This window comes from Drosophila nasuta, chromosome 3, assembly GCF_023558535.2.
Source record: "Drosophila nasuta strain 15112-1781.00 chromosome 3, ASM2355853v1, whole genome shotgun sequence".
Classification (NCBI taxonomy): Eukaryota; Metazoa; Arthropoda; class Insecta; order Diptera; family Drosophilidae; genus Drosophila; species Drosophila nasuta.
In genome coordinates, this window is record NC_083457.1 from 22,538,211 (window position 1) to 22,758,828 (window position 220,618).

At 38.5% G+C, this 220,618-nt stretch overlaps 30 protein-coding genes across 37 annotated transcripts; 18 read left to right on the forward strand and 12 right to left on the reverse strand.

Moving 5' to 3' along the window:
* Positions 1-425: 425 nt before the first annotated feature.
* On the reverse strand, positions 426-23,764 carry LOC132788795 (serine-rich adhesin for platelets). Of its 3 annotated transcripts, XM_060796379.1 has the most exons (14): positions 23,289-23,764; positions 10,699-11,087; positions 10,317-10,511; positions 10,117-10,248; positions 9,908-10,050; positions 8,448-8,534; positions 8,311-8,365; positions 6,895-7,788; positions 5,628-5,804; positions 5,062-5,139; positions 4,659-4,981; positions 3,446-4,599; positions 2,196-2,396; positions 426-2,133 (listed from the first exon to the last, which is right to left on the reverse strand). In XM_060796379.1, the coding sequence occupies exons 2-14, from the start codon at positions 10,825-10,827 to the stop codon at positions 1,850-1,852; spliced, it is 3,852 nt and encodes a 1,283-aa protein (XP_060652362.1). In that variant the 5' UTR covers positions 10,828-11,087; positions 23,289-23,764; the 3' UTR covers positions 426-1,849. The 3 variants fall into 3 exon arrangements, with proteins under 3 accessions (XP_060652362.1, XP_060652363.1, XP_060652364.1); XM_060796380.1 differs by lacking the exon at positions 5,628-5,804 and having other exon boundaries at positions 23,289-23,763; XM_060796381.1 differs by lacking the exons at positions 5,628-5,804; positions 6,895-7,788 and having other exon boundaries at positions 23,289-23,760.
* A 73-nt stretch (positions 23,765-23,837) lies between these two features.
* LOC132788796 (large ribosomal subunit protein bL34m) lies at positions 23,838-24,297 on the forward strand. The gene is made up of 2 exons (XM_060796382.1): positions 23,838-23,946; positions 24,009-24,297. The coding sequence occupies exons 1-2, from the start codon at positions 23,924-23,926 to the stop codon at positions 24,229-24,231; spliced, it is 246 nt and encodes an 81-aa protein (XP_060652365.1). The 5' UTR covers positions 23,838-23,923; the 3' UTR covers positions 24,232-24,297.
* A 130-nt stretch (positions 24,298-24,427) lies between these two features.
* LOC132791153 (polynucleotide 5'-hydroxyl-kinase NOL9) lies at positions 24,428-26,822 on the reverse strand. Its single transcript, XM_060799972.1, has 2 exons — positions 24,981-26,822; positions 24,428-24,919 (listed from the first exon to the last, which is right to left on the reverse strand). The coding sequence occupies exons 1-2, from the start codon at positions 26,674-26,676 to the stop codon at positions 24,654-24,656; spliced, it is 1,962 nt and encodes a 653-aa protein (XP_060655955.1). The 5' UTR covers positions 26,677-26,822; the 3' UTR covers positions 24,428-24,653.
* A 1,362-nt stretch (positions 26,823-28,184) lies between these two features.
* LOC132792931 (ras-like GTP-binding protein Rho1) lies at positions 28,185-31,181 on the forward strand. 2 transcript variants are annotated; one of them, XM_060802471.1, is made up of 5 exons: positions 28,185-28,334; positions 29,253-29,416; positions 30,555-30,704; positions 30,766-30,846; positions 30,912-31,181. In XM_060802471.1, the coding sequence occupies exons 2-5, from the start codon at positions 29,261-29,263 to the stop codon at positions 31,101-31,103; spliced, it is 579 nt and encodes a 192-aa protein (XP_060658454.1). In that variant the 5' UTR covers positions 28,185-28,334; positions 29,253-29,260; the 3' UTR covers positions 31,104-31,181. The 2 variants fall into 2 exon arrangements, with proteins under 2 accessions (XP_060658454.1, XP_060658453.1); XM_060802470.1 differs by having other exon boundaries at positions 28,186-28,398.
* Positions 31,182-34,024: 2,843 nt separating this feature from the next.
* Positions 34,025-36,334, reverse strand: LOC132792930 (GTP-binding protein Rit2). The gene is made up of 4 exons (XM_060802469.1): positions 36,184-36,334; positions 35,750-36,125; positions 35,423-35,479; positions 34,025-35,313 (listed from the first exon to the last, which is right to left on the reverse strand). The coding sequence occupies exons 2-4, from the start codon at positions 35,976-35,978 to the stop codon at positions 34,796-34,798; spliced, it is 804 nt and encodes a 267-aa protein (XP_060658452.1). The 5' UTR covers positions 35,979-36,125; positions 36,184-36,334; the 3' UTR covers positions 34,025-34,795.
* Positions 36,335-37,111: 777 nt separating this feature from the next.
* On the forward strand, positions 37,112-46,008 carry LOC132792932 (aspartyl/asparaginyl beta-hydroxylase). Its single transcript, XM_060802472.1, is given in 15 exon segments — positions 37,112-37,322; positions 38,457-38,510; positions 38,985-39,173; positions 39,232-39,527; positions 39,580-39,711; positions 39,713-40,003; positions 40,344-40,503; positions 40,722-40,799; positions 41,309-41,419; positions 41,578-42,087; positions 42,403-42,500; positions 43,091-43,331; positions 44,025-44,130; positions 44,193-44,918; positions 45,586-46,008. Coding segments are annotated over 15 exon segments (3,195 nt in total). The 5' UTR covers positions 37,112-37,270; the 3' UTR covers positions 45,737-46,008.
* Positions 46,009-46,419: 411 nt separating this feature from the next.
* On the forward strand, positions 46,420-56,208 carry LOC132794075 (uncharacterized). Its single transcript, XM_060804311.1, has 11 exons — positions 46,420-46,603; positions 46,656-46,956; positions 47,017-47,202; positions 47,624-48,470; positions 48,529-48,691; positions 52,579-52,845; positions 53,759-53,902; positions 53,959-54,112; positions 54,180-54,919; positions 55,633-55,931; positions 55,992-56,208. The coding sequence occupies exons 1-11, from the start codon at positions 46,421-46,423 to the stop codon at positions 56,188-56,190; spliced, it is 3,483 nt and encodes a 1,160-aa protein (XP_060660294.1). The 5' UTR covers position 46,420; the 3' UTR covers positions 56,191-56,208.
* Positions 56,209-58,065: 1,857 nt separating this feature from the next.
* LOC132792135 (uncharacterized) lies at positions 58,066-59,219 on the forward strand. Its single transcript, XM_060801383.1, has 3 exons — positions 58,066-58,608; positions 58,664-58,831; positions 58,887-59,219. The coding sequence occupies exons 1-3, from the start codon at positions 58,365-58,367 to the stop codon at positions 59,144-59,146; spliced, it is 672 nt and encodes a 223-aa protein (XP_060657366.1). The 5' UTR covers positions 58,066-58,364; the 3' UTR covers positions 59,147-59,219.
* A 478-nt stretch (positions 59,220-59,697) lies between these two features.
* On the forward strand, positions 59,698-63,166 carry LOC132791891 (nose resistant to fluoxetine protein 6). The gene is made up of 10 exons (XM_060801009.1): positions 59,698-59,771; positions 59,832-60,133; positions 60,370-60,535; positions 60,590-61,284; positions 61,820-61,899; positions 61,962-62,075; positions 62,139-62,485; positions 62,541-62,683; positions 62,740-62,854; positions 62,916-63,166. The coding sequence occupies exons 2-10, from the start codon at positions 59,849-59,851 to the stop codon at positions 63,020-63,022; spliced, it is 2,052 nt and encodes a 683-aa protein (XP_060656992.1). The 5' UTR covers positions 59,698-59,771; positions 59,832-59,848; the 3' UTR covers positions 63,023-63,166.
* A 357-nt stretch (positions 63,167-63,523) lies between these two features.
* LOC132789616 (coronin-1C-A) lies at positions 63,524-75,215 on the forward strand. Of its 2 annotated transcripts, none has more exons than XM_060797721.1 (7): positions 63,524-63,718; positions 69,281-69,754; positions 71,957-72,223; positions 72,290-72,703; positions 72,763-73,056; positions 73,909-74,106; positions 74,169-75,215. In XM_060797721.1, the coding sequence occupies exons 2-7, from the start codon at positions 69,557-69,559 to the stop codon at positions 74,436-74,438; spliced, it is 1,641 nt and encodes a 546-aa protein (XP_060653704.1). In that variant the 5' UTR covers positions 63,524-63,718; positions 69,281-69,556; the 3' UTR covers positions 74,439-75,215. The 2 variants fall into 2 exon arrangements, with proteins under 2 accessions (XP_060653704.1, XP_060653705.1); XM_060797722.1 differs by having other exon boundaries at positions 63,525-63,718; positions 73,930-74,106.
* Positions 75,216-76,020: 805 nt separating this feature from the next.
* LOC132790331 (mitochondrial folate transporter/carrier) lies at positions 76,021-81,689 on the forward strand. Its single transcript, XM_060798822.1, has 5 exons — positions 76,021-77,024; positions 79,179-79,332; positions 79,402-79,756; positions 79,963-80,108; positions 81,180-81,689. The coding sequence occupies exons 1-5, from the start codon at positions 76,871-76,873 to the stop codon at positions 81,361-81,363; spliced, it is 993 nt and encodes a 330-aa protein (XP_060654805.1). The 5' UTR covers positions 76,021-76,870; the 3' UTR covers positions 81,364-81,689.
* Positions 81,690-81,943: 254 nt separating this feature from the next.
* LOC132789660 (ras-related protein Rab-32) lies at positions 81,944-93,240 on the forward strand. 2 transcript variants are annotated; one of them, XM_060797836.1, is made up of 4 exons: positions 81,944-83,379; positions 91,122-91,517; positions 92,207-92,350; positions 92,415-93,240. In XM_060797836.1, exons 1-4 carry the CDS (start codon positions 82,867-82,869, stop codon positions 92,523-92,525), a joined length of 1,164 nt encoding a protein of 387 aa, XP_060653819.1. In that variant the 5' UTR covers positions 81,944-82,866; the 3' UTR covers positions 92,526-93,240. The 2 variants fall into 2 exon arrangements, with proteins under 2 accessions (XP_060653819.1, XP_060653818.1); XM_060797835.1 differs by lacking the exon at positions 81,944-83,379 and adding an exon at positions 89,068-90,904.
* Positions 93,241-93,638: 398 nt separating this feature from the next.
* On the forward strand, positions 93,639-103,050 carry LOC132791841 (dnaJ homolog subfamily C member 13). 2 transcript variants are annotated; one of them, XM_060800935.1, is made up of 19 exons: positions 93,639-93,768; positions 94,174-94,443; positions 94,514-94,654; positions 94,723-94,867; positions 95,043-95,241; positions 95,309-95,813; positions 95,872-96,050; positions 96,109-96,316; positions 96,378-96,788; positions 96,845-97,395; positions 97,452-97,620; positions 97,720-98,487; positions 98,541-99,231; positions 99,289-100,483; positions 100,553-101,078; positions 101,139-102,008; positions 102,073-102,195; positions 102,267-102,525; positions 102,580-103,050. In XM_060800935.1, exons 2-19 carry the CDS (start codon positions 94,252-94,254, stop codon positions 102,693-102,695), a joined length of 7,248 nt encoding a protein of 2,415 aa, XP_060656918.1. In that variant the 5' UTR covers positions 93,639-93,768; positions 94,174-94,251; the 3' UTR covers positions 102,696-103,050. The 2 variants fall into 2 exon arrangements, with proteins under 2 accessions (XP_060656918.1, XP_060656917.1); XM_060800934.1 differs by having other exon boundaries at positions 93,640-93,768; positions 95,040-95,241.
* Positions 103,051-103,168: 118 nt separating this feature from the next.
* On the forward strand, positions 103,169-104,078 carry LOC132791848 (uncharacterized). The gene is made up of 2 exons (XM_060800944.1): positions 103,169-103,290; positions 103,345-104,078. Exons 1-2 carry the CDS (start codon positions 103,205-103,207, stop codon positions 103,802-103,804), a joined length of 546 nt encoding a protein of 181 aa, XP_060656927.1. The 5' UTR covers positions 103,169-103,204; the 3' UTR covers positions 103,805-104,078.
* Positions 103,583-105,244, reverse strand: LOC132791846 (uncharacterized). 2 transcript variants are annotated; one of them, XM_060800942.1, is made up of 4 exons: positions 105,153-105,244; positions 104,667-104,780; positions 104,093-104,613; positions 103,583-104,036 (listed from the first exon to the last, which is right to left on the reverse strand). In XM_060800942.1, the coding sequence occupies exons 1-4, from the start codon at positions 105,227-105,229 to the stop codon at positions 103,801-103,803; spliced, it is 948 nt and encodes a 315-aa protein (XP_060656925.1). In that variant the 5' UTR covers positions 105,230-105,244; the 3' UTR covers positions 103,583-103,800. The 2 variants fall into 2 exon arrangements, with proteins under 2 accessions (XP_060656925.1, XP_060656924.1); XM_060800941.1 differs by lacking the exon at positions 105,153-105,244 and having other exon boundaries at positions 104,667-105,088.
* Positions 105,245-105,393: 149 nt separating this feature from the next.
* On the forward strand, positions 105,394-108,355 carry LOC132791844 (probable peptidoglycan muropeptide transporter SLC46). Its single transcript, XM_060800939.1, has 8 exons — positions 105,394-105,673; positions 105,740-106,000; positions 106,107-106,296; positions 106,355-106,662; positions 106,717-106,862; positions 107,235-107,424; positions 107,495-107,651; positions 107,715-108,355. Exons 1-8 carry the CDS (start codon positions 105,571-105,573, stop codon positions 107,770-107,772), a joined length of 1,413 nt encoding a protein of 470 aa, XP_060656922.1. The 5' UTR covers positions 105,394-105,570; the 3' UTR covers positions 107,773-108,355.
* Positions 108,356-108,714: 359 nt separating this feature from the next.
* On the forward strand, positions 108,715-112,617 carry LOC132791842 (probable peptidoglycan muropeptide transporter SLC46). Its single transcript, XM_060800936.1, has 10 exons — positions 108,715-109,749; positions 109,816-109,925; positions 109,985-110,135; positions 110,705-110,888; positions 110,942-111,588; positions 111,659-111,795; positions 111,849-112,038; positions 112,097-112,144; positions 112,215-112,323; positions 112,402-112,617. The coding sequence occupies exons 1-10, from the start codon at positions 109,623-109,625 to the stop codon at positions 112,457-112,459; spliced, it is 1,761 nt and encodes a 586-aa protein (XP_060656919.1). The 5' UTR covers positions 108,715-109,622; the 3' UTR covers positions 112,460-112,617.
* Positions 112,618-112,623: 6 nt separating this feature from the next.
* On the reverse strand, positions 112,624-116,189 carry LOC132791843 (probable peptidoglycan muropeptide transporter SLC46). The gene is made up of 7 exons (XM_060800937.1): positions 115,584-116,189; positions 115,408-115,520; positions 114,418-114,568; positions 114,164-114,347; positions 113,441-114,090; positions 113,224-113,380; positions 112,624-113,163 (listed from the first exon to the last, which is right to left on the reverse strand). Exons 1-7 carry the CDS (start codon positions 115,810-115,812, stop codon positions 113,100-113,102), a joined length of 1,548 nt encoding a protein of 515 aa, XP_060656920.1. The 5' UTR covers positions 115,813-116,189; the 3' UTR covers positions 112,624-113,099.
* A 400-nt stretch (positions 116,190-116,589) lies between these two features.
* LOC132791845 (pre-mRNA-splicing factor 38) lies at positions 116,590-117,785 on the reverse strand. Its single transcript, XM_060800940.1, has one exon. The coding sequence runs from the start codon at positions 117,730-117,732 to the stop codon at positions 116,686-116,688; it is 1,047 nt and encodes a 348-aa protein (XP_060656923.1). The 5' UTR covers positions 117,733-117,785; the 3' UTR covers positions 116,590-116,685.
* Positions 117,786-118,114: 329 nt separating this feature from the next.
* On the forward strand, positions 118,115-120,243 carry LOC132791847 (charged multivesicular body protein 4b). Its single transcript, XM_060800943.1, has 4 exons — positions 118,115-118,433; positions 118,955-119,132; positions 119,188-119,474; positions 119,802-120,243. The coding sequence occupies exons 1-4, from the start codon at positions 118,256-118,258 to the stop codon at positions 119,840-119,842; spliced, it is 684 nt and encodes a 227-aa protein (XP_060656926.1). The 5' UTR covers positions 118,115-118,255; the 3' UTR covers positions 119,843-120,243.
* A 92-nt stretch (positions 120,244-120,335) lies between these two features.
* On the forward strand, positions 120,336-121,220 carry LOC132791849 (uncharacterized). Its single transcript, XM_060800945.1, has 2 exons — positions 120,336-120,754; positions 120,828-121,220. The coding sequence occupies exons 1-2, from the start codon at positions 120,719-120,721 to the stop codon at positions 121,218-121,220; spliced, it is 429 nt and encodes a 142-aa protein (XP_060656928.1). The 5' UTR covers positions 120,336-120,718.
* On the reverse strand, positions 121,205-121,622 carry LOC132791851 (U6 snRNA-associated Sm-like protein LSm6). Its single transcript, XM_060800946.1, has 2 exons — positions 121,486-121,622; positions 121,205-121,429 (listed from the first exon to the last, which is right to left on the reverse strand). The coding sequence occupies exons 1-2, from the start codon at positions 121,574-121,576 to the stop codon at positions 121,281-121,283; spliced, it is 240 nt and encodes a 79-aa protein (XP_060656929.1). The 5' UTR covers positions 121,577-121,622; the 3' UTR covers positions 121,205-121,280.
* Positions 121,623-121,998: 376 nt separating this feature from the next.
* LOC132791505 (uncharacterized) lies at positions 121,999-123,356 on the reverse strand. The gene is made up of 3 exons (XM_060800454.1): positions 123,219-123,356; positions 122,361-122,446; positions 121,999-122,275 (listed from the first exon to the last, which is right to left on the reverse strand). Exons 1-3 carry the CDS (start codon positions 123,246-123,248, stop codon positions 122,158-122,160), a joined length of 234 nt encoding a protein of 77 aa, XP_060656437.1. The 5' UTR covers positions 123,249-123,356; the 3' UTR covers positions 121,999-122,157.
* Positions 123,357-125,037: 1,681 nt separating this feature from the next.
* On the forward strand, positions 125,038-126,256 carry LOC132792839 (uncharacterized). Its single transcript, XM_060802342.1, has 3 exons — positions 125,038-125,142; positions 125,623-125,787; positions 125,849-126,256. Exons 1-3 carry the CDS (start codon positions 125,110-125,112, stop codon positions 126,002-126,004), a joined length of 354 nt encoding a protein of 117 aa, XP_060658325.1. The 5' UTR covers positions 125,038-125,109; the 3' UTR covers positions 126,005-126,256.
* Positions 126,257-139,738: 13,482 nt separating this feature from the next.
* Positions 139,739-147,026, forward strand: LOC132790014 (homeobox protein orthopedia). Its single transcript, XM_060798422.1, has 5 exons — positions 139,739-140,257; positions 142,980-143,283; positions 143,432-143,561; positions 146,037-146,124; positions 146,250-147,026. Exons 1-5 carry the CDS (start codon positions 140,113-140,115, stop codon positions 146,810-146,812), a joined length of 1,230 nt encoding a protein of 409 aa, XP_060654405.1. The 5' UTR covers positions 139,739-140,112; the 3' UTR covers positions 146,813-147,026.
* A 6,834-nt stretch (positions 147,027-153,860) lies between these two features.
* LOC132790918 (uncharacterized) lies at positions 153,861-154,363 on the reverse strand. Its single transcript, XM_060799676.1, has 2 exons — positions 154,198-154,363; positions 153,861-154,141 (listed from the first exon to the last, which is right to left on the reverse strand). The coding sequence occupies exons 1-2, from the start codon at positions 154,265-154,267 to the stop codon at positions 154,017-154,019; spliced, it is 195 nt and encodes a 64-aa protein (XP_060655659.1). The 5' UTR covers positions 154,268-154,363; the 3' UTR covers positions 153,861-154,016.
* Positions 154,364-160,165: 5,802 nt separating this feature from the next.
* On the reverse strand, positions 160,166-162,469 carry LOC132788680 (actin-57B). Its single transcript, XM_060796198.1, has 2 exons — positions 162,316-162,469; positions 160,166-161,497 (listed from the first exon to the last, which is right to left on the reverse strand). Exons 1-2 carry the CDS (start codon positions 162,353-162,355, stop codon positions 160,407-160,409), a joined length of 1,131 nt encoding a protein of 376 aa, XP_060652181.1. The 5' UTR covers positions 162,356-162,469; the 3' UTR covers positions 160,166-160,406.
* A 9,957-nt stretch (positions 162,470-172,426) lies between these two features.
* Positions 172,427-202,965, reverse strand: LOC132791925 (retinal homeobox protein Rx). Its single transcript, XM_060801055.1, has 6 exons — positions 202,437-202,965; positions 201,587-201,736; positions 192,737-193,957; positions 192,512-192,678; positions 173,685-173,850; positions 172,427-173,625 (listed from the first exon to the last, which is right to left on the reverse strand). The coding sequence occupies exons 1-6, from the start codon at positions 202,759-202,761 to the stop codon at positions 172,838-172,840; spliced, it is 2,817 nt and encodes a 938-aa protein (XP_060657038.1). The 5' UTR covers positions 202,762-202,965; the 3' UTR covers positions 172,427-172,837.
* An 8,353-nt stretch (positions 202,966-211,318) lies between these two features.
* On the reverse strand, positions 211,319-212,519 carry LOC132790708 (carbonic anhydrase 1). The gene has a single exon (XM_060799343.1). The coding sequence runs from the start codon at positions 212,415-212,417 to the stop codon at positions 211,455-211,457; it is 963 nt and encodes a 320-aa protein (XP_060655326.1). The 5' UTR covers positions 212,418-212,519; the 3' UTR covers positions 211,319-211,454.
* A 2,302-nt stretch (positions 212,520-214,821) lies between these two features.
* On the forward strand, positions 214,822-215,757 carry LOC132794076 (cytospin-A). Its single transcript, XM_060804312.1, has one exon. The coding sequence runs from the start codon at positions 214,822-214,824 to the stop codon at positions 215,755-215,757; it is 936 nt and encodes a 311-aa protein (XP_060660295.1).
* Positions 215,758-220,618: the final 4,861 nt, after the last annotated feature.

Here is a 220,618-nt window from a genome sequence, read left to right on the forward strand (position 1 = left end):
TATTGTTGTTGCTGTTGTTGTTGTTGTTGCTGTGTTGTTTTGTTTGTTACAAAATACAGTGTGTATAATAAGTATTTACGCTTAATGAGCTTTTACAATTTACTCACAAAATTAGTAGACATACGTGAACATATGCTAGATGCTTAATTTAATAGGCATTACGCCGCATTGCGGTCGCACATTCTCTTAACATTTCATTTCATTCCCTTCTTTTCATATCCATCGTTCTGTTTTTCATTAGGTATAAATTTATAATTCAGAGAAAATATTGCTCTAACTTACATAGATTACGGTTCGCGTCGTCCGTCTATATAAAATCAATTGGACATACTCTCTACACGGTACAAAAAATTATCATGCAGTATTAGTTCGAGTAATTCAAATGGTTCGTTTTTCCTTTTTTTTCTTTTCTTTTTGTTTTTAAGTTTAAGTTTAAGTATATAAATACGTGTTTATATTCTAATCATATATAGTTTGGGGCGCTTGTAAAATCAATTTTAAAAACTAAGGGCTACTTTAAGTAATGATTTGATATACTTAGTGTGTGTTTCTTTGTGTTTGTGTGTGTATGTGTGTGTGTGTGAGGATAGTTTGATTTGAGGATATGATCTTGGTGGTATGGAGGAAGCACTTAGTGGGGCAACTGTAGGAATTTCTGAATACTATTATTTTGATTTGTATTTGTTGTCGCGTTCGAACTGTGAGCGCAGTTCAAATTGGCAGCTGTATTGAGTATAGCAAATATTATTTGTTATATAAAAAAAAAACAGACTAAAAACAATAGGCATTACACGCAAAAAACACTTTTCTCTGCTTAGAACCTAAATGCAAAACTCAAAACCCAAAGCGTAATGCCCCCTGCCCAAGGGAAGTGTGTGCTAAGAATACGAAACTAACAGCATAGCCAATAAATAAATGAATCGAATGATATGATGACTATATAATACTAGACTATCTACTGCATATACTTTCTATTATGCCCCAACAACTTCTAGCCCTTCTAACGATTGGCTCAGAATGTGGTACAAAATGAATTTCCTTTTTTGTTATCTGTGGCAGCGGCCAGTTTAACAATTGATTAAAAATTTGATGGCGGACGGTGACAGGCCCAATGATTTAAACAATTACAACTTGACTTAAGAACAAGCTGAATGTCTGCTAAGCTGCTACAAATTGTTGAACTTATGCTAAATACAATTTCCGATTTTTTGTCACCTTGGCAAAGGGCATTTTAAAACAGCGGCTGGCCGCGTTTTTTCATATTTTTTGCACATACATTTTAAATGCTACTCTATAAATTGTTGTGTGTGTGTGTGTGTGTTTTTCAAGCACTTGCGCTTGCTAAATGGTTTGTGTGTATGTGTTTGTTTGTGTCGTATAAGTTAAGGTACATACTAGATAAATAATATGCAGCATAGTGTGTTTAAATGTTTAGTTGTAGTTGTTGATGTTGTTTAGCTTAAGTGTTTTGCCAAGTCGCATATTGAAATCGCTTAATTGATTGTTTTACAGTTGCGTCCATGTCGATAATACCATTTGATTAATATTCTCCATTCATGCTGTGGGCGGGTCTCTCGATTTACAACACAATTCGAAATTCAAATTCAGTTTGAAATCCAACTCCGAGTAGAGTTTCCATTTTTGTTTGTTTGTTTTGGTTTTTGTTGGTGCACAAAAGTTTCGTTTAGATTAAGTTTAAGAAGAAATCTTTCGCATTCGCTTTAAAGTTTGGTTGATTAGTTGTTTGTTTCGTAATGATTATTGTTTGTGTTTGTTTGCTGCCTGTCATTGTTGTTGTTGTTTGTTATTCTGCTTTCTTTGTTTCGTTCACTTATTGTTGTTGACACATTTATGGCGAGACATATGGCGGTGGCTTGCGATACGAGGGCGTGGCTGGTGATTTCCCTCGCACCTCGCGTCCACCCAACACAACAGCTGGCGGTGGCACATATTCATCCACATCGTTGTCGCCATTCATGTTGGATGTGTTGTAGCTGGGCGGCAACAGCGGCGGCTTCTCGTCCTTCAGTATAACCGGACTCTTGTTGCCAATTTCGGGCTTCTCCTCGAACTCATCCTGAAAGATAACAGGTATGCCCTTGGTGCGGAACGACTTGCGTTCTTCCTCATCGCCTGTGTGAGTGAATGTTAATTTCGTATTCAAATAGTTTGTTATTTATAGTTCCAACACTTACCCAACTCCATTTTGCCGCTCTTGTGGCGACGACGATGCAAGCAACAGGCTATAATCGAGGCCAAAATAATCATGACCACTATGATGACGGCAGGCAGTATAAACGTGGCCAGATACTCTTCTGGTGAGGTTGGTTTCAAGCTGGGCTCCTTGTGATTTGGCGGCAGATTATCCAAAGAATTAATATCACTCGAGTCGGTGTCTGCAATGGAAAGAGATAACATTACTTTATATTATTGTTACATTTAGTTTTTAAGCATTTTTTATCATTATTTACATATCAGCGAACCGACCTCCAAAACATATTTAAGGACTCACATGTGTGATTCTTTTTTAAATAGTAAACGTAATTTAATCTAAATTTAAAATTTATCCAAATGGTATATATTTCATGTGAAATCAAAAAGTTTTAAAATATAATATTTATAACACACAAGGGCATGAGGTCCAAGTGAAAAAAAACTATATTATACTATATTTTTGTTTTTCTTACATTTTTGATTTTGAAAAGCACTAATTAGAGCAAAGGTTAAGTCTGGGCAATTGTGCGATTCCAAAATAATCATACAAAATAGGAACTTTCGTTCCCGACAAAATCAGAAGAGAAGAGAAGAAGCTTTTACGTCGAAGTGTTTAGGCACTGCTTTGAGCGGAACCCGCATATTGTTAAATTGTTATGCTTGCATGTAAATTATTTGTGAAATTTATATGATTAAAAAATATTAACTAGATTTTGTTTTTAATTTGAACTACTGTTGCAAGGCGACGCACAAAATGTGGCAATTCTTTTCATCAAATGTATGTTAAATATGTGAATTTATAATTATTTCACAAAGATTTTAGAAAAGAAAATATAGACGAAAATAGTCCATACTAAAAAAACCATAGACTGACAGAAAGGAAAAATGTAACTAAAGACATTGCCTTGCATCGTTTTCATCGAGCATATTCAAATAAATTAAAAAACTGAAGGTTACTATAGCACTAACACTTGAGTTCTAACTTACAAACATAAGAATAAAAATACATACATTAAAAATATACAAATTTCTTTTTGGTATCAATTGTCATCTTCGTTGAAGTACCCATTTGTTTACCATAAATTCGAATCTGCTTAAATCCCTTCTGAAGGGCGATGTTAAAAAACTTATTACAACATCAAAATTAAACATTAAAAACATGTTATTTCTTAGAGATTCCTTATACCATCATTAGTACAATTCACATCATCAGCTTGTGTTTGCAACTCACATTGACAGACACTCGAAGTCATGGCCGACATTTGAGTTAGATTGAGTTCAGCTCCAAGAGCATGCCTAACCGCGGGCTTAAGCTTGAGATCGCTATCAAAGTAAACGCTGCGCACATCCTCCATCTCCTTGTGGGGACAACGATTGTTCATCTTGTAGAGCGAAGCGTTGTAAAAGTAGACAATGACGCCATCCTGATCATGGTTTTGATTGATGGTGCGCACAAGAACTTGATTGGTATTCGAATCACCATTTAGCTGAGCAATGCGCTCAACAAACTTGCGCTGCAGCTCCGCATTGAAGTTCTCATGCTTAATGGCCAGATACGCCTTAAAGTTCATGGCCAATTCCTTTCGCTGGGCGTTGCTAACAACCACAACAAGAGCATCGTTAGCACTCAGACCGCCGCTATCCTCGGCAATCAGCAGATACTCCTCGGTGCCCGTGTCACCGCCCTTGGGAATGCCGTAGAACTCCTGATTCTTGGAATCGAACTGCATCCAATTGCGTGGACTGATCTCCTTGTGATCCTTGGTCTTCAGCGACAACGTCAGCTCATTGTCGTTGGGATCGTAGAACGTATCGCTGGGCACCTTGTAGACGAGAAGCTGACCCACCGTTGCACTCACGCGATCCACCTGATTGCGCGGCATTGGCGGCAAGTTCTTGGCCATTTGAGTGGTCGGCTTGACCTTGTTTAACTCTGTCTTTTGGCAGGTGCCAATCAGCTGGCCCGTTATGGACTGTATGCTCAGCAGCGGCAGAACAAGATCACTCAAACGTTCGGCATTCAAGCGACGCACCACATCCTTAAGCTCCACTTCGGGACACTCACTGGTGGGCAGCGTCTCGTTGAAGTACACAAAGCTAGCGCTTTGCGGCTCCTGCGAAGTCTGACGTATCTCACGCACGACAAGCGCCGAGCTGCTGCCATCGCCCAGCGTATGCGCCACAGCTCGGATTAGCTTCAGTTGCCAGTCAATATTGTGACCAAGCTTCTCATTAATGCGTACAGCAATGGTGATCTCATGATTGATGGTGCGTACAGCACGATGTTGCTGCACAGCAATCTCCACAGTCTCCGTAACGCTAGCGTTGCCCGAATCGGTCGCCGAGAGGCGATACGTCCAACGGGAGACGGCATCATCGAGTGGCCTGTCGAAAGCATAAAGTTAGCGAAAGCTCTTAAAGATTATGGCGCTATTTAAACTTACAGTCCGTAGAGTTCTCGCTTGTCGGCATTGAATTGCAGCCAGGATGAGGCTTTCAGCTCGTGGCCATCCTTGTCGGTGAGTTCAAGTCGCAGATTGCTTTGGTCCTCGGCATCGTGGAACGTTTCCATGGGCACCACAAAGCTGAATGCTTTGCCTGAGGTGACCGCCAGCTTCTGCAGCCGCATCTTGATGATGGGCGTGGTGTTCTCCTGTCGTGGCTCCACATAATCCGTTGAACTGTCGGTTGTGGTGGTGCTGCTGCTGGTGTCCAACTGTGGTTGCCGGGTCGTTGCGGGAATGGGCGAAGCTAAGGGAGCATCCAACTGCAAAAAAAAGGGCAACAAAACAAATATGGTCATAAAATCATTTTAATTAGCTTGTTAAGCATGATTGCCACACCCACCTCGTTGCTGGTCAGGATGGGGACACTGCTGCCATTGCCTGCCGCAGCAGCTTCCAGAGCATCAACCGCTTCGCCGGCCTGAGAAATACGGAGAACTCATTAAATGACATATGAGCTGGCTAATTGACGCAGCAGAGCGCGCGCGTTCTCATTTTAGTTATTTTAGTGTCATGCTTGAATAGTGTTGAGCTAAAAGGCAGGCAGCGTTTATTGAGAGGGTGCCAGATACATAGATACAAAGATACAGATACATAGATGCATACACATGTATAGATAGTACTTAGTCACTAAGAGATATATTCGCATGCAATGTGTGTTGAAAAGGACATGCGGGGGAAGCTGATTGGCAACCCAAATGTGGGCGGAGAGGGCAACGAGGATTAAGTGCATTCGCTGTAAAGAAAAACTCTGTGGAAATCCCTTAATTGGCTTTAGGGGGAGGTCAGGATAAGATGCAGATACTTGCGTATCAGTTTAAAGTGCAGCTTATTAAATTATAGATATATAAATCTACATTGATGCATTACTTTGGGTACTTTTTTTTCTTTATTTTATTTTTAGTTCACCTTAGGGCTAATTGAGAGCGTGCTGTGCGTTGTTGTGGACATTGACTCAGCTTCAGCCTCGATCTCGATTTCGCTATCGATCTCGGCCAGCGTGGAACGCATTGTGGCTAGCGTGTCAGCATCAGCCACATCCGTGACCGGCCAGGTGCTCCTTGGCTCAAGCTCATTTTCATTCGGCTGCAGTTTTATACAATTTCGATTCATCAATTTTGCAGTGTAATCAAAAAGCGAAGCAAAAAGGGTCGAGAGTAAAAAACGGGACGTGATCAAGGAGGGAAAGGTCTTCTACCTTTTAAGAAGTTACGAGAAACTAGAGAACTATACAATTTCAATGATATGACAGCTAAATAATAAGTTTTTAAGAACTTTTAGGTATCTTTGAGTAGATAACACTCTAAAAATGAGATTAGCTTCAAAGGGATAGCACATCAATGTGTAATCAGAGTTTTATTCATGAGTGCTATCGGGAAACTTCAACTATATCGAGGCATATTTAAAGTTGTTTTGAATATTTTAAGTTCATTTTTTTTACATTTTTAGTTATTAATACCAATAAAATCTTCCACCTATACTCAAAAACTTCTAATTTTATAGTGCAAAGTAAGGTATTAGTAATGTGTGAAGTTATGTCTGCAGTTAAAACCCTTTAACCATAAGAACTATGTATATACAAAATATTTGAGTTCCTAATAAATAATACAAAATAATATTCGACTACGCTATAGTAAACTAGTAAACATATAGAACTATACAGTAACTTAGGCATAAGTTTGATCTTAGAAATAAATAATATTCTAAATACTAGTACACTATATATAGAATATATCTTAACGATCCGCAAATCGGCAGTTATAGCAACTGGAATTCGGCAATTCGCCATGTTAACATCTTGTTTGGTTATTGTTTGAGGTTAGGTCCTTTGTCAACGTATCTAACGATTAAACAACAATGTTTACAACACAAACACGAGTATTATAACGGTATATATAGAAGGGTGTTTGCTGACTGAAAGTGGGAAGAGGAGAAGGCAATGGGGGAGACGAGGACGAAACGTAACGCAGTACAATATATATATACACAGACACACACACACCCACACATTTGTATATAGAGAGGACTAAACAACAGTTACAATTGTCGCAAAACGAGACGCACACATACATATAAAGAGAGCGAGTTTGTGAGAGTGAGTGAGAGAGAGAGATACGCAGACACACACAGACGCACACATAGAGACACACACACAGACACACAAAAGCGACATTACCTTTGGCGTTTGTGACTGTGTTGTTGTTGTTGTAGATGTTGTTGTTGTTGTTGGAGATGTAGTTGTTGTTGCTGTTGTTGTTGGCATAGTTGCAACTGTCGGTAATGTTTCGAATGTTGTTGTTGTTGCCGATGAGGATGACGATGGCGATGACGATGAAGTTGTTGTTGTTGAAAATGATGAGAGTATGGGCAATGGAGTTGTTGTTAGAGTATTAACCGTATCGGTGTCTATGGCAGCCACTGTACTTGAGCTGCTGCTGCTGCTCATGACTGTGGTTGCTGCTGTAGATGAGCCAACAGCAGCAGCGGGCGGAGTCGACATTTCGACAGTCTCGCTGCTGGCAAATGAAGTGGATGCGGATGCGGATGAGGATGCGGATGAGGTGGCTGGATTGGATGCAGATGTCTCTGGTGTATCAAGTATATTATTGTTGTTGTTGTTGTTGTGGCTTGTGGTCGTTTGTGAGGTGCTCGTTGCCGCGTGCTCAGCTACATCAAGAGCAGTGACGAGCGCAGTGTCAACCTGGATGTCGTTGTCGTTGTTGCTGTTGCCAGGTGCGGATGCCGCCGTTGTGGTTAGCTGCTTATCCACATCGCTCAGCTCAGTGTCGAGCTGCTTCTCGTTGCTGGCCACAATCACCGGCGCTGCCGGCACGCCCAGTTGCTGCAGATCCACATCCTCGACATCGTCGACATCCTCGTCGACGCTCAGCACAGGCAACTCCTTGATGTTCTTAGTGTTCTCAATCGTTTTGCTTATAACCGATTCCAGTTGCGAGACGCTCTCCTCGATTTCGGCATCCAAGCTGCCCACAGGCGTCGAGGAAACGGACGAAGAGGAAGGCAAAGAAGCAGAAGAACTGATGCCCGCAGTTTGTTCCGTTTGTTCCGACTTTACATTTTAATTGTGGTAGTATTTGTTGTTTATGTATAATTTACATTCATTTTTGTTCGTAAAAATGTTAGTAACAGTAAGTAAATGAGCACAGCGAGAGTTTGAGAGAGAGAGAAAGATAAAGAGAGAGAATGTAAATGGCAAAAAGAGAAGAAAAAGAGACGAGAACACCATATGATGAATTACATATACACATGTTAAAGAACCGTTTCATCAAAAAGTCATTTAAACCAACACTATGTATTTGATGTAAGTGGATCGTGTGTGTGGATTATGATTGTGATTGTGATCTTTCTTGTGTGGTTTGTAAGTTTGTGATCTTGTGTGTGGATTTTGTGGATTATCAACAAAGTGCATAAGCATAAACAATATATCATCGATGGATTCCACACATCATAATGTCTCTCTTAATTCTTATATAGTATTATTCACTTGTATTTAACCAAAACAGTTAACACCTCATTTAAATCGACAAAAGTATAAACCAATAACAATATGAATATTTGGAGAAACACTCACCACGCCATGATGATGACGATGCGCATGTGTTGTTGGCACCACTGTGACTGGTTCCCTGTTTAACAGAATAGATAAATATCGAGGGAGTATTAATCATTTGCCAGCCAGCTGCTTTGACTTTGCTTTGCTTCACTTACGGTGCCTGCTCTTCATCATCGTCTCCGTAGTCGTAGTCATCCTCCTCGGCTCCGCTGCCCTCCGATTGCCGACGCTTTCTTTGTGATCTGCAATGAAATAAAAATGAAGTGACGTCATCGTCAGTTAAACAGAATTCCAAAAAGTACTTGTTACTCGTTTGATAAAGCTATCAAATATGGAAATTTTATTTGAATGCTGTTACTCAAACAATTTCTTCGAATTCTGCACAAAATAAAGTTATATTTAGCAATTCATAAGCATCGAAAAACATTGTAGCACAGTGTTTGTTAATATTGACACACATTCATATTAATCAGTCAATTACCCTTGTGCACTGCACACAAGTGTATTGAAATGTGATTCATTCGATTGATTTAGTTCACTATTGAAACATTTCAATGAAACGCATTTGAAATGGAAAGTTATCATTTGTATACATTTGATTTGATTTATTGGCTTTTTGTTCGATTTGCTTTTTGTCCATTCTAGAACCTTCAATTAAATCGATGTGTATCATTACACTTGAATGGTTTGCAAAATTGCAAATATTTTGTGAATATTCAATTAAATTCCAATATTCAAATTATTGTATTCAATTAACATAACATAAATTTACTTAACATGCACATTGATTCGCTCTTGCGCACACAATTGTTTTTTTTTATTACGTTGTTTAATTGAAGTACATAAATTAAAGGCATTTCATTTCAAGTTTACTGATTGCTAGAAGAATAGAGAAATGCTTTCCCTTCAACTCTTTCAATGCATTTATATTATATTTTTTGTTGTGCTTATTTCTGTTCTTAGAATTCCTTTATTTATATTGTTTTTGTAGTTCGGTCTCCCAAAATATAATAATAAATCAATACATTTCTCTTTGCAATTCTAAATATGACAAATAATGTTATTTATAATATTTCATTCTTTAATATTACTATTTTTAATATTAACTAAAACGGTGCTGCCTTATTTTTCTTTAAGAAAGTTGTGTAGTTCCTTAATAATAAAATATTGCTTCCATTTAAATTTATCCATTTTACATAAAAGTAAACAATAGTAAATAAAATATTCCCTTCATGCAACTCCTTAAATGTTACTTTATCAACAACAAATTAAAGTACTCCAGCCTTTAAACTCTTTCAATTTTACCTAATTGTCGCACTAATGAAAGTGTTCCATAAAACCTGAAACATTCCTTTTCTTCAACTCCTTTAGTATTACTTTATTAAAGAGTGGGCAATGAAATATAATATATACCTTCCTTCAACTTTCCTAATAATACTTTTTGAATAGTCTTTAAGTTACTCACTTCTATTTATTCATAATTTTAAGTGCTATATGTATCCCAAAATAATAAATAAAATTTACCTTCCATTCAACCCTGTCAAAATTGCTTCCTTAAGGGTAAATTAAATTATTCCACCCTTCAACTTCTTCAGCATTTGCTACCCCAACTCACCTGGACTTCAATTCCTTGCGCCAAATGAACCACAGACCAAAGTTCTCCTCTGTCAAGGCGCCAATGGTGCCATCCTTGATCTGGTGAGCTATCTGCTTGGCAATCGGTTCTCCCATACTAAAGTAGTTGCCACCACAGCCGATCTGCAAGCAAGTAAACGAAATCTTGAGTAAACCACAATTCAAATAAAAAGCATTCAATTAATATACCATAAAACTAGCGCGTCCCAAGCGATGATTCAGCGCCTCGAGCTGCTTCTGTCCCTTGCCTCCCTTTCGCATCGCCAGCTTGTGCATGTTGGTCAGCTCCCGCTTGGCCACCGAATCCAGTGTAATAAACTCCTGAGAGATGGAAAATGTCAGCTCAAGTTTGGTGGGAATGGAATGCAGTCGGAGAGACTCTGACTTACCCGGGGTATGGCAAAGAACTTGGACAGCTTGGACTGCACTTGGGCGCGCTTGGCTGTGCTGAGATCGCTCCAATCATGCTTGCGCAGCAGCAGGGAGAGCACAATCTCGGACTGCGAGTGCTGGCAACGCATCAGCTCCGTCACATACGGATCCTGCTTGTAGGCGGGCGCATCTTTGGGCTCAATAACCGGCACCTACAAAGACCGCATCATGAGCGAAAGAAAGATAAGTTCAACAGTTTCAAGTGAAATGTGTCAGGCCGCCATCAATCAAAATTAAACAGCGAAAATGACAAGCGGCTGTGGCATGCCACTGTTTTGTTGCAGCTGCAACGGCAGCTTGCAACTACAACTTGCAACTACCCTCTCTCCCTCTCCTTACCTGCGAGTCATTCACATTGAAATCCCGCTCCGCATTTGCCGCCGCCGACAACAAGAGCAAAGCGAGCAATAAAATTGGCAACGTCGCGCATCGATGGCACATCGCTGATAAGTCTGGCGACTTCATCATGCTCCCGCTTCTGCTGCCGCTAGCCTACTAACTGTAATACTATATCTCGGTCTCCAACGATAGAATACGATTTGAGTTTCGTTTTCAGTTTCGTTTTTCGAATTCGCTTGCACTTATTATATATGGCGAGAAGTGAGAGGGGTGAGCGGACTTTACACAAAACAAAAAAAAGTGAGAGCTCTTTCAACTTTTGTTTGTGCAGTCGTCGTTGCTGTTTGTTATCTTCTATATGGAAGGTTGTCGGGTGTCATTTACGTCATCTGCAAAAGAAAATGTGAATTATTTATGTGTCTTCAAATTAACAAAAAAAAAATAGAAAACATGTGTCTCATTTATACATACATATAATCATAAAGGTCTCGCCTCGCTGATTAAGTGCACCTCAGACTTATGCTCATGTTAATTAAGTGCTTAATTATCATTAACCCAAAGTTGCCTTGTGTGGCTGCCCCAAATGGGTCAAAGACCCCCAACATCATGCACCCTGCACCCAAAAGTCAACACAATTTGTGTGAGTCCCATTCACCAAAAGCGCATAACTAACTGCTCTACGTATACGTAATTATCATAAACAACTGTTTTCTATTTTTCTTGTGTTTTTATGTTGTCTTTTCCCCCACCACTGCCCAACTAGAAATTAGCGCCTGTTATTAATGTGACGCTGATGATGATCATCATCATCGTAAATGGAAATGGAAAGTTGTGAAATATTTGAAAATTGTTTGAATATTCGAGCGATATTGATAATACTGTGCAGTTATGAATAACACGTTTCATTATGTAGAAAAATAAACAAACCTATTGAGTAAATATGTATGTACTTATTTAAACAAATATGTTTTTTAATCGGTTAAATTCCCATATAAGATGTGAGTCAATCAAAAAGTCACATTCGAGTATCTAATATCCGTTTTTAATATTATTAAACCGGTAAGTGCATAATATTATATACAAAAATACTAAAATATAGCAAAACATATATTTGATATATATTGATATACTACTATAATCAGAATCCGTATTTTTATTTATTCAAATTTCGTAAGAATAAAGCAATAAAATAATTAGTTTAATTTTTATATACCAATAAAATATACTAAAAAAAAACTAATTCGTAAACAATTATATTCAAAATTCTAAATAAAACCCATTTAAAAGTGAGCAATAAAAAAAGCTAAAAAAGTAATTCTTATCTATTCCAAATTCTAAATAAACCCCTTTTAGAATACAGCAATAAAATAAACTCTACAACTGATCAATCGATGAAAAACTTCGGCTACTGTTCGCAGCTTTTGATGACTCATAACAATTCCAAGAATTTCCTATAAAACACACCAGAAATGTTTTTTTTTTTATATCTTTCTCTGCAAGCAGCCAAGATTAATGGTTGAAGAAGAACAGTTGAAACTAATTAAAGAGAACTTGCAAGAATGTCCAATGAATGATGGGATTGAGCTACATTTTTATCGCTGGCGCGTAGTAAATAGCAATTGATAAGATTATAACGCCATTCCATTGATAAATCATGCGCGATTTGGTTTAATCTGCGGCAAAGCGTCGCCATGCATGCCATTTAAAACGGAGCTTATCAATGACCGGCGACTATTTATAGAAAAATGCCCAACGGCATTCCCCAAAAGTTCAAACATTTGAGAGAAACAATCATTCAGCACTCATGAATACACTCACTCACTGAATGAGGTCACAAGCTTGCCAACATGTGTCGTGAGTTTGCAGTGAGGCAGCAGAACATTTTTTGTGAAATGGGTTTGGCCTGAAATTGTGACTTGGACTTCGAATGCGTGGAAAACTAATAAAAATGAAAAACGAAATTGGAAAACGACTTAATTGAGGCATTAAATATGCCAACAGCGCTGGGACTGAGCAGGGAGAAGGGGAAGTTCGAAGTCAATTAATGATAAATGCAACATGCAACAAAAGAGAGAAGAGCACAAAAAAAATGAGTTGAAATTAACGCACAGCTGGCTGCCGGAGGAGTTAGCATAAATACGAAGCTGCCAAGAAATGTTAGAGAATATTCTCTAGTACTCTCTCTGTCTTTATCTCTCTCTAGTATGCACTCCCTTTTATCAGTTTTTATTCCGCAGTCTCTCTCTTTCTGTCTTTCTCTACTGCAATTTGTTTATTTTCAAAGTGAGCAACAATATTAATTGAACAGCACTTTCCGCCCGCTGCTTGGCATAGCAAATGAGCAGAGAAGTGGGTGGGGGACTGAAGGGAGTTAGCAGAGAGGAAAAGTCAGGGGAGCAGCAGGTAGAGACTGGAGACTGGAAGAAGAAGCAGCAGCGAAGCACAGAGTCAATATGCCACAAATAGATGAACTTAAAATGCAGCCAAGCATGCCGGGGCCATCAGTCAAGTTGGCAGCAGTTTTGGCATGAATGAGAATGAGCCACACACACACACACATACACACACACCAACGCACCAGCACACCGGCAAGTTCTTGTGGGTGTTGTTGTAGCTGAGTATCTCTGTCTTTGGCTCTGTGTGTATGTAAATGAATTAGCACTGCGGCAAATGCAAAACAGGCAGGGACAAACACACAGAGACTGAGACAGATACAAACTGAAAACAATACCGAAAAACAAGCAAACAAAAGAGCAAAGGAGTATGCTCGACTGCGAGCTACCCTGCGTAAAGCAAGACTGCAAAATATGAAAGAAACTATATTTCAAATTAGTTGCACTTTAAATTTGAAATTCCGAATTTGTAAAGATAGTTTAAATGCTAAAATACTACAACAAATATTGTTCATTTCTTTTTTAGAGCTATTATAGCGTGAAAGAATAAATCAAATCAAATCAAATCCGATCTACAAATTATAACATATTTTAAGTAAAGAAAGACTAATTTAGTAAGCACTCTTTTTTTATAATTGAAAACACTTGTTTACATATAACATTCTGTTTTCTTATTATTTTAATAAGGTATTAAAATTACAGAAAAACAAAAACAAAAATTCGATGCACTTCAAAAAAACAATCAAAGATTAGTTTCGCTTTAACAGCAAAGAGCAGAGTTCAGTAACAGAGTTTGAATAAATATTGAAATATCATAGACAAAAGGCGAATTCTTTTATGATCTATAACGCTAAAAATAAATATTGAGTGCACAAAAACACATAAAAATCGTAATAAAATATTCCTCATAAGTGCTGCCAACAATTATTACATCCAATTTAATAGCCTTATGAGGGTCGTTAAAAATCATTTTGACTGTTTGAATTTTGCATATTCAAACACTCTAAAAATAGTAGTAATCATGATACCCTATGTTTGGAAAACTCTGTATAATGATTTTAAGTATTAGCTTAAGTGTTAGTTATATTTATGTTGGATTATATTTCGTCCATAAATATATCAATGATTTCTCTCTGTGTATTAACAAATATGCTCATTTTGATTTGAACATTGGGTATAACGAGTCGAGAACAAGTTTTTCCATTGTGTCGAATATGTGACTGTGCATCACTATTTGTGTGTGTATGCAGCATGCAACACTGAAATGAAACTGCAGCCAGAGTTCAATGGAGTCGAGAGAGTTAAGTTCATAAATTGAACAAACAAAAGCAAACTAATAAAGGTACGAGAGAGTTGGGCATATTTAAGGCCAGAACAAAAGGCGCCAATCCATAAACTTAATGATTACGATGATGATGATGATGATAGTAATGAGTGGTATAATAATGATGATGTTGTCGTCGTTGTTGTTGTTGTTGTTCACCCACGCTGCTTTTGAAGCCACAGGCGCTATTCAAGTGCCGCACACACAAAGACATATCGCTATCTATAATGTGATTAGCCATGCATTTATACTTGAGTGGCACTCTTTGAGACTGAGGCTGAGGCTGAGAGGATGTTGCATGTGGATTGGCTGCTCGTGGCATGCTGATTGCCTTCTCTGCCTTCTGCCTCGCTGCGGGCATTTCATTATCTTACTTCGCAGCCACTGGGCCAAAGTGCAGCCAATTAACGTTACATTTAAAGTGGGCGACTAAGGTGTTTTTCTTTAACTACCCTGCTCACATATGAATAATCTAGAGTATTCTAAAGACTCTGCTAGCTACGTGACACAAAACTGATGTTGAACTGCAACTGCAACAGCAACAGCAACAGCAGCCGCAACTTCAATGAGGCAACAAAGAAACTCTTTCTTCCATGAGCCAAACGCAACGCAGTCAGCGCATAAACAAATTTATTTTCATTATAACCCAGTTGAACGCACAATGCACCCTGCGTATACAACACACACACTTACACACTCACACACACATACACATTGTGCTTTTTCCAAACTGAGAGTACGCCTACTTTTTGGCCACACACAACACAACAACGCTTTGGAGTTTCCAGTTTCATAAATCTTCCTATATGCAAAGTATTGTATCTTTCTGCTCCGTACATCGTTGCGTACATCAATCAATGAAATAAGCTGAGTAACAGCAGCTGCTTGTGATGTTTACTCAATGAAACAACTTTCATATTTGTTATTCAATTGTAATCAAAACTTTAGGAAACTTTAGACCACAAAAGATTGTCACACGTTTTTATCACTATAATAAATTCATAAAATGCTTCTCAAGATTATGCAATAAAATATATGTATGAATTAAGAAATGTAATAACAAAATTTGATACAGATATAAAAACAGGCTACTATGACTCAATTTTAAAATTAATTTTATTAGCTGATATTTGTTGCCGGAATCTTTTAGAAGTATTTCCAACAGTTGCGCTAATAATCTGTATGATCTAGTTATGATTATGATTTCAGAGAAAACAGACAGCTATCACATCTCTATATTGATGAAGAATTGATTTACCTTTGGCGGAACACACAAATCAACTGACTAAACAGTTTCTGTGATTTTAGCAGCATGTTTTTAATAAAAAAATGTTTATCTATCGGCTGGAAAATACAATAGCAAGCAAAACAAAAGGCAAGATTTTATTGATGCACGTCACGGAAAGTATTTTTATGTGTGTTATGTATTAATGTTTACACATACGAAAACCAAATTAAAAGTTTTGATTGATTTGTCTTGTTTGCGTGTCTCTGCAAAAAAACAAAAGGTACATTAAACAGATATATAAAAAAAAACAATCTGCTTTTCTATCACATAACTTTTCTCACATCTTTTAACAAATTTCAGTCCATTTCTTAACACAATCATTTCTTTTTACACATATCGATTTCTATGCTTCTTAGAACTTGTCTTTTTGTACAGATACAGGGTATTTCTAAAGTCGAATCTGTTGCTGTTGTTTCAGTTTTTTAACTTGTTATAAGCGTTGCATGATGTTCATGTTGTTTCTTTTCCACGAAATAATAAAAACAATTTCTTTCAATCTTGCTGTACAGCTTTCACTCCCTTGGTTACCCAATCCCCCAGTTCTTGCTACTGCTCTCTGTCTCTTTCGCTCTGCTCTCTTGCTATCTTGCTCTGTCACTCTGTTGGCTGCTTTAATTAATTCGATGGCCCGCAATGGGCGCGTCTCCAATGAACTTTTAATGAATTGTTTTGTTGCTTGCAGTTTGTTTACGCTGTTGCCCGATTGAGAGTACACAAAAAATTGTTATAAATTTATTTATTTTTTTGATTTATATATGCAGCAATCAATTGTTGTCGTTTTCCCAGTTGACCTACAATCTTGTCATCGCTTCCTGTATACTCTCCCTTTCCCTCACTCTCTTTTCCCCTCTCTTTCTCTTTCTAGCTGCGTAATATGTGTATTACATCGCCAATGAACTGGAAATGCTGGAATTACTGAGAGGTCGCATTAGACGTCCAGTCCATGCTCCATGTTCATAAGTACAGCAGCAGCATAATGAAAGCAGGCCACAATTACCCAAAAATAGCCCCAAGTTTCATTTGCGTTGAGTTTAGCCAAGTTGTTATTTCATTTTTTAAAGGCGTGTCACATTTTCATTTTCCACCAACGATTTTTTAATGGTGTGTAAAAAAAAGGCAACAACAAGCATAATAAATGCCGCCTCATACAAATTTTCGAAATTTCTGGTTGAAATTTAAGGAGCAGTCGCTAAGCTGACACCGTTTTTTGAAGAATCGAGCACTGAGAATGCAGAATGGAGAATTCAAAATAGAGAATGCGACATTAGCAGTGATTCAGTTGCGAGGTATGACAATAAATCTCTCAAGCACAACAAAATACAACTGTGTTCATTTGATATATTAGTTCGATGCTTATCGAAAGGGGTCGCAACGAGAAGCTAATCGCTTGATTGATATAATGAGCCATCTAATGAGATTTCTTACTAACAAACTGTGACAAAATTAAGAAAACGAATGTAGAGTAAACTGTTTGCTGGTTGAAGATTTAATAAGTTTGCCAAATAAAGTGGCAAAAGCGCTTTTAAAAGCTCAATATAGGAAGTTATATTTTGTTAATGCACTTTGATAACTCCACGAAAAATCCCAATATTCAACTAATTAGAACTAATTCCATTTAATATATTTCAAAGTAAATGTTTGTTTCTTTTTATGTTCATATTTCTTTGCTTTTTTTTGATATTTTCTATTTTTGGGAACACCTCTTAAATAAAAATTTATTTCTTTTTATATTTTCATTTTGTTTGTTTTTATATTTTTTGATGGCATCTGCAGCTTTGAATAAATATTTATTTCTTGTTTTGTTTTTTTTTTTATATTGCGTTATTACAATTTTATGCTTTGTTCAAAATACTAAAAGGAAAATTTGCTTCTATTAATATTTGTATTTTATGTTGTTTACTTTATATATTTTGGACGCGCTTTCATTATTTAATAACAATGTATTGCTTTTTATATATATATTATTGTATTTTTATGTTTCTTGGAAGCAGCTCTATTTCGGAAAAAAGGTGTTTCTTTTTTATTTGTACCTTATCAGTAATAATATGTACTACTGGAGAAAACTTTTTAATGCTTGCTGAAGAAAGTGACAACTTTATTTCGAAGTGCTCAATTTGATAAAACATTTGATTATGGTAGTTCCAAAGAGCGAAACAATTGAGGCATTGGAGTTGATGCAACTTAAGATCATTATAAATAATTTATTTCATTTTTATTAATATTTCTTTACATCTCAATATTTTTTGATAGCATCTCTATAATACAATTAAAATTTGTCTCTTTTTATTTGCGTTTTGTTGTCTTTTTATATTTTTTGGTAGCACCTTGAGGCATCCAAAAATAAAACTGAATATAACTTTTTAATGTTTGCTAATGAAAGTGACAACTTTATTTTGAAAAGCTCAAATTGATAATGCATTTCTTTATGATAGCCCCAAAATGCAGTTTAATAATAAACGCATTAAAGCCGATTCAATCAAATATATTTTGAAATACAAATTTTTATCTTTTCTAATATTTTTTGATAGCATCTCCATTACTAAATAAAATTTTGTTTCTTTTGTATTTATATTTTTTGGTAGCACTTTCAGAGCTTCAATAATAATACCAAAGACAAATATTTAGAGCAGGTTAAGATCTCTCTTTTAACGGCACCACATCGAGGGACAGTAGCCCACTTATTTTGGGTCACCGAAATGTGGGCGAGAGCATGTGATGAGCTTTAGCAACGGTTTAAACTATTATCTAACAGTTGATATGCTGACTAATGTGTTTGACCAACGAGAAAGGGAGTGAAAGAGAAAGAGCTAGAGTGCGATATGATAACAGTTATAGCTTATAAGATATGCATAAAAAGATAAGAACAACAAAAGTCCAACCAAAAACCTACAAAAAAAAAGTGGGTAACTGATGATGTGTATAACTCAATTTCCGGCGATTGCTCAAGAAAATGTTGAGCAATGAGCCGGAATGCCGAGTGTCCAAATGTTGAATGCAGCCGAGTTGCAGTTGCCGCTGGCGTTGCCGTTGCAGTTGCAGCTGAATGCATATTTGGCAAGCTCATCAGCAACATTTGCATTTGCATCGCAGCATTGTTCATTGTATTGGCCAAAAAAGGTGTTAACCCGTGAAGCAGCCAAACGGCACGTAACTAGCTGCGAGTCACGCACCACGCGCCGAGGTCAAATATGGCATCATGCAACAGCACAACTTGCAACGAGCCCAGCTGACGATGGTGATGATGATGATGATGCAGCTACAGCCACTGCGACCCACATAAAATGAGGCGATTTTTGATAGAGTTTAATTGACAGTAATTGGACTATGACAACGTTATTGCTTTCGATACATTTTTTGGCTGCAGCTACGCCCAATTTGATTTCAAATTAAGACAAATATTCTAGAATTTAATGGAACTTAATTAACTCTATATATCAGATTTGATCGCCAAAGCAACACTACTAAAAGTAACTTTGTTAATTGTAGATTTCAGATTTCCGCACTATGTCTAAAAGTTTATAAATAAATATAACTATATTCTTGTTTATAAAGTGTTTAGTTTTCAGAGTTGATTGCAAAGGCGAAAAATTTAGATATAATTAAACAATATTTCTAGAAATAAATGGAACTTTATTTATTTAACGTTTAAGGCTTGAGCGTCAAGATAAGAACTTAAGAACTTTTTTAATTGTAGATTGCAGAATAATTCTGGTTTTATTATTTCGTAATTCCAGATTTGATTCTTAAGACCAAAATTCTAAATGAAACTTACATTGAGATTGCGATTTTATATTGATCAAAAGTAAAATGCAAGAAATAACACGAACTTTTTTGACTATTGTTTCTATATTTGATGACTAAGATAGTATTTCTGACAATAAATGCATCTAAATCAATTTCGATTTGATCGTCCAGGCAAACATTTTATAGATAATAATGAAAACTTCATTAATTATAGATGGCAGATTTGATTGGTTTGACAAAAATTCTATAAATAATGAGAACTTTATTAATGCCTGCTTCTAGATATGATCGCTAGTTCTCTTTCTACTTGCAGTGCGTATGATTAATGTGCTTGCAACGCGGCAACATGTCGCCAAACAGCGTGCAACGTGCAACATTAAAGCCAGAGGAATCACAGGGGCCAATGCTCCCTACGATTACGCGACAATACGCAACGATATTTTTGCCAAGTCACAACAAAAATATTTTTTGCGTGGGGCCAACTTCGTACTGTCTCTCTCTCTCTCTCTCTCTGTCTGTCTTTTTATCTCTTTCTCTCTGCCTTCGCAGGGTCGCCATGTTGGCCAACTGGAGTGTGGCAGGGTGCAGCAGTTGCCAGTTTGTCGGTCGTCAAGTTGTAAGTTGCCAGTTGCAACACGTTGACAATCGACAGTCGCACATGCAGCAGATCGCTTGCATGCATAATGCATGACAATTCTTGCTATTATTTCTCTCTGTTGTCGCCACAAATTTTCATAAAAATTGTGTTTATTTTATCCAAAAATGAAAACGAAGCTAAAATAAACAAACCACTCGCAAACGACCAGCAAAAAAAAAGCATTTGGAGGCGTTGATGAAGTCGACAGCCGTTGTCGTTGTCGATGTTGTTGCTTTTGTTGTCGATCTGCGTTGTTGTCCAGACTTTGGGCATTGCGTACAACAAACAGCTGCTGCCATGATATACAACAAGAAGATATACGAATAGATTCGAGTATTTTTGTACTTCAAAAACGAGAAAAACAACCACGAAAGAATATACGAAAATGTATAGAATTGATGCCAGGGGCAACAACGCAGCTGAAATACGCTAACAAAAGTTCAGCAGAGCAAGTTGTGCTCTCCGTAGACCGGAAGTGGAAAGAGAAAGAGCAAAGTGTGAGTGCATTTATTTAGCCAGATTATGCTCTTGAGAGAGCCAGTTTGTCGTTAACAATAATATACAAATTGTGCGTGTCTGTGACTTGTCAAAAGCTGAATAGGCTGCACAGCGAGAGGAAGAGTGAAAAAGGACACGTTTCCCCTATTTAGTCAGATTGTAGTCTCAGGAGAGCAATGCGCTTTTCACAATTATACTTTGTGCGAATTTTCTAAATGTTTCGTAAAGAGGGGGAAAATGAGAAAAGTTAAGGAAAACAGGAAAAGAACTGTCAATTTAATTTCAGGCATATTTCAGACTTAGTTGAATATTTATTTGGTAATTCTGTGTGGGCGTTTCTTAAAATTGAATTTTTAAATAAGGCCTTACAACACAATGAGAGTCAGTGAAAGAAAAGTAAAATAGAAAGAAAAAAACTGATAGATGAGACGATTAGAGTAAAGATATCGTTTCTTTAGCACTTTCTTTTCACGTTTCTGTTTCGCATGTCTTTCTTAAACGCTAAGAAGCTTTGAAAGAAGAAAGACAGCTAAAGTGAGAAGGCGTCAAAGCGAATACAACTTAAAGCTTATAATTTAAAATGTCCAATAAGATAAAATATATAGTAAATGACTGATTATTTAATTTGGTATTTGTTCTTTATATAAGTTTGCTGTCCCTTAAATACAAAAATATGTAAGAAAAAAGGAAATAATAAAATTTAAAATTTGTATTGTTTTAACTAATTTTGTTATCTAAAGTTGTCTTTGAAAAAGTTAATTCCCAAATTTAATTTAAAAAACTAGAATAATACGAATAAGAATAATAGACAATAAGAAAGGGACAAATAGCGATAAATTTGTTCTCAGACAATAATTTTGCATTGCGCAAACCGCAAGACTTTCCACATAGACCCAGCTAACGGAAGAGTATTGAAACCACAGGCAGTTGTTGCAGTTGCTCGCTCTGTTGTTCTTGCCTTCCGATGTTGGCCAAAATGCCAGCGAGGAAGAAGTCAGTCAACAGAAACGGTGAATTTTTGTATTTGCATTGGTGGCAAATAAAATGAAAGAAAGAAAAAGACTTTTGACCAAAAAATGAAAAGAAAGAGTAGAAAGAGATGAACGAGGTAGTTCTTGCAATTATACGCGTAATTATAATTATATAAAACGCAGCTGGAGATGTGAAAAGGGGGGACGACTGGAAATGGAAATTGAAATGAAAGTATGCGTGTGTGTGTGGAAAGAGGAAAAACCAGGGCAGCGAGTCAACCAGGCGACCAGCAGTATAAGGCGAGGCAAAGCCAAGTGACGCCCTCGCCATTAGCGAGCGGCAAATTGACGCAGTCTGATTAAAAACGCATCAAATAAAAGTAAACGACGAGTGAAGAAAGACTGTGTTAGAAGGGGGGTGGGAGGCAGATGAGAAGAGCAGGCAACCGAAATGCGAATAGGAAAACACAACCTATGCTAAATGCTCGTAAAAGTAATTTTTCTAGCCTCACACTCACACACACACACACACACACACACACACCGACACACGCACACACTCAACGTATATAAGGGTGCTTAGCGGAAGGAAGGCAAATAAGGGACACGGTAAACGCAGACAGAGCGGGAAAGAGAAAGACAGAGAGAGGGAACATTGCGGATGACAAGGGACATCCCCCATTTTGGGCACGCAGCAGCCGCAGCAGCGACGCAAGCAGCATCCGTTGTCGGTGAGTGCCAAAAAGAAAACAACAACAGCAATTCGTATAGAATTGCTAATGCTGTTGTGCGTGTGTATTGGTGCAAACAAACGCACACACACACATACACTCATACTTACGCATAGGGCTTAAATCAGTGCGAGTGCGTCGCAGTCGCCGTCGAAGCCGACGCCGACAGAGCAGAGAGTTTGCTGAGTGCCGTCATCAAAACACACACATCATAGCAAGACAGTCGGACAGACGACCGAAGCGTTAGTGAGTAAGTGAAAGAGATGAAGATGGAAAGGGAGAACAAAAAAAGGGCTGCTCAATGCTGTGACAGCTGCCCAGCCTCCAGCCCCCCCTTTCCCCCTGCCACAGCAGGCCCGGCTGATTGCAAAAATCTGTTAAATGAAAACTGGTCGAGTTTTTTGTTCATGCTTTTTTTTGGCATTAAGTTGCGTTGCTGCTGATGGACGAGAGAACGCACACACATACGCATGCACACGCTTTGCAGCATTAACACCAGCAAGAACAGCAACAACAACAACTACAACGAGCTTGCTGTTGGGGCGTTTTTATTGTTGTTGTTGCTGGTTGGTTTGGTTGGAGTCGTCGCTCGTCGCTTCCGTGTTTCGAAATTCAATTTATGTATACTTTATGATGTTGCCCCGCATTCGCCAGCGTCTGTCTGCCAGACGCGTTCCGCATACGCCGCATATGCGACGTCGACAGCGATGTCGACGTCGCCGGCTCCCCCAAAGCTGATGCTGCTGCCTTTGGCGCTGCCTGCTCCAGAGTGAAGTCAGTGAGGCGTGGAAAATTGCAAGTTCAGGAAAATCGATTTTCTTGTTGTATTTTTGTATTTTGACTAGCTAGGCTAAAATGATGTTTCTCCCATTTTACTTATTGGGCTAATTACCGTACACTGCAAGCACACAAACACACACTCGGACTCACAAACAATCATCACACATACATTCACGCTGGCATAGTTGAAGTAAAAATAAAATGCAAGGCGCACACACACTTACCTCTTTGCTGCTCGGGATTCTATTTAAGTTTTGCGCAGAGGCATGTATAAAATGCACTTCAATTTTGCGTTCTGCTGATGATGAAGTGGATTCTGCTGCCAAAATTCTGTTTCCAACACCGCGACGACACACATACACGGAAACAGCGAAATTTACTCGTACACGGCAGCTGCACTTACGTTCACACACACACGGACACCTATAAGTGTATATGTATGTATGTAGGTTTTTCACTTGCACCTTTGCACTCGAGCACCTTTTATATTTTTGTTTGGTTTTCTATAACTCCATCCAAGTACGCTCTACTTGCAACTGCAACGCGTTAAATTAATTAATATACCTTAAAGTCTTGACATGGCTTTCGAGTTGGCTTTTCACTTTTTTTGTGGTATAACAACATTCAAAACATACGGCCCCAACGCGTTTTATTGTTGGAGCTAACGACGGCGATGTGACCGCCAGCAACAAACACAGAAACCAGTGTGACCGCAACGTCAAATTTTATAATATTCTATTTTACATCGCTTGCTCAACAAAGATATCGATACAACTCAAGCGATAGTAGCAATTGCTCAACACTGGCAACATTTTGAGCAGTGGTCACATTGCGCTCTTATTTACAATTACTTAACATCATGTTGCAAGGTTTGCTGCAAAGGTAAAAATTGCCATTAATTGTTTGTTTTGTGTGTGAAATACTAATGTTAAACATTCTTGCAGAACGTGTGTGTCTGTGTTAAACACAGCACAAACAATGTTTGTGCGCCAGAAGCACGCCTTTGATCGTGCAATTCTTAAGCCGAAAGTGAGGTGCCATTTCCCCAAACCCCGCGAAGTGAAACGAATTAATGTCCACGGTTGGGAAACAAGGATTTCCACGCCGGAGGGACGTCGAGTGCTGATGCGACGCATTCTGAAGGGCAGACACGATCTCTCCCATTAGATTAGGCTAACAACATAACATTTTAATATAATATTATTGTTATTAAAAAGAAACTTCATGTGTTAACCAACTGGTCTTTTGTATGAAGAATATACATACATTAAATTTTTTCTATAATATATTTTGAATATACTTGTAATACGTTTTGGGGCTGGTATTTTTATAGATCTCATTACAACTTTATTAATAATAACAATTTTATATTTTAGAAGTTGTCTGAGTTAACAAAAACTTAAACTAAACAGTTCTTCATGAACAATGTTTGTTTGGTTTGTAGAATATTTCTATGACATAGTTTCACCATAATTCTAATAAGTTTCGGGTTTTTAAGAAAACATTTTGTTGACTGGATCTGCTGGATCTTCCTACTACATTCTACCCCCTATAATATAGTTTCACTATATTATCTACGTTTTGATGTCTTAAACATTTTTGTTGGCTGGATTGCCCAAAAAACCAGGAGCACGATGATATATCTGTTGCACGCTCTTCGACGACTTGGAGTCATCAATGACAAACACATAAGGCACATTGTTGGTAACGGAAGCACCTTGATCCTTGATGAAACCCTGAGGCAAGCACATGTCACCGCCAATAACCAAACACTTGACGTCCGCACAACGCTCGAGTGGCATCGCTGGCAGCAGGTAAAGTGTCTTCGTGTCATAGTCAACAGCGCGCACAACACCTGAGAATAAGCAATAAAGATATTGATTGGAGAGGACAGGAAGATTGGTCTGTAGACTCACCAATGCCAAGGCACTCGATTGTGTGGGTGTCATTCTCGGGCGCTTTGCACAGATAAACCATGTTGACTTCTGCACCAGCAATGAGTTCTTCCCGTGTATGCTCATCGGATGTGAGCTGCAGAAATTGCAGCTCATCCAACGATATTTTCAGCGGCTGGCACTCGGTCAAATGCTTGGCATTCCCACGGAGCGTAGCGCTGAGCCGCGCCAGAATATTGGAATAGCGCATATCTTTGGCACTCATGCGCCAGGCCTTGTTTTGGCCTTTCTCATGCTGCTGCTTTGGCACAACACTTTCCAGTTTGTGCATTGTATACTTGGGCAGCGGGAGACTCAGCTTGAATGCATCGTCCACATAGATGGTTGGCACAACTTGCCAAAGAGTTGCGCTGTCTAGCGACACATCAAAGTTGTTAATGGGCCGACGACTGGAGATTTGCACCAGTGATGTGGGTTTCACAGCGTCCACAAGCAGCGCCATCAGTTCGACACCAAAGCCCTTATTGTAGCCCATGGTGTTGATCAACCAAAGCATGTCCTTGTAACGTTCCTGCTGTTGACAATACGAGAGCAAAGACTTGACAGCATGTGCATATTGCTCGGCACACATGACCACATTCACATGGCCCACCACGAACGCCTTGTCCGGCTGCCGATTGAGAAAGAATCCAGGTCCCAGCAGCGGGGCATCGACAACGCTGCAAGAAACAGTTTGTGGCACAAACATTTCGGGTTGTCCAATATCCAAATCCAGCAGTAAGATGCTGCCAAACTGCGGCAGATGTCGATTTAACAGATAGCGTAACAGCGTGGATTTCCCCACGCCCTTGCCTCCAGTTATCATGACGCGACTATGTGGCACAAACTTCAGTTTCGTCCACACTCTCGGCACCAGCAAGCCCTTCTCCTGATCATCGGCACGCTGCAAAAGGCAATTTAGCAGATATTCGCTAGCGTAATGTGGTCGATTGGTGGCATTGATGAGCGGAAACACATTCTCCGCCATGTGTGTGGCAAAGTTGTTGAGCATCTTTTGTGCTCCGCTATTCCTTTGCAGTAGCACAATTGCATCGCGTCGCCTGTCAAAATTGCTGAGAATATTTTCAAGCTGAGCCCGCGAAAAGCTCTCTTCCAGCGCGTTGTTGTAGTTAAAGGGATCTTTGGGCACCTTTTTGTTGGGCAACGGCGAAATGACAATCCAATTGAAGCCCTTGGGTGAGTAAATTGTCAACGGTTCCAGTTGGGGTGCTTCGTAGCCGTTAATTGATATCCGACCACTAAGCAGTGTAACTATCACGGTGCCATACCATTCCATGTCCTGCTTGAGCACTGCGAGCACCTTGTTCGTTTTCAAACTGTTCTCGACAATGCTCAACTCGGGCAACGGTTCCGCTTCTGCCTTTGGCTGGGCATAAAAGTGTGCTGCAGGATTGGGGGAGAGACCAGACTGGGTATCACCCGATTCTTCGCCATTAAGTGCTGTGTCCTCTTGTTCAAAAGTATCGTCAAGTGCTTCGGCATCTACGGAACTATCCTCATCACTTCCCAATTCTGAATTTGACGGACCATCTGCACGCAAATTCTCCTTATTTTCGACCTGATCAGATTCGAGCTCTTCGGCACTGTCTACGAGACTCTCTTGATCATCCTCGTCACCATCGTCAGTTTCCTGTTCCTCGTCTTCGTTTTCACCCATGGAATATTCCCCCCGTTAGTCGATCAGATTCGTCCTTCTCGGCACTGTCTACGGGACTCTCTTGATCATCCTCGTCACCATCGTCAGTTTCCTCTTCCTCGTCTTCGCTTTCATCCATGGAATCGTTGGCTTCCTCTTCGGACTCTTGGTATTCTGGCACGGCTCTAACCTCCACAACAGTGGCATTAGCTAGTTTCTCAAATCCCCCATTCGTGAAATCATCATCAGTATCATTATTATCATCATCCTCCTCTTCAGAATCCTTATCCTCGGGATCTTTCTTCTCAATATCCTTAATAACTTCGGGAGCTCTAAAGAAATTCTTGTTCATCTTCCATGTGTCTTCTTCGTCTGATGCATCGTAGAAGTTTGCTATAAAAGAAATTAAATTGCAAAGGTAACTTAACTAATATACAAGAAATGTTTTAAAACTTACCAAGATAACGTTGCAGAACTTCTTGGGGACATTCTTCAATTTGTTTATTTGATTGTTGAAGTTTGATTCTTTTGCCATTGCAATTCTCTTGGCATGACTTTCTTTGACGCTTTTCAACCTTTTTTGACTGATCCTTTGCTTGATTTGTTGTTTGGCATACTTGTTAAAACTTCCTTACGAAAACTTTCTTAATAATGAATAACGAGTTTTTAATTTTTTTATTTTCCTTATAATTCAACGCCTTCTGATTTGTGTAACTTTTCACTTAAGGACTGTAGTTAGAGCATTTTGCAATACTAGCATTTATTTATATAGGATTCATATATTTATTTTAAAAACAAACACATCCCTGACCCAATATAACACATATTGGCCATGCGATCAGAAACCGGCATATGGCTGCAACACTACAAAAAATATACTAAAATATACCACTTTAATAAATACCAGCTGGCTGTACTTTGTAACGTATAGTTTTGTATTTTGTTAAAATTCCCCCTGTATTATGTTCATTAAAACTTCTTTTATCTTTAATATGATATTCTGCTAAGACAATATGGTCATGCTTTAATATGACTTAAGTAATTGATACAAGTAAAAAGACATATTAAGGAAATAATTATCGATAGACGATATTTAAGGTACAAGTCACAGTTTTGGGAAATCACAGTTCTATGCTAACGAAAAACCTTTGTGCTTGAACTAAGATTATTTTAATTACATTATAGACCATAAATATTTCTTAAACTTTTATTTTGATTTCAAATCCCTTGGTAGGGACTACCCATCTCTATAGATTGCTTAAACTGCATATATGTATCTATACTTTTGCATTAAGAATAGCTTAATTTAGTGAAACTATATTGCAAACTTGCAATTAGAACTTTTAATATTAGATAATATATGTTAAACGAAAAAATATTGACATATTATAATGATATATTTTTGGAAAATCATGTATTTTTGGAAAACTTGTCCCATCACCATTTTAGTGTAGCCAAATTCTTGGTAACTGCGGAAGTGGTATTTCGAAAAAATGTAGTATATTTAGATATTCGACTTGCGGTCACGCTGCGCACGAAGGCGTTGGTTGTTCATCTACCAAGAAAATTCATCGTCATTTTGCATGAGAAAAAAAAAACGTCGAATTTTTAATTGTAATACATTTTATACGAAACGAATAACGGTAGCCGCATAAGAATCAACATATTTGTGCCATTTTGTAAGCATATTAAGTGTCGAATTCGTACTGAGTGTTCCCAAAATACAAAAAAATATAATTAATTGTAAGTGAGAAAAAGTTGAAAGAGCAGTGAAAAAATTCCACACACACACATACAGCTACGCGCACACAGCTATGCAATCGAACTCACAGACAACATACATGCATATAAATGTATGTATGTATGTGTATACATAAATGCGAGTGGATGATGATGTTTTTGGAATAAACGCACGAAGAGTTGGTGGCGGGCGAGGAAACAGACCTATGACGCGACCATTGGACTATCTCGAAACGTACACATTCGTACATATAATTAAAGAAAAGTAAATACTCTTAAAATGTGTCTGTACATTTGGGAGTAATGGGAAATCTACCAATACGAATACCAGCGCATGAAATCACGGGCTTTCGAATACATACATACAAATGTACAGACATACATACGAATGGATGTATATGTATGTAGACATGCAAATGTATCATGTGTTGAAAAATTTAAGACAGTTAGCAAATTATTGCAGTTAAACTTACGTACACACAGATACAAATACTATATACAGAAACTGGCCAAAAAAGAACCCCTCCCCCCACCAACGACGGGCGATTGTCAAAAACGCCTCATGCGGCAGTTGGGTGATGCTTCTTCTTTTCTATAGATCGTCAGCAGCAGCACCACCAACAACAACAAACGAGAGAGCCATTCAAAGTGTATGACTCAAGTGTGTGTATGTGAGAGAATGAGAGATTGTGTGGTGACTGTGTGTGTGTGTGTGTGTGTATGGCTTTTTTCACATTGATATTTTTCAACCAGCTCGCGCAGTTTTCGCAAATAAATTAAACAGAACGCAACGCAACGAACGCATCGTCGACGTCGCCGTTGCATCTCTGCTCTGCTCTTCTTCTGCCCACTTCCAGAACCTCCAATGACGACGATTCGCAAGAAATTGGTAATTGTCGGCGATGGTGCCTGCGGTAAAACTTGCCTTCTGATCGTCTTTAGCAAAGACCAATTCCCTGAGGTCTATGTGCCGACCGTCTTCGAGAATTATGTTGCCGATATCGAAGTCGATGGCAAGCAGGTAAGTCAATAACACGAATAATCGATCATCTGATCACATTGATTTGTGCATTGTATATTTTCATTTTTCATATTCACAACTAGCATCCCACTCTCTCCTCCACATCACACCCCGTTTCTCATTCTCTCCCTCGCTCTCCAGTGCAAGTTGTGAGTCAATATCAATTGTCGGAAGGCAATACTTGAGTCCCCACCCTCTCTTCCACACCCGTCCATTCTCATTCCTTGCACACATAACGAAACACCGACACACTTACACACAATCATAAGTAGCCCTGGTACGCACGAATATACACAGACAGGGCCTAGTACTACTACTAATACATGTACTTGTACTTGTATAGCAAGCTCTCTTCCTTCCGTTTCTTGCTGTGCTCGTCTTATACAAGCCCGTTGCGCACATACACTTTTGCGTGCTCTCTCGCTCTTACCCGCTCGCGCTGTCTCTCCTACCTCCCCGTATCCCCTTCCAATCGTGTACCTGTGCTCTCACACGTTTGGAGCTCTCGCTCTCAATTGTAATAAAAATACAACAACAACAACAAAAATGTATGCCATTTTTGATTTGCATTAAGTCATGTTTTGTGTATTTTTGTTTTTGTGGTTATTTTGCAAAATGTTTCGTTTCTAATAATTTTCAATAAGTTTTTCGGCATAAACAATTTGCGCAGCACACAATTATAAATATGCCCGCGGTTGTGTTTGGATAGCGCTTACATATGATGCACATACATATAAACATACATACATACGTAATGTAAATATAAAACTTTTCGTAGATGTGTGTATCTGTGTGTGTGTGTGTTTGTGTTTGTATCGTTCACGTCATTGCTACGTATTGTGGTGTCTGATTAATACATTCGGCATTTCCGCCAAGTTCCTTTGCTATCTTTGCAACTCGAAGTTGACTCTCGTCTCGTCTGCTCTGACTTCGTCTTTGTGATGAACAACGCTTTTGTGTGCTACACATAATTGCAAACTTAACGGGCGTTATCACTCCATTCACATACACATACACACACACACAGATACACCCAGACAGTTACATCTTTATATGCAACAATCAATCTGTTTGTAATGGCGTGATTGGTGTGATTCTGTTATTGAATCTTTCAATATATATAATTGTCATTTTACAGGTGGAGTTGGCCTTATGGGATACAGCTGGTCAAGAGGATTACGACAGACTGCGACCACTGAGTTATCCCGACACTGATGTTATACTTATGTGTTTCTCAGTGGATTCACCCGATTCACTAGAAAATATTCCCGAAAAATGGACGCCAGAGGTAAGCATGAAAAACATAAATTCCATTCAACATCTTAACCGACATTTCAATTTGCACACAGGTCAAACATTTTTGTCCCAATGTTCCAATCATTTTGGTAGGCAATAAAAAAGATTTGCGAAATGATCCCAACACAATTCGGGTAAGCAATAATGTAATATAATTCTGGAGAGCGTTTATTAATTTTTTTGTTTTGTACATCTCTAGGATCTGGCAAAGATGAAGCAGGAGCCGGTGAAGCCGCAGGAGGGACGCGCCATGGCTGAGAAGATTAATGCCTTTGCCTATTTGGAATGCTCGGCCAAGTCGAAGGAGGGTGTGCGAGAGGTATTTGAGACAGCAACTAGGGCTGCACTGCAAGTTAAAAAACGGAAGAAGACCAGATGCCTTTTGCTCTAAAAGAGCAAATATCAAAAAAAAAAAAAAATCTATTTACATAACAACAACAACAAACAAACAACAACCACAACAAAACAACACACACACACAACTTTTACAAGAATAACAAGAAGAATGGAAGTAAGCACTGCAATACCAGAGATGATAACATGTGGAATCCGGCAACTTAAAGCAACTTTCAAACAAAACATCATCATCAAGAACAACAACAACCAACAACTATTGATGAACACAAGAGTAAGAACAGCAACAACAACATCATGAAGCAGAAGAAGGAAAACCGGGCAAATTGTCAAATGCGGATTTGATTTTATATACAGTCTAGAGTAGTTATTAACCGAAGTAAAACAACAATAATAAATATTGCATTATTATTATTATTATTATTTGTAAAACGTAACGGCGTCAAATCAGTCAACACAACAACATCAACAAGAACAAAAACAACTACAAATATACATACTTACTCGTATATATACAATCTATACGTATATATACACACTTATATATGTATGCATACTATGTCCTATATCATCGTATCCGTTGATTATTTGAGATTAAAAGCCAACTAAAATATCTACTACGTTTCTCAGTGTGCATCTGTGTGCATGCGTGCTTGTGTGTGTGTGTGTGCATGCGTATGTGTGTGTGTTGATGAGTGATGATGGATGCAGTTATTCATTTTTTTCGAAAGTCTTAAGGCAAACAATTTATGATAAACGGACTAAAACAAATACTGAAGAAAACAAACAAAAAAATAAGAGTTCATAAACATACCAATTACAATTTTTTGACTCATATATATACATACATACATATATATATAAAAATTCAAACAGAGACCGCCAATAAACCTAAACAAAATGCAGCAAAAGAATAAGAATGATGAATATTATAAATATGTACTTTGCAAAACAATACAACAAAATATAGACACAAATGATGAAAATGTTTATAACGTAAGCCACAAGAAAGATGCATTCAATTTTCATGTGCAAACAAACAAAAAAAAGCAAGTTCGAGTTTTTAATATTTGTATTTTGCATTAAATTAAACAAAACAAAACCAACACACAAGATAAATGAGCGTATTTTATGATTTTATAAAATACTAAAATATATATATGGATTATATACCTATATATAAATAATATATATATATACAGTACATATTATGTGTATGTCTCTTTTTGTATTTTGTACCGTCAAATCGTGTAATTCTCACACAAAAACTCAAAAAAAAGAAAGAAAATGCGCCGTTTTCTACAAATGGTATATATACATATGCATACACATACATACATATATTAATATATATACATACATACGTGTATAAGCGATATGCATATGTATGTATATATATATAAACTATTTTCTACAGTTACTATTACTACACAACTTATAAAAAACAACAAACGACAAATGAAAACGCGTCGAAAGTAATTGTAAATTTGTGCATTCAAAGTTTTGCTTCCTATACAATAAAACAACAACAAACACATTTACCAGATTACCAAAATTAGAATTATATATGCGTATATGTATGTATATGTATACATATACATATATAAACCAAAAAAAACAAAAATTCATTTCTTTTCAAAATTACAAAAAAATGGAATATTTTACTAAATAAATAAAAAATAAAAAAAAACTATAAAAATCGAAAATCTGTGTGTCCTTATTGCTTCTTTAAAGATTTTGTTATTTTACTAATACGAATTTACAAAGACGACTGGAAGAATTATTTTTCTGAAATAAAAAGTCCTTTTGCTTAACGGGGTTTCAAAAATTTTTATTGAGGGTCTTTTTTTTGTGTTTATTTTATTTGTTTTACATTTAAAATGTACGAATCAAATAGATCAATTGATCACTCGCAGCGATCTAAATTGAATTCCCAAAAAAAGAAAACAATGCAAGTTGGGTTCGCTCTGCTCCAAGCTTGTTTCTTCTACTAGTTGCTAGTATCGTGTTATTGTTTAATGGGAAATACATATCTCGTATGTGATAATATTTAACATAGATAAATTTTTTTTGTGTGTGTTTTTCTTTTTGGAAAGCTTGCTTTCATTTACCCGCATTTAATTAACTGACAAAAAAATAATTAAACATTAAATTACAAATACTTTCGATTTGTAATTTTACATAGCTCGATTTTGTTTGATTTTTCATTTTGTGTTGATTTGTTTAAAATAATTTCAGTTTTGGTGATAAGTTCTTGTAACAATTTCGAATTGTTTTTTATAACAAATAGTATTTGACTGTGCAGTTAACATTGATGAGAGGAACTCACGGTGATGATTAGAGAACGTCATGGAAGTTAAAAAGTAATTAACAAAACAGAGAACAGTTTTTTAAACTAATCGTAATAATGATATAATAAATAAACTTAAGCGTTAACACTTGAAACATTTTTGTGTTTCTTTTCGTTTTCCATAAAACTTAAACAACAAATGCAAAACGTATGTGAATAGTTTTTGTGTGTGTTTTTTTTTTTCAATCACATTTGAAAATTTCAATTCAGTGGATTTTTGGATTCTTCTATTTGCGCTTTTTGTGCATTTATAATCGATCCCTTGGATCGATCGTTTCGTTTTAATATACATATGTTTTTCATTTAGTATACATACGTTTTAAATTCAACATTTATTCGATTAATTAATGTGTGCGCCCTTTCGTAATATATTGAATAATCGTAATCATAATAATAATAATACATGCACATAATACATAATTCTCATCATTTCACACTTCTTATTTACTTGGCTTGTGTTTCGATTTGTTTCGTTTCGTTTCTTTTCAGTTTTGTTTATTGGACAGTTTTTTGCGACTTAAAGCTCGTTCTATCTCTGTTTTTAACTTGACCATTTCGTTATAATAATATAGCCTGATCTATGACTTGTTGGCTTTGCTAGGATTCAGTTTTGTTTTTTTTTTGTATCGCTTCGTATTGTTTCCGATTCAACATTATTGTTTTTTAGACCCTTCGTCACATTTGGGAAAGTGAAAAGGGTCTATTAGCGTATATATATATATAGATATATATTTATGTCGTTTCAACATTCCTTTAATTTAAATGCATATATCATTTTCTTTTTTTTTTTTTTGTTTTGCTTGCCAATTTGTCTGTTAGGAATCAACATTCTTATGATTAACGCTCTACATATGTTATGTGCATTTCTAATATGTATCATTTGGATTGGTGCTTAAATATATTGATATATATATATATGAATATTTCTATATATATATTATCTCATCTCTTGTCATTGTCTCATTATCATCTGTCTTATCCTTCCACTCAACAATACAAATACAAGTGGCATAGTTAACAAACAAAATGTAAAAACAAAATATATATAAACAAAAAACAAAACTATCGAACGTTTTGACAAATGTCGATTAGTTAGTTGGCCATTTAATTTCGGCCATAACAATTACATACATAAATTCTTTTTGCGTTTTTTTTTCTTTTCGTTTGTCGAAAAATAATGATTAGACTTGGTAGTACATTTATATGATGATTGTTTTTGCTATATAAACGAGTATATAGCTAAATAAATATATAGTTTAACGCATTGATTATTATTGCACTTGTTTTTCTTTGTGTTGCACTTGCGAACCGAAGAGTTTTCGAATATTTTTGTTTTTTTCTGTGAGAGCTTTGTTCGTCTCGTTTGCATTGGCTGTCTTTTAGTTCAAGTTACGTCTACGCCTAAAGACCAAAGCGAATATGGAGCGAATGCGCCACCATCGACTGCGATGACGTGTGTGAATCTTTTCTGAATTGTTATCCGTGCCCAGCGCTTTCTGCATCTCCTTTCGCCGTATCTCGCGCACTAGCGTATAGAACGCTTCATCGATGTAGTGACGCAGTGCCGCTGAGGTTTCGAAGAACGGACAACCAAATTGATTGGCTAAATTTTTGCCCTCTTCGGTTGTGACACGACGCTGAGATTCCAGATCCACTTTGTTGGCAATCAGGACGAGCGGTATATCCTCGGAGAGGCGAACACGTGTGATCAGTTTGCGATATTCGGATGCCTCTTGAAAGCTATGACGATCCGTTACCGAATAGCAAATGATGAAACCTTCGCCACAGCGCATGTATTGGTCCCGCATGGCCGTGAACTCAACCTGGCCAGCAGTGTCGAGTATGTCCAGCAGTGCGGCCTCATTGTCAATTACCGCCTGTTGCTGATACGAGTCCTCTGTGCGTGCGAACGAACGGGCATGATGTACAACACAGACAGAAAAGGAGGCAACGTAACGAAAAGTTCAGGGATGTAATCGAAGGTTATCGACAAATTTGAAACTCACCGATTGTGGGGTCATGGTAGTCCAAGAAACTGTGACTGACGAACTGCAGGGTAACAGCTGTTGTATGTGTGCGTGTGTGCGTGCGTGCGCGTGTGTGTGTTTTGGTTTGTGTACACGCAAAGTTAGCCGAGCGAACGCACGAAGCATATACCGGAGACGACAGACGACGACGACAACATGAGGGGGTGGCATGGGTTAGTGGGCCGTAAAACAAAGCGTAAAAGAAATTGAGATAATTTATTGATTTTTCGCAGTCCCCAATCAAAATGCGCAGTGATAAAAAGAAACAGAAACTTTCGTTAATCTGATTTTTGTTGCATTACTTACCCGATTTGCCGACACCGCCATCCCCAAGTATGACAATCTTATACACTCTGAGGCCACCACGCATATTCTGTGGCGCCGTTGGTGGTTTATTTAATAATCCCGTATTATTGCCATTTTCTTTGCGCTCATTCGGCATCTGCATCGAGTCCGTATCGGCGGCACTTGTGCAACTTTTCAATTTGGTTGATTTACGCAGAGCGGCGCAGCCAATCGACATGTCACCGGCCATTGCTGCTGACTAAGGATGCGCCCTAAAAGGCGTGGCTAATTGATCTGCCGCTCTGCCGTCGCCGCTGTCTCTGTTTCTGCCCACCGCCGCCGACGATTTGTCTGGGTCGTCTTCGCGACCAAAACACTGTGTGGCCCAGGCCCAAAACTGTTGAAATTGTTAAACTGATGCTGTTGGTCACATTTTGCAATTTGTTGCCACTTACCACAATGTTGCACTTGGCCCGGATCCTTCAACGGGGTTTGTGTTGACTTTAATTCCAATCGTATCTATACATAATTTGTGCTGGGTTGTTTTTCCCTCGTTCCGTTCTTGTTGCTGTTGTTGTTGTAATTTTTATGGTAGTAAACTCAAATCAGTGTGGCCGGCGTCGTTCACTTGCGAAGCACAAAATACCAAAATGTAACTAAGGTCAGTGCTGACATGAATCGGTTCCTGTTAAATTTAACAACGGCAGTTTAAATTTAAAATGAAATATTTTTTAATAATAATAATTTATAATTTATTGTATTTAACAATTCGAATGTAAATATGCCTTTTGTCTATAACTGAATACAACAAAAATAAGCATGAAGGCATACCTTAAGTTCAACAAGACCCTTATTTTATCTTAACAGAGCTATGTTAAACATTGTTTGTGTTTTCACTGATTCGCCTCCAACGCATCCGCCATCTTAAGGAAATCCAAAAATGAATGTCTAATAAATGGTCGCTTTAGATTGTCATAAAATCATTCCAATACATCCGTGTAAATAATGAATTTTTAAAAGCAACAATTGAGGCTGCTGCCGTGTGTTTGTACCAAAAGTATATTTCCCGCTATTTAAAGTTAAGCGAAACATTAAAGCTCTTCCATTAACAGATGTGGGCGGCAAGTGTTGGCAGCTCTGTAGTTTTCCCGTCAAATCAAGTTTTTGAGGAGCAATTGGGGATTTTGTTTTAAATGGCTCAAATAAATCTTTAAAATACGGAAGTTCTAACTTTATTTGTAGCAATTTTAAATAAAATTGTTGTTTTCCTTATTATTAAACAATAGTATATGAAAATGACCATTTTTTTAGCTTTTGTTCATCTTAAAGCTGGCAGCACTAACAGCATCGTCGCCTGTTGTTCGCTCGGTTCTGTTCGGATTCAGTTTTAGTTGCGAACGGTGATCGCGGTTGAACTGTTCGCGGTCGGTTTCAAGCATTTCGAAAAGTCGAAACAAAAAAAATTGGAAAAGAAACATACAGTGGTTTTTTAAATTCATACTTGTACAGCAAAGACATTGGCATTAAGATAAAAGTAGCATAATGTCGGGCGATGTGCAGCCGCGAAAGCGCAAGGATAAGCGCAAAAAACGTGGTAAGTGAAACAACTTATTGGATCTGCAGGATCTTCAAACACTACAAAAAGAGAATACAAAAACACACACTCGTAGCTAGAAAAAAAAAAACGTTTCTGTTTCTTTTATTAGCATAAATAATATTGTCGAGCGCCTTTAAAAATAACTTTGCCCTATTATATAAAATTATACATTGCTCTTTGCTGTTTTGTCGCTATGCGTGTGCCGCCGCTGAGAAAAAGTATACCTAAATACACTATATACTACAGACATACATACATACCTACACATATTTTTCATTTTATGATTTCTATACGTTGTCATGCTACTGGGACACGCGCTACAATAAAATCTATTGAAATATTTTCAATGGGCTAAAGAAGTTTTTGCGGTGCTCGCTCATATGTTTCAATATTATCTTATAGTATCTCCGAAATATCAGCTCGTGTTTATTTAAAGACCTGTGCGATAAAGATGAAACGTTTATTTATCTGCTTTATCTGCCGTTGCAACGTAAACAAATACCGGTAGATTTGTAGCTCCTTTCTTTCTCTTTCTCTCTCTGTCTGAGAGAGATCATCACGCTCTTTGCAATTGTTGCCTTCTTGATGACAGCAGTCTATGCTACATAGTTTAGCTTCATGAAAAATTTGCAAAGCAAATCGAGTTGCAAGTTGACAAGTTGAATTTATGAATTTATTATCATTGCATTCAATGATCAAAATAATGTACACAAAGTCAAGACACTTCCGTGACCAGACATTTATTACACCCACCAGAGTTTGGACACCGCACACACACACATACACACATACTTATGCACACACAGATACTCACACGCACAATAGTAGTGCATACATACATGCATACATACAAAAATACTATGCACAGATTTTTCGTTTCTTTTATTTTTATTTATTCTTTCGGGTTTCTTTTCTGTCTTTTTTTTGTTTTTGGCCATCTGCCCAAGCGCATGACTCTGCGCGTTCTTTGTTTTGCATCAACACCAACAACTTATGCATACACACACACACACACACACATATGTACACACACACAAGCACACACCTACATCTGTTATCTCTCTCTTGTACATTCACTCTTCAATATCAGCTGCTGTGTTTGATAACGAGTGTAACTAACTTTCTGTGTAGATGATCGCAAATCCGAGGGGGACATAAGCGTCTTGCGGCAGTCAAGTTTCCAAGGTAGCAACTTATAGTATTTGTTGTCATCCCCCCTCACTTTACCTCCCGATAAAAATATGCATTTGATGCAATTATTCAATTTAGTAAATTACTAAATGCAGTTTGCTTGTATTAACCGCTTGCTATCTGAGTTTGTTTTTAATTTATCGTTAACTAAGCTGTTGTCACAAATACCTTTGCAGAGAGTAACACAATTTTGTAAGGCAGTGTGTACCATAACTTCTTAAAAATAAAAGTAAATCCGTCTGCCCGTCTGGACGTGACTTTCTTCGTTAATAACTTTGCCAGTTATAAAGCTAATTTCATGAAAGTAATGTAATTTATTATTAAGAGTACTTTTTATCTGGTAATTAGCCTGATCGGACTGCTATAACACTGTTAATTTGTTACTCTGCGAGGGTATTTAAACTGCGGCTTATCTAGTTACAAATTTCTCTGTTCGTGTATTAATAAGCATTTTTACAACGCTCACAGAAGACGACGATACAGCTTCTCATGGAGTTCACATCACAAAGATGGGAAACGATGATGTACACCTGCACGTGCAACATTCACACGGCACTGGAGGTCATTGGTGTGCCAAGATCATTTTCTTCTCGTTGATGGCTGTGCTACTGGGACTCGTGGGCTTGATTATATTGGAGAATCGGGGTTTAGAGGATGGTAAGTAAAGTGAATTTAAATCAGATAACCTATAATGCTCATAAATGTTCGATTACAGTGGACACGCCGTTGTCGGAATCTCGCTACTCTAACTACTTCGATGGCTGGGTGGAGGAGCATCGTCAGGATGAACATGATGCACATGGTTCACCTGAAGCGGCCTTAGATGATCATGATGATGAACATGACGATGATCATGACGATGAACACGACGAGGAATATGAAGCGCATTCTGTTGAAGAGGAGGCTGAAGAAGAACACGAAGCCGATGATGAAGAAGAGGAGGAAGAAGAGGAGGATAACAATGCTGCTGAAAACGTAACTGCTGAGGAGGAAGAGCAGGAAGAAGAAGAGGTGAGAATTGAAACCCATTAAACAACAATCGTATTTAAAGCTTATGTTTTAGGATGAAGAAGAGCCTGAGGAATCCTTGGAACCAGCGCCATCTGCAGCCGATGATGAGGAGCAGGATGAAGATGAGGATGAAGATGAAGATAATGCCGATGACGAGATTGAGGAGTCAATTGAGCCTCCCCGTCTCGCAATCTAAAGCTCAAAGCGCTTGGGAAACAGCTGAGGAAGATGATGAAGTAGATGGCGAAGACGAAGAGGATGCCGATGAAGAGGACGAGGAGGAAGAAGAGCCAGCTATTTCGCAATCTCAGCCACAAACCACAGCTGAAGTGGACGATGATGATGACAATGATAATGACGATGATGATTTTGAGGAGGAAGCCGATGAAGAGGACAACGAGGAGCCGGAAGAATCTCTTGAACCTGCAGCTCAAAGCGCTGTCGATGAGGCCGACGATGATGATGACTTTGAGCAGGTTAGTTCACAGAACAAAAGTTAAAATGCTTTACTAAAGAGTGCTCGACTACGATACTCTGGCAGCGGACATACAATTGAAAGTAGTAAGCTTATTCCAAATGTCCGTACAGTATATATGTATAGATTGATTACCAAACTAGATATTATTACATTTTTCTCAAGGCTTTGCATTTTTTTATCAGCGCAATGATTAGCTCCAAGAGTCTGTTAGATTTTCACATTTATACATGAGGACACACGAGTACAGACAAATAAAGAAGAATATATACACTTTATAGAGTCGTAGATGCTTTCTTCTGCCTATCAGATTTTCAACTAATAAAAGTTTTATTTCTTAGGATGACAACGATGAGGATGATTTCGAATCTCTTGATCAGGATGTGGATGACGAGGCTGAGCAACGTCAAACAGCTGTCAATGCCAAAGCTAAGCAAGACAATGAGCCAGAGCAAGAACCAGAAGAAGAGGCAGCTACCACATCATCTTGGCTGGGTTCCCGTAAGTATCCTTAAGATTTAATCAGATGCCACAGAACGGTTAAAAGAATCAGGTTAATTCAAGCTCCAAAAAAATATTTATATATACATATTACAATTTTAAAAGTTAGAAAAAAAGAATTGTACAAGAAAGTGCAAAAAAGTGAAAGAAATATTTAAAAATTATAGTAAAGTTTATGTTACGTTTCGTTGACTAAAATGAAAACTCAAATTTTCCAGTTGCCGTTAAATTTGGCGTTGGCATTGCACTTGCCCTTGTCTCACGCCTTGTATTGATAAGGAATAATCCGAATACAAGTGAGTTTTCAATGCTGCTCAGCCAAATTCTAACCAAAATCAATAATGCTCTCTGCTTACCCAAGAACTTGTAATGTTCTAAATAACACGCCTCAATAAAAAAAAGCATCTAAAAAATATCTAAAAACAAAAACGTACTCGATGTAAAGTGAATTTCCGTTAAGTGTTGTCAATCAACTAACTTTCAAAATTAACCCAATCCTCACATTATCGATAAACGCTTATCGATTTTTGTGCTTTTCTATTCGATTCGGAGATTTGAACCAAAATTTTGCACTTTCTTTTTAATTTGAATTGATGTCACAGTTTAAGTCTAATATATAATATAATTGTTGTTTTACTTCTCACTTTATTATTATTATGATTATTATTATTACTATTATTGTAGTCACAGCTTTGTTAAAACGTTTGCGCCAATATCTATGTATGTCAATTTGTCGTATGGCTTCTTGTTCTTGTTGCCTGCCAAGTGTATTTGCTTACTAATCTCTGTCACCAACCAAACATAGACGAGGTACAGCCGCCCACACCGGAGGCCAACATGAGACGACGACTGACCATAGCGACCGCTGAGGAAAATATACCCGATGATGTCGAGGAGCTGCCCCCGCTAGATGACGGTTGACAAACTATTCTATTCTATAACTATGCTGAACTTCGGATTAGTTCGAAGTTAATTCCAAATAATTTCAAGTTCAACTTGCAAATATTTGGAATGTCTTCTAATTTCAGTTTAATGCTTTATTAATTGTGAATAACTTATTTCCCAAAAAAAAAGAGGAATATTCCGAGGAGGAGATAGAAATCGAGGAGGAAATCGAGGTGGAGATCAGCGATGTGGATGAGAGCGATGATAATTTGGCAATCAATGCAGGCTATGTGCCAGAGACATTCGAGCAATTGAGTGCCATGTACAGATCAAAAGCAGAACCAAAGGTTGAAGCCAAAATTGCTCCCCAACCTGTCACAAGGATTGCACCTAAACCTGAACCTAAGCCTGAACCTGAGCCGGAACCGGAACCGGAACTAGTACCAGCACACGAAGACGAACCTGAGACGGATCCTGATATACATGGACCTACGGATATTTATGTGGAGTACGAGGATGGCGATATTGAGGATTACGAGCACGATGATAGCGATGAGGAGGAAATCACCGATGAGGAAGAGGACGAAATATCGGATGTGGATGATGCTGAGCTGATGAGTCGACTGGAGGCGAAATATGGCCGTTTACCGGCCAAGGAATACGAAAGCGATCCAGACTCGGATGATCCGTCCTGGACACGTAATTACTAAATGTACAATTTACACAACCACAACGACATCTCGAACTGAAACAAAAACCCTATCATCAATCATAACTCTCTTTCGTATTATAATTCTATTCTAAATGTATATCCGATATCATGGCATACGTTACACCTACTCTAAGAAATTACGTTAATCTGCATAGTAAGTCATAGTTGTAGTTAAAGTAAACAATATGCTAATCTTTACTTATAAGCTGGAGCCTTTTAACCGTTCAAACTGGGTGTCTTTAAACTGTAAACTTCTATAAGTGACACCTTATAAACACTTATAATACTTTTCCCCTTATTAGAAATAAAACCCAAGCAACCAAAGGCCGAAGAAAATGCCGGTGGTGATGATCTGTTCGAGCAAGAACTGCGCAAGGCAAATGCCGAAATGATCAATGAGGTGAGTTCTGGTTTGTCTTTGATTCAAACACATTTATCTTCTATAATATGTAATTTCTTTCCTAAACTTTAAGCTCAACAATCACTAGAAAAAAAAAACATAAAAAGTCAACTTTTTTCATAGCTTTAATTAATGTTTGCTTAATAAGTTCATGTGCTTAGTTCTTAAGTAATTATTAACAAATACCCTTCAGAGTTTTAATAACTTAATTAGCTGAAAAATTAGTTAATTTACTTACGTACTTATGAATTGGCAGATTTTGAAGTTATTCCTTTTTAAAAACATTCTTGCTAGTTGGTTTTGAGGTTTCTCATGTGCTGTTGCAAGTAGCAAACTAGACACACCCACTTGTTGCTTGCAACATCTGAAACCGAATCGATTAGTAACTTTGTTTTTATTTTATTTTCAATTTTTGAGAAATTCCTAGGATTCCTAATGTGTTTACTTTAAAAGCTACCCAAATTGGGTTTACTATTGAGTATCATTTAATTTATTGCTCTAATAAAACTTGCTTGCGTCTTTTGCTAATCCTCGTTCTCTGTTTGCATGCTGCTCTAACTCGAATCATCACGCTCCCGATCTAACCATAGAATCCTGCCAAAGTTTTGGGCGCATTTAATAAGCTCACACACACATACGCACACGAGCCGTTGGCTCATTTGAATCGGGCGCAGGCGCTGGAGCAGCTGGCAGAGAAGCAGCATAGCAATCTATTGCTTCACGAGGCCATCGAATCCTACAAACGCTATCTGGCCTTCGACGGTCTGATTGCCAATGAGCGAGAGTTTCGATCAGCCGGTGAACGTTGCATAGAGCACTTGAGATTTCTGGGTGAGTTGTGGGCCATTTTAATATACATACATGACTAGCTTTGATATTAAAGTTGTCTATTGACCAGATAATTGAGGTTTTAATGACGTATTTAGTAATCAAATGAGTATTTTGTAATTTCATTATAAAAATAATCCAATTTGTTTTCGCTCATATGATATTTTTATAACAGAATGTCAACTATTACAAATTTATGAGAAGAAAAATGGAAAATGTTTTTGAACTTTCTTCATTTCTTAGAGTTTGGAAATATAAATAAATATAAATAAAGACAAAATGGCTGATCAATTATTTATTTATTTATTTATTATTAATTGTAACTTAAAAGGCAATGATACATGATTTTTATTAGATGTTTAGTTTTTATTTTACTTTTATGATGTTATTTTTTTTAATGAACTCTTTACGAGATTATTATTATTGTTATTTATATTTAATTTAACTAAGAAAAATAGTAATTATTTTTTTAGTTTTTATTATGAAAAAATATGAGTTTGTGGTATGCTAGGTTTTTTATTATAAATTTGTATTTTCATGAAATTTTTTAATGTAAATTGAAATGAAGTAATTATATACATTTTTTTCTTTACTTAAATTGAGTTTCTTATAAGAAAATATTTTGATTTTAGTAAATTCATAATTTTTATTTGTCTTCCCAAATATATTTTAATTAGTTTCCATTCTTTTCACCAGGTTATCTGCAGCAGACGGTGGCCATCCATGAACTGCTCATCGAGCGCTATCCGGCGGAATCTGTGCTGCGAAATGAGCTCTCGCTCAGTTATTTGATGGCCAATAAGTGGGTGTGTTGAGTGGCAGATTTGCTGAGTTGAAAGTTATCTAACTCAGTTCTCTTTGCAGTTACGTTAAACTGCAGCAGGTGGCAGCTGAAACTTTGCAACGTTGGCCTAAAGATGCAGTTGCTCAGCTGCACTTTGGCTTAGCCATCAAGCAGCTCAGTGGCGACTATGCGCGAGCTTTGCCTTATTTGCAGTATGCCATCGATTCACAGGAAGCTGGCACACAGGAGCCTTACTTCTATGTGGTCCTGGGCGAGACACTGCAGCGTCTGGGACGAAATAAGGAAGCTTTGAAGCTGCATCAACGTGGTGCGGACAAACAATTCTTTGCCAGCGTCTATCAGCGTTCGCTGTACAACGAGCCAGGTCTGAGAGCTCAACCCTTTTGGCAGCCCGCTGAGACGGGTTATGCCTCGCAATTGGAGCAACTGCAGCAGAGCTGGCGTGTCATCCGGAAGGAGGCATTATCCTTGCTTAATGCACGCAGAAACTTTCAACCAGAGGCGGAACAATTGCGTCACACAGGCAACTGGCAGCAGTTTGAATTGTTTGCCCAGGGCAAGAGACAACACAGCAACTGTCAGCGCGCTCCTTTGACCTGTGCGCTGCTCGACAAGCTGCCTGCATCCAGTGGCTGTCTGCGTGGCCAGGTCAAGTTCAGCGCCATGCAGGCTCAGACTCACGTCTGGCCACATTGCGGACCCACCAACTGCAGACTGCGCGCCCATCTCACGCTCGTGGCGCCGGAGCCACAGCTGACCAGCTTGCGCGTGGCCGAACAGCAGCGGTGAGTAAGAAAGGCAGAGACAACTGCTTAGATAAAAATTGTATAATTCATTTTTAGCTATACAAATTTTTTTCTTGAGGATTAAGCTCAAGATGGTTTGGTTTTGAATGCTTTTAAAGATTATTTTGCAAGCTTATTGTAAAATATAAATAGAATATTTAGTATATAGTTTAAAATACATAGTATAAAGTAGTTATAGTATATAGTATATAGTATATATAATTATCTATGGGATAGCATCGTTTCTATACCGTAGGAAGTAGAAGAAGAGTCTTTTATAGTTATCAAACATTTGCTTTTCCATGTAAATCTCATATTTTCAACAATTTAGTAAATTTCACTTCGATTGAGTTTTTTAGTAGTACATAAATAAGTAATTTTTCGCGGATAATTAAAATTGTGTTTATTAAAAATAATTTATATAATATGAGAAAAAACATACAACGAACATACAACATACAACATATTTTGTTGTTAATCACAATGGTCGCAATTCTAAAGAATTATTTGTTAACACCAAATTCAAAAGCAACCAACCAATATGTGTTTCTTTATAGTATTCAAATATACTACATACTATATATTTGTATACTATTAAACTTTGATTTATATTCTCTTCCCTCTCATACATCAAGTAAAGAAAGAATATTCTTTTCTCCATCAACAGCACTTGGCGTGAGGGCGAACTCTTCATATTCGACGACAGCTTCGAGCACGAGGTCTGGCACAATGGAACACAGCTGCGTCTGGTGCTCATCCTGGACCTTTGGCATCCCGATCTGAGTGAAGTGCAACGTCGCAGCCTGTCCCCAATTTAAATCTAGATTTCATAGTTTCCAGTCCAGCCAATTCATAATGTTCTTTTTTGTCATTTTGTTAATTGATTCACATAGAAACAAAGTCACAATAATTTATTTGTAACTCTCTTAACAGTTAAGTTGCGATATGAATGCGTGTTTAGTTTGTAATGGAAATGTTAATCTTAAGTCTATGATTATGAATAATGACTATTGTTGCTGGGTTGGCAGCCCCCTCTTGCTGCTGTATTCAAACTATTTTGTAAATACAGTCATTTTTTCAATTTGGAGAATTTAACGAAGAGTCTTTAATACACTTTTTATTTATTTTTAAAAATAATGAGAATTGATTTAGTAATGATAAATGGAATAAATTCAATTTTCTAAATATATTGACTATTTGAATTTCTGATTTATTTAATTTATGGAAATAATTATAAAAACTTTTTATAAAGAAAACTAGGACGTTATTAAGAGGTATTTAACAAGCGAATCATTCTGGGCTAAAACATTTGTCAACAATTTAAAACAAAGCTTATTGCTCAATTAATTGAAGCTTTAGTTTTCTTAAAGTAAGCAAAACGGTTAATCGGACTAAACTACTATTAAAATATTAAATATAGTATTTTAAATGTTTGTCATGCAAAGCAACTTCAGTATAAATAGCGAAGCTGCAATTGTTGAGAATCAATTGAAGTATTAATCATGTGGACATTTGTCTGTAGTGTTCTCTACTTTGCGTTTGTTGTACACGCGGAGTTGAATGTGTGCCTCGAGGATTTGGGATGCTTGAAGGGCACCACGATGCCAGGATATAAAGGAGCTGCCTTTGAGGCCTTCTTGGGCATTCCCTTTGCACAGCCTCCCATCGGCGAATTGCGCTTTAAGGTGCAGTCAATGAATTTTCTTCACTGCTTAACTGATTGCTGATTCCTTGTAGAATCCTGTGGCTGCCACTGCCTGGCAAGGAACTCTGGATGCCAGCAAAGCTCACAACAGTTGCCTGCAAAAATGTTACTTCATCTTGGGAAGACCCATCTTCGGTGAAGAGGATTGTCTCTACTTGAACGTCTATAGACCTGTTGTTCCTGCCGATCATCGTCCACTGCCTGTCATGTTTTACATACACTCGGGTGGCTTCTACTGTGGCTCTTCAAATCCGCTTTCTGTTGGCCCCGAGTATCTCATGGATACGCAACAAGTTATTCTGGTGACCATCAACTATCGTCTGGGTGCATTCGGTATGGAGGGAAGAAGCAGTCTATATTCTTTTTAGCGTTATAATGAGGTTGGTTTTGTAGGCTTTCTAGGCACAGGCGATAGTCACATGTCTGGCAACTTTGGCCTCAAGGATCAGCGCTTGGCTTTACAGTGGGTGCAACAGAATATTGCCTCCTTTGGCGGCGATCCGCAGCTGGTGACCATCTTTGGCCATAGCGCCGGCGGCATATCAGCCCACTATCACATGCTTAGCCCTAATTCAAAAGGTAAGTGATCAATATATTGTTCACTTTTGATTGTGATTTATTGTCTTCTTACATTCAATATGTTATTTAAGTTTTCTTCATTACATATACATTCTAAAACGTGTACTGATTTCTATTTTGCTCTTTTTTTTATCTTTTTTGCCCTTTCTATATATTTATATATATTTCTTTAAGTGGGAAACATTTGTAATTCAAAAGTCTTACTCTAACAACACAGTCTTAAACGCTAACGCAACAAAATCTCTTTGAACATTCTTTCTTGTTATGCACTCCACTTTATTGTTCTCGTATACAAACATAGCATATTTTTCTTCTAATTTATTTCGGGAATTTCTTAATATTATTAATTTGAACTCATAGTTATACTTTCTCTCTTCCTAACTTCTCTTTTCCCTCCTTCCTCCCCTCACTTCCTTAACAGGTCTCTTTCATCGGGCCATGTCCTTGAGCGGCACCGCATTAACGAACATCATGCATGTGAAGGATCCGCTGAATTGTGTGCGTAAGCTAGCGGAGAGTGCAGGAGTTGCACTGGCTGGCAGTCTGGACTCCAAAGAACTGGTTGAATCACTGCGTGCCGTTGATGCCATGGACTTGCTGCTAGCTGGCGATGCCATGAAGGTTTGGGACAATGTGCCGCTCATTGACTATGGAATTGTTATCGAACAGGATGCAACACCCGAATCCTTCTTCAACGAAGCTTTGTCAGTGTCTCACCTCGCTGGTCGCATACACGAAGTTCCCTGGCTACTGGGCAGCTCGTCTCGTGCCGGTGAAGGTTCCATGTTTCTGTTGAACATGCTCACCACTCCAGAACTGTTGAAAGTGTTCAATTCGAGGTTCCTCGAGTTGATGAGCGTAGCTCTTTATTTACCAGATGAAACAACTGAGGAAACTTTGTTAGCTCTACTCAAGCTATACGATGTGGAGAAGTTGGAACTCAATGAACAAACGATGATTCCACTCTCGAATTTGTATGGTGACTTTACCTTTCTGTATCCACTCTATGCGAGTGCTGAAAGCTATGTAAAATACGCCAAGGAACCGCTTTCCATCTATCGCTTCGAGTTTCATAGCTTAAGTAATATTTCCTTCTCTCGCGCATACAGCAGGGATATTATTCCCCGCGAGCTTGGACCAGTGCACATGGATGATGCTCTGCATACGATACGCATGCCAGGTTTATTGCCCAACTATCCCGAAGATTCCGCTGACGAATTGGCCATCAGTCGACTGACAATGCTGCTGGTTGAGTTCGCTAAAACTGGGTACGTTAAATGAGTTAAACTAAACAATCGACCTTACAATATATTTAAAATATTCTAGGGTATTTTACAATGCCACCGATTTGCCGCCCTGCAAAGCTGAGGACTTTACAGCAGATAAAATTTGCAACTATTTGCGTTTTGGCGACCAGAATGGAGTTTATCGAGAATCAATCGAGAGTTCAATGGATCTTCGTGGACTTTCGCTCTGGAAGCAACTTTATTTATAGGCGAGCAACTCTTAAAAGTCTAGCAAAAATAGTGCGAATTTCATTTGGCTGAACATTTAGAGTTCGCAGTAGGCGTATACTCTGCAACAATGATCATGCTAGAGGAATAAAGGAATACGTTATTACGTATACGTAATAAATCATATTATTTTCAAAATGTATGTATTCATTTATAATAGTTGGTATTTACTTTAGATTTTTTCTATCAAGATTTATGTTGTTGTTTTTGTCTAAATACAGTTTATAAGAAAATTACGTATACGCCTATAACAAGTATACGACTATTTTTAAAGTGATTTCGTTAGATTCAATTAAATACTTATTTTTCTTATCGAACAAACTTCTTTTCCAATATTTATAAGCAAATTTCAATAAATGCGCATATATAAATAATAATTATTACATAAGAATGTTTGTAGGCATTCCGATTAAATAATAAATTCAACTATAGCTGTTTGCCAATTAAGTTATCTACCGGAAGGTGTTAGCTCATAAATATTCCGTTAATTGGTATTCGATTATCCAATAAAGATTACCCAGTTAGAAGTGAAATAATAGATGTACATATATATAAATAAACTAATTGCACTATTAAGTCATTGCAATGAATAAAAGATGAAATGAAAACTGGTAAATATAGAATTGATAAAGAGGGAAATTATGTAAATTCCTTACAATGTATTATTAAACTATAACTAGATATAAAATAAATATATATACAAAAGAAATACATTTAAAGTGAAAAAAAAAATTACCAAAACACTTTTTTATTTTGAATAATTTCTTGATTAGCTCTTTAATTACAGCTAACAATAAATTTGGAAATATTTTTATACCCGCTACCCATAGGGTAGAAGGGTATTATAACTTTGTGCCGACAGGAAATGTATGTAACAGGTAGAAGGAGGCATCTCCGACCCTATAAAGTATATATATTCTTGATCAGCATCAACAGCCGAGACGATCTAGCCATGTCCGTCTGTCCGTCTGTGTGTCTGTCCGTCTGTGTGTCTGTCCGTCCGTCCGTATGAACACCTAGATCTCAGAGACTATAAGAGATAGAGCTATAATTTTTTTTCGACAGCATTTGTTATGTTTGCACGCAGATCAAGTTTGTTTCAAATTTTTGCCACGCCCACTTCCGCCCCCGCAAATCAAAAAAATCGAATAACAAGCGTAATTTTAAAGCTAAGGTTGTGAATTTTAGTATATATAATAATAACTATAGTAGTTATGATTCCTGAAAATTTGATTGCGATCAGATAAAAATTGTCGAAGTTATTAAAGAAATACTTTTGTATGGGCAAAAAACCCCTTCTTACTAGGGGTCTGAGTTGCTTTGGCTGACAATCTGGTATATTGAGCCGTCCATGGTATATTTTGAATGCGGTACTATATCGATATACCACATATACCATTTGGTATATTTTTAGTGTATTTGCAGTATATTTGGTATATTTTGAGAATAATACCGCAAAATATATTGGCTTTAATCAAATTGGGTAGCGGGTATCTCACAGTCGAGTACACTCGACTGTAGCTTTCTTACTTGTTTATTTTAAAATACTTAAAAAATTAAAAAATATGTACGAAAAACAAAAAAAACACAAAAGATTCCAAAAATGGAAATGGAAAAGTGCTAATCCAGAGCTATAAGAATAACCTTTACTTTTTTAATTATTTCAGTTTATGATTTTTTCACTGACAATTGTGCCTCAAACGATATTTTTCGAAAGAAAATGATCCATACATAAGTTAAAGGTATATGTATATAATTAAAAGTATAGTATTATCGTCGCTAACTACTTTCGAATCAAGTGAAATGTACAACAAAGAATGAAAGCATTTTTTATCTGTTGCACAGTTACTAAAATAAATACGCAGCCATACATAGTAAGGCATTACTTGACCAGTTTTTAATAACCAGATAATACACGTGCCTTCCTCCCATTCTTCCCCCATTCGCCCTCGCTCAGATTCTTCACTGGTGAATAAATTGATATGTGAAGCTGCCGCAGTGATTGTTCCGTTGCTGCGTTGACCTATTTTGCACTCGAATTTGCTCGCACTTCCAGACGAAGGTCAACTTGCATTTCCATATGGAAAGTAAGCTGTAATAATGTAATGCAATGTAAGTTGTAATATATATATGTATATGTAAGCACACTGCTGATCATTCAAGTGGAGCAACTGCAGAGAGAAGTACAAATTTATTATTAGGTTATTACACTTTTGATTTGATCAAAATACAAACATCAATATACAAATATATATGTTATCTTTTTATTCAACTCAACAATAAAGTAATTATTAGAAATTTTATGACAAGAAAAAAGCAAGCTTTAGGAGTGTTTTTTATGATATATAAAGTATATCTATAAATTTAACAATCATTTGAAAAACATTGACTAGTGTTTATCCAAATAGAAACAATTGAAATCTCCTTAGTTTTAATATATTCTTAAAAATCACAGAGAATATTTTTAGTATTTTAACATTCATTAAATCAATAAATTATGTATAGATATTATAATGCAAAATTTAAAAATATTATGGGACCTTTGTTACTATCTTTATGAAGATGTTTTCTTAAAAAATATATATTTTTTCTGAACAGTATTTGTTATATATTATAAAACAAAGATTTAAAAAATTTAGATAATCTAAAGCGAAATAAAAAATAACATCATACTTTTAGTATATTGGAAAAACTTGCTTAATTGCTGATGATGATTTTTACTTGAGATATTTATACTATGTTTTTTAATACATAATAATTTAAAGTACTTCACCAAAATTTGCTACGAAATGTTATAGAAAATATTAAATATAAATTATATTCTCATAATAGCATATGAAGTTATTTTTTGAAAAAGCCTTTCGTATATATTTTAATGCTCGTTGTTGTAGAAATACTTTCAGTATGAAAGTAAACTTTATTGAAGTTTCTATAATGATATGTATAGTAAGTGAAAAGGCCCGCCCGTAATTCCGCCTCTTAGTCTCCCCCCAACCAAGCAGTTCTTATCTGAGAAGCGAAAGCAGATCACAAAAGAAAGAAACACAAGCAAACAAGCACAAACACGGCCTGGGAAACGAGCAGGAAACAGCGGCAGAAATGGGAACGAGAATATATAAATTTAACATTATATAAGTGTAGATATATATGGAGTTTTCTGTTGTCAGTTGTGTGTGTGTTATGAGTGTTTGGTGGGGAACAGGATAAAAGCAAAGGCATGCGACAGATAGTTCTGTAGTCGGTCGAACGAAATCGAAACGATCGCATCGCGTATACGCCGTGTGGGCCGTGTGTGTTTGAATAAATTGGAAAACGAGTGCAAACCTTTGAGCACAATTAACTGTAGATCAACACATTTCCAAGCGTTGCTCCAAAGCGTGACAACAACAACAACAAGAATAACAACCAGAGCAACAGCAAAGTTTTTCTTCTTATTTATTTATAAGTATTTGTGTTGTGTTTGTTTTTTCATTGAATAAAAGCGAACGCTTTGGTTACAAACCCGTCAGATACATTTCGTGCGCTGTCGTGTCAGGGGCTCACCCTCCAGTTAGACAAGTAAATTAAACGTGGTTCAGCAATTAAACGAATCAAAGTGAGTAATCAAAACAAATTCAAGTCAATCGATATCCTTTTGATCGAACTATCAATGAGAGGGGGAAGCGGAGTTCAGCTTCAACTCCAATTTGATCATCGCGGCTTTTGTCGTGGGAATTTATTTGGTGTGGTTTCAAATTTCAAAATCAACAAAACGCCGTTGACATCATCGGTAAAAGAAGCTTTTTTGGGTGAATGAATATAAATAAATGAGTTATGCATAATTAATGGCGGCTATTATTGACTTTGATTTCTTTTTCGGTAGACAAAGCCATCAGTCATGATTCATACGGGGAATGCTTTACTTTTGCCGCTGTCGCTGTCAATGCTAATGTCGTTGATGATGCTGCCAATGCTGCTGACGCTAGTCTCTGCCTCGAACCTGGCCTCCAACGAGAAGTCGTTGGTTGTCTGCGGCAGCAATTTGGGTTGCTTAATGGGCGTCCATATGCCTGGTTATCAGAGCAAACGCTTCGAGGCCTTCCTCGGCATTCCTTACGCTCTGCCGCCCATTGGAGAGCTGAGATTCAGTGTAAGTATTGAGATTATACAGTTTTTTCGATCTGTCTGCCCGTCCGTCCACTAATTTAAGCCATTAGATCTCGGAGACTATAAGAGCTAGAGCAACTAAATTTCATGAGTCATTTTACTACTTCAAGAACCAATTAAAACTGCTAGGAGTTATTTGGAGAATTAATAAAAGAAATATAAATTTTAGTAACATAAAAGAAAATCAAGCTTTGCAAAAATAAAATTGAGGAACCAATTATAGAAATTGCAATTCAATTATCAAGATAATTAGAATAACCTCAAGTTATTCCAGTTAATCCATCGACGAAATAATATCAGTCTATGCATAAAGTTCGACCAGCGTCAAAAGTCAAGATTTTATGGTTTTGACAGCCTGTCTGTCCGTCTGACCGCTCGCTTAAACTTATAGATCTCGCAGACTATAACAGCTAGAGCTGTCAAATATTTAAGCAATACTTGTGAGTCTTCTTATTCTTAGGGCATTAAAGTTCTATATAAATTCTTTAACGAGCAGTTCCTAGAAATTAATATGTAGTTTGTATAAAAAAGTTAAATTCTTAGAAAGGTAATGGAGAAACCAAACCACGACTTTTGAGATAAATAGATGAAATCAACGTTTGGCAAATTATGTTAAAGAATTAGAGTTCAAAAATCATCTCACTAACAACGTTGGAAATCAATATGACTATTGCAATTTAAGTGACCATTTGAGACACAGAGACGGCTAATTTCGATAGGAACTATTAAAATAATAAACTAAAGAAATTGTATTTAAAGTTGTGTAAGCGTCGATGTTCCAGTTAAACCATCCACTTACTTGTATCTATTTAATTGGCATATCTAGTTTAATTAGTTGTCATATTAAAATTCCAAATATTCCTCAGCTCAACCGTATTTTTCTTCTACTTATTTAGAATCCCAAAGTGATGCCCAAGCTGCAGGGCATTTACAATGCTACTTCGGCTAAAGCGGACTGCATACAAAAGAACTATCTGATGCCTACGCCGCTCATCTATGGAGAAGAGGATTGTCTGTATCTCAATGTCTACAGACCAGAGGTTGGTTTTCTATCTTTATCAATTCTTCAAACTCCTTAACTGTTGTCTGTTTATAGAATCGTCTGCAACAAAATTTGCCTGTGATGGTTTACATACATGGCGGCGGTTTCTTTAGCGGCTCTGCAGGTCCTGCCATCACAGGACCCGAGTACTTTATGGACACTGAAGAGGTCATCTTGGTTACAATGGCTTATCGATTGGGAGCCTTAGGTAAGTCGGAGAAAAGTTGACTAATTAACAGCTGAAATGAGTAGTTTTCATCTTCCTTTCTCTTCAGGCTTTTTGTCCACGGAAGATGCAATTATACCAGGCAACTTTGGGCTCAAGGATCAGCAGCTGGCCCTGCGCTGGGTGCAGCGCAACATCAAAGCCTTTGGCGGCGATCCAAGACGCGTGACCATCTTCGGGCAAAGCGCCGGCGGACTCTCCACTCACATGCACATGTTGAGTCCCAAGTCGAAAGGTTTGTTCCAACACGTCATCAGCATGAGCGGGACAGCAAATGTTCCCTTTGCCATAGTTGATAGCGCTCTGGAACAGGCGCGTCTTACAGCTGAGCTGTGTCAGGTAAAAGATGCCCAACAGCTGAGCACGGCCAAATTGGCCAGAGCATTGCGTGCCGTCGATGTCAACACGCTGCTGAATGCGGGCGATGGATTAAAGTTCTGGGATGTGGATCACATGACCAACTATCGACCCGTAGTTGAACCCGGTCATCCGGACGCTTTTCTCAGCAGGCATCCCAAGGATTTGCTGGCCGAAGGCAGCTATGAGGCTGTGCCTTGGCTGCTGGGCACAGTGCCTCAAGAAGGTGCAGTGCGTGTGGTCAACATTATGGAGAATGTGACTTTGAGGGAGGATTTCAACTCTCGTTTCGATGAGTTGCTACAGGAACTGATGGAATTTCCACCCGATTTTAGCCAAGAGCAGCTTGAGAAGTCGATGCAGCTAATTCTGGAGGAATACTTTGAGAACAAACACGAGGTCAATGAGAGCACAGTGCAGGGATTCTTAGATGTGAGTACTAGATAAGTGGGGAACATAATGTGGGATTGTTCATTTCTGTCTGACTGTCTGCCTGCTTTTATGAAAAACTATATCTCAAAGATCGATAGAGCTATAATTGATATTGTTGTTATGAATAGTTTCGTAATACTATGGCAGCTAAAACTTAATTTGAAATACGAAAATTGGCAAATCGTATTCAAAATTGCCTTTCAAATTAAAAACACATTTTACCTTTCAATTGACACATATATAATCTGGTCACAGATGATAAAATATACATTTATATAAATATATATGATCTTATCATATATAAAAAATTCTCTTGAACGAGAATAATTTCTATTTTTCGATTTTAAATATAAAAATACTTGAATTTTTTATTTTGATCTAAAAATTCAATGGGATTAATTTTTATTACTTAATAATCATTTAAACAAACATATTTTAGAATATTTCCAACAATTTTAAATTTTAGTTTTACTCAAAAATAAATAAGAGCTGTATTTTTGGTATACAAAGTTTTATTTGAGTTGCAGCCAATTTCGTATTGCAATTTTATTTCTCTTTTTTTATTTTCAGAATTTTGTTTAATAAATTTTATTTATATGAATCAAAATTGTATTTCCACAACTTAATTTTTATAATTTTACTTTAAATAATTTAATTTAATCCATTAATTTAATACATTACAATACTTTATTTTATTATTATATTATCTGCAGCTCATCTCAGATCGCGGCTTCAAGCAACCGCTGTACAATGCGATCTCAGATTATGTGCGAAGCGTCAACGTTAGCGATCATCCACTGTACATGTACAGCTTCAACTATCTGGGTCCCTATAGCTATGCTTCGATCTACACAAGTGCGAATGTGACCAAGAAATACGGCGTTGTGCATTGCGATGATCTGATTTATCTGTTTCGCAGTCCGATGCTCTTCCCCGACTTTGAACGCAACTCAACAGAAGCGAAAGTTGTGGCCTCATTTGTAGACTACTTTGTGCACTTTGCCAAGACGGGGTGAGTTTCGAAATACCTATTAATAAATTATATATTTTATATATTCTTATTATCTTTTAGTAAACCACGGAATGCAGAGACATTGGCGCCGTGCTCGGAGACAGTGCTGAAGTCACGACCCAATGGCATTTGTGATTATCAGAGTTTTGAGAATTCTGATGAAGGTTTTGAGGTGAATGTTTCCCAAGAGTTTCGCACCAGAAATGCCAAATTGTGGAGTCATATATTAGGCGAAACAAAGGATCCAAAAAATGCTTAATAAACGTACAAATTCACACGTGTTGCTTTAAGATTATTTATTATTCAATCGCTTTATTTCAGTCTAGACTCACTTGCGCCACAATCTTCGACTCATTTCCATAACAATTTCAATTAGCCGCGCGTGTGGCGCTTTTAACTGTGCCAGTTAAATTATAACAGTTTGGCGAGCTTACAAATCGCAACACGTGAACACCTTGGGAACTGCAATAAAACATATGTTGTCTACAATTGCTGCTTCGTCTACTATATATATAGTATATAGAACTGACGACAGATATTTGAATCGTTGTTTGAATCAGAGTTTTTTTCCCTTTCAATCGTCATATATTAATGGTCTTGTGCTTGATTAACATTCATTAGCATTTGCTGCTACACATGCTCATACAGATATCTCTATTTATATATATAGTATATATATAGACCTGATACTTGATATTGCTGATATACCTAATACCTGATCTCAGAACAGCTGACGCTTTCTTTCTTGGCGCCTGCACGCGCTTCACTTTTTTTCTTCATATTCTTCAATGATTTTATTCAAAAGGAGGCGTGTCAAAGGGGGGCGCGCAGGTTTATTAGCTGCTAAACGGCCCGATTAGCATATAAACAACTATAATCGCGTATACGTCATGTGGACCAGATACCAGCCACTGCCCATTGATAGTGCGGATTGCGGACAGTTGAGGAAGAGGAATAAAAGATCGAAACAGAAGTTGTGAAGCCGAAGTTCAAATGTTTTTCGATTTTGAGTAAATATTACCAATAATTAGAAAATAAATGTTTATAATGATAAAAAAAAGGTATTGGTTATAATAAAAAATAAAAAAAAACATAAAATCGTAATTGATAACTAATATAAATTTAACATATATAGTACTCTGGGTTATATTTAAATAATCATATTCCTCATAAACTTAAGATAAACTTTGGAATACTGAAAACAAAAATTAAAAAATATTCAGTCATAAAAAATTGTTAACAGATAGTTTATTTAATTTGATTAATTTTGTAAGTAAGATCAAATTACTTGTGAAAAATCACTACCAAATTTAATATTAAAAATGATAAAAAAAATCTATTCTATTAGGTTTAAACAAAAATGAAAAAATTAAATAACCAGTTCACAGATGTGAAATTTTAGGCGATTTTATTTTATTTTGCTAACGGCGAAAATGGATCACAAGATTATTGTGAATATAATTTTTAAATAAACAAAATAAATGTTGTTGTTGCTATAAAATTAAAAATATATGTATATAAGAAGCAAATTAAATAAATAAATATTTAACCGAATGTTCTTTCGATTTGATTATATTTTTGTCTTAATTAGTTAAATTCTTGAGCAAATTGCATTTTACATTTGGAATGATAAAGTTTAATTTCCAAGAAATTAAATAAAAGACCTTCGAAAACTAGACATCATCAATTTGAGTAGAGTTTCTTTGGTTTGTTTTTATTAATTTAACACAAGATTATTGCGTATACAACACATACTAAAAACACATTTAGTGATATAATAAAATTCAAAATATATTTATAAAAACAAAGATAAATAAATATTCAACCGAGTGACGTTCAACTAAGCAAACTTAATAAACATAAATTATATTTCGTAGCAGCGCTCGACTTTAACTTTATTTGTATTTATTTTTCTAATATAAACACAATCCGTAAGCAAACTGAATTGCTTGTCATAATAGAGTATTGAGAATGTGGTTGCTATGTAGTTAGCTTATAATAGTAATTGTTGTTCACATTTACTTAACCACATTACGACTTTATTAGCCACAAGTTATGCATATTTATTAAGGTTTGCTGAGTGGCGCCAACAACTGATTAGTTATTCAAATGATTCGCGTCGAGTTGAGTTGAGTCGAGTCGATCGCATTGCAATCGAATTGTGATGCGATGATATGAAGCAGAGCGCGAGTACGTGTCATTTTTCATTTGTGCTTATTTAATTGATATTTGGTTTAAAGTTCAGCGACCTTTCCCGAATGCCCGACATTTGTTTATTTGCCTGACAAATGAGGTTAGCGCATGCAAAGCCCGTGTCGTTGATTTGTGTCAACAATTAAAATCGATAATGGCGAGTCCTGCTTTTATCCTTCGGGAATATTATCCTGCGCACAGTTGCAGTTGCAGTTGAGAGCGTGAAGCATTAGGTTGACCATGGAATTGGCACGGAAAATAATACTCTGGATTATTCCTTTATTCGTGCTCGCATTTCTGCTCACCATGAGTGAAGCGTATCTAAGTAGATTGCGTGTTGAGGAGACGCCATTTCAAAGGATTCCACCGAGGGCAGCCAGTCTCTTGGTCAGAAAGCAAGGCAACCCAAAGCGATCCAGTGGCATTCATTTGATATCGAGCCTGGAGCATCAACGCACATTTTTACACATTTTCCATGTGCCTTGTGAGTGTAAAGCATATTCATAGTATCCTTATTTTTAATCTCTCTATCATTACAGATATCATTTGCTTTTATGCCGCCAAGGGCAAATGGCCTTATGTGCCGGGATTTATGAAAACGCGTGTGAACAGCGCAGCCAGAAATTTCTTTCATCAAAATGACAGTTTCATTAAGCAATTTTGCACCAAGTGGATTCAAGTCAAGGAATGCTTTAGACCACTCTTCGGTAAGTTTAACATTCACTCACATTCACTTTGCATTCATTTAAATACGTCTCCTAGATAAATCAAATGACACCACGGTTGAGGTGGAAACTTTGGATGCTCAGAAGCAAATTCAGCGCTGCGACTGTGACAAGTTGGTCTCCACGGAAGCCCCAGTGCCCGTTGTCTACTTTGACAAGAACTACATTGGCAATGTTAGCTCGGACACCATTTTGAGCACCATCGAGTTTCTCGAGAGTTTTCTGCCGCCGCCCACCAAAAAGCACAAACGCAAGAATCGAGTTCGTGGAAGATTGGATGAAATAGATATTGATTAGAATGTAAAGCATGTCGAACATTTTACATTTTTTTTATCAACATACATAAAAGAACTAAATACATAACTATACTCTTGGCACACAAATAAACTTGAGTTATTTTTAAATTAAACAAATATGGCGCCTTAACGATAATGGTCAGCACTGTTATCCAGCGAATCGATTACAGCAACGTATACGTATTTAAATACCAAAACGGTTAACATGCTAATGCTAATAACAGCAGTGCTCTGTAATGCTGATGTTAATGCTCAGTTTGCAGCTGTAAAGTTTAAATGGCAAATACGTTGTTGAAATTTAAAGATGCTTTTTTCATTGTTTAAATTTAAAACTTGTTTGCTGCCGTATTTTCAGAGTAAGTATATTTTGTATTGTATATATACGTTATAAACACTGATTGATTTGTCATGACCTTATCGAAATGCATTTACTAAATCATTGAAGCGCTGCATGCATGCACGCAATTTTACAATTTAATAATGTGTAAAACTGATCGCAATCTAAAGCTTAGCATCAGTTTATCTTAAAACGCAAGTCAAGATGCAGTTGAAAGTGCTTTTCGGTTTTGTCGCGCTGCTGCAACTTCAATATGGAAGTACCAACGTTACGTATACGCAATTTAACTGTAGGTAGAAACGAAAAAACTCTTTTCTACTTGATTTATTGCTATTTTCGGCATTTGTAGTAACGCTGTACAAGCAAATGCCGGCCATGTACCAATTAGATGACTATGATCTGTGTCTGCAGCAGTCACCAAGCCAAATCCTTGCGCACAGCACTTATTGCCTGGTCTACACTGAGATTGTGCCGAATGCTAGCTCCACGCTGTGGCAACAAATCGAGCAAGTTTCACAGGATAACAAACATCACTTTCGACACGATCATCTCTTTGTTGGCGTCTGCTTGGAGCACTGCAAACGTGCACTGCACACTCTCAGCAGATTTCAGAAACAACAACTCTACGAGGGCAAAGTTGTGGACACTGAGGTGAGCTCAAGGTTAAAAAATATTAACTGTAAAGAATATCATATTGTATAAAAGGTTGCTGCTTTTATTATAATCACTGAGATCTCTTTAGGACAAGCTAACATATCATACTCTGAAAATCATAATTACACCTTGCTTAAGGACTGCAGCTATAATGCATTCATTATTCACTTAGCTTCGTACTTTCTCACAAAACTTTTAAGAAAGTTTCCTTTATTATTAACTCTGTATTTCAGCTAAGCTCCTATTATGCCAAGGTGCACAAGCGAGCAACCGATGAGCGAATACGCTATGAACACATTATCAACAGCTGTCTGAATCGTGAATTTGAACGCAGATTTGAGTTGCGAGTGCGCAGCAGCATCGAGTACTGCGAAAGAGCAAAGGAGAAATTGGAGCATGGTAAATATTTCCTTTCAATATTGCCTAAAGTTGTGAAATTTATCTTCTTCCCAGATGCATTGGATGTCACCGTTTACTGCTTGCTGGCTTCACTGCTGCTGGTCACAATTTTCTCCAGCTTTTACGACTATCGCTTGAAGCTGCAACAAGTTGAACCTGAACTAGCTCGTGGCAATCTCTTCTATCAGCAACCTCTTCATTCATCCTTGCAAGGTTTTCTCACCATCTTTTCGCTGTGCCGCAACTATTATCGCCTTGTGCTGCCTTCGCGTAGTCAATTCTCAAAGGATCTGCGTTTTTTCGATGCCTTTCGTGTGATTGGCGTCTTTGTGGTGATTCTGGGTCACACACTAATGGTCTTTATGACTGTGCAAATACAGAATCCCGAGTTCTACGAGCAGTTTCTGTACAAATTCGAGGCTTCGATCTTTCAGAATGGCAGCGCGTTTATACAAATCTTTTTTGTGATGAGCTCCTTTCTGCTCTACGTGAACTTTTCGGAACGTCAATGGATTAACAATGAATCCGGAGTGCTCACTTGCATTGGCGTTTATTTTCGTGTTTTCTTCACTAGATATTTTCGCATGTTGCCCTCTCTGGTAATGTTGATTTTATGTAATGCCACGATTCTTAGTCGACTGGGAGATGGACCCTTCTGGAGGCACTTGACCGAAGCAGAGCGAGTTTTCTGCAGGAGCAACTGGTGGAAGAATGTCTTCTTTGTCAACAACTATTTGCTGGAGGAGAGCGTGAGTATTTAAAATGGAGAGGGTTAAAAACTTATTAGGTCACTGTTCGATTTTTCTTGCAGTCAAATATTCATAATTTAAAAATTAAAATGTTTTAAGTTCTGATAAAGATAAATACATAATATAGTAGTTGAAAATGTTGGTTTCAGGATAAGTTATTAGTTTATGGTCCACGCCTTTAATATTTGTATAAAGAAGTATCTCTTTATACCTACTTATATTTCTATTTCAGTTCTAATAAGAAATTTAATAAATTATGAGTCCAACTCCAAAGCAAATTAATCAATTATAATTTTTTTCTGGACGAATTTTTAATAGATGTCCTAAAATATGTTAATAAATATTGAAAATATCTATTATAGAATCAATGTCTTGGGAGATTATGAAAATAAATAGTCAGACAGACGAATAAGTTGAATTTTAAACATACATTTAATTTAAGAATAATACCCCATAATGACTTTGTTTATTATTTACATTTTAGACCCTTTATTCCTATTAGATATGTATATCGGCAGTGTTTTTCTATTCGCAGTGTGCTCAACAAACTTGGTATATGGGCGCTGACATGCAGCTCTTTGAGCTCTTCCTAATACTCATCATAATAATGAAGAAGTAAGCTTAAAATGAATATATTAATCGCAATTGATCTATCAATTAAAAAATACTTTAAATAGGCATCCCGGACTTACCAGAAGCATTTATGTTGTGCTCTTCTTTATGACATTTTGCGTGCCCGCTTTCTTAACATATTATTTGAAACTCGAAGCGGTTTATCACATCATGCCAGAGTAAGATATGTAAATATGTTATAATATTTATATCACACTCTACTTTAAAACACATTTCTACAGAACTTATCGCTATTTATATTTTCGTAACTCGGAGACTTTTTATGAGATCTATCCGCCGTTCTATACAAATCTTGGAGGCTATTTCATGGGCTTCCTTTGTGGTCAATTCTATCTCAAATTCCGTACCACATGCAGAGGTGGAAGCTGGAAGGGAAAGTGGAGTTGGCAGCTGAGCATGTGGCTGTTGATTCCAGGTGCGTTGCTGGTACTGCTCTCGGGATTCATCTTTATCAAGCATGACTTTGAGAAACCTTCAATTTGGCTGGCATTGTATGCGGGAATCTACAAGAATCTCTGGATTATGATATGTGGCGGTTTTGTCTGTTGCATGTGCTTCAAAGTGGGATGTAAGTGAAGATCAGATATACCATAGATATTTTAATTAATGTCTTCCTCTTGCAGGGATTGCCTATGAACTTTGCTGTCTGCCCATTTTTAGGCCCCTGGGTCGTATTTCCTTTCAGGCTTTTATATGGCATGTGTTCATATTGCGTCTGGTAGCTGGCTATTTTCGAGATCCGGTTTATGTAAATAGTTTCTTTTTGGTAAGAAGCTCGTTGGCCATAAATACATTTCAATGAATAGCATACTTTATTCATAGTTTGGAAATGTTTTGTTGGTCTTTGTTCTCACTCAAATTGTGGCATTCTTCATGGCGCTTTTATTGGAATATCCATTGGTTGAGCTCCTAAAACTGATCACCCATCATAAACCAGGTGCGATAATATTTTGTATAATAATGTGTACAATGTAATTTATCATATTTATTGATTGCAGTTCCCAAAAAGGAGGAATATAAGATTTCAACCGTGGTTCAATTTGAACTTACAACCGACTTAACCGATACCAGGGCTGATGAAAAACGTCAAAATTGCGTTGCTTGAAGTGTAATAGCCTTTTCCACTGCCACTCAGTTCTTTTAAGTTTTGAACCGACTTTTTTTCTTATGGGTTGTTCAAGGGGCGAACGTAACATTCGACCTAAACGGAAAAAACTAGAAAAGAACCAAGTTTTTTGGTGCTGTGGAAATAGGCTATATTAGATTTCAAAGAATATTACTGGAATGTTTAAACATTTCCAAAATACAAATTTTGTATAGCAAACAATCGAAAGCCGTGTAATTGATTTTTCCCATAAAAATGTAGAATGTGAAGTTATAAAACTTGATAGTATTTGTTTATTTACAATAGCAATATGTTGTGTAAAATTAAAAAAAATCTAATTGTTTTGCAAATCCCAGATGTGTAGAACGCATTTTTTTGTGGAACGCATATTTCTGCTCTGCAAAGAGACCAACATTTGAAAAATACCAACTTAATCCTGCTATGAAATTAAAAGTATTTTAATGGCAAGTTGACAGCCACTGCACAGTGTTAAATCACTTAACGGAGCTCGGTCACACCGATAAGTTTGTTCAGTTTTGTTTTCTCTCGTCTTGCTCGTCGGCGTTTTGCTACGTTTCGTCTTTTCCGTAACCGCAAATTCTTGAAACAGTTCACAACAACAAAGTGCGAAATTCGAAATTTCTTGTTCTCAATAGAATTTAAGAGCACAAACCCAAGCATAATTGCTATATCAAAGTGAGTGTCTTCAAGTGTGTGGGTATATTTTCTTAAGTTCATCACAATGCGGCAACTTTTGGCATTTCGATAATATAAATGTCAATGAATCACTGTGGCATTTTTAACAATAATTAGACATCAAGTGGTAGCAATTTGCACTTGCATTGTTATTACAAATGCAAACAATTTTGTAAAACGACAATATTTAAATAATATAATGAACGCGCGTATTACAAAATCATTCAAATCACGGCAGCAAATAAAATAAGTGCGACAATTGTGTTTGTGTGCGTTGTGTGTGTGTACGCGCTCGCTTGTGTGTATGTGTGTGCGTTCAGTGCGGTGAGAGCAATGCATGTGAAGAGTGCAGCTATAAAATGTTGCTACATGCGCTCCCGCTCCCACACAGTGTTATATGAGTCGCAACACTCCAAAAAAAGGGAATAAAAATGAGAAGCGTCTTTTGGTGGACAGGCAGCAACAACAAAAGAGACCGAACGCCGAAAAATGTTGCAAAATGAAAGAAAAGCAAACAAAAACGAAAAGAAACGAAAGCAAGCCAGCAAGATTTCTGCGTTTCTTCTCACACACTCGCTAACATACATGCATACATTTAAATTAATTGTTTTTTATTATTATTTCTCTTTTTTTCTTTAGCTGTAATTTTTTTCGGGTGTCTTTTGTTGTTGTTGTTGAGAGCAGACAATTTCCCGGCTAGCCAATGCCTGACCGTGCGCTCTTGTTTATAAAGTTCTGTGAGAGCGATAGTCCAAGAGAGAGAGCGGCCAATTGTTGCTCTAGAAGCAACAAGTCCCAAATAAAAATCCGTTTGTGGATGGGTGGTGAAGTGAGAGGGGTTTATAAATGCGTGTTCTCAGTTTGGTCAACAACAATATTTTTGTTGTGTGGAGTTGTGGGCGCAAACGCCAGCGATAAGCCGTAATTGAGAAATATTGTAGCACAATTGGCAAGAAACGTGGCTTCAAGTTGGGCCCAAAGAGTAGAATTACACACTTCCCCAGTTCCAGGCAGCAGCAGCAACAACAATCTGCCAGTCAATATCTCTCTTTTTCTTGCATGCGTGTGTGGGTATGAGTTTTGCATCTGTGAGTGTATGCGATGACTGTGCGTGAGTCTGAGTATGTGTGTGTGTGTGAAACAAGTGTGAAAAACAAACGACCTCCAGCAGCGCGGTCCGTCTGTCTCTCTGTCTGCCTCTGTGGCGCTCTCTTAGAAAGTGTAGGAGCGCGTGCGAGGCGATCACGCCCCCCACGCATATTTTGTGTTGTTGTCATTGCTGCTTGTCGTTGTTGTTGCCAGGCGTTGTCCAAAAATGGGTTAAGCAACACTGGCAAAAAAAGAAACAAACGCAGCAGCAACGCCAATTAGTGACAAAATATAAATGAGAAACGCATGCAGTATGTGTTTGAGCATGTGTGTGTGTGAGAGTACGCAAATATGTATGCAAATTAAGTGACAGTGTCCAAAAAGGCAGCAATAACAACAACAGCTACGACGACAACGGCTGCCGCCAGTCTGACTAAGCGCAAATGCGGCAGAAATAGCAACAAGTAGACGCGTCGTGCAATTAAGACGGCAGCAAAACAACAACATCGCATATCATACAACAACATACAGAGAGATGCATAGTTAAATTTAGCAGCAGAGTTCCACTTTCACTCGGCGGCGGCGACAACGACACCCACCAAGCCACCGCGCAGCTTCTGCCCCTCTCGATCGCCCGCCCCCTACCCACTTAGCTCCCCTAGTTGCATGCTAAGTTTGATGCGTGTCGTGTTTTTTTTTCTTGCGTTTTTTGCGTTGGCACAAACACGCACGAAGCACAACACAACTAACAAGGCGTTAATAGAAATTAATATGCACATACACATACACTCATACACATACATTAGTGCCAAAAGCGATAGATCGATTACTTTTCCTTTTTGCGGCAAAACTTCCTTTGGAGTATTCCAGTTTGACAATTGGAAATCAAGATGGTCGCACTGCTTAACGCATCCAATTGAGTTGTCACTCACTCACTCACTTTCTTCCAATTAGGATTTGTTGACACTAGATTTTAGGTTAAGGGTCGATTTGGTATTTTATTTATTATTAATAATTTTTAATATTAAAAATTACTATAATAAACCCATATAAATAATTATTAATTGACAATTAGAAAGAAATCACATTAAATTCTGTAATTCGTTTCACTACTTAACATCGCAATGAACTTTCCGCTCAATTTACAATTGGAATCGGTTTTTGACACTCAAGAGTGCGACACGCGCTCATCGCTAGTTGCACGCAATATTGCTGTTGACGCTCCCGCCTTGTGTCAGCCGCGAGACACTTGCGCGCTTTTTGTCAAGATTTAAGTTAATCACACATACAGGCGCAGCATAGTTTGATGAACTTAAGTACAAGGCAATGTTTATAGTTGTTATTGTTGCTGCTGTTTCTGTTGCTGTTAGTGGTTGTTGCTGCTGCTGCAGTCAGCTTGTCATTGGTAATTATAGTAATGCTTAATGACATCATCATCATCGAGCGACGCATGCTGCAAACGCAGCGCCGCAGTGTTGCAGTTGCAGCTGTATGCAGGCGAAAGTTTCCATCGATGCTCGACTGCTGATAAGTGCGCACTTGCAGCTGATGCTTATCAGACAGACGTCTGGTAACACTGCTGATTCACTCCCACACGCACACACACACACAAACACTTGCACAAATACGAGTGGATATCGTGGTCAGTGGATTGTTATTGTTATTGTTATTGCGATGTTTTGTTAGTGATGACACATTCACGCCGCTCCGTTGTAAACTAATTAGATGTTGGACAGTTGGATTATAACGGTCACATTAGCATTCTGCTGCATCCAATTGGAGCAACGCTTCGTTTGTCATTTTTTTCATTTTTATGTTCGCTCTTTTCTTACACTCGAATGCCGAGCGCTTACAGCAAAATAGCAACAACGCTTAATTGACTTGGGACTGCGTCGCTGCTCCTGTCTGCAATGACCCCCCGTTGATCAGAGCTAGAGAAAGAGAGACAGGGACGGAGACAGACAGCGGGGCGCGTTGGCTTTTAGTTTTTTTTTTAGTCACGCCGCAAACACAACGAACATTTGTTAGCAATTAGAATTGTGAATTGCCGGTGAACGTTTCGACAAAGCGTTAAGATTTGCAATCAAGCATTAAGTCAATTTGTGGCCAGTCGACATCGTCGTCGTCGTCGTTGGCGCGTTGCAATCATCGCTGCATTTGCAATGAGCAATGAACGGCCATTGGAAGCTGCCATAATGCAATATACAGTGCGTGCCATAAATTAACGCGCACTTGTGACGCATATTTCTTGGAATACGTTACAAACTTATTCTTGCACTTGGCTAACCTTTGAAAAATCGAATATATCTTATCGCTAGTATGACAAATGTTTATTTTATAAATAGACATCTATTACAATATTGATAACGTGTTACTATAACAGGTTAATACCGTATGTACACACGGCGATCAGTTACTTTTCATGCGCATTGTGACAACTCAATCAGACTCAAACCGCCACCCGCAGCCGCACCCTTATCCGCCCCGTCCACGTCCCCAATACTCCCCTCGACCTCCCGCATACACGATACTTGTAGTGTATATAACAAGTATTTTTACATGCTGAGCATTAATTTGTATCAACTTCCGTTATAAGTATGTGTACGGCATTATCGCTAGTTTGTCAGCAATATGGTTAAAGGAGGGGGCGAAATGGGAAGGCAGTTAAAATTTTCGGCTGTGCTTCGTTAAGTTTGTGCAAATGCCAAATGCCAAATGCCATATATACCAAGACACCACGAAAATACTAAATAACGAGAAGAATGCACAATAAACACATCAAACGCGAATTACAGCCCCGCTATATAGGTGTGTCTGTGTGAGTTTATATGAAAATTGAATTTTAAGCAAGATGATTGAATTTTCTATTAATAAGTTTGACCTTCAACAGCTGTGAAATATGTATACAAAAATTTTCTAGCTGCGAAGGTGTTCTTGAGGCATAAACAACACATCACTCACACTTACAAAGACACACATTGAGATACGTATATATACATATATACGTATATATCTGTGTATATAGATCGATCTGTATCTGTTACTTATTGAGGAGAGTGTGTTATATGAAGTCTTATTTTATAGCCGTGTTTTATGTTTGTTTTAGGCATTTTGCTAGCTGATATACTTTATTATCAGCAGGGGCCCCAATGATAGTCACCAAATTGAGGCACTTGGACTTGATACACACATACACACACGCATTCACTCTTGCACAGTCACTCCATGGTTCACCTTGTGGCTAAAAAGAAAATAAATATACATATAAAAAGTGCTATTTTGATTTTCTTCTTTTTCTTTTTTACCAGGTCAATGACAAATCCATTATGCCCCATAGCATTATTGCTACATTTATAACATTTTCAGCAAAAAAAAAGAAAAAGCACTGAAAAGCATATTAATAATTTTACGGCCCTCTTTTTTTTGGTTTGGTTTTGTTTCTTTTTCCACTGATTAAAAACGAAAGCTCTGCGCCGTTTTGTCGTTGTGTCAAGCCTTTTGGCAATATCGTAAAGTGTGTGTGTTTGGTGCCCAACCCAAAAACTTGGAAAGAGTTTTGCGAATTTTGTGTGTTGTGTTTAGAGTTTTTTTTTTTGTGAGTTTATTTGGCCATAATTCACGTGTTGTCAGCCAATTCGTTATTTCAACGTTATGACATCATATAAACAGAGTCTCTTAGCATTAGCTTTGCTACCTGGCTACAATCTATCTAAACTACCTACTCTGCTCTACCTCTCATTGTTGTTCTCTCACTGATATACAGATAATTTTTGTGTTGTGATTATTTGACACGTTTCGCTGTGCGATTTCATTTAGAAAGTGTTCTAGGGACAAACGGCTGCAACACATTTTATGCAACCAAAACTAAACAATGCCCAAAGCCTTAACTATATTTTTACTTTTTTCTCTTTTTGTTTGCATAAATTTCATAGTTTAACGTTAACGGAGCTGTTCATTGATCGGCGTTCGTACGACGTAATATGCAAATTTCAATATTAAACAAACGGCGAGGTTGCGAAACGACTTCGATTCAACCGGCTAATGATGTTTATTATAATGTTTGATTTTCAAGGGGTAGCGATTGATTCCGTATCGAGGCATTTATTTATTGGTATACCTAAGAAAATACAAATAACTCATTGATTACATATGGCTATGTAAATTTCAACATTTTATTATATACAAATTGTGTACATAACTTGTCGCTGAGCTTAGTCAGCTTGGTCATTGAGTTTACAGTAAATTTACGGATTGTATCAGTTTTTATATTATTATAAATATTTAATATTATGAACAACATTGTTAAGCCCAAACTTACGTGTTCTCAAGTCTTTATCGAATAGAGAATTTAATGTCAATTCATTTTTAATACCTCCAAACTTTTAAGATTTTTTTTTTGAAATGGGCGATTGATAACATCTTTTAATATTCGCAGCTAATATTTGATTATATTTCTTTATTTTCTTCTTGCAGGAAAACAAAACGTTGTAAAAGCCAACTAGAAACCTCAAACGCTGAAACTAACAACGAATTTACCAACTATATACTGGACACAAATTATAGCAGCAAGAACTTGAACAACGTAGTAGAATAATAATAATACTAAAAGCAAAAGCAGCAGTAGCAGACCTACATACTTATAACGGGGCTGATAACTTAACGCAGCAAGAAGAAGAGGAAGAAGTGGAAGCAGAGTCAGCAGTGACAACAACTTGGAAACAAAAAAGAAAAAAGAAAAGAAAATAAAAGATGTCATTTCGCGTGGTTCGCGCATCAAAATTTCGTCACGTCTATGGACAGTCGCTGAAACGGGAGCAATGCTACGATAATATACGCGTCTCCAAGTCCAGCTGGGACTCCACATTCTGTGCGGTGAATCCAAAGTTTATGGCCATCATTGTGGAGTCGGCGGGCGGCGGCGCCTTCATTGTCTTGCCACACAACAAAGTGAGTACACTCATCATCCTCATCATCATCCCCAAACCAAAAACGCAACTCGACGAGGAAATCCCTATTTTGGTTGCATTCAAAATAGCAAACAAATGGGGTATATATATAGACTTGTCTGTATGCACAGAGCATAGCCAGTGGCCAAGTATGTAGTTGTATTGTCTATTATTTATATATATTTATAAAAAAAAAACTGAAAGACAATGCAGAGAGAGAGAGCCAACTACTATTTATAGGGTATATTTTACTTTTGCCCTGTTGCCACGTTCTTCAATATAGGAAATGACGTCGACTGATTTGCTGGCTTATGCCTTACGAGTATAAATAAAGTTCAATCCTATAGTTATGAATCCTCTCCCGATCTCTCTTTCAATCATGTGCTTCTCCTAGATCTCTCGCTCTCATTAGTCGCATCTCTTGAACGCACTTTTCAATTTTGGCCAGCGGCCAACATGACACACCAAATTGTCTAAATTTAACAGCAAACGTCGAAAAAAGAAAAACGAAGCAACAAAATACAAATAAATTTAAAAATAAAGATGCAAAGTAAGGGGATAAATAAATTATATTTTCTAAATAATTATTGCATTATTAGCAATGAGAGTAGAAGTGATCGACAATCAGTTGCTGTGCAATTAAAGATACAAATAATATAAAGAATTTCCCAGTATACCCCTTTGAGCTACCCCTTATTTACAGGGTATACGTTTAGCAAAATTTCCACTTGCGCATTGGAAATATATTTCGGAAATTTTGGCATTTTGGCATGCTGGCAAAAGCCAAATCGAACATCCGTTCAGCTGTCAACGGGCCGCAGCAACAGCAAACTGCGTGGGCGACGTCGACGGCACGGCTGTGATCTCTCCGAATTTGGTCAAAACGTATTTCTGCCGCCACACCACAGCACACAACACCGCACGCCGGAGTGTGTAAAAGTAAAGTGTGCGTTTTTGGGCCTGTTCTAATTGGGCCAAATTTGTATGCAAAATGCGCGCCATCTACGAAAGTTGAGACAGCAGCTGCCGTTTTTCTATGTGGAGCGGCTTTCACACGCTCTAATTTAAATATTTTATGGGGATTAGCTGGAATTTCAAGTGTCAATTAAATGGACAAGCTACACACACACATCTTTAAGTACACACGCAATGTGTCTGCGGCGTTAATTGATGGAACAGCAAAGAGCTGCTCAGAAGAAACTTTAGCCATAAACATTTATTTCCATCTTACTGATTGATTCATCGTGTAGTACATGATTGGGTCAGAGTTATTTATGAGATTTTATCGTTCACCTGTCGATTATCAGTCATATAATATATGTATGGAGATATTTTCGTAACCAGCAGACCCCTTCTAGTAATTAGAACACTTATCTTAATTTTTGGGCGAACAAAAAATATTTTTTATTGTGCATAATTGTAAAACTTGCTGACCATTCAAAATAAATAATCACTTTATCTTCTCACCCTGTTTATCTGGCCACACTTATTAAAAGCCCTTTGTTAAGTTGGCTGCAGCAAAATGCTTCTATTAGCATTCTAATAACTAGAACACTTATCTTTATTTGATCTTCAACAAAATATATTTATAATCGAGGTATAATTGTAAACGTTGCTGTCCATTCAATATAATCAGTTAACACTCTCACTCCATTTATTCATCGATCTGGTAACACTTATTAGTACTCTTCACCTTGTTAAGTTGGCTGCAGTTAAGAGATTATTCAAATAAATAATTAGGTCAGTCCAGCTCAATTTACAACTGAAACTTGAGTTCTTATTGGTTTCCGAGTGACCCTCGTTTTGCTATTTATGACTGTGGTGTATGTTTACTATAATTACTCATGTACAGAAATAAGTAAATCATAATGCGGCATTCCAGAAGCTCACTCGGTTAATAAATATCTGGGATACTTGAAAACAGAGTTTCTAATATTAGCTTCTCAAATGTGTTGTGCTGGTTATGGAATTTAGCAAAGTGTGTTTCACACGTGTTTCCCCATTAATTGCAAACTTCACGCACCTGCCCCACAGGGATTGCTGCAGATCTTGGCAGCCACCATGAAGTTTGCATTATGAATGCTTTCTGCTGCTAATTTCTAAAAATAATGCCAACTCAAAATGGTGTCAATGGGTCGCGTCTGATGTGTTGTCTATTGCCTGGAAACATATTTTAATTGGAATTTCTTGTTTTATCTCTCAGGTTGGACGCATTGCAGCGGATCATCCACTGGTGGGTGGACACAAAGGTCCAGTTTTGGACATAGCGTGGTGTCCACACAATGACAATGTGATTGCTTCCGGCTCGGAGGATTGTGTGGTCAAGGTGTGGCAAATACCCGACGGAGGATTGTCGCGTACCCTCACTGAACCCGTTGTGGATCTAGTGTTCCATCAGCGTCGCGTTGGTCTGGTCTTGTGGCATCCATCGGCGCTCAATGTGCTGCTCACCGCCGGCTCTGACAATCAGGTGAGCTACAAAATCAGACTATAGTTATAATTTTCAAGTCTTAATAAACTTATTTTTCTAATCAAGGTTGTCATCTGGAATGTGGGCACTGGCGAAATTCTTGTGCACATCGATTCGCATCCCGATATTGTGTACAGCGCGTGCTTCAACTGGGACGGCTCTAAGCTGGTTACCACTTGCAAAGACAAGAAAATCCGCATCTACGATCCACGCTCCGCCGAGCTGGAAAGTGAGGCCATGTGCCATGAGGGATCGAAGGCCACCCGCGCCATCTTCCTGCGTCACGGCTTGATCTTCACCACCGGCTTCAATCGCAGCTCGGAGCGTCAGTATTCATTGCGTGCTCCCGATGCGCTGAGCGAGCCCATTGTCATGGTCGAGCTGGACACATCGAACGGTGTAATGTTCCCATTGTACGATGCGGACACGAATATTATTTATTTGTGCGGCAAGGGCGATTCTGTGATTCGTTATTTCGAGGTAGGGTTTCGTCATTTGCTTGCCTCTTGATTAAATAATTAAACTACTTTCTTTTCCAGGTGACGCCGGAGCCTCCATTTGTGCACTACATCAACACATTTCAGACTCCAGATCCACAGCGCGGTATTGGTTTGATGCCCAAGCGTGGCTGTGACGTGACCACCTGTGAAATTGCCAAATTCTATCGCCTGAACAACAATGGTCTCTGCCAGGTCATCTCGATGACAGTGCCGCGCAAATCCGATCTCTTCCAGGAGGATCTCTATCCCGACACACTCGCTGAGGATGCGGCCATCACAGCCGAGGAATGGATCGCCGGCAAAGATGCTGATCCGCTGACATTCTCGCTCAAAGTAAGTGGCACCAGTTGCGATTCTTGTGCATCCCCCACATGCATTTGGAATACAGCGCTCTTGGCGCTGCGGCGTCGTCGTTGCCTTCATGCTTCGGTGCCACAGATGATCCACAAAGCGAGCGTACAAGGATGCTGAATAATGAAATTGAAAGCTCTGCTCATTGTAGGCGTTGAACCTGCGATCACAACAATAGTATTCCAATGGCTTTTGTGTAGTTTCTTGCTATGATGTGCCTGGTGCTTGATGCCTGGATGCTTGTGCTGCTTTATCCTGCTGTGTATAATCGCATACCAAAACAAATTGTGCTGCTTGAGCTTCTTTTGCTACTGCTTGCCCCTAAGCGTTATCTACGTTTGTGCCTCGTCAGCCTTTCTTCCACAGCCAACACACAAAACACACGCACACTCAGCAAACACACACTCGACGCTTATTCTACAGCTATAGAGTAATTAAAACCATGTCCGTCCTTCTGCTGTTTATCCGTATAAATACCAAGATATCAGAGATTATTCAAGTTGATAGCCATACTATTAGAATTTGGCTTTAAAAAGAATCTTTTTTAAAGCTAGAGCTGTTCAATTGTGAAATACATTCTAATAACCATAGTTTAAAGTATTCCTTAAAATACAATTACATTCCACTTATTCCCAGTTATTCATTTACCAATTTAGAAACCGATTTGATAGACTGTAATCTTGATACTTGTCCATGCAAAACACTTTTAACTTACGTCCCAAACTCACGGCTTACACACGCCATTAACACGCACGCTGCGTGGCGCTTGTTGTTGTGTTTCTTGTTCTTTGTTGTAAACCCAAAACGAACAGTTATTCTAATAAACCTAATCAGGATCGCGTTTCCATTGTGCAGGGTGGCTATGTCTCGTCGTCGGGCAACAACACGCTCTCCGTCAGCAAGAAGGCCAACATACTGAATAAGGCTTCAGCATCCAGAGGAGGCGGCGGTGGCAATGCCCTCAGCGGTGGCAATCATTCATCCGCGAACAACAACGAAGCCAACGATGGACCTCCTCCAGCGGTATTCTCGGTAAGCAATTATAATCTTACTAAACTGAATACATTCTAATCAATCAATTGTGTTGCTCACAGGAGAAGGATCACCGCAATATTCTGGACGAGATTCGCAAGCTGAAGGCGATCATTGTGAAGCAGGAGAATCGCATACGTGCCTTGGAAGCCAAGGTGAATGCAGCTGGTGATGAGACGGATGCCCGCAACAGCAATAAGAATGGCAGCGGTTCAACTGCAGCAGCGACATCGGCGGCGGCAGAAAGCAGCCATGCCAGTGAAAGTGCCAACGATCATGCCACGTCCGCTGCGTCAGCATCAGCGGCGGATAATGCACATGACGAGGATTAGCTTCAGCTGCAATCATAAAAAGAGCTACTGGGAAGAACAAGAAATTAAAAGGATGCTGTAGAGGAAGCGAAAGAAAGAGAGAGACAAAGAGAGAACTGCTTGAAGAAGCTCGTCGTTATCGTTTGAATTTCTCTAAATGAAAAATTACGTTTATATTTTGTACACGCTAAATGAGAGTCGTCGTCGTCTATGATTATGATTTCGATTATTTATTTTATATAATTTAATATTAGGTCTTTTTACGAGCGAAATGAATTGAGCGTAGTAGAGATATAAAAAGAATTAAACAAAAGAAAACAAAACACACACAGCAATCAAAGCAGAATGCATATAAAACATAACAAATATACACAATATCCTGCCAAAAATATATAGTGAACCTAACGAACTACCTACAAATTGCGCCCAAAATCAAAGCTGTGTTTCTTGTGAAGCGAACTTTAAATTGTTGTACATTTAACAAATTGCAAGCATAGACTAAAACTAAACGTAACTGCATCCGTTTCAAAAACATAACACCAATATATCCTACCAATTTTATACCTACCAAACTCTATATTCTATACATTTACATTATTATACATATATACTATATATTTACCCCGTCGATGCAATATACAAAATATTCATGACAATAGCTTTTATAATAATTAGATATCTAAAAGAAAATTGTTCGACTATTTACCCTTTATCGCCGCCGCCGCTTTCATAATACATTTTTCTCGTTCTAACTAATAATAAGTTGTATTTTGTAATAATAAATGAAAGAAAAACCAACGATTTCAATATAGTGTCGATTTTGAATTTATTTTAAATCGGCATCTACAATTCGCCTATCGATTGTATAACAATCAAACAAACAAAAATAATAAAAAATATTGTAAAAGTGCTGACTATAAATACTTAAACATTTTTGTATAAATTTACAATTTGATACGAAATAAACTATACATAGATGAAAATATATTGAATGGTAATCATTTATTATTATGGGATGGACTTAAAAGTCTGTAACGGACAATTTAATGTTGCCAGATCGATAAATTTAATTTGTTGGATCATTTAATTAATATGGGATCCATTGCAACCGTATTAATGAAAGACCAAATTCTCGGTGGAAATTAAAATTTATATATTTAGGCAGCATTTATTGGTTTAGTATCAAATGGGCAAACTTAAATATATTGAAAAACTGTTTCAAAAGACGTTTAATCACAAAGAGCCGTTATGTTTTTATTTACAATTCATTTGTCATATTAATAGAAGCTTTATGGTATGCTTTAATAAATTTTACATAAATTGATGTAATTTAAATGAATGACAAAATTAAACTGTATAAGCTTTCTCACAAAAGCCTATATTTCCTATAAAAATAATGGCATTTAAGAAACTTCGATTTGGATTTGTGCCACCGCTAGCACAGTGTAACCAGCTATTAATTCGTAAAATGTAGCTACCGGTCACACTGATCTAAACGAAACATGGAAATCGACAACAGAAATGATTAAAATCGATTAAAAATCGAATAGGTTTCAACGACACAGCAAGCAACTACAAAAAGCCCAATCGGGCAGACAAACGACTCATTCGTGTTTTCATCGTTGTTCGGTTAACTTCGGCTAAATAGGCAGTGAGAGCGTGCCTGAAAATAAATTGTACACGCGCATTCAAATAAAATAAGCCAGCATTATTTAATCGGCTTCACGTGTATTTTGCAATAGTGAATTGATACAATCAAGCGGAAGGAACTAGTCAAAGTCTAAATTGTGGGAATCGACACGAAAATGCACTGCGCGTAGATTACATAAGCAAATGGCAAAAGTCGAAAGTCATTTTCAGCTAATCATATAACAAAGCAAAGCACTCAGACTCAGACGTCTCACTACAGATTGAGATATATTTCATCAGCTAATACACACAGATGTGAATGTATTGAGCAAAGTAAACAAGAGCAGAGTAAGAAAACTTGCAAAACTGAACTGAAGTTATTGAATTGGCCAAAGAGAAAATATGTGCTCGGCAACAAAACAAAGGCAGAAATGTTCAAGTAGCAGCAGCAAAAGCAGCAAAAACCACAAAAGCAACAGCGTCAAGAACGACAACGACAACAAATCGGCGCCTAGCAACAAGCCAAATTCATCAATTGAAATTGCGGCCATGTGTAACGAGTTGCTGTGACTTTTTCGATTGAACTTCTTGCAAGCTGCTAAATGCCAAAGATTGTAAATAATACGTATACTTAGTACAATTGTAAATTGCACAAATATTGTAGAAAGTTAGAAAGAGAGAGTGATAGAGCACAAAGGAAATCGAAAGTGATTACGCTGAATTGAAGTTGAAATTACAAATATTCAAATTCAAAGTCAAAAAAAAGCTCGGAACAAAATAAATTTTTTTATATAAAATAAAATACCAAAAATAAAGGCAGCAAAATGAATGCAAGCACAACCGCGAGCAGTCCCAACAAATTCAAATTTAACGTATTCTCGCACGTGAAGTACGAGCATTTGGTTGCCGGAGTGTCTGGCGGAGTTGCATCGACGCTCATACTGCATCCATTAGATCTTATCAAAATTCGCTTTGCTGGTGAGTAACAAACACTATCCACAGTCCAACTCCCTAGCATACACTTGGCATATTTCATATTGTCTGCTGTCTCCTTTACTCACGCGTTGTTTGGATTGTGTTCATGTGTGTGTGTGTGGATTGTGTCTGGCACGTGAGCAGCTTTTATGGCATCGTCGTCGTTGTCGCTGCATTTCTTATCAGAACATGCAGCTGCAAAATTTTCCATGGCTGCGAGAAAATTACTTAAGCAAACAAATTGCCAGAGCAATAGTGCATTTTTAATGTTTTCTGGATTTTCTTTGAGACTGTGTGACAATTATTTATTAATTTGTTGACAGAATTTTGCAAATCGTGACCGATTGTGTTCCATTTTTGGCCTTATCAATTCACACACAGAGAAACGGGGAGTGTGATAAGTGCTATCAACATCCGTGGCACCACGCCCCTTAAAAAATACTATACCATGGTATATGGCCATATTGTTGTTTATTTGCAAAATTTTTTATGGGCTTACTGTACAAAGATCGATATTAACTGTTTAGCACTGTATAAACTGATGACTCAGCGTATTCACTGCTCTTATTGTTATTGTTCTCTCTATCTCGCGTTTTCATAGTTGTCCTCGCTAAAAAGCGTATACAATGTTTCCGTATTTTTGCAGTCTTAATTCAATTAAATGTAAACAACAACAATGGGAACGGGTTTATAAACTCAATATTTTGAATTGCATTAAATGGTTTCTGCTTAGTTAAAATTTCACATACATATAAAATAAACTTGTTTAAACGCCAAAAAGCGTGAATACCGAGTGCAAATGCAAAATATTTACATATTTGGTTGATTATCATTGAAATCGGACAAGCGTCTTAACAACAATAACAGAATTGAAATCAAGTTGTTTATGCGAAAAAAGAGAAAACAAATACAAATAAAAATCGTACCATAGAATTCACTCGATCTGTATGGGGGCAACAGTAAAAGCGTATGCTGACGCCATCTATTGCTTAGAATTCGCAACAAAAATACACACACACATACCAAAACAGCCACGCGCAAGCCGAATTGTGACGCATCTGGGGTTGTGTTAGGCAAGAAGGGGGAAAAACAATAAAAAGCAAACGTCAGCGATGGACACAAAAACTTGTTTATCTTTTTGCACTCGACTCGAGCAAATCACGTGACGAACGTGTTGTTGACTGTACATATCGTGTCAGCATTTTAACGGCAACGGTTGTCGCAACTGTCAGTTTACTCGCACACACACATACGCATTGGGTGAACCGGTTGCTATTTGCAGTTTCGATCGATTGTGTTGTTGCCATGCGTGTACACACACATGCACGCGTAATCGAAGGGCGCCGTCATCAGCTGTTATCGAAATATATCGAAAGTAACCGTTTCTTGCCATTACCGGTTGTAGCAGTGATGGCATCTTTAGATGTAGGCTATCTCAAGGTTAAAGTATAGTAGTGTAGCGCAATAATTCTAGCGAAAGCTGCCTGAGCTGCGTGAGCTAAATATAGACGCATGCAAGCAAGCAAAGCAAACAAGACGAGCCCCTCTAATTCAGGTTGTTTTGACGAAGGCGCTGTTGTCAGGCAGCATCGCCAGCGTCAGCAAATGTTATTAGGGAGATTTGTTGTTATTGCGGTTTATAAATAACAAATAAAGAATGTACTAAGTAATGGCATGCTAATGCCCATCTAACAAGAGCAATAGCAACAGCAACAGCTTATTTTCACTGGCTCTTATCACATCCGCCGCGTGTAATTAGCGCTATCTCTCTTCTAGCCAAAACAACAATAACATCAGAAGCAGCAGCGAAAACAACTTGTTGCTGCACTTGTTGTTGTTAATGTTGATATTCCGGCCATTAGCCAGACAGGGCCTGAAGTCAACAACTGCCTGAACTGGATAGCGTACAGTTGCCACGCATTGCCAAAAAAAAAAAAGCACGAAAACAGCTGTTTAAAGATTCATGATTCACAAAGCAGAAGCATCCAGTCAAGTGGCAACTGGTTTTCACCACTATCGATTGACGCGACATTTGACTCGCTGTCTCTCTTTGTCTCTTTCTGTCTGTCCCCAATCTCAAGGTCTATGTCTAGACACCTAAATCAACAAATACTAGCATTTATCATTTACGAACTTTGTTTATATTTTCCATTACAGTGAACGATGGACGCACTGCGACAGTGCCACAGTATCGTGGCTTGGGCAGCGCGTTTACCACCATTTTCCGGCAGGAAGGTTTCCGCGGTCTCTACAAGGGCGTCACACCAAATGTCTGGGGTTCAGGTTCCTCTTGGGGCCTCTACTTCTTGTTGTAAGTTATCAACTTCGGTCTGCTAATCTTGTGTGCTTGTCTAACATTGAGTTTCCTTTTGTGCTACAGCTACAACAGCATCAAGACATTCATTCAGGGCGGCAACTCGACCATGCCCCTGGGCCCCGCCATGCATATGCTAGCCGCCGCCGAGTCTGGCGCTCTAACATTGCTGCTGACTAATCCCATTTGGGTGGTGAAGACGCGTCTCTGTCTGCAGTGCGATTCGTCGAACACCGCCGGATATCGGGGCATGATGCATGCGCTGGCCGAGATCTACCGGGTGGAGGGTATGCGTGGCTTGTACAGAGGCTTTGTGCCCGGCATGCTGGGTGTCTCGCATGGCGCCATACAGTTTATGACCTATGAGGAGATGAAGAATGCCTATAACGAATATCGCAAGCTGCCCATTGACACTAAATTGGTGAGTGTAATTCAATAGAAAACACACATCACATGACCAAAGTGCGCGTGTCGCCAAATGGATAGCATATATCGATATAGATGTACACGTCTATATAGATAGCATATATCCATTGGTGATGGGGGCAGCATTTTGGCAAGTGGCCCACATTTGATTCGACTTTGACTGACTTTTTTCTTATACACACACGCTGCGTGCGTCCACAGGCCACAAGCGAATACTTGGCATTCGCCGCCATATCGAAGCTGATTGCCGCCGCGATGACATATCCATATCAGGTGGTGCGGGCACGTCTGCAGGATCATCATCATCGCTACAGCGGCACCTGGGACTGCATCAGACAGACTTGGAGGTACGAACGCATGGGCGGTTTCTATAAGGGACTCGTGCCGTATCTGGTCCATGTAACCCCCAACATTTGCATGGTTATGCTCATTTGGGAAAAGCTGACCAGCTAGAGTATTATAATCCATCGTACAACTAGTAAAGCACTTAGCATTTAGTTATCCTCATTAGCCACACAATCTACAACAACAACATCTGAATTTAAGCACTTTTTGAATATACGAATACGAATCTAATTCTATCAATAATTTTTGCCACAAAATATTGTGCGTAGCAACAAATGACAAAAACAAACGTTATCATATTTTGTATTATCTTCTATGATTTATGATTTATAATTTTGTTTTAGTTGATAGACATCACTAAGTGTGTGTTAAGATAATTCCAACGTTAGTATAACTACTAAAAATGATTCGAAAAATGTTGTCCTTACAAAAAAACAAAGTGAAATCAAATTTCATAACAACTTTTAGTTTAGTTTAGCTAAATTATTTATATTTTAATTTGTAAGTAAACAAATGTAAATATGTTCATCTTAATGTTAAGCCTCATTTTCGTTTTTGGCAAAAAGATTCTTCATAATTTTGCAAATGAATTTTTTTTGGATATAAGAATATCAAATTGACATTTATGAGCACATAAGCAACTTACTTATAAAAATGTGAAACGAAAAGCATTGTGAACAAAACCAGAAAATAGAAAAATTAGATAAAAGTATACAAAACAAAAAAAAAAAGATATCAAAATGAAAAAAGAAAGAACGAAAGAAAACAATCCTAAGTACACAAATATTAAAATGCCAAGAAACCAAACTAAAGAGTTTCCCCAAAGTCTTCAATATGAGTCTTTTCATTTCGCCATTTCGGGCTTGGGGCATGAACAACTCGCCTGTGGCAATAGTAAGTAATAAAATCTAGAAAAAACATTAAGACTTAACTAACTACACTAAACACTTAAGTGCACGTAAATTGTGCAGAATCTCTTTGCTAAACTTGAAATGCAGGCATTGTAAGTAGCTTAGATCCTTAAACACTCATTCTTACTCATCCCATCAACCATATTTTGCTTTTCATTGCAGATATGAGGGCGCTCGTGGCTTCTACAAGGGACTCCAGGCGAGCGTGATCCGAGTGGTGCCCGCCTGTATGATCACATTACTGGTCTATGAGAATGTTTCCCACTTCATGTTGGCACAAAAGAAGCAGCGCGAAGGACTTAAGCAAATCCCGCAGCCAGTTGTTAAGGATGAAAGCACAAAATAAGGGAGAAGCACAGTTACTACTACAAAATAAATAAGCCCGCATCGAAAATGTTGAGACGAATGTTGAGCATTCGATCCATTTTTCCACTAGTCACTTAAATATTTGTTAATACACTGAAAACTAACCCTAAATAATGCAGAAGTGAATTGCATTCTACTTTGAGGCAGTTATAAATTAAAATATTGGAACAGATATTCCTAGGCATTGCATTAAATTAGATATAATTTGTTGTAAATGAAATTCTTAGTTTTATAGATGATTAATAATATTTCTTAAGTAATTGTAAAAAGGCGGTTGTTGAAAATATAAAATATTTTGATAACAGATTTAAATGATTTTTTTTAATTGCATATTTTCTGGAGTATTTAATTACAATTACAATTATTGCTTTTTAATTAATGAATGTGTAATTGCAATTACCAATCGGAAAAGCTTCACATTTGAAAGCGAAAGAGAAACGTTCGTGCTCTTCGAGTGCAAAGTAGCGCGCGTCTGCCCAAACGGTTTAAGGGTTAGGCAGCATAACCGTTTCGCTGACTGCAAAGCTCTCAGTTTTAAGCTTTCGTTCAGTTCACAATTGAATGCAACGGCGTGTGGACGTGTTGCGCTTGTGTATTTTGTGTTTGTTATTGCTCCCGCTCATGTAAAATAAAGCGAGCGTTGTTTTTGCGTGATTCTCTCTTTGTACGTGTGTGAATTTAATTTTCGTGATACGATATTAACGTCAAGGAGCAACAACAACGATAACAACAATTAATACAATAAAACCTTATGTAATATACGTGTGTTTGTATGTGTGTTGAAGTGAATGCTAAACAGTTTGTCGCTTAATTTGTTGCTCCACTTCTATAAAACCAGTTTACTGTTGACATTTGGTCAAAAGTGCAGCAATTGGCCAAAAATCGTGAGTTCAATAAACCTCGAAATCGCATTAAAAGAAACGATAACCTTTTCCCTCAAATTCCCAATTGCAATAAAAATTGAATGCAATTTGTGATAAGTACGCGACAACGCTGCAAAGGTTCAAGTGCAAGCGCTTTAATTACCGTTTAAATAAAGCGCGATATAGAGGAGGGAGAGTGAGAGAGAGAGCGAAAGAGACGGGCGATAGAACATTTTTCGATTGTGTTTCGACAAGCAGCGACCAACCACATGTTGCTGTCCCTGAAAGTGCGCGAGGAGAGTGTAATGTGAATAAAAGAAACAACATTGCTCTGGCATTAGTTAAACAAAACACTTGCCAATCAGCCATACACACACACATACGCACACATGCGTGTGAGCATATGTAGATAAAGCGCGTGCGAATGACCTTGACTGGAAGCAGAAGACAAGAGAAGCGAAGTGTGTGATAAAAACGTATCAACAATAGCCCGACTATTTGTCAAAGTCTAAAGAGCAATAACACACGCATCAACTGTTCTCACCCTATCCCCACCCCCAAGGCACAACTGTTCCCACACCCAAGAGGACCAGCCAGCTTTCCAGGCGCTCGCTCGCTGCATGGCAACCAGCGTTATACGCTGCAGCGTTGTCTCATCCTCAGCTGGACGCCGCAACCTTTGCGATTCTTTGGCAGAGCACGGCCAACTAGCGTCTGTGGAGAAGTCCAAGTCGGTCACTCACCTTGGTGCGGTAAATAGTGACAGTAGCATTGAGAACAGCTGTGCTTGCCTGTGTTGTCAGTGCAAAGTCAACGATACCGTTAACTGTAAAGCTAACGACACGTGGCCAGTGGAACACAAGCATCAACCGTTGAACGCCGGTTCCTTGGGCACCCTCAGCGCCAAAGAGTCGCCGCTCCTAGCACGACGTCAACAGCAACAGCAGGAGAAAGTAGAACAGCTGATAGTCGAATCCTCACCGCACTACTCGCTGCGTAGTGCAACTCCTTCATACGCAGAGCGGAAGCCACAAATCGATCTCAGCGCCGTCGAGGCGCTCCAGCAAACAGCGGATATGCCTGCGATACGCACCATGGATATCAATCGCAACAATGGCTATCTCTATAATGGGGTGAGTATGCCTGCAGGTCACTGCGGCTAAGTAAACACAGACACACGCCACACACGGGGGGAGAGGGTGATATAAATGTACAAACATCTGTGCTTAAGGCAAGCGAGGGCTGATCCGTAGGTTGATGCAACTTCATTTTAGTTCAAAGCAGTAATTTTTATATAAATATGGGAAACTGCTTTCACCAAAGGAAAGTTTAATTAAAATTAAAAAAAGATGCAATAAACATATTCAATAGAGGCAAAAATTCACAAAATTTCATGATAAATCACTCAATAAACTGGATTTTTTTAAGTCTTAAAAAAAGTTTTATGAAAATTTAAAAATCAAGTCTTTTGTTCTCCCAAGTTTTTAAATTTTATGAGAACTTAAATTCTATCAATAAGGACATACATTTTTTGATAACAATTTAAACTTAATCGAAGATGACATATTGCCATTTTCTAATTTCAATAAAAGAAATAAATTTAAACGAATTTAATAAAAACAGTATAAATAATTCCGCTAAATTAAGCGCTCCATATATTCCATAATTTTATTGTATTTAAACATATGAAACAGCCCTCGCTGAATGTTAATGTTGTGTAAACAGCAAAAAACATCAAAACAATATACGCGTATAAACCAAGTTTAGCAATAAAACGCGAATTGCTGCGTCAAACAATTCCATTTCCTCCTCGTCTTTTACTTAACCATACTTTGCCTGTGGTCGTTGTTGCCCCAATAACTAAAGGGCTAAACCTGCCCTCATCAGATACAATTATTGTCATTGTTACAAGTTTGTTGTTATTATTGTTTTGTTACTAAGTCTTCGAAACACGGTTGGGTAACAGTTTTTTACTTTTAAGTCACGGTCAAAACCTGAAAAAGCTTGTTGAAGCTCAACAAATGAGCTGAACCTCATATAAGGGAAATGTGGAAATGGAACAGCTGCAAAAAATGCAATGTAAAATAATTGAAATTATGGTGAAGTAGCATTTAGTTGCATTTAATAGCTGGCGACAAAAAAAAACCCGATAGGAAAAACCAATAAGTATTGGAATGTTTAAGTACTATGCAACTATTTAAAGGGTATAACGAAGATGGAAATTAGATAATAAATTTCTTAAGAAATTCGAGAACATAAGTTAAATTTGACTGTAATATAAACAAATTTAACGATTCAACACATGTAATTTACAGCGTATTAAGCAGTCGTTTATACCCCACATGTGCACTCTTGCTTTCTAGTTTATATTGAGTTTATTCAATCTTATGGTAGCTTATGTCATACTTAAAAGAATATTTATGGAATTTGCAGCAGTATCAGAGTCATTTAAGAGGAAATGAAATCCAATTTCCCATTCGAGACCCAGACCTTATAAACACAACGATATAAACTATAGGCCATAAAGGCAGACATGGGGACAGACAGACGGACAGACAGACCTTCAACGAGACCACGTGCTATGGCGAATGGAATTTCACTCTCGATATGCTTTCGGATATAACATATAGTAAGCAGGGGGCAAGAGTTTGCTCGCTGGCTGTTTGTCAAGTTGTCGTCTCATTGTGGTTGACTGGGTGTGCGACGTCTGTGTGTGTGAGAGTGTGCGTGGGTGGGTGTGTTCCGATACTTAAACGATTGCTAGTTAGATATGCTTTGTTATTATGGGAACGAACATGGTCCGAGTCGCCGCCTCAATGGCCACTTTGCTACCGTTTTCACAACGTTTCACGTCACGTTTTGGGGTCAATTATGTGGTGGAAAAGCGAAAGTCTCTCTGTGTGTGTGGGACACTGAAGAACCCCACAGCGAAGCCATAGCTTAATTAAAGCGAGCAATTAAAATTGCCAACTATGTGAATCATAGACCAGGTATAGATGCACACTGCACAAATTCCGACTGGCTAAGGACAATCTAATCACTGCGAAGCTATGACTCGACATTGCCAAGTTAGAGATAAGATAACTTTATATTATATATGACATATACAAGCGATAGTTGAGTGTTCACAATTCATTGAGTAATCGTGAGCGTATGAATACATTTTATTTACAAGTATTTTCAATCTTCCCATTTGGACATTTCTCTTTCTCTCTTACTTAATCTCTCGGTTCGCATCGTCGCCCTCATGCCAATGCACTTTGTGCTGTTGTTGTTGTTGTTGCGTTTTATATTTAGTTGGCGATTACATTGTGACTTGTGAGCTGCAGTTGATAAACCGAAACTAGCTAACAATCAAATGAAATGCACTTCCATTTCTATAATCATCACGCAAAGCTGCCACCAGCTGCTTACAAATATCATTATTACGATCTTAACTTAATAAATCCTCGTTTTCGCCCCCTCTTCACCACCCCTTGGCAAGGTCACGTTTTCGAAGTATCTCGGCTACGTTTCACTCTGAATAGTTTATGCATAATAAATGTATTAACAATGCGCATTTGATAGCTGCTTGGATAAGATACCGAGTATCTGGCTGATGCTATCTGCGTATCAACTTAAAGGTCGCAGACAATCTGCGAGTTTTGAGTTACAGATCTATATGTTTTGTCAACCAGAACTTGTGATTTATTCATACCATATATGTAGATAAAGATTTTACACAATTTTCACAGATTGAAAGATTGAATATTCTTGTTAATTAGAATTGTTGTCGTGAATTCGAAATTGAGTTTACATAAATATAAATATATTCACGCGTTTACTTAATAATTAATTTAAAATTCTGGCCAAAATCAAAATATTTTGTGCTTAATGTTATTTTTAAATCTTAAATTTCTATTAAAAAGTTAGCGAAATTGTATTTAGTTGCGCTTTCATATGAATTTATGCGAAATTGTCTGTTGTCACGCTTCTTCAGTATGAATATTAATAAAATTTGAATTTCAAATTAATTTATGCAAAGCTTTAAGGGCTTTAAATATTCAGTTTCTTATTAATTTATTTAATATTTTAATATTTGCATTTAATTCGTTATAGATTCTATTATTCAACAAATTAAATTTCATATCTGTAAATATTTCTCTCGTAATCTGCATGAAGCGAAAAGTTCACTTGAAACGTGCAAAAAAGTATTGCATACTTTTGCGGGCTGTCTCAGTTTGCTGCCAAAGTGTTGCATACTTTCATGGGCGCCATTTTAGAAAATAGATTTTTCGGGCCTCAACTCGCACGTTTTGCTTTGCAATTTGTGTGGGGCGTATTACAAATTGTTTGTGCAAATTCATTGTTGCAAGACCACGCCCCTTTGATTGTTACCTTCTGACGCCCAGAGGCGCCAAAAGGCACGTGGCTGGCGTGCAACGAACGTGCATGCAAAACAAAGCAATCAAAGTGCAGTTTGGCAAGAGAGAGCAATGTGGAACAGTTGTGGGGAAAACCGAAAAACAGAAATACGTTTAAACCAAGAGATTGCAAAGTTTGTTTATTGTTACGTCTAGTGCACTAAGAACTCTGTAAACTTATTTCTAATGCCACATTCGTTCTTTTGCCTCCCTAATGCGATACACATCAACGCCCCATGTGGATCCGTGTGGCTTTTGTTTAGGATTGAGGTCGGTTGGTAATTGCAACGCTTAAGAGTGGAATTCCTTGCATGCCCCTTGCTGCTAAGTATCCTTTGCCCGGGCTTCCTGCTGACTGCTTTACTCCCTCCCATTCTCCATGTTTATCTCGCTCCGCTTTTGTTGATTGCGTGCAAACATTTGCGGCACAAAAGACTTTCTGGTTTCGTCGAAAGTGAATTTCTAATGTTTTCGCTTTTATGGCATTCTGGTCAGACGCGGTGTCCTCAAAAACGTCTTTAAAGCGCTTTTCAATCCGTTGTGAATGTGCTTTGTGGGGATTAGTTTAAGTGTTTAAAGGCTTTTCACGTTGTTGATAGGAAATATTCAGAGTTGTTATGAAAGGTTAGTAAATGATTGGAAGCAAGCAACAGCAAACGGATGGAGAATATTAAAATAATGAAATTAGTACAATAATGAATACCTTTAAATAATTACACGCAATGAAATTTAATTTTTTATTTTGACTATTTCGATTTGTGAAGATTTATATTTATCTAATGAAAACATTGAAAAACTTAAAAGTTTAACTAAATATTTGCCACTAAAATGTAGAAAACTTTGTGTGAAACTTAATTCCAATGATTATATTAATTATAGGTAAAATGAGGTGACAAGTTGTATGATGTAAAAAACTAGATAATGCATTCTTCAATGTGGTTTACTATTAATTGTGAACTAAAATCACAGTGATAAACAATCTGATCAGTTGAGAACTGAGAACCGCAGCGACTGTCATAGATCTGTTTGAGTTGTTGTATTCTATTTAAAAGTAGAATTGTGTTGTGGTTCGATTACTCTTAAAATTGATCTTATCAGTCGTGGGTTACGTGAGACATGAGAGACATTGACATGACATCAGAGCTCAGATGGGACTTCCGCATGCCCCAAGCGAATCCCCGTAACCCATTTACATACCAAGTAGTGTGTTGTTTTGTGTTGTGTGTGTGTGTGTGTAATTTTATATACTCGTAGGCGATATGTCTTTATTGTGGCTTACCACGTTTTGTAATAAACGTAATTCTATCTTGACTTTGTGTGACTTTTGGTTTGGCACTAGGTAAAGACAAACGAGACAATAGTTAACGACACAGAGAGAAAGCAAATGGTCTTAAATAAGAAAAAGTCCATTTTTTTATAGTAATACAAGTCATAATTTAAGAACAAAAATTTAAGTACAAGAATTTAAGTACAACAAATAAGGGTGGGAAATGGAATACATTTAAATCTAGACCTGAAAATTATAGATTTTATTTCACATACTTGAACTGTTTTTAATTTATGGTCAGAGCATAGTGGAAATAAATAGAAATATTATTGCATTCGATTTATTTGAATCTCAATTAATCGCTGCAACTAAAAGTAGTTCTTTGATCAATTGCCAGTTTTTGTATGTCTTTCAAATGACACTGACTATTTCTCTCAGTGTATTCAACCACTTAAACAGTCCGTCGGTTGGTCTGTCAGTCAGTCAGCGAGTTAAGCACCCACAACACCCATATGTAAATGATGATTCTTTGACTCTAGCTGGCGCAAATCCTCGTCACTCGAAGGAAGCCAGCGAAGTGCGTGTCATGCATTTTTGCTGCCTCAATGGGTTTGGAAGCCAATGTGAGTGGCATTAAAACTGGAGCCAATTGCAGGCACAGGTCAAGCATAGCCAATAGCAACATCAACATCAACACTACGATGATGATGTCCAGCCCCAGATGTCGCGCCTCATTGGGCTGCAATTGATGACGATGTCAACGCTGATCAATTGCAGTTGCAATTGCGACGCCCTTGAGCCTAATGACAATTGTCTGGCAAGTAATCTTTTTTCGTTTGTATTTGGTATCAAGCAAAAGCTTTATACTCATGTCCAAGATCAGTTAAAACGATTGATAAGCGTTGCTTTGGCCACATTCCACTTTGGATCTCAGAGCAGTTGTCTCACGACGCTCAATGCAACAATATTTCGCAAGTGCAGCGCGGACAGTGTTGGTAAGCGACCCAAACTGCGTTTTGCAAAAATTGTGTGTGTATTGTAATTGAAAACCATTTTGGGGCTCAACCGCAGTGGGGGTGCGGGGGAGGCGTGTGGCCTGAGGCGTGGCGCAAAAATTGATATAAACCCAAGCGTGAAGATTTGAGCATTTCAGTGCGCGTTTGTTCAGCGCGCGTTTCGGTCACCTCGAGACTCAAAAGACGGGGCCAGGATTAGACCTGGATACGATTTAGTTATAGTCCCTCATCCCTTCCCTGCCGCCCGCGAAATATGCCAAACGCGGAACCAAAAAAAGGCAAAAGCAAAGCGAGTAAAGCGAAAGAGGCAACATCAGAAGCGGAAGCAACAGCAGCAGTTAAAGGCAAAGCAGGAGCTGATGCAGCAGCCAAGGCAGTGAGATCGGAAGCTGGAGCAGAGGAAGCAACTGCCACAGAAGCTGGTGCATCGACAGCGGATGAACTGGAGGCAACGCAGTCAAAGGTCAAGACACGTTCCCGCTTCTCGGCCGCCTTTCGCAGTCTGTCCAAGTCAAAGACGCCCAAGAAGGAGCAGGAGCAACAACCGGTTGCTAGCGGAGCAGAGGACGTGACCAGCATTGGGGACATAAGCACCGACGGCGGCATCAAGGCGGGTCAGAAAAAGAAGAGTTTGACACGGCGTTTGCTGCTCGGCAGTCTGAAGAAAAGCAAAGTGCGTCCACACAGCATAGCGACCAGCGATGACATTAGTGTGAGAAGCAGCAGCAGAGAGAGATTAGGAGGAGGTGTGAGTGGAAGTTTAAGTGGAGCAGGAGGGGGAGGCAACACATTGCCATCGCCCAGCAGCAGCACGCTGCAGATAACCATAAGTGGCAAGAAAGTGGAGACGGTCAAAGGCAAACCGAAGAGCAAAAGCAAAAGCCAGAGCCAAAGCAGAGGCGCAGTCAGCGAGACGACAACGGATTACCTGACACCAACGACAGCAGCAGCAACAGCGACAACAATTGCTGTTGCAACTGGAGGCGACAAAGCAACAAGCACAACAACGACAACGACTGCGACTGCGACACAATCCACAACTGGCAACAGTCGCACCACAAAGCTAATTGTGGCCAAGGTGTCCAAAGAGCCAGTTGCCAAGAAGAAGCTCAAAGCAGCGCAGACCGCAGCACAACAGCAACAGCAACAACTACAACAACAACACACACTGCCTCTCTTGGAGGAGAAAATCGTTATCACCGAGAGCAAGCGAGATACGCCGCCGCGTGAGCGAGCACCGGCGAAGCCAAGTCGTGCCAACATTCAGTCGTCAGCGAGCAGCGGAGCAGTGCGCAAGCAGAGTCGCCACGAATTGATGCAACAGCAGCAGCAGCAGCAGCAACGCGGACATCGACTCTTTAGACCCCTAACTTCTTTCGACGGCCCAACAACGGCCAGCCCAGCGCAGCCAGTGACGTCGCCAGCGACGCCTCCAAGCCCAGAGCCACTGCCACCCACATATCCACCTCCGCCACCGCCACAGCCACCCAGCTCCACAATCGTTGTGGTCAGTCTCAGCGACGTCGAGGAGTCCAGCCGCAGCACAGACAACGTTTCCCTAGCCGAGAGTGCGGGTCAACACATCGCGCGCTCGCCTTCGCCTCACAGTCCACACAGCACAGCACCTCAGGTGCGCTTTGCCGTTGGCAGCGCTGTGCGCGGTCCCGCAGCGGACGCCTACGAAGCGGCGCTCGCAGCTGCCGCCTCACAGCAGCCCAGCTCGAACGAGGAGACGAGCGATTCCAGTTTGCGTCGCCTGAGCTTTGCCCAGCAGCAGTTTGCATTGAGTGATCACGACAGCATCGAGGGAAGGCGTGAAACGTTGCGATATCAATCGGTTGCGAGTGATTACAACGAGGACGATTCACGCTCAGACGACGAGGAGGCGGCAGCGGAGGAGCAGGAGGAGAAGAAGGTGGGCAAACCTATGCCGGCCTTTGGTGATTTGACCATGGCACAGGAAATGGAACCGGTAAAGTGTCGCCACTAAATCGCAGTTTGCAGCTGCAGCTGAAGCCGCAAAAGTGTTGCGTTTGCCCTCGTCTATTGTAGCATTTAAGTCCCCCTTTCCCTTCCCCTTCCCCTCTCTAGATGTGGGTGATGTGGGTGGGTGTGTGTGTGTGTCATTCAACTGTTGACAACTGTTTAACTCAATCGCAATCTTTGTTCACCTTTTTGGTTTTTTACAGACCATCATGGCGCCCAGCAGCGAGAAGCGCGAACATCTCTACAAGATTCTAGTCATCGGTGAGCTGGGCACGGGCAAAACATCGTTCATCAAGCGCTATGTGCATCAGTTCTTTAGCCAGAACTATCGTGCCACCATTGGCGTTGATTTTGCCCTCAAGGTGCTGCACTGGGATGCCAATACGATAGTGCGACTGCAGCTCTGGGATATCGCTGGCCAAGAGCGCTTCGGCAACATGACCCGTGTCTACTACAAGGAGGCGGTCGGTGCCTTCATTGTCTTCGATGTGACGCGCAGCGGCACTTTTGATTGTGTCAGCAAGTGGAAGGAGGATCTGGACTCCAAGGTGCAGCTGCCCGACGGCAGTCCCATACCCTGCATATTGCTGGCCAATAAAGTGAGTACTCCCAACAGTTTACTAACAAGATTGCAGACTTCATTGTCAGTTGTGATATTACTACTATAATAATAATAAATGGATAAATTAAGAAAATTTCTCTAGAAATGATTGTTAGACTCTTCTCGTCTAACAACATTTAAGTATACTAAATTAGGATTTCTGATGTCTTGAGTATCTAATAGAATAGTTAGTATTATGTAACAAACTTTTTAATTTTGTGTATCCACTCTTAAATATACAATCTTCGCTTGGGAAACAATATTGCTGAGAATTTAAGACAATTGTTCATAGATCATTCTCAGCTATTCAAAGTGAGATTTAAAATATGCAGGATAGAATGGAATATATAATAATAGAAAAAAAATATGAATAAAATTGTTTTACAAAATGTTTTCCAATTGCATATTTTATGTTATTCAACGATTGTTTTGTTACCGAAATACAAACATAATTTAAGTTTACTCAAAATCAAAATTACAAAATTCTATTAGTTATAAATATCAAATTTAATTCTTTCTAGTCCTCGACAAAATAATATTTTAGATAAAAAGTTAGTAATAATAGTATAACAATTTGATATATAAACCCAAACAATTTATAATTGCAAATGGTGCACAATTTTATAAGGGCGCCTATTTATAGCAACTGAATAATTAATAATTTATACAACTAAATCTATTCAACAGTGCGATCAGGAGAAACAGGGCATTGTGACGCAGCCGGAGCGAATGGATGAATATGTGCGGGAGAATGGCTTTGCCGGCTGGTTTGAGACCTCCGCCAAAGAGAACATCAACATCGACGAAGCCGCACGTGCCTTGGTGAATAAAGTAAGTAGATAATCCCCATATCTAAGTAAAGTACATTCAACTAATCCTCTGCTATTCCCTTTAGATACTCATCAATGACAAACTGATAGCTGCCGATGCAAATGATGAGGAGAAATTCAATCTGAGCACTGCCGGCGAAGCGGGCGCAGAGGCGAAGAACAAATGCTCCTGCTGACCTGACCCGGCTGCAGACAGCATTACAATTTAGATGGGCTTTAAACACACCAAAGTCTGAGCGTGTCCACGAGCAACTTTTTTGATAAAGATAACAATAACAACAAAAATTAAAAAAAATTATGCTTAGGATTTTATGTAAAGTGTATCTAAGACTTAGTGTCTCTTCATTATCATGATCATTATCAGCATCAACATCATTATCGCTATCCATTCATCTCGTTCTCAGTGTGAGATATGTGAAATAGTTTACCTGGCCTGATCTTAACACCTTGCTTGGCCTGTCTATATAATTTACGAGCGAGCTCATCTCAGAACTGGAGCGCAGTGCGTGAATTTATATCATAGCCCATTTCTTATCTATGCATACAATACAATACGATTATATAATACTTATAAATACCATATATCCTACACTAGAGCTCAGAATCAGATAGGGCAGCAGCATCATTATACTCTCTCACATTTGTGTAAAATACGAATCGTTGAATTGTTTTTTGTTTGTTTTGCTTTTGTTATAAAGATTTTTATCTTGCATTTTATACCTATACATACATACGTAAACATATTATAATACATAGTACACACCTACACACATTCACACACACACACGAAAACTCTGCCATCTTTATTTGCATTTAGATAAAAACACAGATTACAGCAGAAAAAACAATTGTGTCTGCACGCAATCAAATAAACTTTTTAATTGTAGTTAAGCCAAAGCTGAGAGTGTTTTATTGTGGCTCGCAATTCATCAAATGCGTTATAATCTCTGATAAAAGACACGTGCAAAAATTCGATCATACTGTTGGTGTCCTTTGCATCCCATTGTAAGTTTGAACAGCGCGCCGTTGTGTGCTTTCGATATCTTAACGTTAAGCACAATATCGATAGACAACCGACTTGCAATAATATCGACATATGGAATCAAGTGTATGTTTTGTTAATATTAATAGGTAAGTAATCTAATGAACGCTAAAGCATATTTAGCAAAGTGTGTCGTTTATTTAACTATACATAATTTATAGCAACTGTGAGCAAGCAATGCAGCCCTGGCAAGTATTGCGAATTTAGACGTTGGTATATTTTGTATGTTTCGCATTTGGTCACATTGCTTGCTGCTATTGTAAAAAAATGCAAATGCAAAAATTGCGAATATCTAAAACGTTAAATAGTTAATAGAACCAATCAAAAATAATTGTAAAAGTTTATTGCAAGCAGGTGTGATGTTTTAAGTGTTTAAGGTAAGCAACGGGGAAATAAAGCAGTGCAAACTGCAATAGGACTAGTAATACACTTAAGCTAATTAGATACGCCGCTGTTTCTGATTGGATCCATCGTCGTTGTCGCTTTCGTCGTTGTTGTTTGCTGTCGTCGTCGACGTCGTCGTCACGTTTACTCCCCTTTTCGGTCTTTGTGTTGTTGTGTATGGGGGCCGCGGCCGCGGCCGCGTCGTCGTTGTTGGCATTTCAGCTGATAAAAACCCCCAGTTCAGTTGATTAATCAGCATAAGAAAAAATTATGCTTTTTGGACGACTAGTCGTGGCTCCATGAATCAGCTGGCTAGCTTTCCAGCGTAGCCGCCTATTAAAAAAGAAAACAAAGCTACCAAGTAAAAATAATTGAATGCTTTTTGCCTGTCGTTGCAGTTTTTTTTTTGTTGTTTCAATTAGCGGAGTCAATAGTCGGTTGGGTGATAAAGCACAGTGCACATTCTTGCTCCAGAGATGTTGCCGCCGAAGGAGAACGTCGATCTGGAGTGCTTCATTGTGACGAAGCACTCATGGAAAGGCAAATACAAAAGGATACTTTCCATTGGCACTACCGGCATTTCCACCTACAATCCGGACAGATTTGATCTAACAAATCGCTGGTCCTATTCGGATATTGTAGCTGCCGCACCCACAAAGACCACAAATGTATGTTAAATGTTAATACGATTATATTAAATTAAATTAATTCAATTAACTTCACGAATATGTATCACAGATTCCCAATGAATTTGTGCTCACCATTAAGAAAGACAAGAAATTGGATACGATCAAACTTTCTTCGGAATATCGCAACGATATACTCAGCTCGATTTTGAAATATTACAGGGAATTTGCTGACAAGCCTAAAAATGCTCTGGTAAGCAATTCAATGTGGTTTCTCTTTGTCCCAGTCAATCTTCAATTGATTATTTTCTCCAACCGCAGCGATTTAATGCGTATAAATATCATTGGTCGGGCATAAGTTTACCCACTGTGCTGGAGGTAACCCCCTGCTCCCTCGACCAATTGGATCCCACAACGAACGATGTGCTCGCCAGCTATATGTACAAGGATATTGAAGGAATAATAGGTAGCTATAGCACTCAGGGCTATGCGAATGCTGCAGTGCATCCAACATTTGCCTAGAATTGTGAACGCGCCTCTCGTCTGTGTGTTGTTTCCTATGTTTAATTCATGTTCGCCTCTTTTTTTTTGTTTTACACTCATCTTGTGGTATTTTCGTTTTACGCGCACGTTTTAAGCAGGCATCTCGGACTACGATAATGGCATTGTGATGGCCTATGGCGGCTTCAGCCGCCTCCACATGTTCAAGGCGCTCAATCACCATGAGATCGTGCAGAACATTGCTCAACGCTCCTCGCAATTTCTTGGCATCGAGACCAAAATACTCAAAAGTCAAATAACGCTTGAACAATTCGAGCGACAGCGTTTTGGAAAGTACAGGCAAGTGATTATGAATGATTCCCAATTCAACATTTAATTATCAATCGTTTCTTTGTTTACAATGCAGTGGGGATCAGTTCCAAACATCGATGACCGAGTTCACAGTGCAAAAGATAACGCCACGGCATCCGGATCCCGTAAAGCGCATACTCTGCCTCACTGAGGTGACGCTGTTGGAGCGCGATCCACAAACGTATAGCGTCTGCACGCTGCGTCCGCTCTGCGATGTGTTTGCTCTTGTGCGCGATAAAGACAATCTACAGCGCTTTTGCATTGAGTATAAGAATGGCATTGTGCGCAGCTATAGCACCAATGATCGTGACTCTTTGCTGGCCACTGTGCTGGATGCTGTGCGCTCTAGTGGCAATCAGGATGTGCACATACGCATTGGCAATACCCCGCGTGGCAAACGCTATGTGCCGCTTAACAGTTCGGTGGATGAGGAGACTGAGGCTAGTCTGTTGCGTCTGGTTATCAACAATTTCCAGAACCAAACCAAACGTCATGAGATACTTGAGCGTTTCAATGCCAATGTGCCACACAGCGGACTCAACTACAGTGTGACGCAAGATGTGAGTGAAGTAATAGTTTCTTATTGTGTATTCTGTAACTTATGTTTGTCGGTTACAGAGTTTGTTTGCCGAGAACAAGGAGAAGCTCATATTAAGTGCGTTACAAGCGCTGGCACAAAAGGAACTCGACAGTCCAACGGCACAGCTGACGAACACAGAACTGGAGGCCATCTTTCATGCGCTGACCCGATTGCTGGCTAGCAAAGTGGGTTACGCCGCCTTTACCAATCTGCCGGGGTAGGCAATACAGTTGCATTCAATCTTAAAACCTTATAAAAACTTATATGCTTTGTAGTTTTCGTGAAATCATTGGCTCCAAGATTGTGGCTGCGTTGCGTCGCAAGGATCTGGCTGTTACGTACTCGGCTATTGATATGATCAACTCGTTGATGCATTCAGTGAACACCGATCATGACCTCAAGCAGGAGCAACTGAACAAATCTTCCATATTATCATCGAAAACATTTCTAGAAACGCTGCTCAACATGTGGACAACGCACGTGGTAGGATAACTTTAATTAAAACCTTTACTTCAAACTATTTCTAATTGGAATCTATTCACAGAGCCATGGCAGTGGAGCCTTGGTGCTGTCAGCGATGCTGGACTTTATGACCTTTGCGTTGTGTGTGCCTTACAGCGAGACCACCGATGGCAAACAGTTTGACACACTGCTCGAGCTGGTGGCCGATCGTGGACGCTATCTATACAAACTGTTTCAGCATCCATCGCTGGCAATTGTCAAAGGCGCCGGTTTGGTGTTGAGGGCCATCATCGAAGAAGGTGAACTGCATGTGGCCCAGCAAATGCAAGCATTGGCGCTGGATGAGGCGGCACTGTGTCGCCATTTGCTGGTGGCACTCTATACGCCCTCCAATGATCCCACATTGATAACGCATCGTCAACTATCGCGTCATTTGATTGGTCTTTGGCTAACAGACAGTGATGAGGCCATGGAGCTGTTTAAACGCATTTTCGTAGGTTCCACGACGATGAAGTAGTGAATTTTAATAATGTGTTATCCATAATTTAGCCCGCTGGTCTGTTGACCTTCCTGGAAACGGAGGAGACGGTGCCCGAAACGGATGTGGAGGAGGACAAATTGAATTTTCGCGATAATCTCAAATTTGCAATTCAACATTCCAAAAAAACTCGCAAGAATGTGATAGAGAAGCATTTGCAAGGCATTAAGCATTGGGGCATGAACCTCATCGAGCAGCAGGATACTGCTGCCCAGGCGCTAAAGAATCGTCCTGTTGTATTGCGTAATCGTCGGCAAAAGAAGAAAACTTCGGATGCCATTGTCAATTTGCCGTATTTCTTTTACAATTTTGCCAAAGACCACAGTTTGCCTAATCTCATCTGGAATCATAAGACCCGAGAGGAGTTGCGCATGTGCCTGGAGAATGAGTTGCGTCAGTTCCTCAACGATCGCGACTTGGCTGGTCAAATGATCGTGGCCTGGAATTATCAGGAATTCGAAGTGGGTTATCAGTGTCTGGCCGATGAAATCAAAATTGGCGACTATTATATACGTTTGATTCTGGAAAAGGATGACTGGCCGCAGAATCTGGTCAAGGATCCGTAAGTCGATTAAGTTGTGACTTGATTAAGGTGTTAATGTTGTTCATCCTTGACAGAATTGAGCTGTTCAATGCTTTGTATAGACGTGTGTTGTGTCGTCAACGCGTCAACGATGATCAGATGACCGTGTTCTCCTTACAAGCGCTGGCTAAGGTCTACAGACGCTATCACAAGGAGATTGGCAAGTTCAGCGACATGTCCTACATCCTTCAGTTAAGTGATCGCGTAAGTCTCATCAAATTATATCTTAAACTTGTCTTAATTTCAATATCTTCATGAAAGAATACCTTAAACTTGTCTTAATTTCAATATCTTTCTCTGCAGTGCCTTTCTCCGTCCATGCGTGATGCCTTAATCAATCTGATATCTTGTCTGGTGTTGGAGAAATCCAACTGTCGTGCGCTCATCGATCACGTGCAGTGTCTCGTTGATCTGATCACTCTAGCACATCTGCACAAGGGCCGCGCTCAATTGAACACGAAAACAAACGTGATTGAAGCTGGTCCCAATATGTCGGCGTATGAGGAGAAGGATTGGTACTACAACATCGAGAAGGATGGCCAGAAAGCAGAGCGTCAGGGACCCATTACCTACTCCGAGCTGAAGGAATTGTGGCAAAAGGGACAGATCACGCCCAAGACACGCTGTTGGGCTATTGGTATGGATGGCTGGCGCTCGCTGCAGCAAATACCACAGCTCAAGTGGTGTCTCATTGCCAAAGGAACGCCACTCTACGATGAAACGGAGTTGGCTTCGAAAATACTCGACATATTGATCAAGTGCACCAGTTTCTTTCCAAGTCGCACACAGAATGGCGATGCTGTGCTCATCCCCGGTCCCAAGTTGTCACGCAAGTTGTCCGAGTTCATTTGTCTGCCACATGTGGTGCAAGTTTGTCTAACACACGATCCCGGATTACTGGAGCGAGTGGCGACATTGTTGTGCCAGATAATGGAGGACAATCCAGAGATGCCCAAAGTCTATATGACGGGTGTTTTCTACTTCATGCTCATGTACACGGGTAGCAACATTTTGCCCATCACACGTTTCCTTAAAATGACACACATGAAGCAAGGCTTCCGCAGCGAAGAGGTAAGTCTATTGTTGCACCTATCGAATTTTATTTAACTCCCTGCTCTATGTAGACCTCGCAATCGGGCATTATGCACCGCAGCATTCTAGGACAACTGTTGCCGGAGGCCATGGTGTGTTTCCTGGAGAATTACAGCGCCGACAAGTTTGCCGAAATCTTTTTGGGCGAATTTGATACGCCCGAAGTGATTTGGAGCTCGGAAATGCGTCGACTGCTTATTGAAAAGATCGCCGCACACATTGCTGATTTTACGCCACGATTGCGTGGACACACAATGGCACGATATCCATATCTCGCTATACCTGTCATTAGCTATCCTCAGCTGGAGAATGAGCTGTTCTGTCACATTTATTACTTGCGACATTTGTGCGATACACAAAAGTTTCCCAACTGGCCAATTTCGGATCCGGTGCAACTGTTGAAGCACACATTAGATGCGTGGCGTAAGGAAGTGGAAAAGAAGCCACCACAGATGACCATACAACAGGCTTATCAAGATCTGGGTATTGATCTCACCAAGACACCCAAACCAGAGGAGTCAGTCATACGCAAGAGCTACTATAAGCTGGCGCAAATGTATCATCCGGATAAGAATCCCAATGGTCGTGAGATCTTTGAGAAAGTCAATCAGGCTTACGAGTTTTTGTGCTCGCGCAACGTATGGAGTTCTGGTGGACCGGATCCCAACAATATTGTGTTGATCCTACGCACACAAAGCATTCTTTTCGAGCGCTATCCCGATGGTAAGTTGATTGCGTTGTTTCTTTTTTGTGGATTCTATTAATTGCTTTCCTTTACAGTGCTGCGTCCTTATAAGTACGCTGGCTATCCGCAGCTTATCAAGACCATACGCTTGGAGACACGCGACGACGAGCTCTTCTCCAAAGAGGCACAACTGCTGACCGCTGCCTCCGAGCTGTGTTATCACACCGTGCACTGCTCCGCACTGAATGCGGAGGAGCTACGTCGCGAGGAAGGCATCGAGGCGCTGCTGGAGGCTTACACACGCTGTGTTTCCATACTAGGCGTCGATTCCAAGTCAGACTCGCTGCACTATCAAGTCATTTCGAATGTGACACGTTGCTTTGAGGTCGCCTGCAACTTTGAGAAGTGCAAGCAGAAGATCATTCAGCTGCCGCAGTTGCTCTCGGATGTCTGTCGCGTTGTCTACTTCAAGCACACGTTGTCAGTCAGCCTTGTGACCAGTTTGGCTGCCAATAACTATGATCTGCAGTGCAATCTGTCTCGCAATGGTGTGCTCTGGTCGCTGCTGCTGTTCATCTTCGAGTATGACTACACGCTGGACGAGAGCGGCGTTGAAGTGAGCGACAAGTCCAATCAACAGCAGTTGGCCAATAATCTGGCCAAAATGGCTGTGTTGGGTTGCATTGGCCTCGCAGGCTACAGCATGGAATTGCGTAACAAACCCATTACGGGTAGCGAATCCAATTCGCCGGCAACTTCGTCCAATTCCGCGCCTGCCATTAAGCCGAAGCCAACGACTGTTACAAATTCAGCTTATACGCAAAATGCGCACAATCCTCTGCAGAGCAAACAGCTGGCAATCACCACGGGCAAAGAGAAGGAGACAGCAGTGGTGCTTAGCAAGCAGGACTCGAGTGTCAGCAGCGACACTTCGAGCTCCACGCCCACAGACAGCGATCAGCAGCAGCAACAACAACAGCAGCCACGTCCCAGTGCCATTCAGCAAAAGTATATTGTCACAGGGGAGGCGAAGAACTCGCTGGTCAAGCAGGTGTTGGATCGTCTGCTCACGCGCTACATTGCCAATCAGCTGGCCACCGCAACGGACAGCGAAGTGCTCAAACTACTCACGGCCAACACACGTAATCCGTATCTCATCTGGGATAATGGAACGCGGGCGCAGCTCAAGGATTTCCTCGAGCAACAGCGCACGGCATCCGCTAAGGAGACGCACGAGGATATTGCACAAGTCTACGAGCTGGTCGCCAGCTTCGAATTCGATGCACACAAGTAAGTGAATCCTTAGTTATTAAAAAGCAAACTACAGTGTGTGACATAAATATTTTTATTTCCGTGCAGAGATGAGCTGCAGATTGGTGGCATCTTCATACGCATCTACAACGACATGCCCACGTTTCCCATTGTCCAACCCAAGCAGTTCATTATGGATCTGCTGGAGTACTTAAAGCATGCCTATCAGTTTCTCAACCAGAAGAAGACAAGGCAGTTGCCACCGCCGCCAGCTGCAGCGCCTAAAATGGGTAGTGATGGCATACTAACGCCGACACTGGCGCCTAATCATCCACAGCTGAAGCAGCAGCAACAGTCGGACAGCAAAGCGGGCAGCACCTTTGACGATGTACTCAATGCCTACAATCGTTCCAAGAGTCGCAAGAAGCTCGAAACAGATGCTCAGGCGGAGCAACAGCTTTCGCTGCAGCAGTGCAAATATGATTTTGCCACCGATAATCAATTGGAGCTGCACATAACCATGGTACTGCGTGCCCTTATTGCTGTGATCAAAACCAATGCCGAAGTGGAGATCCAATGCATTGGTAACTTTGATATGATCTTCGGTTTCCTTGCCAACAATATATTCGCTGATGTAAGTAATACGAAAGTCCAGTTTCCAAAGGAAATATTAAATTACTAATTGATTTTGTAGAGCTCGAGCGTTAAGGCTGTGGCACTGGAAGTTGTGGCTCTGGTGTCGCGCAACAAAGAGTGTGTCTCGGAGGTGGCTGCCTGTGAAATTCTTGGCAACTATTTGGTGGCACTGAAGGATCCCGAGCTGCGCGCCAGCCAAGTGAAGGTGCTGGAAACACTCTCCGGACTGATGAACGTCCAGGAGATGATCAAGGAGGCTCAAACGAAGGGCGCAGTCATTTATTTGCTGGATATGTTCTGCAACTCACGAAATCCGCAAATACGCGAAATGTGCGCTGAAATTCTGGCCAAGATGACAGCAGATCGTCTCAGTGGGCCCAAAGTGCGCATCACAATATCAAAGTTTTTGCCAGCGCTGTTTATCGATGCCATGATCGAGTCGCCGGCCACATCGGTGCAGCTCTTTGAGTCCATTCATGAGCATCCAGAGTTGATTTGGAACGATAACACGCGCTCCAATGTATGTGATGCCGTCGCCGATAGTTGCAATAGATTCTACCAGCTGCAAAAGACAAATGCCAGACACTTGTGGAAAGATCCCGAGGTGCTGAAAGACATTGTATCCAATGAGATTGTTGTCGCAGGTGTTTATTTGCGACTGTTTGTTAGTAATCCCGCCTGGACGCTACGCAAACCCAAACAATTCTTATCGGATCTTTTGGATTTCGTTGTCGAGCAAATTAGTAAGAGCTCTGTGGAACCAGATGTGCTAGACTTATCAACCACAGCGCTTGTCGAGTTGTTGCGGTCACAGCCCAATCTGTCAGACGATATACCCGTCCTGGGTCACATACCCAAGCTGTTTAATTTGCTCTCGGTGCAGCCAAAGAACACGCTATCAGTATTACACCAACTGTCGCTTTCTGAGGTAAGACTGTTCCCTAAGAATTTTCCCTAAAGACTTTACTAATTGTTTCACTATTCTTTTGCAGTTCTGTGTAAGCGCCATCTCACAGACGGAATGCATTGCGCCGCTCAAAAAGTGCATGGAACACAATCGGGACTGCATCGAGAAGGCCTGCGAAACATTGAGTCGTCTTTTCAAACATCAGCATGTAAGCATGCCAGCTCTTTGGTTCTTGCTTTATTATGAAAATGTGTATTTAATTTAACTCTTTGTTGACAGGATTCGTTGATCAGTCAATCACTGGAAGTGGGTCTCATACCATTCCTGCTGGGATTGCTGGACAGCCGCTTGGAATTCGTGGACAATGCATCGGCAGTAAAAGCACAAATTGTCGCTGCGCTCAAGGGCATGACGCATAATCTCAATTATGGTGATCGTGTGACGCAAATATTGCTCAAGCATCCAGTGTGGGCCGAGTTCAAGGATCAGCGCCATGATCTCTTCATCACCGACACCAACATACGTGGCTATTTAACTGGTTTGTTATTTAGTTTCCTTTTAAGTAGTTCTGGTTAGTAATACTTTTTTTTAGGCGTCAATCCGACGGCGGGATACCTCACCGCAGGACCAGCGCAAAACGTTGAAGTGCTCACCTCACCACCGCCTATGGATCGCGATGATCCTTCGGCACGCCCGCCAATTGATTAACGGCTCCTAATTTACCGCAGCCATGCGAAAACTAAGCATCATTTATGAGAAAGAGAGTTGGTCGAGTCTTTTGCTTTGCAGCAGGCATCCCAATTATTGTATTAAAAGTTTTTTGCATATTTTTACACACGTCGTGCTGTCGCAATCAGGAAATCAGGAAAAACGTCAGCATTCAAAGCAAACATATTAACAATCTGTAACAAAGTCTACGAAGTGTTTAATTTTTTATATTTATATGAATTGTATAAATAATTAGTTAATAGCCAATATACACATACATCTTAACTAAAGCATGAATAAAGTGATTATACATATGTATTATGAATTAAAAGCAGAATCATTAAAAATGAATCATTTTCTGAATATACTCAACGTTTTGTTTTTCTTTTTGCAAATTTAAATTATTTCGTTAAACCAGAGAAAATACCAAATACGCTACTTATTTGCATTCTAGTATTTTGCCACTACAGTACAACGGTCACTCTTTTATTGATATCAAAATATAAACAATGTCGCTGGTCGCTGATTATAGCGATTCCTCTGAATCGGATGAAGAAAGCGGTAGCGAACACGAAGAGAAAACCAAATCAGAAAGGTAATTTAAACATATATCTATATTTATTGCATTAATAACGCACACTTTCGCCAGCCCGCCAACCGCACAAAAACCATCAAAGTTGCCCAGTGCCAGCGCTGCTCTGGACAATGCAGCCACCAAAAAAGCAGGCGATGTTTTCAGCAATCCGTTCCTTGAGGCAGAACTGCACAAGAAAGCTTCGTTGGAGCGCCACGTCAAAATGGTCAACAACGATACACATTTGCAGTTGAAAAATGGCCGCAAAATCTGCTGGAACTATAGAAAGGGTCGCTGTCGTTTTGGCACAAGCTGTCAATATGCCCACGATTCGGACTTATCCTTGGACACTGCGGATGGTAAGGAAGCCAAGGCGGAAACGGCAACAGCACCAACATTCACCAACCAATCTAGCACGAGCAACAAACGAAAGCGTCCAGGACTTGGCGATTCCATACAGCCAGGCAAACGCGTCATAAAATCGTATCAACAGCAGCAGCATCAAGGAACTGGAGCACGACGAACTCCCTACTAAATGACACCAGCATCTGTAATGCGCAACAAGCAGCTGCCTTCTCTGATACCGAAGCTGTTGTTTAATATTCTCAGCAATCGCAGATCATTGTTCGACTCATCTGGCAACTCGAATGCCATTGACAGCGTACATACGGAGTCCCAATAGTCGCCCAGCAAGTTACCATCCTCTGGTGCCTCTGGACTGCATTGGGTTAGATAATCCTCATTATCGTCATCATCATCGACTGCCCCTATAGAAATATATTATTGTAAATAAATGTAAATCAAAACCATATCTCAACTCTACCATCTTCAATTGTCATTGACAAATTGCCAATCACAAAAGCGATGCCATGTTGGGCAGCTAAAGTTCGCATCAGCATTGCCAGTTGATTTAGCCATCTACGTCCCATATTCCTCTCGTGAGCACTACGAAAGAAGATGAAACTGGCCACCAAACTATCGATGAGGACCAGTTTAACTTGGTCTATGCTATCATCACCACTGGATAACTGCTCTATCATGTTGTTCAGTGCTTTAATTAAAGACTCCGCTGATGCACAGTATATAACATTAATGGCGCGCATGCAACTTTTAATGGCATCGGTATCCAAATGGCGATCCTGAAGCATTTGATGAATACGTCTGCTGTCAAAGTCACGCTTTGTGTCCAGGAACAACACTTGTCGACAGTCGCGGTATTTGCAAACAAAGTTCACTGCCAATGTGTGTAGTAGCTGAGTTTTACCCACTCCAGACTCGCCATATAGTTCCCAAATTCGACCTGGACGGAAAGGTTGGCCAATCGCTTCTAGCAATTTATCGAACCTATAAGTGTTGCGAAATAAGTATTGCATTGTATTAGTCTCTCTTTCACTCACTCTTCAATGCCTGTGGAATAGCTCAAAGGTTGCTTTTGATAGAGACTGCTGAACTTAATGCTCTTCACTGAGACCATCAGCAGCTCCCGCTTTATTTGCTCCACTTGGTCAATGCTGAGGGCGAGAAATTTATGCAGGTTCTGTGCGTCAAGGAATTCATGTAGTGTATTGATTTTCTGCTTCTTAAGTAATTTTAGATGATATTCCGATAGTTGTTTGCCGGTTCTCGTTTGAGCAAGTAAAGATTTTAGATCTTCTTTGGCTGCCATAACTTTGACTGTGTTTCTGATACTGATCGAAATGCGCGCAATGGCAATGGTTATTTATCGATTAGAATTCGATTACTAATCGAATTTGGTATATACTAGCTGATGTTTTTTTTAATTTTAAGCGCCAACTAACAGTTGAAATAGTGAATTTCTAAGCTTAAACAATTAACTACTAAAGTGAACTATCTACTCGTAAAGTTGATAGATTTTAAATTACATAAGATAAGTCACGTTTTCAATGTAAAGCACATTCGAGTTACTTGGGAAGTGTTGATCTGACCGATGCTGACTCATGAATGGGATCAAACAATGATGCTATCGTGTGCACACATTTATATATGTATGTTGTATACTCTTATGTGCAATCATTATGGAAACCCCCAGGCACACATACTTATGTGCATAGTCGACGCTTTTATCTCAAAGTTTCGCGTCTCTTGATTCGCTTTTCATGGCAGTTGTCGTCTCAGTCGCAAATCAATTATGGACGAGGAACCGCATGCACACGAGAACTTAGTCGCCGCAGCAAGGCGAGAAAGCACAAGCCTTTCTAGCCATAGTGAGGACAGGCTTTCCCAGCATAGTGCTTCCAAAAAACAGTGAGGACAACTCTTCGCAAAGTCCAGTACTAAGCAATGAACCGACTACAATTACCCAAGTCGAGCCAGCTGTTAGTCCAAGAAGCTTTTTTGCTGGAGCCTATGATATTGGTATTACTCTTTGCATACAACTTTTCTTGTAAGTGTGCAGAACTCTTAAAGATAAGATATATGATAACTATATGTGTGTGCTTAATCTTTGCAGCCACTGTGCTGAAGTCACAAATCATTTATCAGAGCTGCACAGCAGGCTTTGGCTATTCGGATGCGGTTTGTCAGCTACTGGGGACCAAAAATGCCACAAATGAGACAAAAAGAGTCGAGGATGAAGTGCAGCCATATGCAGCTAAAGTTTTTCTGACCATTAAGATTGTTGAATGCGTCATTCCAGCATTTTGTGGCCTCTTCGTTGGCGCCTTCGCCGATCGCTATGGGCGCAAGCCGCTGCTGCTAGCTTCTTATTTAGGTGAGAGATGTTTACGCTGCTCAACACTGCGTTGATATCGACAATGTTTTTCGATACACAAATTTGAATTTCGTAATAACGATAATTAACTGACATTTCCGCACAGGCTACGCACTGCAATATCTTCTCTCGGCCTGCATTGCCTATGTGACAATGCAACGAAATGGGATGGTAAGTCCTTGGTTCTATGTGCTGACCATTTTACCACTCTCATTTCTGGGTAGCAGTGTTACCTACTCTGTTGCTACTGTGTGCTTCATTGGTGATGTGTCCACTGGCAAAATGCGATCCTACAGGTGATCAAGTTCACAATCAATTCACATTACATGTTTTAACAGTTCTGTTTTTACTTAGAATGATTGCCTATGAACTGTGCATCTATGTAGGACTGCTGCTGGGTAGCTTTGCCTCTGGCTATGTGTATGAAGCTACTAATGCTTATATTATCTTTGTCATCTCTGCGGGTTCTGTGTTTTTTGCTCTGTTCACTATCGCTGGTTTGTTGCCCGAGAGTCTTACCACAAGGCAACAGAGTGTGGCTGCCCGCCAGGAATTTATGATTATGGATTTGTGGCGCAGCAGCGCAAGACGACGCGAGTTTAGCGATCGCTCCATACTTATATTGCTGATCTGTGTATTGCTGCTAACGGCTTTTGTGTCGGGTAAGCCAAACTTAGAACATAAACTAACAGAAATTATTAATTCGGAATTTTCAGATGGCAGCAACTCGGTATTCTATATGTTCATGCGCGCAAAGTTCCACTGGACAGTGCGTGAGTTCACCAACTATGAGACGGTTAGCATTCTGGTTCCAGCTGTGGCTGGTTCTGGTGGCATGCTCTTCCTTTGGTCGTTGCGTCAGGTAGAGATCTTACTATATATATTTATATGACTCCTCTTGCGAAATTATCGTATGTTTAAAAATCAAGTTTTATTGAAGTGTGTTTTATCTTATTTGTTGCATTATGAATTGGAACATTGCTTTCCAACATTAGATGGACAAGACATTCCGATTACTTAATTTAGTATTTATAGTATTGTATTAATATTATTTAAAGTTAGGCTCTTACAAAGAAGCAATATACCTGGATGCAGAGGCATATTTAAATTCGTTTAGTAACTTAACAAAAATTTTTCTATGTGAAACATAATTGCTTAGCTTAAACTCACGATAATTTCGCTAAAGGTTCGTTTATAGACTATGTAAACTTTCCATTGTAATGCCTATTTTTAGTGCACCAAGTCTGCGATTCTTTGGCTGGCGATGATTTCGCTGCTGAGTCATGCTTCCAGTAGCTTGATGAAAGCATTTGCATTTGTCGACTGGCAAATCTACTTGGCGATCGGCTTGGGAGTGTTTAAATCGCTGGTGAATCCAATGTGCCGCACCATGATAACAAACCTGCTTCCCGCCGATGAACGAGGTTCGTGGAACATTAGAAATCAATTTGGGTTGTGTCTAGTCTTGTTTTGTTTACCCATTTTATATTTTAGGTAAAGTCTTTGCCATGATCAGTGTTCTGCAGACGCTGTCGCCCTTTGCCTCCTCTACGTTGTATGTGATCTTTTATACCCTGACTTTGAGCACAGCACCGAGCTTTTTTAATTTGATCAGTGCCAATTTATTTGGACTGGCAATTGTTCTCCTTTTGTATGTAATCTAATTTATTATCTCCATTTATGCTAATTTGATTTTCCAACTTCCTTTTTGTAGAGTTGTTTGGCGCAAAAAATCGGAAAATGCTCCACATTATGAAGCCGTGTTTAAGTAATAAGTTTAAACATATTTTTAATGAAATAATAGTGCATAAGTAAGACTCAACAAAAAAAGGTGAATTAATTTCTGCCAGTCATTTGGTAATTTGCACATCGATTATAACAAATTGACTGGTACCAGACAACAGGGATTACCATTTGCATATTAAACGAACTTCATATATGTTAGCCGTAGATCTTCAGCCAATTACAGTGGGGGGATTTTTGTTGACAATTCTTAAAAGCAGTACACAAGCTAACAATTCAATAATTAATTCATTGTAAAACCACTTTCTATTGGTTATAACTTTCGCATTATGTTGAAATTCGAAACATCGAGTGGTTTATATAGTATAGGCTGTTTTTTTTTATATGGGTTAATATATCAAACCATTGTTGTTAATTTACGAAAAATGGCGTGTGCGCCGTAGTCACTTGACAGTGATGAATATCGGAAAAAATAAATATATAAACCGAAAATAAGAAAAAAACAAAGTAAACCAATAATTGGTGATAATTTCGTTCGCTAATTTTAAATTAGACGGTAAATTTGTTAATTCCCTTGACTTAATATTTATTTGTCGCCACAAATAATCAACTTAGTATGTGCCTTAGAATATTTTTAACAATTTCTACTACAAGAAAAAAATATAAACAATTTCGAATTTTCATATTTTAATTGAATTAATTTTCATGATATAGAAATTTGTTTTCACCTTTCGAATTCACAACGAATTGATTACACAATAAATAAAAATTTCCATGCAATAGAAATAGTAAAAAAAACTTAAGTTAATTAAGGAAATTATAATTTTTTGTGTTATCAAACATTTAGCTTTAACACAAATAAAAATTACCGATGTCAAAAGATCATTTCGCGCTTTCATTTAAGTGGAGATTCTCTTTTTCTATCTCTCTCGCTCTCTATTGCCAGCTGATGTTGTTTGTGCTCTTGGCTATGATTGGATTTGGATTGGCAAACAACTTTGGAAACAATAGCAACGATAACAATAATAACACGATAGATAAAACAACAAACACAAAATGAGGCTCGAGAAGAATCTGTATACCTGGGGATTAAACGAAACAACACGGCGGGGGGAAGTGGCGACATGTGCGACGGAGCCAGGGAGTTGACAAAAACTTATTTAAGCCCGCAGCTGAGCGAAATCAGATTCAAACGAATCGGAAACGTTGCGGTTGTCGTTTGTTTTTGGCGTCGTCGTCGTCGTCTATTCGCTGCCCAGTTGTAGTTGCCGTGACGAGCTTCTGGAGCCGCTAATAGTCACCGCTCGTGGCTGCCCACTAAGGGGGAACGGAATTTTTAGAGAATCATCTGATATACTAGTTGTACACAATACAAATGTTGGACTTTTTATGAACAAGTGCTGTGCGGCATACCTGTGTTTGGCACATAGAGAGTTGCTATTGCAAATCGGAATCGGTATATAAGCGCACAGACTTTGAGAACTTCACTGAAATTGTAGAATGAATAGTCGGAGTGAAAATACATAAACAAAGCGCCGGCTTCGAGTTCTAAATCAATTCAAATTACTGAGCAAGATTGCACTTTAAAAATATTACGTATACGTCGGTGGAATGGATGTGTGAATAGTTGTTATCGAAAATTGGCATTGTTTGAGGTCGCCCGAAACTAATTAAAATACCTATAATGCAACTACTTGAATTGAATAATTAAACCAAATAGTGAAACCAAAGAGACAAATAGTAATAAAACAAATATAAGCGCATTGAACTTGCGCCTTGATCAAATATTTGAAATAAACGTAATAAACACACACATTGATAAGTAATTGCAAATTAAGTGTGCTGCTGACCAAAATCAACAAAAACCAAACAAGTCAATATGGTCGAGAAGGTCGCACACACCTTCAGTCTGCAGCGACTGCGAACTGTCCAATGGAACCGAATTTTCCACATGTTCTACATTGAACCGGTTGTGTTTATGCTGCTCTTCTCGCTGACCCTGTCTAGTGAGTGTGCGATGTCAGTGATCTTTGGCAAAGATTTTACAGCCAAAACTATTATCTATTTTACAGATACAATTATGAGGAATCAGGTTATATACCAGACATGCACGGTGATTTTTCATTACAACGTCAGTGACTGCAAATTGCTTGACGATAAAAATGCCAGCACCGAGATTAAAGTTTGTTTTATACTATATTTGTTGAATAATCCCAGGAATAATTGATATGCTAATTGCAGGCGATTGAAACGGAACTGCAACCCTATGTGGCGAATCTATTTTTATCACGCACACTGCTCGAAAGCATTGTGCCTGCCTTCTGTGGGCTGTTCATTGGTTCCTGGTCGGATCACTATGGACGCAAGCCATTGCTCATCGTGTCGATGATAGGTAAGTAGAGGGTGTTGTTGATATTTATACGACAGACTGACGGACAGATTCCAATGCATAGAAAAAAAACGTTAAGTGAAAGGATATTCAAATTTTACCGAGTCTGGCTTGACTCAATATGACAGAGCTTTCAACGCACAGACAAGAAAGGGTAGATCAGGAAGTGTCCAATTTACGCTTAAATAAAATGGATCTGTTAAAACATTCCTAATTAAATTGGGTCAAACTTGCTCTCCAAATAGAACGTTTCACCGCATATAAAAATCGGGTAAAGTTAGAAGGTTTTATTTTTTACATAGCGTAATACAATATTATGGAACGAGATGGGCTTCCCTAAAACTATCCACTTCAAAGGGGTCAAAGTTACTACCTGATAATATCAGACCATTCAAAGGCACAGAAAGGTTAAAGCACAGCTTTCAACTCAGACATGGGAGTAAGGCTAGAAGGCAGCACTTATCCTAAACAATATTTCCCTGTGTAATAAGACAGAGATACTTCAAATCTTAAATTACATTAACAAATATGTTATTTACTTATGTACTTGCAATTGGGATATTTGGCTGCAGGCTTTGCCGCCTCGTTTCTAGTCACTGCCGCCATATGTGAGCTCTCCAGTTACTATGTGATCAATCCCTGGTGGTATATTGCGGCAGCTGTGCCGCATTCCATGCTCGGCGGCAATTGTGTGTTCTCCGTCGCCGCGCTCTGCTTCATATCGGATATAACTGATACCAAGACTAGACCTTATCGGTGGGTAAATCAGTGATAGTTCATTGCCTATAATAATTACTCGATTATTGTAGCATGATCTTCATGGAGTCGCTGTTCTTCATTGGTCTGACAAGCGGTTCGCTGTTGTCCAGTTTTGTGTATGCTGCCACAAATGCATCGATCACCATTGGCATCTCCGGCTGCATAACGACAGTGGGCACACTCTTTGTTATCTTCGTTGTGCCCGAAAGTCTGCACATACGACTGGAGCAGGAGGCCAAAGAGGCGAGTGAAGCTGCTGCTAAGAAGGAAAAGGAAATGCCTATTACAGGCGCTGATTTGCAATTGGATTGCGTGTCTATCGATTGTCCGCCAAATCTTATGAACGACACTGATGATGAGGATGCTGCGTCGATGAAGAAGAAGCCGCATGTTGATGTGTTGCCTACACCAGCGACTCCCGCCATGACCATCGATGAGGATTTGCTGGCAAAGTATGTGGAACGACTGCCGCCCAAGGTTTTAGCCCAGGCCAGAGCACAGGAAAAGGCGATGTCACAGTCGCCGTCGCAAACGCAGACGCAGTGCAAACCGAACCCGGATGAAAAGCGAGCTGGATTGTTTAGCTTCAAACATATTCGTGATATGGTTAACACCTGTGTGAAGCCTCGCGAAAATCACGCGCGTGCTATTATTTGGCTGGTCACATGTGCCATGTGTCTGTCCATCTTTGTGTTCGGTGAGATCTCCTCAGTTTGGCTGCAGTGTCTTAAGATTAAACTCTTTTTGGCTCTCTCTCTCTCTTGCAGATGGCGTCATGACTGTGATGTATTTATTTGTGCGCGAAAAGTTCCATTGGTCTGTGCGGGATTACACTTTCTATGAGACGGTGGCGCATCTGGTGCCCATGATAGGTGCTCTCATTGGTTTCCTCATACTGCGCAAAGTGAGTGCAATTCAAATAGTTGCTGTGTTTCAGTACTAATTGATTTATGACAGGTCTTCCGCCTGTCCGTGGTTACATTGGGACTGCTCGCCTTCTTCTCCGAGATACTCAATCATCTGGCCAGAGGTTTATCCACCCAGCCTTGGCACATGTATCTCTCGGTTGTCCTGGGCTTCTTCCGCTCCATTGGCGGTCCCATGTGTCGTACGATTGTGTCCAACATTGTGCCAGCCTCAGATCTGGGTAGGTTTTACATTAACTCTTCTTTAGTTCCATTTTAAAGTATGTTTTCGCTTTGCAGGCAAAATATTCTCAATTAAAAATGTGCTACAATCGTTTGCGCCGTTCGGTAAGTTCTCTCAAAAACACAAACACTATTAGTATTCATTAATATATTGTTAATTTCATGCCTAATTTAGTCGCCGCTCCGCTTTACACACTGATATACAAGAGCACACTTTCCTACTATCCGGGACTCTTCAACTTTGTCAGCGCTGCGTTGTATGTGGTCGCATTTGTGTTCATGGGGTGAGTTGTATACTATATATACTATATATACATATAAGAGACTCTGCTAATTGTTCAAAAACATATACTTCTTTTTAGCTGTGTGCTGCGCATCAAGTTTATGCATAAACAATATTACGCCAAGGTGTTAAAATAAACAATCAATTTCCACTTCCATGTAGCTCGATTAGTTTATCACTAATAATTATTTATAATTAATTTTATGTAAATGTGATGGCGCTTGATGCGCTAATTCTGTAATAAGCGAAAATAAAACTTCACAAGTACAACGAATTTACAATTCACAAATTAACAAAACAATTCCATTTTTAAGACTATTTATTTTCAAAGGTGGTGGCAAACGGGGAACTCTCAACTGCGTTAAACTATCAGTTCATGAGATCTTATATGTAGTTTTATTTTGATATACTGTTCGTTAATTTTCGGTATTGATATTTACATATTTATTGGTCTCAGCAATCAGTGTACTTCTAATATTGTCAGTTGCAACGCCAGTTAATTAAAAAAGTATTGACAAACAATCACAATCACAATTTCGAGTACATTCACAAAAAATTGATTTATAAAATGTTGTGTTCAACAAATATATATGTACATATAAAAAAAACAGTTATTTACCACGATAATACTTGTGGAACATCAAACTGATATATCGTCTTTTAAAAATGTGTCTAGACATCACATATTTTAAGCAAATGGAGTCCATTAATTGTCTGTAAGGTAGATAAAATTGAACTAAGCCCCAGCAGCCAAGGTAACTAATTCTCTCTCTTCGATTAGCTGCCAATCTGTTTATAGGGGCTGCCACTGCCCATCGACTTGACAATGCCAAAGATGATGCTGCAAGCAAAGAATAGATTAACAAATTTCAATCAATATTATTCAATTTAAGCTACTTACGCCATTAGAATGTAGCAGAGAAATGCCATGCCGGCGCTGATGAAGTTGAATGCACCCGGATAAGAGGCAACAGTCGCTTTGTAGACAGCCGTATAAAGTGGCGCAGCTACCAAAGGTGACACCATTTCCATGGATGTAGTCAACGCGAATATTTTGCCTATTTAGCAGAAAAAAATGCATCAAAATGAAGTGACCACAGTTTACGGTTAATACTTACCAACATCTGTAGCTGGTGCCACATGCGAAAGTATCGCTCGACACATAGGACCGAGGACTCCACGCATCATGCCCAGCGTCATGCCAACATACATCTCTATCGGCACCGTGGCTGTTGCTCTCACAGTGCTCTCGAGCACGCAAGCAGCGAGGGCCAGCATCGCAATGCCGACAGTGGACACGCGCAGCACTCGTCGTAGCACAAACATGCCTGCCACGCTGCCCACAATTTGAATGATAATGCGTGCGGCGTTGAACTGGCTAATCTCCTTGATGGTCCAGTTGAATTGTTCGCGCATAAAGAGCACGCTCACCGTATTCTCGCCCTCCATGTCAAAGATGCTAATGGTGAGAGCAACCATCGTTAGCCAGATGATGGCTCGATCGAAGTAAGCGCGGGGCAGCAAACAGGTGCGCACCAGATCTTTGACAAGGCTAAAGCGGAAGAACTCGCGTATTTTTGATCCGTGATGCATCTGCTCTGGTGGCAAGCTCTCCGGCACCAGAAATACCACATAAATCAATCCCAGAAGCATTAATCCCGCAGCAATGGCAAAGAGAATAACCGAGCCAGTAAAAGCATATATATAACCACTTGCCACATTACCAACCATCAAGCCCGTGCAGAGGGATGCTTCATTGAGCACCATGCTAAACAAATATAGAAAACCACAAAATTACGATGAAGATTTGAAATGAGTAACTCTTAATTGACTCAGCTTACCGCACTGCGCGTCTTTTTTCATTCGCCACATCCGAGATGTAGCAATAAATGCCGGTAATAAGTGCACAGGTGCCACCACTTAAAACGGACGGCACGGAGGGCAGCAGGAACCACCATGGACTTATGTTCCTGAACGTCGTCACCTCCGCAATGCCAATTAGAATCGTTGCACCAGCAACATAGCCTGAAAAACACAAGATATTAATACAATATTATACACTAGTTAATAAGTTAAGTTAATGACTTTAACTCACCTGTAAACACAGTTAACAAAATCGGACGACGTCCAAACTTATCCGACCATGGACCAATGAAAAGGCTAACGAATGCGGGTATAATACTTTCCAGTAAAGAAATTGCCATCGTTATATCAGCCGAATAAGATTGCACCTTAACTTCCAGTTTCTGTAAAATGTAATTCATATTGTTTATCAATTATATGACAAAAACTATACAACTGTTTTTAAAGGTGTTGTTTTGGGTATGCACATTATATAGTACACATGAATCATGCATGTCCGTGCTAAACACGAAATTCCCTTCATTGATTTGTGCGATAAGCTTCACAATTAGTCATAAAACATTTGCATTACTTTGGGACACTGATAAGACACTCGCACAATGAACGGTGTTCCACTTATGATATGCTTTAGCTCTGGCGAATTGTCTTATCAGCTTGGACAATTGATTTTTAATGTATTCGTTGTTTAATAGTTATGCCTTACAACGCATCTTCAAGTGAAGCGCCCGCATATAATTAAATTGAAATAAACATGTCAAGTACTGGACGATGATCTAATATAAGTAGAGAACTGGAACTAGAGTTTATAAGAATAAGAAATTATCTCATTTTAGAAGTATTCCAAAATTATAAAATAGAAATTAGATTTCACAAAACTGTTTCCTTAAATTTTTAACTTCAGCTTAATCTAAAATTATAAATAATGAATAATCATGAATGATTGATTATTCATCAATCCTACATAATTGGGTCAAAATTGAATTAAGCAAACGATACTAATATACTTTATAATGTCATGCCAATGGGATGCTGGAATAAGAATTATAAAAAAAATACAGAGTGAAACGTTTTGCTTTTAATGCGTCCTTCGCAGTGATTAAACCATATAACGATAACACATTTTTACAGAAGCCGGAACAATTTTGTGTCTATAGTATACTCATTCATATAATATATACTATATTTTTAATAATTGTATAATCGTCATTATTTATTTACTCACTTTGGTAGCTTCAGAGCCACGATCGTTGCCCAGCAGCGGCTCGCAGTCCGATTCATTGTAGTGCATGATAGTAACACAGGTCTGGTACAGTATTTGATTCTGTATAACCGCCCCTAAAATCAGTAATATTCCAATGTACCCGCAATAAAAGTTGCTCATTAGCATTAGAAGCTTACCAATCAAACTGCGGGCCATGAATATGAAGAAAACAGCTGGCTCCAGTATAAACCATTTGGCCGGGCCTAATCCTGAGCTGTTGTCTTCAGGAGTTGAAGCTGCATTTGCGGGATTAAGATCTGCTTCTGGTCCTGAGTGGGCGGCATCCAGGAGCCGTGGTGTATCGTTGGAGACAAACTCCTCATCTTCGTTATCGCTCACCAAATGCGCTTCATCGGATCGACTCATTTTGGTGATTTCGCGTTTTTGTTTCCAAAAATATTAGAAGTTCGATTTGAAACAGTAATGTTCGATTATATTGTAGACAAAGAAACTAGCAACTCATTCTGATGTTGTTTTTGCCATAACTCGAACTTTTATCGCATAATCTGTGCGCGTCGAGCTCAACGCAGTCACTAAAAACAATAAACGCTCTTTACAATATGCGACGCTGACGCGTCCACTTCCACTGGTTTATTTTATCTGTGTGTGTGTGTGTAATTTAGCTTAATAATACTTGTATTCCGTTACTGTTTATACTCCTCGCATTGCTGCTTAGTTAATAAAATTGTAGCTCAGTAATGCACAATAACTTTTTGCGCTTTTGAAACTTTCTAAACACAAAGCTTTCCACAGTTGACCGCAACAGCTGATATTGTTTATCATGCCATTTTGAGTAATTCTCTTCTTCTTCTATCTGCTAATGAAACGCAAAAGTTCCACTTGTCGCGTCAACACAAGTCTGTAGTATCGAACACTAGTTCGCGACAGATGAACTCACTACTCACTAAGGAACCAGCTCTACATTTCAGAATTTCGTTTAATAGATAAAACTCAATTATTAATTTTTGAATTTGATTAGCATATTAACTGCTTTTTTTCTAAACTTTGTTGTTAAAATTTTTCGAGTCTGCTTACCTCATGGTCACTCTGGTAAGTACCCATGTAGGGAGTATTATGGTATATAGTTAAAGAATCAGCAATCTTTATTTTCAGAGCTATATAAATTAAGAAGTCGCCTTAAGTTCTCTGCACTCCCAATCCTTAAGATAGTAGACAAGTCGCCACATTTTAAACTCTTTCTTTTAATGTTTTGTAAAACTTATAACTAAAAGTTCATTCTTAGTAACGTCGACGTTCGCGCTCGCTGCGCGTGTCCCGTTCACGATGCTCGTAGCGATTGCCACGATCCCGATCACGTTCCCGATCTCGTTCCCTTTCTCTTTCACCATGTCGATCACGTTCCCGCTCTCGCTCACGGTCTCGATCCCGTCTGTCCCGGTCCTGTCTATTTTCATTGCGGCCAGGGTTTCGACGCTCGTAGTCATCAGTGTAGCCATTGCTGCCGCTGTTCTGCGTGTCCCTGTTGCGCACTCGATTGCGCTGTCGATCGTATTCCTCCAGGTCGTCATAATAATCTCTAGAGCGAGCGTTGCCGCTGGCTCCAGCACGTCGATCTCTGTCCCGCTCTCGACTACGTGACTTGGATTTAGAGCGACCTCGTCGCGGTCGTCGAATTGCAGTTGTTGCACTGTTCTTTTGCCGACTATTCGAGTCTTTGTCGTCCGCATCTTTGGCTTCCTCGTCGCTGGGTACCTCATCATCCAGATCTTCGTCCAGCACCGACACCTTGGGCTCTAGCTCGTTGTTTTCCTCAAGAATCGAACGCTTTTGTATGCGCGGGAGTATAATGTCGCAGACACGATCATTCCGTAACAACTCGTCTATATACTCGTCCATATACACGATCTCAAACTGTCCGGCGCGATTTTGACGCCGCAACTTGCGATTGTCAATGTAAAGCGGCTCAAGATATTTGTAGCAATCGATGGCCGCTCCCGTAAGTCGCAAATAGAAGGCGCCCAGGGCGCGCACATATTTGAATTCTTCGTTCTTTATGAATTCCACCACAATGTCCTTTTCCGGCTGTATCTGCAGCATCTTCAATGTGAGGCACAAGAATTGTGTAGGCCGAATGTTGCCGCCATAAACGCCGCCAACAAAACGCAGCTCCATCGCTTTGTCTACGAGCAGCTCGGCGGTAAGGGCAAAACATTGTTCCTTCCAGTATTTGGAGTCGTAGATGCGGGAGCGTATAATCTTTTCAATTAGATACTGCGGATTCGTGCCGTGCACGTTTTTTGCTTCTTTTACCGTGCGATTTGCCATTTTTATGTTTTGTTTTCAATCATTGCTTTCGACCTAGAGGTGTACAAATACCGATGCCGCCTGCTATCGATGTTTAGAAAATTTGTAAATTATCGATGATTAATGGCAAACAATTTTTTTACGGTCAGATAACGTAATTACCTTCATTTTACAAGTAAATAGAAGTAAGAATAAAAATAGATCTATTGATTTTACTATGCTTTCAAATAGTTTTTTTTTCCAACTAATTTGAAATCATAAATAAAAGTATTTATATATATATATATTTTTTTGCTTGTTTATATTTATACATTGAAAACATTATAGAAATCGATTTGTCAGAGCTGCCCACTTGCATGCTTATCGTTTTGCAAATCAGTTATTTTTGGGATGCAGACGATACATTTTTCGATAACACGATGACGCACACTCGTCCATAGACAAAAACACCAGACTTCGTGTAGGAGACAAAACGCAATTAGGAAAAATCTTAAAATAAGTGGAATTCGGGCAAGTTGAGCTTGTGGAAAAACCAGAAAACAAAATGAGTTTCTTTGGCAAAATGTTTGGTGGAAAAAAGGAGGTGGCGCCGACGACAGGCGAGGCGATACAAAAGCTGCGAGAGACAGAGAACATGCTTATGAAGAAACAGGAGTTTCTCGAGTCAAAAATTGAAGAGGAGTTGAATACAGCACGCAAAAATGCATCCAAAAACAAAAGAGGTATGTGCTTGCATCAAGACCAACCACAAAATTTGGTGAGTTTGTCTAGTGCATTGAATGGATGATGGTCTTAAATCATAGATTGTAGACTGTGATAATCAGCAGGTTGATTGAACGTCGCTATGACTCATTTCTTGTGTTGCTTTGTTATTGTTTTTGTTGCGTTAGTTTCCAAAAAAAGAAAAATCCCCATTACCATGCTAGAGATAAAAGACTTAAAAGAAAAAGTAGTTAAACACAACAATTATCTGTATTTCTTTGCCTTTCTTTTTAACTAAACATCCGCATACCATGATGACTCCTCCTTGCCCCGGGAAACGCAACTCGCATTTTGCTACTAACAAAAAAAGAACGTAATATAAACATAATTCACATTATCAAGCAATTCGTAGAGCAATCATTAAATTCAATTGGGCGCACATACATCGATTAATTGAGCTAACAAAATTCGTCATCACATTTTGTTTTGTTTACTTTAACAATTTCGCCCGCATTTTGCTAATCTTGCATTTTGATTGCAGTTGCTTTGCAAGCGCTCAAAAAGAAGAAGCGTCTGGAGAAGCAGCTACAGCAAATCGATGGCACGCTGTCCACCATTGAGATGCAACGTGAGGCTTTGGAGAGCGCCAACACAAACACTGCCGTCTTGACCACGATGAAGAATGCCGCCGACGCCCTGAAACATGCTCATCAACACATGTGAGTATAGCATAATATACATTTTAGTTCTTTTTTACTGATCGATGCATTGTAGGGATGTGGACAAGGTGCATGACATGATGGACGATATTGCCGAACAACAAGATGTGGCCAAGGAAATCTCCGATGCCATTTCCAATCCCGTTGCCTTTGGCGCCGATCTGGATGACGAGGATCTCGAGCGGGAACTCGATGAGTTGGAGCAAGAGAACTTTGATAAAGAGATTATTGGTATCCCAGAGCCAACGCCCACGTTGCCAGAAGCGCCATCCGAAGACTTGCCCGAGAAGGCCAAGGAGAAGAAGAAGGCGCCACCTGCAGCAGCTGCACTGGCCGACGATGGTGAGTTTATTAAAGATGTGTTTTAAATGCATTTATCCAAATATCAATAGTATTGTTAATCAAACATAACGATTGTTATGCTACAATCAAAAAATCCCAGTCTAACAAGTAATTACAAAATTTGTTATTTTATACTTATGATACTTCAAGAATTATGATTAATTTCAAGTTGTTTAATACATTTCCTATTATTAATCATTATTATTGGCAAAAGTGTGCTTCATATCCTTATAAATGAATCGCAGTGTTTTATATATGTTAAGTGCTTTGAAGTAATTTGTGTAATATATTGTATTTTAATGATTAATGTTTTTAATTTGCTTACAGATGATCCAGATGTCAAGCAATTGCTGCAATGGGCCAACTAAAAACTCTATTGAAATCTCCTCCCCCTCATTGTTTTATTTTGCTAGTTTCATTTTGAACAATTTCTTTTGTTTGCAATTGAAGAATGGATTAAGAAAATCAAATGTCATTTGGAAAATGCAAAAGAAGCTCTGGTTTTAATTGCGAAAAAAGAAAACAATTATCATGATACATGCGTATTATTCAAAATAGCAATGTGATTTTATAAATATTAATAATAACAAAATAAAAGAAAATAGTCAGCAGGCCACACAACACGTCACACACATAGAACACCGTTATTAACAAAAAAACAAACACAATATTGCGCATATTCTATTATTTTATTTTCTTTTGCTGTTTCGGCAACACAACGAAACAAAAAACGATATTTAAAATAAATTAAATATAATGGCTTTATGCAGTTGCATCTTTGTTTTGTTGCAAGCTACGCGTGGAGACAAACGAGATTCATTAACAAACATCTGATAAGCAACTGATCAAAGAGGTGCCTCAATAAAAATAGAGAGGGAGAGCAAGAGAGAGAGAAAAGTTGTCACAGCTGCAGCGAAGCGATGTCGCACAGTGGGCATTTTAGTTGAGTGGGTCGCGGCATGCATATCAATTAATTAGCCCAGGTTGTCACCAGTTGCCCAGTTGATGGTGCGTGTTTCATTTGGCTGCTTGGCTTGGCAAGATTGAGTAATTCGGCAATGTGATTACAACAAAATACAAGAGTGGAAAACAGATGGCAAATCGTTGGGACAACTGTCCACAATACAATACTACTGGCCGAATTTATTCAAATCAGTTGAATTTCGTGTGAGGAAGCGAGTAGGTGCTTTTGCTGCTAGTCTTGACCAGGTTCACATCAATTAGCTAAATTCGAAGCAATTGCAATGGGCAAATACGTCTTAATTGCAGTCGCATTAATGGTAAATGTGCAATTAAATAAAGTCCACCTCATTCCAAAAGCATCGAACTTAACCTTGTGCATTCCGTTAACAGTGCCTGCAAATACCGGCGTCGCGTGCAACGCTTTACGAGGGCTTTGACTTCTCCAACGTCGATCTGGTGAACTTTGAATACTTTAAGAATCTCGCATCGCAGGATCCACGTACAGGAGCTCAAGCCAATCCCATATTGGTGCACTTTCAGAAGAAGAAAGCCGTATTGGATTACATAGAGCGTCTGTTTCTGGGTAATTCGCCGTTCCAACAGCCCAGCGAAATTCCCTTCGATCCACACTTTGGACGCGCCTGGCGTCCAACTTACGAACGAAAATTTGGACGGCGCGGCGAGCGTTTAATCGCGGCCCTCGGCTCTGGTTACTCGCTTAAGCAATTGCGACACTTTGGTGCCATTCCCTACGAATATGGCACAAGTTACTATCGAAGTTGATTTATTTAGAAAAGTGAGTTGTGTTTGTGTAATTTATGAAATAAACTTAAGATCCTAAAACTACACTCTTCGTTTTTGGGTGGATATATAGAGCACATTGTTGCCGCGTATAAATGCATCACCATATTTATTCTTCAGTTGACCATTAACGTATTCCTCCGTCTGATCCAATGCAATGTTCATGTAGCCATCCAGACAAGCCAAAACTCCTGGAAAATTAACGAAGTCAGAAGTCGGACATGCCGGTAACATGTTTTCTCTTTACCTCGATAATCCACGCCGTTGTTTAGCTTAACGGCAACTGGGCGGCCATGGATTTGGTTGATGAACTGTGACAGAGCTTCCTTGCGTGACATTTTGTGTTTTTGATTATTCAATTAATATTTCAACTTTTAATTACAGCCAAACACTACCAAATGATGTGCGTGAAGTTTTTTAGTGTGACCACAATTAGGATATTGAAATATATATTACATCGAAAAATCTACCAAAAAATGCATGGCATTTTATAACTTGGTAACACTTAAAAAATTCATTAATTTGTATTTATATTTTGTTATTTATTTTTTTAATATTGCTTTTAAAAGTCAATATATTTATTTTCTACATAATCGTAGCCTTTATTCAAGCTAATAAGAAATATATTATAAATGCAAATCGATTATTTCTTGCTATATTGGCCATTCACATTAAACCGTTAATGTTTCAATTCGCCATCTAGCGGCGAGAAGTAGTACAAATCATGCCATTTGGCGCAAGCTTTGAAAATGCGTTTGGGTTTAAAATATTTTAGGATATATTATTATATAGGTAACTAGTAATTATAATTAACACTGGCTACTATGCTCTTCGCCCTTAATTGAACTGGTAGAACAGAAGTTTACGCAGGCAATCATAAAATATATAAATTAATTACAAATATTAATGCTAATTCTGCTTAATGGATGCCTTCTAATGGTGTGTAGGTCTTGTATTGATACAGCTCAGGGCCACCGAATCCATAGAGCAGCTTTCCTTTGCCATTTTCATCATAGTATGGATAGCGATATTTGGGTCTGGGTTTCAGGAATAGAGTATATATAATAAATGTAATTAGAGAGAATTACGCATGTGGCGGAAATATTATGGAAGTTTTCTTACCTTTCAAAGTATTGGAAGTTCGGGGCTTTTGGTTCAAGCGCGGCATACGAAGTGTTCGCAACAAAAGCGATAATAAGCAAAATGAGCTGCAAAATATAAATTAGATTTTGGCCATTTTAGAGATTATGAGGCATGTGCATGTAAAATCAAAAGTAATGCCGGCTCATTAGTTCAGTGTGTCAGGTAGATAAATATGTAATTATAATAAATGCACGACTTGCGAAGTCTTGCATGAGTTGAAATCAAGTAAAAGCAACAACAACAGCAACAGCGGTTATTGCCATCGTTATGCAATGCAGAGAGCAACAACAACAATTACCACAACAAACAAGTGCTGCGCTTGAGCACAGCTTTGAGATTATGACACAATTCGCTGCCGCTTAAATTGGTCAACAAACTCAGAGAGAGGGAGAGAGAGAGAGAGAGAGAGCGCGAGAGTGTGAGGAAGTGAGAGACGAAGAGCAACAGATCGTGTTGCGATCATTGCGGAATTGGGCAATGAGCACATTTCAAGGTCTCTCAAGAGGGCTAAAACAACAAGCGGATTACAAATTTGGCACGACATCACTTCACAAAATGTGTCGAAGACAACGGCAACGACGACGGCGACGACGTAGACGAAGATAGACAACAAGAGAGTTCCAACATTGAGAATTCCAGTCACGGCGACGCCGCCGCTGTGTTGGACACTTTTCTTTTTGGTGCGACTTTCGCGCAGGCGCAGCACGGAAATTGTGTCAACGGACGCCCAGAGCAGACGATGGACGTGCGACTTTTGCGTTGGTCATGTTAATTGAGGGGGTCAACAAAAAAAAAAATGCTTGCGAGTGAAATGCTGCAGCCACTTGTCAGACTTACGGGCAACAGCAATGTAAACAAATTTGCCATGGCTTCGAATTGAATTTCTATTGTGGTTTAAAACGCTAACGGTTTAAAGTTTTCGTCGTTTTTTTTTTACTGCTTCGCTGCGAAGTTCGCGTTGTTTGCCGCACGCGTTTGCTTTGGTAACTGAATTCCAGCTAAGCCAACGCAATGCTGAAGAGCACAAAAGCTTACAGCGAAAGCTCTGCGCTCATAGCACAGCATGAAAGCTCGGCTTGAGCTGCAGTCTGCAGTAGCATTACCATTACACACAACAACAATTGATCTGGCTTGCAAGATTTGCAGAACTTTTGCGTTCGTTTAACAGCGTCTAATGAAAGTGAAAGTCCTGTCTGTTAAGTAACACCTGAGCTAATGTTAATGTTGCATCGCTTCCCGACTGGCATTTTAATGCCGGAAATCTCAATAGGCTTTTGTTGAATTGGTTTCTTCTGCAAGCGCAAACTTGTCAGCTAAAGTGTATGGGGGCAACGTGAGGCAAAGCACGTAAGTAGTTAAAAGAGGTGAATAAAGAGAGAGAGAGAGCGAGAGAGAGTGGGAGTTTAAGAGCGCCATCGCACAGCTGTTGGACGCTGCATTGCTGCGCAAAAATATATCGGAATCGAGGCCAAAATACTAGAGTGCTTGATAGTTGTCGTTATCGTTGTTGTTGTTGTTGTTATTGTTTATTGCTGCCGTGTTGTCATTGTGGATGTCTTTCATTTTCTGGTTTCGCCTCAAGTGGATGACTTGACTTCATTCAATGTTGATGATGATCAAGACATTATGTAACTTCTGCAACAATAGTACGCCCAACCAGTTTATCATTGTCGCTTTGTCTCTTTCTCTTCTCTTCATCTTGTGCCATTTTCCATTGGCAGTCTTGCGTGCTTTCTTCATGGCCCGGCTAAAAAGCACGACAACTCGCAAATTGTATTTGATTTGCTTTAATGCCCGCTACTCAAAGGGCTGAGGGGTATTATTCACGCTAGATTTAAAATTACAGAGCTCATCTGGGCTTAGACTTATATCGAGATCATCTTTACAAATTAATAATATGCTCCTAATTGTGAAATAAATACTTGAGTTTTAGTACTCATAATAGTAATTTATTTAAAACGGTTACTAAGAATTTCATTACAATCGAACTATAAACTTTTTAGTAAATGCAATAATTTTATAGAATGAATATCGTGTATTGGATTCACACATATTTATTTTATTTTTTATATTTTTTATTAATGAGTACCTTGCTGCCGAGTACACTCTACAGCAGCTTTCCTACTTGTATTTTTTCCTGAGACAGGTGGCGACAACCTTTGTCGCACTTAGTTCCGTCTGTGATTAACACAATTTCGGCGCAGTCATTAAAATATGACATTCAAACGATACGAAAATGCAAACAGTGGATGGCATGTTCATACTTGAAGATTATAGTGTGTTGTATGTACTCTCAAGGTCGAAGCTCAAAGCTTCGAGTTCAAAGCGAAGCTCATTACTCACTGATCACGTTTTAGGGCTCTTGCAACATTTTCAATCTATTAGGGTCTATTGTTGTGCCCCGAGATATTCGATATTTCCTCAACGGCAACTTTAGCGCTCTCTCCCTCTCTCTCTCTGTCTGCTTTACTCTGTGTTTGCTATTCGCATAGTTTTGTAACTTCTCAGAGTTTGTGGCGTTTCGCTAAACAAGAAGTACGAGTATTTCTTTTATGTTTTTCCATATATGTATTTTTAAAAATATTTTTTTTTTACGTCGGTTGGCGCTTGGCTGGGTTTTATGCAACTTTGCGATTTGGTTTTTAGTGATCAATGGTCCAGTGAGTTGTGCGGGTTGCGGGCTCCACGAACAAATCGAAACGGCGAGATATAACAATAAGTGTAGAAAATGTTGCAAATGAGATTTGTGTTTTTATTCATCGTAAGTGAGAAAGTTCAAGTCATTTGCAAAACATGAAAACATTTGTGAAATGGGTTTTTTTTAAAGTGTACAGCAAATATTTAATCTATGATGCGAATCGCAAAACCAACCAATAAAAAAACAAGCAAATAATAGTACAAGGAAAACTAATGGCAATGTGCAATAATTTTAAAAGTGTTTATTCAAGATCAATGTTTAGTAATTCCAACAAATGTGCTTAACTGATCAAATATGATCAAATATATTATAATACAAATAAATAAATGCATATTCTTAATTGCCCAATAATATATAATTAAAAATCACCACAAAAATTTTCAAAATTGTTAAAATTAAATTGAATTACGGTGAAATTCGTATGAATTTTGTGATGCATACTTTTAGGCGGAACTAAATACTACTTGATTCCAATACAATTTCATGTGACGCCCAAAAGTATGCAACATAAATATTTAAATCGACGGCATTTTCCTCTTGCAGTGCCTATTTCTGCTGCTTGGCAGTCAGTCCACTGATGGTTTCATTATCCGCTTCATCACGGAGACGTTGCAGAACAATGTGGCAGGTGAACCAGTAATTCACGAGCGGACCAACTGGAATTTCGATCCCGAGGGAGCGAAGAAGGCGCGTGCCATTTACTACGAGGTGCACTTTAAACAATTAACTAGAGTTTAACAACTTTTTAGAAATATTTTTCAATTCACAGAAAAATGGTTATCGTTCTGCGAAATTCATAGAGAGCATTGGCGTTGGACTCGATGGTTACCACGAGGAGCGTCGCCAGCAGCAGCAGGAACGCGATGTGGGACGTCTCAATGGCGAACACTTTATCAACTTTCCCGCCGAGCCGCCTAGTTTATAAGGTAGACACTGGGGAGGGAGGAGAGGGAGGTAGAGAGGTAGGTAGGAAGAATATAGTAAATCCTAGATGCTTGTGGATGCATATCTAGCGCATTGTCATCATTTTAATTTGCTGCGATTAATTGTCATTAATGTGCTTCACAAGGATTTGCATAATTTGCCAACGTTACACATATGTATTCATGCATCATTCAACTGTCAGGCTTATTGTTAATGGCACTTGAGTCAATGGGGAAAGAGACGAGATGAGAAAAGGAGGGGGAAGCTTCGTGTGTTGTTGTGGTTTTAATAAACGTTATTAGCGACTGCAAAAGCAGCTACTTTTATAATTTCATAATACTGCGCATAATTGAAGCCAATTTCACTCGCAACTGGCAACTGGCAACGCGCAGTTGGCAACAGTCTCCCTTTGCCTGCAATCAGTGCATTGTGTATGTGTGCGTGTGAGCAGGACAAGAGAATAACTGACAACACCGATAAGTAGGCTACAAATAAATTGCGCACAATTGCAGGTAATTCGAATTTCGAACACACATTCCATAATCCGCTTGCAGTTGCAATTTCGCAAATGAAATGCGTTGAAAGTGATTAAAGATTTAGTCTTTAGCATGAGTGAGGAATACATATACATATGTATTTGCATACATGGTAATAATAATTATAGATGCAGCACAACAAGACATTAGATGGATTTATTTTGTTCTCTACCTATTAAGCTTTCTTTTGTCAAGAATTAAACAAATGTTATATGTAGCTGTAAGTATTTAATAAATATTTAATATGTTATGCTTGAAAATATGTATGAAAAGAGTTGCTTTTTCTTTTTAAATTAATTTACGTTTGCACTCAACTAAACTAAACTAAACTTGACTTCTCTAAGATCTTGTAGTATCTTCTTCCTATCTTTGTCTTTATTTTGTATATGATCAATTGCTAATCTAAGTGACAACAAGTAAATATGTTAAAGAAACATTAAACGAACGAAAACTGTCAAGGAAATCGTAAATCGGAACATCGCAAGACAGCAAGATTAACTCAACAATGGGCAATGAGTTGTTGCAAGCGGAAATTAACTGGCGTGCATGCTGCCAAACTGCATCAAATAAATGAAATTACGCACAATTTGGCAAAGGTAAATGCGAGGCACACTGAATGGGACAGCGGAGCGAGCGGAAATGCATAAATTACAAGTGTAAATCGGTCGCAAGAAAGAAGAGGAAACCGCTTGGCGGCACATGCGACGTATGCGTAATGCACCATAAAATTGTTTAATAAACTGTTAATAGCGCATTGTAAACACTTTGGCGATAAGAAGGAAAACAGACAACACCCGTGTGAATTAACATTTGTTTGTTGGGGCGCAGTTTATGACACTAATTGAATACACGAGAAAATCAAACAGTCAGCTGATAAGACAAACAGTTGAGCAGCTGAAACAAAAAGGCAAAATCAATTTAAAGCCTAATGCTAATGCAACAAGCATCAAATACCAAAAATAGACAACTTTCAGAGCCGAAAATAAAACAGCAATTCGAAGCCAATCAAAAGGCAAAAAGGGATAAAGGGAAAAGTGGAAAGTGAAAGAGCGATAGAATTTTATTAAAGCCAAATATGTGTAATACAATCATAATGATATGGCAGGTACGAGAGATACATGTGTGGGCGGGTGGGGATTGCTAATGATCAGCGCGTTATCAACAGCGACATCAAATAAAATATTTAATAAAAATCGACAACAACAAAAAAATGCTGTTGCCTATCACAGGCAGTTGCTGTTGATGGCTTATCAATGGGCTTCAATCAATTGGCCCGTTGTTGGGTATTAACTTTTATTTTGTACCGATTCTACTCTGACATCAATTGCTGTGAAAGCGGATTATTTGTCATAAAAATGAAACAGCACAAATTTATGGGTTGAGTTGTGTTCAGTTCAAAAGGAAGGAGGGAGGAAACGGGGGGAAAAGCGAAAATCAAACTGAAATTAAAATCCAACTAAACGATTTGTGTTGGAATTAATGAGGTGATTTAAATAAATGAGTTATTAACAATATATAATAATAATAAATGCAATAAAGAAATAAATAATTGCAATTTATGATTACTTATAAATAAGTTTAAAACGTAATATATAATAATAATAAATACAATAAAGTAAATTGAAGAGTCAAAACATTCATGCTATTTTTGATAATTTTGAAATAAGTTGACAACAAAAATGGACTCAAAAGCTGTTGATAATGCATCACAAACATTTTGTTTTTAGTTTCTTTTGTGTGTTTGGCACATCAAATGGATTATGCATTATGTTTGTTTTATATTCCCTGGCTAGACATTGCATTAGGCCAAAAGCAGCGACAATGAATTTTGCCAACCATTTGTCCAGTTGCGCAAATCACTTAAAATAAGCCGCAATATGAAAAGAGGAATGGGAGGAGGAGGAAGCACGTTGGGTATTGGCATTATGCAAGTGCCTATTAAAAGCATTCTCAGCATTTTGTTGCAGCTTATTGGCAAGCTACACCTGAAGAGGAGAGGAGAGAAGAAGTGAGGGGACTGGGGGCCAAAGTTGAATTTCTTAATGCATTTCCGTAGCGCAATTGAAGTCAAACTCAAGCCAAGGACTCTTCGCTGCAGGCGACAGGCTAATGTACAGCGGCAACAGCAACATGCCACACAGCAAAAATGGCAGGCTGCATGCAACTGCGGCATGCAACTGAAAGGCAGCGTCGCAGCTGAGCCAAAATGGCAAATCAACGTTGGCCTTTTTCACATTTTGCATTAGTAGCTCTGCGCATAAAATGTAATTTATAAAATGTAATATAATATCAACAGCACACACGGGGGAAAAAGAAAGAGAGGGACAGAGAGAGAGAGAGAGAGAGAGAGAGAGAGTAAGAGAGAGGGAGAGCCAGACACACTGAGAACACTGTTGGCACACAAACAATGCCATAAACATAGCCATAATGTCAACTGGCTTTTGTCCTTGTGGCTCATGCCGGCGACCTGCTGTTGTTGCCCTTCTTCCCCTCTCCCCACTCCACTCTCCAACCTCCTCGAACTGCTTCTGTTCGCAGCATTTATTTTATTTCATTAAAATGAGCAGAAAACAACGTCGCTTCAGCATCAGTCTCAGTCTCAGCTCTTGCAGAACTCCTTCTCTGCGGGCGCATATCCTTGTGCCTTTTTCGCCTTTATTATGATTTGAGGGTAATTACAATCCTTGCAGTCCAATTTTAATTCTATCATTGCGCCCGCATCTGCCACTGACAGTTAGTTGAGTTCATCTTCATTTCGTTTCGTTTTGTTTTGTGTCCACTTTTAATTTTATTCTCGCAATTATGAGTCATGCCAGATCCTTGCAAGTCCTTGCATGCCAAGCCATCAGCCATCAGGCAGCTAAATTCATTCGATAACTTGACTGCCGGCATGCATTAAGGCAACTATGCCATGGTCCTCGACTAATGCATAATGCAAACTGTTTTAGTGGCATTGTTGTTGCTGCTGCTTTCCTCTACTGAATTCTTGGCTTTGTTAAGCGTATTAGCCACAATATGGTCGCAGCACACATGCTACATAAAAGGCTTAAATTCGACTGAGCACATTTATCGATTGGCTAGAAAAGGGATCTGCCAAATTATCGATAATAATGCTTGGCATTATTATTATTATTATTATTATTATATTATTATTATTATTATATTATTATTATTATTATTATTATTATTATTATTATTATTATTATTATTATTATTATTATTATTATTATTATTATTATTATTATTATTATTATTATTATTATTATTATTATTATTATTATTATTATTATTATTATTATTATTATTATTATTATTATTATTATTATTATTATTATTGTTATACATAAATAATATATTATTTGCAGTATGATATTTTTATTTAGAACAATTATGATCTATAGATATTATTGGAGAATCTCTATTTGTACATCTTGAGTCTATTTCGACTTTTTCATTTACATATCTTTGTTAAGCGGAAATGGAAATAAGCGTGATATCCTTAACAAAATTTTAGATTCGCATTTATTAGCATCTACTGCACAATCTTTCTTCTCTTTCTCTTTCGCTCTCTACTGCCATCTCTCTCTGACTAACTGCTGCAAATTACAGTCATCATTTGAAAAGTCATTGCAACATTTCCGCATCTCTTTCCTGCCCCCGCTCCCACGTCAGAGTTCGTCTGCTTTGCACTCGAATTCACTTGATTACAAAGTAATTTATTGGAAAAACAGGCGACCAAGCAGAGATAGAAAGAGAGCACAAGAAAGTGTGTGTAAGAGATAAAGAGAGAGAGAGAGAGGGAGACAGTGAGAGCAAAGAGATTTGTCTAGCGTCCCTTCGTTTGGCCCTTTAGCTTATCCGTTGTGCATACGAAATGCGGCAAATCCCAAAAATCAACAAACAAATGAAAAGAAAATTCAATAAAATACGTTAAGGCAAGGAAACGCTAACCAGTGAGTTAGAAAGAGAGGGAGAAAGAGAGGAGCATACTCATCGTAAAGTAGCGAAAAGAAAAGCACACACAAGAAAAAAAAAACGAACTTGTGACGCAAACTAATTACAACTCAGCCTGAAATTGCGACTTCCAAGTGGGCGTGTTGCGTATACGCCCCGTTTATCCAAAGTGTTGCCACTTTCATTTCTCAGCCATCGCCTTTTTTTTACACGTTGCGTAAGGCGCATTTAATTGCGTATGCATTGCGTGTCCTCTCAAAGCAAATGCTGAAACTCCCACACAGATCTTAGAGTATCTCCCCTTCACTCTCTCTGTCTATCTCGCTCTAAAAAGAACTCGAATAAAATTAATTATTTTGTCAGTTGATATGGCAACGCTACCTCCCACATTACTCTCCACGTTCTTTTTTTTTATTTGTGGCACCCGCAAAAGCCGCAGCCACAAGGCCGCCACCTGCCAAGCCAAAATTGGCATGTTGTGTCAATATAGACGACAGACCGAGGCGAGAGAAGGCGGATGCCAGACGATGACATCCATTGAGCAACTACAACTCGAGGGTGACTCCAAACCCAAAACTGACAGAATAAAAAAAAAAAGTATTCAACCAAGTTTTTGCTTTAGCTTTGGCATCCGCATTCGCATCCCTCAACTAAACGCGTTGCCTGCGGTCATGTTATTTTTTGTCATTTCAACGTTTTGGTTTTGTGAATGTGTCAAACGGGTAGAGCAAGAGTTGGCTGCCCACACACACAACGCCTTTGAAAAGGATACTTCTTTAGACAGCTAACTCGCAGGGGTATTGCGTTAAGCTGTGCGACTAACAAGTTAGTCAAGAGGGCAAACCTTTTCTATAATTTGATAAATCCAAAGGTTATTACACTACCAACACTTAAGGCAACAAACTTTATTTACTGTTCAGTTCAATACCGTCCATTTAATTGCAGCGCCGAAAAGCACGCTATAGAAATCTTTTTGTCACTAGCTCGTAAGTTATGCAAAAGAGTTTATGTAATGCAGTTAACATACTTGCATTTGTACAAGGTTCCCCCCGCTAATCAAACTAGTGACGAAGAGTCGTTGACCAAACGTGACCGCAGCAACCTTAATTGCGAAACCAAAGCGTTTTGTAATAAAATCAAAACAAACAAAGCATGTCACCACCCCCAAAAGATGAGAGCCTGACGAACGCTTTCGCATCATACACAGAGATTGGGCCTGTGTCTGTGTATGTGTGTATGGGTATGTAGGCTGTGTGCAATGGCAACAACAAACCAACCACAGTTTTCCAAACAATTACAGGCAAATTGCGTTGAAATGAAATTTTGCAAACGTTCCGCTGTTCGATTTTTGCCATTTGCTTGCCAAATTTTTATGACTATTTTTTGGGACACACACACAGCAAAAAAAACAACTGGCGAAAAAATTTCATTACAATTGCGCAGCTGGCAGTGCCCAAGAGTAAAGAGTAACGAATAAAAAGTGACGCACAAAAGTATGCAACGCAAAATTGCGGCGATGCTAAATGCAGAACAAAGCGAAAGCGACATCCCAAAAAAAAAGAAGAAAAGAACGATGCGAGCAACAGACACAACTGCAGCAGACAAAGATTAAATGAACGCTAAACTGCTAACGAAAAAAGAGCACACAAAAAGAGAGTGAGAGAGAGATACACACATGTACACACATATCTATCGCATGTGGTTGCTGTCTTGCATATGTGCTAATCTCTGACGTTGATTTTTTGTTGCAGCTTTTAGGCGCAAACGTTTATTGCATTTAGTTTTCATTTTCGTGGCGAGAGGGCCCAAAAGTCAAACAGACCCAAAAAACTGAAAAACAGCTAAACGAGAAATTGCACTTGCTGTCGGTTTTCTGGGGGCGGGGGGGAGAATGAAGGACGGGAGGCGTGGCCCGTCGTCCATTGCATAAATGAATAAAAATGCCGACTTATTTGCACATGCTGAAAATTTAAGCGGTTTTAAACGCAATTGTTATAAATAAACACAACAAAAAAGTAACAAATTTCATTTCTGCAACGTTTTTGTTTGAGTTAAATTGTGTGCAAGTTTATCATCGTCTTTGCTTTTTTTGTTGTATTACGACGACGACGACGTCGTTGTATTTGTATTTTTTTGGGGCTGCTCTGCTGCTCCTCTCGTTGGTGGCGGGGCAAATAAGGAAATTTACAGCACTTGTGCAAACTCACACTCACACTAATACAAGCTCACATATGCACAGACAGACGCAATTGAATGCAATTTTGCATGGTATATTAAAAATTTTTTGCTTTTGCCAAGTTTTTTCTTTACTCTTCCATTTTTTTTTTTTTGGGTGCCAATTGTGTGTTACATTTCCGTCTGTAAAGAGGAATGAGAGGGTGGGGGAAAGAGGGAGGGGTGGGGCCGAGTGATGCTGTGGTGTCTGTGGTGCACTTTTTATTTTATTATGCGCACATTATGCTGCAGCAACAGCAACAGCAGCAACAATAACAATGAAAACCGTTTTTAATGAAATTTTTGAACAAGTTTCCCGAACGAGTGCAAAATGTGTGTATGTGTGTGGGGTGTGTGTTTGGTGTGTGGGTGTGTGTGTGAGGCTGCAATAAGCAGTGCAGCAACAAGCATTTATGATGAGTCCTGATGAGTCTCATCAGAAATTCATTTGCACTTTGGCTAGTGTGTGAATTGATTTCTCAATTGTCCATTTGCCAATCTCCCAATCTCACCGAAAACTCAATTCCAATCCAGCAATGCAGCAATCCAGCAATCTGGCAATCCTCCAACTCAACTATATAATTTTCACAGAAATTTCTTATGTCTTTTTGTGTGGAATGTGGAAGGAAAAGAAAGGCAAGGAGAGAAGAGGCTTTTTTCCTGGGGCACGCTTCACACGCGGGCCACAAAAGGTGTGTGATTACAATTGTTGTTTGTTCGCAGGGCGTGCTACGCCCACACATCCACACACACACACACATATGGCTGTGTGTAAGGACGCCATCAAAGGGCAAAGGCGATTCTCAAGCGCCTTATTGTGTTGCCATTTCTCAGTTGAGTTGAGTAGAGTTCAGTTTGTTTGTTTGTTTGGCTACATTTTTGCATATTTCTCAAGTCCTTTTGTTAGAGAGTCCTGGCTACAAAAACGACAGTAGCCATTTGGCCATTTGGTCATTTGTCCATTTCAGCCCATTGTTCGGCTGCTCAATTTTTATGTAATTCAAGTGCACAACAATGGCACAGGTAATTCTTATGAATTCCTTTCACATACTCGTACTCGCCACGAATCCAGCCTCTCTATCTTTCTTGTCTCTTGTCTCTCACATGTGCCGACTGACTTGGACACCACAGAAACTGGCCAATCTGTTGACGCCCAAGAAAACGCATGCATAATTATCTGGAACTAGTTGTCGGCGAAAGGCTTTCAAGTGTGTGTGAGCACAGCTCATGGCAGCTCATGTGACCTATTTAACGCTTATCTTTGCTCGAAATTCTCTTCATTGTCGTATGTGTGTTTTAATTTGCCCATAAAAAGGTGTCAATTTGCAGCATATGCGAATGTCTTACTTGGAACTGTGCAGTAGCTAAATAGGAAGATTACTCTATCTATCTATCTGGATCTTTTTGCCAACGCGTCTCTCAGTCTGCTCTGCACTTCCGCATATCCTGCTACTTAACTATGAAACACTCCTCGACTCTATCCTTTTTTTTTCATGCCCACCCGCCGCTGGGCATAATAAACGTTTCAATATTGTCAAACCGAAAAATGGCAAGACACAACTTGTGACTGGGATATTTATATATGCGGTCTGTGGTTGGTTTGGATCCCTTTTCCGTCTTGGCCAACGGAAGCTTTCATTTAGTGTCTGCCCATCTATGGCTCTATTTCTATGCCATTCCCTGCTGTGCCTTGACTGAATATTAAATTATGAAACTAAATGTCAAACAAGCGCTTGGTTTCACTCATCTGCCAACTGCTTCTTGGCGAATGCTGCTTGCTGCCCCTTGTGTTTGATTACGGCCACAAGCAGCAAAAGGATATTGAATAATTTCATCGCATCTCTCCCGCTCTCACATTCCCTCTCCCTCCCTTTCCCCATCCTCTCTCTGTCTGTCTGTGTGCTGTGGTTGTTGGCCTGGCCAACAGCTGCTCACTTATTGGTACATATTAAATTCTCCTGCCTACAAATGCCAGCTACTTGGCCAAAACTATTTCTGATTACCATTTGATGTCGCCACAAACCGAAATACAGGGTGATCCAATAATTAACAAAAATTAAATAACTTTTTTTTGTTTTTTAAGGAATTAAAGAGAATTTCTTAGGACATAATAACCAAATGATAAATAACATTTAAAGAATTATGACACAAATAATTTAAGTAAATATTTAAGAATTTGTCTTTTATTTGTCTTTTATAATTAATAATTGCTTTGTTTTGTAATTACAAAATATATTTTGAGAACATTATGTCAATAATATGTAAAGAAAATTTATAAATGAAGGTGGTTAAGAGGAGATTAAATGTACTCTTTATTATTATTTCTCTTTGCTACTGAAGCATATTACATTAAAAACTAGAATATTTTGTAAGTACAAAAAATGCATAAATAAAAACTGTATAAATTTTAAAATTATGCTATATAAATATGAATTAACAATTTTATAAATGTAAGTGTAAGAATATACTACACATAAGGTTTTCTTAAAAAAAACCATTTTAGAATCTTTAATTTACTGTGTCCTTCTGATATTTTTACTGAAATAAAATAGAATTTTCTATGAATTTATTTAAAAAGTAAATCAATGTGAAAAAAGAATCATAAGAAAAGTTTTAAAGATTAGTGCTTTATTATTGTTTCATTTTTTTGATTCTATATTATGATATTTGACTAAAATGTAGTAATTTAATCTGCAACTATTTACTTTTTTAAAGTATTTGAAGAATTTATTTTGCTTTAGGGATATAACAAGTTTAGTTTTCTTGGCACAGTAATTACTGATTGAGTCAATTGCAAATCCCATTTTTTGCGTTTATTAGTTTAATACAATAATAATTTTATTTTAAAATTTTTGTGTACCTTTCTTGTAATTTATTGCTATAAACTTTGATTTAGATTAGGCTGAAATTATTTATTAAATTTTTGAAATATGTAAAAATGTTACATTTTCCGCTTAACAAATTTGTTTTATTTTGTCATAGAATGAATGAATCCTAATTTTATATTTTTATTTTGCTATACAAGTAATTGAATAAATTCATATACTTCTCTTGTACTATCTCGATATTAAACTTTATTTATATTACTCTGACATTTATTGTTGAACTTGCTAATTAAGAAGTCAATTGCAAACCTCAGCAGAATGTCAGCTTCAGCTTAACCCCGTCCCGGTTCTCACAATGCAGTGTGCCTCGAAATCAAAGGGGCAAAAAACGAAAATTGAAAACCCCATGCGCCCTGTAATGAACCCTCTAAACTCCAGCAGCAGCAGCAACAGCAGCAGCAGCATCAGAAGCAGCAACAGTAGAAGCAGAAGCAGCAACAACAATGAGAGTAACAACACCAGCAACAAACAAGAACAAGAACAACAACAAGTTGCAAAGAAGCTCGACGATGCTGAAGCTGCGATTCAGCTCAACATCCGGCAGACAATAGAAGGCAGACGTTAAGTAGACGAAAAGTTTTTAGTTGGATTATATTTTAGAGCAGGGGGGAAATATTCACACACATACACACACGAACGCACACCCCAACACACACACACACATATAGACTGTGAAATTCGTTTTATTACTTTGATATATTAGATTTAATGGTTAAGAAAAATGTTGCCAGCAGCAGCAGCAGCTCTCTCTTTCTATCTCTCTCTCTCTTTCATGCTCTCCTTCTCTCTCTCTTGCACGACTTAGAAGCAGCCTCTCCTTCCCCCACACTATGCACACCTATACACACCCTTGGCTATTGTTGTAGTGGGTGTTGTGGGTCGTCATCGTCATCGTCATCGTCGTCGTCGCAGTTAACCTTATTAAAAGGTGAACACAGCCATGGCACCAGAGAGAATTGCCACAATGTGTTTACACGCAGGGAGAAAGGGAGGGGGATGAAGTTGGTGGGGGTTAGAAGGGAGGCCAAACACGATAATGACCTCAATGCTGGCCAAGTGTGTGTGCACAACAAACCGATGGCAGCCAATGAAAACGTAGTTGAATTGCGCATGTGCAAAGAGCGAATTTTGATTGAGATTGCTGCGAGGTTAGGGTTCATTTAAAGGGGGGAGCACAGAGAATGGAGGGGAGGGAGACACTGCACATTGATGTGCTAATTTAGAAATTACATTGAAGTGCAGCCTTCAATGAGTTTGAGTTTGACTTTGATTCAATTTGTCATTTCACACTTGCGCTAAATGGCTTTCGGGTTGTCATGGCCTGAAGTGGCATCATCATCAGTCAGTCTGTGGCAAGTGAAGTGCTGCTGCCATGTTGCAAGTAGATCTTGGCCCAGTTAACAGTTCAATTAGCAGACAAATTGATCAGCTTCTTATTATCGTCGATTGCATCAAGCATAATGGAATCTCTTTTGCTCTCTGCTTCTAAGTGCGTCGCATGATGCGGCATAAAAATATACATTATACTTCGATCGAAGATTAGGCTTGATCCAAGTGAGGGTCCTGGTACAGGTAGGCGCTCGCAGGGCCTGCAACTAAGTCCTGCGAGGATCTTTCTCGCTCTCTAGCCAGCTCTAAATTAAACGAACGCGCAATCGGATTTCTGAATGAAATCGCGTCCTATGAAAATATGATTAAGCGCCTCGGTTCTATGCTAATCACGCACACGGCCTAAGCTCATTGTCCTTGCGAGTGAGTGTCCTGTATGTCCTGCAGTGACGTGTGGCGTCACCCATCTGGCACCTTAATGAGTTTGGTCAACGCTGTGAGCGCTACTTGTTCACAGTTCCCGGGAAAGTCCCGCTTTGTTTGTCCGCGCGAGGTGTCCTGCGAGGTGCCGCTTGCATTGTCCTGCTGTCATCTTTTCAGCTTTGTTTGGGTGCAGCTCACAAAGGAATTGTGCAAGTTTCAACAAATTAAGCAGACCGTCATGCAGATCGCGTCTTGTAGCCGGCGTTCCCTCCTTAGCAGTGTAACAAAAGCGCTGCAAATATTCATCCATTGTGCGTTTTCTGGAATGTCAAATCTTTACTATAAATATGCCACTTCGTTGGCTCTTGTTGTTCTTTGTTATTATGCAACCTGTGCAGAGTGTTTTCGTTGCTGATAGTCTGTTAATATTGCATAAGCACGCAGCTTCCTAGGCAGGGACAAAGATTCTCTCTCTCTAAGCCAGGCTCAATGCAATCCCAGTGGGTGCTGAGGCGAGAGCAGAGGCTGAGGCTGCTTACCATAGACTAGCCTAAGATTTTCTTACTTTGAACCAAGATTAAAAACATTTTTAGCAACAATTTTATTTGAAATTTGAAATTTTGATAATACTCATGTGTATAACATCATACCGAAAGTGATAAAAATATCTACAAAATATAAATTAATTGAAGTTTTGAATTTTAAATTATTGATAAATTTTGTATTGCTATGACAATTTAACTTATTTAATATTATTCTTCAAATATAGCAAAGCATCTTGATTAAAATTATATTTATCTAATATTTAAAAATGATAGTTGGTTTTGTATATGTAGTCAATAATTTTCTTCAACTTTATGATAGTTCAATTTCTTATATTTTTTTAAGCTAGTATTTTAAGTGTGGGTATCTATTATCTTAAATTTTTTTACTGGAAAAATATATTTACTATTTTGATTATTTTTTGTGAAGTTGTTATCTTAACAAGACAATATTTTATAATCAACCAAATATTACACTTTGAGGTACTACTTCACTTTATTTATATTACTATATAAAGAGAATTAATTAGTTTCTAATATAATAATCATAATGCTCAAATATGTACAGTTATTTGTTAGGTATTTAAAACATTTTATGTCTGCTTCCCTTTACCGTCTTAGTACTTTTCTGTTTGCAAGAATGCTAATCAATTTTATTGAGATTTTTCCACTTATTAGTTCAGATTTATTCAAATGAAATGGTATATTGCTAAAATAAATTCCCCATTCCAAGCAAAACATTCTTTATTAGCTGAGGGCAAGTTCAAAATAGTTTCAATGCTCTCATTTTATTACTCTTATATAACTAAATATATAAATACAAAATACATAATACTCTTTATTATCATAGTTTATTCTTTAAATTTGTTAATGTTTCTAATTTAAATGTTTTAATTTAAGTACTTTATGCCGATAAACAGGTGTCTTATTAACAAGTTTTGTTTATCAAGAAAAACTTGTTTCTTCTAGATTCGCCAATCCACTAGATTAGGAAACTCGGCTCTACTTCGACGGCGGCTGCAATCCGCGAGACAGATCCGTTTAATCAATGAATCCGCGTGGTAGGTAAACCCGCTGCGGATGGCTCTAAGTAAAGGGGATTGCTCATTGAGCATTCGGATTGTTCAATGAAATTCTGGGCTCAATTCTTGAACCGAGCAGATCATAAAATTTGCGGGCCAAAAGGTAGCCGATGATGATGATGCTGGGAGAGGGCATAAAAAAGCGGAAATCATAAATGCGTTATAAATGGCCGACCAAAAAGGACCAGGTAGGAGCTAAAACTGTTTTGTGATTTGTTGATGCGTGCGTCAACTGAGAACAGAGTGAGTGTGTGTGTGTGTGAGAGAAAGGGAAAGCAAGAGCTAGAGCGAGAAGGGTGGCTAAAAGCAACGAGGAACGAGCTCAGTTTTAATGAGTGAAATTTATGAAATAAATAAAATTAATCAGCAAACATAGTTGCCCAGCTAAAGTAGATGGAGGAGCAGAGCAAGCGGGGGAATAAAATAGATAGAGAGAAAGAGAGTGTGTGACTGAGAAAGAGAGAGAGAGAGAGCTATAGACAGAGAGAGAGAGACTACCTGTGCTCAGCCAAACAAACAGACACACAGAGAGAGAGAGAGAGAGAGAGAGCGAGGAGATACACCACAAGCAACCCAATGGCAATGGGCAACTACCCTGCGCAAGTGAGACAGCAAAGTCGATGGCAGGATGCGAGAGTGCACGGCAAGGATACTGAGGCAACGCTTTGCTGTGTGCCTCGCCTCGCCCATTTCACTTGCCGCCAGCTGAAAAACGCCTCTCCGACGTATTTAATGCCCATGCTGAGCAGTTACCGAGCTCAGTCGGTGGTTGTTGATCGCAACGAGCGTACGTGTCAATCACTTCTCTTACGTTCTTGCCATCGCAGTGTAATTAACCGTAGTCGAATCGCCGTAGAACTCAAATCGAAATTTGCCCAAATTAAACATTTTGTGCGTGCGCGTTGCCGTTTTTCGAGTGTATTCATTGGCAGTTCACAACAATCGGTGAATTAATAACTGTGCGAAAAGTTCTTAAAGCAACTCTTGCCTGCCTCCCAAAGTTTTAATTAAAAGTGCCAACGTGTCATGCACCTCGTGAACTTATAGCGAACGGTCTAAGCAATACAAGAAGTACTTACAGCCAACTTGTTGTGATTGCTTTGTCGAGTGACGTGAGTCGAGAGTGTCCAAGAGTGAGTTGTAAATGATGATGAGCACAACGACAACAACACCACATCCAATAATGCCACCAGCCATGCGTCCAGTTCAAGAGAGTCCCGTGTCGCGACCCCGCGCCGTCTACAGCATCGATCAGATCCTCGGCAATCAGCATCAATCAAAACGCAGCGGTAAGTTTTATATCAGTACATGATTGTTGGTATATTAGTATATTTGTTAGTATTTTATTAGTAGCTTGAAACCATATAAAACTGCTAGACAATTGCCGACGGAGATCGTTCAATACTAGTTGAAGACATTAGTCGCAATTTATAATAATAATTATGAACGATTTCAAAAACAACTTAAATATTCTTTGGAATTGCAAATAACATTAAATTCAAATTCTATAAATAATAACAGAATCATTTAAAACTGAAAAGAAAGTAACTTTTTCTTTTAATTTTTGATTGTAATCAGTTAATCAGTAAAGAATGCAATTAAATAATTGAACTTACATATATATAGATACTTATCAGACTACTCAATTTATTTTGTTAAAAGTATAAGTATTCATTATTATTGTCTTATTTCTACAATCTTATAGAAAATTGTTCATTTTGCTTTAATTATTAATAGATAAGTGTTTGTTCTTTTTGTTGGTTATAATTGTTGATTACCTGATTTATCTATACAAAGTTCTCAAGCCAGTCTCGATAAATAAATTCAAATAAATTGTATAGAAAGCGACTTCAAATCTGACAGATTTGCAAATGAAGTTCCCATTAATAAAAACCTTACCATTCAAAAAGTTAAGTTCAATGAAGGGCAGCATTTAAAATAACATATAGTGCACGTAGTCATATCACTTAAATTGAGGTAAAGCTGAGCTATTGTCAAACCACATCAAAGGGACAGTTTTAACAAGTTGGTGGCATGCGGCATGTGGCATGTGAAGTGCCGTCTTCGTCGTATGCAAATGAGCACGGGAAAACATGGCCATAGTTTTTGGAGTACTAGCTACAAAAACTGGTCCTCCTCCTTCTCCTGCTGTTGCTGTCATCATCATCATCAACATCATCTCTACTCATGGCGCAATGGGGCGTTGCGTTGTGTTGGGCATCATGTTGTGGGCGTGGCCGATAGTCGAAGGCCCGCTGCGTGAAACGCGTCCATTATGCCCACCCAGTGCTCTGAGCAGGAATTCACCAGAGAAGAGAAGTAGTTACAATAAAAAAGAAGGAGAAATGAAAAGCAAGTAAAGCAAATCAAAACATATCATGATATCAGGAGGAGGTGCTAGTCAGGCAGTTGAAAATCGAAATCGGATTCAGATTCAGCTGCGAATTCAGTAATGAGACGCTTGACATCATTAGACCCATAATTAGATTGAGACTGACATTCATGAAGCGGAGAGCACCCAAATGTTGCTGTAACAAATTGTGACAACGTGCGCACCGCAGGACATCGTCAGCAAGCGGGATCGAATGAAGTGCACAAGCGCGCAATTTCATGCTCAATCGTATCCTGTTCGTCCTGCGAAACCAGCGCGTAATTTGATGCCTTCGAAATTACCTTTTTCGCCACAACAAGCGGCTGAAATGTTACGAAAATCGCATAATCGCAGCAAATACCCAAAACGATAAGGATAACAACAGGATCCAGGATCGCAGACGCTGCTGCTGCTCCGGCTGCTCCGGCTGCTGCTGCTGCTGTTGATATCCCGCTGTGTTGCAGGCTCATTGTCGTGTCACATCATTCAGAATATTATTAATTTGAGGTTCATTAAAATTTGATTACATGTTTCTTCTACAAAAACGTTGCTAGACTCGAACACACACACACATTTAAACGTCTACACACACGTGCAAAGGGCGTGTGAACGAGCTAAAGTCCTTTTTTTCGTTGGGGGGTAGCTGAAAGGGTTGTTGAAATACTTTCGCAACTGTAGCTTAAAAAGCGACTCAAAAAGTTAAAGTTAACAATTTCGCTGCTTATAATTATTTGTTATTGATTGCCAAATCAAATTGCGTGGCACTTACACATACACACAAAGACACACACATGCACACACACATAAGAAGCGAACACTTGAGAGCTTAAAACGTTTAAAATGGGGGTTAGATGGCATTCAATCAGGATATTACTACTTCAGTTACAATTGAATGGATTTGGTTTTTCGCAGCTGCCGAAACACTTTTAGCGCAACTTTCGATTCGATTCGTTTCATTTTATTTTTTATTTTATTCGATTTGATTCGATTTTTTACTTTTATTTTACTGTGCCCATTTGGCAAAACTTTGAAGCACTTGAAGTGAATTAAAAGGAACTTTTTTGTTACAGTTTGAGACATGCTCAAAATTCTTAGTAGAATAAGAAAAAATAAATGAAATGAAGTATTTGAATAAATTCAATTAGGTATTCAATTATATGTTATATGGATGGAGTAAGTGTTCAATATTTATCATTTATTTCTTAATACATGAAGTAAAATTAATTTAAAAACTTACTTCAAATTAATAAGTATAGAGTTGAACTTTTTTGTTATTTCATAAAAACGTTCTTCAACTATTTCATTATATTTTTAACAAAATTATTACATTTTGTTTTACAATATTTTGAACTTTATTAAAAAAAAAATAAAATTCAATAATAATTTTGTTAAATGCATTATTATACAACATTTTGAAATAGTGATATTACTTTTTTTTAATTGCATTTCTTCCAAAAAAATGTTTAATTTTTAATTTTATTTTTAGATTTTGATTTATTCTGAACTGTTTAAACTAAATCAAAATCTGAATAGGAAATAAAAGAAATGTAGTAAAATGTAAATATTTTTATATGATCTACTCTTACTATTATAATAATGATAATAATAATGCAATAATAACTTTAAATTCCATTTTTTAGATACTCCCAATGAGGTGCTCATCACGCACTCGCATCACATTCATAACCTGCACGGCGGCAACAGCAGTTTGCTGCAACATCAGCATCAACACCAACAGCAGCAGCAACATCAACTTCAGCACCAGCAACAATTGCAGCAACAACAACAGCAGCAGCAGCAACAACAACAACTGGTGACCAAGCGCGAAGATTCCCCCACGAATACGGATGGCGGCCTCGATGTCGACAACGATGATGAGCTGTCGTCGAGTCTCAATAATGGACATGATCTGGGCGATATGGAGAGGCCGCGTAAAGTTCGTAGGTAAGTCGACGACTTGATAAAGAGTATTTGTTAGGCAATCCGCTTAGCAGATAACAATCGTATTAGCCCATTGTTTAGGGGCACTTAACAAAAAACCGTAAATAGCAAACACAATCTTACCCTCGACATATTGTTTGACTATTTGCAGATCGCGCACAACTTTTACAACATTTCAATTGCATCAATTGGAGCGCGCATTCGAGAAGACACAATATCCCGATGTGTTCACAAGGGAGGATCTGGCCATGCGGCTGGATCTGAGTGAAGCACGCGTGCAGGTAATTTCCCCACACCATTTAGAATATTACTGAGATACTGAGAGTTGTAGAAATATATGTGTTTTTTATTGGAGTTGGCAATACAACGATTATTATACAATTAAATAAGGATTAGGCAGGTGAGCGGGGCAATTTAAGCAGCTTAGAAAGCTGTCGAATAACAACTAGATATGCATTTTATAATTGGCCAACTTATGTTCTGTTTTGGTAGCGAATGCAGTATGCAAAATCACGAACAATCAGAGGACTTAATTTGTAAATAGTCTTTTAAACACTTGGGTCGCCGTTTAGTTGGGGGTTGTTGTGCCTTTAAGGGTGGCAAAAGGACATTAGATATTGTGATTTTCCAAATGATTAAATCGAAAAGGGATGGGAATGGTAAAGGGAGAGGGAGGAAGCTGATAATACTCGCTTAACGTTTGGTGTTGGTATTTTTATTAACTCTACTTGCTGGGTAAACAATTAAAGTGGCTTTGGGTGGTGCACGCGGCAGGCAACGTGCTTAACACACGGCTACACATGTAATTGGGCATCGCTTCGATCCTGCTTCTTCTTCCTCTTCTTCTTCGCCTTGCACAATTCGATTTCAGTTGAAATGCTTTCAAGCACTTGAGTTGTTCGATTGTTGACAGATACCAATTCAGATATAAATACGGGCCATATATCTAGATACAATGATGAATGACAACAACAAAATGTAAAACAACTTGACCTAAGCGCTTGCACTCACTGAGGGATTACGGGACTCGTCCTGCTTCATGTATCCTTCGCCCTTTGCGTCCCCTGCAAATTGCCCGTTTCACGGTTCTCTGTATCCGTTGGCAGATTAAGCGTAATTGGTCATTGATTCACATACGTTATATGCCATACTCTCAGACTACTTCAATAGTAACAGATTTAGAGTGTTGTTTTCCCCCGTTTTCAATTCGTTTTTTTCTCTCGCTTTACACTTACGTATCTATCAGATACTTTTTTGTATCCGTCGCGGCAAAAAAAGGGGTTGGATGAACGTGCAATTATTTTGGGATTTGCATTGGGGCCCAACGCAATCAAAACATCACTTTTGGACAACGTCCCCAACGCAGAATTCAACTCAAAAACGTTTTTTTTTATGCCATTCGAAATATTTTTTTTAAGCTCGTTTCGCGTAACAAATCAGTTTGGAAAATATTTCAAGCGCTTTTCTCGCGAGTTCTTTAACGAAATGAGCAACAGAGAAATCTGATAATATTTCGTATTAAATTGAAAAAGTGTTTTAAAATATATTCAGCTTAGATATATTGGCATAAAATGTGTGAGCTTAAAATATAATATAGTTTTTTCATGTCATATTTTATTAACAGATTCAGAGCATTTTAAATGGTATTTTAAACTTCTTAAAACTTACTATAAATGATTGACTTTTAAAAGCAGATAAGTATCTTTCTGAAAAAGACGTGACAACTATTTTTGACTGACCTTTAAAAGCAGAGTAACATCTTTTAACAACTTTAACATTAGATTGGATTTTGATACACTTTTCTAATATTAAATTTCTAGATAATATTTAGTTTTTCTAGCTTGTGGCATGTTGCATAGATGTTGATCGCACATGTGTGATAAAATGGTGGCCGGATATCCGCAAATTCAACTTTTGCGTTCCGGGCCAGGTTTAAGTTGTTGGCCAAAGCCGCAATATAATTGCGCTGCTAACAATTAAAAAGCTTACAAAATCACAAGGGTTGCAGTAGCAGAGCGAAGAGGAAAGTTGTGAGAGACGGGAGGAGTGTGTGGGTGTGTGTGTGTGTGGCAGAGACATAGGATAATAATTGGCAGCAATTATAGCAAGGAAATCGTTGCTAATTTACTACTCGCACCGCTGCACGCATTGTTGTTGCAACATTGGATGCTCTCTGCAGACTGTGTGTGTGGGCGGAAGCGAGGGGAAGGCGGGCCGAAACAGGGTGTCTATAATTGCACAACTCTATTTGCGTATGTCTGCTGCACAGAATCGACATCGTCGTCGTCGTCGTTGTCTTCGTTGAGTGATTTCAATTTACAAACAATTAATTTTCTTAATATGCGAAGAAGAGACACACAAGCCACTTGTGCCACAATGGCTTGTGACAAATGTTCCGGCCGAGGCAACACGGACGGAAGTGCTTTGGGCCCACGCCCAGTTGCCATGGTCCATGTCGTTGCCAACCCTCTGAGCGTCAAGTGACGAAAAAGTGCATAAGACACCCCAACACAAATCGTTCGCATCGTCTGCAAATCAGAGTTGCACACTTCCGATTGGATGCCATTGTGTTTTCTCTCTTCGACTCCGGCGACATCTCTGCCTCTGCCTCTGCTTCTGTCTCCAACTCCAACTCCGACTGCAAGTTGATCAAACTTGAGGGCTGAGGCAATTAGAAGCTTGTCCATTTTGCATACGCAACTCGCAAAAGTGAAACTCGTAACTCAAACTCTAACTCGTTTTCTTCTTCATTGCAGGTCTGGTTCCAGAATAGACGCGCCAAATGGCGTAAACGTGAGAAGTTTATGAATCAGGACAAGGCTGGTTACCTGCTGCCCGATCAAGGTGAGTTTCGTTTTGCCAATTGCCAATTGTCAATTACTCAAATTACGTGTGCCACATAATTCAATTGCACTCACACTTCATTCACTCGCAATACTAATTCAATCAATGATTATTCCCTTTCGCAGGTCTGCCAGAGTTTCCGCTGGGCATTCCACTGCCGCCACACGCACTTCCGGGCCATCCGGCAGCGCTTCCCGCCGAGTTTTGGCCACCGCACTTTGCGTTGCATCAACACTTCAATCCCGGCCTGTTGCCCCAGCAGCTGATGCCACCGCACTACAAGTTGCCCAACTTCCACACGCTGCTCTCCCAGTACATGGGTCTCAGCAATTTGAATGGCATCTTTGGCGCCGGCGCCGCTGCCGCCGCCGCTGCTGCCAGCGGTTGTGGCTCAGCGGCAGCGGTGGCTGCTGCGGCAGCTGCCTCGGCGGGTTATCCACAGAATCTCTCGCTGCATCCCGCTTCGTCTGCTCAAGTGAGCCCGCCCTGCAGCAACAGCAGTCCGCGGGAGAGTCCCAACTCGTTGGCGCCGCATCCGCTGCACTCGACGCCGCACAGTTCGGCCACAACGCTGATCTCTGGCGACTTGTCGCTCACCTCGACGGCAGCGCAGTCGCCGCGCAGCGCTGCCGGCGGCAGCAGCAACGCCTCCACGCCCGTCTCGGTGGTGACCAAGAGCGAAGACTGAATCCCGGAGAGTGTCCAGCGAGTGGACACAATGTGGTGATACAATGGACAAGGAAACCGATTGTGTATATAGCGTATTTAGAGTGCAGCTGCAGTAGTAGAAGACACACACACACAAATTGCAAATAAGTGACATTTAATTAATAACTAATAATTAATTAGAATTGTAACAATGCTGTAAATGAACTATGATCTAAGTTAAAAAATAAATTAATACAAGAAGAAACCAAGTGAATTTTAATTAGTTGGTAGAATGGGAAAACATTAGTATAGTAGAGTTGATATTGATATTTATATATCTAATGATTGAAAATTAAATGGGAAATGGGAAAACATGAGTAGAGTTGATATCGATATTTATATATCTAATAATTGAAAATTAAATGGGAAAACATTAGTAGAGTCGATATTGATATTTATATTTCTAATGATTAATTAAAATAATAGATAAAGTGAGCAGTAGATTTTGTTGGGATAAGAGACAATTTTAGATGAGTTGGAATTGAAATTGTTATTTCCTACGATCTATACTAAAAGATTAAAGATTAAATGAACATAAAAAGAGAGTGAATGATTTTTAACTTTGTTTGGAAAATAGCAAAAATACTTGAAACAATTAATGAATGAAAAGTTTGCGTAAAATTTTAATATTTGTATTTGCAAACATTGAATTTTGTATCGATAATTGTTTCACATTAATGATTATCTGAATTTAGAGATATATAACATAGATATGAAAACATTTTCAATTAAGATATAGTACAATTGGTCAAATATCTGTTAGAGTATATAAAGAATAAATATTTCGTTAACTTCACAGTTTAACATCAATTAGGGTGGAAATATTTAAAATCTGCTTATTAACAAATATATATATGTATATACATAAATTACTTTAATTGCGATTCTCGCTTCGGGTCACATACGTACTTCCTTAATATATTTGGGAGAACATACCGTAGAAGGACACAGATTAAAATAGATGAAAAATATTAATAAATTAATTAATTAATAAGAATTTGTTAGTAGTGAATTAGAAACAGAATTAAATATATTGAAAGTAGAAAGGTAAAAAATTAAATATAATTCGAATATTGCTGAACTGTATTAGCAGCAGGTTAAAAGAGGTTCCCATATCATCTCATATTAATAAATTGATTGCCTTAAGTCTTTTTCAATGAATAAAGTTGCGATATAAACGTGCGAAATGATATGATAATAGCAGTACCGATAAAAAACATTGTTACGCTCATAATATAAATGTAATAAAAGACAGTTTGGAAGCAGTTAATCGCGTCTAGGATCAACATATTCATTGTCGAGTTGCTTTGTTCAGCAGAATACGAGTGTAATTACAATTGAAGCGAGAAATTAACAATTGATGAAAAGTAACTCGTAATCTAGGCAGCACTTGAGAGCTGACTGAATTGTATGGAAGCTGTCGACCTTTTTGGGATGCACGGCGAGTCAATGGGAATGATCTTGGGCATCAAAGTGAAGGTGAAGTGGCTCAAAAAGAAGCCCGAAGGGGAATGCGCCTCAATGCCTCTTTGAATGAGGCAGAGAGAAGTAGGAGAAAGGGAAGTTCAAATCGAATAATAATCTTGATATTATGTCAAAATTGCAAGGCAGAAAAAGGAAATGTTGCACAACATGCAACACACACAGACACACACACATACAAACTGGGAGTGAAGAAGACGAGTCGAAGGAATCGCATTGTGTGTGCCGCAGACAGCAGCGGAAACAGCAGCTATGAAGGATGTAAGCTAAAGGATTTTGCACAATTTTCAAGTGCCGAGCGAGTGAACGAACAAACGATGGTGGTGCAAAAAGGACCTCGCTGAACTGAACTGCATGCTAGCTCCGTTTGTTCATAGTATCGCATCACATTGCCAGGATCCGCCGTGCTTCTTTGTGTGTCCTGTGCCTGGCCGCATGCAGAGCTAAATGCTGTATTGATATCTCGTAATTTGTGCCATAATTACTTTTTAATAATTCCTTTTGCGCCACAGGACATCGCTTTGTGTGTGCAACGGCCTTAAATTTAATAAAACTCCTGGCTTCTGTCCCTGGCTCCTGGCCAGGGTAACAATTTGATTACACTTAACAGTTCGCTCCACAGTTCGTGGGTCAAAATTGAATTCCTTGCGCAAATACGACGACTGCGACCATATATTAACATCATCAACATCATTACCATCATCATTATGTCATCAAAATGTACAAATGCGCGACTTAACGGATTTGTTGTAACTGCAAGTCGAGCACCAGCAAATACATACCATACACACACACACTCATACTCCTCATCGTCTTCGTCCTGGCAATCGCTCGCTTTGCATAAAGGAGGCCCAGCGTCAGCGTTGTCAAAGAAGCTTTCATAAAACTCATATGCAAAAGCATCTCACGGGTGGGCAGCAAAAGACATCCAATCTGCACCGCTTTTTGCACTTCTCCAAAACGAGTCCCAATATTATTTTATATAGCAGGCTAACAACTGAGATGTGGAATAGATATATCTCTCAAAATTCAGATATTATTAGCGTTAAACTGCACATTAGAAACCGAACTTAATTGTAGTTTTGTTTAAAGCACTTTTGAAGACAGATAAAATTTCAGGAAACTAATATCTCAGCTTTGGTAGAATTATCTTCAAAATTTAAATTGGAAACTTCAATTTCACAAATTTCGAGTGATATAATCTGAAGTTGATATAATCTTAACGTTCTTTTTATTATTTTATTGTTTATTAAACCAAAGGAAATTAAGGACAAAATATAAATAATAAAATATGAAATATGAAATAATAAAAACAAAATTTGAAAGTGGTCGTGAATTTTACATTTAAATAAATTAATATAATGCAAAGTGATACAATATTAGAAACTAATTTTAAGTAGAAGAAAGTATTTTTTAATAATACCTTTTCATTATAAACCAAAAAAATATGTTTAAAAGTTTCATTTTATAATGATAATAATAATATTTTTAAATTATTAAAAGGTTCTATTATTTTACACATTTTAAAACCTTGACTTGAGAGAAACCAAGTATTTGTATTATTTTTTTTTTAAGTTTTCCTGTTGAAGAAAGTCTCTTCTTTAATAATGTTTATTTTTAACTTTTTAACAAAATATTTTCAAACTATTTTAGACGTTTTAGGATCTTTCTACAATTATTATGTGTGTATTATTAAAAAATTATTGTATTTTCAAATGTACTTATTGTATTCATTATTTTGTCTTAAATGTATAAATTATATATATTTTATCTTATGTGTGTAATTTTTAACCCAGTCTTCAAGAGCATTCAGCTGTCGTTGCAAGCCTTCGAATTTTTATCTTGTTTCTATTGACGAAAATTCAATAAGTTGAAGTAGATCTTTTATTTGTGCAAGTGTTTGGCCAAGCTGCATGGGCTCCAGGGGGGTTGCAGAGGGGAAATGATTGGGCTGAGCCATAGAGGCCCCCCTGCCGAATGTCCTTGTGTATGTGTGTGTGTGTGTGTATAAGGTTGTGTGTGCTAGGAATTTCATTCAGTGTGCAAATGCAGCGCCACTCTGCGGGCTATAAATATATGAAATTTATCAAGTGGCCTTTTGAGTTTCGTATTTTGTGGCTCTATGAAATTGAGTGTCGAGTGCGCTGCCAATGTGCGAGTGTATGTGTTTGTGTGTGTGTGAGAGAGTATTTGCATTGAGCTCACCTTGTAAATGTATCTCAGATGTGTGTGTGTATGTATCTCAAATATAATCAAGCACATTGCCATTTTGCTTGCAGTTTTATGAACCTCTTCACGAGTTCCGCGAACAATGAAATGAAAATCAATTTTGGGCTCGACACTTGAGCTCGAGCGCATTAAAATGGCAACAGTAACAGTTACGCAAAACAACTCAAAGCGCAGGGGGGCCAACATAATGAGGGGAGGCAGGTCACTTGAAAGACTGCCAGCATTTCGCTTTACATAACGAGCACAACTGTTGACGACGACAGCAGAAAAATGTGTATCTGTATCTGTAGCTGTATCTGTGTATCTGCATCTGCGGCTGAATACAGCGGTAATTAAACAAGTTAAATCCGCTCAACAGATGCTCAAGTCAGATTTCATTTCAACTGCCTTATCGTCTGCTGTTTCGTTTCGTCATCATCATGTTGCACTTAAAAATTATTTAATTCATCAAAAAGTTGTCAGCGAAATAATTATGGCAGCTTGTCTCGCGGTCTGAAGGAGCTGCCTAATGAGCGCCATTTTGCACAAAAGCAAAAGGACGACGGACGAAGGACGCAGGACAGCGCCACGTTAATTACGGTAATTTGTACCGACTTGAGAAGCAGTTGCCGCTGTTGCTGTTGCAGTTGCTGTTGCTGTTTCTGTTGTTGTGGCAGTCTCAAATATCGCATGTCATCGCATATTTGATCGGTTGACGATCGTCAACACACCGCAATATGCAATTGCAACAATTTCCGACAGGATACACAAGTACTTTGACGTGCTCTCCCACTCTCTAAGCATCCTGGCGACAGTCGAACTAACCGAAATGCGATACTTTTTGTCCCGATCTCAGCGCGCATTTCAAAGTAAGCCGACGATCCTCTGAGCTGAGATTGAGACGGAGACGAAGACTTGAGCTACGATTGTCGGCGAGAGAAAGTGAAGTGAAGTGAAGTTGTTGCTTTCCTTTTTCTAGCTGACTTCAATGAGCTAAGCTGTGCCTTATTTATCGTTTTGCTGATCGATGCCAAGCAGCAACAGCAGAAGCAGCTGACTGATCTCGGCTGTTGTCCTTAAGTGCGAGTCCTTGCGATTAAAGAATGAGCAGTAGCCCCGTTGCTTTTGTTTACGCTATTTGCCAAAATGGTTTCATGCCTCATTTCATTCGATTTGCCAACCTTTCGCCTTGCCGTGGTCAGCTTGCAATGCCCAGGTAGCTGCAGCTGCAGCTCCCACAGCTCCTTGTCCTCGTCCTTGCTGTGCAATTGTGCAGTTAATTGTGTCCTCATTAGCCAATGGTCGCTTCTGGTGGTTCTCTACCTCAACAATGGGCACTAGACACATTCTCGCATTTCGGCATTTAATTGACGACATTTTCTATTTTCTATTTACTTTTCATTTGTATCTTTAGACTCTAGAGATCTAAATGATCGTGTCTTAAGTATTAAGGTAGCTAGTTTTGTTCATTTTGATATTGATACTTTTGGCAAAAATGGTGAAAAGAAAAAGTGGTTGCTGTTGTCAACAAAATGAGGGACGAATGAATAAAAATAGATACAGTTCAAATACACTTTTATAACTTTAAAATATTAGGTTTTGAATTAGACACTAATAATATCTGATATTTCGATCCAATATTTATATTTGCCTATATATAATATTATATTCGATTTTGGAAGAACTATCAACATAAATAAACTGTGTAAATGAAAATTGATGTAAATTGATTTAAAGTACTTGGACAATAAAGTAAGAATTGTAGCCATTGACATTTAAATTTAATTGTTCGTTATTTGCTTAAAATTAAAAGAGTAATGTGAGAAGGAAACTTGGAATTTAAAATATTTGACAAATTTTCTATAAAATGCCTTAACTTGATATATAAGCTACGTAAAAATATTGTATTAATTATTTACTGATCTTTTTATGTTTTATAATTAAACATAAAATTAATAATGAAATAAACAAAATTAAAAATCTTTAATACTTAAAAATATGAAATAAATCGTATATAGTTTTTTTATGTTTCAAGCTTCACAATTACTTTACAAATATATCTTAATATCTAAGCTACTAAAAAATACGAAATAAATTGTGGAGTGTTGCTTTTATGTTTCAAGATTTAAAATTTAAAATAATATTATATTAATAATAAAAAAATTCTTTAAATTTAAAATCTAAAATACTTAAAAATATTAAATATATGTATACAGTTTTTTTATGTTTCAAGCTTCATAATTTCCTAATGCATAACAAAAGATTTAGTTTTAAATTAAAGAGTACAAATCTAAAAATTTTTCAATTAATTGAATTTTTGTAACTTTTAAGAATTTTAAGAATTCTCTACAAAATTAGGGATTAAACTTTGCTCTGATTCTTCACTTCTCATACATTAAGTTTCACACTAAATATTTCATTGTGCTAAAGTATTGGCATTCAAATGGAGTCATCAAAGTAAATCTATGCAATATTCTATAATGTTCGCATGTCTATTATTAGGGGTTAACTCGGTTATTTCTTGGAAATTCAATCGTGATACCCATAAAACCCTTAAAGTAATAAAGTCATGTGTGTGTATGGGAAAAGGGGTAAGAGAAAGTTTTGGCGTTAGCTGCGAACTGCGAACGAGCCATGCTTATTTATAATGATAATAAATTAAATAAACAAACAAATATATCAACGCGAAAGATCCGTGTACACACACGCCAAAGTATTAAATAGAGCAAAAAATACTATTAAATTAAGTTAATCAAATGTGTATGCGCTGTGAAATTGAGCAGCTGTCTGAATGGATGGATTCATGGTTAGATATTTTGTATTCACCTTGCCGCGGGCATTCGACAAAAAAAGAGAAAAAAAACACAACCACAGGCTCATAAATAATATTAATAAAAGGCAAAAGCAACAACAAAAGGCTCGAGTGCGAGATTGTGAGTGTGTGAGGCATGTGTGTGTCTGTGTGTGTGTCATTGCTGTTAAACTTTGTTTACATTTTGTTTATTAAACGACGCGGAAAACTAGTGACATTCACACACATGCAGTTGGGAGAGAGAGGACGGAGGGAGGGGAAGAGAGAGCGTGTTATAAACTATCAAGTCACAGCTGAGTGAGAATTTGCTACCCCTTTTTTGGCAACACCCTGGCTAAGAGTTGGCTGGGGTGTTGGCCAAAAGCGCGTTGGCAATGAGAGCGTATTTGATTTTAATTAAATTTCCGTAACTTTGTCACAAATTTGTATTTGTCTAACCTTCCCCCGGACACCCTCCTCTCTTCAGTGCACCCCTCAGAGTGCAACCCTTTGTAGTATTATAGTATAGCGTGCAAGTTGTTGTCGCTTTTAGTTTTGTTTGTTTTTATTATATTCGACGGAGTATTTTTGGGGAACAGAGTTTCCATGATTAATTGCCAGGTGAAAAAGGCAGCTCGACAGGTGTTGCTGTTACTCACAACTTTGCATTTTGATTTGGATACGATGACGATGATTGTTGATCCTAGAGATCCACATTTGATTGCTGCTTCAGACGTGCACCTTCCGCTTGACCCATTTCATTCCACGGCTCAGTTATGGAATTCAATTCTTGCAGCACTTGCGGCGAACGCGCCAAATGAGTGCGTTCTACAAACTGAGAGTTATCGGCTACATAAATAATGAATACTTTTTTCAATACTTACCCAATTCATTGGATATATAATTGATGGAGGAATTGATGGGCCAATCAAAGTCAGAAGGTGCAACACGCATCTTTAAAAGTTCCAAAACAAAATTTCGTTTGCTTTACTCACGAATCGAACTGCTCGAATTTTGAAGTGGCAAACTAAATGTGTTCGATAATCTCATCGTAATGGTCTAAAACAAGGCCATCTAGATTGAGTTGAACTCAGAAATACAGTTGCTTGATTTGGCCCAATTATTACGCCTGATTTAATAAACTGAATGGCACTCTTAACTGCCGCTAAGTGACAGCTAATCGGTCGTCGAACGAAGCGAGAGAGGGAGATGGAGAGAGAGAGAAGGCACATCAAACAAAATTGATGACAATTCCCTTAGCTTCCCCCATTTTGTCGTCTGTCGTCATTCACGCTGACAACGGAAACCGGAAACGCGCCACAAATTGCAAAGTTTGAGCATTGTGAATGTCGCCTTCGCCTTCGCTTTCGACGTCTTCTTCGGTCTTTGACTTTGGCGAATTAATTTTATTTCATTTGAGTTTATTTGTTTTTTTTTTTTGATCTGCTGGCAATTTTTGCTCTATTGCGTATTGACAGCAATTTTCCTTTTCACTTTTCGCATTTCCCATGATTATGCGACGATTATAATAAATGCGAATTTCCTCAGCCATTTCCTTGACTGTGGCCAACAATTTAGCATTTCTTTTTTCCACTTCCAAGACCATATTGAAGTGCAATGAAGTTTTTATCGCAGTGGGCGTGGCCAGCTGCAAATGTTGCACCTACTGGGCGGGAGGGTATAAAGTGGAGTATACACAGTTGATAGGAGCAAATAATAATGCAAGGAGAAGTTGCTGAAAGGTTTGGGAGAAAATGTTACTGGGAATTGAAAATTTATATGTTATAAAATTTGATTTGAACGAATTTATTCAGTATTGACATCGGTAAGAGAATTTGCTGCAAATTTAAAGAAATTTTATTACATTTTATTTGAAAAGTAATAAAATAAAAATGACCAATATACTGCTGATAATATTTTTCATTTTTGTAAAATTTACTTTTGAACTAAGCTAACTTATTTTTTTTAATAAATTACTGGTTTTCGACTCGTCAAAGATATTTTATATATTGAAGTTTATTATTTGCGATTCATAGATTAAATAAATATATATATAGGATAGGATAGGATATTATTATTAAATGTTGTATTGGAAAGAGCAAAGAAGAATGATTCAATATCGAAATATTATATTAAAATGTGTTTAATAATTTCAGAGTTGACTACAGGGTATCTGCACGACAATCACAGTTGAAGCTGCTTTATTCTTTCCTTTTATTCAGTTTTTATGTTTGCTGTTGCTGCTGTCAACACACATGAACTCATATTTTGATGAGTGAAGCCATTTTATAAGCAACAGCAGATTTTTTTCTGCTTCTGCTGCTCAGCTGCGGCACTTTTTGAAGGTTTAAAAAAGGTTTCTCGACCAATGCAAATGCCAATTGTCCTAGCAAAGACACAACGCAAAAAAAAAGAAAGAAAGGAAAATCAACAGCAAAATTCAAGTGCAAAACACTCGAAACACATTGAGAGAGGGAGGAGGAAAGGGATCGGGACTGAGAGTGTGAAATGTATTTGGCATTTGTGAGAAATTAGCAGGCATTTACAGTTAAATCAGGCGCATAATTATTTTCCCATTTTCATTGCTGTGAAAATGTCTCTCGATTCGGGCAGGTATTAGCACTCGTCGTGTGTGTGCATGTGAAAGGACACAAAGGACACGAAGGCTAAAGGATATGTGTGTGATGCGTGGTAGGATTTTGGAACTTGGGTTTGCAAATGTCGACGCTTCTGTCGTCGGCTTATTTAAATTACCAAATAGCTGTTAAATAGACGCATTACTCGCACTAATTTGTGGGCATTTCATGTTTGAGCTAAGACAAATGAGAGACTTATCACACACACTCACCTTACACACACGCCCTTGAATTGGAGTGTGCTTAAGTGTCATTCATACTATAAATACTATGCGTCTTCAAGTACTGAAGTCTTGGCCAAAAGATAATGGAATGTATGTGGGAAGTGTATTCAAGAATGTTGCCAACACTCAAGTGTTAAAACCAATTTCATGGCTCAACTCAACTCAACTCAACTCAACTCGACTTGGGTTGGGCTTAAAGGTTAAAACACCCCCCACAAAAATGTAGCAGAGGAGCAAGTCGATTAGAGTCAATTAGCGCGCGATTATAATGCCATTTTCAATGCCTGAATTATCGCTGCCTCCCCCTTTGGGCATTGCTTTAAAGTCATTGAGGAAATTTGCACATAAATTGCGTAAAGTGCAATTTTTTCGATGTCGTCGTCGTTGTTGTTGTTGCCAGTGCCGATGCTGGTGGATTCAGCCCTAACACGTTTACCCAGCATGCAGTCCATGCAGGAGGACGATCAGGACATGCGTGTGTGTAAAGGAACAACACACAATCACCCCCATTCGATGAGGATGACGATGTCGATGTCGATGTCGATGATGATGCACCCCTTTATAGACTCTCTCACCTCTCTCACCCATTCCGATTTGCAGCTGAATGGATTCGTGTTCCTCTTTTTATTTGGTCAGCGAACATTGTCAGCCCAATTTCACACAAAAAATGCAATCAAATGTGACGCTTTTATTACCGAGTATTCTTTTTCGTATACGAATACCAATACGAATACGAATACTATGCGAGTGAATATTTTTTGTGAATATTTATCGCGTGCACTTTCGCCATCATGGAGTGGGCATCAAATTGAAATCAATCAAATTAAATCGCCTTGTTCAAGCAATATTCGTTCTGTCTGCACTTTTTCTCAACAATGCTCATTCAATTTCCAATTTTATAATCTTTACATACATTTTTCGTTTATTAAAATGGCATTTACTATTTTTAAGCATGTTTTTGGATTGGTAATAGACTTAATTTTATATTTGAGGGTTGATATTTGAACGTTGCTTGGGTGATGATAGTATATGATTGCTTTATTTGTGAACTGATTTTGTGAATAGATAATAGATAGATAATAAAGAAAAGATAATAAATCATCAATAATCATTTTATTTTTTAAGTTAATAGTAAATAATGGTAGTAGTGGAAGCAAGTTCTACATGTTCTATTAGAACTTCATTTATTTATATTTATTTAATTAGTATTAACAAAAAAGGAGTATGAACAATAAATACATATTTTTTCTTTTTTTAACTATTAAATGAACAGTTCTTATACTAAATTTTCTTTAAGAATTATTCTGATTATCAGAATAATGTGCTTTGAGTAGTTTTATTTGCAAACTCACCTTAAATGACAACTTTCGTTTTATATTCGTTCAGAATTCAGCTCTTAACATGAATTGAAAAGGGTCAAACTGCAAAGCTTCAGTTATTTAAGTGTTTAAGATAATTTTTTTTTGAAAAAGTTTGACATGTTTTCAAGCAACTTTTGTAAAGCTCTTGAAAAGCTTCTTGTTTAATTTTTGCAAAACTTGGAAAGTCTCAGGAGCACTTTTCATACGCTTGAGTGAATACAAGTTCGGTTTTTTTTATTTTTTGGCTGGCATCGATAATAATTGAAGTGAAAACAATGTGTGCGCGCTGGTGTGTGTGAGAGTCGTCGGTGTGTGTGTGTGCGTGTGTGCATGAGGCGGTCGCAAAGCTCCTTGAAGAACATGATGTGCCCCTCGCTTTGTGCTGCACGTAATTGACCATATGGGACGTTCCGCAGTACGAGTACGATATAATATTTATGAGTACTCGAAATCGTCATCGTGGTACTTCAGTGTATTTGTGCTCTTTATTATGGATCAAATCAAATCGAATTTGTATGGAAATTAAATACAGAAAATTGCATTATTTCGACGTGCTTATTCCCTCATTGTGTGCGTGTTTATTTTTGTTTTTGTGCAAATTGATTAGTGGGCCGAACCTTTTGGGGTTGCAGACTTTTACTTACTACATATTATGACTCTAGATCTGTGGGCTGGTTCTCTGCATTTTAATGGCATGGCTTAAGCTTCGCCTTTGACTTTGGCATTGTTGTGCAGCGCCCTGTAAAGTGATTCGCTTGAGAAACCGAAATCAGAATTGACGACATCAACTTTTGTTGTGCGTATATGTGTGTGTGTGCGAGTGTTGCATGCAACATGCGCCCATTTTAGCACTCATTCGGCTATGCAACTTATTAGCCAAACGCGTCTCTGGCTCTAGGCCAAAATTCGCACTCATTAATTACCCATCTGCATCTGGCGACCGCGAAAAATTGCATTTCATTCATGAAGATCGAGTTCTAATTAAACGCCCCAACGATCCGCTGACTAATTGTCTGTCTGTCCAACTGTCTGACTCTGTCTTTCAGTCAGTACTTGTCTCTTTCGTGCATTTGTTGCAGCCGCAATTAGTGGCAGAAACATTCGCTGCACAAGATTGATCATAATGCCAGTCAAGGGGCAGCAGCTAATTTGTCTGCATTGCAGTTGGCGCATTAGATTGTCGCTAATTTTGGGCAATCTGTTGGCCATAATTGACGTTGGCAGTGCCATCAATACTCTGTATTTATGATACAGAAGGTATAACTAAACATCGGGATATTGTTTCAGAAATTTAAATAAAATTTGTTTGTATGTTAATAGGTTTATAAATATCTAACAAATGTATGTGAAGATACAATAGAAATGTAAATTAAAGTAGAAAAATATAGAGTATAATAATAAAAAGATATCATTATTTTTATAGTTAATAATGTATAAATATACAATTTGATTTAATTTACAAAGTTAAATATTATTTGTGATTGGTGACATATATAATAAACTTTATACATATGTACATAAATAATTGCTGTAATCGATCTCTAGAATCGCTTTAATTGATCTCTAAGATTTCTTAATAAATACTACAACAAATTAATCTACCAATTACAATTTCTTCTTTTACATAATTCTAATATATAGTACCTAATTTTTTATTTCTACAGATTTCTCTAGTGGATAAGCTCTACTGAAACTCTATCAATCTTGAACTATTCAACTAATTTTGAATTCTAAATATTGAATATGTATATTTGTATTACAATATGTAGTACTTTGCAGATTTTAGATTTCTGCAAATCTGCAAATCTATGTATCTTAAATGAATACCGAAATATAATTATATAATTACAGGGTATGCATTTCCCTAATTTTTCTCTGAAGCTCGCAGATTCGACAGACAAATTCAAAGTGATTTGTCAAATGTCTTTGATCATCGCTAACTATGCGATTCAGGGCGAAGCTGTTCTATGTTCTATGTGGCAATCTGCGTCATGGCCTATCGAGTTACTTTTTATAAACAAATGCTACAAGCATTTCTTCTCTCTGCTTTGGCTTTGGAATGCCTTTTGGTGTCTGCTAAAAATATCCAAAAATAAAGATTTGAATATTTCGAATACACACAACATGCCGAAAAAGCATTTCAAGAATATTTTTGGCTTTTCAAAATGAATACCCCGAAAAGCTTTTGGAAATATGAAACGGGGTGTGTGCCTGGAAAAGCTTTCGAGGTGCAACCAGAAATAGAAAACCAAAACCAGAAGCATTCATCCAAAGATCATGAAAGAGATCACTACAAGGAAGAAATGCTTGAAATGTTTTAGGTATATCTAGATCGAACTGGATAGATCAAGAATGCCCCGCCCCATAGTGGCTGAATGATCCACTCGACAGTGCTCAAAACCATATTGTTGTTATTTTTAGAAAAGAATTAAATCTAAAAAATCGTTTTTATTTATAAATAATTATAAATTTTTTTTTTAATTAAAATTACATTCATGTGATTATTTTACATTTCGTAACAATAGTCCCCATAATACTATTGATGATGTTATTATATACAAAACAAGAGGAGGTGGTAGTTCTTATAAAATAATCAGATAATTAACATTCGATGAAAACACAAAAAAACAATTAAATGGGGTTCGTTTTCATTTTGATAGAGTGTTCAGTCAGTACAAAAATAATCTGGAACCAAGGGATGACACATTGGTTAAATGACATTCAAAAGCATCTCAGATGTTGTTGGATGGTTGTGTTGTTGTTCTTGTTCTTAATGACCCACACACATAGCAGATACAGAACAAGGCTAAGAGCCAAGCATGCATCGCTATGCCGCAGGTGGTGGTGTTGGTGGAGTGGGTGGTGTAAATGCTTAGAAGCACTTGCGGTGGACAATGCCAGGGCCGGACTCGTCGTATTCCTCCTTGGAGATCCACATCTGCTGGAAGGTAGACAGGGAAGCCAAGATGGAGCCACCGATCCAGACGGAGTATTTGCGCTCTGGGGGAGCAATGATCTTGATCTTGATGGTGGATGGGGCCAGGGAGGTGATTTCCTTCTGCATACGATCGGCAATACCGGGGTACATGGTGGTACCACCAGACATGACAATGTTGGCGTACAGATCCTTACGGATATCCACGTCGCACTTCATGATGGAGTTGTAGACGGTCTCATGGATACCGCACGATTCCATACCCAAGAAGGAAGGCTGGAACAGGGACTCGGGGCAACGGAAACGCTCGTTACCGATGGTGATCACCTGACCGTCGGGAAGTTCATAAGACTTCTCCAGGGAGGTGGAGGCAGCAGCGGTGGCCATCTCCTGCTCGAAGTCCAGAGCAACATAGCACAGCTTCTCCTTGATGTCACGAACGATTTCACGCTCAGCGGTGGTGGTGAAAGAGTAGCCACGCTCGGTGAGGATCTTCATCAGGTAGTCGGTCAAATCGCGACCAGCCAAGTCCAGACGGAGGATGGCATGGGGCAGGGCATAACCTTCATAGATGGGGACGGTGTGGGAGACACCATCACCGGAATCCAGAACGATACCGGTGGTACGACCGGAAGCGTACAGGGAGAGCACAGCCTGGATGGCGACGTACATGGCTGGCGAGTTGAAGGTCTCAAACATGATCTGGGTCATCTTCTCACGGTTAGCCTTGGGGTTCAGGGGGGCTTCAGTCAACAGAACGGGGTGCTCCTCGGGGGCAACACGCAGCTCGTTGTAGAAGGTGTGATGCCAGATCTTCTCCATATCATCCCAGTTGGTGATGATACCGTGCTCAATGGGGTACTTCAGGGTGAGGATACCTCTCTTGGATTGGGCCTCATCACCGACGTACGAGTCCTTCTGACCCATACCGACCATCACACCCTGGTGGCGTGGACGACCGACAATGGAGGGGAAGACGGCACGGGGTGCGTCATCACCGGCGAAACCGGCCTTGCACATACCGGAGCCTGCATCATCATAGACAGAGAATACGTCCGGTTAGCAAAAACCACAAGAAATTTGCGCTTGCCCAGTCTACGGGGAACAACTAGCGGAAAATTTGCCTTTCGAGTATCGCAAATTCGTTCCGTATCAAGAGTGACTAAGAAAACGGATCATGTCTAGCAAAATTAATCTGGGGAGCTCATAGAACTGAAATTCTGTGTGAAATGATTCTGTGGAGCTCATAGAACTGAAATTCTGTGTGGAATGATTCTGGGGAGCTCATAGAACTCAAATTCTGTGTGGGAAAATATTCCAATTTCTGTGTGGGAAAATATCCCAAATTACTAGGAAATTAATCTGAAATGCGGGAACTCGTCGGAAATATCACAATTCTTTTTGGGAATGTGTGGAATTTTGTGGATTTTGGATATTTGTTCGTGAAATTTTCGTTATTATCACAATTCTTGTAGAATGTGACAAAAAATGTAGATATTTGTTGGGAATTTCGCAATTCTTAGATAGAAATTGCGGAAATTTGAATATTATCTCGAAATGTTGATAAATATCACAATTCTTTGCGAATGTGTTGAAAAATGTTTGATGCTCTTCATAGTTTTTGAATTTTGATATAAATTCAATGTTTATTGAATTATCGGAAATTCTTAAGAATTTCTTGAATCACTTTCGAGCACTGCACTGTAAATATCCTTGCAAAATGTAATCCACTTTTTGCGTTATGCATTGATTTCTAGTAGGACGAGTATGAATAATCCATTTGATTGTCCCATTTGACTGTTTAACTGATTGTGTGGTTTGGTTCTATCTTTTGTGGTATACGCACCATTGTCAACGACCAAAGCAGCAACCTCATCGTCACACATTTTGTCTGGAGTTTGTTTTGTATTACGGTACCACGGGAATTTAAATCAAGAATTACGGCAATGTGTACGCTTTGGAACACAACTGACTGACTAACGATCCCCGCGTTGGCATTCAGATTTTATACCAGCTGCGATTTTCGTGGCGTCCAAGAAAATTGAACATCAGCCGCAGTCGCTGCTGCTGCTGCTGCTGCCGCTGCCGCCGCTCCGTCTTCTCCCCCCTCCGAGCAGTGGCATCCAAAGCATCAGCATTAGCAGTAGCAACAACAAACACAGCTAAAGATACAGATACAGCTACAGACGCGCTCATGGATATCTGCCCACCTTCGGGCGTCGCTGTGTGGCGCCTAAAAATAGATCCTTAGCATAGGGGGGCCGCCTTTGGACAATGCTGCGATGCTGCAGGCGCGAGCGAGAGCGCGCTAACATGTTCGGCATGATCGAGCGTGCTGTTGGCAATCGGCAATCGGCAATCGCAGCATCTCGACATCGGCTGCCTCGTTCGTGCGCGCGACGACGCCCGACCAGAGTTCGTGACGAGTCCAAAAGTGCCGTATAAGGCAAGACTGCTGCTCCAGCGATCTCGCTCTCTCGCTCTCCCTCTGTCTCTTAAATTGCGCTCTCTCTTTGGACTGCGCGGGTGTGCGTGTGTGTGAGAGCAAACAGAAAAAAAAATACTTGTATGCGTTTTGTTGGTATTTTTACGTTGTGTAGCAGCAATTCTTGGTTTCTTTTTAGGTCGTGGGGGGATTTCGAACATTAATTTCGTTTCGTTTTGCCTCGTTCCCATTTTGCCGCGCCCACATCCCCCTGCTCTACACAGCCTATATTCTTGATTTTTTCATAACTTTCGTGTTTTTCGTATGTCGTAATAAATTCATTTTCTATTTTCGATATTTTCTCGCATCGCGCATCGAGCACATCTCTCAGTGCTTTTCTTGTTTCGCATTTCTCATTTCTCTTTTTTGGCGCGCACGTTTGCACCTTCAATGAAATTCCACTGTTCGCACTTCTATTTTTGGTCATATTTCCCATTGCGCTCAGCAGCCCCAAAAGTCCACGCCCACACTCCCATCCCCATCCATATATATGCATGTATCTGGCAATGTAATGAGCATAATTTAACTAAATTGTTTATTTACAATTGTTAATTGTATGCAACTCCGCAGCACTTCAGCATCTCGGCTGGGGGGAGCTCGGAGGCTGGAGGATCGGGCTATGGCCCTTGCAGGGTATCCATTTAAATTAGGTTTATATTTTATTTTTAGCTGCAACTAAGTGGGGCATGTTTACGTTTTATGGCATAGTCTCTGTGAACCAAAATGATCTTCCAACAACATGCAACATTCGAGAGCAAACATATAACACCTATACATATGTATTTATTTACTATATAGTAGATGCAGATCAGAGATACAGCCACTACTATACGTACATATGTATCTACATAGTAAATATGTTGTTTTGCTCGAAATGAAAACGAAAAGATTTATGTCGCAAATAGGACAGCGAGGCCATATGCTTTTTTTTTTTTATTGGCGCAATACGAGCATAGACTACATCTCTATACAGCTACTATACCTAATCAGATATACGAGTACATACATAAGTTTAGTGTAGATATTCATTGGAAAGGCTTAGGACCAGACGGCCAATGGGAATGACTAATCTATGCCTATTATGATTTTAATTTCAATTCGCCAAAATATCATTTAAGTTAATAAGTATATTTAGCTTTTCGATGTGCTATATTTAACTTAGGATGGTAACAACCCAGAGTCTCAGTCTGCTGCTTCTTCTTCCACTTCCTTTCATACATATTTTGAAGGAAAACTTGACCACTACCAACATCGAATTATATATACCCTTTCTGTGAAATTAATACTGCTTAATAATTTTGCATTTTCTCTAGTGATAATAATTCTTTATTAAGTTTAATTATAAACATGTAAATGTAAAGTTAAGATATTCTGGGATATGGCATAAAATTAACGTTACATAATATAAGTTCATATCTTATTCACAAAATATACTAAAAATTTAGTAGAACTGTCTTCGCTAACAAACAATCTTAATTTTTTTTGCTTTTTGTTTGAGTGTTGAAACAAATGTATTATATCACAATCAGACAGATAATTTCTATTTCAAACATTTTCTATTAATATCTACTTTGCACTGAATATACAACAATTTTCAAAAATAATCAACAAAAACTTAAAACAATATTTACTAATATATGAAAGACTATACTTTTAATGAAAAGTAAATAACTTTTTCTGAAAAAATGTAAATTGGGATAGTTTTCAATTAAAAAAAATTTTAATATTCATACTATTAATAATATACTATAACAAATTTTATTATAAGTAAAACAATATTTTTTATATATGAAAAATCTAACCTAGATATACTTTTAAAATATTATTTTAAAGTATTTTCATTTATGAAAACTTTTTCTTTAATTGGTTTTTTATTATTAATATTTCTTAATTACAAAAATTCTAATTGACTTGTACTCTATATTGAATTATAAATTCAAACCGACTTACGACATTTAAAAGTTGTTTAAATAAAGTGTTCTGAAATAAATTGAAATAAAGATCGGTCTTTAATAATTAAATATATGAATTAAATATTACTAAATTTTATTTATCAATGTAAACTTTGTTCTTAATAATATATGTAAATTCATTAATTGAATTAAATAAAATTAAATTTCTATTTATCATTGAAAGTGTTGTTCTTAATATTTGTCTGCATATTGTTAGCTCAACTATACAAAAACCAAACTCGAAATTTCTTTAATATTAAAATAAAGTAATATAAAAGTCATCAACTTTCTTAATATATAAATTAATAGTAAAAATATTTTACATACAATTCGTTTTCCTGAAAGTAAAAATTGTGATATACATCTCATAACGTATTAGGTTTTCATATTTACACTATGCTATAAATATTTGTATGCCATGATATTTGCACGCAATAAAGATGTACTTACAATTTGTCAGTGATTGCGATGCGAGTTTCAAATCAATTGAATTGAATGGAATTTTTCTTTTTAATATGAGAAGTTCTTCTATATTACGCTCTTTTCAAAGAAGTCACATAAAGTTTATTTAACCAGTGAACAACCCGCATGTCAAGCATTAAGTTGCAATATAATTTTCCCTGTTCGGGCAGCCATTGAAATTGTATCCAAATGTTTTCCAAATGAGCAATCAAAACTCGCGCCATAATCGCAATCAAATCGCATCAGGCCAAAGAACAAACAATGGCCCGAGGTCACAGGCGGTTGCCTTGAGGCTGAAACCGAAGCACAACAAAATCTCAGCTCAGTTGAGCAGAGAGAGAGAGAGATAGATAGAGTAAGGAGTGCGAGTTGAATGGCAAATACATAGATTTGTATAAATGGTTAAATCAAAATTTAATAAGACTCAGTCAATTGTATAGTGGGGCGTCGCTGTCAACTGTCGACTGTCGTTGGCTTTGGCTTTGGCTTTTACCAAGGAATTTTAATAATGAGCACGTATCCTGGTAGCGCTGTTGTTTTAGTGCACGTGTGCCAATTGCCAACACTAAAGGGATTCATTTGTGAATTATCCAATGCCAATGCTGCCCCATCAGAATGCTGAAATCAAAACCCAAACTCAAACCCAAACCCAAAAACCGTTTCCGAACTCAATCCCGTACCACGGTTCCTAAGTAAACAACGTGTCCGGGGGTCAGAGTCTGGCCCCGTCCGGTTGACTGGCTGCCTGGGCTGGGAATCAACGAAAACAAATTGCAATTGAGCCTGTAACGGTGACATTGGCGGCGGCTGTTTTGGGTGACAAAGTGGCCACCACATCACACAGACTGAGACTGTGAGACTGCGACCAGGGTGGGAGGAGTTCAAGGGATGGAGATGCGCGCTGCGCATTTGACAGCTCAAGCGAAATGCACACAGACGCCCAAAGCCAAGGCAACAAGCCGTTACATGGCTGTGGCTGTGGCTGCCACATCGTGAGGCAAGATAATCATGTTGATGATGATGCTGTCGTTGCTTTCTGGCGTGGGTGAAGCAACCCTTAAGTCTGCTTTTCAGCTCAATTTGCGGAATTTTTATGAAGTTGCCAAATGTGTTTTCTATTTTTCCGTGGTGGGGAGAAGTTCATCAAAGTGACCAAAAACTATCCCTGGCATTAATTGTAAATTAGTTTGCCAGTTTATTGGATTTGCCTTTTGCCCTTCCTTCCTCTCTCCACATATTTGTGTAAACACGCGTGTGAAACAAACAATCGAACTGAATCGCATTCAAATGGAGTGAAAGGGTTTTAACCACAATCGCCCCTCTTTGGTGGCTAATTGAGCTAATCGCCATTGTCAATGCTGATTGTCATTGATTTGCTTAGCGCATTTGTGGTCAAATTCACACTGACCACAGTCCGGCAGCATCGAGTGTGTGGCAGCTGGAACGTGCAACGTGTGCCACATGCAACTGCCACGGCAACTGCAGCTGCATCTGCTGCCTGTTGTTTATCATAAAATGCGCCACTTGGCAGTTAATTTGAGGCAGCGCCTGAAGCATGTGGAGAGGGGAATCGGGGGAATAAGTAAATCAGGTCAACCAGGCGCATAAACACCCGTTCTCCTACAACAAATCGGAATCCCAATCAGAATTCGATGCCGCATCCAAATTAGAATTTCGATTCGTGGAGAATTGAGTGCACTGCCTCTGGAGATGGTTTCTATTTTTAATTTACTAGAAGGAACAAAAAAGATAGAGAAGTGATGTTGTGTGTGTGTGTGAGAAAGGGAGAAGCTAAACATTTTCCAGAGTCTGGCATGGAACATTTTTGAAAGAGCATTCGAGTATCTGAGTTTCATTGTATTCCCATGTTCATATGCTCGGTTTGTTTAGCTAGTTGCTGAAATAATAATAAAATACTCAGATACACACATAGACCATATATCGCATTTCAAATCTCGAACATAAGTAATGTCTGCATACGATTTATTCCCCAATTCAATTGAGTTTTTCAAAACGACAAATATTTAGTCATAAATGGATTCACGTGCTGCCTGCAATAATTTAAACCCAAAGCAGACAAGTGGTCATATCGAAACCAGTGAAAACACACTCAAGAATATGACTATATAGCTATATATCTATATATCTATGTATATGTTAAATGCGACCAAAATACAATTCGCATAGCCTATGAATGCCGCACTGTACTACGCGCATTTGACTCCAGAGCGATGAAAATACATTCAAGAACACAAAGCGAAATACGAAAAAAATAGAAAACGCATACGAAATAGAGAAGCAACAGAGAAGCAAAGCACTATTTGAAGAGAGAAGGCAAAATGTTGAAATATTTTTATGGCAAATAAGCAGTATACACACGGATCTTTCTATAGATTAGAGTGGGCCTAAGAAAATGGTTCAGCTAAATATTTGAAGCGATTCAAATTCCTAAAGAATATTAGATCATATTATAGGAAAATATAAACAAGTTGTAGGAATATGTGTAATAACAAATTCATTTAGTTTTGTCAATAACAATGAAGATACTTTCATGATTTCATTATGTTTTAATTTTAACAGCCTTATTTCATTATACTTAACATTTTAAACAGTTTTTTCGAATAATTATTAAATTTATTATACATAAATATTTCAGTAAATTTGATCAGTATGATTATTCCATTAACCAAACTAATAAATTTTCATAAAATTGGTTCAACCTTAGATATAAAATAAAAAGGTGTAGTCTATTTCATTTATATTAAATTTATATTTCCCTTATTAAGAATATTGCCAACATCATTTGAACAATTTGAACAATAAAATAAAAGCGAAAATCTGAACAAATCTTATGAAATTAGTGTTGATAATATTCAATTCACAATTTTTTAATATTTAATTCATAATTAACATATGTTAAATTTTAATAATGAATGTAAAAAATGATATTGGGCCCAACCTAAAGTGTATAATCAGCATATGCTCTCTATAAGCAAATGAAATAAATGACGCGGACATTTATGGTGTGCGGCCAGAGCAGAATATTTTTCAGTCAGATACATCTATATGTAGGCGAGGATATATCTAATATATAGATATTGTATGTATAGAAAATGCTGTTCGATAATTTGTTGTGTTGTGTTGTGCGCTGTTTTGGCGCTGGTTTCATTTCGTGCTGAAGATTTTTATTTTTAACATTGTTATTTTATATACACAACAAGCAACAAGCGCATAGAACAACAGCAACGCTAACAGCAACAGCAACACCAACAGCTAAAATGAAAGAGAAAAAAGAATGAAAGAAATATGAAAAGAAATACCGCCAACGCTTTCATCATCGACCAAACGGGCACGATCAGCTGTATGTCATCAATATGCGATATATCTTGTGGGCAGCAAAATCGAATACGATCCAATTGTGGATGCGAGTGCAGATGTATGAATTATATATGTATGTATGTGTGTGTGTCTGTAATGGAATATATGTTTAGAGTACACATTCATGTAGTTGTGCATTTGGCTAGTTGAATCGGAAGTTATATGTTTGAGGGCAGCTGCTTGCTTAGCATTGGCTCCCGTCCCTCCCATTCCTACCCTCGTTTGCCTTGGCACAACGGCACTTCCCTCCACCTGCTCTCCACTCTCCACCCCGCATGGCCATGAGGCGCCATCCATTCGGACTCGGTGGTTTTTGACAATTTCTATTTATAGGCTAAAGAGTGAGAGAGTTAAGAAGAGAGAGTGAGAGGAGAGTTGATTTTTTTTCTGTGCATAGCTTCGCAGTTTGCTGCATTGAATTGTGGAACACTTGTCGCTGTCTAGTCGTCTGGTCCAAAAGCTGATCCCAATGTTGTTTTGCGCAAAAATGATTCAGGAATTTTAATTCGTCATTTGCTGTTGGCGCGCTCTTTTACTCGTTTTTTTTATTATTTGTCTTTCAAGTTCAATTCACTTGGACTTTGTCTTGCACTTGGCTTCCACTGCAATTTGTATAATGCACTTTATTTTTGGTCCAACGCTGACAAAGCAGACGACTATGTTAAGTGAGAGGGAGCGGGAGGGCGATATTTGCCCATTCCAATTGTGCACATGTGTTTTGCTTCTGCTTGATCTTGGGGGAGGCTGTTGTGTTGTATATTCGCCTTATATGGTGCTTGGCACCTACCACAAACATATCTGCTGCTTCTTGAAATTGTTTTCCTTTGTGTGTTGCCCTTTATTTTTGTTTTTCTTTATCACTCAATCAGCGTGCAGCTAATAATAAGTGCACTTATTAGTTGACTGCACATTTCCTTCTCATGGTTCATTTACAGTTTGACAGCTGGGAAATTGAATGTGCACGAAATTGTCTTTTGATTGATTAATGCATATTGAAAGCTCACATGCAGTTTGCAGTTGTGAAAGCTCATAAGTCTTAGAAGCTTTGAACAGTATATAATTGCACTGCTTGCTTGTCAAAATTGCATATATAATTTATATTTATTTTGTGAGCATTTATATAAAAACATAGATTTAAAATTACAAATAATAGTGAAGTCTTCTGTATAGAAAATGCTCAAAATTATAAATAATGTATACGTATTTGGACGTGTTCTACTGCTTGTTGCACAGATTCAAGCAGTGTGCGTGTAAACTGCTTGCGCTTTGTTTGTGGTTTATATGCAATGAGCCATAGATGGCGCCACTAAAACAATTTGCATGATTTCAATTTCAATTTGTTTGAAATTTGTTGAAAATGCTTTTCTACAATATAAACTAAGCAAAATTAGTAAACGAAAACTTCTCTCGCTGACTAATTCACAGTAAGCAATTGCCTTGCTGCTTAAATTGATATTACTTTGCATTATTTATGGTTTAATGCACTTCCATTTAGGTGTGTAATTTTCCCATGCATTAATTAAGTGTCTCAAATGGATTGCAACGCTGCAATTGCCGCTCACAAAATAAACACAACCTAAATTCACCCCTAGCATGTCACAATATCCCTCAACGAGCAAACTACGAGCTCTACTATAACTATAACTAAGTATAACTGTCCCTATGCAACATTTTCCCGTTCATTTCCCCTGGCGATTTACTGCTGTTGTAATTCCCTCTTCCCCACACCCTTTTTATGTGCATTCAAAAGAGATTTTTCCTAGATTTTGTGCGTGTGATAAGCGCCTGGTGTAATTGCCTGCAATTATCATTGTGCACATGTGCGAGTGAGATGGCAATATGCCGAGGTCGAACCTCGTGGGTGTGTGAGTGTGTGTGCGGGAGGTGGTCAGCGTGCTTACATTTTAATTGCCCGCGGCGTTAATCAATTATAATTTATTCATTATTTTATTAGATTCGACTACTGCTTTGTGGCCATGCAAACACTACAAGCAAAGACCAAGACATTCCCTCCTTTAACCACATTCCCTCCCCTTACCACCCTCCCTCTCTCTTACTCCTGTCAATTATGTGTCATTATGCGCCTTTGTTTGCTGTGCATTTAGTCCCTTTTAATTGCATTTAATTGCTGCTTGTCAGCCATTTCAATTTGTCTCTACTCGTGCTTTTGGTTTTCCTTTAGGCGCCTGAAGGACTTCAGAACTTCCAGCTTGGGGCTTTGATTATTAATTGAGTCATTAATGAGATTCTGACAAGGCGATTAACAATGCTGATAACGTTTTGATATGGCTAATTGCAAGATCGAGCTTGCCTCATTACCCAATCACATATTTCACCATTCAATTACGATGTGTGAACAAGTGAAATATTTTAGCTACCCTTTTTTTTAGTGGATTTGCTCAGTAGCGACAAGTTGCGCCATCTGTCGGACAGTGGCGGCACATTTACACAGCTTAGGCGCCTGCACTGCTTGCTCTCTTAATTGATCTTTCTAGTGAGCTTTCTTTAGAGGCCTTCAATCACTAACCTAAGATTTTATTTTCATACCAGCTATCCATAGGGTAGAAGGGTATTATAACTTTGTGCCGGCAGGAAATGTATGTAACAGGTAGAAGGAGGCATCTCCGAGCCTATAAAGTATATATATTCTTGATCAGCGTCAACAGCCTAGACGATCTAGCCATGTCCGTCTGTCCGTCTGTGTGTCTGTCCGTCTGTCCGTATGAACACTGGATCTCAGAGACTATAAGAGATAGAGCTATAATTTTTTTTCGACAGCATTTGTTATGTTTGCACGCAGATCAAGTTTGTTTCAAATTTTTGCCACGCCCACTTCCGCCCCCCAAATCAAAATCGAATAACAAGCGTAAAGCTAGAGTTACGAATTTTGGTATATACAATAATTACTGTAATAGTTACGATTCCTGAAAATTTGGTTGCGATCAGATAAAAATTGTGAAAGTTATTAAAGAAATACTTTTGTATGGGCAAAAACGCCTACTTACTAGGGGTCTTAGTTGCTTTGGCCGACAATCTGGCACATTGTGCCGTCTATGGTATATTTTGAATTGTGTACTATATCGATATACCAAACATACCATTTGGTATATTTTTAGTATTTTCGGTATATTTTGAAAATGATACCGCAATATTTTGCCTTTATTAAAAGTGGGTAGCGGGTATCTCACAGTGGAGCACACTCGATTTTAACTTTCTTACTTGTTATTTTATTATATTAAATTTAGTATTTAATACTACATTTAATCTTACGTTAGTGATCTAAAATTTATTTTCTACAAAACTCTTCTTAAAAATAAAAGAATATTTTTTAAATTAAAATAAATTAATGCTTATGTAAAAGTATAGAAGTATATTAATGTGACTATCAGTAATTTAAAATTTGCAACCAAAAAAAGAAATTAAATAAACAACTATCATCACTTATTTATTTGGCTGCCATCTAAGTAAATTTCCATGCATCTACTGCTAATGCATTAACGCAAATGGAACCCGCAAATCAATACCACTAATCGTATTATATCGCAATCGATTGCTCTCTATGCGAAGCGTTCACAATTTGCGGTGTACTCATTTTGTGGTCAGACAAAATTGTGCTTTGCATTTGACGCCACTTCACACAAAAATAAAAGTTCATTTCCCCCCAGAAAAGAGAGCGTAAATAATTTAGAAATTGATGTGAGCTAAAACTTGTTTATTTATTTTGTGCTAATATGCATTGGGATTAGTTGCAGATTTCGGTCTGTTGTAGGATTTATTCAAATGTTACAAATAATGCTAAATAGTATCTATTTAGTCGGCGTATTCCGCTTAGCACTAATAATAGAATTGGGAAACATATAAATGGGAGTGTTTAACAAAGACTTAAATAATTACTGGGGAATGTGAAATTGGGAACACGCCGCTGTTTTATTTATGAGACTGGGGAAACTCTTGGTTCACTGGTTCTTAGCTATACAATTTGAAGGATTCGCTAAACTAAAATACACAATACGATAAACGAATATACGATAATACGATACGATATTAGGACTTTTGATTGGAGTGTGAGGGACTTTCAAACTAGGCTTAAACTAGACCATGGACACGAGTCCCTTGTTCAGATTATCGAGATGCTCCTTCGCCTTGATGCGCAGCGTGGCAATCGAATTGCTTCTCATGTCCACCGACGGACCACCGACAACGGACTGTGGCGGCGTCGTCGTCGCCGTCGGACGCTTCAGGGCCAGCGAGGAGGGCGGCGGCGGACTCTCGCGTCCCACATCGAGCAGCTCCACTTGGCTGCACTTCTCCAAACCACCGGCGCCGTTGCTGTTGCTGCCTCCATCGATGTCGCTACAGTCGCGCGGATCGCCATTGGAATCGGCATTGGAGATGCTGAGGTTTTGCGGTGACATGCAGACATCGGGGCCGCTGCACTCCAGCGACGAGGAGGAGGACGAGGTGGTCGAGCAGGCCGTGGTCATTGTGGTGCTGGTGGGCGTGACACTGGACGGCAGTGAGGCGGCGGCGGCGGCAAGTGCGGCAGCATGATGCGGCGACAGCGACGTCGCGTGTGGCGACATCCGTGACAGGTGCGGCGAGAGATGCGACGACAGCGATGGCACCGCATGATGTGCTGCTGCATGCGAGTGCGCGTGTGGATGCGAATGCGGTGGCGGTGGTGGCGGCGGATGCGGTGGCCCAGCCACCGAAGAGGGGGGCGCCAGTTGCCCACTGTGCGGCCCATGCGGTGGTGGCGGCGGTGGCCCATGATGATGGCCCATGGCAGCCAAGCTGCTCATGGTCAGATTTCCGGGCGCCAGACTCAAAGGAGGCGTCAAATAGCTGGGATAAACAGTTTGGGGATGCGACAAGAAGCCTGAAAGAACCAAGTTTATTAATTAAAGTTCAAATTACAGTTGTGGATCGTAAGTTTACCTGGCAGCGCGCTCAGCAGCGGCGGCGAGAGCCAAGGATCAACGGGCAGTCCTGAAGCGCCGCAGCCCAAGCGATGCGGCAGCTGAGTGAAGTGCGTCAAGCCAAGACGCAGACTCTCCGACTTCTCCTGGCGACGCCACTTGGCGCGTCGGTTCTGGAACCAGACCTACAAAAGAGATAGAGAGAGAGAGGGAAGATAAGTGTCAGTTAATTACGAGGCGAGCGCAAGGCAATTAAACGCGGCGTAGGCGAATTTGGGCAGCACAAGGAGACGCGCTAATTGAATCAGGCGCAAAATGCGAGTGTCTAAACAGACAACAACAACAATAGTAGAAAGAGAACTGACAGCAGCAACAACAACAAAGAGAACATCAACGAAGGTCATCAAAGATAATTGGAAAACTGAATGAGCTTAATTACACGTGCCAGAGCGAGCACGACAACGAGTAGGAGAGCAAAAGCGACAAAGTGTGGAGCAAAAAAGCAAAATGGCCGCCGCAGCCAAATTGTTAATGAAAACAGCCGCCGTCGCAGACAAATGCCAGAGCGAGACAGCACGAGGAGAGAACGCACAAAGCAGCGCAGCAGCGACGCCAGAAGCGACAGCGACAGCAGCAGAAGTAAAGAGACAGCCCAAACAAGCAGAAAGACAGAAAGACAGACAGACAGATGGACAAACAAAATGGCGTAACAGCAAAAAGCAACAACGATTGACGTGGCCAAATGCTGTAGAAATAAAATTCAATTAGTGCCCGTAGCTCTAATTAGAATTATCGTTACAATGTGTGTGTGTGTATATGTGTGTGCAAAGCTTTTGAGCAGCTCTGCCAACCAGCGCGCAGCCCAAGCGTCTGTCTAATTAGTGGCAAACGCAAAGAGAGCAAATCGAAAGCAGAGAGAGCGAGCAAACGAAAGAGAGAGCAAGTGCGAGTGGATGGCAGAGAGAGACAGAGAGTGTGTGGTGTGGTGTGGTGTGGTGTGTTTGCGTGTGGGCTGCAAGTGGGTGGCATATTTTGGATTTCCGTTATGCCGCCGGCAACGCTGCCGCTGCGCTCAAAGTAATTAAATGCAATTTGCGCAAATTAATAAGAAATTATTTTTGATGGAAATTTCATTACCATTATGTCGCTCTTGTTGTTGTTGTTCATGTTGTTTTTGCAGTCGTTCGTTGCTGTCGTTTGCTCTGCTTTCACTTCACACATAAACAAGTCTCTCTGTGTATGTGTTGGTGTGCGTGTGGAAGTTGTTGTTTGTGTGTGTGTGTGTGTGTGTGTGTGTATTCTGTGTGTCGCTTTGGTTGCTGCGGCTGTTTAATTAAACATAATGGCGCGTAAAATTATTTTCGTTGTCAATTTGGCGCTCAGGCAGAAACTGATTTGCATTTCAAATTTGCCAAGCGTGCAGCTAACTGTCTACCTCCCCCACTCCACCCACTTTTCTCCGCTTCTGCTTCACCACGTTGACAAACAGAAAAGCGAAAAGTGAAAATGCTGTGTTGTGTTGTGCTTTTCCAACGAGCAAATCAACTTTGGCAACTAATTAAGGCTAATAAGTAGTTGAGGCTGCTGAATAATTGCTTATATGTTGTGTATATTCGTGCACACAGCGATGAATGAATAGTTAACAGCTCGTTTAAACGTGACTAATTAAAAATATATTATTGCACGCCCAAAAGCATGCTATAAAAATTAAAAAAGCGACTATTTGGCAGGACAAAGAAATTCTCTTCAAAAGAAACATTGATTGCTAATTTTTCTTATCTTTGAATGTATGATATGATGTTAAATTATTATTTTATTTCAATAAATGAGGGCTAGCTAAAATTATTTTGTTTTTAAGATATTTCGAATTCTTAAAATATTCGTATTTAAAGTAAATTTGTTTATTTGAGGAGTCTACTGTATGGAGAAAGCTTATTTAACATAACTATAATCGATTTCTGTGTTTAATAGAGATATATACTTTTATATACACACAACCAAATATTAAAATGTTAAATTTCTGGCAAATTGTAATTAAAGAATGTTCTTATAAGTCTCTTATTGAGTTGCTTCATTTAGTTAATGCAAAAATGAATAATATTTCATTAACTAATTAAATATCTAAACGAATTAAGCTTGTTCAAAAATATTTCATTTAGTTGCTTCATTTATTTAATGCAAATATGAATTATCCTTTCATTAAAAAGTAAATGAATGCAACTTGTTTTAAACTATTCTGAACAATTCAGTTAAATAAATGTATAAATAATAAATCAGAAATTGCCTTGAAGAATAAAATTGTGTGATTCATCAAATATTCATATGAGTATGCAGTTTATTTTGATTAGGCATCAAACAGATTGTCTTTAGTTTAATTGCCAGCCACATTTTGACTTTAACTTTTGGCTGTTTAGTAAGTTTTGGCTAAGTGGCAAATGAATCTATAACATAGTTCAATTAGCATAGATGAGTGACAGTAATAACAAAGCTCAAGGAGCAAAAACCAACTCAAAGTCTAATTTCCTGTCTCTCAAATCTGTACGAAGAAAATAAATTAAAGTTAGCAGCTTTAGGCCACATACAAACACACACACACATACACAGACAGAGACACACACTAGTCGAGCTTCAAATGTTAAATGAATATTGACATTCGGCAGTGGGAGTTGAGGATGTAGAGAAAGGGAGGGGAAGAGAAAGGCGGGGCAACTTTAGTGGGAGGCCACTCAAAAGCCAGCGCCATGTTGCTGTTGCTGTTGCTGTTGCTGCTGCTGCTGCCGGTCGCCGACTGTTATAATTTGAGTTTGTGCTTCTTCATTTTAATTAAATCATCAAAATCAATTTTGTAATTTCCATTCATGGTGCGTCATAAGCTCCCAAAAGAGTGACAGCGACAGAGACAGCGACAGTGGAGCGAAGTGGAGAGGGGAGTGAGGGAGGGGTGACAGCATAGTATTGATGGGTGGCACGCCCATCGTCATCGCCAGCGTCATCATCATCAACGTCCACATCATGATGACGATGGCAAATTGTCTGCTTTCATCTTTGGCTCTTGATGCTCGCCTCGCTCTGTTGTGGCAACAGCTCTTCCTCTTTATCTTTTCCGCCCCCTCCCCCTTGCTCCAACCTGGCACCAAACTCAATTTTCCACCCCATAGACACAAATACAAACACCCGCTCACACACACACACACACTCACTCACACACACAGACCGTTTCAGCCATTTTCAATTTTGCTACATTTTGTGTTGCCCGCCCATCTTCTTCCTCTTCCTCTTCCTCTTCGCCCCCGCCTGCCTGCGGCATTTGGCATTCATGTGGAGCCCGCGCTGATGCTGATGCTGATGCTGTTGCCGCTCTTCCACCAGAGCACGCGCCAGGCCACAACACCCCCTCCGCTTCACCCCCCTCCGCTTGGCTGTGCCCAGTCAACCACTTTTCAACTTTAATCTTTTTCATAAACTTCACATTGGCAGCAAACAATTTGCGTTGCCGTGTATCCCGAAAAATGGTGACGTTGATGTTGTTGCCTCCTTCCCTCTCCCTCTTTCTCGTTTACCCCCCGCTTAAATGGCGTTCAGCATCATCATCCCCCGAAAACAAGGAGAGCAACAAGAGCAACCCCATGGGCGACCGTTATTCTCATCGTTTGCCGTTGTCGTCGTCGTCGTCTTCTTTAATTTTGTTCGCAGCAAAGTTTTGCCGTTTTATTGGAAAACTTCTGCCGCAAAGTGTCGTCGCCCAAAAGCATACAAGGCGTATACGCAATTTGGCTTGTACTCTCAGCAGTCGTTCCCTCTCTTTCACTCTCTTTCTCTCGCTGTGTGTGTGTGTGTGTGTGTGTGCTATGGCACAAATTGCTTTTCGAATGTTTTTGACAGTTTGCAAATTGGAAAATTGACTTTTAACACACAAGAGCTCAGCAGCTTAATAAAACTGTTTGCAACTTGAACTACGCAGCGAGCGAGACAGCAATAAAGATAGAGAGTGAGAGAGAGGGGAAGTCGAGGCAGACATCTTGTCATTATAATGGTCATTGTTGAGGTTCCGTACACATATATTCATTGGAATACTTCCGTCTCAGTCTCCGTTAGTTTTTTGTGGCTAACAAATTGGAAAAAGTTTTGTTGCCATTTGCTTAACTAGCTTTTGGCCCAAAGGCTCTGCCATTTATCGTCTATCGTAGCTGGTTTATCGTTTATCGTGTTGAATCTATTCCCATTTGGGTTTGCATGTTCATGCAATTCAATCAATTTGATTGAAGCCGAAGTTGCGATAAGAATTCAATTGCATGGAAAATGCCAGCGAGGCTTCAACTATATAATTAGAGCAAGGGCTGGCGACAACCCGTTGCGTTCAAGGATATTGATAGCGGCGCCTAAGCTAATGTCCCGTCGAATGCATCTGCATTCACCACTCTCCCTTCTCCCTCTCTCTCCCTCTCTCTCTTTCGCTCCTTCTCTGCTCGTGTGCAAGCTTTAATTCAATTAAAAAAACTGCCAGAACCGAACTCAAACTCAATCGCAAACTCGAACTCGACCCTAATTATATGGCTGGCAGGATTTTTACTTTGGCACACATATACAGACAGGCATCAGTCATATCCTTGCCTGTCATAATTTCAGTTGTTCCTTCAGCCCTCGGCGCTGCAAACAAAGACTCAGCGTGGAGTCCGCTTTGCACTAGTTTATGACATGTTTTTTTCTTTCTCTTTTGTTGGCTTTTAGTTCCGGCCCTCGATTCGTACCTCAGTCGCAGTCTATCCCCAGTCGGGATCGCTGCTCGGCATCCTGCTTCGACTGCTTTACTTCTGTCTTCTACTTCAATTTTCGGGGGCAATTTTACGGAGGCAAACAAAAGCTTTGCTGCGGCCACAAAGCGCACAAGATGTTTTAATTAGTTTAAGAGCCGACAAGCGTATTGATTTACACTTGATGCCGCTTTGTCCTTGCTTCGTGAGCGGCAAAAGCTTCTTTAAAAAAGGGATCGAAGATCGTTTCGTTGAAATTCCTTTGACTCTGAAGAGTTTAGTAAAGTTTCAGAGATTGAACCTTGTTGAAGTTTCTAAGGCATTAATTTAATTAAACTGTCTTGGATATAGGCATTTTAGTTGTACATTTCTAATATTATTTTTTTGTGATTGAATTTTTCTATTTAATCTGAGAGACAATCTTTAAATGTAATTTGATTTTTTTTTAATTTATTTAAAGCATTAATTTGAGTATCTTATCGATTTGTAATAAAATTTTATATTCTTCATTCATAAAACCATTTTTAGACTCTATTTACAAGATTTTGAAACAAAATTAATATGAAAGCTGTTCCGATTTGAAAATAAGATGATTAAATTACTTTCTTATTTAAACCTGAATCATAATATAACATTAAACCAATTCTATAAGTAAGATCGTATAATGTGGCACAACTTCACAGCGCTTATTACGCATTTGCTATTTATAATGTAAACAGAGAAGTAGAAAATATAATATATTAAATAGCTAGGTAAACACGGCCTTCAAAAATCAAAACAAGTTCTTATTCATTCTTCAGAATATAATTACTGTTTATATTTTTGGTATTTGGTGTAATTGAATTTTCACACTCTCTTTGAAAAGTATTTACACTAATGGCATGGAAATTTTCCCAGGGCTGCTAAGTATGTTTAACCTTAGCTGGCTGGCTCATTAGCCTTAATAATAGTTTAGCTTGCATTTGAATCGCAGTAATACAAAGCGAGACACACGACTTCCCTCCACCTCCCTTCCCTTTCCATACTATATTTGTGACCGCTGCCAGCCGCAGACAAACTTATCGGTTCAAATATCGCATGTGAAAAGTCAAAGGCAAAGGCAGGTCCTTCTGTTTAGTCCTTGGCTTGGCTCATTTAACACCCACTCGATCAACGCGCTCAAATTTCCTTTCAATTTCAATACGAATTTGTGATTGTGGCCTTCTTCTGCTCAACTTGAGCTGACTTTGACTGCTCCAGCGAGAGATTGACGAGGCAAAGCAAGAGGGGGGAATAATTCGACTTTAGTCGCTGGCACTGTTTGGCAGGGCGTGTTTGCTTGCGCCACGTGTCACCCTGTATTTAATTAGCTATTTATTTACTTGCTGACATGCCGAGCACCCGAAAGAGAAAGAGAGAGAGAGAGAGAGAGAGCGGGAGCGAAGCGAGTGAGATCTGAGGAAGGGGAGGAGCACAACGAACAGTCGCACGCACGGTTAATAAGCAGTTAAATCGGCTACAAAGGACGACAAATATGCCCAGCAGCTGCTTGGCAAATAGTCGACTGGGAATGGGCATTATTAAGAAAGTGGCTAGGGTTGGAGGGGGGCGTGGAATGTGGCTGGTAGTTGGACTGTCACACGCTCTGCTTGTTTCACATTTTGTTGACACACACACGACGCATTTTTAATTTGCAACAGTTTCACGGCGGGTGGATGGGGGTTAGCCAGGTACACAGGGTACACAGGGTGCACTGCAGGGGCAGTATGAAAATGTCGCTGTTTTCGATGTGGCCATTAATTTTTTGCTTTGATATCAATAATCATAGCTTTGTCGAATACAAATGTTGTTTACTTAAAAGAAAGAGCAAGAAAACAAAATAAACGATGCTCAGGTTCAAAGTGTGCTAAAGAGAGTGAGAGCACTGCAATTAAAATCTACTATGTAAGCTAACCACTATAACTTGTTGTTGTGGAAGCTGAGAGCGCAAGTGCGCAGTCTGTACTGCAAATATAATTGAGTTCCACACCATCCAAAGAGTGCCAAACGCAATTAGAGTCCACAGTGAGAGCACAACTAAAGCAGCACTAATTGCAGTCCACATTGCGATCCCTATGAGTGCGAGAGTGTGCGCTGCAAAACTTAGCTCACTAAGCAGAGGAGAAGTTTGTATTTTCTTCATTCGCTTTGTTGAACACTTTCCTCGTTGCTTCCCCTGCATACGCAAATGAGCTGAACTTTTAAGGTCGCCCTCGCAGACAGGTCTGCATTTAGTTCTAAGCACCCGAAAAATTGCCTGCGGTTATTTTCGCTGGCGTTTGCCACGCTGGCTGATTACGCGCATAATTTGAATAATTCCTTATGACAAAATAAATTAGTGCGCTGTGTAGTGTGTGTATCCTGATTGCGTGTGTGTGTGTGTGAGTGCAGTGGCTAAAAGTTTGTTGCATATATTAAAAGTTGTTCAAGCTGTTCCCGTTGTTATTCTCCTTGTTCTTCTCGTTGTTGTTATTATTGTTGCTGGCTTTTGATAACTTAATTATGTATTTTGCGTGAGCCAAAAATGTGGCCTACAGTGGGCCAAAAAGCAGCAAAGCGAGGCCGAAAAATTGGTTAGGTGATTAATTAGCACATAATAAAGTGGCAAGCGCACGGAAAATTATTTAAGTGTTTTATGATTTATTCATAGAGGTCGCGCAACCACCAAGAGCAGCAACAACAACCGACCACAAAATTGGAAATAATAATTAAATAATAAACAAGCGATTTGAATACGCGTAAAACGCATAAAACCAATTAGCATGTTACACAAATTAATTAAAAGCGGAAATCAAAAGCCCCAAGAACCATGTCACACATTTCAGCCCCAACAAAAAAAATACATACATGTAATTATAATAAGCCGCTTGTTATATGTGTGTGTGTGTGTGTGTAGGTTGATACCCAAAAATACTGGGAAAGAAGTTCAAGCTGAGACGTCGTTGTCGTTGTCAAAACAAGCATTTATATAAAGCTGATTAAGTCACATTTCACATATCGTTTCATGCGAAAAGAGAGTGAGGAAGAGAGAGCAAAAGTGGAGAGTGGTGGAGAATGGGGGAGGGCAAAAGGAAGGTAACCCATAAGTATGTAGTACCTGCCTCATTTCGTTGAAAATTTCTTTTGATTGACTCCACTCTCTGAGTTGGCTGAGTCACATGAGCCCAAATTGAAATTGTTCTGTTTTCGGGCCTAATTTGACAACTTAAGCCCAATGCTCATTTAAACTGACAGCGTTTGGTATCAGAGCGTTTTGCTGGGAGTATCTCACAGATTGTGTATCTGTGGCTCTCTTTGATTGAATTGATAAAGATTGTACCAAAACACGCGCACAAACTGAATGCATAATCAATTCCCTATTAGATGTCTATGGGATCAATTTTTGGAATAGTTTTTTAGTGCAGCATGTGTTGTATAGATAACTGATTTATTTCTTTTGGTAACAGTATGGAAATTGAAAAACTGTTTTCAACTTTTAAGATTAACAGTTTAAAAATATTTATTCTCTTCTTATATTATAGATTATTTCTTTCTTAAACAATTGTGGGTTTCAAAAACAATATAAAAGATGAGAAATAGAAAATTAATTAAATTTCCAAAACATTTTGAATTGTATTCATTCTAAATTTTCTGAATAAAATGCTCTTTTTTGTAAATCTCGGCATATCTTATCTTCACAACTACTCTTAAATCTCAGTCAAATCATATCTCTCTTTCAAATATTTCATTAAATATCTTCTTCATCACACTGTTTAACAAACTTGCATTCAAAGTTAAACACAATTACACGCAATTTGATAACTTTTTACATGCATCTATAGAAAGTATCGTTAAGCTTGATCTAATCAGTTTATTTGACAATTTTCGGCTCGTTAAAAATGAAAGAGAAACAATTTTCGCCGCTTATTCGATTTGTGCACGAATTTAAAGGGATATTCTCTGTGTACACTTGACATCTGACACATGAAACAATGAAGTGAAATGAAGGCAAGTGCCATAATACGATAATAACAATAATGCGAGCATTTTTGGACAACACAACAGGACTTCATGTTGATGTTTGACTTGTGTCGCACTTGAAACCTTCAGCGCAGCGAACAGATGTGCAACTCATTAAACAGCATTTAGGCACTTAAATTGAATAATATTCATAATTTCATTGCAGCGTCGAGGGGTGGCAAATCACCTACCCCTGGCATGGCATCGACTGCTCCGCACTTGACGTCTCAAGTGGACTTTGAGTAGAGTTGAGTTGAGATGAAACTTAGCAGCTGCTTGGTGGAAAGATTTCCCCAAAACAACTTTAGTTACAGCTGCTAAGCTTAAGCAAAAGTCTCTCACTCTCTCCCTTCCTCTCACTCTCCTTCTCTTATGCTTTCTTTCTCTTTGCAATTTAGCATAAAAAAACGGCATAATTTCATTGTAATTGTAATTGTATTCGCTTGATTACATTTGATCGTATTTTGTTTCAGTTTAAGCCAAACATATTTCGAGTGTTCGCCCTCAGGACAGACGCTGTCAGGTTTGACAGCAAGAGAGGGGAAGGGTAGGATGGGGAAAGCATGCAGCGCAATGTTTGTTGCCCTCTTTTTGCGTCGTAACCCCTAATGTCAAGTGAGGTTATGTGCGTGCGTGCCAGGGGTGGAAACAAACACCACTCTCGACTCTCGACTGTCGACCGTTGACGGGGGAGGCAAAATGATTTATAATTTCATTCCTTTTGATTTATACATTTTTATTGAAATGTGTTGACAGGTTACGCCAAATTCGATATGATGCCTAAAACAAATTGTGCTGTGGGCTTTGTTTTTGCTTGCTTCACTTGACAAGTGGACATGCCCAGCATGCGGGGTGGACAGCTCTTAGTGGCAACTACTTACTAGTAAACAACTGAGACTAATCCGCAGCACGCGTGTGCGTCTCAATTTGATTTCATTAGCTGGCAAAAAGCGCAATCATTGTCGTTCGACGTGAGTCGAGTTGGCAGGACACGTTTCGCAGCTTAAATTACGCACACGTTGGCAGTGCCAGGCTGCAGTCTGGCAATCAATGCTCGAGGCATATGTAAACTTACCGAGATAAAAGGATGCGGCAAAAGCGCTTTAAAGTTTTGCCCCAAAGGCAAAGACTGCGACTGCGACTCGTAGACAACGACGACGACGAGGAGAAGGACGATGATGACACCCTTCTGGATACCACAAGGACAACGTAGAGCACAGCGTAAACTCAATAAGTCGCATAAAGGAATGAAATTGGATGCCATTGCAGCATCAACAGAGCGGGCAGCGTTCGCTCTGCCAAACAAACAAATAACTGAACAAACGATGCCGACGATGAAGACAACGGAGTTGTTGTCCTTGCGGCATCTCCTTCTGCACTTTATTCCCATCTCTCTCTGTCTATGCCTGCCTCTGTCTTGGCATTGCCAACTTAATTAATTGCGACACGCATTTGCTTAGGCGTTCCCGATCTCAGGTAAAGCTCCATCAAGGCGGCATCTCATTCCGTATCCTTTGTGAAACGAGCCCCTAATGAGGGTTAATTGAAAGCAGCAGAGCTCTCGGTTCTCTATTCACTGCTCAGTGTTCTCTGTACTCTGGTCTCTGTTCTGTGGCTGCCACAAAAGTGAAAGCTGATAGCAACTACGCTGCGAGCTGTAATAAGCTTGGCTATGCAAATGCCTTAGAGATCGAAGTCGAATCCGATGCTTACAAAAAACATAATCAAAATGAGGGGCAGCTACTACATTGTGTTATTTGACAAAGAAAAAGTTGAAATTTGGAATTAGAAATAGAAAAAGAATACAAATAGAAGAATATATAAAGAAAGAATATATTTGGCAGGCTGTGAATTCATAATAAAATATATAATTTTTAATCTGCCATTTTATTATTGTAATTTGGATCTTAGTAGCAACGACTAAAATTCTGTTTCAACTTTATACTTTTCTATAATTTCAAAGCTTCTTTGATGAATAAATTCAAAGTTTATTAAACTATTCAAAGATACGCAATTTTTAATCAATAAGGGACTGTCGTCTATTTAAGAATTTATTGTTTGGTACTTACAACTATTTATAAAATAAAACTATTTAATGCTAGCTTGTTCTAGGGTGACTCACTCATGATCTAGTAAAATACTATAAGATACTATATATAGATATTATGTCAATTTTCAATTATTATTTATATGAAGTTTAGAGAGGTGTAACCCAAGCAAAAAGAAATAAGAAAAATCGTAATCCAATTAAATTTGATTATTTCATATGATAACTTTGAATAATGGAGTGAAATTTTGATTTTCAAAGTTGAATATAGTAATCTATATTGTATTGTAGTGTTCTTAGGCTGTCTTCACTGTAGCTATCGGCTATTTTCGGCCATTTTGCATGTAGATCAAGAGTGAGCTGGAGGAGAATTTTGATGTGGTTTCATTGTTCGCTGGGCAGACTCGTAATTAGGCAGCTCGCTTCAAGTGTTTGCTGCTTGCTTTGTTTTATTGGACAACTTAAGCAGCAGATGTGCAACAAACACACACACACATATACACACAAACATATATCGACTACCCTCATACTTGACTTTGACTGCTTTTATTATTATTTATTATTGTTTACCCTTGCGCTGCGCTTTGTTGTGGCTTTGTTGTGTGTTTGTGTCAAAGGTGGCATAATGTGTTAATTGTTGTGCCCCTGCCACATTCCACACACCACACGCCCACGCCTCACACCACACTCGCCTCAGCGAGCAGCTGTCGTTGGTATTTTGCATTAATTATAAAAATAAGTTGAACAACAATCGAAAGCGGCTTCAATTGGATCCACATTTTTGGAGCTGGACAAATCACTGAGATTGACCCGATAAATGCTCGCCTATTGAAGGCGCATTTCCCCAATGGCAATTTCACAATAACTTGAATAAACTGAAAACTCACTGCCCTTAGAGAGGGGGAGGAAAAGAGAGAAAGGGGAGGTAGCAGCAAATGAGCCCATTCATGCAATTGTCAAGCTCAATTTTGAGTATATTTCATTTGATATTCTGGTTTGTTTGATTTTTACGACACAACTTAGCCGTAGTTTGTGTCATCCTTTTGCTTTTTGATTATTTTCATTATTAGATTTGTATAGGATTTCAATAAAAGCGCACAAAATGAACCTAATATGCATTATTATTATTATGACATGTGAAAACGAAAGCGAAAGCGATTCAAATCGAATCCAATCGAATCGAGTTGAATCGCATCGATTCGACGAACGGAAACATATGAAGAGAAAGAGAAAGAGAGACTGTGACTGTAAGTATAATAATAATAAAAAACAAAGCGAAAGCAAAAGCAAAGGAGAAACGAACATAAAAAAAAAGTAAGCAGCAACAATAACAATAACAAGAATAACAACAAGAACTTGAGGCCAGGCCATGGCAATGGCGCAAGTGGAATGCAATAAAAATCTATTTTATTTGTTAGTGAAATGACATTTTTATTTGTTTGCTTTTTATGCACACATACGCACACACACACACACACACACATAGAGAAGCACAGAAAAACACGTCTCGCTGTCACGTCACACACGTCGTATGCGCAATATGCAGATAAATAACTATTTCTCTCTCTCGTTTATTATACAATTGTTATGCCAGTGCCGTTTGTCCTTTGACATTTTTTACGATATTTAATCATTTGACTATGCTAAATAATTGACAGGCATTCATTCACATTCACATTCATTCATTTGTTTATTTTTGCTGCTAATAATATTAATAACAATTGCCATGCTCGACAATTTCACTAAAAGCTACTCAAAACGAGATACTCGTATGTTATTCTTTCGATTCTCCCCTATTGTTTTCTTTTCAAAATGTTCTCATATTACTCGAACTCGTACTTGAACATTTGGCATTTGATTTACTTTTGGCAAACAGGCAAACAGGCAAGAAGCCAGATCACGCAACGCATGTTCCTTCAAATTCTCTTCTTGAACTTCTTGACTTTCGTTTTAATGATTTCTCATAAATAAATCGATTACATGTGTTCTGAATACTTTCACAAAATTAAGCCTCAATATTAAATATACCAAGCAAATTAAATATTGTTTTTGCTGTAACAGATTTTGATAATTTGCATTTTTGGCATTAAGAAATTCAATTAAAAATGTTATTTAGACTACACAACAATGCAATATTTGGCATTACTTAGGAAATTAATTTCAATGAATAAACTATGTACTAAAGTTACATAATAATTTCTTCCTTATTCAAAATCAATTAGTCAAATAGTCAGCGGATAATTCTCTAACGGAATTTGCGTGCGACATTATTTAAAATGATAAAAACATAACATAAACTAAAACAATTTATGTAAAGGTTATTCTTATAGCTCTGGAATATATTTGGAGCTAAGATTGATTTTAGGAACTTTTACTGTTTTACAAAAAAAAATATATATTATATGTAAATTTGATCATTTTCTAAAAGCTTGAGTACGAATTCGTTTATTTTTACAAATTATCTTAAAGCAGAAAAATAATTCCAAAATCATTCTTAACTCGAAGTAAAGTGATAATCAAGAGCTATAAGATTCAACTTTACTCAAAATAAAAAAAATCGACCAATATATTGTTTTTTACTTTTATTTCTGGCATCAAAATAAGAGAATTATTATTTTGAGTAACCCAAAAATGTTATTTAATCAATATTCTATAAATTTCTTTTAATTTTGTCTACTGTTTTGTATTTTGTAAATTATTGTTATAGACTTCTGTTAATTTGTGTATTTGCAATTAAGTTAGAAGAAGTTAAAATAAAAATTGTATTCAAACTATGCATTTTTTTGAAGAAAGCAATTAATTTCAAAATATTATTTAAACTAACCACAAATGTTTCTGAATCATTTTTCCCAAAATCCATCTCAATGCTTAGCCCTTTGAGGGACAATCAGTCAGTCATACAGTCAGCCACAAATAGTTGCAAATATCTATTGAGCAAATAGTCGATCAATCAACAACCCCTATTGAAGGGTAATCGTTGTGCTTAAAATGCTGAAATTAGCTTTGCTTTGCCATGGCAAATTAGGTTTTAATTAAACTCTTTTTCTGCGTCGAATGTGTGAAGCCTTTCGCACTCGATTGTGTTTAATACGGCGTATGATTGGAGCACGTTTAACCCTTAAAAACGGAGCAAAAGCAAGCTCGAAGTGTAAATGTAACCGAAACCAATGGCAAAGCCAAAAGACCCTCTCAACGCAAATTGTTGGCTGTCAGCGTGTAATCCAAATAAAATAATTGTCATCTATGAGGCACTTTTCGGGCCATATGTTCTGGCTCACATCATAAAGGAAAAGGAATGGAAAAGGAAGAAAAAACAGAAAAGTGAGGGGAAATGGCAGCTGATGAACTCGCAATGTTTTTGCAGTGTTAATGATGTGCCTGTCTGTCTTTGAGTCGTTGAGTCTTTGAGTTTTGTGTTTTGTATTTTGTGGTTGTTTAGTCCGTTAATCTGTTGTTTAATTTGCCGGGGCTTAACGCGTCTCTGTTTTGGTTACCATCTGAGATAAGCCCTAAGCCGAGGATATACCAAGAGGATATAACTTCTACTTCTCCTCCTTCTTCTGCTTCTTTTAATATTAATTGCTTTGCCAGTGCCAATGCAAAATGCTAAAAATAAAAAAAAATAACCACAAAATGACACAATTTCAATTTCATTTAGATTTCTTTTTTGCTGGTCGCCGAGTTCGAGCTAAGAGAAGCGGAGCTGCTCCATTACAATGTAAACGAGTGGCAGGCAATATTGCCATTTAAACAACAATCAAACAAGCCACAACAATACAACAATGCGACGACAGCAACAACAACAGCAACAACAACAACAACACAATGCATCAAATGCAAAATCCAATCAAACTTTTTAAACAAACATTTAGCAAATCTATTACAATGCACGTGGCATAACCAAAACCAATACAACAACAGCTACAGTAACAGCAACAGCAAATAGCAAATAGCAAAGCAATGCCAATGACAATATGAATACCAAAAGCAAAACCAGAAACCAAATTCAGAAATAGAATCCAAAATGAACTCATCTAAACGAAGAAATTGTATTGCCAGCTGCCTCTTCCAACCAAACTTAACTGAACTGAACTATACTGAACTCAACTGATTGACTGACTCCACGCTTCGGTTGTGGGTTGAGTTCGGGCTCGGATTCGGATTCGGGTTTGAGTTTCAGTTTGAGTTCTGACTGCGCTCTGAGTTGGCCAAGAAACAACTCACTTGGTATAGCTTTAAATGCTCTATGAATGACAAGAGTATTCAACTATTTGTGCTGATCAACAGAATTATATATATATTTTTAATTTTATTAAAACTGATTTTACCAGATAGAAAAATACAAAATAAATTGGAGAAAAACACTTCTTCATTATCTTTCTTTGTTTTTGTAAGCTATTAAATGCAAAGAGAAAAATACTAATATTTGAAGTACTACATAGCAATAAACTAAAGCTTAAACTTTACTAGCTTTGTTAGCATTTCAAATATTAGAGGGGTTTTCATTTATGTTTAATATGTTCTATTATATCTAAGGTTATAAAAAGATGATTATTGTTTTTCTTTTTTAGATTTATTTTTAAAAGTTTAATAGAGTTTTATCAATACTAATTATATTTTTGATGGAATATTTTGCATTAGTTTTAAGTTTATTTCTTTTTAGAACTTACAAGTTTCTAAGATAAGGAAAGATATCAATAAAAGTTTTTTTCTTCAATTTTTCATTCATTATTTTCTCTTATTTACAATTTTCTAACCAAGCATTTTATCTCTATTTTGCATCACAAATATATGAATATTTAAAAGCTGTGCTCAATACTAATAAAATTAAGTTTTAAGTATGCAATTTAATCGGTATATTTTTTTTTTTTTAATTTTGTGTGTTCAAGAATATTGTTTTTATCTTTTCTGATCCAATTTATCTCTTAGTCAGTGTATTATATTTTCGTGCTGTGCTTTCTTATTTTTCCTTCATTTTTGGTCTCCGACTTCTTCTCAGAGTTTGTTGTGTGTGTGTGCAAACTTAATCAAAACAAATTTCCACCTTCAACGAGTTGCACACCAAGAAATTTCCCAGCCCGTAACGATAACTAGAACTTCATGCAAACTAACCGCAAATACGATTACACACATTCACACACACACACATTTGCAAAGTGGGGGAAGCACCCCAACAAAAATGTGCCCACTAAATCGAAAAAACGAGTTAAACTTTTTTATTTGGGGGGAAACGCAGCGCAGTTAGAATTCTGTAAGTGCTTGGCAAAAAGGGGTGTAACGAAGGAATGAGAAAGAGAAGGGGGGAGGGAGAGGGTAGCTGGGTGGGCGGCTGGGCTTGTGGCATAATTTGAATTCGTGTCAATTTGACAAAGTGACACATGAGGGCCGTACGACCATCTAGAAAAACGCTGATAAATCGCAGCGCCGTCGGTGCAAGAAATTTGTATGCGATTTTCGTTCATTACTTTTGTATTTCGTTTATATACATACACATATACATATACATTTACATATATAGTTCTGTATTTGTTTATTTATTTATTTATGTGCATACATTTGTGTTGCCAGGCCGCAGACAGTGTCGCCAACGTTGCAACGTTGCGGCACGATAATGTTTAGTCAATAAAAATGATTTGTCGTCTGAGGAAACGAATTCATGAAATTTGATATTGTCCTCAACCGACGTTCCACCTCCTCCCCTTCTCTCTACCTTCTCTCTGCACTCTACTGCACTTTATGGCTTAGAATAACACATAAAAACTATGCCAAGTCAGTCTGGTCCACTGCAATTAGATGGTTCATGCCACTCGAACCCTTCAATACAACTCGCGCCTAGTTCTACTTTGTCCTTTAACGCGTTTGCTCCTTTTAATTTTTTTCGAGTATTTTTTATTGGCTTCTCCGATTGCTTTTCGTGGGGGCCAAACAGGCGTCTTTTATGCTACACCGCTGTGAAAGGAATTTACGAGGCGCCCCGCCCGTTAACGTCGCAATTTGCCACCCGAAACGAATGGCTGCCAGACATGCATCGCCTGCTGCCCCGCCCCGCTCTGCTCCAGGCAAAAGGCGCACAGTCTCATAAAGTGCATTATTTCCTCAGCATAAATGCCTTTCCCCCCTTTTTTGTCTTTCTCCCTTTCTCTTGCAACTAACTTTTGGCCTGCATTGTCATTTCGCAATTGAGACATAAATTTTAATATGCACTGAAAGAAAGTTATGGCACTTTTTGTCTCTCTGCCTCGGAAAGTTTTGTGCTGGAGTTTGTTAAACAAATCGAATGGGATTGGAGCTGGTGAAGGGGAATTGGGAATTGGGAAAGGGGAAAGGGGAAAAGAGGAGAAAGCAAGCAAGCAAAGCACTTTGCACTGCGAACTGAAAGCGGTTTCTATGATGGCAAGTGACTAAAGTACAATCAGTAGCTAACGATATCAAATCGATAAGGAAAACAAACAGCAGTTACTTCTTCTCCCACTCGCATGTAACCGGATATGATTTAGGATTAATGATACGACTGGGTGTCGAAATTTGAAGCATATTCAATAGATAATTACTTAACTGCAATCTGCTGCTTATGGGTTTAAGAGGAAAACGATGTGATATTAATAATTATCGATTTTCAATTTAATTTATTTATTAAATTGTTTTTAAACTTCCGCATAATGAGGAAGCAAAGGGTATTAATTAATTTTCATAATTTAGAACTAACGATTAAGTTATATAATTGCAGTCTTCTGGAATTAAAAATCATTTTTGAAATCATTTTCAACAAACACTTTGAATAAAAAATTGATATACAATTTTTATTAAGAGAAGTGAATAAGACCATTTTTGAGAAACTTTCTTAAAGAATCTACAGAAAAGAAAGATTTTAAAAACTTTATTATTTTCAAGTAAGTATTATTAAACGAGCACATTATTTGTGAATAAAATAAAATATTACGTATACGTTTTTATCACTTTACTTGTTATGAAATAAGTTGGTTCACGCAAAACTAAACTTTTTAGAAATGCTATGTTGAAGAATTCAAATTAACTTAGCTGTAATTAATATTGCAGCATTTTTAAGCTTTCTGTATAAATATATTACATTCAGCGAAAGATAACTAACGAAGACAAACATGATGTTTAATATAAATGCAGAGTAAGTGCAGATACATGGCCTATCTTTAGAGAAAAGAATCAAACTATTTTAGAGCAACCTTTTTGAAGAATCACAATTATTTCTGGCATTAAAAACATTGTTTAATACAAAAGTTTTTTATATAACCAAAGTATACTATGCTCACTGATAAAGAATCTTCAAGCTGAATTATGATAAGCTGATAATTAATAAAAAAAAAATATGAAGATTTGTCAATAGTTAGTTTTGAGAATAATGATGTTTAGAAAATATATTTTTCCCTAAAATTGTACATAATATTTCCTACATTGTTTTTAAGCTAAGAAAAGTAGAACAGACCCAAGTGGTCTGTACTCCTATTATTCTTTTCTATTAACAATGACATAGTTTACTAAAGTGTTCAACATTTATTTTTATTATTGTTAATACTAAGTAAAGAAGGCCGTTCACATCGTAAGCGATTAGATAGTTTTGTACTTTATTCAGTAAGTGACGTAAATTGCACTGCAATGTAAATTGCAAGTGACGAAAGCTGCTGGCAAGGGATAAATGCAGCAAATTATTCATGTGAGCACAACGAGTTACAAGCCCTTATCTATGAGTAGTGTGTTACTATATGTTGTGTTGGTTGAGCATAAATCCTTGTCAAGTTAGCCCAAACATGTTAACAACTGGCAGACAACAGCAGCAGATGGAGGGAGAAGATACTGAGGGGGAAGTAGGGCGCTTAGTTGGCACAACTTAATTTCGTTAAAATAAATAGCAAAAGGAAATTGTTTAATTTCCGGTTCTGGGGCTCTGTGTGGCTCAGAGACAGACGTGTCCGACACGTTGATTGCACAATTAGCCAATGTCAGGCAACTTCTGCTCGGTTTTGGATTCGGATTTGGATTTGGATGTGGATAACTCACCTGAACACGCACTTCGGGCAGATTCACCTTCATGGCGAGCTCCTCGCGTGAATAGACATCGGGATAATGCGATTTCTCAAAGGCACGCTCCAGCTCATGTAGTTGATATGTGGTGAATGTGGTGCGATTGCGTCGATGCTTTTTCTTGGCGCAGTTATCATCCTGGCCTGCTTAGGACGAAGGCTTGAGTTGAGAAGTGAATGAAGAAAGATTTCTTAGACTCACCTTCATCGTCGCTGCCGGATGTGATCTTCTCGCCCTGCTCGCTGTTGTTGGTCTGATTGAGATCCTCGCTGGAGGCGCAGCTGCCGTTGACCAAACTGTCGTTGTCCACATGCTCCGCTTGATTATTGTTGTTGTTGTTATTGCTGTTGTTGTTATTGCTGTTGCGATAGTCGTGCTGAAAGTGTTGCTGCTGCTGTTGTTGTTGTTGCTGTTGCTGCACTTCATCGAGACTACGCGCTCTGATGCTGTAATTGCCCAGTTGCTGCTGCTGCTGCTGTTGTTGCTGGCCGTTGGCTAATTTCGGCTCATTATCATCACAGTAGGCGGAGGCGGCGCCCGCTTTTCGCTTGCAGCCAACAACAACAACACTTCCATTGTTATTATTATTATTGTTGTTGTTGGGAGGTCGCGGAGTTGGCGGCGAAGTAACATCAATGTTGCAATCGCTCTGCAGCTTTGCCGCATCATCTTCATCCTCATCCAGTTCGCTATTCGAGGACATTGAACGCTCATCGTAGTCGCGCATTCCTGCCCCTGCCCCTTGGGTTCCCCCCGCTGCTCCAGCCGCTGTTGCTGCTGTGGAGCCAGCCGAAGCATCCGGCACAAAGTAGTTGCCACCGACAGCGGCAGCCGCCGCAGCAGCAGCGACGGCCGCAGCCGTTGGTGTTGTCGGCGATGACTTGGCATATTTGTTGTGCTGCTCTTGCGCATGCGCAGCCAGCGCCGCCAAGTGCTGCTGGTGGCTGCCATAGGCGCCAGGCGGCGGTGGCGCCACCGTCACTCCCTGCACTCCGGCTCCCGCTGCCAGCGACTGCGGCGGCGGCGGCTGCAATTGATTGGCCTCGACCATTTGGTGCATGGAACTCAGGTAATTACCCGCTGCTTCCTCCTGTCCATGTCCATAGCCATGTCCATGACCGTGACCGTGATTGTGATGACTGTGACCGTGACTGTGAGCGTGACTGTGACTCTGGGTGAATCCAAAGGCATTGTGGTAGCCAAATGGGGGATGCCCCGCCATGCCGCCATGATGATGACCAGCTGGTGGCTGTGTGGGCGGCGGTGGCGCTGCCGGAGTCGGTGGCCCGTAGCTCAGCCCGTTCTTGGCGTGCTGCTGCAGCATGCTGGCCATGTGGTTGTCCATGTTGCGCAGCTGCGTCAGCGACATGTTGCAGCGCAAGTCAGTGGCATCGTCGTCGACCATCGAGCCATCGCCATCACCTGTAATTAAAGGTGAAGAAAGTGAGACCAAGTTAGAAATGCGCTTGTACTTAAACACATACTAAATATATGAATAATACATTGATAATTTAAGTGACTTAAAGTAAAGGACAAGTATAAGACATTCGAAAATCGGCTAATAATTATATGTGACAGTCCTTTATAACTTTCTAAACAAGTAAGAAAGCTACAGTCGAGTATGCTATTTTCTATAAATGCTAAGCGCTTAAATATAGCAAATTAATTTTAAAAATACTGAAATCTATACTAAATAATAAAAGTCATTGCGGTACAATTCTTAAAATATACCGAAATGTTATACTACACTGCCAAAATATACCAAAGACTTTAATTGGTATATCAATATAGTAGATATAATATACCAGATTGTCAACCAAAGTAACTAACAACTAACAACTTTGGAATATAAATTTAATTCTTAATTAACTTCTACAATTTTTCTCTGATTGCAACCAAATTCAGAAGTACTTAAGATTGTAATTATTTTTTGTATGTACAAATAATCGACTCCAGCTTTCAAATTACTCTTTCTATTTGGTATATTTCGATTTGTAAGGAGCGAAAATGAGCATAGTAAAAAATGTAAATACTACATAATGAAAGTGCAAAATTATATTAAAATGCAAAAATTAAACATAAATAAATTCAATACATTGATATGTATATCTAATAATGTTATATCTTTGCTTTCCTTAGCATCAATCCTGAAACAGCTGTCGCAGCTTCAAGTCAACCATTATATTATATTTTAGTTACGGCTCATTAGTTGTATGTTAGTTACATAATCGAATCATGTAGCACAGTGTACGCTGACGACTGGTGGAAACTGTCAGCAAAAGCATTGCTGCAGGACTGATTAGATTTTAATTAGACAGTTGGCCAAGTCATAAAGCTGTCGCTGCCCATGTGGTTAAAAGCCTGCCTCGGTAATAACAATGTGTTATTTAAGCGCACCCCAACCCGTTCCCTCAACCCCCAATGAGGAATAACCTCAACTACCCCCACACCTGTTGGCTGCCCCATTAATAAACTGCTTTCAATTAGTCGCCTCGTATTTACAATGTGCGGCAATAAAAATTCTGAGAAAGGCCCCCAAATGGGGGCGTCTGAAGGCCAAAAGTCTGGGTGTCAACTAGGATGAGTTGAGTTGGAACTAAATAGTAGTGGGGAGGGGGGCGTGGCAATAGGTATTTGGCTCTAATGGGCGTACCGACTGCCGACTGCCGTTCGCCGTTCGTTGTTGTTGTTGCCGTTGCCGTTGCTGCTGCTTGCACATATCACGTGACATGCAAGGAAGTCATTAGTTGTCGCCGAGTTGAAGTTGCCAGAGAGAGGGAGGAGTGAGGTGGCAGATAGGCAAGTGGGTGGTTACTGTTTGCACTGACTTTTGCTGTGTGAACTCGAACTGCTTTTGTTTTTGTGTAACCAAATTCAATTTCTGTGTTAAATTGGCTTTTCCAAGAGAGGCAGGCAGCAATCGAGTTGCCCTCAAAATATCTGAATATCTGTAATTATTTGATAGTCTTTTGTGTAATTGCTTTTTGATGTAGCCCAAGTTGGATTTAATTTGCATGTACATAGCGAGAGAGAGACTGAACTATCAGTTCGATTACATGAACTCCCCTTTTGAATCGAAAACGAGAAATCATTCAACTCTGGCGATTGTCTAATGTAATTATGTCTGGCACAAATGGCCAATAATTATGCGGCTAGTGAACTGGCTAGAATTTAGTTCTTGTCTCTCTATTGATTTTCTCAGTTCTCTCTCTCTCTCTCTCTCTCTCTCTCTCTCACACAATTTTCCTGACATTAATTGGGTCAAATATTTGGCTAATTAAGCATAAACACATCGGCTGTAAATGGCCTGAATTAACCTCAGCTGCGTTTTGCAGCAATCAATCGAAATTTACACGCACCACATGCATTTTATTTTGAGCCACTGTGGCGTTAATGAAATTAAACTTGAAAACTTTACACAAAGAAATTCGACAAAACATCAGCGAGCGAGATAGCATCAAGCATCAAGACAAGCACAAATGAGGTAGCACAAAGCAAAGGCAACAACAACAACAATAATAATAATCATAATAAATAATAGAAAATACCATTTAAAAGGCGTGAAGGCGCCACATGAGGTGCAGAGCCACAGTAGCCGCAATCTCAGACCCAAGACCCGGACTCGAGCTCAGACTGCGAACGAAGCCCACACCGAGTGCGTGAGTTAATTGCGTGAGCTTGAGACTGAAATGAGCAACTTCGAGTACAACAACAAGAACTGCGAAGTGAATGAATGAATGACGTCGCATGTGAATATCCACACAGCAGCTACAAAGAAGCCTTCAATTTCAATTTAGCCTAAAACTTTGTTCACACGTGCCAGTTCTCCTATTATTCGCATAACCAACAGATTTCTGATGACTTTATTTCTTTTCCTAACTTTAACTTTGGAACATTATTTTCAATACATAGATAATTGTTTGCGACAAGTAAGACAATATTTTAGCTAAGCTTTTAATCATCATTATATCTAGTTCCTCATATTAATTATATATGTATTTAACAGATTTTAAGTTATTTCATTTATTTAAAAATGTAAAGTTAGAAACATTAATATTTGTCACAAATAAGGAAGAAATGTAATTCATATTTTATACTGAAAATGTTTAAAGTTTCTAAGTAGAACGTTTAAAAAGTTATGAATATGATTCTTTTCTATTCTTTAGGATTCCTTAAAGCTTGGATACCATGAGATGAATAACTTAGAAATTCTATAAGACAAAAACCGTCTGCAGGTGTCGGGTATTAATTGCTTTAGTTGATAATCTAGAATATGGTATATTTTGATATCAATAGTATGCCGCTATAGCTGTTGGTATATTTTAGTATTTTTTATCATATTAATGTCGTAAATTAATTATTATTTATTTTTTTTAATTGACTGTATATTTCTTACTTGTTTACATATTTGTGGTATTTCTAGCATTTAAAGCTTAAGCTTTTGTAGCTTAAATTATAATTATGAGCTTATTATAAAACCCACATAAATAAGCTAGCCTTGACGCAAAAAGTATTATTAATCTTTGCTCAACAAATTTGCAAAAATTTAATTTGCAATTATTTCAATTAACGAATTTTAATTATGCCATTTTAATATCAATTAAAATATATTATTGACGCACTAAGTGTTGCTCTATTTTTAATGAAAAGAAATTGCAGCATAATCGAATAGTAAATGAATTGAGTTAGACTTAACATAAAACAACATTCGTTACGCTATCACTTGTGAAAGTCTTCGTTGAATTTTAGATATTCATTCATAGATTCGTAATAAAGAAAAAAAGCAGCAAATTGCCTGATCGACAGTTCAATTAAGAAATGATTTTGAATTTGAATTTAAATATGAAATTGTCTATTGGGCCATTAGCTGTGGCAATTAAAGTTGGCAGCTGGAAATATTGGGTTGTTAACAAATTGTAAACCACGCAACACAACACAAAAACGGGCAAGTTGAAATGTTAAAAGGTTCAAATTAAGCCAGCTACTGACAAGACAAGACAAGATGAGTTTTTGGTTACGGCTAATTGAGCGTGGTCCGCCTATAAAACAGATGCTTATTGGCCTAAACAATAGACGAAGTATTCTGGTTGTGCTCTAATTTGCGGCAATATGAGCTGCGAGTATTTTGTGTAGTAAGAAGTAACGTTAAGGACAAATTGACGTTAATCGCGTCACTCAGATGATTTGACATTTTTTCCTCGGTTCAGTTCAGTTCAGTTTGGGCCAGGCCATTAGGCGGCGGCCTAATTGAAATGTTATTAGCCGAAAACAAGTTCGGCTTATGCTCGTCATTTGTCGGCAACAGGTATAGGAAATGCACAAACTCAAGTAAAATGTGCTTAACATCTTCCGGCGCAGGCGCAACGCAGAAAGGTACAAAACGAAACGAGATACAAAGATACTGAGATACTCTCAGATGCAAGATACACGAGATATCGAGCTCATATCAAAAAACGAAACAAGCCATAAACAAAACTGTCAATCAAGCGTGTTAAAGTGAAGTGGATTGAGGTGGCTCGCATTGTTGTTGTCGCTCTTGTTGTTGTTGTTATATATGTGGCAACAAAAGCGGCTAATAAGCCGCAAGCCGCAATCCACAGGCCGCAACACCGACGCGCGTTTAGCTCGCTTCGGACACGCATTAAAATCATTAAAGCGACTTAATGCTCAATTTAATGCCGCGTCAACTCTGTGAATGTGAATGTGAATATGGATGAATCAATCGGGTTCTCTCTCTCTCTCTTTTTAGCTCTCGCTCTTTTTGAGCTCTGTTTATCTTGATCTTTAATAATGCAGTTCAACTCAACTCAACTCAGTTCACATCACTTATTGACGCCTAATGCACTTGTGCAGCCAACGCTTTTATGCGTTTAATGAGCACGTCTCTCTTCCCACACTCCTTTCCCCCCTTCTCCACCTCTACCTGCATCTTCTTTCCTCTCTCCTTTGCTCGCTTGACGCCACCTCAGCCAGCTGTCAGTTTAAATGCTTTTTGACAGCTTGTGTCTAGCCGCAGTTTAATTATGATTATGACTTTGTAGGCATCAGTCCGGTTTGGCTGGCTTTAATGCCCCACCTCTTTGCCCCCCTTCTAGCACTCCTCCTCCTCTCTCTCTACCCTGTTAACCACTTGCAACTTAGCCGGTTTATTTGCTTGCCTCTAATTAATTTGCGGCCATTTAACCTGCGCTTTTTTTTGCACAAAACCATTTTGTTTGCTCACTTTATTGTCGCTTTTATTCCTCTCGTTGTTGTTGTTGATGCTATTATTGCTGTTGCTGCTGCTGTTTTGTTTTTATTATTGCTGTCGCAGGTGTCGTTTGTGTGTTTTGTCTTTCATTGGACAACTTTTTCGACTTGGTGCTTTAATTGAATTAATTGCTACTTATTTAATTGATTTCGTCTTCCTTTTGTCTTTGTTTTTTTCAGATCAATAAGCAATGAATAGGAAATTAGTCGTTTTCAAGGCAAAATAGCAGGAAGATCTTTATTAGAATCTAATTTATAAATTAGTTAAGCAAACGCTTTAAAATATTGTTTAAGTCTCAATTTGTTGTTTATCTCATATTCCTAACTTGTATTGCGATTAATGTAATTTTTAAATTAATGGCTAAGTTGCCATTAATAAATAGCAATCATAAAATGTATAAAAACCTTTTTTTTATTGCATATAACAGACATTTTTAGGTGACTCTAAAACATTTTCTTTTTATTATACCCGCTACCCATAGGGTAGAAGGGTATTATAACTTTGTGCCGGCAGGAAATGTATGTAACAGGTAGAAGGAGGCATCTCCGACCCTATAAAGTATATATATTCTTGATCAGCGTCAACAGCCGAGACGATATAGCCATGTCCGTCTGTCCGTCTGTCCGTCTGTCAGTCTGTCCGTCTGTGTGTCTGTCCGTCTGTCCGTCCGTCCGTATGAAACACTGGATCTCAGAGACTATAAGAGATAGAGCTATAATTTTTTTTCGACAGCATTTGTTATGTTTGCACGCAGATCAAGTTTGTTTCAAATTTTTGCCACGCCCACTTCCGCCCCCGCAAATCAAAAAAATCGAATAAAAAGCGTAATTTTAAAGCTAGAGTTACGAATTTTGGTATATACAATAATTACTATAGTAGTTATGATTCCTGAAAATTTTGTTGCGATCAGAAGATCAGATTGTGGAAGTTATTAAAGAAATACTTTTGTATGGGCAAAAACGCCTACTTACTATGGGTCTGAGTTGCTTTGGCCGACAATCTGGTACATTGTGCCGTCTATGATATATTTTGAATGGTGTACTATATCGATATACCAAATATACCATTTGGTATATTTTTAGTATTTTCGGTATATTTTGAAAATGATACCGCAATATTTTGCCTTTATTAAAAATGGGTAGCGGGTATCTCACAGTCGAGCACACTCGACTGTAACTTTCTTACTTGTTTTAAATTGTATTACTCCAAAAAGTGGGACTTACTATATTAATATAGTTTCTTGTAATGTTCCAAAACTATCGAATAAATTAAGTTAACTTTTTTTGTGTCAATTATTCCCATTTTATTAAAAAATATACGTGTATAAAACTAATGAACAATTTTAATTTATTTTTAGGTGTCAAATATAAGAAATCTCATAAAAATCGACCTCAAAATCTAAATTCCAAATACTTCTCGTTCTCTTTTGTTTTCTGCTGTCGCCTCTTCATTCACTCCTTTTCATTTTGCAATCAAGAAATGCACATAAAAAATTATTAAGCTGACGCTTTTGGAAATCAGTTGTCGCAATCATCGCAAAAAATAGAATGTAACCTCCCATTTTTCGCAAGTTGCGAGTTGATGGGTTTTGGGGGCGTGCGACAATCGCTTTTCGGCAATCAAAACAAAAATGAAATAAATTATAAATGGCAAAGAGCCGCCAGAAGAGACAGAAGAGAGGGGGAGGCATTAGGCCATCCATTAGATACAACGTTCATTTTTTCGTTTGGTATTTTTGGGTGCGAATCGTGTGCCTGACGCCGAGTGGCACCGCATTGGCAACGGTGCATAAATCCAACTATAATCCAGTTAAAAAGCCTTCAAGGTAACGAGCTGTTTGGAAGCCAAGCAAGAAATATGTATGCAATAAAAGTTTAAATTGGCCAAAGAATAGGCAAAAGGCAAGACGCCCTCGCATCCATTCTAATCCCCGTTGTTGGCCATGTTAACGATTACCGTTGACTGATTTGAAGCTTATCAGCTGTCGTGCATCGAGCCAAGGCGGCGCTAAAGTGCAGCCCCGGCATTCGTCAGTTCGCCAGTTACAAGTTACAAGTTTTTTTTTTTCTGCTTCTTGGCCAAATAACAACTTCAAAGGGGGAGTCAGAGAGAGAGAGAGAGAGAGAGAGAGAGAGAGAGAGAGAGAGAGAGAGAGAGTGGCAAGCTATTGTACATAAATGCTAATATAATTTTGCGATTGTGTTTGTTGATTGTTTGGCACAAAAGGTTGCACTGTAATTGAAATCGATTTGCAGTTTTGCTTATCAGCAAAACACTTTGGCAGCCTGCTGAGTTGAGCTGAGCTGAGCTTATGAAGTGCCGGCTAATGCGTAAATAATAAAAATAATAATACAGTATTTGTTTTTGATTTATGAATAGTTCTAATCTATGTTATAATATGAAGTCGTAATTTTTGCTTCAGACAATGTTAACTGCAGACTTTATAATTCTTAAAAATTCGGTTGCAATCAGTTGAAAATATAATATTAATCTGAAGCTGACGGTTATTAATTTCCTTAGTTGACAATCTGGCATGGTATATTTTAAATGAAGTGGTATATAGATATACCAAATATCAAACTGGTATATTTTCTACTCCATGATATCATTTAAATGCAGTAGTATATCGATATACCAAATACATATTATAGTATTAATATACTAATTTTAGTATAATTTAAGGATAAAACGGCTTTCGCTCTGTTTCGCTTTGATTGAATATGAATAGAAGGTCGCTAAACTTTCTCACTTACTCTTTGTTCTCCTAAAAACATAATTTATTAATTTCTTTATAAACTTACCGTCGCTTCCGTCCGTTTGCAGTTGGCCCGGCGTCTGTTGGCCATTGCGATTCTTTAGGCCGAGAATCGCGTCGATTGTGTGACGCGGCGTCAAAGTTTGACCGCCAGCGCCAAATTTGCGTGCGTTGTCCTTGAGCGACAATTCGCTGTCTGCAAGAGTGTGAGAGAGAGAGAGAGAGACAGGTAGAAAGTGAGCTGGGTGAATTAAAAGCCTGTTTGCCAACAGTTTGGAAAGTCAATTAGGTGCACGGCAAGCGGCAAGCAGCAGTAGCAGCAGCAGCAGCTATGCAAATTTGTCAGCTATTTTGAAAGTATTAAAATGCACACACACACATGCACATGCACGAAGAGCTTTATTTACAGTTTTAACGAGCTAAAAACTGTAATTGCATCTAAGCGACACATGCCACACACTCACACACACAGTTGTGTGTGTTTATTCTAATGAGAGTTTGTCATGCGCTGAAAAGTAGGCAATGCTTTTTTATTTTGTCGTATGTCGATCGCTTAATATAGTTTTAACGAATTTCGAAATACAAACTGCAAATGTTTTCATATTCGAGAGTTGTTCGCATGCCTTGGCAATTAGTTCATAATTTGCAAATTATTTTAAATGCCGGCTACGGCCACATTGTGCATGTTAATAAGTCAAAACAAACGCGGCCCCAAAATGCAAAACAAGAACGCGAACACGCAGCAATATAAAAACATTGCAATTGTGTGTGTGTGTTGCTTTTTCATGTGCAGCAACAATTTGTGTTAATTAAATCGGTAATCCTTAATGGCAAACGCTTTCCGGGAACTAAACATGCACAAAAAAAAAAATAAAAGATCGTCGCTCCCCACTTACCCTCTGTAATCACAGTATTGTTGTTGCCCAGATGTGCATAATGCTCCTGGAACTGCTCCAGATTCTTGAACTTCTCGACAATCAACTGCAGATTCTTGGCATCTCGCACATTGCCCAACAAATGGCGCAAATGGTCGAGTTGCTTTGGGGCCAGCTTGTGATTGCCGCCGCTCTGTTGCACCAGCTGCTCGAAGATGTGCTGGAATGTTTGCTTATTGTGCTGCAGTTGCTCCATACTGCCAGTCACTAAAGCTGGCGATGCAGGCGAAGCGGCATCCACATTGCCAGCCATGGGCGGTGTCACGGCCGTTGTCTTAATATCCATCTTATAAAACTATTTCTTTATTGTTATTTTGCGATTTAATTGAATATATTTTAAGCTCACTTAACACACACACACTAGCACAATAAATTGTTGTTTTGTTGTATTGCATATAAATTGTTATTCCACTTTGCGACGGCGTTTAGCTTAGCGAGACTTTTCACTACTCTCAAACACTTTGCTCAGTTGCTTGCGAAGGCGAAACCGTAACTCAACCGCAACCGTTGCGCACCGTGCCAAGGCAGAGTTGGCAATAAACAACGCGCCACGTTCAACAGACGTTGACAGCGCTTTGAGCTCGAGCTCGAGAATCAAATTGGAAACCGGTTGCACGCAACCTGGGAATGTGTTTGTGTTAAGGGGCGGAGCTTGCGCAGGATTGCAGAGAGAGAGCACAACGGGGAGGAAGCATATGGAAAGGGAAGAGAGAGAGAGTAGAGAGAGAGAGAGGCAAGCGCACGCGCGTTGAGTGATGATGTGGCATGGGGCAGTTGTCGGTTGTCTTCCAGCACGCGTGCCATTGTGTTGTGGAGTTGGCGATAACTTTTGTTTGCCAGCTGTTTGATGTGGCATCAACTAATAGCACAGCACTCTCTCGCTCTCTCTCTTTGTCGCTCTCTCTCTCTCTCTCTGTCTGTACGTGTGCAACAAATTATGATGCAAGATTATTGCCAACAATTACATCACAAACTGATAACTTCCTTCCCCAGTTCTACACTCGCTCTCTCTCTCTCTCTCTCTCTCTCTCTCTCTCTCTCTACCTCTCTCTTTCACTCTCTCTTCTACCCTCACTCTCTCTCGACATAAGTGGATTTTTGTTAATATCCTGCTATTGTTACAAATTTGCAAACTCATTGCGCCGCAGCAAAACTTGCAACTTGTCGTCAACTGGCAACTTGAGGAAATCAACTTAAATCTGCTGTTACAATGAAGCGACTGTTAGTTAGTGTTTCTCATATCAAAAGCGTTTACCTGTTGGCATGAGTTGTGGTTTTTTGCTCTTCGCCTCGTTTCAGCCCAATTCAATTCACTTCATTTCACTTGACTCGACTCATTTGCTCGTTTACGCTATCTTCCATTACACGTTAAATGAAAATGCCAGGCGATGGCAGAGGCCCACAAGCACACAGACGCATCGACTTCCAGACAGCCACAGAGACAGAGCGATGGACTGACGGAGATACAGACTGGGAGCCAACCAGGCACACAGTCAACCATTCAACCATTCCGTGCTCTGCTATCCTGGCCAGGTCCTTTTGCCAGCGATTCGATTTGTGCCAACTAATGAGCTCTTAATGTGCGTTTATTCTTACGCATAACGAGCTTGCCAAACGTAATTATGTGCTCCATGTGTGTGTGTATGTGTGAGAGAGCAAAATGTGCTGTTCGTGTGTGCTTGTACTTGTGTGTGTGTGTGTGTGTAGCAGAGAGGCTGGGGTCTGCCATGTTGGCGCGCTGCTTAATTGAAGTGGAGCGTCGACTGCCTTTGCTGGGGCGTGTGTATCTGTCTATCTATCTATATATAATGTGTATGTAAGTGTGTGTGAGTAAGTGTGGGTGTTAGTGTCTGTGTGTGTGTGACTGACAAGCGCCTTGCGTCATTTTCATTTGCGCTACATCCGCAGCATTTACGTGTTATATTATACCCAGTACAAAAGTTCACAAGGTGTATTAAAATTCATTTTAGATGTAACGCAATTGAACCAATAAATTCAATTCATTTAAAATATAAAGTTAGGGATTACAATAAAATAAAGTTCCTAACTCAAGTTTTCAAGATTCAGCTATGCAACTTTTACTGTTGTTAGTTTGAGTATTATGTTTGCACATACAAAATTCAACAATGCTATTATATATTTCATTAAATTATTCATCTGTCCAACAAATCTCAAAGTACTCATTTGATATACAGAGAACCTATGCTTTATGATATAGAAACTTATTTTTAATAAGAAGTTAATTCCGTTTAAAGCAGTGCAAAGTTTCCACCTATACAACACTGCTTGTTGCTAGTGAATCTAGTATAGCAAGCAGTGCAAGTTGAACACTGCATTAAGAATGCCATAAATTAAATAAGGGATTCATAAAACACTTATACTATGACTCGATATAATCTAATAAATACACATTAAATGTTGACTGTTCATTGCAACCCTCTAATAAATGCATCATTACAGAGTATCTGTTAGTCGTCTACCACCACACTCGCCCTTTATTGCTGTGTTTTAAATTAATTTGCTTTTAATTTGCTTTATTATGTGGCAATTTCTCCTGCTTCGTACTTTTAATTAGTTTGCTTTTATCGTTAAGCTGTTAAGGGGTTGCCTCAACTTTGCGCTGTGGCATCTTTTTCCCCTCTCGGCTTCCACAGTTTCCTGTTGTTGGACGAGATGTTTGAGTTGGCTTCGCTATTTGCCTGCTTGCCTGCCGCATTTAATGCCAAATTACGCATACGAAGAGTTGGCTGTCGCTTTAGCTGCTGTGGTCATAGTCTCCCTTAAGCCGACAGCAATAATTGTGGAGAATTAATTTAATGTATTTGCAGCAGCTTTGCTTCCAATGCGCTTCCACTCTGCTATTCCATTAGTGATATGATCTCTGCCTCTGTGGCTGTGACAAGCTGAGAGTTGGCTTGAAGGTCTTGCAGCTTTAGCCTGGGGGCACTTAGTGTTATCTTCTGGCTGACATCAAATCGGGCTGCGCATGCGTACAAATCGAACCAGTTTTAAAGCAGACTCGTTCTACATCTCACTCACACCTCACACAATGCTTTTCCTCTCTTTCTCGCACCCCTTCCAGCCGAAATTTAGCGCTCTCTCTCAAGGAAGGCGTGGCCTAAACCAGTCGCTGTTGCTGCTGCTGCATCAGAGAGTCAGACCATCGAGAGAGCAGATTTGTGAGCGCTTCGACGCAGTTTGTCAGTCACACACACACACACATACTATCACACACACTCGCACACACGCATACCTTGTGGTAGACCATTGAAAAAGTGATGAAAATAACTCTCTGTCACTTTATTGGCGCTTAACGAGTTTGAGTTGATGAAGAATTTAATTTATGATGCTGCTCACTCCACACTCTCTCTTTTTGGGCATAGCGAGAGAGGAAGGGATGTGGGCGGCTTAAACGCTCTTAACCGCAGTGAGCACAAGTGCAGATGCAGACCCAAAAGTTGGCGCTGAACAACAGCAAAAAAAAAGACCAGAAAAAAAATAGACTGAGAAATTAATGAACTCGTAACTGTCGCTTTGCTAAATTGGGCCGGCGCTGGCTGGCGCATGTGTGTGTGTGTTTGCTATAATGTGTGAGAGAGAGAGTGAGAGGTAGTGTGTGCGAAGGTGAGAGAGAGAGAGAGAGAGGAGACTATGGCAACGGCAGCAGCAGCCGCTGCCGCCAGACGTCAAGCTTTGATGATTTAATTTTCTGGTCTTCTAATTTAATTTTATTATAGAAATACAGAGACGATGTGTGAGTGTGTGTGTGAGCGAGCTAGACACAGTGTGTGAGTGAGAAAGAGTGTGAATAGCAAGAAGAGACAGAGAGAGAGACAGAGAGTGGGAGAAAGAGAGAGGAGGTAGACTGTCACACACACACACACTTACGAACAAGCATAGACATGCATGCAAATTCGTTAATGGAAAATGGTGGCGTTTAATTGAAAAAGGAAGTGCGCCAGGGGCTGGGAGAAAGGATGAGCGCAAGGACCAAGTACAGAGGAGATCTGTATTCAGCTCTGTTCGGGATGAGTTCAGTTTTTTATCCAAATTAATTTCCATGTGTGCGTTTGTATCTCTTTCTCTCTCTTTCTTTCTCTGAGTCTCGACTATCTCTTTCTGACTTGTGTGTGGTATTTTCGTAGTGCTGTTGCCTTTGCAATAACAATTTGCAATTAAAGTTATTTGTTTGCCAGCGCACATTATTAATTGACAGACAGTCGATGTAGCAGAGCGCCTTTTATTTATTTTTATATTTTTATTTACATCTATATTATATGTTTGTTGCATACGTACATATTATTTTTTGTGTACCCTGCATACTTTACAAAGGAATAATAATAGTTTCACTGTAATAAACCAAAGCATATGATGAACTTTGAAAGCAATAGTACATATTTAGTGTTGTCGATTTCTTTGTATTGCCTTTACATATAATTTTAACAAATATTACAAAGTATGCTTAAATAAATTAATATAATATTAGATCACATATTATAATTTTCTTAAATTCGAATCTCTCAAAAATGAGAATTGAAATAAAATTTTAATGCTACACAAGCTACGTGACTTCTTTATTTTTCTTTATTTATTTATATTAAACAAAATAATGCGATAAAACTTAGTTAATGTATTTTTTTTAACTGCGTTTACTCTTTCCCAAAACTTAAATTTTTATCAGAACACAATTACATATTTTAAAACCAATGTTATTATGTTATTTTCATATTATTACTATTATTCCATATTTCGTTCTTCTTGAAAGTTAATCACGAATGTTGGCGCCATCTAGCGTTTAGGAGCGCTTACTAAAGGGTAACTCTAGGTTCAGCCATCAGCTTTGAAGTTCATTGTTTTTTGTCGGCTTGCGTAAAGTTAATTGGTTTAAAAATGCGCAGATAATTACAAAATGGCGTTAATTAATCGTCAGCCGCACACACATATTGATTTTGCTGCAACAATATTTAATGATTAACAATTAAGTACGAAGCAAACTGCGAGTAGTGAACTGCGATTTATGATGCCGCCTCACTTCAGTTCTCTCTTGCTCTCGCTCTGGCTCTTTGCAAGCTGAACAAGCTTTCTGCCTTAATAAAACCAATTAAAATTCATTAGCAGCGAATTTTCCAACACACACACACACACACACAGATTGAGAGTCTTATACAATCACACACTAATGCCATCATGCGCTCGTTTTCTCAATTATTCATTCAATTTTCGTGGCACAAAAGTCGGATCTAGCCACAGCTTCAGCTTCAACTATATAGCTTGAGATTGTACTCCGTTTCTATACATATTCATGCAGCTAAATGAAAACGGCAAAACGGCAAAAGCGGCAACACTTAAATGCAATTTACCTCAATTTTGAGCAACCACTACACACAACTTCATCATCGTCTTCCTCTTAGCAGCAGCTATTCACATCGTCTTGGCATCGTCTTCAGCTTTCGCTGCCTTCCCTCCCTGCTTCATCGTTCCGTTTAGAGCATCTTAACGTCTTTTCATGGCACTTACATCGTCATTCTATTCGTCTAATTTCATTTTCTTGCCATTTTCCATGAACGAAGCAAGCGAGCGAGTCGAGTGAGTCGCTGTTGAGTTGCTGCCTCAGCTCAACTGCTGCTACTACTGTGCCACAATTTTGCTGTTGTTGCATCCACAAGATTTGGCAGCTCATGCGTTTTTCTAATTACATTCAATTAGAATGTTGATTGATATGTTTGTCTTGCCACAGATTGAGGCAACAACGCATCAGCAGGCAGCATTTTAACATTTAAATGCTTTTCAGCTTTAGTTTATTGACTCATTGATTCAAATTACGCATTTGAACATTTCTTAATCGAAAGAAAATATTTAAAGAGAATTGTTCATCTTTTTGTGAGCATTTGTAGATTAAATATATAGAACACATTTCGTTAATAAATAGAATTATTGGTTTCACTCAATTGAAATCAAAATAGTTTAAAAACTGCTTAAGAAATTGAAAACAAATATTATTTATGAACATCAATATAATACACGCCACTGAAACCTAAGGAGTTTAAAAGTGTACAAAAGAATTTGTAGAAAATTATAATTGATTGAATGATATTAACTTAAGTTTTAGAAATATTATAAAAATAAAAAGAACTTACATTTTTGAAATAAATTAAGTTTTAGTACAATCTGAAAATTGAATTAAATATATAGACAAGTTTATGTAGATTTATAGTAACTTACTAAAAGAGAACATATGAGAAAGTTTTAACTTTTAATCGATTTTTGGAATAGAATAATATGGAATTTATAGCCTTAAGTATTAGAATAATCTTTATTAAGCTAAACAAGATTAAAGTATGCCTATTTATAGAACACAGTTTGACAAGTTCTTTATTATTTTAATTTGATATAATCCACTTTTCACACCTCATTTATTAAACGTAAAACTTTTTAGTTAATTTTCAATTTCATGCCTTTTTTATAAAATTGAATCGCCACAAATTATGCATAAACATTAATAATATTTCGCTGGTGAATTTAATGAATAATTTACAAAGTATATATTGTAGGAAATATGTTGCTAATTTGACGGTTTTGCGGCGCTGTGGCAACTTCAACTCGTTGATAAACAATTTGACAGTGATTAGATGCAAGTTGATTGTCTATTAAGCAGACTATTTAGTATTCATTTAAAATGTATCAACAATGGATAAATGATAACAATTAGTTGTGTGTTCTTTGTTAACAATTTCATTAGTGCGGGCGCTTCAAAATGAAAACATTTTCTAAATCATTTGAATAATTTTGAGCGAAAAACAATTCGTGCATTCGCATTAATAAATTGAGTTATGCATTTTATAATTGCAAATTTTGGTAAATTTGGTGAACATTTTGGCAACATTTTTCCAGCGAGGTTTTTGCCGATAAATTCCAATAATTATTTAGCCAAAACAACAGAGAGAAGAAGAAATTGAATAGAAATGAAACGATGCGAATCGTGACCAAAAATTACGCTTTATTTTGTGAAATTGCAATTCAATTAAGTTCTCAAAACATTCAAATTGCGTTTGGCCATTGCGCCAATGCAATGTTGACTGTGTCGCAGCGGCAACAACACCAACAACAACAACAGTAAATGCAGCTGCATTGAAATTTGTTTGTATAATTTCATTAGCGTTGATTTGCAGCAATTGCAATTGCGAAATTGCGTGCCCCAAAAGCTGGCCTGTTTCTGATTATAGCAAGCAGAACGGACTACTTCTGGTGAAGGGTAGAGAGGGAGGGAGGAAGGTCAAGAGAAGGATAGAGGATATTCTGGCTTGTCCTTTCTAATAAAAAGCAATTACCAGAGAGCTTGCTTGCTTCCTGCTCCTAAACAGAACTTTGGCACAGTCCCAAGTCGAGCCTCAAACTGATAATTAGAAGCTACAATCACAGTTCTGCTTGCTTGTGTGTGTGTGTGTGTGTGCGTAAGAGAGTGTGTGTGTGTGCGGGTCAGAGAGAGATGAGACAAGGGTGCGTCACCACAGGAGGCCCAATCCCAAGCAGAATTTCGATTCGAAATGCCCAGAACCAATGCCATAACGTGCAACGGGCTGGGACAACATGTCCGCAACAGTTTCCGCATTGCACTAACACAATTATAGGTTGCAGACACAAACATACACACACACACACACACAGTGAAATTCTAACACATGGCTGACTGAATGCAGAACCATATCCTGCGGCGTTGTTGCCGACGCTGCCCCCAAAAGTGGAAGCAGCGCTGCTTAATTAGTGGATTACTAAACGCAGACTCTAAATACTCTAACAAACAACAGCAACAGCAACAATCACAACAACAACAAGAACAACTACAACTAAATAAGCAAGCAATAACTGCTACAACAACAAACAGCAAATGTAACTATAATGCGATGAAATTGTGTGGAAAATTTACTTTGAACCAGACGTCCTAATTAGCTGTTTGGTAAGGATTTGGAAGAGACGTAGTGAGGGATGAAGTAGCCCTTGGAACCAAATAATTATAATTTAATTTGCTTTAGCTTAACATATCTTTTATAAATTTAAATTATGATTATAATAAAATTATACCATTGACAACTTCTTCACAATTTCTAAAAAAAATGTCATTAGGAAATAAACGTGTTAAGATCGAGCATAAAATTTTGAATCAATATTATATAATATTATGTAAAAATGAAACCCAGAAGGTTTGTTCCTAAATCATGATCGAAATTCTACAAAAATTCTAAAAGGCCGAATCGTCAAATTTAAATAATTATCTTGTTTCAATAGTACGGATTACACTTTATAGATATAGATATTTACATATCTTTACTAAACAAAACATATTCGACATTATCAATTTCAACAGCATATCGAAAAAAAAACATAAGTGCCAAAAACTAAATTTACACAGTTGAATTTTTTTTATCTTACAACAATATTGATTGATGGTAATTGGCATTATTGTTATGCAAATACTAACTTGCTTCTGGACATTTTTTGCATAGATGCGTTTGGTATTTTAATATTGGGTTAAAATTGACAGTATTTAGGACAGATGCCATTCGCTTTATTTTTGTTTTCTGTTAAGTCCAAAATACAATCGGAAGTGTAAGTTTAAAGTAATTGACACCTTAAAGAAAGTTGTGAAGTATTAAGTAAATTGAATGCATCTTAATGCTAAGATCAGAGCACAAATTATTTAATCAAGATGAAAACGCAGAAATAACTCTAGTCTTCTCAATTAAATGAGATTTTTCTTAGCTCATATAGAGATGAGAAAAATGTTTTATTAAGGTACTCAGAAAGCAAAAGATTCTATCTACATATGTATTGTAAAACAATAGCTATTTGACAGTTCTCTTTTATGAAGTCAAAGATACATTCTCTTCAGTGATTGAAACTTTTAATTGGCAAGCCCGACTACAAATTCGGATCGTAGTTGAATTTCACAAACTAGCACAATTCACAAACTTCTTAAAAACTTTATCTTCTACCCGATTCATAGCGATTAAAGAAAACATCTCTGTCGCAAAGAGGCTGCACAGGACGCGCATTGCGAGAGATGCGAGTTCCGCTGCGATTGCGCAGTTTGCGGAATTCGTGCAGTTGCCTCTCACTGATGGCCAACGACATGGGCGAGATGAACCACTCGGCACCACGGTGGCAAGGTGGCTCAGTCAGCGAGCCGTGATAGCTGTAGAAGTCCGTGTAGAACGCGGGCATTAGATACCTCAGGGGAAAGGGAGGAATCTCCACTTGCCTGCCTGCTGATTGAACTGACACCAGATGTTGAATGATCACATCCAAATAAGGATTGTCTGTAGATACAGAAAACATATAAGAGACAATTAGTATGCCGTGACTCGAGGCATGTGTGTGATCTGTGGCATCCGTGTGCAGACACTGCATCTCCATGGGAAAGTGTTCGTTGTCCACCGTGTGCTCTGATCCTGTTTCATTGTACCAGCTCCAGCGAAAGCTAATCTCATGGAAGCTAAAGCTGCCCAGCAAATCGCAGCCATCTATGCTGGGTATCTCATCCGGATAGGCAGCATGCAGCTTCAAGGTTCGTCCATCGTTCTGCAGGCGAATCGCCGAGGGCATCACATCGTATCCCAGCCACAACAAAGGATTGTCAAAGCAATGCAAAACTGCGTCCGACGTTTCAATGTTTATCGGACTCTGATTGTTGTCTGCACTCTGCCAGGTGTGTGGTCCATTACTGATGCCATAATCGAAGCCAGGTACATCTACTAACCTATCTCCTGCTCCTTGCTGCTCATCGCAATCAACACTACATATCAATTCATAGAATAAACGACAGTTGTAGAGCACCAACAAGGCTCCAACAAATGAGAAGAGCAGCAGATACACATTTAACTGCATTATGGACTGCGACAAACCAGAAAAGAAATCGCTATTTATCCAACTAGTAATGCTGTCCATCGATTATATTTCAAATTTTATTTTCTTTTTATATTTGTGGTATAATTTTCGATTATCAAAGCGAGTTGTTGAGATAGTTAGTTCTGGGCTAGGTTGATTTACTAATATATAAGATACAAATTTTTAATTTAACTTCATTGGTGGAGTAATAAACAAATTTAGACATGCTTAGCAGAAAAGTGAATTATTCTAATAGACAATTACTTGAATCATATTTTGGAACAAGAGCCAAAAGATATTGCTACCCAAAGCGTAATGCTATTCCAATAGATTTCGAATGGCATTTTCTTGCTAGACTTTTAGTCTAACTTTTTAATGATAATGAAAGAAGTGAAGACAGCTAGTTCGAAGCTTAAGTTAAGTTAATATGCTATGAGACATAATTTAGTAGTAAATATTTAGTCATAGTAGAAAAATAAATTAACTTAATTATATTATAAATATCACAAATTATGCTATTGAGTAGCTTTCATACTTCGCATATTTCTATATGTATATGTATTTCTATATATATATATATATATATATTTCTATATTCGTTTAGCATAAGTAAACTTTGTGTCAACAAATAATAATATGGGTCAAAAAAGATGCAATTAAAAGTGAAAATGTACCCAACAACACTATAATAAATATAAAGTTTGCTATTAATTAATGCAAATATGTAAATAACCAATAATCGAGGTCTGCTAAAGAGATTAGAGCAGTACAATTTTGAATAGAAATATTAGTAACGCCCATAGCTATTCATTTTTATTAGGGCATTTTAAAACTATGATAAATTTGTTTAATAAATTAATAAATAACAGTATTAATAATAAATTTAATTAGTTGCAGCAGTCGTATAAAACTTAAACTTAAATAAAACTTAACGAACTTCGGAAGAAAATATCGTTGTTATCGGTGACTGTTGAGAGATTATTAGAAATGCGTTTAGTCGTCTCTGAATGAAAACCTTCATTTAAAAAATAACTTTGGTTTGATCAAATTACAGAAGTTTTTCCATATAATTTGTGCCATTACTTAACGTATCGAAATACTTGTTGAGCTGCTCTCGCCAATTCGCCAAAAATTTGTAATTAAATGCGCTGAAAAGTTAATTATTTTGAAAAACAAATTTACGCAATTTGCAATTTATTTGCATTTGCATTTTTCGGCAGTTGTTGCCGTTGCCGTTGTTGTTGTATGTTTTTGCATAAATTAATTACGCGCGATGCTAAAACGCAGGAGAACTCTTTAGATACGGAAATGACTTGCACAAATATCCTGTAGCCCGACTGCAATTTTGTGGGTGGGTGTCGCAAGGATATTAATTAGTTTTGTATACAAAATATGAAATGAGCATTAAAAGCGGAAATTATTTTCAGCTCCTCCGCAATGAGGTGCCGCCAACTTTTCACCGTCCACTTTTTTAGGATTATGATTGTATCGTCCTTTTTTGGGCAATCGAATTTCGTAGTAGTTTTTGGGCAGGCAAAAATTGCTGCTGAAATTCGACACTCTACGAGATTAGCATAAAGTTATGAAAAGCAATCAGAATGGCAGCAAACGCCCCCCGCCCCGCCCTCGTTTTGAGTAGAAATTAAATAACGCACAAATTGCGAAATGCATTTAAATGGTGGAGTGTCCTTAAGAGTCCTTAAACTGCCCGCTGTCTAGCTCTCTCTCTCTCTCTCTCTCTCTCTCTTTCAGTCTGATTCAATTATGACAGTTTCATCAAATTGTTGCCTTGATTTGATGCAATGTTCTGCTCGACTTTTTGCACTTGCCCAGGGAGACGAAGAAAAGGCGTTGACATCTGCCAAATGTTACAAATATTTCATGTTGACTTCCTTTTGTTGCTGCTGCACTGTGGTGCCACACATTTGTGTTGTTCTTGTTGCCGCGGGCGTTTTGTTGTTTGCAACATGCACGCAAAATTGAGGGGTAAGCATGTGGCATCAACGAACGTAACACTAACTTTGTTATATTAAGCCTCGATGCTCGTTGCTTGATGCTTGAGGGTGACCAATCACTGTAATAACTTGCCATAATGCCAACCCATAATAACCCAAGGCAGTTGTTTATATTTTTGATCAACCACTTTTGCTGGTTCATGCCTAATTGACTTGCAATTCAGACTCAAATCGAACGATGTAAATGAATCAACCTATCAAACATCATTCTATCAATACAATTTTTGATTATTATAAAAACATTATCATTCTACTAAACTACGCGCTAGCTTTCAACAACGAAAAACGTGACGAGAAACTTCACAAACTCACTTCTTTATTAGTCTGAAAACTTGCTTTGAATTCAAGTTGTTTTTACATATTTTATAATATTTTTTCATACTTTTACCTTTTGTTTTTTATATCCAAAAAGTATGTCCGAAATAGACCAAAACAATAAAGAATTAGAAATGGAATGCTTGACAGTCCTGAGACAATCGCATACCGAGGTCATTAGCGATTTGCGTGCAATTTGCGAGAAGTTGAAGTTGATCAAGTCAGAAACAGCAGATCTTCGCAATAACTTGGCCATGGAAGCGACAGAGGATAAACTGATTGGAGATCTCGTCTTGAATCAGACACTCTCGAGCATTATCTACAAGGCACTATTGAAGATGGCAAATATGGATGATAAATTAAATGTGCTCGAACAAAATATGAAAGTCACTTCAACGGAGGCTGACAAGCTTTTACTTGCAGCGGATAATCATCACACAGAATTGGTAGACTCCGATTCTGATTCCGAAGCCGGATCTTCTACTTCAACTATAGTCGATGAGCCATTGCAGTCAAGTGCCACATACAGCTCTGAACTGCAAACGCTGCTCAACTCTCTTAAGAATCGAGAGATTCAACTAGATTTCAGTCTTGAAGGGGTAAAGTCCGAGTCGACAGTGAAGCAACAACTTGTGCATCCCATTGTGCGCATTAAGGAGAGGAATGCTGCTGAAGATCAGAATATAAACTCTTCGGATCGCATTGATAGACAACTGTTTGAATCGTTTGGAGATCATCGCAACAGGTTGCTGGCTCATTGCCAGTATGTGATGCGATCCTATGGCATTCCTATGTACGAGTTCTCAATGTCCTGGGCCAGTGGACACGCGCTTTGCGCCCTCATTCACTATCATCACCCGGAATTGATCGATGAGTCGTATTTGAAGTGCAAAAATGCTGATGTTACTCTGCAATATGCCAGCGATGTAGCACGTTCAATTGGCGTCGAATTCGAGGGCAGTTTGGTCCGATTGTATCGTCAAAAGCGTCCCAGTTACATCAAGGTGTTCACTTTCGTCCACAAGCTGTATAACAAACTCATCTCTATACCGACGTCCAAAAGCAAGTGAACTTTCGTAAATAAACATTAATATTTGATAAAATAAGCGTTCTAGCACATTCTACCCTCCCACGAACAGTAGAAATTTAAAACCATCCCACCAAGACAATGTCTTGAAGACATAATCCTAAAAACTCAATATCAAAGCAAGTCTTACCAACCACACATTCATGTACACATACGGATCCAAAATTCTTCACTCAACTTCTTTCGCATTTACTACAGAAGACCTAATAAGAAAAAGGGGATTCATTCAAAACTACTCCTCTATATTCTCTTCAGAATTATTGCTATATATGACGCTATTCAAATCTTGAAGCTTAAACTGGCTAATATGTTTGCTTCGCTCCATTCCATCTGCAACACTGATAATACTTCTACCCAACATCGATTAGGACACTACTTATGTCACATTACCCAAAATTCAGACTCCTTTGGTTTCCAGGTCACCAAAATATAGAAGGAAATGAATTTGCAGACAAATCGCCAAATACGCACCCAAATTTCCACTTATCCTCACTTATAATTATAATATTATATACATACTATAAATAGGCTCTTAAAAGAAAATTTCCTTATATCAAAACTTATTCGACTACCTGACCCATCCATAAGGTATCCACTTATTTATAATAACACATTAAGCCCCAACAACTTTATTAAAAATATAAATCATGCCGAAATCCAAAGAAGTCGTCAAGTTAAATACTAAGATAAAAGATTTAGACTTGGACATACAAAAAAACAAAAACACGAATATTTACTCAATGTATTGCTAGATTTTATGGCAAGGGTTAAACTGGTTTAAAGCTTATTCCTTATTAGATAGTGTAAAATTCGGGCCCTGATAAAAAGGTTTAACATCAAGATTTAAGTTTTAGTCCATCTAAAAAAGTACGTTAACCATATGAAAAATGAAGAAAACACATTGATTTCAAGAAGATTTGATATACGATCAAGTGAAAACATCGTATACATTTAAGACCACAAATCTTATTATAAGATTAAAAAATATTACAATAACTTTGTAAGAATTATGTTCTTAGTTTGAATAATTTGATCTTCTTTTTGATTTAAGAACATGGAAACGTTAGTGATCGTTAGTAATCGTACTAAGATTCAATCAGGGGTTTATTTTTTTAGCAATTCAGATGTTAAATCGAAAACTGATTTAAAAAATCATAAATATAGAATATGATTATATGCCATATTCTTGTTTTATGCGTTCATTTTATTTAATCTAGTTTAACAACATTTTATTTAGCATTCACTTAAGTCCATATTCACATTACTGTCTTCGAATAAGTGTAACTGTTGTATTGCTTTGTCAAAGCCACTTGCGCTGAGATTGAAATTTCCCGTATTGCGAGCACTTTTCCCAGTTGGGTTTCCCAGGTGTTTGATACTCACTTAACTGCAGCTGCAGAGCTTCAGCTTCAGTCGAGGCAAACAAATTGATGCTGACAAACATGCGAAAGAAATTTCCGTTTCCGTTCGAAAACTTCGTTAAAGTGACGCGAATCCAATTGCAAGCGTTGGGCAGAAAGCATTTGCAAAAGAGCGACAAAAAAAATCGTTGACTGCGAGCTGCAGGCGTCAAATAAAGCTGCAGGACAAAGTCGCAATTCTCTGTCTACTGCCATTATTAGAGAGAGTTTTGCACCTGAAGCAGCCAATAGCTAACCATATTTGTGTCGAGATTCGATTTGAATTGAGTACGAATAAGATCCCTTAAATCACTTAAACGCATTTGCTGATTAAACCAATGAGGAGACTGTCGTGCGGCCGAGATGTCCTTCCGAGAGAGTCCCTCAGAGTCCTGCACAGCGGGCGCTTTCCCGTCAGGCGTAAAATTTCACACATTATTACTGTGCTCTGATAACATTCTATATAGTTTTTGGGTTATCTTCCAGCTGATAATGTTAATATGCGCCGCAGGACATCAAACACACACTCAACACAATTCAACTTTGTTTGGCCAATCCGCTTATCGTCCAGGACTTAGAAAGAGAAAGAGAGAGAGTGTGTGTGTGTGTGTTGTCAATGGCAGGATTATCGCTTTACAAGCCGAGTGCGATTGTTAAATGAACAGCAAGGATGTGTCAAGCATATCCTTGCTTACCTGATTGCCTGCCATGCTGTCTGAAGTGTCTGTCTCAATTCCTTTGCCATCACCACAATAAAAACCACATTTACTTCTGCTACTATGTCTGACGACTTCTGTTCTCTGTTTCTCTTTGACTGCTGCATGCTGCTTCTTCCTTCCTCCCTCGTCCTTCGTCCCTTTGCTGAGCGTGTGAGCAAGATCGTTTTGCAGCCATGTTGCAAATCAACAGCATTTCAGTAGCTCCATTTGCCTCTCAGCTGCTGCCTGAATGCATGGCAAGTAATCGTGATCCTTATCGCAGCATGCGACCTTTGTGAGGTTTTTGTCCTTTGTCTGCTCTGCTTCATTAGCAGCTTAGGGGCGTTGACGTGTTGGTCCGCTTGTTTACAATGTTATTACTTGCCCTCATTATGGCCCGAAGACGCTCAAAGTGTACATTTCCTCTCCGCATTGTTGTTGTTGTTGCTGTTGCCGCTATTCTCTTTGGCACAAAGGAAGGGAAAGCAATATGTATCAGCGAGTCCTTGAAGTGCATGGTATAATTGACAAACCTGAGACTGTAAAAACAAATACACCTACTTGAGTTTGGAAAATATATCCATCCTGGAGTGAACAATTAGTGAAAGTGTAGTGGAGTGTAAGAATAAGAAGAGTCTATAATAACAACAACAGCAATATTGCATAGAATTTTCCATTTTGTCACCACTTTGTCTTTGTCGCTTAGGGAAACTATTTCTCATTTGAATATTTTAATAAAACATTAGTCATAAAATCACTAAAATATATATTTTGTATATCAGCTAACCCTTTATATTTTGCTGTTTAAAATATGTCCAGAAAAAAGAAAAGTATTTTCAATTTGAATATTTGATTGAAAACATATCGTTAACCCTTTCTCGAACATAGTAAATTGTTGATGTCGCATTGAAAACAATATGAAAATAAATACACCGAGCTTAAATGCGATCAGACAAAAAACAAAAGAACCTAAGGAAAATATGTGGATCTTTTGTGTTACCATCAATCATCGATCATTTCGTTGTGTTGCTCATACATTGAACACAAAGGGTTATAGTCAATAAACGTTTATAATTTAAACTAACGAATAAAATTACGCCATTTTAAAATGTTCTTCAACTTATTTAAATACACAACAGTTGAGTATCCCGAACGCACATCACGCATGCTATGAGAATTCGGTAATAAACGTTCTCAACTGTTGAGTTTTCTGAACGCTCACCACTGTTACTTCGCTGTGTTGAATTTCTGTTAACTGAACACTCAGCAGTTGAGTATTCGATACAAGCCATGTGGAGTTCACACGCAGCCAAGACACAAACCAATAGAGTCCACAACATCCACCGTTAATATGATTTTTGGCAATGCAAAGAAATTGGTAAGCGTGTGGAATTTAGTACATTTTAGTACAATTCACAACTGTTAAAGATAATCATCTAATAATAAAGGTACTATACTTTGCTAAGTAAAAGAAAAACAGAATTTAAAAGCTAATGAGCTTTTGTAAGAAATTATGCTATGAAGAAGCTCAATACATGCGACTGCAAATGAAAAAAGCAGTTATTGTCGATTTGTTGAATAGTAAAAATTAGATGGTAATCTCTAACTAAGAAAATCTGAATAACCAATAGTTCAACATTTTAATCTTAGATGATAATATTTGAAAGAATCAAGACCATTATAATATTTAGTTTTTTTATGTCTCATAATACCAAAATTCTTTTTAATTTTCGAATGCGGAAAAACAAGATAACAAATTGAAATCTGTATCTCTAACAGAAGCAGATAAAAAGATAGAAAAAACCTAGAAAGATAGAGAGAGAGAGAGACGGAGAAACGGGAGAACGAGAACGAGAGATAGACAGAGGCACTAAGCAAGAATAATGCGTTACATGAAACTGCACTAAGCTCAACGTTTTCGGCTGCCTTTTGGCTTGCGAATTTATTTTTTATGCGTCAGGCTGCACAAAGCAAAGCGACACAACGATAGAAAGGGAGAGATAGAGACAGTGACAGCGAGGTGAAGTGAGGGTGATGGAAGCGATAGTACAAGTTGAATTCCTTGAAGGAGACTGGGCCTAGGCAGAGATGGAAGCACTAGACAAATTACCGATGAGCAGCGACTGCAACTGGAGCCATCCGTCAAGAGCCCTTGGCCCATGTCAGGCAAAAGGGGCCACTGGAGGAGCTGCTGAGGATGGGGAGGAATCTGATCCTCAAAGGGTCTATGGCAAACAGAAAAAAAACGCTTTTTGGGTCTAGGCAAGGGACAAAAAATGGACGTTCTTCGTTATGGGGGCCAAATGGAGCATATGCCATGGCTAATTAAGCAGCCCAACCAGGGGATACACAGCAACAATAACAATGGGGGGAGGTGGAGTGGGGGGAGTGAGGGTGTTTGCCAATTAAATGTTTAAGCTGTGTTTCTGGTGAGCTTGTCATAAATTTTGACTGATTATGCGTATTCGTCTTTGTCGTGTGCACTGTCCCAAGGAGCCTCGACCTGCCCAGTCTTTCCCTTTTACTCCCCCTCCCCCTTTCCGTTTCCCTGCCATTTGTCGCATCCTTTGACATCCTTTTCGTGACAACTGAAGAAATTCTGCGGTTGCTGAGGTCGACGTTCAACGTTGAATGTTGGATGTTGTATTTTGGCACCGCAGCTCCTCTTCTCGTTTCTCCCCTACGCTCTCCTTAAGCAGTGCAACACCCCACTCAGATTGTGTCCAACGCAATTCATCATTCAATT

Excerpts from the sequence above, each read along its gene's own strand:
- LOC132792135 (XM_060801383.1), top strand. The coding sequence starts at position 58,365 with ATGGAATTGGCACGGAAAATAATACTCTGGATTATTCCTTTATTCGTG. Across the intron at positions 58,609-58,663 it reads ACACATTTTCCATGTGCCTT|ATATCATTTGCTTTTATGCC; the intron begins GTGAGTGTAAAG and ends CTATCATTACAG. Across the intron at positions 58,832-58,886 it reads ATGCTTTAGACCACTCTTCG|ATAAATCAAATGACACCACG; the intron begins GTAAGTTTAACA and ends TACGTCTCCTAG.
- LOC132791846 (XM_060800941.1), bottom strand. The coding sequence starts at position 104,935 with ATGGCAGCCAAAGAAGATCTAAAATCTTTACTTGCTCAAACGAGAACC. Across the intron at positions 104,614-104,666 it reads TATTCCACAGGCATTGAAGA|GTTCGATAAATTGCTAGAAG; the intron begins GTGAGTGAAAGA and ends CAACACTTATAG. Across the intron at positions 104,037-104,092 it reads GTCAATGACAATTGAAGATG|GGGCAGTCGATGATGATGAC; the intron begins GTAGAGTTGAGA and ends ATATTTCTATAG.
- LOC132791845 (XM_060800940.1), bottom strand. The coding sequence starts at position 117,732 with ATGGCAAATCGCACGGTAAAAGAAGCAAAAAACGTGCACGGCACGAAT.
- LOC132790014 (XM_060798422.1), top strand. The coding sequence starts at position 140,113 with ATGATGATGAGCACAACGACAACAACACCACATCCAATAATGCCACCA. Across the intron at positions 143,562-146,036 it reads TGAGTGAAGCACGCGTGCAG|GTCTGGTTCCAGAATAGACG; the intron begins GTAATTTCCCCA and ends TCTTCATTGCAG. Across the intron at positions 146,125-146,249 it reads TTACCTGCTGCCCGATCAAG|GTCTGCCAGAGTTTCCGCTG; the intron begins GTGAGTTTCGTT and ends TCCCTTTCGCAG.
- LOC132791851 (XM_060800946.1), bottom strand. The coding sequence starts at position 121,576 with ATGTCACGCAAGGAAGCTCTGTCACAGTTCATCAACCAAATCCATGGC. Across the intron at positions 121,430-121,485 it reads CAACGGCGTGGATTATCGAG|GAGTTTTGGCTTGTCTGGAT; the intron begins GTAAAGAGAAAA and ends TTAATTTTCCAG.
- LOC132792931 (XM_060802471.1), top strand. The coding sequence starts at position 29,261 with ATGACGACGATTCGCAAGAAATTGGTAATTGTCGGCGATGGTGCCTGC. Across the intron at positions 29,417-30,554 it reads TCGAAGTCGATGGCAAGCAG|GTGGAGTTGGCCTTATGGGA; the intron begins GTAAGTCAATAA and ends GTCATTTTACAG. Across the intron at positions 30,705-30,765 it reads CCGAAAAATGGACGCCAGAG|GTCAAACATTTTTGTCCCAA; the intron begins GTAAGCATGAAA and ends ATTTGCACACAG.
- LOC132794075 (XM_060804311.1), top strand. The coding sequence starts at position 46,421 with ATGTGGACATTTGTCTGTAGTGTTCTCTACTTTGCGTTTGTTGTACAC. Across the intron at positions 47,203-47,623 it reads GCTTAGCCCTAATTCAAAAG|GTCTCTTTCATCGGGCCATG; the intron begins GTAAGTGATCAA and ends CTTCCTTAACAG. Across the intron at positions 52,846-53,758 it reads TTGGAGAGCTGAGATTCAGT|AATCCCAAAGTGATGCCCAA; the intron begins GTAAGTATTGAG and ends CTACTTATTTAG.
- LOC132791843 (XM_060800937.1), bottom strand. The coding sequence starts at position 115,812 with ATGAGTCGATCCGATGAAGCGCATTTGGTGAGCGATAACGAAGATGAG. Across the intron at positions 114,348-114,417 it reads TTTGTTAACTGTGTTTACAG|GCTATGTTGCTGGTGCAACG; the intron begins GTGAGTTAAAGT and ends TGTGTTTTTCAG. Across the intron at positions 113,164-113,223 it reads CTCTGCTACATTCTAATGGC|CATCATCTTTGGCATTGTCA; the intron begins GTAAGTAGCTTA and ends CTTTGCTTGCAG.
- LOC132791891 (XM_060801009.1), top strand. The coding sequence starts at position 59,849 with ATGCCGGCCATGTACCAATTAGATGACTATGATCTGTGTCTGCAGCAG. Across the intron at positions 61,285-61,819 it reads ACTATTTGCTGGAGGAGAGC|TGTGCTCAACAAACTTGGTA; the intron begins GTGAGTATTTAA and ends TTCTATTCGCAG. Across the intron at positions 61,900-61,961 it reads CTCATCATAATAATGAAGAA|GCATCCCGGACTTACCAGAA; the intron begins GTAAGCTTAAAA and ends TACTTTAAATAG.
- LOC132790331 (XM_060798822.1), top strand. The coding sequence starts at position 76,871 with ATGAATGCAAGCACAACCGCGAGCAGTCCCAACAAATTCAAATTTAAC. Across the intron at positions 77,025-79,178 it reads TATCAAAATTCGCTTTGCTG|TGAACGATGGACGCACTGCG; the intron begins GTGAGTAACAAA and ends TTTCCATTACAG. Across the intron at positions 79,333-79,401 it reads TGGGGCCTCTACTTCTTGTT|CTACAACAGCATCAAGACAT; the intron begins GTAAGTTATCAA and ends TTTGTGCTACAG.
- LOC132791153 (XM_060799972.1), bottom strand. The coding sequence starts at position 26,676 with ATGGGTGAAAACGAAGACGAGGAACAGGAAACTGACGATGGTGACGAG. Across the intron at positions 24,920-24,980 it reads AATCGAGTGCCTTGGCATTG|GTGTTGTGCGCGCTGTTGAC; the intron begins GTGAGTCTACAG and ends GCTTATTCTCAG.
- LOC132791841 (XM_060800934.1), top strand. The coding sequence starts at position 94,252 with ATGTTGCCGCCGAAGGAGAACGTCGATCTGGAGTGCTTCATTGTGACG. Across the intron at positions 95,814-95,871 it reads ACTACAGTGTGACGCAAGAT|AGTTTGTTTGCCGAGAACAA; the intron begins GTGAGTGAAGTA and ends TGTCGGTTACAG. Across the intron at positions 97,396-97,451 it reads CAGAATCTGGTCAAGGATCC|AATTGAGCTGTTCAATGCTT; the intron begins GTAAGTCGATTA and ends CATCCTTGACAG.
- LOC132791847 (XM_060800943.1), top strand. The coding sequence starts at position 118,256 with ATGAGTTTCTTTGGCAAAATGTTTGGTGGAAAAAAGGAGGTGGCGCCG. Across the intron at positions 118,434-118,954 it reads TGCATCCAAAAACAAAAGAG|TTGCTTTGCAAGCGCTCAAA; the intron begins GTATGTGCTTGC and ends TTTTGATTGCAG. Across the intron at positions 119,475-119,801 it reads AGCTGCACTGGCCGACGATG|ATGATCCAGATGTCAAGCAA; the intron begins GTGAGTTTATTA and ends ATTTGCTTACAG.
- LOC132791925 (XM_060801055.1), bottom strand. The coding sequence starts at position 202,761 with ATGGATATTAAGACAACGGCCGTGACACCGCCCATGGCTGGCAATGTG. Across the intron at positions 201,737-202,436 it reads CAATACTGTGATTACAGAGG|ACAGCGAATTGTCGCTCAAG; the intron begins GTAAGTGGGGAG and ends ACACTCTTGCAG. Across the intron at positions 173,851-192,511 it reads TGCCCGAAGTGCGTGTTCAG|GTCTGGTTCCAGAACCGACG; the intron begins GTGAGTTATCCA and ends TCTCTTTTGTAG.
- LOC132792930 (XM_060802469.1), bottom strand. The coding sequence starts at position 35,978 with ATGGCCGGTGACATGTCGATTGGCTGCGCCGCTCTGCGTAAATCAACC. Across the intron at positions 35,480-35,749 it reads TGGCGGTGTCGGCAAATCGG|CTGTTACCCTGCAGTTCGTC; the intron begins GTAAGTAATGCA and ends CACATACAACAG. Across the intron at positions 35,314-35,422 it reads CTACCATGACCCCACAATCG|AGGACTCGTATCAGCAACAG; the intron begins GTGAGTTTCAAA and ends TCGCACGCACAG.
- LOC132788796 (XM_060796382.1), top strand. The coding sequence starts at position 23,924 with ATGTTGCAAGGTTTGCTGCAAAG. Across the intron at positions 23,947-24,008 it reads TTGCAAGGTTTGCTGCAAAG|AACGTGTGTGTCTGTGTTAA; the intron begins GTAAAAATTGCC and ends ACATTCTTGCAG.
- LOC132791849 (XM_060800945.1), top strand. The coding sequence starts at position 120,719 with ATGGGCAAATACGTCTTAATTGCAGTCGCATTAATG. Across the intron at positions 120,755-120,827 it reads TAATTGCAGTCGCATTAATG|TGCCTGCAAATACCGGCGTC; the intron begins GTAAATGTGCAA and ends TTCCGTTAACAG.
- LOC132794076 (XM_060804312.1), top strand. The coding sequence starts at position 214,822 with ATGGAATGCTTGACAGTCCTGAGACAATCGCATACCGAGGTCATTAGC.
- LOC132792839 (XM_060802342.1), top strand. The coding sequence starts at position 125,110 with ATGTTGCAAATGAGATTTGTGTTTTTATTCATC. Across the intron at positions 125,143-125,622 it reads GATTTGTGTTTTTATTCATC|TGCCTATTTCTGCTGCTTGG; the intron begins GTAAGTGAGAAA and ends TTCCTCTTGCAG. Across the intron at positions 125,788-125,848 it reads CGCGTGCCATTTACTACGAG|AAAAATGGTTATCGTTCTGC; the intron begins GTGCACTTTAAA and ends TTCAATTCACAG.
- LOC132789660 (XM_060797835.1), top strand. The coding sequence starts at position 89,186 with ATGCCAAACGCGGAACCAAAAAAAGGCAAAAGCAAAGCGAGTAAAGCG. Across the intron at positions 90,905-91,121 it reads TGGCACAGGAAATGGAACCG|ACCATCATGGCGCCCAGCAG; the intron begins GTAAAGTGTCGC and ends GGTTTTTTACAG. Across the intron at positions 92,351-92,414 it reads CACGTGCCTTGGTGAATAAA|ATACTCATCAATGACAAACT; the intron begins GTAAGTAGATAA and ends TATTCCCTTTAG.
- LOC132791848 (XM_060800944.1), top strand. The coding sequence starts at position 103,205 with ATGTCGCTGGTCGCTGATTATAGCGATTCCTCTGAATCGGATGAAGAA. Across the intron at positions 103,291-103,344 it reads GAGAAAACCAAATCAGAAAG|CCCGCCAACCGCACAAAAAC; the intron begins GTAATTTAAACA and ends CACTTTCGCCAG.
- LOC132790708 (XM_060799343.1), bottom strand. The coding sequence starts at position 212,417 with ATGGACAGCATTACTAGTTGGATAAATAGCGATTTCTTTTCTGGTTTG.
- LOC132791844 (XM_060800939.1), top strand. The coding sequence starts at position 105,571 with ATGAACCGACTACAATTACCCAAGTCGAGCCAGCTGTTAGTCCAAGAA. Across the intron at positions 106,001-106,106 it reads GCTGCTAGCTTCTTATTTAG|GCTACGCACTGCAATATCTT; the intron begins GTGAGAGATGTT and ends ATTTCCGCACAG. Across the intron at positions 106,297-106,354 it reads GGCAAAATGCGATCCTACAG|AATGATTGCCTATGAACTGT; the intron begins GTGATCAAGTTC and ends GTTTTTACTTAG.
- LOC132791842 (XM_060800936.1), top strand. The coding sequence starts at position 109,623 with ATGGTCGAGAAGGTCGCACACACCTTCAGTCTGCAGCGACTGCGAACT. Across the intron at positions 109,750-109,815 it reads CTTCTCGCTGACCCTGTCTA|ATACAATTATGAGGAATCAG; the intron begins GTGAGTGTGCGA and ends TCTATTTTACAG. Across the intron at positions 112,039-112,096 it reads TGTGCCAGCCTCAGATCTGG|GCAAAATATTCTCAATTAAA; the intron begins GTAGGTTTTACA and ends TTCGCTTTGCAG.
- LOC132788680 (XM_060796198.1), bottom strand. The coding sequence starts at position 162,355 with ATGTGTGACGATGAGGTTGCTGCTTTGGTCGTTGACAATG. Across the intron at positions 161,498-162,315 it reads TGCTTTGGTCGTTGACAATG|GCTCCGGTATGTGCAAGGCC; the intron begins GTGCGTATACCA and ends ATGATGATGCAG.
- LOC132789616 (XM_060797721.1), top strand. The coding sequence starts at position 69,557 with ATGTCATTTCGCGTGGTTCGCGCATCAAAATTTCGTCACGTCTATGGA. Across the intron at positions 69,755-71,956 it reads TTGTCTTGCCACACAACAAA|GTTGGACGCATTGCAGCGGA; the intron begins GTGAGTACACTC and ends TTTATCTCTCAG. Across the intron at positions 73,057-73,908 it reads CGCTGACATTCTCGCTCAAA|GATCGCGTTTCCATTGTGCA; the intron begins GTAAGTGGCACC and ends AAACCTAATCAG.
- LOC132790918 (XM_060799676.1), bottom strand. The coding sequence starts at position 154,267 with ATGCGTGTTGCACCTTCTGACTTTGATTGGCCCATCAATTCCTCCATC. Across the intron at positions 154,142-154,197 it reads TTATATATCCAATGAATTGG|AACGCACTCATTTGGCGCGT; the intron begins GTAAGTATTGAA and ends CTCAGTTTGTAG.
- LOC132788795 (XM_060796379.1), bottom strand. The coding sequence starts at position 10,827 with ATGATGAAGTCGCCAGACTTATCAGCGATGTGCCATCGATGCGCGACG. Across the intron at positions 10,512-10,698 it reads TCAATGTGAATGACTCGCAG|GTGCCGGTTATTGAGCCCAA; the intron begins GTAAGGAGAGGG and ends CGGTCTTTGTAG. Across the intron at positions 4,600-4,658 it reads AAGCGAGAACTCTACGGACT|GCCACTCGATGATGCCGTCT; the intron begins GTAAGTTTAAAT and ends TGCTTTCGACAG.
- LOC132791505 (XM_060800454.1), bottom strand. The coding sequence starts at position 123,248 with ATGGCAAATTTGTTTACATTGCTGTTGCCC. Across the intron at positions 122,447-123,218 it reads TGTTTACATTGCTGTTGCCC|CTCATTTTGCTTATTATCGC; the intron begins GTAAGTCTGACA and ends TATATTTTGCAG. Across the intron at positions 122,276-122,360 it reads AACTTCCAATACTTTGAAAG|ACCCAAATATCGCTATCCAT; the intron begins GTAAGAAAACTT and ends CCTGAAACCCAG.